This window comes from Capricornis sumatraensis, chromosome 19 (assembly GCF_032405125.1).
Source record: "Capricornis sumatraensis isolate serow.1 chromosome 19, serow.2, whole genome shotgun sequence".
NCBI classification, from domain to species: Eukaryota; Metazoa; Chordata; class Mammalia; order Artiodactyla; family Bovidae; genus Capricornis; species Capricornis sumatraensis.
This window is the reverse complement of record NC_091087.1, coordinates 65,124,914-65,352,955: the sequence shown is the minus strand read 5'-3', so window position 1 is coordinate 65,352,955 and position 228,042 is coordinate 65,124,914. Positions and strand designations below refer to the sequence as shown.

The 228,042-nt window shown below is 39.6% G+C and overlaps 1 protein-coding gene across 3 annotated transcripts; it reads right to left on the bottom strand.

The window, feature by feature from the left end:
• Positions 1 to 14,485: 14,485 nt before the first annotated feature.
• On the bottom strand, positions 14,486 to 223,517 carry UNC79 (unc-79 homolog, NALCN channel complex subunit). 3 transcript variants are annotated; one of them, XM_068991237.1, is made up of 49 exons: positions 223,415 to 223,517; positions 214,166 to 214,258; positions 205,099 to 205,154; positions 204,297 to 204,426; positions 179,953 to 180,017; positions 174,747 to 174,835; positions 174,087 to 174,127; positions 171,505 to 171,533; positions 164,481 to 164,710; positions 162,447 to 162,618; positions 160,679 to 160,909; positions 144,403 to 144,593; positions 143,591 to 143,714; positions 142,968 to 143,108; positions 140,257 to 140,478; positions 138,043 to 138,270; positions 133,924 to 134,065; positions 127,300 to 127,379; positions 127,067 to 127,215; positions 122,748 to 122,905; positions 118,881 to 119,062; positions 116,626 to 116,827; positions 115,810 to 115,989; positions 114,327 to 114,392; positions 105,502 to 105,788; positions 101,609 to 101,791; positions 100,892 to 101,054; positions 98,220 to 98,369; positions 96,422 to 97,639; positions 88,212 to 88,319; positions 84,495 to 84,611; positions 81,799 to 81,882; positions 77,270 to 77,372; positions 74,973 to 75,113; positions 70,663 to 70,701; positions 66,642 to 66,754; positions 66,468 to 66,553; positions 65,158 to 65,331; positions 62,396 to 62,464; positions 57,221 to 57,331; positions 48,777 to 48,881; positions 40,443 to 40,520; positions 35,085 to 35,174; positions 32,487 to 32,662; positions 31,118 to 31,304; positions 29,191 to 29,388; positions 27,283 to 27,360; positions 16,307 to 16,348; positions 14,486 to 14,686 (listed from the first exon to the last, which is right to left on the bottom strand). In XM_068991237.1, exons 1-49 carry the CDS (start codon positions 223,500 to 223,502, stop codon positions 14,486 to 14,488), a joined length of 7,590 nt encoding a protein of 2,529 aa, XP_068847338.1. In that variant the 5' UTR covers positions 223,503 to 223,517. The 3 variants fall into 3 exon arrangements, with proteins under 3 accessions (XP_068847338.1, XP_068847340.1, XP_068847339.1); XM_068991239.1 differs by lacking the exon at positions 114,327 to 114,392; XM_068991238.1 differs by lacking the exons at positions 98,220 to 98,369; positions 114,327 to 114,392 and having other exon boundaries at positions 223,415 to 223,502.
• Between the last annotated feature and the right edge of the window lie 4,525 nt (positions 223,518 to 228,042).

Here is a 228,042-nt window from a genome sequence, read left to right as displayed (position 1 = left end):
TTCGAGAATGAAAGGCACATTCCTTTTCTGCATTTTCTCAAATAGGTATTTTTCGTCCGTCTCCTGTCAAGCCCAGCTTTAGAATGGCATATAGGATCTTCCAGAGGTTTCAGGTGTTGCTTAGATGCTTCTAAAGCAAGTTTTGGAAGAAAGACTAATAGCTGTAAAAATAGACATATATATTATATACAGTTATATATATTTAAAGAGATATCTATCTATATACATATATAATTACTATACTCTCTGAATCTGTACAAAGTATGATTTCAACAGCCCAGGTAGTGTGTGATATCTAATGCATGAATGTAAATACCCTGAGACCTGCCTTCCTCACGGTTGCTAAGAGTGCACGAGAAGATGGCTCCTGTTCCCAGTTCTGACTCAAAGGACCAATACACACGTCGGTGCCCTCCTGTCCACCACCGAGCCTCTGATGTCGACTCTGTGCTGAGACGTTGTGCAGGAAGCAGGACAGGCAGCGTGGGGGGTGGGCTACATGCTGCTTACGAGGAAGAAAGCACCATGCCTTTTTATTTTCAATAAAAATATACTTATGAAGATGGCTGTCTGTTGTTACTTGTGGTGGGGGCTTGGCCCCGGGCAGAGTGGGAAGGAGCGAGCAGACGGCGCACAGATGTGGTCCTCCCTTGAGGATACCTGGGACGCCTGGTCTTGGTCCCTTGCCTGCCTGGTTTCTATATGGTTTCCTCGTAATTCCCCAAGGTTGGCATTTACAGGGATTCCTAGGTACTCAGCTTTTCCTTCACCCCCTATCCGGCCACCTTGATCCTTGACTCAATCGAGAGGAGGCTGGTCAACCATCCTAGTTTGCCTGGGACTGGGAGGTTTTCCTAAAATGTTGAACCTTCGGTGCTGAAACTGGAAAAGTGCCAGGCAGATTGGACGAGCCAGTCACTCATTTGACAAGGTCTCGGAATCATGGGGGGTCAAGATCCCGCGGGCCACGCTGGAGGGGAGATGGCTAGAGCTGTGGACAGTGGCGGGGCTCCTGCTATGTCCTTCTCCAGTCCAGACCTTGGCTCCCAAGTCGGTCTGCAATGCCCCCTCACCCAGCTGCTCAGAGGGCTGTGGTGGCCGGCCCTGCACCCCCAAGCAGACAGGTCCCATCCCTGCAGGAGCAGTCCTGTTTCCCCGGACTTTTGGAGGGAAGGGGTTCCTCTCTGATTGGCAGGGTGAGATGGAAAGAGAAAGCAGCTGCCCTGCAGCCTCATCAGTTTTATCTGAGGATTGAGGCAACAGTTTGGAGACAGCCAAGGTCATGCAGACACAGACAGTGGGTGGGGCTGGGGTTTGCATGCAGACGTGAGTGTCTTCAGCACACAGTGCCGGACATGACTGAGGGGACCCCAGCCCAGACTATCTGCCCACAGGTGGGCCGCCGCAAGGCCCCATCACCTCTACATGTGTCCCCACGGCTTCAGAGTCAGCTCCACGGAGGCAATCGGGAGGGCTCTGTGTGCCCAGTGTTGGGCGTTCAGAGTGCTCTCCAACCTGACAGCTCAGGGGGATGTCGGCTCAGCACAGGGTCTCAGGAGGAAAGGGCCCATGTCTCAGGCACCTGGGATCAGGGCAGAGGAGGGAATCCAGGGAGGTCCCCACTGAGAGCCAGGAGGTTGTTATCTCAGTGGTACCCCCTGGAATTCCACGAGCTGTCATTTGCTGAAACCCAACACAGGTCCTGGCATACAGTGGGCCCACAGTGGACAGTGGCCATCACTGCTGTCATTAATAAGCTGCCATCTGGGCCACAGCAAGAGCTCTTCTATCCACTGGCAGCCCACTCGGGTCCCCCCGGGGGAGATTCAGTGGAACACTTCGGGCCTTGTTACGGTGGCCCTGCATTCCAGCCTGGTTAAACTCATGGTAGGAAACCCCGAGGCCAACCAGGCAGGAGGCAGGCGACACCAGGCCTGTGTGTGAGGCGCTGCCGACTCCTGCAGGGGCCCGGGCAGGGGAGTGGGGCGTGGGAGTGGCAGCAGGAAGCAGGCCAGCCTGGGAGAGGGGGCGGGGAGGGGCTGAGGACTGGGGCTGGGGAGCCGTCAGCACAGAGAGACAGAGTCCCCTGCCTCGTCCCGTCTCCACTTGCATCTCTGGGGCTTTTTGCCAAGATTCCAGCTCCAGGGACCAACACGGCAAACAGCAGCGTATGCTCTGCCCACCTGCCGGCTTCATGCCCACCCATGAGCCTCCCACCTCCTGCTCGGGGTCCTGCTGCTGCCACCCCGGTGTGAGACACAGTGAGATCCACAGGTCCCCCGGGGAGCCCCCCGGAGGCATGCTGGAATGACTGCCCCTGACCGAGGGGGGGTGGCCGTTCTTCCTTCTCGGCAACACCGCACTGAGACACACCGAGTGTGGCATCTCAGAAGGTGGTTCGGTGAGTGGGAGCGAGCAGTGGTGCTTAATTCCAGGTGGTGGCCTCCCCAAGGCCTCATCTTGGGGCGCACACACCCACCCCGCCTGACTAGTGACCGGCCCCACCAGACACTCACTTTCCTCCTCCACTCTCCCCTGCTCCCCCATCCCCACCCAGGCCCTAAATGCCTTCGAGCTCCCCTATCCCTTGCCCTCAATTTGTTGCTGTTGTTGTTCAGACACTAAGACGTGTTTGACTCTTTGCAATCCCATGGACGGCAACACGCTAGGCTTCCTTGTCCTTCAATGTCTCCAAGTTTGCTCAGACTCCCATGTCCATTGAGTGGGTGATGCTGTCTAGCCATCTCATCCTCTGCTGCCCCCTTCTCCTTTTGCCTTCAATCTTTCCCAGAATCTGGGTCTTTTAAAATAAGTCAGCTCTTCATATCAGGTGGCCAAAATATTGGAGCTTCAGCTTCAGCATCAGTCCTTTCAATGAATATTCAGGGCTGATTTCTTTCAGGGTTGACTGGTTGGATCTCCTTGCTGTCCAAGGAACTCTCAAGAGTCTTCTCCAACACCACAACCCAAAAGCATCAATACTTCGGCGCTATGGCATCACTGACTCAATGGACGCGAGTCTGAGTGACCTCCGGGAGTTGGTGATGGACAGGGAGGCCTGGCGTGCTGTGATTCATGGAGTCGCAAAGAGTCGGACACAACTGAGCAACTGAACTGAACTGAACTAAGTCTTCTTTATGGTCCAACTCCCACATCCATACATGACTACTGGAAAAACCATAGCTTTGACTGTACGGACCTTTGTCAGCAAAGTGATGTCTTTGCTTTTAATATGTGGTCTAGGTTTGCAGTAAAGAATCTGCCTGCAATACTGAACACCCGGGTTCCATCCCTGGGTTGAGGAGATCCCTTGGAGAAGGAAATGGCTATTCACTCCAGTGTTCTTGCCTGGAGAATTCATGGACAGAGGAGCCTGGTGGGTTGTACAGAGTCGGACACAACTGAGTGATTAACACCTTCACTTTCACTAGGTCTGTCCTAACTTTCCTCCCAAGGAGCAAGTGTCTTTTAATTTCATGGCTACAGTCACCATCACAGTGATTTTGGAGCCCAAGCAAAGAAAATCTGTCACTGCTTCCACTTTTTTCCCTTCTATCTGCTTGAAGTGATGGGACCGGATGCCATGATCTTCGTTCTCTGAATTTTGAGTTTTAAGCCAGTTTTTTCACTCTCCTCATTTACCCTATCAAGAAGCTCTTTAGTTCCGCTTCACTTTCTGCCATTTAATACTGGCACCTGGACTCTAAGGATGCCCTCAACCCCAGAGAAGGACCCAGAGATGGGCCTGATACACAGTTGGTCCCTCCCCTCTCACCCTTCAAGGAGGTCTCGCCTCAGTCACGTGGGCCGCAGACTTGGGAAGCCCCTCTACCAAAGGCGAGCCATCCTTACTAGGCCCCCCGGGAGTAGCTAGGGCTCCTGGAAAACAGAGGGGCCTGCAGGGCTTCCCAGAACAACGTGAATGGCAACCCGGGGCCTCCCGCCTCCCCGTGGCCAGAAGCACATAGCCTGCTCCTCCCTGCCAGGCCCGTTCCAGTGCTCCCTGTGGGGAGCGGTGGCCCGAGGCGCCCTTGGAGCCCAAGTGCCTGACTGTGGACCTCACAATTGATGGCTCTCTGTGGATGACTGGGTGGCATCAAGAGGGTCTTCTCGGGATGGCTGCTCAGGGACAGGAAGCAGAACTCCGCCCCCATGAGCTTGCACTGGGCTCTCACCCTATAGCCCTCTGGTGGGCATGCTCACCACTGATGAGGCTGCAAGGTGCTCATTCAGTCATTCCCTTGACAGAAGCCTTTGACCTTTGACCTCAGCCCAGTGCTCCTGCACTCATGCCACACCCTTATTTCTTCCAGGAGGATTCCTCAGGGGGTAGGGGGTCGTTTCCTATTGACTAACCACAGCCAGGGCCATCTAGGGCCAACAGAGAATGGTGAACCCCAAAAGGGAGGGGGTCCAGGCTTAATCCCTCTTCTCTTCGGAGCTTGCTGAGGGCAAGCATGCTCCTTTGCCTTTGGCCAAGGCAAGCACAAGCCACCCTTCTCAAAGGTAGTGAGTGTGTACTGCCTGCCAGCCAAGAGGGGCTGTCAGGAAATCCTCCCAGAGCAAAGTGACTTGCTGTCTCCACCATTAGAAATCAGAAGCAAGCACAAAATTTGGTTTGCTGCTCTTCCTGTCCCCTCCCGGCACCCCTTAATTTTTTCAAAAGTGTCCTCCTTTTCAGACTCACCGATACATGAAAATAACCCAATTATTAAAACGGAGTCGGGCACCCCCCACACCCCTCCCTGCAAAGAAAGAGGCGCTCTGATGGTGGGCAGGCAGGTCGGGGAATGTCAGAGTACAGGGCACCGCCCCCTTGATGTGAGACCAGCCCAGTGTCTACCCAGGAAGACAAGGGGTCCACAGGGTGGTGACAACAGAGCCCACCACACAGATCATCTCCAGTGAGGCTGCTCTGAACCTGTCCTTAAGGAGAAGGGCTGACGAGTAGGGGGCCCCAGTCCTGTGGAATTCCAGGGGGCTGGCTTCACACCACTGACTTTTTGCCTGGAGCTTTGCCCTCAGCCTTTCAAGTGGGATATATTATCAGGGGTTCATATGTTCTCTGTGAGAACTTAATTTTCTATTTCATTTTTATGTCAAACTAAAAATAAGTAGAATAAGCATGTGTGGGTCCTAGGAATGAGTACATGAGATTTCAGGCCCACAGTCATGCTCACCGCCCAGCGATGATAAACAGCACCATTTTAGTTGTCGAGGGTGATGAGAACAGTTGGCCAGGCGCCGTGGCTGGCTTGCCTCCCCCCGGCCGGGCCTCTCTGCGGAATCCCTCTCGTCTGCCTGGCACACCCTCTCAGGGAGCTCATCCCGTCTGCTTTCACCTCCCCTCAAATGCATTCCATGCCCCATCATCCCCAGACCTGAGCGCACCCGACTGCACACTTGCTGTCCTGGGGCATCTTGGCAAGCCCAGAAGGATTCCTGACTCTCGCCCATGACCTCCTCACCCCGTCCCCCACCTCCACACCTGGCCTCTGCCACCACCACTGTTTCTCTGCCCAGACCCTGGCAATCGGCCTTTGTTCCTCCTTGCCTTTCAAATGGGACATGTTCTCAGGGGTGAACGTCTGCCCGTGGCCCATAAGCCGCCGGTCTTCCCAGGTGGCGCTAAGGGTAAAGAACCCATCTGCCAATGCAGGAGATGTAAGAGATGCAGGTTAGATCCCTGGGCCGGGAAGATCGCCTGGAGAAGGAAAGGCAACCCACTCCAGTATTCTTGCCTGGAGCATCCCACAGACAGAGGAGCCTGGAGGGCCCCTGTCCATAGGGTTGCAAAGAGTCAAACATGACTGAAGTGACTTAGCATGCATGCACGCACACAATAAGCCAGCAAGTCCTATCAACTTGGTCTCCAAAACACTTAAATCTGTCTGCCTAACTGTCTGCCTCGGAGAAGGCAATGGCACCCCACTCCAGTACTCTTGCCTGGGAAATCCCACGGATGGAGGAGCCTTGTAGGCTACAGTCCATGGGGTCGCTAAGAGTCGGACACGACTGAGAGACTTCACTTTCACTTTTCACTTTCATGCATTGGGGAAGGAAATGGCAACTCACTCCAGTATTCTTGCCTGGAGAATCCCAGGGATGGAGAAGCCTGGTGGACTGCCGTCTCTGGGGTCACACAGAGTCAGACACGACTGAACGACTTAGCAGCAGCAGCAGCAGCAGCAACTGTCTGCCTAATCTATCTCCCCATCACCCCCCATCCAAGCCACCATCACTTCCCACCTGGACCACAAAGAAAACCCCTGCCTGGGTGCTCTGCTTCTACACTGCCACCCCCAGGATCCTTCCCACAAAAGCCAGAAGGGTCCTTACAAAACATACATCAGATCATACATGAGTTAAAATCCTGCCCTTGACATTTTTCACACTTAAAAGCCACACTCCTTACACTGGCTCACAAAGCCTCTGCTTCTCCTGTACCCACACCCCTGTCACCCTTTCTCCCTCTCCTTCCCCTTGGTCACCTTGTCCTCTCTGAGCCACTCATATATGCCAGCCCCTTGCCATTTGAGGTCTTTGCAGCCACTCTCTCTCTGATTATCAGCTGTGGCTCTCTTCAACCACCCCTAGTCCTCTTTATATGTCACCTTAGTTTATTTTTAATAAGGTGTGTCTCACCAGCTAAGGGCTTCCTTGATAGCTCAGTTGGTAAAGAATCTGCCAACAATATGGGAGACCTGGGTTCGATCCCTGGATTGGGAAGATCCCCTGGAGAAGGGACAGGCTAACCACTCCAGTATTGTGGCCTGGAGAATTCCATGGACTGTATAGTCCACGGGGTCGCAAAGAGTTGAACACGACTGAGCGATTCTCACTTTCACTTTTTTCACCAGCTAAGGACACTTGTTGATAAGTGTATGCATCTCCTGTCTTTCCTCTGCCATATAAAGTAAGGTGTATGAGGACAGGGGCCTACTCTACTTTTGGGTCTTGAAAGTTAAAGTGGAAAAGTGGAAATGAAAGTCGCTCAGTCATGTTTGACTCTTTGCGACCCCATGGATTATACAGTCCATGGAATTCTCCAGGCCAGAATACTGGAGTGGGTAGCCTTTCCCTTCTCCAGGGGATCTTCCCAACCCAGAGATTGAACCCAGGTCTTCTGCATTGCAGGCGGATTCTTTACCAGCTGAGCCACCAGGGAAGCCCTTTAGGGTCTTAGTCATTGCCAAGTCTCCAGACTCCCGAAGTGATTGGCACCAGACATATTTGTAGAATTAATTAAATGATTATTTAGTTATGGGTTACACATTTAACACTGTACACGTAGCATCAAGAAGAGAATATAGCATTTTATTCCACATAACTGTTCAGAGACCCCACCTCATTGAATATGGAGGGGAGCAGTTGAGGGAATAAGAAAACCTGAATTGGCTAACTGTTGGTGTTTGGGCCTCCTCCAGTCTAACTGGTCTCTTTTGGATGACTCTATCTCTTTGGTGTACGTACTCAGACTGAGAACTGTCTCCTCAGGCCTGGTCCCCTCCAGGAGGCACCCAGGCGGGTTCTGAGTGGGAGTCTGTGGTCACAGGAAGAGTCACGTTCAGACCATGTGGTATCTTCGGGGTCCTGGCAGGTCTTGTGGCTGGCCCGGGCTGCTTCCAGGAGAGGTGACTGCAGGGCTATGCCTGGGCCCTTCCGGTCTCTGAGGGTGGCCACTGTCCACACTGCAGCAGGTTCCTTCTCCAACCACAGCTCTGCCCATCTTCCTGCTCTCTCAGCCTAGCCACTGGAACTCTGGAATCTGCACTCCCAGGCAAGCTGGGAGAGGCTGCTGGAGGCAGGGTGCAGGCTTCTATTCACAGTACCCCCCCCCCCGCCACCCCAGGGCTGCAGGCTCTTCTCCTGGAGGCTATGTGCCACCATGTCGTGGGCTCCCTGGTACATTTCTGTCTGGGCGCACCATTCTCACCCCAAAGAGGGAAGCTGCAGACATGCCCGCCTGGCCTCTCAGCCCTGCGTTACATCTGTCTCCCTTTGCCTTCGGCCAACAGTCCACTAGGGTCCAGAAGAGGCAGACTCTTCGTTCCCTCAAGCTGTGTGGTCTGAACCTCCTCCCACCCCATGCCAGCCCCGGAGCTAGGCTGGGGAACATGGTTTCCTGGAGAAGAACAAAAGACATATCCATTTATTATTTTCAAAATATTATCCCTCTGACAAACACAAGGATGTGTTCACATCATGCGAAGTCCAAATGATGAGGCAATGCACCATCTGGGCGAGGATTTCCCAGTTGCTCATTCAGACAGAGAAACGTGGGGAAGCCTTGAATCACACATGCAACCCAGCAGCGTAGGAATGCCGCATCCCAAAGAAGGGAGCCAAATGCCCATTGCAAGCTGTGATTTCATTTCAGCAAAACACCAGCTGTCACACGACATTGCAATTGGAAGAAATGGCTGCCTGAGTGTCAGCTGCTTAGCCCAGAGCCTGGCATTCCTAGGAGCCTGGCCTTTAGGTTTAGCACTTCTTCCTGTTCTGATTCCCTCTCTGTACTAAGTACTTGACAGACATCATTACCATCTGCATTTTGAGCTGATGAAATGGAGTCTTAGTGAGATGGAATGACTCGCTGGTGGTCAGAGAGGCAGTGGTCGGGAACATCCCTGACTGACCTAGCTGCAGAGCCTGTGTTCCCCACCATCCGCCCCCAGCCCTTAGCCTCATGGCAGTGAGCTCTCTGAGCTGAAGGCTCTGGGCACACACCCTGCAGTCTGAACTTGGCCCGACCTGCCTCTTTTGGAGCCCTCCCCCCGCCGTCATCCCCACCGCACCCCCACCTGAGCAGCGGGATTGTCCTCACCTGGAGGGTTTCTCTCCTTCACGCCTGATTACTTGCTGGTTCCTTTCTTTTCCAAGTGGCCACTTGAAGGAGTGGAAATCAGGGCGTCTGCCAGGCAGCCCCAGGAAGCTCCCTCTCCACTGGCCAGTGGGCCTGCATGATTAAAAAGCCAGTTCTTTGTTCCACCAAATCCGTGCCTTCCGCCAATGTCCCGCGCACCCTTCAGAGACGAGCTGCTGCCAGGGGGCTCACCTTGGAGAGACCAGCCCTGACCTGAAATGAGGTCAAACTGATGGGTGGGGGTGTGTAGAGGCAGGGTGGCAGGCCGTAGTCATGTAGATGGGGGCACTGATGCTAGGGAGAGGTGGGCCCATGAGGGGCTGAAAGCATGGCCTCAAGTCCTGCTTGGCCACTGCCTTGCTGAGTGACACTGTGGCAATCCCAGCCCCATGAAATGAGAGAGTCTAGGGAACTCACAGGCCTGCAGGGTGGAGCAGATGAATGAGTGAGGCCCTCAGCCAGAGGGTACAGGGTTTTGGCTGAGAGGCTGTGGGGTCTTCCTGCTTGGGAGGCAGAGGTCCGCAGTGGGAAAAGTACAAAAGCAGAGCCTGCGTGCTCTATTAGAAGTGTTCAAACCAAAAGGAGAAATGCAAGTTCCAGCTCATCGAAGGAAATAAGCCGTGGGCCAAGTCTAACCAGCAGGCTGGGGAGTTCTGGTCTACATGGCTCTAGGTTAACCTGGCGAATAGCAAAGGATCTGCCTATCACTTACCCACCAGGATCAAGTAAAGAAAGAGCCACGTTTTTGGAGGCAAATACATCTGGCTTCAAATTTTGCTCTCCCTTTTACTGAGTGACTCCCACAAATATTGTCTTTCCAGACCTCAGTTTCCTCGTCTGTAATATGTAATAATAGAAGTGCCTGCCTTATGCCATTGTTGAGGAGACTAAATGAGATTACTGTATCTAAATTGTCTAACATGTAGTAAGCCCTCACAGAGGGTCCCTATGATTATTTGAATTCGGGGCACGTCTCCATAGGGCTGAGTAAACGCTTAACAGACCCCTAATCTAATCATGACAATCTGTAATTCATAAAATTTTATTCTTTGTCATAAAACTATTCTATTAAGTGGGAAACTGTGACTTAATTTGTGAGCTTCAATTCTTTCAAATGAATTCCCAAAGTAAAGGAGAAAATGCCTTGTCAGATGAAGTGACACGGGCTTGATAGAAATTTATTATAGATGATTAATAATAAACAGAGACACTAACAAGACCGAGCTGCCTCAGAAAAAGCCCTCAGATTTGTATTCCCCATGCTCTTGGCACATTTTAGCCAAAAGAGCCCAGAACCATAAAAAGGGTGGGGGGCGGGGAGGCGGAAAGAGAAAACATTTACTGAATGAAGTTCTGACTTGAAGTCAGATGGCATTTTGGTCCTCATGTGACTACTGCCAGCTGCAGTAGTATGACTTGGTGTACGCAGTGTGTCTGCAGCATGACTTGATTATGTAGTATGTATGTAGTATGACTTGGGTGACTTATTTAAGTTCTGGGCCTCCATTGCCTTACCTGCAAACTGAGAATAATAACAACACCTATATCATGGGGAAGAAAGGGCTAAGAGGAGTAAAGATAATGTACGTGAAGTGCTTAGGACCTAGCTGATGCTCAATAAATGGTAACTTTTGTGGTTTCTCTGGAATTCCCTTCACAAGAGGCTCACTGCTGTCAGTGAAAGGAACTGACTGACCAGCCTCTTTCTAGTAACCCTCTTCCTCCCAAAAGGCTCAACTCTCATAAAAACATAGTTTGGTTCTGTTTCACTGTGTTCCAATTGCTCCCTTCATGCTCCTTAAGATCATTACTGTTAAAACACCCAATATGCCCCAAATACATATTTGCACATTAATTCTATTAAAGAGGTATATTAAATGATCTACATTGTCCAATTAATGCCAGAAGCCCTTGAGTCCAAGCTCACGAAAGAGTCTGGTGCATAACACATCTCCGAGCCAATCCAATCTGACTGGCCTGTTGTTGCTTGGAAATGAAGATGAAGATGCTGCAATCCCTTGGCCTCAGATGAGACTCTTGGGGAAGAGAGTTGCTGAAAATATCCCATTGCAGGCAGAATAACACGGTTGTAAAGATGGCAGACAATGGAGACTGGACATCATTGGTTAATCAGCGCATTTCAGCTCCTGTGGCTCTTGTAGGTCTAGATTCTGAGGGACTGCCTGAAGGAAAACCCAAATGAGCCTGCAGCTGTGAGCTGTCCCTTCGTGTCATCTTCATAAGGTGGCACAGGTCTTCTTGGAGGTCCATAGAGTTTGGTACAGTCTCCCAACCACCACCTCAGTCCTCCATTCATTTGCATTTTCCAAGGTAGATGGCTCCATTTTACAAATAAAGCAAAACAGAGGTCCAGAGGGGCTTGGTAACTCATCCAAGGTCACCCAACTAGTAAGAGGCATGCCCACGGCAAACAATCATAGAATCTATGCATTTGCAGATACTGGCCCATTTCACCCTTGGGAATCTCAGAGTGTGCTGCTCACACTTTGGAATGAGTAGGATTCAGTGAGGGAAGGAAAAACAATCGACTTCAGGCCCTTCTCCAAGCCAAGATTCAGCACTGGCCAAATTGGGATTGGAGTCTCTCTGACATCTCTGCTGCTGTCAGAGGCGTCACCCTGGGCTGCAGTGTGGGGTTGCAGGACTCAATATGGGCAGTGGTTGAGAGCACAATCCTTGAGGTCTGGCAACCTGGGGTCAAGTTCTAGTTCTGCCTCTTACTAGCGGTAAGACCTTGGACAAGTAGGCTTACTTCTCCAGGCTTTAACATGAGAATAAAAAACAATAACACATAACTTTTCATTGAGTGCTTACCATGTGCCAGGCATTGCTCTAAGCTCTCTCCTTGCATCCTTTTATTTCATCATCTCAACAACCCCATGAGGTAGAATGTGTCATTGTCCACATTTCACAGATGAGGAAACACTAATAATACAATTTCAAAAACCCTGAGGCTTTAGGGAAAATACGCCCATGCAAGGGTTCAACTCAGTGCTCCTCGGTGGCCTTCACCTAGGCCAGGGATCAGGAGACTTTCGGTAAAGGGGTCAGACGGTAAATATTTTGGGCTTTCAGGACCATAGAGTCTCTGTCATGATCCTTCAGTGCTGCTGATATACTAGCACAAACACAGCCACAGACAATATGCAAATGGCTGGTGTGGTTGTGTTTCATTCGATTTTTTACAAAAACAGGTGTGAGCTGTGGTTGTCTGACTCCTGACCTAGGTGAACGGCTTCTCCTTCTCCTTGTAAGGACCCAGCCCTGCTAAACTTCCATCTGTCCTTTGTTTTCCTGGCTTTTTTCTTCCAAGTACCTGAGCCCCACTTGCTGGAGAGATCAATACAATGGCATAACAAAAAAAGATGGGGATTCTAGGTAATGAAGTGGGAAGGAGGGAGTGTAAGCCAGAGAAACTTCCTGGTCTCTATCAGCCGGAGAAGCAGCAGGGGCCCAGCAGAGACTGTATTCGGGTGAGTCACACAGTTCTGAGGGGGCAGGAAGGAGACCTGCCAAAGTGGGACCAAGTCACCAGGTTGTAACTGGTGTGAAGGAAATAGGTCTGGAGAGCAGGAAGTATTAGAAGGGACCCAGTTAAGAGGGCTGAGTTAAGCAGTCATCCCCAGCCCTCATAGCAGGGTGCAAATATAAGGGAAATCAAGGCAGTTCATTTAAGGAAATGGAGTCGGAGAAGTAGCCATGGATGACTCTGGGAGGACTGGGCCACCAAGATCCTGGCTGCCTGTGGCAGCATGGGCTCAGGACTCCTAAAGAGCTGGGTCTACAGCTGAGCCCAGATAGGAAGTCAGCTAGACCCCAGGGAAAGCAGCCAGGGCCTCCTGCTCTGGCCTGTTTCTGTAACCCCCTCTAGGAATCCTTGCATAAAAATTAGAAAATCACAATTTAGCCCTTGCTGAGCCCACTGGGTAGCTCAAGAAAGACCTGCTGCTTAATCAAATCCATTCAATTCACTAGACATTAATTAAATACTTACTACATGCCAAACCCTAGGGATATAGACAGGACACATCCTCAAAGCTGTCACAGTTCACACATAAGATAAGTACATGCATGACTTTTCATAATACAAGACATAATGTGCACAGAAGCATAACCAAGCACGACTGGGACAGAGAATTCTGACTCGAAAAGGCCTTTTCTAAGAGTTCGTTAGCAAAATATGAAGAATAATCATTTCTATACACTTATTCTAGGGACCTATTTGTTCCCCATAAGTTTTCATAAGAATGGAGATCTAACACCCTATCTTTCCAGAACTCCTGCAAAATACTTAAATATTGGAGGACTTGTTTCCCGCTAAGAAGCATTAAGACATCAGACTTCCCAGAAGAAAAGAGAAACTTCTTCATAACCAATGTTAAAAAAAAAAGTTTCAAGCCCTCAAAGTTCCTCCAAGGGAAGGGACTTCAAATAAATTGGGTATTCCTCTCACCAAATAATGTTAAAGAAAGTCTTCTCCTCTTAAAATTGTACTTACTGTTAAGAGAAGTTATACATTTTAAAAGTTTAGAAGAAATGGTCGTCAGGAACTAAACCCTAGCTCTATAAACTGATTTTAAAAAACCCCAGGCTCACAAAGATAATAAAAAATGCATTTAATAGCATGTCAATATACAGCTTAAATGTATATTAAGTCTTCTTTTAGTCAGTGCATTACAGGGATAGAGAAGAGAAATATCATTTGTGAATGCACAGTCAGACGCTAAGTATAAGTGCTAATAAATCTTGGTGCTCTTACACTGTTAAAATTCTGTTTTATGAAATGTAGCTCCAGGTGCAGTGTTCTGTGCCAGCGTGGGGAGTCGTATGGTCCAGTATGCAGTCTACAGTTTTAAATCGAATTGTATACAAGTATTAACAAAAGAACAAAATTTATTATTCACAAAACTAAAGTGATCATCATAAAGCATACAAGAAAGTACAGCCTAGAACGAATGAGCTGAAAAACCTAGTTTTAAAAATAATCAAAACGTACTGGACAGTCCTGGAAAATGACATTAGAAAACAAAGAAAACAATTGGCACAGTTTAACCACCTAATTTCTAAGTGCACTTTGTAATGGTCCTTGCAAGCTGCCACTTTTCCCAGGATAATGACAAAAAAGCTTCAGTCAAGTGTCACTGGCTTATGGTGACGTGTTTTTTTTTTTCTTTTTTTTTTTTTATTGCATTGCCAAGAGTGGATTTTAAGAAAAAACACTACAAAGGTTTCAAAAACCCTATTTATTCTCTATCATCAAAAATAGCAACAGGGGGACGTATACAACTTTTCTGTGAGTACCCACCAGTCTATTTTTTTTTTTCTTAAAAAAAATAGAAGTTAGTTAAAGAAAAATGATTTGGTTTTTTAAAAAATAATGTAAGGAAACACTTAATCAGATAGCCCAAGGAGTCATCAGAAATGTGTAGCAAGAAAGCGTCATTGTGGCCCTCTCCGGCCTTTGCACGTCTTTTTACTAAACTAGAAAGAGGATGTACAGTACCAGTATGTTCCCCAACCTGCTTGGATCGAATTGTTTTGTTTTGAAACCCATTATTGCTAAACCAGAGTGTTGACACTGGGAGCCGTGGAGTCCGCTCATAGAGGATAAAACTGAGAGGCCGCTTCTGAGGACTGGATCTCCACCTGCGCCATTTTGAACTGGGTGCACTGCAGCCACTTCCGCAGGGCGGCCAGGCCGGCGCTGCTCTGGGCGGAGCCCGGCAGCGTCCTGAGGCTGTGGTGGTTCACGTTGTTCTGAATGGCCTGGAGGCGAAGCTGGAGTCCCGCGGATAAGTGCTGTCAAGAAAGGGGCAAGAACGGGCAGTTTAGTTTCTTCCCTCCTAAGGTTCCCTGTCCGCCCAGGGAGTGCTGGCCTGGACTTCTTCTGCAGGTGGAACTTACATGTGGCATGGGGACTGACTGGTCTGAAGAAGGCCGGCTCTCAACCGCGGCAGTGCTCAGGGCAAGGGATGTGGGCTGGTACCATGTCCTGAGAGCCCACCTGGCCCAAATCTACCCAAATGATGCCTTTCCCAACCTCAGCATACAGGCTGACACTTAGACATGACCCCAGGAGCTGTTCAATATGAGCACCTGTCATTCAGGCTTTGCTCCCAGGCTCCCTGGATTCAAATCCTGGTTCCTCCTCTGTAAACAACTTAGGGAATGAAGTTTAGGATCTGTGTTTGGATTTGCTCATGGACAAAGTAGGCTCGTAACACTCACCTGATGGGGTTTTTGTAAGGATAAATGAGTTAACAGGGATCAGAACAGAACTTGGCACACAGTAAGTGCTTGGGACATTTTAATCACGATTATAGTCTTTCTGTTCTCAAGTTGGTGCACTGGAAGGAGCTGGGTTGTAAGCTTTTCTTCTCTTTCCTAGCCTTTCATCAAGTTCTGTTGGCCTCCTCTCAGCACTCTGTGCCATGTCAAATTGCCACAGATGACCACCACGCAGGGAGGAGGGCAGTGCAGAATGCCTCGGGGTGGAAGTCTAAGCAGTTTTCACAATAGAAGCTAGTGTTCCAATGAGGTTTTCAGCAAAGCCTTTGGGCTTACCAGTGGCCACCAACAGCAGCAATGCCATGAACCAGGACTCAAAGCCTGTGGTTACTGCTGTCAGCTATATTTCTCCCTTGGGGTCTGGGCCCCCTGAAGTCATTTCCTTTGCTTCCATGAGCATCCCATCCCAACTCTGAGAGGAGATCCAGCAAAAAAACTCCCATCTTCTCCTGTGACACTCCTAGTGCCTGTTAGACAGGACCCAGTTTTGGATGGAGTGGGTGGTTAGCACCACCATCTTCATGCTAGGCCCCAGTAACTACATTCCCAGCCAGGGAGTATGTCTGGTCCCACAGTGACAATGCGTCACTCAAGGTGAGGCCTGGCAGTGAGAAATACATTCAGTCTTCTGCTTCCTGGCTGGCAGCCCTGTCCAAATTACTCTTCTTTCTGATCCTGTGTTTCCTCTTATGTAAAATAGCAGAGGCATGGGCAAGTCTCCTCTTGTTCAATTCTATCATTCACTTAGTGCTATCTTTTCTTAATATAATTCTTCCCATCACATAAGTCAAACTTGGCAGCCAGGAGGTAGCACTGGACAGGCCTGGGACCAGATCCCAAGAGTATCCTCTGAAGGCAGAGTCGCTTCTTAGCTGTATTCTATCTAGTCAGTAACAGAGCCTCATCCAGCTCTGGGATCCGCCCCCTCTCCCTTCATCAGCAATGAGCAGTAGGCTATCAGCTCTCATCATCACCTCGGCCACATGCCCCTTACCTGGTCCACAGGGTCTCCAGCATTACTAGCCCCCAGGGACCACGAACAGGTAGTGAGTGGAGCATGGTGGAGCCCTATGAATGTAATGAGCCTCTATGGAGGGAAGTGAGCTTCCAGGCCACCCAGGGGTGACTTACCTTGATATTTGACTGAATCATTGGCAACCACATAGGTATGAGCTGTATGGAGAGACACAGAAGGTCCGTTATGACTGTTCTGCATTCTCCCACATAAGCTGTGCTTACTGCGAGGCAGAGCGAGTGCGCAGAATCCCTTTAACATCACAAAAGGATGTGGGCCCCAGCTGCAGAGTTACTGCTATCAGACAACTGTCTCTGAGGCCAAATCCCGCTGAGCTGGTGGCATTTGGAGGTTAATAAGCGCCCCATGAGTGCCTGAACCACACACTTTAGAGTAAATGGCTGATTGTCTCTTGAAAGCTGCCAAGCATGGGAAATTAAATGTATATTTATTTAATTAAATCCTCACTTTCTTGAAATAGCATTTCCTCCATGGGATCTTTAGAACTGTGTCTACAAGTAGCATGGTGATGCTGTCTGCCTGTGGTTGTTAAGAAAATATCACTGGCTTACTTCATGCCATTGTGTATTCCTGCCTCGTTTGTCAAAGATAAGGTGACCGTAGGTGCATGGGTTTCCCTCTGGGCTTTCTATCTGGTTCCATGGATCTACATTTCTGTTTTCATTTACTTGTGCCCAGTTGCTAAGTCATGTCTGACTGTTTGTGACACCATGGACTCCTCTGCCAGGCTCCTCCGTCCATGGGATTTCCTAGGCAAGAATACTGGAGTGGGTTGCCGTTTCCTTCTCCAGGGGATCTTCCCGACCCAGGGATGGAACCGTGGGTGGTCCTCTGCTTGGCAGGTGGATTTCTTACTACTGTGCCACCAGGGAAATCCTTCCATACACTACCATGTGTAAAATAGATGGCTAGTGTTAAGCTGCTGTATAGCATAGAAAGCTCAGCTCGGTGCTCTGTGATGACCTAGAGGTGGGGGAGTTGGGAAGTAGGCTCAAGAGGGAGGGGATATATGGATACTTATAGCTGATTCACTTTATTGTACAGCAGAAACTAACACAGCATTGTAAAGCAATTATATTCCAAAAATAAAAAATATCACTGAGAAGCAGTTAAAATGCTTTAGTGATAGAAAAAGACAAGCCCTGAGGTTGCCTGGCTGTGACTTGTGAAACACAGCAAGGGTGAGCTGGGGCAGGGGTTTCAACAGTGTGGGTTCTTTGGCAGGCAAGCAGTAGGCCCCTGCTCTGGCCGAGAGTGAGACTCTCAAACCCCAGGCATTTGGTGTACCCTCCGTGCCCCTTCGCTGTCTCTGATTTGCCCTGAGGCCCTTCCTAGGAGGTCACAGGTGCCCCGCCCAAGTGCCTCCAGTAGCCACTCTCCTCTGCTTTGGTCTCTCACCACACTTCAGCTCTTCTGAACACAAGTCAACATTGGTGGCTTCATAAATCCTGAAGTCAGAGACAGAACACAATGTTTCCCAAAGCATGTTCCACAGAACTCTAGTTCAATGGGAAAGGAAGGCAATGATCTAATAAATTTGGAAATACTAGTTTATTTCAGCACTGCTCAGATCTTGAAATGAGCTCAAATGCATCATATCATTCCACTCCATGCTTCTTCTGACCCTCCTCTAGTAGAGCAGAGTTGATGTGGACTGAATTGTGTCCTCTTGTGAAGCTGTTGTAGTCTTAGCCCATACAGCCTCCACTGTGATCTTATTTGGAAACAGGGTCATTGAAGATGCTGTGAGCTAAAATGAGGTCATTCTGGAGTAGGGGTGAATACTAATTCGGTATGACTAGTCTCCTTTTTTACACATCTCATTTTTTTAAACTTTTTATTTTGTATCGGGCATAGCCAATTAACAATGCTGTGATAGTTTCAGGTGAACAGCAAAGGGACTCACCCATACATAGATTCATTCATTCTCCCCCAAACTCCCCTCCCATCGAGGCTGCCACATAACACTGAGCAGAGTTCCCTGTGCTCTACCATAGATACCTGTTGGTTATCCATTTAAAATATAGCAGTGTGTACATGTCCATCCCAAACACCCTAACTATCCCTCTCTCCCACCCATTCCCTGAGCAACCATAAGTTCATTCTCTAAATCTGTGAGTCTCTTTTTGTTTTGGATGTAAGTTCATTTGTATAATTCCTTTTAAGTCTCCACATATAAGGAATGTCATACAATATTTCTCCTTCTCTGATTATGCCTAGGATTCTTATAGAAAGGGGGAAACCTGGACAAAGACACACACGCAGGGAGAATGCCATGTGAAGAGGAAGCAGAGATCTACAAGCCAAGGAAAGATGGCTAGCGAATCCCCAGGAGCCAGGGGAGAGGCCGGGACAGATGCTCCCTCACAGCCTCAGAAGGAATCAGCCCTGGCATCATCTTGATCTCACAACTTCTTGTCTCCAGAACCATGAGACAGTATATTTCTGTTACTTAACTCATCCAATCTGTAGTACCCAGCAGCCCAGCAAACTGATACGAGGGAAGCAAAGCCCAGAGGCAGGAGAATGCCAAGAGGTGAGGAGAAAGTGGGGTTCATGAGACGCTGAAGAATGAGGTTCTTAGGAGATAGCCATGAAAAAGACATTTAGAAGAGCAAGATGGGGCCTCTCAACATCCACCCACAGATGATCTGGGATGCCACATAAGGAGGTTTGGATCTTATTTCAAACTCAATATAATTTCTGATGAAGAAAGCCTCATTCACCACGAGAAGAGCTGTGCTCTAGCAAGCTCTCTGTGGCAGCAGTCTAGAGACCAGTCGAGAGACCAGAGGAAGGACCTGGAGAATGGAGCCCAGGGCCCAGTGTGAAGGCAGCCCCCATGGTCCAGGTAAGACCTGTGTGGCTTCTGGGATGGAGAAGGATGCTGTCCGCAGGGACAACCTGTGAGGGTCTGAGGACTAGTTTGCTCTTTGTATTGAGGACAAGGTTAAAAGTTAGCCTGGGCCAAGTGGAGAACAGCAAGGCAATGAAGAAATCAAGAGAACCAAGAGGAGAGCCTGCTGGGATGGGGGATAGCATTTAAATGCCCTCTCTGTTCACTAGTCGTGGCTATAGTTGCTAGTGTCATCTAATTCATCAAATCATTAAAAAATAAACTTGGCGAGGTGATAAATCATGTTTCCCCTCTGTGCTTCTTTTCCTAAGGCTGAATCTGGCTGTTTTTCTGCTTTCAACCTTCTATGAAAGCAGAATGTCACTCACTCAGTCATGTCCAACTCTTCACAACACCATGGACTGCCAGGCTTCTCTGTCCAAGGGATTCTCCAGGCAAGAATACTGGAGTGGGCTGCCATTCCCTTCTCCAGGGATCTTCCTGATCCAGGAATTGAACCTGGATCCCCCACATTGCAGGCAGATTATTTACCATCTGAGCCACAGGGAAGCCTTCAACCTTCTATAGATACATACAACTTGCTAATTTGACTTCACTGATATTTATTCCTAACACAGTGTTTATATTGCAGCCATTGTCTCTGTCTGTAATGTAACTACTGTGTTTAGAAATGAAGTATGGTGTGTCCCAGAAGTTATGATTGGACTTCTGATAGCTGTGATCAAACTTTCAGAAAATAACACACTCGCTTGTCTCCCCTGCCCTCAATCCTCATAATAAAATTGTGGGATTACAAAGGTTGGTGCCAGATAAGGCTGTGCTCTCTGGCATATAAGAGGACTGGCTCATGTGGACATCCTGAACAGGAATAAATAAGTCTAACCGCCTCCTCCCTAATATCTGCAGGGCGAAAACAAGCCCTGAGGGCCCTAATGCCTATAGACTTTTATTGTCTTTTGACCCATTTAATATGGAAGCAAGCTCGCATGCCTCTTGATATTTGGGGAATACCTGAACTAACCTCTCTTGCTAAGAATCCTAAGGGACTAAGGACCAGGGTACACTGAGTCCTCTGCTGCTGGGTGGATGTCTTTCTCAGGGCTGCCCCTGGGGCTAAGGGTCTCTATGAGGGAGTCAAGGGGGGCACTGAGGCTGATTTTAGAAGTGTCTCTCTTATTTCCCCATTGGTGTAACATGTGACCATAAGATTCTAAACATACTTGCACAGTGCCTTCAGATCTGTTATTTATGAATCGCCTGACTGAAAACATCAGGTTAAAGTTCATTGTGAAGGACAACATTATACAACCCAGCAGTCATCCTATTTCAGGAATGCTAATTGACTTTATTGAATAAGATTCATTTCAGTACCCTTTTGCGAGTGGCTCCTACAAAGCTGTCAGTTAGAATTAGATATAATTTATTCTGGGCTCTGTAATGTTATAATAAAATCGGTTGGGTTTTTTGTTGTTGTTGTTGTTGTTCTCCAGAAACAATATCTGGAAAACCAAAGGACATTAAAAAAAAATAAGATTGTTTTTCACCAAAATAAAAGTAATAGTCTTCCTCTTATCTTAGTTTATGCTATGGGATACATTGAAGATTTCTAATTCTGGACTACAGAATTAGAAATTGGATTATATTCATTTCATTCCATGCTTGTTCCAGTCCTCAAAATAAAATTAGTCATGTAACTTCCTCTTTCAGCCAAGGTGGAGTAACAAAGACCAGATTTACACTCCTGTCTAAAACAAAATTAAAATTCCAGGTGGAGGATATGAAACAATGGTTTTCAGACACTGTCAGCAATGCAGGATAGTGATCACTGAGGGAGAGCAGACAAACAAGGAGAGCCCTGCAACTAGCCTAACTCACTGCCTAGAAAGCATTTTCAGGCAGTAGCACAGGGAGGAGCAACCTAGGCAGTCCGGCAGTCTTCCTGAGGTGAGAACATGGAGCTCGGAGACTAGGGAGGCCAAGGGAGCTAGAGTTGGTAAGGCAGAGCAGTGGAAAGGAGAGAGTTGTTCAGAGAGAGAGAAAGAGAGAGAGCACACAAACTAATTCTCTGAAGACCTGTGAAGGGTTTCCCTTGAGTCTTCAGCTGAATACTGACCAGTATACACATGTGAGAAAACTATTCAAGGCTGAAGAAAAAATACCCTAAAAAGATTAGAGGGAAAAATCCCTGGTAATCACATAGCAATAGTTTGTGTTTCCACTAGTTAGAGTGGAAATCTAATGATTTCCACTTGCAAATGAAAATCATTAGATTTCTGTTCTTGCAAATCATTAGCACACCAAGTACTCAGAAGGATATTACCTGAACAGTGAATAAATGGTAACGCTATACAAACTGCTGCCCCAATCCCACTGAACAAAGCTTAACATCAAGTCTCAAAGGGACAGAACTCTTTCTAAGTAATTTAACTATATCATAGAATATACTCAAGAATACTCATAGGAATTAAAAAAAAATACTTTTAGAAATAAAAAATAGCACCCCAGAAGTCAAATTTGAAATGTCAAGAATCCAATAAGAAATTACCAGACATACTAAGAAGCAGGGAAATGGGTCCCACAATGAGAAGAAAACTCAGGCAACTGGAAAAGACCCCCAAGTGACACAGATAACAGAACTGGCAAATAAGGACATTAAAACAGTTATTTTAACTATATTCAATACAGTCAAGAAGGTAGAGGAAATACTGAGCATGCTGAATAGAGGTTTAGAAGAAAATCTCACAGACACAATAGCCGATACTTTTTCAAACTGAACAAATGCAAGCTCAAGAAACATGAAGAAAGCTACACCAAGGCATATCCTCTTCAAGTTGCTTAGCAACAATGGTAAAGCATAAAAAAAAAAATCTTAAAAGCAGCCCAAGAAAAAAGACATATTATATATAGAAAAAATATATAAGAATGACAAAGATTTCTTTTCAGAAATAATGGAAGCAAGAAGACAGTAGATGAATAGCATCTTTAAAATACTAGGGAAAAAAACTTTAACCTAAACTCGAGAACCAGTGAAAATACTTTCAAAAATGAAGGCAAAGTAAAGACTTCCTCAGATATAGAAAAGTTGGAGGAATTAAGCTTCAGCAGAACTACACAAGAAGTAGTAAAGAAAGTCATTTGGGCAGAAGGAAGATGGAAGTTTAACTCTATAGAAAGGAATAAATAAAACTGAAAAGTACAAATATGGCAATTATCGCAAATACAAATAAATATAAAACACATTTTAAATTGCTTTAAGAGGTAACTGTTTCAAGCGACAAACAATTGTGGTTTGCTTTATAACATATGTAGGAGTACAATGGGTGACAATAAGAGCACAAAGACTGAAAATGGACTGGACTGTTGCACATTCTCATTATATATATGAAGCGGTATACTATTATTTGAAGGTAGATTGGGTTGTTAAAAATGTAGACTATTAACTCTAAGTCAGCCACTAAAACAACAGCAACTAAGACAGATAAGTAATAAGATAACTGAAAAACGCACTGAAATAACCCATGGATCAAAGATATCAAAAGGCAAATTAGAAACTATTTTGAACTGAATGAAGAGGAGAATATATAAAAATTCAGTGGACTGCAGCTAAAGCAGTACTTAGGAGGAGACTTAGAGCACTAAAGACTGACAACTGGATAGAAAAAGGTACTCAAATCAGTGACCTCAGCTTTCCCCTTAAGAAACTAGACCAAAAAGAGGAAATTATATCCAAAATTTAATCACTAAAAAGTCAGTCAAAAAGAAGGTAGAATAAGAGGGAATAAAGGACAAAGAACACATGGGAAATATAGAAAACAAATAACAAGATATTTTAAGCCAAATAATATCACAGAACACATTAAGTAAAGATGGTTTAAAAAAACCTAATTAAAAGAGATTGTCAGATTAGATTTTTTAAAAGTGCAACACCCTATGCTGCCTATAAGAAACATACTTTAACTATAAAGACACAAATAGATTAAAGGATAGAAAAAAATACACTGTCCTAACACTCATCAAAAGAAAATTGGCCTCTATTATTACCAAAGATATTACTAAGATAAAGGCAACTATTTCATAAATTCAATTCACTAAGATAAAACAATCCTAAACATTTATGCACCTAATAATAGCTGTATAATATGGGAAACAAAAACTGGTAGATTTGAAAAGATAAATTAGGGAGATATTTCAATACCCCTTTCTCAATAATCGATAGACTAAGCAGATAGAAAAAGAACAAAGGACAGGAACAAAACAATGAACAGCACTCTCAAGAAGCTTGAACCAACTGGCAAAGAAACTGTTCAACAGCAGCAGAAGACATTCTTTTCTAGTGAACACAAAGCACCTGCTGAGATAGACAATATCCGGGGCCACAAAACAAGCCTCAAAGAGCTTAAAACGAGTCAAATTATACAAGCTATGTTCCCTGACCACAGTGTGATTAAACTAAAAAACTCCAGAACAGAAAATCTCTAGAAAAGCCTTAATTATTTAAAAACTAAATTATATACTTCTAAATAAGCAATGGATCCAAAAAGAAAGCAAAAGGGAAGATTGAAAATATTTGGAACTGAACAAAAATGAGAACACAACTACCAAAGTGTAGGATGTCGTTGAACCAGTGGTTAGATGGAAATTCATAGCAGTAATCTCTTGCTATTAAAGAATAAAAATCTCAAATCAGTGAATTCCACTACTACCTTAAGAGATAAGAAAAAGAAGAGCAAGTGAAATTTAAAGCTATAAAAACAGAAATCCATGAAACAAAAACTATGGAGAATATCAGTGAAAACTAACCAAAAGATGATTACTGTTGTCACTGTTTTAAATCAAAAGCTCACTAAAACTGATGAACCTTTATTCAGACTAACTAGAAAAAAAAAGGTGAGATCACAAATCACCATTACCAGAAATGAAAGAGGTGGCATAACAACAGATCCTACAAATATTAAAAGTATAATAAGAGAATATTCTGAATAAGTTCATGCCAATAACATCAACTATTGTGATGAAATGGATGAATTCTTTGATAGGTACATACTGTCAAAGATCACTCACAAATAAGCAGATAACTTAAACAGCCCTATGTCTGTTAAAGAAATTGAAGTTTAACACCCTCCGGCAAAGAAAATTCCAAGCCCAGGCAGTTCCATTGGTGAATATGGCCAAATACTTAAGGGAAAAAAATAATACCAAACCTATACAAACTTTTCCAGAAAACAGAAAAGGAATACTTTCCAATTTATGCTATAAGGCCATCATTACCCTGATACTAAAATCAAAATATAGTTATTACAAGGAAAGAAAATTACAGTCCAGTATCCCTCATAAATACTGGTGCAAAAAATTATTTTCAAGAGTTAGCAAATAGAATTCAGCAATATATAAGAGCAAATGGTTTGCCCCAGGAATATAAGGTTGGTTTAACATTCAAAAACTCAATCCCTGAAACAGTCAAAAAAGAAAAATTTATTGACCATCTCAATAAACATAGAGAAAGCATTTGACAAAGCCTACATCTATTCCTGATAAAAGTTCTTAGCAGGCTAGGAAGAGAAGAGACATTTGTTCAATCTGACAAAGGTATCTATGAAAAACTAACAGCTAACATTTATATTTAATGAATGCTTTCTTCCTAAGATTAGGAACAAGACAAGGTTTTCAACTATCATGGCTTCTATTGCAACTTTTACTAGAAGATTTAGCCAGAGCAGAAAGAAAAGAAAAAGAAATTAAAACAATAAAAATCCAAAAGAATAAAAGAAAACTGCTTCTATTTGCACATGACATAATTGTCTAAATAAAAAATCTGATGAAAGCTGCAAGAAAACTAATAAATGAGTTTACCGGAACTAATAGATGAGTTTAATAGGCTGCAGGATATAAGGTATAAATCAGTTATATTTCTAAATAGTAATAATAAAATAAAAATTTAAATGCAAAAAACATTATTTATAAGTCTATAAAACTATTACACACTTGTGTCTGACTCTTTGTGACCCCATGCATTGTAGCTCACCAGGCTCTTCTGTGCATGGGATTCTCCAGGCAAGAACACTGGAGTGGGTTGCCATTTCCTTCTCCAGGGGATCTTCCCAACCCAAGGACTGAACCTAGGTCTCCTGCATTGCAGGCAGATGCTTTACCATCTGAACTACTAGGGATAACACACTTAGGGATAAATTCAACAAAATATTCTAGGTCCATATATGTAAAAGTATAAAATATTGCTGAGAAAAGTCAATGCTGACATAAATAGAGTGATATACTGTGTTCATAGACTGGAAAACTCAATATTGCTAATATCTCAATTCTCCTTCAAGTGATCCATACATTCAATGCAACCCACATTCCCGGGAGGCTTTGTGTAATAATTGACAAGTTAATTTTAAAATGTATCTAGAAATGCAACAGACCTAGAATAGTCAAAACAACTTTGAAATAGATGTAGATATTTCGAGGACTAACACTACATGATTTCAAGGCACATTAGAAAGCTGTAGTAACCTAGACAGTGTGGTCAAAGAAGGACAAACAGATCAATAGAACTGAACTGAGTATCCAGAAATAGAACCATACATATAAATGGTCAATTGATTTTTGACAAAAGTGCAAATGTAATTCAATGGATAGAATTTTTAACAATCTTGAAATAACTGAATATCTACACACATAAAAAGTACCTCAATCCAAACCACACACACATACAAAAGTTAACTCAAAATGGATCATAAATACAAACTTACACCTAGAAGAAAACATATATAATACCTAGAAGAAAACACAAACAAAACTCTGTCTTTGATTAGGCAAAGGTTTTCTTAAATACACCACCAAAAGCATAATTAATAAAAGAAAAATTTGATAAATGGTACTTCATCAAAATTAGGACCTTCTGCTCTTCAAAAGTCACTGTGAAGACAATGAAAAGACAAACACAGAAAAAAATCATTCCAAATGACATATCTGATATAGGACTTGTATCCAAACAATAATAAGAAAAAAAAACCCAACTTGATTTTTTTTAAATGGGCAAATAATTTTAGAAGATATTTTACCATGCAGATGTATGGATAGCAAATAAGAACACAAAAAGATGTCAAGGATAATTTGCCAATAGGAAAATGCAATTTAAAACCATGATCAGACACCACTATACAGTTCTCAGAATGGCTAAAATTAAAGATTAGCTACATTAAGTGTTGATGAAGATGTACAGGCACTGGATACATACTGCTGGTGTGAATGTAACAGGGTACAATCACTTTGGAAAAACAGTCTGCCAATTTCTTTAAAAGTTATACACATATCATATGGCCCAGCAATTCAACTCCTCAGTATTTATCCAACACACACAAAAGCCTATGGCTACACAAAGACTTACGTACATGAGCAAGCTTTATTTTTAATAGCCTCAAACTTTAGGAAACAGCTCAGATGTCCATTAACTGATGAATGGATAAATGAAATGTGTTATATCCATATAATGGATACTACTCAGACGTAAAATAAATAATCTACTGATACATGTAACATGGATTAATTACAATATAATTATTCTGCATGAAAGAAGGAGAAAGAAGCTTAACTACTATATAAATCTATTTATATGAAATTCTAGAATATGAAACTAAGCTATTATGACAGAGAGCAGATTAGAAGGTGCCTGGGGATGAGGAGGTGGGGGCATAGGAAGTGGCAGAACAGAGACTAATAAATGTGTAAGAGAAAACTTTAGAGAGTGAGGACTGCGTTCATTACCTTGACCTTGGTGACGGTTTCATGGGCACCATATATGTGATATAAAGATAACAAATTGTATGTTTTAAATGTGTATACTGTTCAGTCCATAAATTATACTTTAATAAAGCTGTAAAAACTAAAATCAGGTATGGTCACCCAAGTGTCAGTCACATAGTTTCTCTTATAATGTTGACGTTTGCTATTGACTGTTAAGCTAGATGACCCATGTCTATTCCATCTGAACCAACTGCCTTGCAGTTTTCTGGTAACAGTCAAGTTTTCCCTAAAAATCCACTGCTCATGCATCTTGTTTGAAAAGGGAAGTTCAATGAAGCAGAGTTAGGGTCTTAGTTTCCTAGGGCTCTATAATAAATTATCACAAACTGGACGGCTTACAAGAACAGCAATTTTTAATCTCACAGTTTTAGAAGCAAGTAAAGGTCTATAAAAATCATAAGAATTTCCTACCTTGACAAAAATTGTCGAATTGCATTCTTGCAATGCCTCCATTAAACTAATCACATGGAGACACACCATTTCTACCATCTGAAACAACAAATATGAAAATCAGTTCCACTCTCAGTCTGCAGCCACAGAAAAACCCATGCCCTGTGCCCATGAGGACTTTCTGCACAACCAGAGAGGATCACAAGGAATGGTATTTATTCATCTCTAAAACTTCAGCCAGAAACTGGATTTTATAAGCTGCAGAGGTTTTGCAATTGTCATGCCTTGCTCATCTAACTCAGGCTGCCAACGGAATTCAGGTATTGACCTCACTAATCTGTACCACGCTGCGATTCACACCAGAGGATAAATGGCTTCTGCTTCCTTCATTTCCAATTGCAGAACTCTTGGGCATAGGTCCTTTTCTCCATCTTGATGCTTTCACCACAGTTTCGCCACTTGGAGAGGTTGTTTAATTTATTGCACCATCTGTGTTTGAGGCTTTGTTCTCCATGGAACAAGGCAGCCATATTTACAGCAGTTCAAAAATACAATAGAAATGATAATCCCTCATTAGAGAACCCTATGGCTAGATTTTAAACACTCCAGAGGAGATTTTACCAGACTGGCTTATATGGTTTAACCAAATTTTTGGACTTTAAAATTAATTCAAATTCATTTGTAACATGATTTGTACAAGATTCACCTGTAACACATCCATTTCCTGCATTTGAATATTGAAAGAGATTTAGAGGAGAGATATTAACGATACCAAAAAAAACCTAGTGACAATAGAAGGAAACCCTGAATCTCTAGTTTAAATTTAAGGTCTCAGTTTCATTGTCTGTAAAAGAGCAGAATAGAAAACTTGACCTCCACGTGCTTCTTCAGTCCCAAACTCTGCCATCTAATAAACGTAATTATCTATGTGGTGGTCAGAACTGTTTGCACACCCTAAGGTTTTCACATAAATTTCCTTTAAGCTGAATTAAAACACCTCCCTCCATACACAACTACTTAATAATATCTGCTTCTCTAAAGAAAGTGCTTCACTGAAAGTAAAAGATATTCCCCTTTCCAATGATAACTAAAAGATAATGTTTCTGAGACTAATTATTCAATCAATAAAAAACTATTCCAGAATGCCTTTGTGGACAGTGAACTGTTGGGTTTCTGGGCACAGTGGGATCATCATTATGGTGATCTTCCAGGCCCTTTGCCCTTCACAGATAAGAATTCTACTGATGAAGCGCCCATAACCAAGACACTGGATGCTGCCTTCCCAGCTGAGAATCCTCCTCCGAAGCAGCAAACTGAACTAGAGGACTCCTTTGGAAATTCCTCCCATATACCCTCCAATCTTAACTCTACTGGACTAAGCCAAGCTTGTTCAAAGACATGGACCCATGCTAGCCATACCTCAGATCTTTTCCAACAAGGTAAACCATCTGCATTAAAATGCAACTGGGTTTGAAGACTAAGGAGCCTAGGTCCTTGGAGAGCAACTCAAAAAGGTGAAACTCTTTTCAGACTTTTTGCCCTAAGTGGAATTAACACATACAGTCAGTCTGCTCTTAATTGACCACAGTTTCCCCAAACTGCCTTAGAATCCAAAAATAATAAAAAACCCCTTCCTAACTCTCTGACTTTATAGAACAAGACACCTTGTAAAGGTAGAAGTTTCACACACGTTTCCTTTGCCACTAGGCAGAGAAAACAAACACTGTTTTAACTGAATTTACATGTTTGCTTTGTTTTTCATCAAAATTATTACGCATGTAGAATATCCTGTTTTTCACATAGAAATTCACCAATCCATTTACATATTATTACAACTGAGGTCTTTAAAAAGCACATATTGTGAGGACTAAGAGCGGCTTACACGTTTTGAGAGTCTATCCAAGAGGGGAAACCCATCTGTGAACTCACCACTTTGTTATGGGCCATCAGCTGAAGGATGCTGGGGGTCACCCTACTCCAGAATTCTAGCGCTGTCAGGATCGCTGTGAAGCTGAATTCATTCTGACTTTGGACATTCGTAGCTACGGCACTTTGTTCACAATATACGGTCCAGAGCTGGGCAAAGATAAATGCGTGGAAAAGAGAGCACATGTGCAGCACGGAGGTCTGCAGAGGAAGCAAACAGGGAACCGTTACGCTCTAGTGGGCTGTGGCGCTTCACGGAGCTCTCCCCGCGTGACTTTGGCCTTCGAAAGGGCACAGCCAAAGTACATGCAATTCGAGCGATGCGAGGCTGGCGGAGCTGTCTCCAAGATACAAACTCATGATTCATCACCTTCAAATAGTCTGCTCTTCACTCAGTCAGTGGGAGGGCACTTAGAGACCAAATATCTTTTCAGACAGAAGGCACCTTGGTTTGCAGAATAAATCTGCCCACCTCCTTGGTGGTGGTGGTGGTGGTGGTTTAGTCACTCAGTTGTGTCCAACTCTCACAACCCCATGGCCCCACCAGGCTCCTGTGTCTTCTCCAGGCAAGAATACTGGACTGGGTTGCCATTTCCTTCTCCAGGGGATCTTTCTGAACCAGGGATCAAACTTGTATCTCCTGCACTGCAGGCAGATTCTTTCCCACTGGGCCACCAGGGAAACCCCCATTCCCACCCCCTTGCCCTTTAATGAAAGTGACATTCCTATCCCTAAACTAGATTAGCAAGCACAACCATTCCACCGTCTCAGGATGTCTGCCCCTCTGTGAAATGGGGGTAATGGTACCCCACTCAGAGAGCTGTAGCTTGGAGTAAATGAGGTGACATAGAATGATGCACTATTCAGCGCTTAAGAATCGTACCACTAGTAACGGCAGCAGGAGCAGCAGCAGTAGAGACAGGACTCCTAACTAGTAGTAAGTACTGACTGAGGGAGCAACTGCAACATCCCAAACACTGCGCTAAAGAGTCACAGTTTACCTTCATAATTCTCACACCACCTCATCTATTTGACAGCTGAAAACCTGGAGCTCAGACAGGTTAAGTAACTTTTCAGTGTCACAGAATTACAAAGTACCATCATTAGGAATCAAACACAGCTGCGGTTGAAATATTAGGAACCGACTCCCTACTTCCTTTTGTAAACATCATTCAGGTAATTTGGATGGGTGCTCTATTTTATTGCAGAATTAAAAAAAAAAAAAATCTATTGCTGGTGAAGCTTGCCCTAGCTAGCCTAAATCCCAGCTGTTCCCAAAACCACCATGAGCTCCTAGAACTGGCCTAGGCTCTGTGAGGGGACTTAGGCTCCTCACAGCTGAGCAGTATTAGTTGTCTGGTTTGCTTGTACAGGCTCATGATTGATGCTAAGCCTCGGATTTACTTTATTCCCTTAAGCACACCACCCGTCTCTACAATTTATAAGTTCCTCTGTGTAAGTGATTCCCATATATAATTTAGTGAGTTCCCAACTGGCCTTATTTTCATTTTGTATCTTCATATATCTCTAGAGATTTGAGTTGAAAAGACAGTGCATAAAAAATTAGAGAATAAATTTCCCTCCACTTTATATTTGTTTATAAAAACTGATCACGGAAGTTTTATTATATTTCAAGCCTTTTATTTCTCTTCATTATTTTGAGACAGCAATGCCTAGGAAGCTAACTCTTGCTTGCCTCTATAATTTATCTTCATAAAAGTAAACTGAAAAACAACTTAGGGGGAAGAGAAGATAGTCTGGGAATTTAAACAACTTTAAATAAGGCATTAGCACAAAGTTGCTTCCCGAGCATTCACAGGAGGGCAAGTGATAAGGTGCATTTCCTTCTCAGAAGAAATGTAATTGGCCGATAAGGGTTTCCATTAGCAATCTTGATGCGTATGGCTTTAATCTTGCAGAAATCACTTACCTTTGATTGCTCTGGAAATCCAATCAGGATAACAATAAGATGGTCTGCAATATGGGAACCCGCATCCAGAGGTATGGGTAGGCAGGGAGAGGAGGCATTGGGACACACCGCATTATGGGTAAGGGCACCCAGAAGCAGCCAGGACAAGAGCCGGATGTGGGAGACACACTCGATGAATTCTTTCGGTCTATTAGGGAGGAAGGAAGTGTTAGAGTTGTCTTGGGCTTTCTGTTTCATTGGCTGCTCAACAAACACTGATGGAGGGGTGTAAAAGTATGGCCTTGTAGGCAATTACATAAAATAAAACACCAAAGCAACAAAGTGCCAATGAAGTGATAAATGTTTTTTTCTTGTTTCCCACTCTAATCCTGGAGCTCAGCTTCTCGAGCAAAGAGCAGGCTTCGGTGACACAGGATTAAATATCATTCTTCCATAAATCTGGCTGCCTTTCTGATTAGTTTCTCTTTCTAAATTCTTTCCTTTCTTCTCAATAGAGAGTTCTCGATATATCCACCAGAAGGGGAGGAATAGAAGAGGAGCTAAAACACACAGCCACCCATTTTCCTGTTCTCCCCCTCCTCCAGCCTCCTCCCCCTCCCTCCCCCTCCCCCTCCCTCCATCACATCGTCAAACCTCTCCTCTAGCACGGAAGCTGCTCATGCAGGATGGCAGGCCAAGCCTGCTCTGAGTTCTCAAATGAACTAGTCCATGGGCACCTCTCTCTTCTCAGCCTCCCTTCGGGCAGGGTCGGGTGCTCACACTTCCTTTCACTCTATTTCATCTCTGCTGTAGATTCTGTTCCAGCTACAATCTAAGGTCATTGAAGGCAGAGGCAATGTAAGCACTAAAATAAATACCTATCAATGTACTTAACTAGTGGAAATTATGAGTTGAAGTGGTAGTTCTAAGCTCCAAGTTTTCAACACCCATCAAAAGGACTGAGGCTTTTGTACAAGCACAAGTTTTACTGGCAGCATGTCAATGTGCTCAGTGCAACCGAATGGACTGTAGTCCTCCAGGCTCCCCTGTCGTGGAATTTCCCGGGCAAGAATACTGGAGCAGGTTGCCATTTCTTTTCTCTAGGCGATCTTCTCGATCCAGGGGTCTAACATGAGTCTCCTGTGTCTCCCGCACTGGCAGGTAGATTGTTCACCACTGAGCCACCTGGGAAGCCCATATGTCATGAAGTACTTGTATTCAAAAAATGCTGTTGGGTCGTCAAATAAGTATGGAAATTGGTTTCAAATCCCATCTTTCCAACCAATCATATTTATTCTCTAGATCTTCAGTGCATTCAGCAGCTCTTACTGAGCCCCAGGAAGCTCAGGGGGTGTTTCCTGCCTCGTTGCCAGAATAATAAGGGTCTTACCCTTGCTGCATTGCAGAAGGGGGATGATAGAGCCAAGGCAGATAGCGGATCACAGCTTTGTTGTCTCTGTGGTTGCCCCGGGAGATTTCCATGGCTGCAATCTGAGCCAGCCCAACTTTGAGATGTCCACCGAAGGTATCTTCATGCAGAGGCTGGGAACATGTCTTCATGTGGCTCTACAAAACCAAGTGGTGTTTTTGTGACTTTGGCAAAGTACCCGGGGACATTTCAGGACACTCTTCACAAAAGATCAGGTGTTGTATCCATATCTTCTATCATCACTCCCAAGCTACAACTGATTTGAACTTCTTTAGGGGTTTTGTGACAAAGAGGGAAAAAATTCTTATCATGGCCTAAACAACCTGAGACAGTCTAGACACTACAGACCTCTGCACCTTATCCCTTCATCCTTGTGGTCCAGCTTCACTGGCTCTCCATGCTTCCCCCCACCATCGCTGGCCTTCACTCATGCTCTTTTCTCTGCCTGAAATATTGTTTCTGCCTCTCTTTACCTAGTTAACCTTATTCATTACTCAGATTTTAACTCTGATGTCACCTCCTCAAGGAAGCCTTCCTTGACCTCCTCTGTATGCGTGCATGCTCACTCGCTCAGTCATGTCTGACTCTTTGCAATCCCATGGACTCTATAGTCTGCCAGGCTCCTCTGTTCATGGGATTTTCCAGGCAAGAATCCTGGAGTGGATAGCCATTTCCTCCTCCAGGGGATCTTCCCAACCCAGGGACTGAACTCGCGTCTCCTGCATCTCGTGTATTGGCAGGCGGATTCTTTGCTACTGAGCCACTTGGGAAGCCTGACCTCCTCTGTGAGCCTTTCTAACTTCCCTGGCTAGGCCATTTCACCCTATTAGAAGCTCTCATGCCATTGTCTACCCCTTTTTCATAGCAATTGTGAAAGTCACAATTTCACTTTAGTTTGTATGAAATTCTCTTTAAAACTGGCCATCACTGTCAGACTATAAATTTCATCATCACATCCTTAAATGTCTAGAATGATGTCAGGCATGTTACCTAAGACATATTGGTGAATTTTTTCATTGCTCAGTGTGGCTTAGTGGAAAGAGCACTGAACTGGGAGATGAGACGTAAGTTCTAGACCCAGTTCTGTCCTAAACTCACATGACTTTAGATAAGCCACTTGCCACTTGACTTTTCTGATCTGTTTCCCTAATATATAAATTCAGAGAGTTGGATTAGGTCAGAAGTCCCCAACCATTTGGTCATCATGGTTCCTTCTTAATATTTTTCTCTGTATTTTCAAGGTGGCTATAAAGCTGTTTAGATAATATTTCCTCTTCAGACATCAAAACTGTCTCAGTGTGAGCAGCCAGGATTAGCAATCAGTAACCTGTGCATGACCAAACATTAGGGACGCTTACTCAGAAATGACTGGATTTGGATATCGTGAGAAATCGTCAATTTAAATTTTTATTTCAGTCTCCACCTATCCCTACACCCAAGAAACATTTGGATTATCTGAGCAGTCTGGAAACTGAGCTGGGTGCTGAAAGGACTGTAGTTTTAGCTGATAAACTTCTGGGACAACCAGCTCCTGTTTCTCAAAAAGCCACATTTAGTGCCAGACTGCAACCTGGCTGCTCATTGGCCCATGTTTGGATCTTCTTCTGCTCTTTTTCGTGGGTCTTCCTCAAATCTCTCAGACTATCAGTCTTTTAGCTGCCTAGTTGACTCACAGCAAGGACGTTGACTGGCATCAGCAATTCATTCCACCCTGCAAAGCAATCAATAACCTCAACAACCTCACTAAGATTTTGTCCCTATGCAAATTAAATGTTGCTTTGTCTTCAATTATTTTCTGGAAGGAGATAGCTTTGATACAGATAAAAACCATAAACAGCTTATGTTTGTATAATGTGTACACATTTCCTACAAACTAAAGTTTACAGAAGTCTTTTCGCATGCATTGCTGCTGCTGCTGCTGCTGCTGCTGTTAAGTCGCTTCAGTCGTGTGCGACTCTGTGCGACCCCATAGACGGCAGCCCTCCAGGCTCCTCTGTCCCTAGGATTCTCCAGGCAAGAACACATGCATTATTTCACACCAAATCGTGTAGTGGTCAACAAAGCTAGGTTTATTTAGGTGAATTCATTGGACTTCTTTTGCGAATGAGGAAACTAAGGCTCAAGGTAATTAAATGACACTGGGTGGTACAGTGAAAGGAGGCTGAATTGGAGGAGGTCCCCACAGTCTCAGGTCACCCCTGTTTCCATCAGTTATCAGAAGTGTGACCTTGAGCAAAAGATTGTACCACTCCAGGCCTCAGTGTCTACATTCATAAAATGGGAACATTTTACAATACGGGGCCTGGTAAGAATTGAATAAATGGGGCAAAAATAAAGGTATGCACAGAACTGACACCACTGTGGAAATCTCCTTTCCTTTCTCCATCCCCTCTTTGCAGAGGCAAACCTGGTGCTTCAGAGTTCCAGGACATGGGCTCATTCAACACTGCCATTGCTACCTCTCCAGGTAAGGATAAATTTCCATCTGGCTGCTTCAGTTCCCTGCGAATGCCTCCCCCTCTCACTCCCCTGAGAGATGAGGGGATGCAGCCCCCTTACCTTCAGCTTGGTCAGCGTGTGCATGTCTGCCATGAAGTCCAGCACGTCGCTGATGTACTGCCGCACGCACTCCATGGCCGCCGTTCCACACTGAAACACACAAGGACACCGCTGGGCGCGTGCCCCGAGTCACGCCAGCTCTGTAGTCCTGACCGCAGTGATTGCCTGACTCTGATTTCCTGCTGTTTTGCTTTCTGGATCTCTGACTCACTCTGTTACTCTCAGCCATAGTCTCTGGCTGCCCCCACTTTGGACAACAATTAAAAGATTTGTGGTGGAGAGCAAAGAAGTAGGGGTAGCCTATGGGAGACAGGGTTTATGTGCTTTTTTTCCCCACTGGGTGACTTAACTGATTTTTGTTTGTTTGTTAACTGGCTGATATATAAAGACAGCCTGTGCGAAGCCACTAATATCAGTCTCTACGACATGAGTCACCATAAAACAGCAGTAACACCTAATCACTCTAGGGAATCTCAAAGATACATGCAAAATATGTACCACTAAATTCTACCACCATAATCTTGGATATCTTTCTCTGTCAAAAGCAAAAAAGGACACAAACAAATATTGTGTCTGCTGAAAGACTCAAAAATTCTTATGTTCAAGCACTTACAACTTCTTATATATAGTAGGTACACTATTAAGTAGATGAATGTATTGTTAAATTCTTACTAGGGAAAATTAGGGAAAGAAACAAACTAGTCATCTTCCCCACTACTAGCAGCATGTTTGAGAAATCTTAAAGAAAAAAAAAAAAACACTGTTTCAGGTTATTAAATGGAATAAACCTGCTCTCAGGGCACATACTTGTGTTCCAGGTTATTAAATGGAATAAACCTGCTCTCTCAGGGCAAGGCAGTGAATTTAGGATTACACGCACAGAAAAGGAAAATGGACAGCCAGGCTGCTACATCAAAGCTGTACCAGAGAACCCATACATAAGACTGGATATAATGTGGATCAAAAGCAGGCCCTCTTTGAAGCCATCTGAATACCATGCTAAGGCCTTTCTTAGTCTCTTTAGGAAAATCTGAAACATTAGATACTTAACTAGCTCACCCAGTGGCTCTCATTTTCCCATATTCATGTAAATCTGCACAGCACTGAACTGTATCACCTTCTATCTCTTCTAGAATGTTACGCCTGTCAGTTCCTCTGACAGGATAACAAACAGTAAAATAAGGTCATTGGCAGCTCTGCCAGAGTGTTTTCCAAGCATTTCATACATTCTAAGGTTTTCTTCTTTTAATTTAAATCAAGTGAAGGAGTTATAAAAGGTTATTGTGCTCCTGCTTTGGCAATATTAATCCCTAAGTGCAAGAAAGGACTTCTCCCCCCGATTTATTCCATTTTCTCTGACCTTTCACATGTCATGCAAATAAGAGCATATACTCTGCTCCTGAATTTCCTGAAAGGGATTTGTTTCTTTCACAGGCAATATTTTATACCATTTCAACTAGGCAAATGTCACAGAAAATAATTACTTGGAGCATTATTCGATATTTGTCTTTTACCTTTGAATTTCAAAAATGTGAGAGGAAAGAATTTACTATTGCCAGTTACTTTTGCTCTAGAGTAACTACATCTAATAAAAGTCTTACAATACACTTTCTAGCCAAGATAACTTCAGTGAGCCAGTTATAAAATAAACCACATAAATTTTTTACTTTGCAAAACATAGGTATAATCTTACACATTATTTTAAAAATAAAAAAACATAGAGACAAGCTCAGCTTGTTTCAGAAGACCTACGTTTATTTCAATGGGAAAGCTGATGATAAATGAGTTGAAAACATACTCTGATCTCAAAAACATGAATTGAAATGATTCGTATCCAATTTTTCCTCAAAACTTGTATCTGATTTTAAAGTTACATTTCTTGAATTATAAAGATAACATGCGTTCAATGCAGAAATCTTGGAAAATATAAAGTAAGGAAAAGAAAAATGGCCATAATAGTTATATTTCTTGAATTATAAAGATAACCTGTGTTCAATGCAGAAAACTTGGAAAATATAAATTAAGAAAAGTCGCCATAATCCTAATTCCTGCCTCTGAATTTTGCCACTGTTATAATTCCTTCCAAATATTTTTAGTGCATATAACATACAAACATATAAAGTTTTCATAAGATTGACATTATTTTTTCTAATCTGCTTTTAAATTAAATCCATCATAAATGTTTTCCAATGAAATATTCTTAAATTTGATTTGGTCCACATGATAGTCCATCTTATAGATGGGCTGTTACTTTGTTTAGTTGTTAAGTCATGTCCAACTCTTCGGCAATCCCATGGACTGCAGCCCTCCAGACTCCTCTGTGGGATTTCCCAGGCAAGAATATTGAGGTGGGTTGTTATTTCCTTCTCCAGGGGATCTTCCCAATCCAGGGATTCAAACCCATGTCTCCTGAATTGCAGGCAGATTCTTTACTACTGAGCAAACAGGGAAGATGTATCTTATTTTATTTAAATAATATCCTAATGTTGCACATTAATTTTGTTTCTATGTTTTTGCTATTTTAAATGCTGCTTTATGTGCTTATAGATAATTCCATATTTATTTTCTCAAACATGTACCTAGAAATAGATTGTCACAGTGTTCTTCAGCAAGACTGACTACCACCAGGATCTTATAAGAATGCTTGTTTTACTTCATCATCAGTGAGTTTCATTGTTAGGAAAAATTTGTTGATATGCCAGATGGTTTTAATTTTTATATTTTAAATATTTTATATTTTACATTAATTTAGAGTTCACTGATTGCTAGCCATGGTAACCGATTTACTGTGAGTGGCTTATTGGTCATTGGAAAGGGTTCTATATGTAGATCAATAACTTGCTATTTTATTGTTTTGGAATATTTGACTTTTACTTGTTGATTTCAATAAACCTTTATATATTAGGGATATTATTTTTTAGCTACCACATAGGTATCAAATATTGAAGTTTAGACAGTTAAATGAGGAAACCAGTGACTACTGGGCAGAGACTGGCCAGCTACCCACAGAACCATTTTTTTCTTCCCTAGGATGCACTAGACCACATTTCCCGTCCTCCTTTGCAGTCAGGTGTGGCCATGTGACTGAGTTCTAGCCAATGAAACATGAGTAGGAAAAATGTGTACCACTTTTAGGCCTGATCCATGAAAACCTTCCATGCACTATAAGCTCTCCTCTTTCCCCAATCACCAGCTGATTACAGGGGCTGCACCTGACAGAAGAAACCCAACCTCTGTGCATTCATGTGAAAGTCCTCCTCCCCTTACTAACCAGGACACCCTTTTAAACTTCACACAAGCAAACAATAAACTTTTTTGAGCTAAGTTGCTAAGAACTGGGATTTTATCTCTGCTTAATGCAAGCATCTTGTATTGCCCAACTATTATCAAGAACCCTTAAAAAAAACCCAAGGTCTATTAATTCTACTACCAGAAATCTATTATAAAAAAGTCTAAAATATGAGCAAAGATTTAAGCACAAAGATATTTATTACACATTAGTTATAATTGTAGAATATTGAAAATAACTAAAATATCCAATAATATGTAGTGCTTATTAATAGTGCTTTTTAAACTTTTAGGTGTGTTTTATTTTTTTATTGAAAAATATTTGACATATACCTATGTATAAATTTAAGGTGTACAATATGTCAATTTGATTCACTTACATACAGTAATATGACTGCCCTTGTAGTGATAATTAGCACTGTATCACATTACTTAATTATCTTTTCCATTTGGTAGGAATAATTTTTAGTTTTTTAGCAAGTTTGATTATTATAATACAATCTTATAGTCTATATTCACTGTACTTGCATCATATCGCTAGGACTTATTTACTGCTCATTATAAGTTTGTGCCCTTAAACATGACAGTCCTGTCCCCTCACCTCCATTAATATTATTTTCAATAGTTAATGTTCACACAGCACTTACTTATGTTTCTCACCTTGTCAATGTGCTTTCCATGCATTATCTCATTCAATCCTCAACCTAGATCTTAGGCCCTGTGAAAGCCCATTCTACAGATAACGTAAATCAAAGAATCATGGATTAAATAATTTTCTTGATCACACGGCTAGTAAATGTCAGTTCTCAAACTCTGTTGCAAATCAAAACCCATATTATCAACTATTGTTATATGGTGCATTTGTATGAGATGATATCACTTTAGGGAAAATGCTTAAGACATATGAAGCTAAAGCTGTGTCTATATCGCACCTATGGTTTCAACTATGTTTAAATAAATACATGCAGAAAAAGAAGAAAGAACTAATATGTTAGCAGTAAAATTATCTCTGAGTTGAATGACTGTTATTTTTCCTCTCTCATAATATTTCTCCACATAAAAAAAGAATTGAAGTAACATTTAGTGTTTTATGGGCAAAACTAGTATACTTACAAATATAAATTAATAAAAACCTCTTGTGAACATGTACTATGAAGATATTCCTGCTCACTGATGAAGGAATTTATCCAAGAATATTACTCAAAATAAATGTGAAGAGGATCTTTGTATATATGCCATATACTATGTTATATACTATGTTATTCAGTACTAGCAAAGAACTAGAAAGTATTGGGTTGGCCAAAAAGTTTATTCAGGTTTTTCCATAACATCTTACGGAAAAACTCAAATGAACTTTTCAGCCAATCCAATATATAAATATCCAACAATTATGATACTGAAGTAGATCAAAACAAGGGAAATTTTCCTAAAACAATAGAGTTCTTATTTTAGGGCAGAAGATTATGTGACCCTTTATCTTATTAAAATTTTTTTGTTGAAAATTTAAATGACTTTTTTCCACTAACAATTTAAATCTCTGCAGTTTCTCAGTTTGTTGAAATAACCTTGCTTTAATAAGTTATTGCGGTTTCTGATATCCAGTTCCATTTATGAGAATCTTAACATATTTCACCAAATAGTTCACTAGTTAATGATAACAGAAGTTTTTAAAATTTTCAGAGGAAATATTATAAAGGAAAACAAGGTATTACAATGCTTATTTCTTTCCGGCAGTAGTTAAATCAAATTGGCTAACAGGAGCGAGTATAAGAAAATTGACTTGGGAAAAACTGAACTTTAATTAAATCTATTTTGTATGTCTGATCATTTCTTTCCTTAACTGGATGCTTCAATTTTATTCCTGTTTCTTAGAATTAAAAGTTTCCAGGGGCAGAGATTAATTTAAATTTTCACCAGTGCTCTTTTAGACAAGATGCTAATATGTTTTCAATTTTTACAGTGTTTGTTCCATCAAAAGTGAACCAGGACACAGGCCAAAAATGCTTCTTTGCCAAATTAGGAAATGAGAAGAAATAGAAAATGTAGATAATTAATTCATTCAGGACTTACTCCAGGTACAGAGGCGATCATCTGCTTGCTCAGGATTGTGGACTCAGCTAGTTTGGTTCCAGCATCTGCACAAATAAACTAATAAGAAATTGAAAGGATAATTATTTTTAAGAGCACTTGGACAGTAACAGTAATTTGTAATTTTATTAACGTGGCTTAGATTCACTAGTTTTTACTTTAGTGACAATTTGCTCTGGATATATGGGACTTGCTAGTCATGAAAGTTCACTCCTACCAGAAATTCAGAATCACAGTCCTGGGATTAACACAGAGATTCTCATTTTACCCAGACAGTTGTGTAACACTGACATGGTACACATTCAGTCAAGGAAGGAAGGAAAGATATCAACATAGTCAGATTTACCCTGAAGTCATGTTATTTATTCTTTGGCACTTTTTGACAGTTTTTGAACTTTGGATTTTCCAGACTTCTATCATTATGTCATATCACATATCATAAAACAGAAAAACAATCAACCTCAGAGTGAATATTATACCTGTTTACTGCCCTCCGAGATCCCTCAGTATCCGGTCTTTCTCGTCCCACTTCCTTCACACCTGCCCTCTGTGCTGATAATGACCACTGACTTCTGCTCTGTCCCCCACATAAAATTTTCACACATTCCCACCGCCACAGTCATCACCTCAGGTTGCAATGATCTACACGTCTATTTTTCAACCGGTTACAAGCTCTTTGAGACCACAGACTGGATGCACTTCACCTCCAGCATTAGCTTCCTGACGGACACCTCAGAGGGGTTCAGCAATCAATAAATTAATTTTTTAAAAATAGAGTTTGTGAAATGAAATGGTTAATCAGGGATGACTCAAGTTCATGGCGAGGATGGATTTGCCAAATTACGATTTAATATACTTCATTACAGATTTTTACAAGTGCTTCCCCAGTGAATGCAATCCCCAGCTATTTATTAACGATTTTGTTGTTGTTCCAGCTGCTCAGTTGTGTCCGACTCTGCGACCTCATGGACTGCAGCACACCAGGTTTCCCTGTCCTTCACCATCTCCCAGAGTTTGTTAAAACTCATGTCCATTGAGTCAGTGGTGCCATTCAAACATCTCATCCTCTGTCGAGAAAAGAGGTGGTGGGAGGAATTTGGAGACTGGGATTGACACATATACACTATTCATATTATGTATAAAACAGATAATTATTGAGAATCTATGTATAGCACAGTGAACTCTTCTTAATGTACTGTGGTGACCTGAATGGAAAGGAAGTCCAAAAGGGAGGGGATATATGTGTACATATGTCTGACTCATTTTGATATACAGTAGAAACTAATATGACATTGTAAGGCAACTAGACTCCAGTAAAAATTAATTTTAAAATATTTGAGGCCAAATTCAAATATCTGATCTGTGAGAGCTAATAGCTAACTGTAGAAGTCAGGATTAATAAAAAAAAGAATTCTAAAATTACAGAGGTTGTCTCAGAGAGTCTGGGGTATTAAAAGGCATAAAAGTTTATAAGCCTTGAAAATCATCTATTATTTTTTATCAATGCCTTTTCATCCAGTGTAATTTACATAAGATGTACAACTAAAATCTTAATAAACTTTCCGTCTTCATTTTATATAGCTGCCAACTGAAAAACCCCATTATGATTTTAGAGAGTGGTTCAAAATATAAAGATATAACTTAAATCAGAGGGGAAAAGGATGATGGCTATAGAAGGAAGAATTCTATCCTTTAAGACAAATATGCCATTGAAAAACGCACTCCCGAATGAATACAAAAGAATACAAAAAACCCCACAATACCCATTAAGTGTAATTACTAAAAGCATTATCAAAATGATCCTCAAAATAGTATCTCCACCTCTCACCCCAGAGAGTGATCAGATTACTACTAACTCAACTAATACTAATAACCCCACGTAAGTAGTAACTGGGAATTAAAAACAACAGCCGTACCTCTGCTGTTCCTTTGTCCTCCAGCCCACAACTAGGCTATCTTTAAAAGAAAACCTTTGGGACCCCCACGGTGGCCCAGTGGCTAAGATGCTGCGCTCCCAATGCAGGGGGCCTGGGTTCAATCCCTGGTCCAGGAACTAGATCCCACATGCTGCAATTAAAATATCCCTCAAGCAGCCAAATAAATAATAATAAAAAATTAAAAAAAAAATAAATAAAAGAAAACCTTTCACCCACATGATTTCTCACAGCTTGAATATGCAGGTATGCCCCACATTGTGGGAGTGTTCCATGCACTTCAGCAGAATATCTACTCTTGACACATAAGAACTGAGGAAATTATTTTCAATTTGAGCTTATATAGATTTTATGGTGGCTTTCAATGAGTTACTCTATTATGAAAACTCAGATCCATCTTGAGAACAATAATAACATCCTATTCCATGTAAAATTTCTATGGCACACCATCAGAAGAGAGAATGTTCTAAGTGAAAGCAAAAAACATCAACAGATCTGAATTAAAACAAGACAGGGCATCTGTGCAAAGCGTAAAAGGAGAGCACTGCCCTGATGTTCAACAACAGAAGATTGTTTGGAGAATTCTTTCCTGTCTCCATGATTCTTTTGCTTTTCAAAAAAGTATCCACTTGAATATTTAGGATAAAGTGACAGTTGCTCAGTTGTGTGACCCCGTGGACTGTAGCCTGCCAGGCTCCTCTGTCCATGGAATTCTCCAGAAAATTCTATTGGAGTGGGTAGCCATTCCCTTCTGCAGATCTTCCCAATCCAGGGATCCAACTCTGTGACCCTTTGGACCATAGTCCATGGGATTTTCCTGGCAAGAATAGTGGAGTGGGTTGCCATTTCCTCCTCCAGGGGGGATCTTCCCAACCCAGAGATTCAACCTGGGTCTCCTGCGTCTCCTGCATGCAGGTGGCCCAGTGGTAAAGAATCCAGTTTCCCTGCTGAGAAAATGCCATGGACAGAGGAGCCTGGTGGGCTACGGCCCATGGGGCTGCTAAAACTCAGACACAACTGAAGCAACTGAATATGCACGATTTTATATGCAAGTTAAAACAAATAATGGAAGTGATGGCTAGGCACACATAATATAGCAGGCTGGGAGATTTCCCAAGGTCTCAGGCTTCTAGGAAGAAGTTCTAGAAATCGAAAGCGAGATTGGTACCTGTCTCTGCCTTGAAATGTTTAGAACTTAAATAACCTTGCATCCCTTGGGCAAGTGTTCCACCATCCTTTAAAGGGACACTCTTACTGCTGGAGTGTTTGGTAAATAACAAAAGTATGGTTTACCCATGAAAAGAATTATGAACAGCCCCCTCTCTGTGAACCCATCTATCTGCTAAATTATTAATCAGAGGAGAAGTAGAGGGACTATCACAGAGGCTCCCTGTGGGCTTCAAGAGTAAATGGTAAATTCAAGGTTTGACCAACTGAACCTTCTCACCAATGGGACACAGGCCACTCACGATGGATCACCAGTGGACTTTTTCTTTAAGACTTTATCATTTTTTTAATGAAAAATTTATATTGAAGTACAGTGGATTAGCAATCTTATGTTAGTTTCAGGCGTACAGCAAGGTGACTTTCTATCTATTCTTTTTCCAATTCTTTTCCTGTTTAGGTTACGACAGAATATTGAGTGGAGTTTCCTGTGTTATACAGTAGGTCCTCGTTGGTTATCTATTTTAAATTTGGCAGTGTGTACTTGTCAATCCTAAACTTCTAATGTATTCCTCCCCTTCCCCCTCCCCACCAGAGGACTTTTTCCTTCCAACTGTTACTTTCTATGCTTTTTCCAAGTTGCATTTTCAGTTAAACAAAGTCACCTCCAGTGCCCTGAGATGCTGGTCATGATATCCAAGAAGGAAAAGACTGTCTGCCCCAGACACATTTTCTGTCCATACCGTGAATCTGATCTTCCAGGTGCCAGGAACTGACATTGCCCATCAGAAAAGGGGAAAGCTTCTCTCTGACTCCATGCTAAAGTCTCTGGTTTAAGAGAAGCTACCAGAGAGCAATGGTAACCCACTCCAGTACTCTTGCCTGGAAAATCCCATGGACGGAGGAGCCTGGGGGAGCTGTAGTCCATGGGGTTGTGCAGAGTCGGACACGACTGAGTGACTCCACTTTCACTTTTCACTTTCACGCATTGGAGAAGGAAATGGCAACCCACTCCAGTGTTCTTGCCTGGAGAATCCCAGGGACAGGGGAGCCTGGTGGGCTGCCATCTATGGGGTCGCACAGAGTCGGACACAACTGACGCAACTTAGCAGCAGCAGCAGCAGCACCAGAAAACAGGCAGTCACCTCTGCTATCTACTTGAACATTTGTCAATGGCAAGAGAAAAAGGAACAGGGAAACCTTACAGAAAGGTGCACCATTTCCTGTAGAGAGACAAAAGATGCTTCTCCCTCATTCCATGAGTGGCCAGGAACCATTCTCCATGGCCAGTGGCCATTCTCCATGATTTAGCCAGGAACCACAGGGGAGAAAGGGAACTATTTCTGTTTTTTCTTGCTTAAGGTATGCCTCACTTTTAATTCTCTCAGTAATTAAAATGGGTTTCATTCTGAGAGTTTATATAACAAGGATACGTTACTTCAAAATGACATGGTGTTTAATACTTTTTGGTGGAGAAGGCTGAGATATTATTCACAAGGCTGTTTCTCATGGGTGTGATATCAAAACATCCCCCTAGACATCTCTCTGATCTAAATAATTTTACAATTTTACTTTTGAAATTTAACATAATTACTCAATGACAAATATGTATTTGTTTTTAAAGAGGAAAATGTACACATTTGAATGGCATGAGAGAATCCAAAATACACAGAAGAATTTACTTTTCTTGCCTTCTTTCATCCTAAAGATAATTTGTTTTTTGTTATTTACTCACCTAGCTGTGATGCAATAATCACGGTTTTCATGGTTTCCTTAAGTACTGAGCAATTTAAACTGCCAGTCTGCTTTTGTTATCTTGTGACAAGTGCTTATTATGGCCAGCTAACGTACTTCATAGAAAAGCCCAGTCCCAGCTGCAGTCACAGAGTGAGGTGCTAGCACCCGAGATCAGCCACACAGATCTGCGCTGCTTCGCACTGAAAGTGCTCAGGAGAGCAGCCTCTGCCGCCCACAGGATCTCACCATCAGGGCCTGGGAACCGAGGCTGCTTTAAGGGGGCAGTTCCCCAACCTCAACGTGATCAGAAGCAAGTAACTTCCAGACACTGTCACCCTGCTGGCCCTAAATCTTTCATGGGCTATTTCACTAAGCCTGGTTCACCTGCCCTCTCCTCCAAACCAGTGTTGATCCTATTAACCTTTATGGTCAGTTTGCATCCAAGTTGCTTGTACTCAAAAGTGGTGTTGCTGTTGATGAGGGAGTAGGCAGGACTTGCCAATGGCAACCCACTGGAAGAGACTCAGGCCTGTCTCTCCTTGGGGAAACACATATTTCCTGGTTGAGCACAGCTTCTGTCTCCTCTTGGGCTGTCCAACATCTTGGTACAATGGAGCCATTTCACTTCGACTATGTCATACCAGCGTCCACGGCTGTCACTTTCCAGCCATCACTCTTCTCTGAAAGCATCATAGTGCCTAGGAAAGCTCTTTAAAGACCCTTCTTCACTGAAAGAACACCCATTTTTTAATTAAATTTCAAAACTTTGAGAAAAAAATCACTTTTTGTCCCAAGGATTAGTAGAATGAGGTGGGGGGTATGTGTGGTGGGGGGAGGGACCAGTTAGTGGATATTAAATGGTTAATGACAAGGGTGTTCCTCCTCTTCTCCCAGGTAAACCCCCAAGCTTCTGCACATCCTTCAAAGACGCACAGGCCCTTTCCTACACCACTTCCTTACTCAGTACACACAACTGCTACTGTACCCATTGCACTACGTTGAGAGTTTTTATTTAGATGTCAACTTCACCTATCAGACAGGAAACTCTCAGAGGAGGCCATGACTTATTCATCTCTGTTTTTCCAGCCCCTGGGCCAGATCAGGGCTCATAACGGCTTAATGAGCCTTCCTCCACCTCCCACTCTGAGCTGGCCACTCCCTCCTCTGCAGTAGGTCGTACACTGTACAGACTTTTCAGTGTATTGGTTAGCATATCACCTGGATAGTGCCTTTCCATCTCTATATCCCCGGAACCTAGCCCAAGACAGATGTTCAATAAGCATTTGTAATGGGAAATAATGCTGAATAATCAAATACGGCCAGATGATGGAAGACCTTGATGATTCAGGTACTTCAGGGTCACTGGAGGTTTTCAATGCACAGAGTGATCTGATAAAAAGCAGAGCTTTAGCAAAATTCCTCTAGGCAGCCATAGGTTAGAAGACTAGATTGACATAGAGAGAAATGAAGACCGTGCAAAAAGCTAAGTGCCATTATGGTAATCCAGGCAGGGGATGGACAAAGCCTAACTAGGCTGGGCTCTATTCTGGTTAGACCCTGTTGTCATTGTTGTTCAGTTGCTAAGTCATGTTGAACTCTTTGTGACCCCATGGACTGCAGCAGGTCAGCCTTCCCTGTCCTTCACTGTCTCCCAGAGTTTGCTCAAACTCATGTCCATTATGTTGGTGATGCCATCCAACCATCTCATCCTCTGTCTCCCTTTTCTCCTGGCTTCAATCTTTCCCAGCATCAAGGTCTTTTCCAATGAGTCAGTGATTAGCATCAGGTGGCCAAAGTTATTGGAGATTTAGCTTCAGCATCACTCCTTCCAATGAATATTCAGGGTTGATTTCCTCTAGGATTGACTGGTTTGATCTCCTTGCTGTCCAAGGGACTCTCAAGAGTCTTCTCCAGCACCACAATTTGAAAGCATTAATTCTTCAGTGCTCAGCTTTCTTTATGGTCCAACTCACATCCATACGTGACTACTGGATTATTAATTGCTGATTAGACCCTGTGGTCAAATGTTTATGCTATTTATGCCAGCTGGGTGATCTTGTGTGATCTCTGAGCCTCAGTCTCCTCATCTGTGATATAAAACCAATTCCTCACATGGTTATAAGGATTAAGTGGGGGGGGGTGGGGTGTATATAAAGCCCCAGCATATTGTCTGGCACGTAATAGATGCTCCATTAATATTCCCTTTTCTTTCATCTTTCTAAATTGCACCCAAGGTACCTAAGATTCAGGGAAATCTGTCCAGTTCCTTGATAGCAAGCTCCTATTTTCCTTCAGTCATTTAACTTCAACCTTGTAGGTTCAGACTCAGGGGCTGGTGACAATGCCCAGCAGCGAGAACTGAAACAGCTCTAACACAATTCCTGGGGACTTTGCACAAAGGCAGTCTGAATGTGACCCTGACCCCAGCTGTAGCTCATGATAAAGACCTTAACTAGCCTGAACCTTTGGGGTAAAAGACAGGGTCTCAGGTTACCTGGGGCAGATCATGGACTGGCACCCTTGGCCTGGGGAGCCTTTTTCTCAATCCCATCCTTATGTGCTTATTCCTAAATTTATACCATCTTTCTGCTGAAGCCTCTCTTTATTGCTTATAGATAGTCAGCTCTCTCTGGTTTTGAACTCCAACCCGAGGCAAAGAGTTTTGTCTGTACCCACCAGTCCTTTGTGACCCACTTCAACTGCCAAATGCCACTTTCTTCATGAACTCTTCCTCAATTTCATACAAAGCAAGACAGGATGCCTCCTGCTCTCAACTTCTCCTAGGACTTTATCTACCTACCTCTCTTTCTCACTCATGGCACTAATCATAGTCTTACCTAAGATATTGAGCTTAGGATGCCAAAGATGAGAGCTGGAGCCCCTCAACCAAAAGCACTCATCTTTGCAAGTTCTCTCAAGCCTGCCTGGTATGTGTTCAAGCTCCCCCCACAACCTGCCTCAGTGTTCCTATGGGTGTTGGTTTTTCACACCCACCTCCCTCCCTGGTTGGACTCAGTCTGTCCTGCCATTTGCCCACATCTTGCTGGGCCCACCCTCACTTTCCCTTCTGCTTCACAGAGATTTGGCGACCCACCCATACTCATATTACAGTGCAATCAGATCTTAGCCTCTTCTCCCATTTTTGGCTTCATTAGACCCACCTCAACTCGAGTAGCCATTAATGGTCTATCCCTCCAACCTCCTGGACTATAAATTTCTCGAGGACAGATTATTGTTTCATTCTTCTTATGTCTCTCACAGAACTAGTTCCACAGTAGGAACAAAATAAATACCCTTTTTTGGGGTCTTTTGTTAGCCAGTGGAAGTGCCAAGTGCATAGTAACAGATCATGGCTCATATAAGATATTTCCCATTTCTGGGCAGAGACATTTAATTTATGCATATACCTCATACCTTCCTTAAATTTTCTAAATGTTGAATGAATTTCATGCAAAGTATTATAAATGAGGCATAAGCCTACCTGGACAAGCAGAAGGAGGTTTGTATCTGGTAAAGGAGATTTGAGCTTCAGGGCCTGCAGGAGTTCTAGAACAACACTACGAGACAAGTAGAATTTATCCCGCTCCTAAATAAAACAAAAAAGAAGGTAAGTGACTTCTGAAAATTCAATTAGAAGAGATCTATATATCAAAAGAGCTTCCAAAAGATTCACAGATCAGAAATAAAAAACACTGCTTAAAAATGCATAATGAACTGTCCTGAAGAAATAAACTCAAAATGAAAAAGGGCATTTTTGTATTTGTAATGAGTTTAGTGAAGCACTGAGAACACATAATTTAATGGATAAGAAAAAGATTGGCTATCTCTTAAGTACTGAAACTATAGGATTTGATTCTTAGAGGATATGTCCAAGAATGTAGAAACTAAAAAATCTAGAAGAATTTTTTCAATAGAAAATAATTTAGAAACATTTAACACTGTTGAAAAGGTCTCATATCCTCTCTAAAGAAACTTACTTTTTAAGTGGACCATTTCAAGAACACAGAAAAATAGATGGAATATATCTTGTACCTATTATCCATCTTTTAACATTTTTCATCATAAGTCAAGCATCACAGAAATAGTTGAAGCTACTACCTACACAGGTCTCTCTTTTCTTTCTCCCTCCTTGAAATAGCCACTATTTTGTATCTGGTGCTTATTAATTCTTGTATATTTTAACACCTTTACTACATATGTATGCCACCATTGTAATGTTTAATATTATTTTCGCATGTTTTTTAATTTCCTACAGTGTGTATCTTTCTGAAACTTACAATTTTTCTACCACATTACATTTTTTAAATTAGTCCCTATTGATACACATAATTCTCATTCTTTTAACTAAATAGCTTAATGATATTTTATTGTATGAACACACCAAAATTCATTGATCTGTCCTCAATAACAGAATGACAGAATATTTTCAGTTCTGTAAGCCTTTAGAAATTGTCAAATATAGCACACATGTGGAAAAGTACATGACATATAAGCTAACAGATGGATTAGTACAGATTGAACACAAATGAAATCATCACTCAGGTCAACAGCATATCACAAGCACCTTAAAAGTGTTCTTTCCTGATCGTCACCAACTTCCTGGAGACCCTGTGGGTCTGAATCCACTGTCTTTTCTTTCTACTCATTCTCATTTATGGTGTCTTGCCCCCTCATTTGTCTGGTTACCTTTTCATGTTGCATGCTTTATTTTAAAATTATTTTTAGAAATAATTTGAGGCCTCGAATGCTATCTTCCTCCAAAAAGCGTTCTGTTTCTTTTTCACCAGGTACTGAGGCTCTCAGGGTCCAGGGTATTACCTTAATACACATAACAACCCTTGAAATAGCTTATCTTGGGCCACTAAAGGTCTTGACGTGGATCTATGTCCACGTGAGGACGAGCTTACTTCTAGATTATCTTTATTTTGTGGTCCTAATGAAGAGGTAAGGGCAGTGCAGAATCAGACGGAGTCCCCAGTCTTGGAAGTTCCTAGATTCCGACTTTTTTCTCCTTGCCTCCTGGATCTTTCAGAATTGTCACATCCTTCAGACAGGCGAACACTCCCAGGGCAAAAAGGGTCTTCAGTGCCAGGCTCACATCTCTGCATTTCTGTGTTCTCTCAGACCTTAGCTTAGTGATTCCTCTATGTCTGGCTAGTATTTTGATGATTTTTCAAGGTACCATTTCACACCAGTCAGAATGGCTGTGATCCAAAAGTCTACAACCAATAAATGCTGGAGAGGGTGTGGAGAAAAGGAAACCCTCTCACACTGTTGGTGGGAATGCAAACTAGTACAGCCACTATGGAGAACAGTGTGGAGATTCCTTAAAAAACTGGAAATAGAACTGCCTTATGACCCAGAAATCCCACTGCTGGGCATACACACCAAGGAAACCAGAATTGAAAGAGACACGTGTACCCCAATGTTCATCGCAGCACTGTTTATAATAGCCAGGACATGGAAGCAACCTAGATGTCCATCAGCAGACGAATGGATAAGAAAGCTGTGGTACGTATACACAATGGAGTATTACTCAGCCATTAAAAAGAATACATTTGAATCAGTTCTAATGAGGTGGATGAAACTGGAGCTGATTATACAGAGTGAAGTAAGCCAGAAAAAAAAAAAACACCAATACAGTATATTAACACATATATATGGAATTTAGAAAGATGCAACAATAACCCTGTATGCGAGACAGCAAAGAGACACAGGTGTATAGAATAGACTTTTGGACTCTGTGGGAGAGGGAGAGGGTGGGATGATTTGGGAGAACGGCATTGAAACATGTATAATATCATGTAAGAAATGAATCACCAGTCTAGGTTCAATGCAGGATACAGGATGTTTGGGGCTGGTGCACTGGAATGACCCAGAGAGATGGTATGGGGAAGGAGGTGGGAAGGGGGTTCAGGATTGGGAACTCATGTACACCCGTGGCGGATTCATGTTGATGTATGGCAAAACCAATACAGTATTGTAAAGTAAAATAAAGTAAAATTTTTTTAAAAAAATAAAAGTTTTCAGAAAATATTTTAAAGAAACTTTTAAAATTAAGTAGGAGGATAGATTCAAACTATCTAGTCCCTCATGGACAGGAGGGAAAGCCAAGGATTTTTATTGGAATTACACTAAACTTATAGGTTATTTTGTGAGAATTAGTTGTCTTTCTTATGCTGGGTCCTCATTCACGAACTTGAGATCTGTTTCCATTTATCTAGTGCTAATAAAATGTTCTGGTTACCTGTACATTGTATATTTTAGTTAGATTTAATTTTTGTTGCCACAACAAATTATATTTTAAAGTATATCTTATAATCATTTGTATTGATAGCTGAATATTAAAGGTAGATAATTTCTGAGTATTCATTTGTATCCAGCATCCTTCCTGAACTGTCTTATAAAAGTTATAATAAAGTATCTATAGATAAGCTCTCTTCAGTTCATTTGTAATCACATCATCTATGAAAAGTTAGAGCTTTTTTTCTTCCTAATCCTTATACTTTGATTTACTCATCCTGTCTTACTGAAGGACCTCCAGTACCACAACAAAGAGAAGTCATGATAATGGTCATTCTTGTCTTACTTGTGATTTTAAAGGGACTGTTGTTGGCATTTCACCATAAGTATAATACTTCCTAGAGATTTCTGGCAGATACCCTTTATAAGTTAAGGAGGTTCCCTTCTGCTCCTAGTTTGACAAGATTTATCATAAATGTATTCTGAATTATATAGAATGCTTCTTTTCTATCTCCTTCTGCTGCTGCTAAGTCACTTCAGTCGTATCTGACTCTTTGCAATCCCATGGACTATAGCCCACCAGGCTCCTCTGTCCATGGAATCCTCCAGGCAAGGACACTGGAGTGGGTAGCCATTTCCACTGATGGGCTTCCCTGGTGGCTCAAACGGTAAAGAATCCACCTGCAATGCAGGAGGCACGGGTTTGATCCCTGGGTCGGGAAGACCCCCTGGAGAAGAGAATGGCTACCCACTCCAGCATTCTTGCCTGGAGAATTCCACAGATGGAGATGCCTCGTGGATGGGCTACAGTCCATGGGGTCACAAAGAGTTGGATACGACTGAGCAACTAACACTTTCACTCCATTTATAGTTATCACAAAATATTTCACATATTCCCCATGTGGTGCAATATATCCCTACAGTTTATTTTATACATAATAGTTTGTCTTCTTAATCCCCTACCACTATGTGGTCCCTCCTCACTTTCCTCTCCCAACTATAACCCTCGTTTGTTCTCTGTATCTGTGAGTCTGCTTCTTTTTTGTTATATTTTTAGATTCCACATATAAGTGATATTGTACAGTATTTGTCTTTCTCTGTCTGACTTTGTTTACTTAACATAATGCCCTCCAAGTTCATCCATGTTGCTGCAAATGGCAAAATTTCATTCTTTTTTGTGGCTGAATGTGAGGCTTTGTTTTTAATGCATTAATTTGGGATTATTCATTCATAATGTTTGCATCTTTGAAGTATAACTGGCCTATAATTTTCCTTTCTCCTATTGCCCTTGTCTGATTGGGTATTGAGGTTCTATTGGCCTCATAAAATACGTTGGGAATTGTTCCCCTTTTCCTATTATCTGTATAAGTTTGCATAAAGTAGAGCTCAATCTCAAATGTTTAATAGAAGTTGTCTTTAAAATTGGAATGGTTTGGGACTTCCCTGGTGGTCCAGTGGTTAAGATTCTGTGTTCCAGTACAGGGGAGCTAGGTTTGATCCCTGGTCAGGGAACTAGATTCCATATGCCACAGCTAAAAATCTCATGTGCTGCAACTAAGACCCAGCACAACCAAACACATAAATAAATATTCTTTTTTAATGGAATGGTTTTCAACCACCAAATCCATTTTTTCATTATGTAAGTCTAGTGATATTTTTTAATTGTTATATATTACAATTTTCTAGAAAATTATCCTTATTTTCCAAGATTTCAAGTGTACTGGCTAGATTGTCCCTTTATATTCTTCAGCTCTCTATCTCTCTTGATATAAAAGCATAGATAAGTATTAGTAGCTCAGTTGTGTCCAACTCTGTGACTCCATGGACTGTAGCCTGCCATGGGATTCTCCAAGCAAGAATACTGGAGTGGGTTGCCATTCCCTTCTTCAGGGGATCTTCCCGATCCAGGGATGGAACCTAGGTCTCCTGCCTTGCAGGCAGATTCCTTACTGTCTGAGCCACTTGTGAAGCCGAAAGTGTTAGTTGCACAGTCAGGTCCGAGTCTTTGCAACCCCATGGACTGTAGCCCACCAGGATGCACTGTCCCTGGAGATTGTCCAGGCAAGAGTACTGGAGTGGGTTACCATTCCCTTCTCCAGATCTCTCTTTGCTGCATGCTATATAATTTCTTCAGGTCTATTTTCCATTTCACCAAATCCCTTTTTGGTTAAGTCTAAATTTGCTCTCTAACCTGTCCACTGAGGCTTTTTTTTGCTTTTGTTTTTGTATTTTAATGTCAATGACTATTTCATTTCTAGAATTGTTACTTTGTTTCAATCTATCTGGTTCTTACAAAACAGAAACAGACTCAAAAACTTAGAGAACAAATTTAGTTACCAGGGGAAGGATAGTTAGGGTTTGGGATGGACATGTACACACTGCATATTTTGAACGAGTAACCAACAAGGACCTGCTGTATAGCACAAGAACTCTGCTGGATGTTAGGATAGGAGGAGAGCTTGGGGGAGAAAGGATACATGTATACATATGGCTGAATCCCTTTGCTGCTAACCTGAAACTACTACAACATTGTTAATTGGTTATACCTCAATACAAAATAAGAAGTTTTAGAGAAAAAGACCCACTGACTGGGTTTGAAGAGTAACTCCATCACTTTACTACCCATGTTTATGAGGGAAAGTTTACGTTTCCTTTTTAAGGTTTAGCTTCCTTGTCTAAAAAAGTGATGAGGTATAGCCAATTAAAACATATGCTGAAATGATAAGCATATATAGGATGAATTGCAAACATGAGAAAATATATAATTACTAAAGAATAAAGAACCAGATAGCTTTTATTTTCCTAATGAGAAAATATTTTTAAAAAGAAGATAATAAATATTTTCTCATTAGGAAAAAAATGCATATGTTTTTATTTTCTTTATTATATAGTTCTAATATGGAAGTTCTTAAGGGGAATAATCTTGCTTTTTATTAACTATACTAAAGTAAGTCATTGTGAATTATTTCTTCATGTATTTTGTAATTTTAGATTGTGATCTCATGTTCATCAGGATTTTAATTCTAAGAATCCTATTGGGCCTAGGTTGAAGGCACACCCCTCCAGAGAGGTTTGAGGATTGATTCTGAGCTTGCTTCTGCCAGACACTCCAATGCTATTTTGTGCCCAGCACCAATTTATTTGACTTTCCAGTTTGGGAGTTCATAGAACATGCACGTATTACAAATTCAAACTCCAAACATATTCAAAAATAGGTTCATGTTTACTCATTCTCAAGGGAAACTATAGATGTTTCATTTCTCAGGCTCAGATAGATCCGTTCTTTATCACCTCCATATAAGAATACATTCTTTCCAAAAGATATATGTCTTTTATCAAACATATAACCTTTCATGGGTTTTGACTTTCTACTGAGGACAACTCAGCTCTAACTCCCAACCTAGGATAGCCCCAAGATGCAATTTACTTTCTCTGTGTGGGCTTTAAAATTCAAGCCACTAAGGAATATAATAAAAAAGAAACAGATTCACATATATAGAGAACAAACCAGTGGTTATGAGTGGAGAGAGGGAAGAGGGCAGGGAACTAAGAGGTACAAGCTATTAAATGCAAAATAAGCTACAGGGATATATTGTACAACACAGGGAATATAGCCAATTTTTAAAATAATAACTATATATATGGAATATAACCCTTATAAATTATAAATCACTATATTGTACACTTGTAATTCATATAATATTGTATATCAACTATGCTATTGTTTAGTTGCCAAGTTGTACCCAACTCTTTGCAATCCCATGGACTGCAGCCTGCCAGGCTCCTCTGTCCATGGGATTTCCCAGGCAAGAATACTGGAGTGGTTTGCCGTTTTCTTCTCCAGGGGATCTTCCTGACCCAGGGATCAAACCCAAGTCTCTTGCATTGACAGGCAGATTATTTACCACTGAGTCACCAGGGAAGCCCAACATCAACTATACTTCAATTAAAAACAAAAAACTCAAGCCACTAAGTTTACCAAGACTGTCAATTTCCCCAACCCAGGACTACTATAGTATCAGTTTATATACTTATCACCCTGGTTCTCAATTCCCTCTTCATTTTTGCCCCTTTCACTCTGATAAAATTAGCTATATATTTAAAATCATGTTTATTACATTTCATCCAGCACTTCCAGCATTTTAAGTGGGACAGCTGTCAAGTTATTAAGACTGCCTGAATGCCTAATAGAAAAGTCTCCAAAGCACTTACTTACCTTTCCATCCCTTTTCTTTTGATTAAATAAGGGGAAAGACTCAATTAGATACTGCTATTTCTTTAACTATTTCTTATAGTTTCTCATTATCTATGAAGAAGGTGGGAACACTCTAGATCAAAGCTTTCTATAGCTAACAGTCATTTGAGTTGCAGAATAAGGAAGGATAGATAAGTGGCCACTAAAGTTATAACAGATTTTGACGGGAAAAAATGTAAGATGAATATTCAAAACCAAGAATATCTTGAATTCAAAATAGTGGAAGGTCTGCTGTAATCAGTACTTATAGTACAACACATAGAAAGTACAAACCCATTATGGTTCTTCCTCTAAATATATATATGTAATTTAAACAAATCAAACATAAAGAAAATTAAGAAATAAAGTGACTTCTAAAAAATAGAATATCTTTTCACTGTATTTGGTGCTGTCTTACAGATCCAGTTTCTTAAGTGAAAAAAAAAAGAAAAGAAGCTATTTTTCAGGAAGAATTTGAAAGAAGAAAAAAATATTGATTATTTCGGTAGTTAGAAAACATATTGCTCTGGGCAGAGTAATAAATAGTTTACAGTCAGAAAGATGAAACAGAAGATTATCACAAAACACTTAACATGGCGGAATGGACACATGATGGTAAGAAACGAGATGAGTATTTTAAATAGAATGAAATCTTGATATAAAATTAGACTTTTATGAGAAAATAAAGGGCCTGTAGAAGTGGATAACATGAATAAAGGAGTATTCTGAATGTTTAAGAGGGAACAGCAGACACAGAAACCCCACTGAAAATAAACTTGGATAATTTGGAAGTCAGAGAAGAAACACTGACCCTTTGTTCTAAGGACAGACATGCTCTCTATTTGCCCTGCCCTCTGCCTTTCCAGCACCAACAAGGCTGCTATATGCATTGGGCAAGCAGTACTTTTCCACTTCCTCAGTAGTGGGGCAGGGGATACTAAAGATAATGCAATAGAGAAACCATTATCAAAGCAAGATGACAAAAGATGAGATTACAATCTCAGAGACCAAGAACCCAGAACTGGGGAGACAGACATATGATGAGAATTAAGGAGCTCTCCACTGGCTTTTACAAGTAACAGGCTGATATTTTTCTACTTTGGGTATAAAATTGATATGTGCCAATGACTTGCCCACTAATCATGGAATGGTGAACTTGAAAAAGGCATCAGAGGTCATTTAGACCATTACTTCATTTCATTCAAAATACCTCTTCTCCTATAAACCATTTGACCCTCAGTTCTCCAAATGTGCATATTTAACATACAGGTCATATATTTGTATGTACAAAGTATTTCCTTCTAATGATTTTTATTAGACCTCAGTAGAATTATTCATTTTAAACTATATTGAGGCAACTCACCTAAGAAGGATTTGATACTGATTAGAAAGAATATGTTTCTACTAGTTTTTAGTTTCCCACGACACACACAAACATGCAACTTTACCTTAGTGAAAGCTCGGTAACATAAGCCACACACCTCCACCAGGTAGGCCAACGTGAAGACGGCATTCTGAATCACAAAACTGAGCAGTTTTGAAAATGGTTCCAACAAACTCTGCAATGAGATTAGGGCCAAAAAAATCTATTGCTGCTTCTTTCATGAAAAAAAAAAAGGAATTAAAGTCTAATGACACTTTAACTAATGGGGATCATTCTTTAATTTAAAATCTGTTGCCAGGTGGCTACTATAGCAAACTGGTTGGTCTAACAAGAACTGAATCTTCAATGAGTAGCTCAAAGAACATGATTTAATCATTTTATTGCTCAAAAAAAATCCATCTTTCCAAGTGGCATCACTTATAAACCAACCTAACTCTAATCTTATCCTCATACCCACCCCCAAGCAATCAAGACTCTGTGATGTCTGTGCGAGGATCTCTCGTCCTATTTCTCTAAATCCTTAGGCATTTATGAGTTAATCAGACCTAAGCAAAGTGAAATGAAAGTTTCTCAGTTCAGTTCAGTCGCTCAGTCGTGTCCGACTCTTTGCGACCCCATGAATCGCAGCACATCAGGCCTCCCTGTCCATCACCAACTCCCAGAGTTCACTCAGACTCACGTCCATTGAGTCAGTGATGCCATCCAGCCATCTCATCCTCAGTCGTCCCCTTCTCCTCCTGCCCCCAATCCCTCTCAGCATCAGTGTCTTTTCCAATGAGTCAACTCTTCGCATGAGGTGGCCAAAGTACTGGAGTTTCAGCTTCAGCATCATTCCTTCCAAAGAAATCCCAGGCCTGATCTCCTTCAGAATAGACTGGTTGGATCTCCTTGCAGTCCAAGGGACTCTCAAGAGTCTCCTCCAACACCACAGTTCAAAAGCATCAATTCTTCAGCACTCAGTCATGTCCAACTCTTTGTGACCCTGTGGATTGTAGCCCGCCAGACTCCTCTGTTCATGGGATTCTCCAGGCAAGAATACTGGAGTGGGTAGCCATTCCCTTCTCCAGGGGATCTTCCTGACCCAGGGACTGAACCACAGTCTTTAGCACAGGTGGCAGATTCTTTACCATCTGAGTTATCAGGGAAGCTCTAGCTCTTCAAACCTAGCTCCTCTAGAAATCTGTCATCTCAGTTAAGTAGAAAAAACCACCCTTGCATGTAAGTACCAAAGGACTATTAGCTTAATAAAACTCATCAGGACCCAGATTCCTACCAATGTTTACCAGGAAAGCATTGCCATTTTTCACTTTCCCTTCTGAATCCGACCCATAAAGAGTCAGTTATAGATCAATATGCTTTCTTAAGTCATTTGGAAACATTTCCTGAGTACCTACTAAGTATCAGGCAGAGTTAGATGCTTTTATATCATTTATCTCATCATTTATAAAATTCTTTTAAAAAATCCTGGGGAGATAATATATTATAATAATTAATGACACACACTCTAGAATTTTACACAGAGAGCAAACTTTAGCTCTCTGCAACTTTGAATATATGATTTAACATCTCTAGACTTTATTTTCTCCCATGTAAAATGAGGATAACAATTACCTCCATCTCAGTATTTCTGTGAGAATTAAAGAAGATGATGTACGTAAAGCACTTGGCAACAGTAAGCCTCTCATCACTGTTAGTTATGATCTGCACATCTCTGAAGCTTTAATATTCCCATTCTGCTGCTGAGACAGTTAAGTAGGCAAGTAACTTGCCTAAGGCCATACAGCTATTGAATGGAATTCAAACTCAAATTCGGGGGCAATCTTCCAGAGAGAGAACTGCTCTATAGGGAAGACAGGATTTTAATTGGACTCCAAAGGACTTTTATGCTGCGATTTCTGCTAATTCTCAACCTCTATGGTCCTAACTGTTTGGATTATAAAAGTAATACATGCTCAGTGTGCAAAAGGAGGATTTGTAGAAAAGTAAAGATAAGGAAATAAGTCCTCCGTATTCCCATCATAACATTTTGATATATTTCTCTTCTTCTTTACACAGCAGTTTACTCAGTTGAAATCTTGCACAGATATAATAATACATTTTGTTAAGATAGTACTATCTGAAATTTCCAATGCTATTTAATTCTTCATATAGATCTATCTTAATGGCCACAAGTCAGATTTTATTATAAAAAAGATCTCAATAAATATATTTTTGTATGAAATTTGCATTTGCTTCTTTAGAGTAGATTCTGAGGAAAAGAATGACCATATCAAAGATTTTGTATATTTTGGGGTCCTTTCCCTTATGAATACAAAAATGATTTCATTACATGTTAGCTGCCCCTGAGGATAGGAATTATGTTTGCTATCTATATTACCCAAAGGAACCATGTAGTGTTTTCCATATAGAAAATCTTAAAGACACTCTTTAAAATAGTACTATTGATTCAGTATTCTTTGCTCTGTATAAATGTTGTTGCCTTGAAACACTAATAATGGATGACTGGGGAGAGAAATATGTCTGTGTTGTTACATAATACATCCTTATTGGTTAAAAAAAAAAAAAAAGAAGAAGAAGAAACCTAGATTGAACCTATATAGAAACTTGCTTTTTTATCTAGTAAAGCAACATGGTATTGGGGCAGTACAGTACTACAGACAAAAAACTTGAAATCAAAGCACCTAGATTCAAGTCTCAAATCTTCCATTAAGCAGCTACGTGACCTTGGTCAAAACACGTCATTTCTCTGATCCTATTTCCTTATCGCTAAATGAAAAGACTAGACTAAATAATATCTTTGCAGTTTTCCATGAGTCTATGCAAGCAAAGTCAAGGTAAAAAGTTACAAGGGATGTGCCTTCTTGGTACACACTGGCAACCCACTCCAGTACTCTTGCCTGGAAAATCCCATGGATGGAGGAGTCTGGTAGGCTGCAGTCCATAAGGCCGCTAAGAGTCGGACATGACTGAGCAACTGAGAGACTTCACTTTCACTTTTCCCTTTCATGCATTGGAGAAGGAAATGGCAACCCACTCCAGGGTTCTTGCCTGGAGAATCCCAGGGACGGGGGAGCCTGGTGGGCTGCCATCTATGGGGTCACACAGAGTCGGACACGACTGAAGTGACGCAGCAGCAGCAGCAGCAGCAGTAACTATTTGGTACTTCTAGTAACTACAATCCATTGCAATATAAACTATTGCATTATTGCATATAACGCAGCCTGGAAATGTAGCCAGGAATACAAAAGTGAATAAGATTTACCGCTGGACTTTGTAAAGCTCACAGGCTCACTGGGGAGACGACAGGATAGCTGCTAATAAAGAGAGCTCTATCAGGTACTGTGAATCTTGACAGAGTGTGGATCTAAAAAGGCTGCTACAGAGAATGTGAGCCTTTTTAAAACTAGTGAAAGCAAAAGTCGCTCAGTCGTGTCCAACTTTTTGCAACCCCATGGACTGTAGAGTCCATGGAATTCTCCAGGCCAACTGGAGTGGGTAGCCTTTCTCTTCTCCAGCCTTTCCCTAACTCAGGGATCAAACTCAGGTCTGCTGCACTGCACGCAGACTCTTTACCAGCTGAACCACAAGGGAAGCCCACGAATATTGGAGTGGGTTGCCTATTCCTGCTCCAGCAGATCTTCCCAACCCAGGAGCTGAATCAGGGTCTCCTGCATTGTAGGTGGATTCTTTACCAAATGAGCTCTAAGTGAAGCCCTGAGCTTTCCATTTTAAAATCGGAATGGAATTCAAATTCTCATCTTGAAGAATGAGAAGGAGTTTAGTCTCCAATAAGGGTATAAAGCATTTCAGGCAAAGGAAATAGCCTAAGCAAAGGCAAGGAAGTATGAAATTAAATAAGATGATAAATGTATAGCAATTAGCACAATGTCTGCCATATGGTAAGTGCTCAACCAATACTAGTTGTTGTTTTGATGGTGATGATGACAGTGCTTCTGAAAGTACACAGGAAGCATGGGGATGGGACAAGTTCAGTACAGTACAGTTCAGTTCAGTTCAGTTGCTTAGTCGTGTCCGACTCTCTGTGACCACATGAACTGCAGCACTCCAGGCCTCCCTGTCCATCACCAACTCCCGGAGTCCACCCAAACCCATGTCCATCGAGTCAGTGATGCCATCCAACCATCTCATCTTCTGTCGTCCCCTTCTCCTCCTGCCCTCAATCTTTCCCAGCATCAGGGTCTTTTCAAATGAGTCAGCTCTTCGCATCAGGCGGCCAAAGTATTAGAGTTTCAGCTTCAACATCAGTCCTTCCAATGAACACCCAGAACTGATCTCCTTTAGCCAAAGACTAAACTGGAAAGGTAGGCTTGCAAGCTAATGAAGTACCTTCTTGCATGCTCCATTAAGAAATCAGGACATTATCTTAAAAGAATGGAGAAGCTATCAAGGATTTTAAGCAACGAACTCATGCAAAGAGATCTGTATTTGGAAGGATCATCTAGATCATGGTATTGGGGATGAACTGGTAGACGAGGCCCAGGACTAAGAGAACCAATGATATTGTGATCTATTAGAGTTTTTTTCATATTAGGCACTTTCAGAAGGTTGAAAGTGAAGCATTTAGTATGTGATAACTATCTCTTCAGCATTATTACATGCCTGTGGTTGTGGGGTTAAAAAACAACTGAATACCAAGGGGGAAAGGAGAGTGGGGATGAACTGGGAGATTGGGATATTGATACTTTTGATGCTATGTATAAAATAGATAACTAATGGGAACCTACTGCATAGCTCAGGGAACTGGACTCAATGTGCTGCTGCTGCTAAGTCGCTTCAGTCGTGTCCGACTCTGTGCGACTCCATAGACGGCAACCCACCAGGCTCCCCCGTCCCTGGGATTCTCTAGGCAAGAATACTGGAGTGGGTTGCCATTTCCTTCTCCAATGCATGAAAGTGAAAAGTCAGAGTGAAGTCACTCAGTCGTGTCTGACTCTTAGTGACCCCATGGACTGCAGCCCACCAGGCTCCTCTGTCCATGGGATTTTCCAGGCAAGAGTACTGGAGTGGGCTGCCATTTCCTTCTCCAGGACTCAATGTGCTATGGTGACCTAAATGGGTAGGAAATCCAGAAAAGAGGGGTATACGTGTATGCATAGCTGACTCACTTTGGTGTGCAGCAGAAACTAACACAACCTTGTAAAGCAACTATACTCCAATAAAAAGCAATTTAAAAATAACTGCATAACCAACTAGCTATGTTTTTCTGAAACATACATACCCTTGTGGCATTGGTAGAGGGTATCTTCAAGAGGCAAATCATAATTCTCAAACTGGAGTCTAAAGAACACTGTGAACCGATACAAAAAGACAAAAGTCAGTACTCTTCTTAATACATCTTCTGCTTCATATGTTTTCTCCAAGCAAATTTATGTTAGGAAAAATATCTGAAATATATCTGTCTTCTTACAGGTTTCCATGTCATACATTCATGTTGGGGGAAAAAAAGAGAATTCTTAGCTTTAAATAATTAAGCCATTCATTAAGCAGTTAAACAATTAAATAATATTAACTGATATTAAATGTGCCCAGTTTGAAAGAGGTAGAATAATTTGTGAAAGGCCATGTTGAAATAAAAAACCTATTTAGATCAATTTAAAATCATTGGAGTTATTAATCCAAGTAAAGAATGTTTAATCTGCCCTTTCTCTGCTACTAACAGACATAACAAAAACCTGGGGGAAAGCAGTAAAATTTCTACAAACGAAAACCATGCCTCACAAATCAAGCAGCACCGTATTTTGGCACGATTCCACATCAAAATGTACTTTTTAAATAATATTTGGGACTGGGGGAAAAGTGTTACAGCAAGAATAAGCAATGGTATTATTTAACATGGTTAATGATATCGCAACAGCAGATCTCTGCAGTTGTGTAGAATATTAACCTCTTTAAGACAGTATAAACGAAGTCAGTGGTTCTTCAAGTGTGATGCATGGACTAGCAGCATCTGTATTACCTGGAAACTAGCTGGAATGCAAACCCTCAGGTCACAACCCTACTGACCTGGAAGTTCTCAGAATAAGGCCCAGGAATTAGACTTTTAGTAAGTCCGCCAGGAGCCCTGATACACACTGAAGTTTGAAATCTACTTCTCTAAATTGATGAGAACAAACTACAGAAAGTCTCTCAATGGCTTAATCTTTTCCCCAGAGATTAAATACAATACAAAACAGGATGGTCAGAGGAAGTGTGCCCAGATAGAATCCAGCAGAGTGAGTTTTTAGATAAATCCTGAAAGCATTTCACAAGAACCTTCTAAGAAAACCGTTGCTCTATTTAATCTGCTCAATACCCATAGGAGTTGATGTGACATTTACATTACTTTAGAGCAGGGGCTGAAAACCAGCTGCTCATCAGGTCCCCATAGTGACCTACGAAGGAAGTCAGGAAATATCCTGGAAAATGTGGGGAGACGAGCAACACAAAGAAGGCATTCTCAAATAACAGCTGATTGGAATCCAATAGCAGCTGATCCCGTTAGCAAGGATGTGCTTTCTAGTTCTCAAGAATCTCAATTCTCCTTCTCATCTCACTCCACTCTACTCGTTCACCTTGCAGTCAGGGTCCCTTTGGACAGGGCTGACTGCTATAAATTAGGCTTACGAATTTGCCATGCCTGCCCCTCACCCTCTTTACTAGTGTGTGGCTCTTAAGCAATGAATGGCCCTGACCGGCTCTCCGGTCCTAGAGAGGATCCATGTGGTCTTGTTAAAATGCACGCACTTGTATTCCTAAGTGTACCTGTACAGTAGCTACAAACATACATAGTTTCAAGGTATTCATCCTCTTTGCCTGGACTTATTCAACTACTTCAGATTTCTGGATAGACAAGGATCAGAGAACATGAGAGATGCTAAAGACCTCAGCATTCCTGCTTTTCACAGTAATTTCAGACTCAGAAAACAGAACACACCAAGCTAAGGGCCCCTGAATTATCATCCTCACAGACATTATTGAAGGTTATATTTTTCCACATCTGCCGATTAAGAAAAATGTATTATCAGAGACGGTTGGATTTTTTTAAAAAACAACATGTTACATGTATGTAATACTCATTTCAGAAGTGGTGCTACCAACATGTAACTTCACTTGGCTGATCAACAAGTGATTTATTTTGCTGTGAGTTGAATATCTTCATTCTGTGATAAAGCACAAAAAGCTTGTGGAACCCATGAGGTTCAAAGACATAATAGTGGTCACCATCAGCCACCTCTTTTCTCCCTGCTATGGAGACCTGAATTCCTTCAAATCACTCTTGTCTGAGAATGACTCTGAGTCCACTAGTGGAAAGGACACTAGCCAGAATCCCTGAGTTCTGATCTTTTCACTGCCACTATCTCTCTGAATTCGCAGTTCTCCGTCTGGAAAATGGGAGTATCAAAAAGGATGGTGTTTATAGGTCTCTTCCAGTTTTAACAGGATATGATTCTGCGTTTGCATTGAATGGGCTCATGTTGAAAATGTTCCTTAGGCTACCAGATTTCCAGCTAGATAATTGTGTGGTATCCTGGAGGGTGGCATGGCACTGGGTAGGGAGTGAGGGTGGGGACGGACGTAAAGCCGTCAAACAGAAATATCATCTTGGTCTTGCAAGTACTTTATTCACAAACACAAAATTTTAGATAATTCTCTAAAATTGAAGCTTGACATTATATGTCTGGTCTCCTTTCAGATGAAACTATTTACCTACAAATTTATTTAATATCCATTTGAGAACATTTTCTAAATAAACAATCTACTAATGTCTTCCTGAACTTTTTATTTTTTAACCAACTGGAAACATGAAGTCACTAAGTCAGAATGCCCACTGAATATTACTGTCATTCTGCAACATTTGGAGAGAAAATCTCAATAACACTTTCTACTCTGTGGCTAACAAAGATTCCTTCTAGCCCTTTACGAAACATTAAATCTTCCCAGACCAGGTGGCCTGCAAACAGTAAGGAAATGATTTGAAATGAAATACTGGGTTCAGCTTACCTTCAGAGGTAAAACACAAGGCAGCTTGGCAAAAAATGTCTGAAACTGATTGCTGATCGTGGTCCAGAGGCTACTAGGAGAATCCATGGGCAAAGCTTCCATGAAGGTAGCAATGTTTTCCAAACAGCGTATCATAGCACCCCCTGCTGGTAAATTCTTTTTGTTATTTAGACCCTAAAAACACAAAAGCATAGGCAATCAACTGCTGAAATGGTGTGGGAATTCAGACAGCTGTTTGGTGAAGATCAGTTCTTTAAAAATCATATACTCACGTTAAAAACATGTGTTGTGTGTAAGCTTTGTACCTGGCAGGAGTACAGAGAAAAATGGACTAATCTACAGAAACTTGGGGGTAGGGGGAATTGTGATTTTTGACTCAGGGAGAAAAGGTGAAATGTGAGCAGAAAACTGGAAATATCTTCCCAGGATCTACAATTGGCATGGTCAGGTGTTCAGAAGACAAAGTGAATGATGCTTGCTAGTATCTCTACCAGCAGTGATTAACACACACACAAACTCTCCATGGCTGTTCCTCTTACTCCAAATTTGAATTTCAGGAAACTTGCCCATTCTCTTAAAAAACTTCCCTGGTGGCTCAGATAGTAAAGAATCTGCCTGCAATGCAGGAGACCCAGATTCAATCCCAGAGTTGGGAAGATCCCCCAGAGAAGGGAATGGCAACCCACTCCAGTACCCTTGCCTGCAAAGTTCCAAGGACAGAGGAGCTTGGAGAGCTATAGTCCATGAGGTCACAAAGAGTTGGACATGACTGAGTGATTAACACACACATTAAAGGAACAGCAAAGTCCCCAAGGCAAGCTGCCAACCATCCAAGTTAACTGAAAGAGTTAATAAGTAGAGGAAAGGAGACAGACTCCAAGTTAAGTGATACAATGAATAAGCTGTGGAGGTGAGAACTGACTCCACTCCACTCTCCAAATAGGCAGACTTTGAACCCAGATTCTGAGATAAACAAAGCTGTGAAGCTGAAATTTGAATCTAAAGTCACATAATGTAGTGCATATGGCTTTATCCACCACACATTTTGAAAGCTGAAAGTGAGCGCTCAGAGGGTGGCATCCACCCCTCAGTGGAGGGGTCCAGAAGCTTTAAGTACATCCACACTGAACAGCAGTGTCCAACTGACTGTTCTATACATTAGCCATTTTTATCTTTTAAGCTTTCACATATTAAATTATTCAGCATCTAATTTAACATTTAAATTTTTAATATTTAAATTAAATGACTTTGAATTTCTTTCTCATAAGCGATTTCAACAAGGGCTTAGAGTTTCGACAAGGCAAACCTACCTCCAAGAGCTGGCTGAGAGCAGCAATAGAGCTCAGCTCGTTGAAGTCCATCAGAGATGTGGCCAAGGTCCGTAAAAAAGTCCCGTCTGGAAAGTCAATGGTCAGGTTTAGTAGCATTCACCTTTCAGCAACTAGCCAGGTCTATGGTGTCAGCCTCCCCCGTGGATGAATTACCTTTGATGGTGCTCTGGAACAGCTGTGGGAAGATGCCATTGGGAGCCAGCTGATGGAAGATACAGCGCAGGAACTGCTTGGCCACCCCAGCTGCATTGCCGGGGACCATCATGCTGGGGTTGAGCAGGGAGAGAAAAGAACAAGGAATCTTGGAGCATTGAGCATGAGTTCAGATACTTATTTACTTATTTATTCACATGCACAACCGTCCTCTTACGGAATAACTCATTGTCACCTGCACTGATGAGATGAAATATTCTAGTCACATGGAATCGCTATTAACAATAAGCTTTTAGAAAGAGGGAACCAGGTAATGCCAGAGTTGGTCTCAGACTAATTCCAGCCACCCTGCTGTACAGATGAGGGTTCCCAGGTCCAGAGAGAAAAGGTGATCTGCAAAGACCCTGATGCTGGAAAAGATGGAAGGCAAAAGGAGAAGAGGGTGGCAGAGGATGAGATGGTTAGCTAGCATCACTGACTCAGTGGACACCAATTTGAGCAAACTCCAGGAGAGAGTGGAGAGGAGCCTGGAGTCCATGGGATCGCAAAGAACTGGACATGACTTGGTGGCTGAACAACAACAACAAAGGTTACACGTCCAGAGGGTGGCAGAGTCAGGACTAGAATTCAGGATGGGGATTATCAGTAAGATCCTCCCATAAAGTGTCGTTGGCTATGAAAGTGAGCACCTCCAAGGAACAATGCAGGGAGAGAGATGTTCATTCCTATTGGAAGAGCAGGTGCATTTTCTTGGGGCCTCTGAACTGGTACTTGTAAAAAGGTCAGGACTTTGATATATCCAGTTTTCCCCTTTACCCTCTGCACCACCTCTGCATGTCAAAACAGGGAGCCAAGAGATGATTATGTTCCCTTTTCCTTTAGACCAAAGTATTAGAAAAGGGACTTCCCCGAAAGTCCAGGAGTTAAGACTCTGCTCTTCCACTGCAGGGAGCACGGATTCAACCCCTGGCCAGGGAATTAAGATTTCACATGCTGCACATGTTAATCGCTTGGTCATGTCCAACTCTTTGAGATTCCACGGACTGTAGCCCACCAGGTTCTTCTGTCCATAGGATTCTCCAGGCAAAAATACTGGAGTGGGTAGCCATTTCCTTCTCCAAGGGATCTTCCTGACCCAGGAATCGAACCCCTGTCTCCTGCATTGCAGGCAGATTCTTTACTGTCTGAGCCACTGGGGAAGCCCCACATGCTGCATGGTGTGGCCAAAAACAAATAAATAAATGAGATTAAAACATTAAAAATCTCACGAAGTATCAGAACGGACATTCCCAGAGGTGATTCTGGCTGAGTGGCTGAAAGGAAGAAAGAGGAAATCAAAGAGCCCAGACAGATAACTCATAAAAAGTCCCTCTTACCTAAATTGTTATTTTTGCCTGTCTACCCTGATATGCTGGTTCAAACTTATAGGTCAAAAACATTCTTCGGGAAGAAATGACACCAAGTTTTCACAAACCCTTTCAAAAATTAGAGGAGGGAACCCTTCCCAGTTTATTTTATGAGGCTAGCAAAGCCCTAAAGCTAAAATCACATAAAGCATTACAAATAAAATAAAACAAGAAGGAACATAAAGGAAATAAGAAGAAAAAGGACAAACCAATAGTCTTCATGGACATTGAATCCAACTGTACATACATAAGAAGAATGATTGACCACGACCAAATAATTTATCCCAAGAATATAAGAATGACTTGATATTCAAAACTCAATGAATGGAACTTAATACCTTAAATAAAAAAGTGCAAAACACATACCATTATTTAAGTGCCTTTGGCAAAATTCAACCTGAATTCATGATTAAAAAAATTATCGGAAAACTAGAAATAGAAGGAACATCCTGTCTGGGTAAGGGCACTTATGAAAACCTATAGTAAACATAATTAATGGTGAGATACATGTTTTTCTCGTCAGATTAGGAACAAGGCAAGGATGCTCAATCACATCTTTATTATTGTACTGGAGGTCCTAGTCATTGCAATAGGGTAACAGGAAAAGGTATAAAAAATCAGAAAGGGGTAAAACTGTCACTATTTACAGATGACATGATATGTTTACATATCAAGGACTCTAAAAAGCAGCTATTACAACTAAGTGAATTTAGTTTATTACAGCACAGTGTTAAAAAAAAAAAGTACATTTGTATATCAGCAGCAGAAAGTAAGAAAATGAAAAAAATTTTTAATTCTGTTTACACTGACTTTAAAAAACAAAACTCCTGGTAGTAAATTTAACAGAAGTTATGCAAGATCTCTACAGTGAAAGCCACAAAACACTGCTGAGAGAAACAAAGACAAAATGAAAGTATACATTATGGTTATGAATTAAAAGACAATATTTTTATAGGGTCATTTATCCTCAGATTGACTTCTACTTTGAATACAGTCCTAGCAGGCTTTTTCTCCCCAGATTGAAAAGCTAATTCTAAAATTTATATGGAAACATAAGGAATCTAGAATATCCAAACTAATCTTCTTGAAAAGGACGACCAAAGTTGGAAGATTCATACTATCTCACTTCACGACTTACTCTACAGCTACAGTAACCAACACAGTGTAGTGGCAGCGTAATGTACGGATCAGTGAAAAAGACCAAGAACCTGGACATTTTGCTGTTGTTTAGTCACTAAGTCGTGTCCAGCTCTTTGCGACCCCATGGACTGTAGCTTGCCAGGTTCCTCTGTCCATGGGATTCTCCGGGCAAGAATACTGGAGTGGGGTTGCCATTGCCTACTCCAGGGGATCTTCCCAACCCAGGGATCAAAGATGCGTCCCCTGAACAGCCTGCATTGGCAGCTAAACTCTTTACCACCGAGCTACCTGGGAAGCCCTTGGGTTGCATGGGCGTATGCATGTGCTGCTTCCTCCACCACGAACGTTCTTTCTATAAGTTGCTGTGCGGAGCACTCTCCTACTATCTTATTTCTTTAAATACCATTTGCTCAGAAAAGCTACTATATCTAAAATACCACCTCCACCCCTCTCTATCTCCTGGGCTTTCTTGATTATTTTCATAGAATTTAGTACTAAATGATATTAAATTATCAGTTTTCTTTTGTGTTAATCAGCTCATTGTCTGCCTCCTCAAATAGAATCTAAGTTTCACAAGAGCCAGGATTTGCTCTTTTGTTCACTAGGGCATCCTCAGTTGCTAGCAGTCACTCCATAAACAGTTGCTGAATAGGTAGCACTAGTGGTAAAGAATTTGGGCTCCGCTGGTAGCTCAGCTGGTGAAGAATCCATCTGCAATGCAGGAGACCCCAGTTCGATCCCTGGGCCAGGAAGGTCTGCTGGAGAAGGGAGAGGCTACCGACTCCAGTATTCTGGCCTGAAGAATTCCATGGACTATATGGTCCGTGGAGTCTCAGAGAGCTGGATATGACTGAGTAACTTTCACTTTCACTTCACTTTTAGTGGTAAAGAACCTGCCTGCCAATTCAGGAGACGTGATATAAAGGAAGCAGGTTTGATCCCTGGGTGGGAAGATCCCCTGGAGGAGGGCATGGCAACTCACTCCAGTATTCTTGCCTGGAGAATCCCATGGACACAGGAGCCTGGTGGGCTACCTCATGGATATAGGGTTGCAAACAGTCGGACACGACTGAAGCAACTTAGGATGCATGCACACAGGCACATACAAGTCTTAATATTCTTTCTGTTCACAGCATTTAGCAGTTTACAATCATAAACTCATGCAAATATTGAATTCATGTTTGCCTCCCAGATAGACTTTAAGCCCCTCAAAGGCAGGAATCATGTCAGTTTTGCCCCTAGTGGAAACCTAAGTATCTAGCAGGCTGCCTGATATGGAGTGGACTTTAAGTATTTGTTGACTAAAATGAGTGAATAAATGAAGGTGTGAATGCAGAATGAATGTGTGCTCTCTGGAGTTGCAGCTGAACACTAACAATATTCATCTCATGGTAAACACACTTGTGTTTTAGAAATGGATGAACATGCACAAGGGACAAAAAGAAAGTGAGCTTTGACTCATTTAAGGAGCTTACCTTTCTGCTTGATTAGAAAAAGTCATGCTGGAGGCCAATCTAGGAAATAAAGTAAACAGAGTCACGTGAGTGTCATGCTTTCATGATAAAATGCAAGCGCACTGTATGCCCCACCGCAGCTCCCATTTAGATGGAGGCATGTAAAACCACTGACAATTCCCTTGAGCAGGGACAGAAGACCCATTCAGGGGTCAGTCTCCAGGTTCAACTTAATCCAGTTTCTGAACTCTGCTTTCTACATCAAATCAGATATTTCCATGGTGAGGCATACAGTTGAGTTAGTTGACTATCACCCAGCCGATCTATAGGCATGTCCTTTGCAACCAAATCTAACAGACGTCAGAACAGTATTTGACCTAGTCCACCCCTATACTGAAAGTGAAAGTTGCTCAGTTGTGTCCCACTCTTTGTGACCCCATGGATTATACAGTCCATGGAATTCTCCAGGCCAGAATACTGGAGTGGGCAGCCTTTCCCTTCCCCAGGGGATCTTCCCAACCCAGGGATTGAACCCAGGTCTCCCACGTCACAGGAAAATTCTTTACCTGCTGAGCCACAAGGAAAGCACAAGAATACTGGAATGCATAGCCTATCCTTTTGGCAGTGAATCTTCCTGACCCACGAATCGAACTGGGGTCTCCTGCACTGCAGGTGGACTCTTTACCAACTGGGCTATGATGGAAGCCCTATCCCCATTTTAACTCGACTCAAAATTCATTTCTTTGTATAACTGATTCACTTTGCTGTACAGCAGAAACTAACTTAACATTGTAAAGAAACTATTCTCTAATAAAAATTAATTTTAAAAATTCATTGCTTTGTATCCAACTTCTGAAACCTAACCACAAATAAGCCACAAACTGTAAAAACCTCTAGAAGATAGGGAAATGTGTAATAAAGGAATTTGTCAGCTAACTGTTAAGTTGAAAAGACATCTTGGGAAGAGAAATTTTTTAGGTTAAGTAATCAATATGCTAAGTTGCTTCAGTCATGTCTGACTCTTCGTGACCCTACAGACTATAGCCTGCCTCTGTCCGTGGGATTCTCCAGTCGAGAAAATTGGAGTCGGTGGCCATGCCCTCCACCAGGGGGTCTTCCCCACCCAGGGATCAAACCGGAGTCTTTTATGTCTCCTGTATTAGCAGATGGGTTCTTTACCACTAGCACCACCTGGGAAGTCCCAATTATATGGTTCTATATAAATGGAAATACTCTAGACGTATAGAAAGAAAAAGAGCATACTATATTGATGGGTTTAGTAAAACGTGTCTTGATCAGTAAGATATTGAATAAACAAACATGGAGAATGCTAAAATTTTATTTATTTAAGACCATAACAGTGACTCGAATTCAGACTGCATTTGGAAAAGAACAGAGGGTCCAGAACCAGTAACACCAGACACCATTCCCAGTTGGCTCTTTCACACTAATGACACTACAGTGACTAGGTAGGCACTGGCAAATGAAATAAATAGAAAAGAAGCGTGCAGCCAATGTGATCTTATAGGCTGCATCTAGAAAAAGGGGTGAGTAGATTAAGAAGGATCTAAGTAGACAGCAAAAAAATGAAATCATATAGAAAGTCTTGTGTGATAAAACGTATGTGCTGAACATACACACTCTTGGAACATGCTGGAAATAGTTCCTGTGGGACTAAAATAAATAAATCAAGTGTTCATAAATCCACATTACCTCATTTGGAATTGAGGCATGCTAGGAAACCCTAAACCAGGTGACTACTCAATCTGCTTTATCAGTAGTTCTAGCTGCTAAGAATCATGGCAGCTTACTTTAACGCTCTCTCTGTCTCTTGCTTGTCTGTCCAAAGGAGGTAGAGATTTACTTTTTTTGTTTTGGCTGGGGGTGTCTTTGGCCATGCCTTGAAGCATGTGGGATCTTAGTTCCCCGAACAGTGATGGAAGACATGCCCCTTGCAGTGAAGTGGATGATTAACCACTGGACCACCGTTTGTGCACTTAAGTATCTAAAAATATATCTGCACTGTTCTCTTTTCTTCAAAGTTTGTGTGTTTCCATTCTAACAGTTGGCAACGCTTGAACATGGTTTATTCTCTCTTATGTTAAAACAAACAAAAACAAAATGAAAACCCCTCTATGTATCTATTATAATAGCAGATTAGCTATTTCAAGGAGATAGTAGAAGACCAGAGCAATAATTCTATCTGTTCTAAAGCTGAAAAGTATTAATAATAGGAATTATGACCTCGCCTTAATAAAAACTTCCAATTTCACAAGTCTTACTCACAGCTGGTATAACATTTATTCCATGTTTATTAGGATTAGGTTAAAATTAAGGGCTTAACTGAAATAATTTATCTTTTCTTATCTCTCTGTGTTCATCACTTACTTTACACATCGGCTATTTCTAAGTATTAGAGGTGGAATAGTTACACCATCTCTGATTATATACGCTTAAGGTATTCCCTGGTAGCTTAGCTAGTAAAGAATCCGCTGGAATGCAGGAGACCCTGGTTTGATTCCTGGGTTGGGAAGATCCCCTTGAGAAGGGATAGGCTAGCCACTCCAGTATTCCTGGGCTTCCCTGGTGGCTCACGGTTCAGTTCCTGGGCTGGGAAGATTCCCTGGAGGAGGGCATGACAACCCACTCCACTATTCTTGCCTAGAGAATCCCCATGGCAGAGGAGCCTGTTGGGTTACAGTCCATGGGGTCGCAAAGAGTTGGACACAACTGAGTGACTAAGCACAGCACAAAATATACACATCTAAGGGGATTTTAATGCTTCCCTGTTTGTCTTTAGCTTGAAATCATCTCTTTTTTTCATTAAAAATATTAAATTTTAGCTCCATTAATATTTATTCCCTTTCCTCCATCAAATACCAGGAATTTGAGGCTTCCCTTGTGGTCCAGTAGTTGAGAGTCTGTCTTGCAATGCAGGAGACATGGGTTCAGTTCCTGGTCTGGGAATATAACCACCTGCCATGGGGCAACTCCACCCATGTCCCACAACTACTGAGCCTCTGCCCTAGAGTCTGTGCTCTGCAACCAGAGACGCCACCACAATAAGAAGCCCTCAAGCTGCAACCAGAGAAAGCCTGCGTGCAGCAACAAAGACCCAGACATTTTTAAAAGCTTTTATTTAAAAAAATACCAGGAATCTGTAGAATCCAGTTTTTTCTCCAACCTCCTTCATAGAGACTTTTCACTAGGAAATCATTTCCACCCTGAACTCCCATAGCACTCAGTGCACACACTCAGCTCCATCTCTTATGGCTACTCAGCTTTCCCACACATCACGGTCCTCTTCAACAACTAAGCCACAAAGCACTCACAGGCAAGAGTTAGGCAGGCACAATGCCTGCAGCCTAGAGACCCAGCTCTCTGCTAGCACAGACTGGACACAATACTCATTTGTTGGTGTTGTTTAGTCACTACGTCATGTCTGACTCTTTTTGACCCCATGGACTATAGCCCAAAAGGCTTCTCTGTCCATGGGATTTTCCAGGCAAGAATACTGGAGTGGGTTACCATTTCCTTTTCCAGAGGCTCTTCCAACCCAGGGATTGAACCCATGACTCCTGCCACATCTCCTGCATTGCAGGCAGATGTCTTTACTGCTGAACTACCACGGAAGCCCCAGTACATTCATGTGGAATCTAATGCAGTCCTCTCCTGTACGTTGTGTATGCTAGAACTACAATTTGTTACTGAATTTGAACTCTACTTCCATGAAATAGAGCACTTTTCTTCTAATGTCCTATGTACTAAATGGAATTTTCTTTATATGAAAATTCTCTGAGTAGCTGAGTTTTAATCAGTCAGGCTGAAGGCTCTATTTCCCAAATGTGTGCCTCCTTTCTTCTTCTGAGTCAGAAGTATAAAACTGCTATACTTCCATTTATCCCTTCATATGGCAGTGCCCCAAGTTGCATAATGAAGTGAGCCACTCCCAGATTACAAAGAGCCTAGAGAATCCATCTTAAAACAGACAAAGAGAGGTAATAACATCTAAAAGTTACAAAGTGTTTAGTGTGAGGAATTCACAGTTCTGAGTGCTGTGACACACACTGGCTCACATAGTAACAGGGAACAACGAACCAGTAGGGTCTTAGTGCAGTTTTCTCTAGCTCCACTCTGATATTGTGACTTGTGACCCTACATGGCTGTAGAATTCAACCAAAAATTTGGTCCCTTCGGTTTGTGAAATTAGTCTGAGCTGATCCCACAGATATTAAGCATCTGTAAGGTTACAAAATGTTTCACCTTGAACTGACCGTTAATAGACTGAGTAAGGCTCCTTTCTACCAATCAAAACAGAAGCTGACATTCACCTTCCCACAGACTGCATGATGTCCAGCAACAAGGGGGCTGCCAAGTCTGGGCTTAAGTGGATGAACGTGGAGAGGACCACAATGGCCAGCCCCAGGGTTTCCTCATCGTACTCTTCCAGAATGGCCCCACAGTCATGGCATCTGCAAAGAAAACGGAGGAATGCTTTCTGTGAGAGCTGACAATGGTTTCAAGATATAAGTGCATATAGCCTTTTTTTTTTTTTTTTTTGGTGAGAGTTGGAAAAATCCCCAAAAGGAGGTTTACGGTCCCTTTTTAATAATAAATAGGACACTTGAACACTAGTCTCACCTTAGACACAGAAGTAGCACACACAGAAGAGACCTTGAAGCTTCCTCTGATCACTGAAAATGGTCTTTCAACTCATAGCTATCTGGTCTACACAAGCATTATTGATCCCTTTTACAAGAATCACCAATTGGACTAATAATTTGAGGTTTCTGGTTGAGGGATTTTATGTATGTAAAATTATTGCCAGGGATAATCAATAAACAGATTTTTTTCCATTGGTTGAAATTAAAAGTGAAAAATGTCTAGACACAAATGGAAGTCTTCCTAAACTTTCAGATCTAAAAATGTCCTATTTGTGAGTGAAAGAATAGTCAATAGAACCCTATAGAAAACCTCACTCAGATCAGTTTTATGAACTCACCACCTACTGAGTATAGTCTATAAAAACATAATGGCCCTTGCTCTTAAGGAACTTCCAACTTGTTGCTCTTCACAGTATCTAAGGTAGGTTCAGTTAATTTCATCCCAATGAAAGCAGAGCTCTCTTTTCCAGCTGTGGCTGGGCAGCTTTATAACGTGAAGGGAAGTCTCCTAAGAAAAAGCAAACGGAGCAGAACTACGATTGCTACTGTGACTTTCTATCTGAAAACTTTCCAAAATATGTGTGTGTGCGTGTGTGTGTGTGTCTGTGTGTGTGTGTGTGTGTGTGTGTATAATATATATATATCATTCCTTACAAACTGACTTTTTTAAAATCCAAAGTTCACTTTTGTAACTAAAAAATAGATATCAGATTGGCCCAAAAGTCTGTTCGTGTTTTTCCATAAGCTGTTATGGAACCCAATGAATCGAGTTCCCCCAGCAAAGGCAACCGGGAACACAATTAGGAAAGATTGAGTCTTGGAGGAGGACACAAACATGAGGAAAATTATACCAAAGAAGGAGCTAAGAAGAGCCCTCCACAAGCAAGTAGGTGCTCCCCGTGTGGACATTCTAAGGCAGCTGTTCGAGACAGGCCCTTCCCTTCTACAGTAATGATAGCCAGCTATGACCAGCTGCAAGGATCCTCATGCCACCCCCTCCAACCTCACCTGCCTTCCTTTTTATCACAAACTTACTCATTTGTCACTTGGCTCACCTTTACCAGGAAGCCTCCTCAGCCCAAGAGAGATCTCTCCAAGCTTGAAATCCTACAAGTCTTATTCTTTATCATACTTACTGAACAACATTTATGTGCCAGGCAATGTACAGGGAGCTCAACTACAAAATACAGAGGAAGGGGTCCAAGTCGCTAAGGAACTTACAATCTACTACAAAACATGTGTGTACAAACAACTAAACAATTAAAGTACAGTGCGCCAAGTGGTAGAATAGAGAGATGTATCAAATACTATGGAAACTTGGAGGATGCCATGATGCATTCTGCCTTGTGAAATCAGAGAAACTTTGCCTTAAGCTGGATTTTGAGGTATGAGCAGGAGTTCACCAGGCAGAGAAAGTACAGAGAGAAGGGCACCTATGAATTTGTGGAGGAGAGAAAGAGTTCCTGGTGAGAACTGGTTAAGTCCATACGTTCACAACCTGAAGGGCATTTTATAATAAGCTAAAGCATTTGGATTTTGTAAGAAATCTGGGGATACTGAAGGCAGACAAACAAGAGGCAACATAGCCAATCTGAGATTCAGAGAATGGATCTCCCCAGCAGGATGGGAAAAAGAATCAAGCCTCAAACTTAGTCCCACCCTAACAATTTAGAATCTCTGATTGGGGGATTTTATTGGTATGAAGTTGTTGCTAGGAATAATCAGTAAGTGGACATCATTTGCATGAATCCAAATGGAAAAAAAAAAAAAGAAAAACGCTTTGGCATAAACAAAAGCTGCTCATACAATACTGCATTTCTAAAATAAAAACACTCACGGCTACAGCCATTTGAAGAACAAATTATGACTTAAAAGCGTAGCATGCTCCTCTGATACTTTCTCACACCCGTGGAGAGCCAACTCTCCAATTCTGTAAACAGTGAAGAAAATAACTGTGAGTTTACTTGTCTGTCATCACCGTCGGCTGTTCGTCTGTGAATTCTTCAGGCGCAGGCACAAACATACTCACGATGCTGGGTGCTGACAGCAGGCTGGATTTCGTGGCCCCTGGATAAACAGTAAAGACAACTGGTGAATAAATGCACGTTGCTCAGAGCCTGGAAAAGCACAATTCTCCTCTTAGAAATCCTGCCAAGATTCCCTTCACAGGATGTAACAGGCACAGCCCAATTTCATTGTGAAAAACCATCAAGAGTGAAACATATTCAAGAAAGACTGTGATTTGTTTTGGCTTATATCATTTTGGAGAAGGAAATGGCAACCCACTCTAGTATTCTTGCCTAGAGAATCCCAGGGATGGGGGAGCCTGGTGGGCTGCTGTCTATGGGGTCGCATAGTCAGACACGACTGAAGCGACTTGGCAGTTAGCATATCATTTTAAGGGTTTTCCAGGTGGTGCTAGTGGTAAAGAATCCGCCTGCCAATGCAGAGGACATAAGAGACGTGAGTTTGATCTCTGGGGCAGGAAGATCCCCTGGAGGAGGAAATGGCAATCCACTCCAGTATTCTTTCCTGGAGAATCCATGGACAGAGGAGCCTGGTGTGCTGCAGTCCATGGGGTCATAAAGGGTCGGACACGACTGAGCAACTGAACAACAACAGCAAATGATTCAGAGAATTGTTATCTGAAGGAAGCAACATGAAAATTTTTGGAAACTTCACCAAGTGGGCAAGGTGCTTCAAACTGAGGGAGAAAAAAATAATATCAAAGCCTTTGAAGAGTCAAGATGCTTCATACAGACTCCCTCATCTGATCAAAGGCTACAAAATCTGTTCATAAGGAGACCTTTGTACCCCAATGGCAAAGGAAATTATCTGAAAATATCTTTAGGTAACTTCTGAAGATCCAAAATGGAATCTGAATTTTGCTACTGTATTTATCAGCTCTCTCTGATCTAACAGACTTTCCTAAGTGTACCCAATTGTATCGTTAACAAAGGTCTTCAGTTTTTTCATGATGATGCTTTGAATGAAAGCAACATAGTTATTACTAGCAAAAGTATAAACTGATTAATAATAGAAAAGGCAAGAACTGGGCCAAGATAAAAGAAGATGTGATTGATTATTAAAACAGTTAGGTAAATAGAATGAAGTTGCTTCAAGAAACCAAAACACAGAAGGTTCAAATCCACTACTTCACATTTCCTGCACACTGACACTCCATATCTACCAGGTGCCAAAATGTCTGTGCTAAAAGTGGGAAAACTCAGCCCACAAGATACATGCTGATATACATGCAGTCTTACTAGAAATGTAAGAAATTGATTTTAAAAAAGAAAAAACAACTCTGAGTCAAGGGTTTCAAAAGATTCTTGCCAATTTCTATTACTTACACAGAAATCACAATGCAAGTCAAAAAAAAAAAAAAAGAGAGGGAAGCAAAGTCATTTGGGAGGTTTCAAATCAATCATTACCCAATACAAATGCCAAGGAACAGATATTTTTGACAGTAGCATTGTGAATTTATTTTTCCATATGTCAACACAGAATGTACAATGCAATATTTATGACAGCCATTTATAGAAGCAGATAAGTTATGAGATATTGGCCCCTATATAGCAACATTAGCTGAACCATTGGATTTCTAAATACTGCTTATGGTAAGGCAGCAAAGAGTAATATTTGCAGGTGGGCAGTGCAAAAAGGAAGCCACTGAGCTCAGCTTCCTTTTGTTATAACCGAGTCACAACAAAGTCTGCATTATTAAAGGGAGTTCCATTATCCCTAGTTGTTAGCAACACTTCTGATACTACCACTACTGTTCATCTGCTGAATATCCAAAGTGTACTCTACATGGAATTCGGGAACAGACATAGAAGGCTGATAGAAACTTGAATGAAGAGGGAACCTCCTACTATATATTTGCAGGACATGTATTAAAAATGCATTCCAACATACACTAGGTGCAGACAAGTGCCATTGGATTCTACTTATATAAGATACCTAGAATAGTCAAGTTCATAGAGTCAGAAAGTACATTAGTAAATGCCAAGGGCCCGGGGTGGGGGTAGAGGCATGGATAGTTAGTGTTTAATGGGGACAGAGTCTCATTTCAGGAGATGAATGATGCTGGGGGCTGCACAACAATGCGAATGAATGCAGTGCCACTGAACTGTGCAGGTAAATATGGTGAAAATAGTATGTTTTATATTATGTGACTTTTACCATAATAAAGAAAACATTTTAAAAAGACCTCAAAAAAAAAAAAGAGAGAGAGAGAGAAGACCTCCTCCAAAGCCTAGGTTCAAAGTTGGACATTTTGACAAAAGTCCCTTTGGGAGTCTTAGAGAAAGTATAAAGGTGTTGGTGTGTCTCTAAGCGTTCATGCACACCTCAGTCCCCTAGTTATCAGTGGATATTTCAGTTCACCAAGAAACAGACTTTCTGTCTTTGTTCTCATTACCTCATTCCACTTTTGCTTCTACTGACTGTGTCCCTAGGTCATGACCAAGCACCAGAGTTTGTTTAACATCCCTGGCTTCTGCTCATAAAAGCTTTCCCTTTGCTCCACATCCCCTCCAGCATTTATCGTTTGTAGATTTTTTCGATGATGGCCATTCTGACTGGTGTGAGGCAATACTTCATTGCAGTTTTGATTTGCATTTTTCTAATAATTAGTGACATGGAGCATCTTTTTACGTGCTTATTGGCCAGCTGGATGTCATCTTTGGAGAAATGTCTGTTTAGGTCTTCTGCCCATTTCTGGATCAGATTATTTCTGGTATTGACCTGCATGAGCTGTTTATATATATTAGAGATTAATCCTTTGTCAATTGCTTCATTTGCAATTTTTTTTTCCCATTATGGAAAACAGTATGGAGATTCCTTAAAAAAAAAAAAAAGCAGGAATAAATCTACCATATGACCCAGCAATCCCACTACTGGGCATATCCCCTAAGAAAATCACAATTCTAAAAGACACCTGTACCCCAGTGTTCACTGCAGCAACATTTACAATAGCCAGGACATGGAAGCAGCCCAGATGCCCACTGACAGATGAAGGGTAAAGCAGATGTGACCCATATATACTATGGAATATTACTCAGCCGTAAAAGAGGACGGATCTGAGTCAGTTGTAGTGAGGAGGATGAACCTAGAGCCTCTTATACAGAGTGAAGTAAGTCAGAAAGAGAAAAACAGGCATCATACACAAATGCATATATATGGAATCTAGAAAAATGGTACCGGTGAACCTGGCAGAGAACAGACTTGTGGACACAGAAGGGAAAGGCGAGGGCGGGATGAACTGAGAAAGTGGCGTTGCCATATACACACTCTCACGTGTAAACAGATGGCTAGTGGGAACTTGCTGTATAATACAGGGAGCCTAGCCTGGTGCTCTGTGATGACCTAGAGGGGTGGGATGAGGGGAGGGGAGGGGAGGGAGACCCAAGAAGAAGGGGATATATAGATTCATGTTGTTGTATGGCAGAAACCAACACAACATGGTAAAGCAATTTTCCACCAATTAAAAAAATAAATTTTTTAAAGGTTTCCCTAGGCCCATGAATGAGAAGTCTCATCTCATTGGATACAAGGGATACAACTGCTACTCACTGCCAAATAAATCTTATCCAAAGCTGGAGTTAAGTCTCCTCATTCATTCCTAAGGAGAATCAGAAGTGACATGGCCCAAAACAATAGGTCTGCTTGATTTATGGGACTAATTAAGACATGTGGTCATAATTCTTTTTTGCTTTCTGGTTTTCACCAATGATAGGTTAACCTGCCGTCTAAATTTAAAGAAAAAAAGAGAAAAAGTAACAATTAACTGGACATAAGATGAATTTTAAAAATACATATTCTGGACTTTCCTGGCGATCTAGTAGTTAAGATGCCATGCTTCCAATACAGGGAGTACAGGCTTGATCCCTAGTCAAGGAACTAAGATCCCACATGCCTCGCAGCATGGCCAAAAAAAATTTTTTTAATATTCTGATTATCTTAGCATAGATTTATTCTCAGCTTGCTCCTCCAATTAGCATAAAGTCTAGTGTTCATTTTGCTCGGCTTCAGATAGCTGAAAAGAAGCTGTCCATCTATGATCTCAATAATCTAGAAGGAACATAGATAAGATGAACATGCTCAGAGAAGTAGATACATGGATACTATGGAAAACTAATATGTATTAGGAGGAATGCCAAAGGACCCAGAGCTGAGTGGTCTAGAAAAGACTGAGGAAATAAGCAACTGGTGGCTTTCTTCAAATGTCTGAAAAGTTAAATGAGAAAGTCTAGACTTGCTTTGTGTGGCCCCAAGGTTTAAAACTTCACTATCAAGAAGAGATTTTTGTCAGTCATGTTCAAAGATGGGATGTCATACACTCACTCTTAAGTCGTGGAAGAGTTTGAGCAAAGGTTGAGTTCTCTTCATGAAGCTGCTGAAGAGGAGATTTCAGCCCCTTCTGGGTGACTAGATGACTGACATATATAGTCCCTTTCACTCTTATAGTCTGATTTGTGACACAGCTCACCTCTCATTCTCAACGGCTGTCCCTCCAGGTCAGGATTTAGGCACACTGGCACATTACATTGGCGTTTCCCGGGCTGTATCTGTTCTGTGGATAAATAGAACATTTCAGTCTTCAATGTGGTCAACTACACACAATTCACAATACAGTGAATTTAACCAATAATCTCTTGGGGCCTCTTTGGTGATTGATAATGTTGCTTATTAACATTTACAGGAAACATTCTAGATTTTAGCATAGGGTTGCTTGGGCTTTCCCTATAAACCTGCCATTCAGGTGCAAGAAATGCAGCTGAAAGCAGCAGAGCATCTGAAACCATCCCCCACAAAGTCCAGATTCTCTAATCTCCACTCCCAAAAAGCTCAAGTCCCATATCTCTTGATATGAAATGAAAAAAAATGAAAGGCCAATGTCACAGCCATGAAAAAAATGTTTTATGCAAATCAATAAAAACATAAGTAATCATTTGCAGCAATGACCAGATAGATCATCCAGGAAACATGTGGAACTGGTAGCAAGGAAATGAGAGGCAGCTGACTGAGGGCTGAGGAACAGGAATAAGGGGACAGGGGCAGATGGAGGAGCAGCACTCCAGGAACACCTGCTTCAGGTGAAAGATGAGGCAAAGAAGCAAGCCATCAGATGAGCATGGGTGGAGAAGTGGCAGGTACTCTGTGAATGAGCAGGTGCATGCTGCCATAAGTTGATCATGACCCAGGCTTTAGGCTGCCTTTCTCAGTGTGTCTGCAGGACCAGATGTCTTCTTTTGGAGACTAGCAAGCCACTGAATCAACATGACACTGTATGTGGTATACAGTGACATGCCACCTAACATGGAACTCCACACTCATTGACTCTCCTCTGGTCTTGGATTTGGGGAGAACTTTTTATGATACTAATAAAAGTGAGAATATAGAGATGAAGCTCCAGGAGGACTTGGCGACTAGCGAATCAATTTGGAGGATGGAAAACAAGCCCAGGAAAACTCAGATGAAAGAAATTCATATAGCATGTCAATGGCAAGTATTAAATGAGAAATCAGAATGATATGAACAAGGCTGCAGTTTGGTTGGGAAGTGAAAAATTCAGTTAAATGGGTTATTTGGCATCATGTAGATTTTTTTCTAGATTAAAATTTGGAACAGAATTTGAGATCTATTTGCCTTTTTATAACTCTACAGAGTCAACCACTCCAGGCTGCAATTGTAGTCAGAATCTACAATGGTTAGCTTAGGCTGAGCTTGTTACAGAGAACAGTAATAGCATAATAAAAAAAATCTCCAGGGCCTCAGGTGCACCTAACAAAAGATGGGTGTTTAGTTATCAGAGAATGAACAGAATAAACATTTCCACTGTCTGCTCCTGACATAGCATCAGCTCAGTAAAGAGAGAAACAAGGTCCTCTCTTGTGTGAACAAAAAAAGCTTCACCCAAACCCAGTAAACTCTCAAAGCTGGTTATTCAGTGTCTTTCTCCTTATCTCCTTAACCCACTGGCTTTTGGTCATTTCATTATTCATTACCACTCATCACTAAAACAAAGATAAAACACTATACTTTTCAAATGTTAAGAACCTTAGAAAGGCCAGGAGAGTTGAAATTATCTGTTAAATATAAGATTGGGTATGGTGTGTAAGGGTTAGTAATCTAGATTAGTTCTCTCTCTCTTTTCTTTTTTTTAAAGAATAGTGGGGGAAAATAAGATGAAATCTCTATGTAGATATTATAGCTATGAGAAATTAACAGTATCTTAATATTTTGGTTTTGTGGACATTGCAATTCTTGGTCATAAGGAAGGCAATTGAAATGATTTCACATAACTGTAGCCAGAAAGTACTAACCAAGATTTGAAAATAGTCCTATCCAAGTGTTGGCCCCCAGAGCATATCACACTAGTAAATCCTGATATTTTCATAGTGTATGCATCTTGTGGTAAGCTTTCACAAATATAATCTTGTAATCAAATGACCCATTTAATTAAAATAAGAAAAAAAGGAAAGGCAAGCACTCAAAAGAGCAAAATTGCGGCAGTACTACTGGCTTGAGGAAGTAGTACCTGTGCAGAACGTGGTAACAAAGTTTAGAAAATGCAGGGTGATCATGTTTAAAATAGACATGTCATGGCAGTCAATTCTTACTTTAAAATTGAGGTTAGAGGCAGTTCCATCGTATGAGCATGAGGGTGTGCAGCTGCAACCTGGTGACCCTGCTAACTAAAACACAGAGCTCATATTCCCAGACCTACCCGCAGATCATGACGTCACTAAGCTGAAATTGGTTATGACTGTTATCATTACTATCAAAAAGTCCCTTATTTTTGATACATCATCACTTATAAAACAGAGAATATTGATAATCTGGTGTTTTGTTTTCTAATTTGCAACATGAAATCATAGTTCCATACCCTCCTTTATGCATTTACATCATTTAACCCCCAAAGAAATGGCCTAAAATTATCTGGAATCTGAGTCTTAGAGGAAAAAAAATAAAAGAGTTGGACCAGCTTAGATGGAAGAACCTGTGGCTCTTAAACACTCAGAAAGTTTAAATAGACTTATTAAATACCTTAGGTTTAAAAAAAAATGTTTGAACCACAGAATACAAGAGAAAATCTATTCTTTCCCAAGGAAGCAGAGGGGACACAGAGAAAGTGGCATTCCCTAATCTGAGAGGTAAAACAAGAAGAAAAGCTTGACCCACCAGTGTCCCAGTTGCTGATGTTATGGGGGGCGCTAGACTGATGTTCCAGCTGTCGCTTCATTAACTGGCTCATTGTCAGAGCTCCCAGGGATCCCCTTTTCATCTGCCTATACTGAGCTATATGGAGGAAATTAGGAGATGATTACTAAGGGGAATAAATTTGCACAGCACACAAAGGCTCTACACAGCCATACAGAATCTTAATTGAACCTTCATCTGCTATTTATAATCATTAGTAAGTTGTATGCTTCTGTTCAGATGAAAAACTAAGGCACTATGCTACTCTTGGTGCCTTTCTTTACTCAATAAAGAAAGAAAGAGTGGCTATGAGCACTCATCTGTAGCCTGTAAATATTTACCCCAGTTACAACAGTGTAATATTTTCATTTACTTCTTCATTTATATACTCTTTCTTATTCCCCAAAAGATTCAAGACAGATACTACTACTTCTGTAAATAATTTATAGCTTAACTTTCTTTAATGGAGCTTGTGCACACACAGTTTCAGTCTCCTGATATCCCCCTGAGGTTCTGTGTGTGTGTGTGTGTGTGTGTGTATTTGTACATGTATATTTTGGAGTAGGATGACACATATCTACCCCAATTTTTAGAAAGAAATTGAAGCAAATGAAATTGTTACTTGGAACCAACAAGTTAATGAAGTGGGCATAAAATTAAAACGTGTTGACTCCAAAATCAATGCTGTTTTCAATCTCTATATAAGCCTCTGCTTACTGTTTGAAAAATGTGAATCCAATAACATTCCACAAGCATAGTCTAGTACGCTTCTTTGTTTTAAATGAAGTAGTGGTAACATTTTTATCTTGCAATTAGGCATTGACAGATATCCTATGATTGATATGTTAAGTACATTAAGCATTTTCTAACCAGAAAAACAGTGGAAAGCACTTCTGCCAATCGACTGCTGAATGAGAAGGCGATTTGTCTCCTACCCTTCTTTTCCTCTTCAAGTGGTCCCACCAATACCTGTCAGCAACCCAGTAAGAAAGGAAGGGTATATCTGACAGGCCTTTTCTACATGATCCCAAACAACTAGATATTTGAGAATGTGGGGTTATTTACTTTCTTATAAGGACAATTTCAGAAACCGAAGCTCTAAAATGTATACGGTCTAGAAGAGGATGGTAGAAACCAAGAAGTCTGTATGGCCCTTAGAAAGCCTTACGTATTATATACAGGTTTCACAGTCATGGTACCAAGACAGCAACTTGGTGTGATGTGAACTCAACTATGACATTATTTTTAATGTAATTAGCATGCTGCTTCATTAATGGTGGTTATGGCATGTTTCGCTACAAAATAATCAGCTGATAAACTGAGCAAAAGAGAGAGGTGTGATGGGAATTCTTGTGTCTTGGACTCCATGTTAACTGAATTCATGGAAATAACTACGCAAATATGAAAAATCTGATTCTTGCAGTTGACTGGTAAATTTTACAGCTTCACGATTCACTTGAAAGTGCAGCTTTGGGTAAAATTCAAAGGCAGCAATCTTTCAGAAAATTTAACAAATTTCATGTAAAATTCAAAAGTGGAAATCTTTGAGAAGATTTTACCAAATTTAAAAATTAGCATCTATCAGACAAAATCAAAGAAAGATTAAAAACCTCTAGTGATAGAACAATTTCTCCAATTATCAGTTGTTTTTAAAGACAGAAGAATTCCCTGAGAGTAAACTCTTAATGTTTAGCACAGTGTGTAAAGCACCTGGCATTGTCCTCTAAGAACACACCATCAAACGCTGGTGTGTACCCAACATATGCTTTTAATGGAGAGGAAGACAAAAGCGGAAATCTAATGATGCATTATGCTAAATCTCAAAGGGCTAGATTCAATCATGATTTTGGGTCATGATTTATTTGACACATTTATTTTGTGATACATTTAGCTAGCACTGAAGTCAAACTGAGTTAGTCATCCTGACTCAATCATACTCAACTTAGAATTCTAACTACGTAATTCACTACCTCTTTATAGATGACTCTTGCAAATTAGGAAGAGAAGATACATGTTCATGATTTTAGTATGTGGACTTAAAAATGGGCATTTTATCATGCTTTAAAACAGATTTTTTTGTGATAAATAAGAACAATTAGGTTCAGAATGAGCCATTTGTCTTTGCTATCAAAAGGGAAAATAAATGTTACTTGGAAACACTTTCTTAGAATTTCTATAATCTCTATTATAACTGAATTTAAATTATTCTAAGGCAGTTGTGGTGATGGTTTAGTCGCTAAGTTGTGTCCAACTCTTTACGACCCCATGGACTGTAGCCCGCCAGGCTCCTCTGTCCATGGGATTTCCCACACAAGAATACTGGAGTGGGTTGCCATTTCCTTCTCCAGGGGATCTTCCCGACCCAGGAAAAAACAGGTCTCCTGCATTGCAGACGGATTCTTTACCAACTAAGCCATCAGGGAAGCTCTAAGCTGTGTTCCATACTAAAAAATACCATGAAATTGAAAAATCAAACAGACATAGCATCAATTCCTATCTCTATCACTTAATAGCTGTGCAAATTTAGACAAATCACTTAGCCTCTCTGAACCTCTGTTTCCTATTCTATAAAACTGGGTCAATACTATCTGTCATCCAGTACCAAAGGGAGGACTTCATAGACTAACAATGTGTATAAACCATTCAGCACAGTGCCTGGAACATGGTAATTGGTAGCAATTACTACTATTTATGTCTGTAAATGCTTGAAGAACAGGTTATATCTTATTTATTCACCTTTGATCACCAGTGCCAAGCATCATGCCTGGCACTCAGCAAACTCTTAATAAATAGTTGCTGAATGAATGAAAGCATGAATAAATGAATGATGAAGATGATGTTGTTCCATACTACCAGTCCAACATTTAAGTTAAGATCTTTATCTGGTTTTCAAGTTCATCTTTATTTCAAAAGATGGTCAAATGAAAACTCACTAGCCTTGAGGCAGCATCCACATGGAACACAAAATATACTAGCACATGTGACAAGGGTCTGTGGAAATTACAGGTCTGTTTGTGTCTTTGTATCTCTGAGAATGTCTCATGCTAAAATCTCTTAATTGACTCCACTGAGCCAGGTGGACACCCTTATTTTCAAACTTCAGTAGAATGCAAGCTCCTCATGGGGAGAATCTAGGACCCAACAACACAGGGCAGTTTCAAAATAGTTGCCTCCTATAGATCCAATAAAGTTTCATGCCAATTTAATTTTCTGATCCTAGAGGGCTACATTCAGAAATAACTGGAATCATGATATATCTGATACATTTATTTGATGACAACTTAGAGAAAATTTTTGTCAATGATGGAGGTGATTCAAATTAAACAAAGGTGTTTCATGTAAAAATTCTGCCACAGACGGTGTTTTTCACTTGTCCCAAAACCAGTTCCATGTTTTGTGTTTAATCCAGTCATATATAATACTTATTTTACTGAATTATGAAATGCAGTGACCATTCCATAACAAATTAGGATTCTTGGCCTATCATTGACCATACTGATTTATCAAACACTTGAGATGCTGACAAAAATGGGCCTCTATCTCATAGTCTCTGAGAACACACAAGATAGCATTACCTAGGAAGCTAACACAAACATTAAAGAAAAAAAACAATACCAAGACTGTGAAACTGAAAACAAGGTGGCAGATCATGTTCTACAATCGATGGACAGGCGAAACGATCATCAAAGGAAATCTTACTTGATATGGAGGAATGGCTGCTCGTCTCTGGCACACCTGCTTCCAGCGTAGGGGCAGACGAGGATTCTCGTGGCATTTCCAAAGTTGAAAGTCCTTTAGTAGCAGGATCTACCAACAAAAATATTATTTAGGATTCAAGACACTGATTAAAAGCAAGTTGGGGAACCTTTTCCATATATTCTCCCGCTCTTGCTCAATACTCCCATTGAAATCATTACACACTTTCTGGCCCTACTAACGATTTTACTGGAACCTCATACACACTGGCTTCAAAGTTCCATGGAGAGTTGCTTCCACGTTACACTCTGCATGTGTCAATATGCCTCTCAGAGATTAACAACAGCACTGTTACAAAGCTAGGGCTTGGCACGCTCACATCACATATTCCTGCACCTTTCAAGAACTGGATTTCTTTTCATACAAATCCCAAAGACACTTACAGGTAATCCACATGTTTCATGCTACCACTTCACCTTTGTCTGGCAGTTTCCTACTTATCACTTACATCTCAATTTGTACAGATAATTCCTCCTCCAAAAGGGCAACCAGGATCCTCAACCCCACATTCAAACAAAAAACTGGATCATGTGATCCTCTTATGCAATCCCAGAGTACCCTGTCCTAACCTTTACCAAAATTAACACACTAAAATGCAAGTGTCTATTTACCTGTCCCACAACCGCTGCTAAACCATAAGTAATTTAAGAACAGGGACTGTATCTAAGTCAGAATAATTACTTACTAGTAACTCAGATTTTTCTATTTTGTTAGAAAATAAAATTTTATTATATTCTATTTTATTAGTTGAGCAAGAAACAGACTGCATCATTTGTTTCTGCTGTTGACAAATGCATCTAACCTGAAATATTTTCTGCAAAATAATAGTCTTTTTCAGTATTGAGAAACAAGCTGTCCCACATTATTCTAGGTGAAGATGATTCTTTAAGTTTTTGAAAAGTTCAATAGTTTTTGACTGCAAACCCCTAAAATTCTTTATAAGCCTCCTTGCCATCTTAAGCAATACTCTCTATATATTGAACTCAATGAGCAGTCTGGAATTACCACTAGGGTTTCCATGATTACAACATGTCCACCCTAAAAGACCTCAAATTCATAAGCTTCATGACAAGTGTCTCCTCCTCTGCAATTTATTATCAATTGTTTGTTCTTGCCCCGGAGCAAGTCACCATACATTCATACACACATACAATGTAAGCATGCAGACGCTGTTCGATTGGGTGATTATTAAACTGTTGGAAATGAAAGTAAAATGCATCCTAGGTGGGGGCTTAGGAGAAAAGCTTTTAAGCATTGATTTGGGAACCTCTACTTTTCGTTCTCAGAGGTCTTTCTGAATAGATATGATTGTCAGATAAGAAATTTCTTGATAACAAAAAAGTGTAATTGTTACAATGTTTCCCAAACTCTCCTAATAAAGTATAAAACTACTACTCATTTTAAATTCCTTAGTCATTAAGATATTGAAGATTAGGTTATGGTGTTTCTCCTAGGTATTCTCCACAAACCACTAGTTAAAAACAAGCACAATTGCCTCTCTTATTATTATTTGTCTCGGTTTTATATTTGCTGCTACCATGCCATAAATAATAAGAGTAAGAGTAGCTTCCCAGGTGGCACAGGGGTAAAGAATCTGCCTGCTGATGCAGAAGACACAAGAGATACGGGTTCAATCCCTGGATCAGGAAGATCCCCTGGAGAAGGGAATGGCAACCCACTCAAGTATTCTTGCCTGGAAAATTCCATGCACAGAGGAGTCTGGCAGGCTACCGTCCATGGGGTCACAAAGATTTGGACACAATTGAGCACACACACACACACAGCATAATAATCTTACCAGTGATGCAGAATGAGAAAGCTTAAAGGCAAGAATTCTTTGATATATTGTTGAGACTTTTAGAGTTTGGATATGCTTATTAAAATCATTGGTATCTTTAATTTCAAAGAAGTGTCATTACTGTAAGACAGTTATTAATAATCATTAGTACACAAAGATTCTTTGAGCCAGGAAATTTTTGCTCAGTCTTAAATCATTATGGGACTGACCAAAAGTCAGTCCTCTTAAGGCTTTTATGAAGCCTTCCATCTATATATAATTTGACAACAAATATTTGAATAGAGCTTAGCTGAAAATTTTTCCATTCAATTTTTCATACTGATGTGAATAAAATATCATATTATTGATTGATTCATTCATCAAATATTTGCCAGCACTCTACTAGGCACTTGGGATATAATCAAAGAACAAACCATAGAAAATTCCTTGCCTTTGGAACTTTCATTTTAGTGGGGAAAACAGACAATAATTAACACATATAAAAGTAAATAAATTATTGTATGTTAGGAGAGTAAGTCTTTGTAGAAGAGAAAGTGATTCTAAGATGTCAGGTAGGGATGATAGGGCAGGTCGAGGCCTCATTGGTAATCTGATGTTTGATCAGAGAATTAAGCACAATGAGAGAAAGAGCCAGGCAGTCTCAGATATCTAGGGAAGACAGTTTCAGGGTGAGGGATCAGCCAGTGTAAAAGCCTCAAGATAGGAAAATAAAAGGAATGTTAAATAAATGGCAGGAGCCACTGGGGCTGGATAGAAGAAATATGGAGAGAATCATGCAAAAAATGAAGTCAGAGAACTAATTAATTGAAAAATGAAGTCAGAGAACTAATGAGAATTAGGACACACAAGATTCCAGCCATTTAAAGGACTTGAATTTCTACTATGATAGAAATGAGAGCCAATGCAGGATTTTAAGCAGAGTAAAGGTAAAAAATTTACTTTTTACTCTGCAAAAACAGACATGTTTTTAAGGATCACTGTGGTTGCTGTGTTGAGAAGATATGAAGGTAATAAGAGAAGAAGGCAGGAGCCCAGTTAGGAAGCTATAGCAGTTGATCCTAAGAGATGTTAATGGCTCAGACCAAGGTGGAAGCAGGGGAGACAGTGAGAAAGGGCCAGATTCTGGGTAGATTTTACAAGGTAGATTAAGGAGGCCAGATAAGAGAGGATACCCAGTTAGAATTTAGTTTTAGATAAACAGCAGATCAGCTTTTGAGTATGAATGTGTCTCCTGCAATATTTGGCAGATACGGCCCCAATTCTTCACTCCCCTCTGAATGAATGACCTCTGCCCTGTAACTTAGAAGTTCCTCCCATTGAAGAGGCAGAATATATTTCTCCTCTTGACTTTGGTCCATCCAGGTGATTTTCTTTGACTCATGGAATGTGTGCAGGGATAATACAACCAAAGGTTTAGAGAGCTTTTATGCAATTGGGCTTGCTCTCAAGCCTCTTCCATTACCATAAGAAAAATATTTCCAGCCTTCAGAGGTCCCAGGAGGAGGCTGGCCACCCAGTCCGGCTTAGGTTAGCTGATCCACAGATATTCAATAGCCCTTGAATTGAAGAAATGCTTACTGTTAAATGTTGCTGGTATCTGCATGATTATTTGTTATACAGCATTATTGCAGCAGCAGGCACCTAATGGAATTGCCTCACAGAAAATATGGAAAACCATTAGACTAGATGAGATTGCCACCACTAGATGAGATCACCAATACCAGTGTAGACAGAACTGAGAAAAGAACCAAGGACAAAGACCCTAGGCGATTCCCTCATTAGAGTGATAAGGAGGAATTGAAAAAACAGATTGAGAAGGAATGACCACTGAATATGCAGAAAACCAAGTGTATCCAAAAGCCAAGTGAAATGAGAGTGAGAAACTCTGTGAACTACTGAGTCAGAAGTTAATATCTAAGAACTGACCACTGGATTTAGCAGTGGAGGCCACAGGTGACCTTGACAAGTGACATTTGACTGAACTCTGGAAGCTTCATAGGAATTAAACTGGAGATAGTGATATTATAGATAACTCCTTTAAAAGTATTGCTAAAACCTAGAGGGTATTATGGGACTTCCCTGGGGGCTCAGATGGTAAAGGGTCTGCCTGCAATGCAGGAGACTGGGGTTCAATCCCTGGGTGGGGAAGATCCCCTGGAGAAATAAATGGCAACCCACTGCAGTATTCTTGCCTGAAGAATTCCATGGACAGAGGAGCCTGGAGGGCTACAGTCCATGGGGTTGCAAAGAGTCGGACACGACTGAGCAACTTTCACTCACACTGACTCACAGAGTATTATGCTAAGTGAAGTAAATTAGACAGAGAAAAACAAATACTATATGATTTCACCTATATGTGGATTCCTAAAAACAAAACAAATGAACAAATAAGACAGAAACAGGTTCACAGATACAGGGAACAAACTGGTGGTTGCCAGAGAGGAGGGGGATGGAGGTATGGACAAAATAAGTAAAGAAGATTAAGAGGCACAGACTTTAGTGATAAAATGAGTCACAGGATAATATACAGAATAGGGAATATAGTCAACAATATTGTTTTACTGTAAATGGTGACAGACGGTAACTAAACTTATCATGGTGATCATTTTGTCAAGTACTATATAAATGTCAAATTGCTACGTTGTACACCTGAAATTAATATAATATTGTGTATCAATTTTACTTTAGTAGGAAAAGGGGGGAAAGTTTTGCTAAAAAGGAGGAAGCAAAATGAAATAACAATTGGGAGAATTGGGATCAGGAGTTTTTATTAAGAGAGATAAATGAGATAGATGATGTTTGTAATTCTCAAGTCAAATGTATCTTAGAAAAAACTAAGGGAAGAGCAACAGGGGAGAATTTCCAGGCCTACATTCCTGAGTAAGTAAGAGAGATGGAATTGTGTCCACATGCGGAAAGGCTGACTTCAGACCAAAACACAGTTTACCTATAGCTAGGAAGGCCAGGTGTTTGAGTGCAGACGACAGAAGGGAGGCAGATAATGACAGAGGAAGATGTGGAAATCTCTCCTGATTAGGTCACATAGGAAGAGACATCGAAAGCTTGAAAGGAAAAGTAGCTATGAAATAGTCAGGAGGATGGAAACGTAAATGGACGAGGGATATATGGTGCGATTGCCTAGTAGCTTGAAGGACCTAGTTGATGCTTGTAGTCATGAATTTAAAATGAGATCAGTCAATACTGTTACATGTTTTTCTCCAGTCACACTCATCTGACAGGTACAGGTGCTGGTAGATGGAAAGACAGATTTGACAAGGGTTGTGTTTAGCCAAGCAAGTCTGAAAAAAGCAAAGGTCAGGGATGATAGAGGCAGGGAGGGATTATAATAATCAACTTGAGAAGAAAAGACATGAAGTAGGGGAAGGATAGTGAAAGGCAAAAGGATCGATACAGTGCTATCCAGAGAGAGAGGAAATGACAATCAGAGAATGGGAGACATTGGACTGACATCATGGACAGTCTGCAGCTACTGATAATAACAAGTTCTGTGATATGAGCATGGGAATGAGTAAATGAGCAATGGTGGAAGATGAAAAACAGTCTCTGGAGAAGATGAATTCAAGGAGCTGAGAAGCCAGAGTGTCAGAAGATACTGTACTAAGACTCTGTAGTATCTGTACTAATATTGAAATCAATGAGAATTAAGACAGGAATAGTTTAGGAAAGAGTAAAAATGAGCCCAGTGTTAAAATTGTCAATCAATGAGAAAGTCAGGGGTAAATAATGTGAGATTCAGAGCTGAGTGTTTTTAGAGACACCGTAGAAATAGTCTGAAAGGGGAAATGATGAGCAAGGAAGGTGTCCACACCTTGGCCCTAGCCTAAGGACACAGTATCTTCAGGGAAGAGCTGGACTTTCATTTGACTAGGAAGGTAAAGGAAACAACGGAGACAGCATAACATGGATTTTGCTCATGAAGCATGATGCATTTCTGATGGAGGAAAAGTTTCAGGAGTTGGGATAAGATGGAAGAAAGGTGCTGGACAGGACATGCGCAAGGCCTCATGGAAGCTGGAGTGAGATATAAAAAGGGAGATCTGGGGCTTCTTGCAGGGACTGACATGAACAGAGGGAAAGTACACAATGCCAGGAGACCTGATAGCTTCAAGGTGATTTACAACGGGAAGGCTGTGAGTCTGGTCTCCCTTGACTACCACTGATAGAGGCAAGAAGGTCTGGGGGAGCCTGAGTCTTACTCTGAGCACGGGAGCCTCCTTCCAACCCCCAGCAAGGAAGCGGTGATCTGTATGTTTGTGGCACGTGGGACACTATACAGATATAAAATTATTATGATAGTATAATCTGTACTATGAAAACTCTAAATACATGTCATCATAATTGTCAGATACTTTCCTTCTTATTCTGGTAACAAATATATTAATATAATACCAATCTCCTCCCTGGCAGCCTGGGGAACAATCTGACCTAAGGATGAATAAAGAAGGCAATACACAGACATATGGAAACAAACATAAAGTAACCTATATACAACCTATATATCATATATACCCACTGAGGAGACCTCATATAGTTTCTTATATACCCACCCTATAGACCTTAAATGGTTTCTTATATACCCATCTATAGACCTTATGTGTTTAAATCACTCAGTTGTGTCCAACTCTTTGCGACTCCACGGACTGTAGCCTGCCAGGCTCCTCTGTCCATGGGGGTTCTCCAGGCAAGAATACTGGAGTGGGTTGCCATGCCCTCATAGACCTTATGCTGATGCTGCTAAGTCGCTTCAGTCGTGTCCGACTCTGTGCGACCCCATAGACGGCAGCCCACCAGGCTCCGCCACCCTGGATTCTCCAGGCAAGAACACTGGAGTGGGTTGCCATTTCCTTCTCCAATGCATGAAAGTGAAAGTGAAGTCCCTCAGTCATGTCCGACTCTTCGTGACTCCATGGACTGCAGCCTACCAGGCTCCTGCACCCATGGGATTTTCCAGGCAAGAGTACTGGAGTGGGGTGCCATTGCCTTCTCTGAGATTATAAGGATCCTTATATATCCCCCTATAGACCTCCATAGTTTCTATAACAGGTCAGTGCTTTCCTCCATCTACATGCAAAAATTTTCTTGGCTCCAAGTAACAAAAAGGTGTCCCAGTTTCCTTAGAAACACTCTTAAACTTTCTTGTTATCATGAGAATCTTTTTCTTCCCCCACTGCCTTACTGGAGCATGACCTTTTCCAACTACATTCATGTTCATTCAACAGATTTTTACAGGGCACCTTTGAGATTACACAGCTCTGTCTTATGAGGCAGAGAACTGCTGGAAACCTCAGGAAATGCCTGAAGCAAATAAAAAGGCCGAGCCTATTCTCTTGGGAGCTGCTTTTATTGTGGAGTAGACAGAGAAGTGATGTATGACCCAGAGCAGGGCACGTCACCTCCTCAGTGTCAGTGTCCTCTTGTAGGAAAAGAGGGGGATTAGAGGTCCCCAAGATTTTTGTCAGTGCCCAATGTCTTTCAGTTTATGAATCTACTAAAATAATCATCCCAGACCAATTCCTTTTTTTTTTTTTCTGAAGATTCCCATTCTATTTTTTTTGAAGATATGAGCTGAGAAATGAAGAAACATTCTGATCAGTATTATGATAACAGAGCAGAGGACTGTGTTTTAGGATGAGGTGGACTATCAGCTTGTCACTTTTTCAAGTTAATCCCTCTTAGAATCAGTGCCTCCAGGAAACACAAGTCACGACATATGAGGCAGGAAGCTCTTGTTCTCTGGCAGCTTCACCATCAACTGGTGACCATGGATTAGAGGGATGTAACTGGGCTCATTTTGGTTCCCAGGGGCACACCACGTCTGCCAGGCTGCTGATATTTGGTTAGAATATGTAATCATCTATAGACCCTAAATGATTATACCATCAATTCTCAACCATTCCAAGTATTCTTTGCTTTATTTTACCCCTTCCTGTTTGTTCCTCCTTTGGTCTGTATCATAATTCACTGAAGTATATAGCAAGGAAAAAAAGAAAGCAAACAGAGTTCAATTAATGACTTTTGTTGTTTGAGGAAAACAAAAGTGATATCTGGAATGTCTTGATATTAATTTATCATTGCCTTTTGTTGCCAAGGGTGATCAAGAATTAACTGTAGAGTTGAGGAACAACCAATATCAAAACATTTATGGAGCCAACAGAACCACATCTGAATCCAACACGCTACAGTAAGCAGGAAGGGTTCAGAGTGATAATGAAGCAATGATAACGTCATCCCCTGATTTTAAGGCTGAGAGTCTGATGCATACTCAGTGCCAAGACCCTCACAAGTAAGAGGCACACACTTGAACATAGGCTGGGAGAAAGAAGGAGGCGCTCACCTGGATCTTTCTGATCACCCAGTTTGTCTAGAATGTTGAAGGAAATGTCAAGGTACTCTCTCTGGATGGCACTGACCGCAATCTTCCTCTGTTTCCTCTGCCGGGGGACAATCTGAATCTTAAATTCCGACTCCTCGGCTCCCTCCTCCTCTGCCTTCCTCTCGGGGTTCTGTTCTGTGTCTGACTCAGCGATGGCATCAGGCTTCTCACCCTCCATTGGGTTCTCCGAATCTTCAGGGACCTTGAGGAGGACAGTTTTTGCCCCTGAACTTGGCATCAGCCCACCAGGCTTCTCCTCCTCGGTGCTGGGCTCAGCGTTATCGTCCAGAGACGACTCAGGGAGCGCAAACGACTTCTGAAGGAGGTCTCGTTTTTGCTTCAGCGTGAGCGGGCTGCCACAGGAAAACTCTTGCAGCTCCTCAGGCTTGACTAACTCTTCAGAGTCTGTGGGGTCTTCCAGAGCTACGAGAGAGGCGTCCTTGTCACCTGCAGACTGGTTATTTCCTGAGTCCTTAGAAGAAAAGTCTTTGGAACAATCCTCCACGCTTACTTGCACGAGGGGCGTTGTACTGAGGCTGAGGACAGAGGGGTGTCTGGGGACAGAGGGGGAAGAGGCAGCATTCTGCCCAGAGGCACCCTCATTCCCTTGGTCCACGGCCTCCTCTTCATCACTCTCTACTATTCGCAGAGGGGGAAGAGGTTCAAACACAAGAGAGTCGCTATCCGACGTTGAGAGCATAGAGCGTTTCTCAGGCCCAGATGTTGAATCTGAGGACAAGTCAATCAGATCTAAATCCTCTTTGGGGTCAGGCTTTATTGGGGAATCAACTTTCACCTCAAATGCCTCCATGCAATTTAACCTAACTTCTGGTATCACCGGCCTCCGAGATTCCTGGAAACCTTCCACAGCTAGGTTCTCGGGGATGTCAGCATTGTCGGGTCTTGTGGCAGAATTCTGTCTAGATCGTCCGTGGTCATGCTGTCTTTGCATAAAATAAGCAGCTTGGGCAGAAGGCTTGTCTATGTCACAGCGGTCTATGCAGGACTTCCTACGGTGCTCGTCTAATGTAAATAAGAGGGAGTCTGCATTTCCTATATCAAGAGATTTTTGTTTTAAAGAGCGCAGCTTTTTTTTCTGAATGCTTTCTTCTCTCACACAGTGTAGGATGTTGTCTTGTAATGCACTCGTGTCTCTATATTCAGCCAGTTCTATTTCACCTGATTAAAACAGAAAAAGCTAGTACTATTTTACTTGGAGATTTCAACTTTCTTTTCCCCTCATACTTGGGCATACAATTGGCATCGATAATAATCACAACCCCAGCTCCACCAAAAGGGAAAACTGACTTTCTGGCCAAGTTTTCATCAGGTTCATTCTAATTTCAAAACCAGAAAACTTTGGAATGAAAGAACCCACAAATGGAAGTTTAAGATCTTATTTCCAAAATCAGGCTTCAGGATAATCCCTCAGCTCTATTCATTTGTGTGCTGGAGAGGGGATCGCTTTTGGCTGAGGTCGATCTAGAAAACTGTATTCAAATTGTGTGGAAGGGAAGCAAACATTTCGCAACAAATCAAATCAAGCAATGGCCCTCTATGACAATATGACGTTAGTGATGTATCTGTCAATTCACGTATATATATAAGTGTGTATATATATATACCGGTTATGCATACATATATATAAAATCAACAGTATTAAAATGTGTAGTAACATAATAAAATTAAGATTTCACCCCAAACAAATGGTAGAGTACAACATTTCTGCATAAAATTACTAAGAGGAAAAAATTCATACTTCTCTGAACATTCATCTCAACCGGCTGATATTTCACCATTTTGCTGCCGCCTATCCTTTTCAATCTTGCAAAAAAAGTTTGAGACTCTTTATTGCAGGGTCCAGTAGGTGTATCATGAATATCAGATTCATCAAAAACACTATCTTCTTCTAATTGGGGAGAGAAAGTCAAAATTACACTTAAGAGGTTATTCTCTCTTAGGCTGTGTCTACACAAGCATTTCAACAAAAGCATCATGGAACACAGTCTGGGGTGGTTCCTATACCAGCCCAAGTCTAGCCCAGCTGGGCCTTTCATTCAGGTGTCAAATTATTCATAAGTTGAGCAGAACAAACTGGTATAAGTTTGCCCCTCAATTTCAGTGTCACAAAGGGCAGCATTTTCAAAAGAGGCATCTCAATATTCCAATAGAGCCTTCATGGGGAACTCTTTCAATGCACTTAACAAGCAGATAACCAATACACGTCAGGAATCTGGGACACTCCTGAAACGTGCCTGCTTTGGGTGAATTTTCAGGCTAATTTGGCAAAAGAAAATTAAACACAATGAGTAGATCTTGCGCCTTCCACAAATACATGCCTTCCTGGGATCTGAGAACTGGCATAGACACAGCCTAACAGTACATGCACCTTATGCTTTGTCAATGCAAAATACTGTACTCTACACTTGATAATGAAACACACGACACACAGAAAAAGCTTAGAAAAGCCACTGGTCATCTCAAAAGCTTCACAAATGATTATGGACTGAAAGAGTAAACAAAGGAAAAAGAAAACAGAAAATAACATCTCCCCACTGAAGTAAGACTCTTCTCTAGTTTGCCATGGGCAGCTTTTATGAATCCCAGAAAGAATCTTTGACTGTTATGGTCCTGAGGCTCCATAAACAAACTGGTCACTTAGAGTCCTAGCAAGCTTGTTTCTGTGTCATTCTCTACCCCCATTTGGCCACTTTTAAATCAAAGAGAAACCCCAAAACACATTAATGAGGAAAATGTTGTTATATTGCAACCCACAAAATTCCCTTAATAAATTTTCTTTTTTCATCCTTTGAAAAGGTCAAAGCCATGTACAAAACAGCAAGAGAAGAGGCTACAAAAAATGCATTAACACCACAGTGAATGGAATTAACCTACTATTCAAGTTCAACATCATTGAAATCACGGTATTTGGCCTATATTTATATCTACCTGTATGACAAAATGAGGTTCAGGTGTGATTGTGATTATTTAAGATTCTCTGAGTATAAGGGGAGTACAAGCTTAGAGTTAAGTTTTAAGGACCGATTCTGTCTTAAAACACAAGATTCTGTTAAGTAAATGAAATTTGAACAGCAGATGCTGGACAAAGTAATCAAAATAATCTTTTTGGTCAAATGAAAAAAAAATAAGCATTAATGATCAAAATGGATACAAAACTCCCAGTGAACTTCTGCGATGATGAGGAAGCCTGTCAATACAATGTTCTGTTTTATTTATTTCATTTTGAAAAATACTCTCCTTTGAAAAATACAGCTTTTTTGGAGCAAGAGTTATGCAACTTCCCTTACATAACTTTGTATCAGTGATAATCCTCAAAATGAATTGAATGAGAGCGACAGGAAGACTTCAGCATGGCTCCTCTCACCCAGAAATGTTCATCTGGGATTGGCCCAGGTACTGAGCCCACACTGATGACATCTACAGTTTAACTGAGTCTGTCCAATTTCCCAGAAACTAGGACCTAAGATGGTAGACAAGATATTCTTCAGGAAGGATCTGAATGGTATCAGAACTTAAAGAACTTTCTCTCAGTCCCATCTCTGGCCAACCTAGAGTCTTGAACTTTGGGTAATAAATGAACAATAGAACACTGGCTCCAATCCATCCTATTCAGACATCTGCAGAGCAGTTCTAACAAAAAGGAATCTGTGAACACTACCAAGAGTCATGGGGCACTGGGCTTTCTCCCAGGACTAGATGAGATGATGTCATCTTTCATGAGTCTAGTCACCCTGCAACAGACACTAAAAACACACATCTTGGCTCTGCAGTTCTCCCCTGAAAATATCCAGGCTGGAAGTTTACTCTAGCTAAAGTTTCATTCTGCTGCCTCCTTTGCAGAAAAGCTATCAATACAAAAAACTGTTGATACTAGACATAATTTAAACCTATGCAAAATATTTGATTTCAGTGGCCTTAAATTAATTCTTATTGAATAAGGAGACTAAGAAAGACCACTTCAACACATATAGACTCCATTCAAATCTAATCACAAGGTCAGAAGCAAACCAGAGTTGGATAGGATCATGGCACCACTGAGTACCAACCAAGAATCATTTCACGGCCCAAAGCAAGATGTTTCCAACACGAAGAAAAAGGCTTACAAAGTCTCCTTAACCAGACAGCAGACAATTTTTCTTTTCTTTTTTTTTTTTTTTTTGCAAAACATGATTTCTCATGAAAGGGGATTTAGAAGCGTATCAATTATTTCTCTTTAGTGCTCATTTTTTAAAAAGGAAAGCAACAACATTCATGGGAAATTTGAAGAATTAATGAAGCAGTAGGTCTTTTTTTTTTTTTACTCCAGAATAGTACCTGGGGGTGCTCTTCTACGGTCTACAGAAAACATTGTCCAGAAATGTATCACGTATGCAAGCTGAGTTTGGGATAGAATTGAGATATGTAAAGTACCTTTTTCTTTTTCGCTGTATCTGCTTATGTTACTGTTGTCACTGTACAAAGGTCCTGCCGTGGCATGGGGCTTGCAGCTATGATACTGTGCATTGAGTGTATTGACTGTTATGTGAATCAGATGCAGAAGGACCTTGCTGATATCACAGTCTCGGTATGGATACTGCTCAATGAAATGGAGGGAGAAAAATATAAACAGTTATTTTTAAGGGTAAGTCTTTCCACTTGATCTTGCTAGCTATTTTTCTCAGCCTCTTCTGGGTAAGCAGAAACGTCAATTCTTACCATGGTCTTATTTGAACAAGGGATTGTATCCCCACCCTCTTGCACCAAATTATGGATGGCAATGCATGCCAGTTTGTAAGTTTTAATTCATTTCAAGAAAATGAGCTGGCATAAACATAATATAGGAGTACAATTTTAAATAGTTTTCTGATGTAATAATTAATACATAGATAAAATATGAGGTTCTGAGCATAAACAGAGATTATGGATCCATGTTCATAGTATTTGGCTTTAAACATTTTAGAGTATATACTGGCATGGTCTACATTTCTATTTTCATTCCAAAAGTTCTTCACTTCTGAATCCTAATTGTACATCATGAATCTTCCAAAGGTCAAATTACTGTCTTACAAAATTTTGAGCTTAGATCTCTTAAATGTTCTCTCTAAAGGAATTGTTCCACCCAAAAAAAGATTGACTACAGCAACTCACCTTGTAAAGAATGACAAGCAAGGCCTTCAACCACATCTGCCGGATGTGAGGCTTTAGGGACCAGAGGGAACAACGAGGTGGCTGTTGGAAATAATGCCGGAGTTGAGGACAAGAGCAGTATTTGAGCACCTGAACCACCAAGGGAAGAAGGTGTTTTCCCAAATTAATGTTATAGTCCATAACCTGAAACAGGAAAAAAATTTAACAACTGAAGGAAAACCATAAAGAACATTTATAAGCCAAAAGGAAAACTTTGAACCATCAAAACATGAGCAAAACATTTAACATGTTTCTCACAAAATATTATTAATAATGGCCAGTATCCATAAAGGGACAAAAGTCCAATCTCACAAGAAATTTAAAAACTTGTGACTTCATTTTATCTACTTGTCTAATTATTTATCTACTTAATTATACACTGAAAATAAATTTCCTCTTTGAAAATGTCCTATTAAACTATTGTGTGCATGCTAAGTTGCTTCAGTTGTGTCCAACTCTTTGAAAGTCCATGAACTGTAGCCAGCCAGGCTCTTCCATCCATGGGATTTTCCAGGCAAGAATACTGGAGCAGGTTGCCATGCTCTCCTGCAGGGGATCTTCCCAACCCAGCGCACAGGTAGATTCTTTACCACTAGGCCACCTGGGAAGTCATATTAAACTATGACCTAGAATCAATGAAAGCATGTAGAGTTGGTAATTATGTGGGGAAACAGGCATTCTCAGACACGACTGGCAAGAGTATGTCTCAAATGTTTCAGGAGAGCAATTTAGCAACATATATTCAGAAGCAGGAAAAAGCACATAGCCTCTAAATAGCAATTAAATATATCCTAAGGAAATAAATCAGGCATTTCCAGATGTATGCATAAAGATAACCAGCATTGTAGCCACTCCAAATTGCAAATGACCTCCATATTCAACAATACGGAATTAGTAAAACAAAAGATTGTTTATATAATAACAGAATACTCTATAGACATTAAATGGAATACTGTACAAATTTATTTACATGATACAAGCTTCATAACAAACTTTAGGCTTAAAAGAGACATGGAATTTCCCAGGCAAGTATACTGGAGTGAGTTGCAATTTCCCTTCTCCAGGGGATCTTTTTGACCCAGGGATCAAACCCAGGTCTCCTGCATTGCAGGAGATTCTTTACCAACTGAGCCACCAGGGAAGCCCAGACATAAGTATATATATACATATATATGCATATACATGTACACATTCAGGCACATATGTATATCAGTATGTATAAATGATCCCATTATTATAAAAAATATGTGCACATATACACATAGTTGAGGACAAGAGCAATTCAGCAACATGTATTCAGAAGCCGGAAAAAGCACATAGCTTTTATTAGAGCTTCTCTGTAGCTCAAATGGTAAAGAATCTGCCTGTAATGCAGGAGACCTGGGCTCAATCCCTAGGTTGGGAAATTCCCCTGGAGAAGGGAATGGCTAGCCTCTCCAGTATTCTTACCTGGAGAATTTCATGGACAAAGGAACCCAACAGGCTACAGCCCATGGGGTCACAAAGAGTCAGACATGACTGAGCGACTAACACTACTACTACTAATGACCTTGAAACATGAGTTACAGAATGTGCTAGGGGAGGGCAGCCTAGATTTTTATCCTGCCACACAGATGGTAAATTGAAAGCTAACTATACATGTACACACCTATGTATGTGTGCATGTATATAGGAAGGTATGTAAACCTGGAGCCATCAACATATACCAAAATGTTAGTAACTTATTTTGTCATGGGTTTCCTGGAGATTTACATTTTAATTTTTTTGTTTATAGTTTGAAAATAAATATACATAATGTGAATATAGAAAGAGAGAAGTGAGGGAGGAAGGGTAGTGAAGTTTGCTATTTGAAGTGGTGTCTTCTGTCTCTATCACAGACAGGTGAGTATTAGTGATGATTCATCTAGTTATCAGCACCAGCAGGAGACACGCATATTGCTCCCACATTGCTTCTCTGTGTTCACTATATTAACGATCTGTTTGAGCTAAATGGTAACAGCTACGATCATGAGTTCTTTCCATGCGACAGGCACTGATGAAGGTGATATTCAATATGTTGTCTCTAGTCTTTCCCCCAAAAATCTATTACCAATGAGCAATGAAGCAAGGATGCTTAAGGCCATAACAGTTTTAATAACAGTGGCAGAGCTGAAATTCATATCCATTTCTCTCTAGCCCCAAGTTCTACACCCTTTGCAGATTAGGGCAGCCATTTGGAAAGTTAGATTTGTAGCACTGGTCAAATTAGGCATATATCTATATCTCAAGTGTGAAAGGCACTCAGTCATGTCTGACTCTTTGTGACCCATGGACTAGAGCCCTCCAGACTCCTCTGTCCATGGGATTCTCCAGGCAACACTACTAGAATGGGTAGCCATTTCCTTCTCCAGAGCATCTGAGGGATGCCCAGGGATTGAGCCTGGGTCTCCTGCATTTCAGACAGATTCTTTACCTTCTGAGCCACCTGGGAAGTCCATGTATATCCAATAGTCTATTAATTCTATTCCTGGATTCATATTCCAAAAGAATTCTCACATTGTTGAATAAGGCTGCATGTACAGAATGGTTGGGGCTTCCCTGATAGCTCACACAGTAAAGAATCTGCCTGCAATGCAGGAGACCCCAGTTCGATTCCTGGGTCGGGAAGATCCCCTGGAGGAGGGAATGGCTACCCATTCCAGTATTTTTGCCTGGAGAATTCCATGGACAGAGGAGCCTGGTGGGCTACAGTCCATGGGGTTGCAAAGTCAGACACGACTGAGCAACTAGCACTTGACTGTACAGAATAGTTACTGCTGATCTGCATGAAAGCATGAGGAGTTGGGGGCAATATGAGTGTCCATTACTGGGAATGGATAGTTAAATCATGAGAAATATACACCATGGTATATAACACAGCAGTTAGGAGTAGCAAAGAAACATGAAAAATGCCAATGATGATAATATGATATGAAGTATGTTGAATGATTAACTCAAGTCTCCACTTGAAACCAAAAAAGAGAAAGGATTAAAAAAAAAAAACCTACAAACAAAAATTCCACACTCCTTTACTATTTAATGGATAGAGTTTCACTTGAGGATGATGAAAAAGTTTTAGAGATGAAAGTGGTGATGGTTACATAAGAATGTGAATATACTTACTGCAACTGAATACTACATTTGAAAAATGACTGAAATGCTAAGTTTTGGACTTCCTGGTGGTCTAGTGGTTCAGAATCTGTCTGCCAATGCAGGGGACACAGGTTCGATCCCTGGCCCAGGAAGATCTCACATGTCATGGAGTGGCTAAGCCCGTGTGCCACAACTACTGAGCCCACACTCTAGAGCCTGTGCCCGCAACAAGAGAGGCCACCAAAATGAGAAACCCGTGCACTGCAACAAATAGCAGCCCTGGCTCACCACAACTAGAGAAATCCTGCATACAGCAATGTAGCCAAGAATCAATAAATAATATTTTTTTAATTCTTAAGTGTTAAGTTTTATGTATATTCCCCTCCCCACCCCCTATAAACCCCCAACTCCCTCTAAGTTATCAGGCTGCTGATGTCTTCTAAACACCCCTAGGCTTCTGTGGTGGTTCAGAAGGTAAAGAATCCATGTGCAATGCAGGAGACACAGGTTCAATCCCTGGGTTGGGAAGATTCCCCTGGAGAAGTAAATGGCTACTATGGACAGAGAAGCCTGGCAGGGCTACAGCCCACAGGGTCACAAAAGAGTCAGACACAACCAAATGACTAACACAATAAAGTTAACTTGCGCAAAACTTTACACTCAACCGATGTTGGCTAAATGGAATTTAATGATTCGTTTGTACTAAAAGCCTAATGGCATGACTCATGAAAGCTTCCACTTACCTGGGCAATTCCTGCAATAAATGCATTAAAGCAAGTTGACAGGCGCATTTTTTGAGGTGCAATCATGAAGCAACCTTCCTGCTGGTCATAGCCGAGTAAGACGTACAGGTGCCGTTTGACCGTGTTGAAGGCCTTGGCGCTGCTGATGTCTGACTCGGCGCTGCTCTCATCCTTGGCCATGAACTTCATGAGCACTGTAATCAGCTGGTGCACTGTCTGGTGGTCGATTCCAGCATCTTCGGGGAGCAGGTCCTTGATGGTGTTGTCATTCTCAGGAGACTGTTGTCCTGTCAGTACAAGAAAGGCCATCAGTGGGTGGCTCCCCCACAAGTAAGTTTACAGTCAAATTTCACTTATTGATAAAGCACCACTTTATCTGCTGCCTCTAAATATTTAAAGGTCTGTTCTAGACAAACTCAGACACAATATGGCCTACTAAGCAAAGCACTGCTCCCAGGATGGAAGTTATATTGTTGCATCAACAACCAATTTGGGAAGAATGCATGTGTGATAAGTCGCTTCAGTCGTGTTGGACTCTATGTGATCCCATGGACTGTAGCCCACCAGGCTCCTCTGTCCATGGGATTCTCCAGGCAAGAATGCTGGAGTGGGTTGCCATGCCCTCCTCGAGGGGATCTTCCCCACCCAGGGATCGAACCCTGGGTCTCTTAATATCTCCTGCTTTGGCAGGCAGGTTCTTTACCACTAGTGCCACCTGGGAAGAATAAGGGAATGCAACACGGCACTAGAAAGCAAAGTTATCTTCAAACAGCAAGACAAATATCTACACACAATTTGCATTTTGAGAACTTTTAAATACCTTGGCAAAGTTTTACCTTAATAAAGAGACATTTTCCTTCCAGCTTTGTAAAATAAATAGGTAAGAATAACCACAAAATAATATTCATCTAATCTGCTGAGCAACTAAAACATCCATTGGGTTACTTTGTTTAAATTATTATCTCAATTCAGTTATGTTCAAAACTCAGCTGAGGCAAAAAAAAAAGTTTCCTTCTCCAAATCCTGAGATAACAGCAGTGTGTACTCTTTGAATTATACATTCAAAATTAGAAATAGCAAATTATAAGCCCTGCTGTATGGAATGAGAAACACACAAGGGGTGGGAGGGCACAGACAGAAAGAAAGAAGCATGAACTTTTAAAAACAGAAAAACGCCACATGAAGGTGAGCTGAAAGTTCACATGCAAAGAAAAAATACCTTAGCCCTTAACTTACTTTTAACCTAACAAATAATCACATCTGAACAGGTCCCTGACATGGACTTTGTCAGTTATTTCTTAAAGTCAGAAATTATACCCTGTCTCCCCTTGTTTTCTGCTCTTTAGTTTAGGACTTTGAGGGAAGGAAAAATGAGATTTGCTCTCCTATATTTATATTTGGGGCCTTATTCAAAATACCCTCTGCATTCTTCTCCTTCCTTTGACATGAGAATTTCTGAATTGGAAACAAAGCTTTTGCCTGGTGGGTTAGACCAGCATACATCATTCTCATCTCTCATTCTGAGAGAAAACATTCTAAATGATGACAAGCTTTGGTTACAGATCATTATACAGCAAACTTAGATTCTATCCATTTAAATTAGAGCATGCAGGATACAACAAAGAGCTAGGTAGTCAGTCATATTCTTTAATTCCTCAACTAATCTGTCAAAAATCTGTCTTCCAGGACAAACCAAGAGAAACAAGACAGAAGGAATGTGTTCTGAGGACCACAGAAATTAGTTGTCTGGAGCCGAAACACTTTCTCCGAGGTAGTGATATGCAGGTAATGTCAAATTCCAAATTTACTAGTTTGAAACTGCACATAGCACAGTTTATATGCTTGGTTGTCTAGTCTTCCCCAGATGATCAGAAGAATGTTGATCTGCTCAAAAGTGATACCTTAAGATGGGATCTCGGCAATGAGTGAAAAGGTCACAGAATCAACTAAGTCTAAGAACATCTAATACAGGGGAAATCACCTAACAAACTTCCCTGTAACCCTTGGACATTAACAACATTTTCTGTCTCATAGTCTGTTCATGAAGGAATAAATATGTGCAGTGTATGTAAGAGACTTTTTTTATCAAAAAAGTATTCAAATAAAACCTAAAGATTTGTTTATGATACTGTTTCACATGCAGGAATAGTCAGTTAGTTATTAATATCATTATTTATTAGGCAGGCATGAGCCACCAGAAAAAAAAATCAATTCATGTGAAACATCCTATTTCATGAAAGGTCATAAATATAAAGCACTGATGTATATTATAATTAAATGTTTGAAATAGAAGATCAGACCAAATCGTCATTTTAAAAGTTTAGAGAACTATCTTTTCAGTATTGAAAAATATTCAATCTTGATATTTTTTTCTTCAGAGTATTATTACTTTACAACTAGAAGGAGGTTATTGCTTCAGGCAAGTTTTGGCCAAAAGCCTGACAAATGTGAGAATCTAGGTTCCCTGTAGGGTTCAATGCCATTGTAGCAGCAAGTGATGGCTATTATGATTCTATAACTTCATTCCTCAATTCATCTTAGCTCTGGGGGGCAAGGTTTAGGAGAGTATGAGATCACTCAGTTCTGCTCGGTCACCTCCAAGTCCAGACTGGCTAGACTCCAAAGCCCCAAAGTTAAAAATAGAACTGAGGAGCATTCAAGAAGGAGATGCACCTTTGCTGTCTAGCCCTGAGAGTCCAGGGAATTCAAACAGAAGAAAGGGAGCTCCAGACCAGGCTCAGCTAGGACATGGGCTCCCCATTTCCTTCTATCACCTCAAATACAGAAAATAAACCATCAGACTTCAACTTTAAATATTTCAAATCTCTTCGCCCCACCACAAGTAGATAATCATTTTCAAAGTGTGTCACCTTAACGTTTCAAATCAAATCATATTTTCCCAGTGACTAGGTGTCATTTCACAAAGGCCTTATCTTCATTTTAGATTGATCTTCATTGATCTGCAGTGCTTAGCTTTAAGGTTGTGACTTTTTGCTTTCCCTGAGCAATGAGTGATCTTTAACAACCAATTAAGTGTATTGACAAAAGAAATGGTTAATGGAACCTTTCTCATAAAGCGAAAAAAAAATCTCTTTTAATTCCAATAATTCACTCCTCCAAGTGAGGGCTTTGAAAGTCTGTACTTTGTATACTGTCTTTCTTTTAAAGGACTGTAAGAATGTGATTGGCACCACTCTTCATTAAGAAAAGTTACCTTAATCAAACCCCTAAGAAAAATGAGGTTCAGAAAGCTGAAACTTTGTTTATTTATAAAGACAGTATTACTGGTTTCAGTTCAGTTCAGTCGCTCAGTTGTGTCCGACTCTTTGTGACCCCATGAATCGCAGCACGCCAGGCCTCCCTGTCCATCACCAACTCCCAGAGTTCACTCAGACTCACGTCCATCGAGTCGGTGATGCCATCCAGCTATCTCATCTTCTGTCGTCCCCTTCTCCTCCTGCCCCCAATCCCTCCCAGCATCAGAGTCTTTTCCAATCAGTCAACTCTTCCCATGAGGTGGCCAAAGTACTAGAGTTTCAGCTCTAGCATCATTCCTTCCAAAGAACACCCAGGGCTGATCTTTCAATGGACTGGTTGGATAAATGTAAACATCTTTATTGTCGTGGAGGCAGAATGATTCCTAGCCTAACTTTAACATGGACTGGGTCCATCACGATCTGTCCACACAGTGGCACAACTGATTGAAATGCCACAGTAGAATACAATTTTATTTATTTAGAAGATCTGAAACCAGGCAGGATCAGGATCTGCTTTTCCAGACATCTCCTACTGCTCCATCCCAGAAGCTCAGCATCCTTACATAAACACTGGGCTGCTTCTGGATCTCAGAATGGAGCCAGTCTTTTGTACCTTGGTGCCTTCTCTCATGGTGCTCTATTCACCTCGCAAGGTGGCCCTCCACCCCCACCCCCAATTTTATCCCATGAATATGGCCCCCAGGAGCCCTTCTTATTATATACCCATCCTCCTCTCAGCAATTGTGATTCCCTAAATTCTATAAATCTCTAAACACAACAAAGAAGGGAAGAATAAAGACTCCTCAAAGGCAAGTCCTATGTCTTATCCAAATGTTACGCCTCTCAAAGAATCGGGGGCAGTGATTGACATATAGTAGACGCTCATCACTTGTAAATGTTTAAGTGCCCTGAATTTAAGTAAATATGTCTGATCTTTTCTACGTGGGAAAAAAATGGATGACATCCCCAAACAGCAAAGAAGTAGGTAAGGAAATAGAGAACATTCCTCTGTGGAAGTCAACTCACTGACCCCTCCAACAAGTGACAAGCCAACAAGTGACCATTAGGTAGTGGAAGGAGGTTTCCATGAGCTTACTCTGCATTTGGTCCAGAGAAACCAGTGAGCGAGCACTATAAATGAGTCTGCACTATGTTGGTAGTTCTAACTACACTACCTCACTGATCTCCCTAGCTCATTCATTCGACTTGAGGCTTCGTTCACAGCAGTTCTGTTGTGTACGCACAAAGCCACAGAAGGGCTGGAAAGATGGGACCAGATGCTAACTGCAAAGCCTTGTTTGCTTCCCATCCCTGCCTCTACCCCACATCTATCACCATGATTTACCTCCTACCCACCTGCCTCAGCCTGACTGAGAAGTCACCTGTCCACGAGACCTTCCCTGTTGCGTCCAGCTTTCCTCCCGCTGCAGTTGACATGAATGAACCTGTAGTACTATCACTTTCTCTGAAGATGAGAGTTCACTTACGTTCATACTTTATCTCTTACTTGACTATACGCAAGTGGACAGTATAAAAATTTCTGATGTATCTTTACATTCCTCCTAGTACAGCAAGTACTTTGTTCAATAGAAACTCTCATTTCCAAAACTATCATTTCAGACAAGGGCATTCCTATATAAACAATTAAATTCTAAGGCAAGAGACCCGGGTTTGATCCCTGGGTCGGGAAGATCCCAATTTTGCAAGTTGGTGAAAACATGAACTGTTAACCACCTCTAGAATAAAAAGAAAGAGCCTCAAGAGAAGTTAGTTGGAATTCTAGGCTAAACACTAAGAGGGAGGCAGGAATGCAAGAGAGTTTTACTTATGATACCCAGTATTAAGTACATTCTCTTGTTGCTATAAATTCAGACCAAGAGATCTTAAGATTTCTCTTTAGGTTGGAGCAGAATTGAAAGTATTCATGTCCCTTTAGGGATTAGATTGGCTCTTTAGACCAATTTGTAAATCTTATTCAGGAAGATCCTTTGGTCTGGACACCCATGGGCTTATATCACACTGTAGTGGGCCTAAATGCCCAGGTCAGCTCTCTGACAAGACTGGTGTCCTCGTGTCCCCTAAGACAGGAATACTCTTAGACGAACTCATTGAGAGGTAGCTATAGTGGAAAGAAAAGCAGATCAAGTCTCCCAGACTCAAGTCTCTAACTAATTAGTTACATGTGACCTTGAGCAAATCAGGCAAGCAGAATTACTTAGGCCCTCATGACCTCAGTTTTCCTGTCTGTATATAAAGTGGAAAAAATACTTAATGCATATGCAGAATTGTTGTGAAATTCGAATTAGATAATTTGCATTAAAAACACTCTTAATAAAGAGGTACGCTACATATATAAATGTTCTTGCTGTTTTTATTATTAACATTATATACCCACTATCATTTAATTACTCATTCCAGGGGATGAGAACAAGATATAATTAAGTTTCCCATGGGGTTGATACCATTTCAGTATTATCCAATTATAACCTATGGTAACTGCTGCATTATATTCAATTACTATTCAAAAGGTGTTCTGAATCACCAAAAACAAAGAATTCCTGATTCTCAAAGCATCAGTGAAAAAACAGCTTATATATAATTTATAATTATACCAACTTCCGATTAGCAGGTGAAATTGTGTATTTCATCAGTTAGGATTAAATGAAGGTGCTGAGCTCCTTCCTCCTAGCACTACCATACATGTCTTGCAAGACAGATCAAGACATGTGGGCTTGAGATCCAGATCTGTCATCAACAAGCTTGTGAAACTTGTTCCTTTCTGGAAGCCTCAGTTTCCTCTTCTGGAAAATGAGAATGTTAACATGTTTCAGCTATGACAGTCTATGAATTTTACTTATATGCACAGAGGTCTTTGAGATAAATATATATATACTTAATGACTGACTCATGTTATTGTACAGCAAAAACCAATACAAATTTGTAAAGCAATTATCCTCCAATTAAAAATAAAATTTAAAAAACACAGATTATTAACTCACAAAAAAAAGTCAACAGAGTAGCACAACTCTTTGGTAGCCTTGCAGAATTTCCCCTCTCTACAAGCATGTTTCTGTGGCAAAATTTGCTACGGGCAATATATAAAGGCTAAGATCAGAGAGTCATAAAGTGTATATCCAGTGCCAAAAGTTTTGACCTAAACGTCAACTAAAATTAAGTCTTGCAGCATAATTAAAGGACATCTGCCTTATTTTGGGCTTAATCAATAAGAGGTCTTGCACAGAGAAGCTCATTACTTGTTCCAAACAAAAGTATGTTCCTTAAACAGCAAGGTCTCTGGTTTCTATTTAATTACTATCTTAAACCACCCTGTACAATTTTATGATTATCCTGGCGTGTTTTTGCTTCCAAGGTAAAACACTCAGTGTTCAGTAAATAATAATGCAAAAATGAAAAACTAGTTTGAAACTGCCTTAAAAGCTGAGCCATCTGTTTCCAAATCTAAGCAAGGTTTGCTTATAGTGGTGTCATATAATTACCTCTCTAGAAGCTTCAGCTTTTTATTTAATTTAAACAATGCTGTCATCTGCCCTTTTTCCATCTGATCACTTTTGGTGGGACAATTAGACACCTAAAAGCTTTTCTTAAATTCAAATTACATATGTTTATGTTTTTCCAAAGACATGTGAGAGGACTCCTATGATAGGATTGTTTGCATGCATGCATGCTAAGTCGCTTCAGTCGTGTCCGACTCTGTATAACCCTATGGACAGCAGCCCACCAGGCTCCTCTATCCATGGGATTCTCTAGGCAAGAATACTGGAGTGGTTTGCCATTTCCTTCTCCAGATAGGATTGTTTAAATGGGTAAATATAAAAACTAACTTTTCAGTTAAGCCTTAAGATGAAAAGATATGATGAGAAAAAGATAATTTATGAAATTCCATAAGAACCAATCTCAAAAAGACTTAACTGAAGAGGAAATGGATGACTTTCATATTTTTAATGACACACAGGATCAGAAATTCTTATTTTTATTCTTTAAATTAAAAAAAAAAAAAAAAAACCTCAGCACAGTTGAGGCCTGAGTGATGCTCAAAACAAAGTAGAGAGAGGGGGACTTCCCTGGTTGTCCAGTGATTAAGAATTTGCCTTCCAATGCAGGGGGTGAGGGTTCCATCCATGGTCAGGGAAAAAAGATCCCACATATGGTGGGGCAATTGAGCCGGAGCGCCTCAGCTAAAGAGCCTGCGCGCTCTAAAGCCCGTGCTCTACAAGGAACAGCCCATGCACTGCAATGAAGACCCACCACAGCCCAAAACAAAACAAAAAAACAAAGTAGAGGGAGTCTGAGATGTGTCTGCTGTCCCTTTTATCTCATGAGTTTTAAAAGAGAAAATACACTTTGTCGAACATCTGCCATTTGCATTCCTAATATTAGGGGCACTCTCCCTTCTCCTCCTCTCCCACCCCTCACTGATTCTTTCTAGCAGATTATTTTTTTAATAAATTTATTTATTTATTTTTTGGCTGCAATGGGTCTTCATTGCTAGGCAAGGGCTTTCTCTAGTTGCAGTGAGCGGGGGCTACTCTTCACTGTGACGTGCGGGCTTCTCGTTGTGGCGGCTCCTTGTGCTGCGTTAGCCCCGGCTCTAGAAGGCACGGGCTTCAGGAGTTGCGGCACACAGATCGCCACATGTGGGATCTCTCCAGACCAGAGATCAAACCCATGTCCCCTGCATTGCCAGGTGGTTTCTTAACCACTAGATCACCAGGGAAGTCCCTTTAGAACACATTCTTGAATGTCTCCTTGAACTTTTCCTTCTGAGAGTATCGGAACCATTATGAAAAGTGTATTTTAAAACTATTCTTAGATGAAAAACCAGACATTGTATAGCATGATACATAGGTGGCAGTTAACCAGGTTTGTTTTGGACAAATAGGCAGGTATTCAGAATCTCCACAATTTTCCCAACAAGCACAGCATTAAGTGTGTAGATAACATTCGGTCTGTAGTAGCTTTGCCAGCATCCCTTCAACCCTAAAGATACTTTATGATAAACTAACCTATCAAAATATCAAAGGATAGTTAGTTACCCTCTACCAAGCTGAATATGATCCTCTAAAGAATGGAAATCCTCCTTTCTCTGAGAAACAGAAATGCATGTGAGAGTTGCAAAGAATCAGAAATGGCTAAGGGGATGAGTGAATGATGGTGGCTTAAATGTATAACCTTTTAAAATGTAAATGAAATGTTTTTCCTAGAGCAGATATATATGAAAGTAATATTTCTATGTGTAAAAACACATACAAATATAAGTGCTATGCATCGTTCTGTTCATACTGGCTCTCGGGGGAAAAAGTGCACACTTGGGTAACAGGATGCTTCTTACTGGACCATAAGTTAACAGGATTAAAAGTCATCTGCCAATTTGAAAATTGAAAGAATTGCCATGTCAGGGACTCACACACTTGAGCATGTGGGGTGAAACCCTTGGAGCTTTCCAATCATAATTACATCAATCAGGTCCAGTTAGAGACACCTCATTTTTTACCTTCTCCACCTGTGATAGACACTTGCACACGGCCCTTCAACGTCAGAAGTACCCACCTGGCGTCTGTTCAGGTGTCCCACCGAGAGCTGGAGCAGACTGCTCATGCCTGGTCAACCTCACAGCTTAAAAATCAACAACAACTCTATTTAAATAAGCATTAAAAACAACTTGAGCCTAGAAACATACTCAGCACTAACTGCATTGGATAGCAGGAGCAAGTTTTGCTTTCTTATTTGTAATTAACATCACAGACAAGAGGTTTACGTCCTAAAAGTTTTGTGGTTTTCTTTGAATCTAAAGAACATCCTTCAATGTGACTTCAACTCTTATCCTTCAAAAATTGTCATGTGAATCAATGAACAAGAAATATCAATAAATAAACTTCAGGTCCCAAACTGATTAGTTAAATAAAAGAGCTAGGAAATTCATATAGAAATTGTAATTTATTTAAGTACTGCTTTCTAGGATCTGATGCAGTTTCACCTGGTCCTGATACTGCTAGAGGTTATTCTTAAATGGCCATCTCTTATTATCTTTGCTCCCTGAAAAGCTGAGTTATTGATCGCTTAAAGGGCTTTCAATGACTCTTCCAAAGATCAAAATACCACATTTCCATAGCTTGTCATAAAATAGAGAAAATGCAATAAACAAAATAAAATCATATTTATGATTAAAAATGGTTATGTCACATAAAGCTGTCTTCTAAGAAATGCCAATGAAAAAGCGAACATTTCAGCTTCTGACAGGATAAAAAAATATGTTTTATGGTGCTATTAACTTCACGACAGTTATTTAAAAATTAAATCACTTCATCAATGTTACGTTTAATGCACTCATTCACTAATATGATGACAGTTATGATTTTTAATTATTTGTCATTCATGAGCCATTGCTAACCGTTACAGTTCATCTAGTTATTTGATAATTTTTTGTCTTCTTTAAAACTGCTGTATAAAGAAAGACCTTTGGAAAACAATAATATATGGTCTTTTTTTTTTAGATGGCAATGATGTTTATTTTTATTTATAAATTATCTGGTGAAACTGGGCAGAAATTCAACTTCTCCTCAGCCTGATTTTTTCTTTTTTTGAAAACACCATTATTATTGGTTTTCTGGGAGTCTGCTGGCTGCCTTTGTCATGCATTCCAAATTTCCACTCTCTTAGTTGCCATGGGTCTGGTCAGAGTTTCATCCAGGAAGCTCTTAGGTTACGATACTAGTGGTGGAAACCTTCATATTCTAGGACTCAGGAACAAATGCTTCTTCTGCATTTCATGCCATGCATCAGTGGATTTGCTGCCTTCTACGTCTCTAAACAATCCACTGCTGGATCAGGGCTTTGCTTCACCAGCAGCTGGGAAAAGTCATCCAGGGCACTGATACACCTGGGGGGACCTTCTAGGGGAACGTGAAGTTCAATGCAACTGAAGGAGCTCAGTTTGCTAAGTACATTACTCTCTGTGAACATTCAACAAGACAGGTCAGCCTCAGAAAGACATCAAACAGATTTAAAGGGAGGATGGAAGAAGATACTCAACGGATTTTGGAGGTTAGGGTCTCAGGGAGGGAGAGCGCCCTCTTGGATTCCGCGGGTCCTTTCACGCTGTCTCGGAGGGAACGCACGCTTTTCTGGCGGTTCCTTGCAAAACGAGCCCTCTTGATCTTCCACAAGGCGGCATCACTGAGGTTAGCGACATTGGTCCTCACAGCAGTGATAGCTTTGCAAAAGGAATTAGAGGTGATCATTTTCCTTAACTAGCTAAGTTATATACACCTATTCTGAAACAATCCGTGTATATTTTCAATATTAAAAATCATTTCCATGGATACACTTTTCATTCATCTGTCTCCCTCTATGATAAGATTTATATTTTTAAAAATGTAACTATTACCTGTTTCAACTATCACTTATCATTTTTCTGTTTAAATTGTAAGGTTAAATTATCTAATTTTGTTATCACTGGATAAATAGTCGAGTGGCCAGTCTTTCCTCCATCTGTTTAGAGCTGCAGGTAACTAATTACTAAGCAAGGAAGTGTAAATTTACAAAGTACAAATAAATCTCACAAAGTTGCTCACAAACATAAACAAGATGATTGAGTAATATTTAAGGAACACAGAGTCACAAATGGTTCTCATTGGTCCTCAAATGAGAATTTTGATGTTGAAGTGCCAGAAAATAGTTAACCTGCAGACTACCACAGTAGATATTCAATAAACATTTGATGAACTGAATACATGAAGTCAAGGTAGCTTCCATAATGGGAAGTGAAACTACATGCACAGAATCCAGCTTATCCAGCAAGCACAGGAATAGGAACTGACTTTTAAAGCAAGTTCTTCGTTTTGCTTACTTGTAGGAAAAGGAAATTCTTTGTTACAATCCAAATGTAGCTGAGCTTCCAAAGAAAGCGTTTCAAATCTGTTGACAAAGAACTCCCAACTCAAAGCAGGAATATCTTGCTTGAGGAAATGTAAGAGTAAAAGCTTGCTCAATATTGTGGGTCGATCTTTAACCACAGTATCAAACTGGAAGTCAAGACAAAGACACAGACCCTGGAGAAAAGATTAAGAAAAAGTCAGATGTACATACACTAAGCAAAGCGAAATAAGGCAGCCTCCTCAATACATACTTATAACGGAGAAGGATTCAACTGAAATCTTCTTGGATTGTATTTTTGGTAGGGGAAAAATGTGGGAGAGAAGTTTCTTCTAATCATTGAATATCTCTTGAATTTTGACTCAGAAATCTGAGGCTACATGTATATTACTGATTTTTCTGATACATTGTATAATAACCACTTACTCCCAATACTCAACACTATGAATGACTTTCACCATCTACTGTCTATGTGTATTCTAAAATGTAGTTTTGGAAGTATGGTTCTCTTAATAGACACTACAGGCATTAAAAAAAATTGGTTTGAGGGTATATGGATTAAGTGGTTATTATACAATGTATCAGAAAAAGTCAATAATATACATGTAGCTCAAATTTCTAAGTTAAAATTTAAGGAATAGTCAATGATTAGGAGTAACTCCTCTCCCACACTTTTTTCTCCTACCAAAAAGAAGATACACTTCCACTTACTAGGCATGTAACACTGAAAAAGTTACTTAACCTTTCTAACTCTCAACTTCTCTATCTGTAAATTTGAAACACACAAGAGGTTATTGCGAGGATTAAATGAGGTAATGCATGATGGAACACTTTTAATACATTGCCCTGGAAATACAATACATGTTTCACAAATTTTGGTTCTTCCCATTATCATTACTTTTAATAACAATATGCCAATGTGGAAAAACAGCAGAACAGGACTTTGGAGGGTCTAAACTTGGTTCTCCCCTGAATTCACTCTTTCTTTGAAAAGCCACATTATCTCTCTGAGACTTCATTCCTTCAAGTATAAAATAAAGGTGCCAAATAGGATAAACAATTCTCTCCAGGTCTCATTTTTCATGTCTCTCTGACATTAATTTGTGGCATTTCATTTCAGCAGCATATTTACCTTCTCTGATTTTGCTCTGATCTATATTATTGTTCATCTGATTTCTCTTAGCATCTAGCTTTAATGACAAGAACTTCCCACCCTGGGGCTTCCCAGGTAGTTCAGGTGGCAGAGTCTCCCTGCAATGCAGGACACCTGGGTTTGATCCCTGGACCAGGAAGAGCCCTGGAGAAGGAAATGGCAACCCACTCCAGTATTCTTGTCTGGAAAATCCCATGGGCAGAGGAGCCTAGCAATCTGCAGTTCATGGGGTTGCAAAAAGTCGGACATGACTGAGCGACTAACACTTTTCATTGTTCACTTCTTCCCACCCTGGAGTCAGTTGAATGGTAGAAAATAAACCAGCCTAGTTAAAAAGTCTGCCACATACAAAAAAATCATACAATATTGCATCTGGCAGGAATGATAGCAGCATGGGGACAAAAACTGAAAAGAAAGAATCAACAAACAAAACAAGAGGTCTGTTAATATGTTGTGTTCTGGGATGTTGTTCCCAATTTAAAAATTTCCAGTATTGAAATTGGAAGCTGAGATTAGCAAAGACTTCGTTAGACATATGTTCTTTGAGAATTTGGAGAGGGACATGCAGGAATACAGCACTGAAACTTTTAATAGTACAGAATGTGGAAAAATACACAGCACACAGATTGTTAGCAGACAAAATGTGAAATGTTAAGTTGCAAAGCCTCATGACAACCAAGAAGTCTACAGTTATGACCCAGGACAGTGACCTCAGGTTCATTCCCTGGATTCAATGGCCAAAATGACTAGTCTATCTTTCAGTTATCACAGGGGTTTATAAGAATCAAAGGGAAAAAATACAGGATATCACTTAAGAAAGGATAATGTGCTATACAAAGATGGAATAAAGTAGTTATTATGAAGCTGTATTGATATTATATTAAGAAGTAAAGTTGTCACCAATGAGTAAATAGCTCTCAAAGTCCTTCTCCGAGCAGAAAAAAAAAATTTCTGGTGTTATCAGCAGCAGCAGCATTTTGTGTGTGTTATGTGACAAATGACTCAGCGAGTTGGTACAGAAGAGCAGAGCGCCATTTGCGGAGCAGACAATGCCCATCACAGGGCAGGAACATCACCTGCAGTGCTGGCCTCTTTATGGTGTCAAGCAGGAGCCCGGCCCTCGTAGCCACAGCTGGGTTGACGTCCTCCACAGCTGTTAGGAAGCAGCAGAAGGCGTGTGCCAGGGAGTATTTCAGTAGGTGGTTTTTGGTCACTGAGTGAATATCCAGAAATCTACAGATTACAGCCACTTTTTCCACTGCAATATCAAAGGTGCACAACAACAAAAAATGACATTTATTTAGACAGTCTGAGAAATGAATCCACAGAGGAAGAAGTTAGTTCTAAGTGCCCTCACACTGATCTTAAACACCAAGTGGAAATTTCAGTGCCACCCTTCTTGAGCATTCTGTTTTATCTTTAGAGAGCATTTCTACGCAGTGCAGTAGTTTTCTGCCAGGCAGCCTTGATTCAGTTCTGGGTGTTGTTTCTTTAATGCTCTCTACTTTTGTTGAATTTCCAATCATATTTCATACTCTTCAAAAAGCCTCCATGTTCACTTCTTTGTCCATTCTACAGAGATTCTGCAGGCATGTTCTACAGAGGCTCTGCAGACCACATAAAGAGGTGGGACATGCCCACCAGGGCTAGCTCTAGGTTCTTAGTATGTCATGAAGTGATATGACAACCACTTCCTGGGGCTATAGAAGCCACATATTTCTTCCATGAAATAGATGTACCCTTACTTGATAGAGTTCTAATTATTCTGCAAATCTATGTTGAATTATTCCAGCCACTCTTTAAACATAGCTTTATAAAAGTTATAGTAGCTGGTAAAGCAATATAGTTCCATGCAAAGACATTTCAGATCTTTATTTAAGCTTTCCAGCAGCCTAGAGAGAATATTTCTTCTATTCTTTTCCACTTTTGACACTCTATCATCCTTAAAGAGTTTGCTGCTGAAATTCTGCTATTCTGTAAAGTCACTCTGACTTTCTAGAATGTCCTTTCCATCCCATGAACACCTGCAAAATTACAACTCACTTACCTGTGGCATTTGTGTGTTCATATATAGCTATATGACATATTTCCTGTTGTGATCTTGAATTATATTTGTACCTTTCTAGTTTCTTAACCTCTTACATGTTTATATTTGGTCAATCAATTAAATTAAGAGCCTCTTAAGAGCAGGAATCTGTTCACACTATTTTTGTTACTTCCATAGTACCTAGTACATATAGTACTTATTCAATAAATTCAGAGATTCATTTTTTATATACATGTATATACAAAACTAAGAGATCATTCTACTTTTGTTATATAAAATATACCTATAAATATTTTATATATAAAAAGCAGAGACTTTGCGGACAAAGGTCCACATAGCCAAAGCTATGGTTTTTCCAGTAGTCATGTACAGATGTGAGAGTTGGACTGTAAAGAAGGCTGAGCACCGAAGAACTGATGCTTTTGAATTGTGGTGTTGGAGAAAATTCTTGAGACTCCCTTGGAATGCAAGGAGAACAAACCAGTCCATCCTAAAGGAAATCAGTCTTGAATATTCACTGGAAGGACTGATGCTGAAGCTGAAGCTCCAATACTTTGGCCACCTGATGCAAAGAGCCAACTCATTAGAAAAGACTCTAATACTGGGAAAGCTTGAAGGCAGGAGGAGAAGGGGATGACAGAGGATGAAATGGTTGGATAGCACCACCAACTCAATGGACATGAGTCTGAGTAGGCTCTGGGAGTTGGTGATGGACAGGGAAGCCTGGCGTGCTGCAGTCCATGGGGTTGCAAAGAGTCAGACATGACTGAGCGACTGAAGAGCAACAACAAAAGAGATCATTCTAAGTACTCGGGGGAGACGGAAGTAAATGGAAAAATGAACTGCTTCGGACTGAATGTTTGTGTCCCCTCCAAAAACTGATATGTTGGAATCTTAATTCCCAATGTAATGGCATTTGGAGGTGGGACCTTGGGAGGAAATTAAGTTTAGATGACATCATGAGGGCAGGCTCCCTATTATGGGATTGGTGAACTTATAATAAGAAGAAGGGAGACCAGAGTTCTCTCTCGCTCCACCATGTAAAGATACAGCAAGAAGGCAGTCATCTACAAGACAAGAACAGAACCCTCACAAAGGAACCAATACGCTGGAGCCTTGATCTTGAACTTCCCAGCCTCCAGAATGATAAGAAATAAATTTGTGTTGTTTAAGCCACCCAGTCTATGGTATTCTGTTATGGTTTCTCAAGTAGACTAATTATGTGAATGATTCTCAGATCTTGACTTCAAAGTCAAGTCAACTAAAAGAGATAACACAAGTACAATTATAACAGAAATGTAATGTAAAAGGCTGGAACTGCCATTAACAAGGTAGAAATAAAATGCTACGGGAGATTAGAGGATAAAGAAATGACTTTCCACTGAACAAACAGAGAAAGTGAAACCCTGTGGGAGCATTTGAAGACTCATGAAATGGAGGTGGCATTTGAATGGGACCTTGAATGGAAGAAAGATTCATTAGAAAAGACCCTGATGTTGGGAAAGATTGAAGGCAGGAAGAAAAGGGGACAACAGAGGATGAGACGGTTGGAAGGCATCACTGACTTGATGGACACAAGTTTGAGCAAGCTTCAGGAATTGGTGATGCACAGAGAAGCCTGGCATGCTGCAGTCCATCAGGTCACAGAGTCAGGCACGACTAGGTGACTGAACTGAACTGAACTGAACTTGAATGGAAGAGGACTTCAGATGGAGAGCACAGAATGGTCAACACATGGATAAAGAAAAGCAAAAAGCAATGGAGAAATAGCAATGGCATATGTAGAAAGAAAAGCGAGAAATAAGGCTACAAACACGTGCAGTTAGACCATGGGAATCTTTGAATGTCAGTTTAAGGACTCTGAACTTTATTCTCTAGGCATCTAAAGACCTATTAAAATTTTTTGAGTAGAAAAGCAACATAATCAGATATTTAACTGCTTTATTTGTATTCAAATGTCTATAAAATGTTGCCAATACCATGTAGTCTTTTGCTAGAAAGTTTTACTCTAATTTCATACAATATCATGTGCTGTCACATAAATAAACCAGCCCTGGGATTCATGGGACATTAAAAGCAAGAACTCCTTGAGGGGATCAGATGTTAGAGAACTAAACTCAAAGTATAGTAATTAACTCACCTGATGGAACTTCCATTTCTCTGCAAAATTTCTGAGACACTAAAATATACCAAACCATTCTGACCAGGCACACTGTGGTGTGCCAACCCTGCTTGCTACCCCTTGAGAGTGGGAGTACCAGCAGATTAGAGTGACAATGAGGCCAGCAGATATAAGACTAAGACACACCCATGTTCATTCCATGCCATGTTCCTCTAGGAACCTGCCATTCTAAGCACTAGGAATGACAAGCATCCCTGCAGACTTGGTCCCTGATGTTTCAATGGCAAGAGTACTACAGCAGAGCTTCTCAAACTCCATTGAATTACCTGGAGAGAACTTGTTAGAAATATAGATTTCTGGCCTCACCTCCTAAAATCCTGATGCAGTAGGTCTAGGATGAGGCCCAGTAATCTGCATTTTAAGCAAACATTTCCAGGTATTCCATTGCAAGTAACCTACTAGGCTGACTACCATTCACACTAGGACCCCTTTGAGAGTAAACAAGGGTACAATTAATAAGCACTTCTGGACAACAGGCATACACTGGGACTATCTTAGACAAACCTAGACAGGGTCAACCTACCTAAGGACCATTCTGAAAAATTCTATTATCAAGGAAGCTCAATTAAGTAGAGCCAACAAAGAACACTAGCAAGCAGGACAACACCTTCTAAAAAGAAGGGAGGAAAAGGAAGGGCCAGAAAGAGATATCATGACTGGACATCTGGTTTACCTTGTGAACCAGAGAGAATTTTTAAGCTAATACAGTGGTACCTGCTTCAAACCTCATCTTCCAGTCTTTGCTGTTGAAATTGCCATTTATGATTGTCCAAAAGATGTCAGCACCATGAGGAAGTGACAAAGCGTGAAGAAGGAGAGGAACTGCCAACGAAGACAGCTGGGAGAATTCAGATTTGACGACCCTCCACAGGCTGGGGAATCAAGAAAAAGCAAAGTGGTTACAGTTACAACAAACTTTCTAGAAATAAATCTTATTATCTTAATTTATGGGAAGTGTCATTAACAGATAGCTGGTAGGGATGCTCATTCACAAGACTATAATCCTCTGATACACTCTTTTTCTATGTTCTTTTTCGATGTTAATTCTTTTTAAATGTTTGGCTGCATTCTGTAGCATGTAGGACCTTAGTTCCCCGACCAGGGATCGAACCCTCAACCCCGACATTAAGGTGGAGCCTTAATCACTGAACTGCCAGGGAAGCCCTTTCCTATGTTAATTTTTTTTAAGAAATTACTTTTATATAAGAACACAGAAAAATGCTACCAGTTAACATTGCATGTTAACATAAAGTTTTAAACTGTATATTATAAATCCAGGCACAGAAATGGACAATGACTGTTAAATAATAACTGATATTAGTTATATTAAGGTGATGAGGTGATAAGTGATTTTTGAAAATGCTCTTACAGTGAACATTTGGAGAATTTTATTGGTTTTGTTTGCCTAGCATCCTCTTATTCTTATTCTAGCAGACAACTCTTTTCCTATTAAGAACAGCCTCTGCACCAACTGGCAGGGTTGTTAATCAAGTTCCCCCATCTTCTCTATCCTAAGAGTGAACACAAAGCCCAGACTAATCAGAATACTTCAATGTAATGAATAGAGTGATTAGTCCAGGGGTGGGCATGTGACCAAGCATCTTGTTCCAGGCTTTCGACCTAGCATCCTTTTCCAGGCTTTGGTATGTATTCTGAAATCTCAAGAATGAAGTGAGATGTGGCTCTAGAGCTGCTGGCCACCCTGTCCCACCTCACAGGGGCAGCCTCCTGAGAAGAAGCCAACACAGAGAGAACGAGGCTAAGCAATGGGCAGGGAGGGAGAAAGGGGTAGGGGAGGAGAGAGAGAAAACAAACAGAAAGGGAGAGGCATCCCTGGTAACATCTTAGGAATACTTGCCATTCCTAAAATCAGACCAATACTGCTCAAAAACGCACCTTAGTAAGTTAAAGCAAAGTCCCTAACAATACATGCCAGGATAATTCTGAATGCATATTTTTAGTAATAATATTTTCAAATTTTTTATTCAATTATCTGAAGTATGGCTTTTGTTTGTTTTCACTTTGGTTTATTTTGTTTTGTTTCCTCTTTGGCTCTAAAGTTAACACCAGAATCAAAATGACATTTGACTTCCAAGCAAGAATATAAATTTTTTTGCCACTCAGTTTGCAGTCATTTCTTAGGGCAGCCTAGGAAACTAGCATATTTCCCCCTCCAGCGTAGCTGAAACCTGACATCTTGCTGGTAACACAATTTCCCCTTAACCTCTCTATGAATCTTCACCCTTGTCTTCACTAGCTCCACACAATCCTTGCTTTCCATGGCTTCCTCCAGGCCTTCTCTTACCAACCTCTTTCTTTTGAAACCCATGCCATCCACCTATAGGGCCCTGTCCCCTCTCCCTTCCCTGCTGAATGTGGTCCCTGCTAGACTTCCTCCTCATCCAAGCCTCTGCCAATGTCTCTAGTGAATCCAGCCATGGTCTCACAGGTCCACCTCTTCCTGTCACAGTGGCCTTTATCTTAAGGCTGAGAACATTCAGTTCCCACCTCTGATCCTGACTTAGGCTATTTTTCCCCCTTTTCTGTACTCTTCCCCCAAATGTCAAACCTCTTTTGGCTTCGCTTGCCTCCAGTTTTAGACAGGATCCCAGAGTCAACCATTTTGATCCTCTGGAATTCCTCATCCCTCTGAACTTCCACCATAATCAAAGCACTAATCCCCACTCCTGAATAAACCCATTGCCTACTTTTATCCACTTCCAGGCCCCAGAATACTGGTGAAAAAATCCACAAATTCCTACATGCCTGGCCCATCACAGTTAGGTGCCAGCTCACCTCGGCAAGGTCCCAAGGCTAGTGCTTCTTTGATTTCTTGCTGATGCCTTACTGCTTCCCTCATGTAACCTGTTCCATATTTTTTTCCATATTCTTCAAGCTCCCAACTCAATCTTTATCGCCCCCTCCCTCTCAGAGGAAGACATCAGCATTTACTATTCTTAAGGTTCTAGTTACTTGTTACGATCCCCTTGACACTTCTCCTTTTCCTACAAATGCATCTCCCTTCAAAGGAAAAGGCATTCCTCCTCTTTCTCCCCACCCTTGTTCTTGATCACATGTGCCTGCCTTCCAGGACTTGGCTCCACCAACTACTCCCTTTCCTCTGCTCCTTTCTATGGACCATAAATGTTTCAAACTTCTTTATTCAAAAAACACTTGACATCTACTTCTTTTCCCCTCCAAGTATCTGATCATTCCCTCTTCTTTGAACAAACTTTTCAGAAGGGAGTTCTGTATTATATCTTAACATTCCCAAAGCCTCTGCAAGCTCTTTGCATACCCTCATATGCAGATGGTCCCCAGTGATCTCTTTTCTTCACGTGCTGTGCTGTGCTTAGTCACTCAGTCACATCTGACTCTTTGTGATCCCACGTACTGTAGCCCACCAGGCTCCTCTGTCCATGAGATTCTCCAGGCAAGAATACTGGAGTGGGTTGCCATGCCCTCCTCCAGGGGATCATTGCAACCCAGGGATCGAACCCAGGTCTCCTGCATTACAGGTGGATTCTTTACTGTCTGATCCACCAGGGAAGCCCAAGAATAGCCTGTCCCTTCTCCAGGGGATCTTCCTGACCCAGAAGTCAAACCAGGGTCTCCTGCATTACAGGTGGATTCTTTATGAGCTGAGCTACCAGGGAAGCCCCTTTTCTCCATACTCATGCGATGAAAGTACAATTCTGACCCTGTTCATTGTTTCAAAATCTTCCATAGATCTCCAAATACTGTTAAGTGAGTAGTAGTAGTAGTGCAGTCACTCAGTCATGTCTGACTCTTTGCAACCCAATGGACTGTAGCCCGCCAGGCTCCTCAGTCCCTGGGGATTCTCCAGGCAAGAATACTGGAGTGGGTTGCCATGCCCTTCTTCCAGACTCAGGGATGGAACGCGGTCTCCCACATTATAGGCAGATTCTTTGAGCCACCATGACATGTCTATATTATTATAATTAGATCAACAAATGTAAACATTGGGCTTCCCTGGTGGATCAGTGGTAAAGAATCCACCTACCAGTGCAGGAGACACAATGCAGGAAGATCCCCTGGGGAAGGAAATGGCAACCCACTTGAGTATTCTTGCCTGGGAAATTCCACAGCCAAAGGAGCCTGGCAGGCTACAGTTCCATGCAGTCACAAGAGTCAGACATGACTTCAAACAACAAAGCCTCTATTTTCAAAGGCCTTTCACTCGAGTCCCAACCTCTAGCCTCGCTTTCCATTCTAACTCACTTAAGTCGTGTCCAACTCTGTGTGACCCTCTGGACTGCAGCCCTCCAGGCTCCTCTGCCCATGAGATTCTCCAGGCAGAAATACTGGAGTAGGCTGCCATTTCCTTCTCCAGGGGATCCTCTCCATCCAGGGATCCAACCTGCGTCTCCTGCACTGGCAGGTGGATTCTTTACCACTGACCCACCTGGGAAGCCAAGTTAACCTGAACCAAACTTATGTTTTTTTAATTATCTCATTTGCTTACATATTAAATGAGAATAATATTTTTTACTTATTTCCAAGAACACTGTAACAGTTATTTTAAGGTTGTCAGGAAGAAAATAATTAGTAAATCTAGGACAATGTTTTATTATTTTTCTCAAAATGCTTCAGCAATCTCTAAAAAATAACTTTTCAGACAATATATGGAGAGATTTAGATGCTTATTAGCAGTACTACTTCAAGTAAGATGTTGAGTCTTACTCAGTTGTACTTGGTATCTATTAACTTATACCAATTGACATTTTTCTACCATATACTATATTCTTAAGTCATCTAACAATTAAAAGGCATAAAATAATCCTTATTTTGCCTTTTCTACTTCTACAGTATCTAGCAAATTACTATTCCTCATATTGAAATACTTTAAAAATTAGACTATAGGAAAGAAATGAAAGTATTTCCTATAGGCAAATTAGTCTGCCTTGACTAAGAGAAATAACCCAATGAGTTGATAAGCCTTATTCTAACACTGATTTTCACAGATGAAATCTACAATAGAAACAGACAAAAACACTATTAGGAAGACATACCTTGCAATTAGCATATGATCCTGAATATAGGCTAAAAATTGAGGATGATCTTTTCTAGCAATGTACAAACACTCTCCATGTAGACAGAGGATCTTCAGGCAATTGAGCATGTTAAAAAGAATGTCTGGCTCTTCAAACTTAGCCATTTCCTATGCAAAGAACCACATGTTTACTGAGTTATCACAAATGGCAATGCTACCAAATAAAATATTCAAATATCTCAAAAAATATACCTGGAAAATGGTGTATATTAATCTCAATGTTACTGGAAGCTGCTGGTAGCAAAACTTTCTTTCAGTATCATTCTTTATTGCTAGGAAGAAATAATTACACACAAGTTAGCACAACTTTTTTCCCCATCATTCATGAATTATCAAGACCATAAAATGAAGAGAAGTAAATATGTAAATAGAATATATTAAAAATATTCATGTAAAGTGTTTCTTTGCTCTCCAAGTAAGCATATATACTTTCCATAATGCAAGTGCAGGAAAGCTAGATTTAGGATCCTCGGCTTCCAACTTCCACTGTGTATTCAGATACCTTTCATTCCCTGAAGCAACCCCAGCCCAGCCCTATGCTCCTGTAAGCACCTAGTTCCACTGATACCTGGAGGGGCCTAGGGCTTGGCTAGGTTTGCCTTCTTATTTGAAAGAGAGATAGTATAGTGTGAAAATGTTAATTGTTCAGTCATGTCTGACTCTTTATGACCCCATGGACTGTAGCCCGCCAGGCTCCTCTCCATGGAATTTCCCAGGCAGGAATAGTAGAGTGGATTGCTATTTCCTTCTCCAGGGGATCTTCCTAACCCAGGGATCAAACCTGGGTCTCCTGCATTGAAGGCAGATTCTTTACCATCTGAGACACTGGGGAATGCAGGTATTAAAGAGAGAAGTGAGCTTCCCTAGTAGCTCAGATGGTAAAGAATCTGCTTACAGTGCAGGAAGGGTTTGATTCCTGGGTCAGGAAGATCCCCTGGAGAAGGGAATGGCTACCCATTCCAGAATTCTTCCTGGAGAATTTCATGGACAGAGGACCTGATGGGCTACACAGTCCTTGGAGTCGGAAACAGTCAGACATGACTGAGCAACTGAGCAACTAACACTTTCACTTTCTTTTTCACTTTCAAAGAGACATATGCAAGTTGTATTAACACCTAAGGATTTACCCCAGGATTCACATGTATCCTTTCCACACATTCACAGGACTTACTCTTGCAAAAAAAGGATACTTTTAAAGACTTGAGAATATTTAAGTGAGAACTATTCATGGTTTTATCTTCTTGTGAAGATCTCTAAAAAGACCTTTGCCTCTATAGTTGGGGGTGGAGGGGTGGCTTGAGGAAGGTATATTGTAAATGAGGCATGCCAGAGAAAAGAATTCACAAGTTAATTCTCAAATGTAGAAACTAGTATAAAATGTTTTGAAATCACTATTATAAGTTTTGGCAATTCCTAGGATGAGAGATACTGGGAGTCAAACCATCTTTGTCTAGCATAAAAAATTTTTTTAATATTTTTAATGGAGGACATATCTGACTACTGTAAGAAATAGGTGCCAGGCCACAAAACAGGAAACAGGAAATATTCTAGAAAGAGGAGGAAACCACTGAACATATATCAATAGAGCGTTCCTCTAATCTCCTACAGAAGAGCTCAAGAACCCCTCCTGATGACCCACAAAGCAGAAGCAGGACCAGGGTGCTCAGCAGCAGGCAAGGCTGGTCTTGGAAAATAATTCCTCTTCCCTGAGGAGACAACTGTGTCCTGCAAACAGCAGAAAGTAAGAGAGGAAAAGTACACCAGAAACTGTGACCAGAGCCTGAAGTGGTGTTTAGGGGAGACGAACAGAGCAAATGTTTAGGTAAGTGGAGCTCACAAACAATTAAGCACAAGGGAAGTGTAATTTACAAAAACCAACTGCTTGATTTTAACCATTATTCAAGTGGCAATTAATTGATTTGTGTACTATGTCGGGTTAAAAAAATCTATTTACACAGAAAGAGTACAGGTTATTAGATCATAAGTGAAATCCATCAACCTGCCAGACTTAAGACTATACTACATAGCTACAGTCATCAAGACAGTGTGGTACTGGCACAAAGACAGCAATACAGATCAATGGAACAAAATAGAAAGCTCAGAGATAAATCCACACACCTGTGGATACCTTATCTTTGACAAAGGAGGCAAAAATATACAATGAAGAAAAGACAGTATCTTTAGCAAGTGGTGCTGGGAAAACTGGTCAACCACCTGTAAAAGAATGAAACTAGAACACTATCTAACACCATACACAAAAATAAACTCAAAATGGATTAAAGATCTAAAAGTAAGACCAGAAACTATAAAACTCTTAGAGGAAAACATAGGCAGAATACTCTGACATAAATCACAGCAAGATTCCTCTATGACTTACTTCCCAGAGTAATGGAAATGAAAACAAAAATAAACTAATGGGACCTAATTGAACTTTAAAGCATTTGTACAATGAAGGAAACTATAAGCAAGGTGAAAAGGCAGCCTTCAGAATGGGAGAACATAATAGCATATGAAGCAACTGACAAAGAATTAATCTCCAACATATACAAGTAGCTCCTGCAGCTCAACTGCAGAAAAATAAATGACCCAATAAAAAAATGGGCAAAGAATTAAACAGACATTTCTCCAAAGAAGACATACAAATGGCTAACAAACACATGAAAAGATGGTCAACATCACTCATTATCAGTTCAGTTCAGTTCAGTCGCTCAGTCATGTCTGACTTTTTGCGATCCCATAAATCGCAGCATGCCAGGCCTCCCTGTCCATCACCAACTCCCAGAGTTCACTCAGACTCATGTCCATCAAGTCAGTGATGCCATCCAGCCATCTCATCCTCTGTCATCCCCTTCTCCTTCTGCCCCCAATCCCTCCCAGCATCAGAGTCTTTTCCAATGAGTCAACTCTTCATATGAGGTGGCCAAAGTACTGGAGTTTCAGCTTTAGCATCATTCCTTCCAAAGAAATTCCAGGGCTGATCTCCTTCAGAGTGGACTGGTTGGATCTCCTTGCAGTCCAAGGGACTCTCAAGAGTCTTCTCCAACACCATAGTTCAAAAGCATCAATTCTTCGGCACTCAGCCTTCTTCACAGTCCAACTCTCACATCCATACATGACCACTGGAAAAACCATAGCCTTGACTAGACGGACCTTAGTCGGCAAAGCAATGTCTCTGCTTTTGAATATGCTATCTAGGTTGGTCATAACTTTTCTTCCAAGGAGTAAGCATCTTTTAATTTCATGGCTGCAGTCACTATCTGCAGTGATTTTGGAGCCCAAAAAAATAAAGTCTGACACTGTTTCCACTGTTTCCCCATCTATTTCCCATGAAGTGATGGGACTGGATGCCATGATCTTCATTTTCTGAATGTTGAGCTTTCAGCCAACTTTTTCACTCTCCTCTTTCACTTTCATCAAGAGGCTTTTTAGTTCCTCTTCATTTTCTGCCATAAGGGTGGTGTCATCCGCACATCTGAGGTTATTGATATTTCTCCCGGCAGTCTTGATTCCAGCTTGTGTTTCTTCCAGTCCAGCGTTTCTCATGATGTACTCTGCATATAAGTTAAATAAGTAGGGTGACAATATACAGCCTTGATGTACTCCTTGTCCTATTTGGAACCAGTCTGTTGTTCCATGTCCAGTTCTAACTGTTGCTTCCTGGCCTGCATACAGATTTCTCAAGAGGCAGGTTCGGTGGTCTGGTATTCTCATCTCTCTCAGAATTTTCCAGTTTATTGTGATCCACACATCAAAGGCTTTGGCATAGTCAATAAAGCAGAAATAGATGTTTTTCTGGAACTTTCTTGCTTTTTCCATGATCCAGCAGATGTTGGCAATTTGATCTCTGGTTCCTCTGCCTTTTCTAAAGCCAGCTTGAACATCAGGAAGTTCTCGGTTCACGTATTGCTGAAGCCTGGCTTGGTGAATTTTGATGCAAATCAAAATCACAATGAGGTACCATCTCATGCCGGGCAGAATGGCTGCCACCACAAAGTCTACAAACAATAAATGCTGGAGAGGGTGTGGAGAAAAAGGAGCCTTCTTACACTGTTGGTGGGAATGCAAACTAGTACAGCCACTATGGAGAACAGTGTGGAGATTCCTTTAAAAACTGGAACTAGAAATAGATCTGCCATACTACCCAGGAATCCCACTGCTGGGCATACACAACAAGGAAACCAGAATTGAAAGAGATACATGTACCCCAGTGTTCATCGCAGCACTGTTTACAACAGTCAGGACATGGAAGCAACCTAGATGTCCATCAGCAGACAAATGGATAAGGAAGTTGTGGTACATATACACAGTGGAATATTACTCAGCTATTTTTAAAAAAAAGAACACATTTGAGTTAGTTCTAATGAGGTGGATGAAACTGGAGCCTATTATATAGAGTGAAATAAGTCAGAAAGCATATTAATCCACTATATGGAATTTAGAAAGATGGTAACGATGACCCTATAGGCAACACTGCAAAAGAGATACAAACGTAAAGAACAGACTTTTAGCCTATGCGGAAGAAGGCAAGGGTCGGACTATATGAGAGAATAGCATTGAAACATGAATATTACCATATGTAAAATAGATGACCAGTACAAGTTTGATGCATGAAGCAGAGCACTCAAAGGTGGTGCTCTGGGACAACCAGAGGGATAGGGTAGGGAAGGGTGATGGGAGTGGGGTTCAGGATGGTGGGACACATGAATACCCACGGCTGATTCATGTCGCTATATGGCAAAAACCACCACAATATTGTAAAGTAATTACCCTCCAATTAAAATAAATAAATTAATTTTTTAAAAAAGACTAAATCCACCATGTGGCTTTCAGAGAAAAAAAATAATAAGTGAAATCCATGCTTTCCTTAGGCATTAATTCCTGATAGAAACATGGCTTGGACCTCAGCCTTAGCAAATAATTAGTAAATCTAAGTAAACCCAGAGACTTAGGTTCTAGTCTCATCCCTGCCACTAACTAGTTGCACAATATTTGGGTTACCAATTTCCAGTCTCCCACCCCAGTATACCCAGGATCAAGGGTGAGCAGGTGGAGCTCATTTCACTGTGTTTGTCTTTCAACTCCTCAGATGACCCTGATGCTCCATTACATTTTGGAGTCATGTTGAGCATAAAGTATAAATCAGGAGTGAACAACAGAAGCTACATGACCACGAGCAAGATGCTCAACCATCGTGGATGTACTTTCCTCATCCACAAAGTGAGAAGGCTGACCTAGATCGGCAGGCTTCAAATCTCTTTCCATGAAATCCTCTGTTGAAACAGAATCTTGCTTAGAACTCCAACATATGAAATAGCAGAAGACAGAGCACCCTGGTTGAAGCAGGGTGGGGAGCCTGGATCTCCTCATCCTTTGCCCACATCTTCTCACCAACTGCCACCCAATTAAGGATGGTCAAAAGAAAACACAGAGATTTACAGCCTCTAGTACACGCTGAGAACCAATGAAGTAGGTGATCTTAGGTGTTCCCTTATCTAAGTGTCAATGGTTCTAAATAGTGTGAGTCAATATTTTGTTTGTGTGTGTGTGTGTGCGCCAGTCATGTCTGACTCTTTGTAACCCCATGGACTGTAGCCTGCCAGGCTCCTCTGTTCCTGGGATTCTCCAAGCAAAAATACTGGGGTGGGTTACCATTTCATCCTCCAGAGGATCTTTCTGACCCAGGGATCAAGCCCACGTCTCATGCATTGGCAAGCTGATTCTCTACCACTTTAGCCACCCAGGAAGTCAATATATTCACCCTCAACTAACTATTTATACAGTTCCTGCTGAAGCAGTGAGTTCCAACCAAGCAGTTTGTACTAACAATGTAGTTACCCTGGTCTGATCAGATGCCCCATGAGTTGAAAAGGAGCCCCCAAAATAGTTATTTAATGTTTGCTGTTCACTGAAGGGGTGATGGAAAGCCTGTGCTTCCCAAACTTTGGTTCTAGGGAGCGGGTCCCCCAGGGGCCAGTTATACCTACAGTTCAGGATTGTGGAAGCAGGAAGATACAAATTCAGAGAGTGCCACAGTGCAGATCCAGAAACCAGGCTTTGCCAGAGGGACGTGAGGTCACACCCTAAATTCCTGAAACCCCTTCAGAGTTTGAAGAGCTGGAGATGATTTCATGGGGGCCTCTTCCTGCCATCTTGCTGCTCCCAGTTAGCCTACACAGAGCCTTTAAGCAAACTAGAATGAGGGCATCCCTCTTCCCAGCTCTGAGCAGAGCCAACCAAGTAGCCTTAGAGTATGACTTGTACAGCTGCTCACGATGAGCCCATCCAAGGTCCCAGCCAAAGCCCTAGGGCGCAGCTTTGGCCACCTCTATCCAGAAGCACTGTGCTTTGGCCAAATGACCCGAGTCGCTCTCAAGAGTGCTGCCACCCTCCGCTTGGTGGTTGCTGTTTAGTCGCTCAGTCGTGCCTGACTCTTTGTGACCCCATGGACTATAGCACGCCAGGCTTCCCTGTCCTTCACTGTCTCCCAGAGTTTGGCCCTTCAACCTTAGCTCACAGCTACTTCTCCATAGAGAACACAATTCACTGAACAGGATTCAATGTGGAGATGCTGCCTTCATTGACAGGGTGGGTTTTTGTCACTCACAAGCTCCTATTGTCATAAACATGCTCAGGGACTTCTGCTCCACCAGAAGCACGCCCTGGATCTGTTCACTTCATAATCTTGAGAGAAATGGTTCATGTGCACCAGTCTGAACTTGCCCACGTCTAGATTAGTCTAAGCAACCCAGGTCCTGAATGTTAGTGTAGACTGGGTGGGATGTGCCCACTACTCCCGATAAGCCACAGCCCACCTACCAGCATGTTCCATGGGCTTGGGGCGGTTGCCAGGGTTCTCTTCACGCTTGTTCGCTGGATTCTCCTCCTCCTCACCTTCAGGGCCTATAATAAACTCTGGTCTGGAGGAAAGGAGGCTATCTTCAAGGCTGTCTGTGGGCTCCTGAAACAAACATGACAAGCAGCCGGATGAGCAGCCCTTCAGGGATGTGAAGTCCCTCTTAGTTCAACAAAAGTAGGTGAGCACCTGCTGGTCCCAGGCCCTGTGCTGAACCCCAGGGGAGCAAAGGCACTGCCTCCATGATGGTTATTGGCATAATGGTTAAAGGACATTTAGATCAGCTGTTTTCTGAAACATTTTCATTAGCTTAAAATACATATGGGAAAAAAATCTTAAAAATGTTGTTAAACTTCCTAGGCTCACTTTCTCACCTCTGCTTTAATTCCTGTGCTTGTCTCAATTACCTAGTAATTCCAACCCATGCTCATTTTGTTCACTAACAGTACTTAATTAGCAGAGAATAATAAGGGGTTCATGTCAATATGTGTGTGTGTGCTCAGTCGTATCTGACTCTCTGTGACCCCATGGACTGTAGCCAGCCAGGCTCCTCTCTCTGTCCGCGGGATTTCCCAGGCAAGAATACTGGAACGGGTTGCCATTTCCTACTCCAGGGGATCTTCTCAATTCAGCAGTTGAACCTGCATTTCTTGTGTCTCCTGCATTGACAGAAAAATTCTTTACCACTGTACCACCTGGGAAGCCCTCACATCAACATATTTGGGTACAAATACTGGTGGCTGGGGGAAGTCAAATTTTTTGGAGCAAGACATTTCTATAACATGCGAGTTAAAGAGAGCTAGGTATACCTACCCAAGTGTTCATCAACAGATGAACAAATAGACAAAATATAGCAAATATATACAATGGAATATTATTCACTCTTATAAAGGAAAGAAATTCTGACACACGATACAATATGAATGGACCTTGAGGACATTATGCCAGGCTTCCCAGGTGGCACTAGTGGTAAAGAATCCACCTGCCAATACCTGCGGCTTAAGTTGCTTCAGTTGTGTCCAACTCTGTGCAACCCCATAGACGGCATCCCACCAGGCCCTCCCGTCCCTGGGATTCTCCAGGCAAGAACACTGGAGTGGGTTGCCATTTCCTTCTCCAATGCATGAAAGTGAAAAGTGAAAGTCAAGTCACTCAGTCCTGTCCGACTCTTCACGACCCCATGGACTGCAGCCCACCAGGCTCCTCCGTCCATGGGATTTTCCAGGCAAGAGTCCTGGAGCGGGGTGCCATTGCCTTCTCCAAATATATAAAATAGATAATCAAGAAGGACCTACTGTATAGCACAGGGAACTCTACTCAGTATTCTATAACAACCTGTATGGGAAAAGAATCTGAAAAAGAATGGTTATATGTATATGCATAATTTAATCACTTTGCTGTACACTTGAAGCTAAACAATGCTGTAAATCAACTATACTCCAATATAAAATAAAACTTAAAACTTTTAAAAAATAAAATTTTAAAATATCCTCCTTATTTAACACTTTAACCAGTAAAAATTTGAAGAATTACTTGATTGCCAGCTCAAAGCAAGCAGGTAAAGATTGATGGGATACACAAAGGGATACTGATAGGATACCAAAGAAGAAAAAATTCAGAGCTAAAATGGTGTCTGGGAAGGTTCTGAAGAATATCCTTGCCAGCTTCAGTTTTGATGAGACTGGCCCTGTCCCTAGGTCACCCATGACAAGATGTTAAGTTAAATTACAAACTGAGTTCCATAAAATTCAATACGGTGCATACTGACTGTTCTGCATATACCCAGTAACTCACCTATAATTCTCTGTGAATGGCAATATCATCAGTTCCCAGACCACAAAACATGGATTTATCCTCAATTTTTCCAATGCTAAACACTAACTAGGGACTTCCCTGGCAGTCCAGTGGTCAAGACTCTGCACTTTCACTACAGTACACACAGGTTCAATCCCTCGTCAGGGAACTAAATCCTACATGCTGCACAACACAGATGGAAAAAAAAAAAAAAAAACCACTAACTAAACACCAAGTGCTGTCAATTCTCTTTTCTAAAAATCCATCAGTCCCGTGACTTCTCCTCATCACCACCATCACTACCTTAGTTCAGGCTCCCCTGTTTCTTCCCTGCTGCTGCTGCTGCTGCTAATTCGCTTCAGTCGTGTCCGACTCTGTGCGACCCCATAGATGGTAGCCCACCAGGCTCCCCTGTCCCTGAGTGATCAATTAATCTTCTGACTAGATTCCTGTTCCGGGTATCCAAATCCTCTTATCTCTCTCCTCCACTGGCAGAATTTCTCAAATTCATCAAATTATAGCAGCACCCTGATTAAAATTCTTCAGGATTCCCCCACTATCACTGAGATAAAACACATACTTCTTGGTCTAGCAGACACAGCCTTTAATAAATGTGATTTTAAAATGGACCCTACCTTTCTCTCCTTTTCTATCTTTCTGCTCTATCAACAATGACCTACACAGTTTCCTGAGTAAATCATCATCCTCTTTCCTCTGTATCATTTAAGCAGAGAGGTTCCTAGGTCTCAAAGGGCTTTTTTTCTATCACCTTCATTTCATTAACTCCACTCTTCCTTCATAGAGGCACTCAGAAGCCATCTCCTCTGGGAAGATCTTGCCCACCTCTAACACACATCTAACCTGGACTCGTCCCTTTTCTGTTCTCTCATAACTACCTCATTCATCTCTTTCTCATTATGCTCATCACTCTGTCTTATGGTGTTTCATTTACTTAGTTAAATGATGTTCTCAAACCATCTATTACTGTGACTGTTGTAGGTAATAGATGTAAACTATATTCCCATTGAGTTTATAAGACCATATCGCAGGAATAGTACATTGTGACAAGTAAGACTAATGAGTTACATGGGCTGAAAGGTATTTAAAAACTGAAGAAACACTTTACTGCATGTATACTAGACCTCAAAAGAATTTTTTTTTATAAAGTCACTTTCTACCTATACAAACACTGGGGGAAGAAAAAGAGAAGATGTGGAACACTGGCTTGAATGATTCAGGTTCATCTACCTATGATGGTATGAGGGTGGTGATGTATGTATTTAAGATGGTAAATAGCCCAAACAGGGAATAACTAATATATGAAGTAGCTAATTTATGGCATATATTAGCTATTCCTTATTTAAACAATTTTCTTAAAAAGCAGAAAATGAAATGAAAGCTTTATTGGTTGTTGTCAGAGTCAATGAATTTTACACACTGAGGTTAAATCAGGAATTTTCATGTCTACATCCAATCTACCTACTCAATATTTGATGTGTATATTTTGTAGTATTCACTGTTACCTAAACTTTGTAACAAAACATTGTGATAAAATTATTTCAAGAATACCAGTAAAATTCATTTTGCTATACAGTAGAAACTAACAGGCAATGGCACCCCACTCCAGTCCTCTTGCCTGGAAAATCCCATGGACAGAGGAGCCTGGTGGGCTGCAGTCCATGAGGTCGCTAAGAGTCAGACACAACTGAGCGACTTCACTTTGACTTTTCACTTTCATGCATTGGAGAAGGAAATGGCAACCCACTCCAGTGTTCTTGCCTGGAGAATCCCAGGGACAGGGGAACCTGGTGGGCTGCCGTCTACGGGGTCACGCAGAGTCGGACACGACTGAAGCGACTTAGCAGCAGCAGCAGAAACTAACACAACACTGTAAAGCAACTTTAGTTCAATGAAAATTATTTTAAAATATTAAATTGTTGCCAGGATGAAAAATAAGAATACCAGTAATGCATTGTATTTATGAAAACTGTATGAATAAATATGTTACAACCATAACTCAAGATATTGTAAAGTAAAAAAAGAAATAAATAATTTATCAAAAAAAAAAAAAGAATTCTAACTTAAGATTTCTGTGTAAGATAGCTTCATTTCATATCTATTACCAGGAGCCTGAGTTGGTGAAAGGAACAGGGAAACTTTCTTTTAACACAGTTGCACATGTTACCCAGCATGGAGCATAAGGTAATACTGGAGAAGATTCATTCCACCATCTACGGCAGTCTTGACTACTATTATTCATGGATCATCTCATTTCTTCAACTGCTTACCACCAGTCGGCTTTCTTCTTTGGGAGCCAATCTCTCCAGGAGTTCACAAGCAAGCTGATAGCAGAGAATACTAGATTGACATAAGTTACACTCAATTGCTTTTTCTTCTTTCTGGCAGGTGTGGGAGCCCCCCCAGGGGGCTTGGAAGACATTGTTTATAATGGAAATAATGTCCTTTGATAAGCTGTGCTCAAAACCCATTGTGATCCCATCATCTTGCAACTCCATCTGAAAGATATCAAAAACAGGCCAAAAAAAAAAAAAAAAGAAGGAGGAGTTTGATCCTTTTGTTCAATATTCTATTGGCACTCTAATTGGGGATAATTTTCACTAATTGATGACAATATTAAATTATTTAAACATAACACACCTTGCAGACCATGACTATACATTGCTTTCCATGGACTCTTCTAAAAAGAATGTAACACAATACAAAGTAATGGAAATTATGTTTAATTCATGTAAGACATTTAAAAGAGGGTTCTTTTTTAAACCCATCACTTTGTGAGATGTTAAACATTTAAAAATGTTGCTCCTCACCCAATGTCCAGATCTTGGTTTCTAAATACCTTTATCCACTAAAGGAACCAGAACTCCTGGGAGAAATGGCTGATTCCAGGAAAAATGTAAAATGAGCTTGGAACATTTTAACATGCAAGAAATTAAGGAAGTATTCACAGAATGATGGGTGTATGTCAAAAGAACACAGAAGCCAATTTGAAGGGCCTCCCATTGGCCAAATATGAGTCTCAAAATAAATAATTATAGTAATGAATTTTAGCTCACTGAACAAAATAAGACTTCATGAGTAAACTTGGGTATAAGTAGATTAAACAAATAAATATCAATATTAAATAGAGAGGGGGAACCTGCTTCTTCAGTAGAATTCCAGCTAATAAATTAGAAGAAATGATGGAATTGGAAAATTATCATTTGGTAACCATCATAATAAAAATTGGTTCAGAAATAAATCACCCATGGATGCTAAAACTAGGTGAAAGCCTGATGAGAAATGGGAAATCGGTCTTAAAGTAGCTCTCTATAAGTTAGTTACTAATTACAAAGGGGTAAGTAGTGACTTTGTAGTAGAGAAATCTGGCAGAAATCACTTTAACCAAGTTATCACCACCTGAAATGGGACATTATCATGTCATGTGCCTCCTGATATCAGACACTGAAAACAATATAAAATCAAATCTGTAGCATGACTGACAAAAGTGCTGAATGCAAATTGATTCATAAGGAAACATCAGACTCATATTGAGAAATATTCTACAACATAACTGGACTGTACTCTTCAGAAATGTTAAGAATATGACAGATAAAGGCTGGAGAACTGTCCTGAAATAGAGAAGACTAAAGGGTCAGGACAAATCATTGCAATGAATGATACTAGATTAAGTCCTCAATCAAAAATCACTTTTTTCTTTTGCTATAAAGGTGATATGATTATTATATCAATTTTAATGAATAATTTCTGTAAGCTTGATAATATATAATAGTCTTATAACAATACTAATTTCCTGATTTTGACAACCGTACGTGGTTCTGTAAAAGAATGCCATTTTTTAGAAAATAGACTCTAAAGGATTTAAGGATAAAGGGATATCCTGTGTGCAACTTACTTTCAAATGGTTCATTAAAAAAATTCTGTAATTAACACATACATATATAGACTAAGAGAGAGAGAAGAGAAATAAATGTGATCAATGTTAACATTCAGAGAATTTAGGGGGAAAGTACTTGGGAATTTTTTGTACTATTCTTTCAACTTTTCTGCAAGTCTCAAATTATTTCAAAATAAAAAATTAAGAAGAAATGATCCATGACCAAAGCCTTTTCTAAACTTCCCTGTTAAAATTAGCTTCAAAAATCAATTTATATTAAAATCAGCCCATCACTATAGAGTTATACCTTACTCTTCCCAAAACCAGAATTACCCAGTTTGTTCACCAAGTTTTTTTCAACAGAATCAATTCTAACAATGCTAAAACTCATATCCACCCTCATATGTCAACATCATTGCAGATATTCAATGATTGCAAGTACTTTTCAGGCTCTTTAGAAAATCCCCATAGAAGTTTGTGAAATGTCCTGAGTAATACTGCATCATTTCAGTAAGTGTGAAGATGCCCCACATAAAGAAAGAATCGCTATACAGTGCTTCCCCTCATTCTTCACCTCTGAACTAAAGGAAGTTCATGCTTCAGCTACCTGCTTCAGGAGAAGATCAAACATGAGGATGAAACAATTTAGATTCATTTCATCATCTTCACAATCAAAGTCAATAGTCCTTCCTCCTTGGTGTCCAAAATTCTTGAAAGGACTACGAAATGGACTACGCATAGGACTCCGAAATGGACTCTGAAAAGGACTATGAAATGGACTCAGCATATTGTGCTGAACTCGCCGACCAGGATCAGAGGCAACACTCACCTATAAAAAAGAAAATTAACACATATAAGTGAACTCATAGAAGTTCAAATGGCTGTACAAAATACTTGAGGATGCTGTGGAAGGTATTTCCAGCTGTCACACTGATTTCCTTCCTTAGCCAATGGAATTACTACCTCCAAATCCCATGCATCTTCTCAAAACATAAAAATAAAAAATAAAATCATCCAAACTTTCTAGTTGTCAGGTAAATGACACATCATCACCCTGAAAAATGAAGGCAGCCTCTTTGCCATTATATTTTTCATCCCACCAACATTTCCAACTAAACTAAATTGCCTGCATCTATCTAAAACCATAATCTGAACAATGACAACTTCCAGAAGTAAAGCATTGCAAATCAATTTTAGAATCATTAGCACAGAATCTCAGATTGACTGGTAAAAGAAGAATGGTCTCTGACAATAATGATTATTACACTATCATGAGACCACAATACATCAAGCCCACTGCAGTAGTTATTTTCCATTTGTGAACCAACTCTTCCCCCACAAAAGGCCCTCACTGCCCTTTTCTGTCCTGGTCTATGCCCAAGGATGCCAAGAGCTGAGTCTCCTCTGGCCCTCTTGCTGGATGGCTTCCAGCTGGATTCAGTTAATGAGAAGCACCAGCAGAAGACCTGAAGTTGGCAGAGAGAGAGGCAGGAGTATTCCTCTCCACCACCTGGCTCCTCTGATGCTACATTTCTGCAGCATCTCCATCCTCTCCAGTTCCTCTAGCCAGCCTTTCCCTATAACTTCAGCTGCCAAAAGGCCCAGGAACACTTGTTCCTTCAGCTATAGGTATATAAAGGCTTCCTAGTGAACTACTGCTGGCCTCTGGGTGTCTCACCGACCCTATTGCCCCCTTAACCATTCCCATGACTCTATAGGCCAAGTATCCATTAAAGACTCTTCGTTAAACATCTGGGATGAATTCCGTAGCAGGACCCTGACTGACACACCTGTACATCAGTCTCAAGTCATATTTTCTCTCTTTAAAATCTCTCTAATAATGAGAAAGCTCCTTGAACACCACATTTAAAGTAAAAAAGAAGAGTATCCCATTAAGAATCAGAATACCTGGATCATGATAGTGTTATCTATGGCAAATCGCTTCAGTTCACTGAACCTCAGGTTAAGTAGTTGTAAAATGAGGATAATGAGTTCTTTCCAACTGCCTCACACAGTCCTCACACATCTTCACATGTGATATCATTACATGTGAATACACTACACAGTATAAAGTGTTAATCATGTACTGTAATATTAAAGGTTACCAAAGAAAGAAATAAAATATAAATATTGGGCAGCTGGTTCCTATGAGGTGCATGAGCAAAGAAATAGTGATTTTTTTAAAAAAAAGCATTTTAAAAGCATGAATTCTATGAGTATGATGGTATTATAAAATATCATTATTCTTGCCTGGAGAATTCCATGGACAGAGGGGCCTGACAGGCTACAGTCCAATAGGGTCACTAAGAGTTAGATACAACTGAAGCAACTTGGCACACATGCACAGAAATGTCACATACAGATGTAAATTCCCTGAATGGCTCTTGTGAGCATCATGACGTTCCTTGATCATTGACTATTAAAGACTAAAACAATTTTTTAGAAATAAAAGTCAATTGAAATTTTTAGAAAATTATAAACATTTTTAAAAGGCACTAAATACAATCTATGATCTCATGATTTTGTCATGTTCTCTAATCCCTAGATAGCAGGTAGAATGACTGGAGGGTTGTGGTGTACAGCAGGGAAGATGCTTTGGAGAGGCTAGACAGGAATAGAAGCCCAGAACAGTCCTCACCCACCACCAGCTGACAGTCAGCCTCTCCAAAGCTGACCATGGTCTGGGGATGTCAGTACAAGAGCAGAAACGTTGTCAGGTCCTCCATAGAAAAGTTATCATAAACCTCCAACAGCTTCCATATGCTTTAGACCAGACTATACTGACTTCTCTCATCCTCAAAGGCACAAAGGGATCAATAAGATGGGCTCAGTTAGTTCACAGTGACGGTATCGCTTACAGTCACCACTAGTTGATAATTTTTTCCCAAAACACAGTAGAAAAAAAAACATACAAACAACAATATCCAAACTCCTCATTCCCAAAGTAAAGCACTGATCTGCCCAGTACCTGGGAAGAATTCTTCTTCACCAGAAAACCAAAAAAAAAAAGAGGAGTAGTACCCCCACAAGCTGCTTTGTTTTGGTTTATCAAGGGGAGAGATAGCTAACAGAGATGTGTAGGAGAAAAACTCAAAGGAAAATGAAAACTCAATAACTGATTATAGAATATATCAAATATACCTTAGATCGATGTTTTCTGTTATTCAATGTGCTTAAAAGGTTAATAGAGTGGGTGGGATACGATAAAAAGGCATTTCCAGAGCAGTTTATGATGATGCCACTTTAAGGCCCACTATAATTGACAAGAGTTTTCAAAATCTTAACAAGTAAGACAAAGACAATTATGGCAATAATTACCCTTCGAGCTGCAAGGTTCCCTGCCAGTTCACTGACTCTTGATTTTCTTTGATTTGCCAGTTCTTTGACAGAATTAACTCCATCAGAAAACATACTGATTAATAGCTGAAGTGGAACCATGATGTCTAACTCCGATAATACCTGGAGAAAAAAAGGCACATGTCCCCCCAAAACATAAACTTTAAAACTCAAAAAAACTACATGGAACACTTTTCCCTAAGGTGACCTATTGAACATAAGGACCTTAGCCTCACATATTCTATCTGCAGTTGTTCTCAACTTTATTCTATCTGCAGTCGTCCTCAATTTTTCATACTAAAAAATTCAAAGCTATCATCAAATATTCCTACTCCTCCACCCTCCACATTGGATAAATTGCCATGTTCTTTCTAATAAAATTTCTAATAAAGTATCTCCTGACTGTCCCCTTCTTTCAATGTCATTCTTGTTGCCTTGGTTCATTGCTTTTCTCCTGAACTAGTATAATCTGCAACCAATCGGCAATTAACAAACATACAGATTTACAGATTCTTTGCAACAACTCCCTGCTGCCCTACCTGAGGAGCTAAAGTTTATAAGCTAAAAGCTATTGCCCAAAATGATCAAAAGTATGATTCACTTACATGAAGCCACAGTAAAGCTTGTTCCTGCACGGAGGAAGGGTATCCTGTGAACCGACAACTAATAAAGCCAAACATCTCTTCCATTGAAAAAGGTAGAGGGCAAAGCTCAATGTCAAACATTTTGCTGGAAAGCAAAGCAACAAAAGTAAATGACCAATGGCCATATATTAGGGCTTACTGTTGTCTTCCCAACTATATCCTATTTGGGGAACCAAACATTTTAGATTAGTCTGAGTTCTGAACTGTTACTAGTATGTTTCATTTTACTGTACTAGCTTATGTCCTTAGAACAGATATGAATAATCCCTATGGTTGTCAATAACATTAGTATTCATATTCATATTGGGTTTAATAAAAGGAATAGCATTTTCTAAGAAACTAGAGTTTCTCCTCAGCATCTTAAAACATGTCCCTTTGTACTTTTCCAACTTTATCCAAATCATAATTATATTTGAAGATAAACAATGTTTTATTATATATTTTATTCATAAATAAACAATATCTATTTATTTTCCCATCAGAACAAAATCCTTTCTGAACAATTACAGATCATCTTGGCACAACTTACAGCAATTGTTGTTCAGTCGCTCAGTCATGTCCGACCCCATGGGGTCACCAAATCAGACGCAACTGAGCGACTGAAAACAACAACAACAGAAATTTCTATTTGAACATTCAAATTTCTCAACAGGCTTGTAAAAATTCTATGAGACTATGTAAAATGCTTAGCACAGTGCCTGGCACACAGTACATGCTTCATAAATGCTAAATATCATTATAGTTACGGTGACTTCATTCAACTACTTACCCACCTTAGTACTTCCCTGAATTCTTTTAACTGATTATCTGGGACTTCTGTTCTGATAGCTTCCAGCCATTCCGGCATGATGCACTCCCACACGGACTGACTGATCACATTGTAGGGGATCAGGCAGAGGATTCGGTTGAGACCTTCCTTCAGCTGAGTCACTGTGCTACAGGATTTATCCCAGTATCCACCAACCTGATGGGATTTCCACAGCCACAGGGTAAAAGAACAAAATGCACTTGTTACATTTATACCTAAGCAAATACTAAATGAAATGGGTACAGAGAAAGACCACAATCCATTACATCTGAAACCTGTGCCAAGTATATTGAGTGAAGTTCGTGAAAAAACTATAAACCACCAGAATCCCTTAGTTTCCAAAAAGAAAACAGTTGCAAATAGATCCAAATACTGACCGGAGACTGAATTTGAACCAGTCTACTGCAGATTTTCCAAATCATATGTGCATTAAAATTCCAAAAATTTATTCCTAGAACAATGAAGCTTTATTTCTAAGATGTGACAAATCCCCTCCAAATATGTGCAGTTATACCTGCGTTTCAAAGAAACATAGATTTCTACTGCCGTACACTTTGTACTGGAGACTTTTCTTCATGGAAAATGAAGTGGCAGAGAGTACTCTTTTTTCCTGCACTGCATATTCTGTCACAGTTTTTTTCCTAAGCATGTTCTAAAGCTGGTTGAATCCATGAATTTTTTTAATGTTTTTTCTTTTTTTACTAATTAAGATAGGATATTAATTTTCTAAGGCAGAAAATCTTAAAATCACAACTTGAGGTTCTGTTTATAATTCTGATTTTAGATAAATATATATTACTATTATATGTATCAAAGTAACAAAGGGTTGACTGGTCCTAGATCTTTCCCATATAACACAAAATTGGGGGGAAACATTATTTTTCCCTTGCAGTTTTACTGAGTTATGATTGACATATAGCAGTGTATAAGTTTAAAGTATGTAACATAATGATTTGACTTACATACATCATGAAACAATTACTACAGTAGATATAGTGAACATCCGTCCCTGGAGGAAGGCATGGCAACCCACTCCAGTATTCTTGCCTGGAGAACCCCCATGGACAGAGGAGCCTGGCAGGCTACAGTCCATGGGGTCACAAAGAGCTGGACACGACTGAGTGACTAAGTACATCACCCCACGTAGATACAAAATAAAAGAAATAGAAAGGGGTATTTTTCTCTTGTGATGAGAACTCTTAAAATGTACTCTCTTAACTTTGACATAAACAGCAATGTTAATTATATTTATCATGCTTTTATATTATATCCTGGTATTATAACTGAAATTTTGTACCTTTTGACTGCCTTCATCTAATTCCCCTTTCCCCCACCCCCACCGCCGGTGACCATAAATATGATCTCTTTTTCTATGAGTTGGTTTGTTCCTTTTTGAAGTATGATTGACCTATAGCACCATGTTAGTTCCTGTTATACAACATCAGTTCAGTTCAGTCGCTCAGTCGTGTCTGACTCTTTGCGATCCCATGAACTGCAGCACGCCGGGCCTCCCTGTCCATCACCAACTCCCGGAGCCTACCCAAAGTCATGTCCATTGAGTCAGTGATGCCATCCAATCATCTCATCCTCCATTGTCCCCTTCCCCTCCTGCCCTCAATCTTTCCATAGTGATTTGATATTTCTATACATTTCAAAATGATCACCACAATAAATCTAGTTATCATGTCACCATATGAAGATATTACATAGTTACTGACCCTATTCCCCCTACACTGTACATTTCATATCTGTGACGCATTTATTTTGCAACTGGAAGTTTATACCTCTTAAACTTCCTCACCTATTTCTCTCTTCTCCCTAAACCTCCTCCCCTCTGGGAAACACTGTTTCTTCTTTGTATCTACAACTCTGTCTGTTTTGTTATGTTTATTAATTTGTTTTTTTAGGTTCCACATAAAAGTGAAATCATTCACTATTTGTCTTTCTTTGACTTATTTCAGTTAGCATAATGCTCTGTAGGTTTATCCATGTTGTCATAAAGGGCAACATTCTTTTTTATTCTTTTTTACGGTTGAGTAATATTCCATCATATATGTACCACATTTTTATACATTCATCTATCAATGGACACTTAGGTTGCTTCCATATCTTGTCTATTGTAAATAGTGCTGCAATTAATATAGGGGTGCATATATCTATCCTAATTAGTGTTTTTGCTTTCTTTGGGCAAAATGGCCAACAGTGGAGTTGCTGAATCATATGACAGTTCTATTTTTTAAGTTTTTTGAGGAATCTCCATACTGTTTTCCATAGTGGATGCATCAATTTACAATCCCATAGACTGGGCACAAAAGTTTCGTTTTCTCCACATCCTCATCAGCACTTGCTATTTGTCATCTTTTTGGTAACAGCCATTCTGACAAGTATAAGGTGATATCTCATTGTGGTTTTGATTTTCACTTCCCTGATCATTAGTGATCTTGAGCGTCTTTCCATGTGTCTGCTGGTCATTTGTATGTCGTCTTTGAAAAAATGTCTATTCAGGTTCTCTGGTCAATTTTAATCAGATTTTCTGGTATTGAGTTGTATGAGTTCTTTGTGGGAGAAGGCAATGGCACCCTACTCCAGTACTCTTGCCTGGAAAAGCCCATGGACGGAGGAGCCTGGAAGGCTGCAGTCCATGGGGTCGCTGAGGGTCGGACACGACTGAGTGACTTCATGTTCACTTTTCACTTTCATGCATTGGAGAAGGAAATGGCAACCCACTCCGGTGTCCTTGCCTGGAGAATCCCAGGGACAGGGGAGCCTGGTGGGCTGCCGTCTATGGGGTCGCACAGAGTTGGACACAACTGAAGTGACTTAGTGGTAGTAGTACGAGTTCTTTGTATATTTTGGATATTAACCCTCTATCAGACATATCATTTACAAATATCTCCTCCCATTCAGTGTGTGGCCTCTTCCTTTTGCGAAAGTTTCCTTTGCTGTGGAAAAGCTTTTTAGTTTGATATAGCCCCATGTGCTTATTTTTGCTTTTGGTTCCCCTTGCTTAGGGGGACATATCTAAAAAATAGTATTAAGACTGATATCAAAGAGCATACTATCTATGATTTCTTTTAGACATTTTATGGGTTCAGTTTTTACATTTAAGTCTTTAATCCATTGTGAATTTATTTTTGTATATAGTATGAGAAAGTAGTCCAATTTGATTCTTTTACACGTAATTTCCCAGTGTTCCCAATATCATTTATTGAACAGGCTGTCTATTCCCCATTGTATATTCTTGCCTCCTTGGTCATAGATTAATTGTCCCAAAACTATCTTACTTTAAGTGAATTCAATTTTCAGTATTTAATTTTCATATCTCGAATTCCACATCATTAAAACAAATCAATTCCATTTAAATTTCAAATATCTATTTAGCATCATATGGGCCAACATCCTTGATGACTGACTAGATATTACCAGGAAGTGACTGTATTTCTGAGATTGTTGTTGTTGTTAGGTACATAGACTCAGAAGAGCTAACACTGATAATGCTGAAATTATTGGATGTATCATTACTGAGGTCCCTTTGGCTGCTTAATTTATGCTTAAGTCATACAAAGGCCTATTGATTTTGAATCCCGTTTTGAAACAGATATACCTATAAATATCCTAAGTTGTCAGTGACCAGACAATGGATCCTTTGATTTGGAAACGTTTTTATAATTAAGGAGATTTTAGAGAACTCTCACCCTAAATAAATGTTCTCTTATCAACTATGGGAGGACCAAACTGACAGATGCACACACACACAAAGCCACAGCTAGCTAAAAGTCTCCTTTAACAGAATTCAAGAACAGAAATCAGATTCAGAAAGGAAATTAAAGCCCACACCCACCATAAATCCCCCTCTACCATGTCCCTCCTACAAATGACCCAGTTGGAGGTTGACATTCAGAGCCTGGTAGCAGACATTATAAAGGCCTTCCCTCAGAAGTTTAATTGGGCTAAAATAGAACAATCTACTCAGAGGAATGCAGTCTCAAGCCTTTGTCCCACAATTTATAAAAAATATTACAAAGGCACACAGCTCTAAATTTGAAAATCTCAGTTCATAGGAGTCTTTTCCAATTTAGCTGAAAATCTTGTCTCTGATATAAAAGAAGTTAATTCAAAGTAATGGGGTTGGGTGGGCAGGCCAGCTCCTTAATGTTATTATTGAGGCTGTCATCTAATGCTTTGAAGAATTAAAAATAAATGGCCTTGCCTTATTAATCGAGTATTTACAAAAACGTAACTGTGATTCTAGAAGAATCCCAAAGCTCATCTATCTTTCTTAACAGTCCCAAAGCCTCCCCTATTCATCTCAAGATGCTTACAGATATTATAAAAAGTCAGAACGAGGAAAAGGGACTGTCCTGCCCTTAAGAAGAAACACTTAAACAGTAATTGCCTTAGGCCTCAGCTTCCTCAGACAAGCTCCTCTAAGCCGTCTTCTCAACTGAGGCCTCAACTTGGACCTGTTAAAAACTTCAGATTCTCAACATGAATAATTTTTTCACCTCCCATAAATCTCCTCCCTCAAAATACCTGTAAAATTTCAGTGCTAGCAAAAGAATCTGTTTGTCCCATCCAAAACCTTTTAATAGACAAACATGGCCTTGAAATGTCCTTAGATTGTTATTTTACAAACTTGCATCTTTTCTCTCCCTCTCTGACACTTAAATCTACCATTCAGCACTATCTTCTCAAGGATCTGAGAATCATCTCTATAAATGCAAAACATTCAAGGACATAAATGTGGCTCTCAGCTGAAGAGATGCCTTGCTTTTACTTGTACTATTGCCTCTTGTCATAAAACAGGAGAAATTTATTTCTCCTCCTGATATGCATCAATTAACACTCCTCTTAACAAACCCCCAATGCCTTTTTCCTTAGCACTCTCCAGCCTTTAAAAAGTAACTTTTTAGTCAACTGAAACAACTATCTGAGGTTGAATCATAGACTCCATAAGATTACATATGAGGGCAAACAGAAAACCTCTTAAGGGTCTCCCCTACAAATATTGATTAAAAGTTTTATCCTTTATATGAAGCTAACAATTTGTTCCATTTTCAAGAAACATAATTTGAACAAAAGTAAGGCCAAGATGAAAACAAGCTCTTACATATGCTAGTGAGTTTTGTATTACTGTGATAGTCTTTGCTATAATGTCTGTATTTGCAAGTGTGTCACTCAGTCATGTCCAACTCTGTGATCCCATGGACTGTAGCCCACCAGGCAGGTCCTCTGTCCATGGAATTTTCCGGGGAAGAATACTGGAGTGGGTTGCCAATTCCCTTCTCCAGGGGATCTTCCCAACCCAGGGCTCAAATCCAGGTCTCTTGCATTGCAGGTGGATTCTTTATCATCTGAGCCATAAGGGAAGCCCCTATGTACTTGGGTCCCTTAGGTATATGTTTTTATATGTATGGTATGTATGTACACTGTTTTCTTCCTCTGGATGGTTTTGCCAAATTAATTTATTAAATGCCTTAAAAGATTTCTATTCTCAATAAGCTTTCTAGAAAACTAAGAGCTTATAAAATTAAATATTCCTAAAACCCTATGTCAGCAGGAAGAAGTTATAGAAGGTGGACTTTCCCCCCTAATGCCATAGATATGAAATGACATTGGACAAGTGGGGATTTGTAAGCAGCTTTTTGGCCCTTTCTTGTTTGCTTATTTGTTTTACGAATGAGATCACGCAGCAATTTAACCTAACTCCTGGCTTAATGCTTTCCTGAAGATGCATGCTTTGCCTAACCTGTTGATTCTCTTCCCAGATTAAAAGAAGTAAGAATGAAGAGTTAAGTAGTTTAAAAATGACTAGCTTTCTACTTCCAGCAGCCCCCAAGGCAGATCCTATAGGCAGATCACATAAGCAATATATCATCTGAAGAGAAAGTCAGCCAGTCAGCACCCAATGGAGAATGACGCAGAACCCAACCTCCTGCCTTGATCATTCACTGAGATTCTCTCCCCTTTTTCCCTTTAAAAACTGTCATGGCTGGTCCCACCTAACACCAGTCAGAATAGCCATCATCCAGGTCTGTATCCAAAGTCTACAAACAACAAATGCTGGAGTGGGTGTGAAGAAAAGGGAACCCTCCTACACTGTTGGTGGGAATGTAAGATGGTTCAACCACTGTGGAAAAGAGTATGGAGGTTTTTCAAAAAACTAAAAATAAAATTACCATATGGTCCAGCAAGCCTATTCCTGGACGTATACTCAGACAAAACTGTAATTCAAGAAGATATATGCACCCCTATATTCACAACAGCACTACTCACAATAGTCAAAACATGGAAACAACCACACATGCATCAGTAGGTGAATGGATAAAGAAGATGCGGTACACATATACAAAGGAATACTGGTGACAGTGGTTTACTGGCTAAGTCGTGTCCAGCTCTTTGTGTCTGCCAGGCTCCTCTGTCCATGGGATTTCCCAGGCAACAGTACTGGAGTGGGTTGCCATTTCCTTCTCCAGGGGATCTTTCAGGCCCAGGGATTGAATCAGAGTCTCCTGCTTTGCAGGAAGATTCTTTACTGACTGAGTCACCAGGGAAGCCCACAATGGAATCCTAATCAGCCATAAAAAAGAAATAATACCATTTGCAGCAGCGTGGATGCAACTATAGATTATCATGCTAAGTGAAGTAAATCAGAAAGTGAAAGACAAATACCATATGACATCACACGTGTGAAATCTCAAATATGGAAATATGGCATAAACGAACCTACCTACAAATCAGAAACAGACTCACAGATATAGAGAACAGGCTTGTGGTTGCCAAGGGAGAGGGAGGTGGGGAAGAGAAAGACAGGGAGTTTGGGAATAGTAGATGTAAAGTATTATATATAAGGTGGATAAACCACAAGGTCCTACTCTATAACACAGGGAACTATATTCAATATCTTATAATAAACCATAATGGAAAAGAATATTAAAAAAAGAATGTTCACATGTGTATAACTGAGTCACTTTGCTGTAGAGCAGAGATTGGCATGACATTATAAATCACCTATACGTCAATTAAAAAATTAAATTTTAAAAACTGTCATGCCCGAGCAGAATCTTCCGATTTGGTATTGGGAAATGAATTTGCTTTCTCCCCAGACTGCTGGCTTTTCTGATTAAAGCAATTTTTCCTTTCCACCAACATTTGCCTCTCAAGTGTTGGTTTTTAAATGAAAGAAGAATGGAACTGGAAGAATCAACCTGCCGGACTTCAGGCTCTACTACAAAGCCACAGTCATCAAGACAGTATGGTACTGGCACAAAGACAGAAATATAGATCAATGGAACAAAATAGAAAGCACAGAGATAAATCCATGCACCTATGGACACCTTATTTTCGACAAAGGAGGCAAGACTATACAATGGAGAAAAGACAATCTGTTTAACAAGTGGTGCTGGGAAAACTGGTCAACCACTTGTAAAAGAATGAAACTAGAACACTTTGTAACACTGTACACAAAAATAAACTCAAAATGGATTAAAGATCTAAATGTAAGACCAGAAACTATAAAACTCCTAGAGGAGAACATAGGCAAAACATTCTGTGATATAAATCACAGCAGGATCCTCTATGACACACCTCCCAGAATATTGGAAATAAAAGCAAAAATAAACAAATGGGACCTAATTAAAATTAAAAGCTTCTGCACAACAAAGGAAACTATAAACAAGGTGAAAAGACAGCCTTCTGAATGGGAGAAAATAATAGCAAATGAAGCAACTGACAAAGAATTAATCTCAAAAATACACAAGCAACTTATGCAGCTCAATTCCAGAAAAATAAACAACCCAATCAAAAAATGGGCCAAAGAACTAAACAGACATTTCTCCAAAGAAGACATACAGATGGCTAACAAACACATGAAAAGATGCTCAACATCACTCATTATCAGAGAAAAGCAAATCAAAACCACAATGAGGTACCATTTCACGCCAGTCAGAATGGCTGCGATCCAAAAGCCTACAAGCAATAAATGCCGGAGAGGGTGTGGAGAAAAGGGAATCCTCTCACACTGTTGGTGGGAATGCAAACCAGTACAGCCACTATGGAGAACAGTGTGGAGATTCCTTAAAAAACTGGAAATGGAACTGCCATATGACCCAGCAATCCCACTACTGGGCATGCACACCGAGGAAACCAGAATTGAAAGAGACACGTGTACCCCAATGTTCATCACAGCACTGTTTATAATAGCCAGGACATGGAAGCAACCTAGATGTCCATCAGCAGACGAATGGATAAGAAAGCTGTGGTACATATACACAATGGAGTATTACTCAGCCATTAAAAAGAACACATTTGAATCAGTTCTAATGAGGTGGATGAAACTGGAGCCGATTATACAGAGTGAAGTAAGCCAGAAAGAAAAACACCAATACAGTATACTAACGCATATGTATGGAATTTAGAAAGATGGTAATGATAACCCTGTATGCGAGATAGCAAAAGAGACACAGATGTATAGAACAGTCTTTTGGACTCTGTGAGAGAGGGCGAGGGTGGGGTGATTTGGGAGAATGGCATTGAAACCTGTATAATATCATATGTGAAACGAATTACCAGACCAGGCTCGATTCATGATACAGGATGCTCGGGGCTGGTGCACTGGGATGACCCAGAGCAGTGGTATGGGAAGGGAGTTGGGAGGGGGGTTCAGGATGGGGAACATGTGCACACCTGTGGCGGATTCATGTTGATGTATGGTAAAACCAATACAATATTGTAAAGTAATCAGCATCCAATTAAAATAAATAAATTTATATTAAAAAAGTAAAATAAATGGCAATCCGCCAAATCTGAGTTCTGGAACAGTTTGTGTAAATCTTTGATAAACAAGACAATATTTTATTTATCTTTGATAAATAAGACAATATTTTAATATTGTTGGTTTGATAAAAAGAGCTGCATCTTCTGAGTTACCATCACTGAGTATGATATGAACACACTTTTTATTCTACATGGGTTTACTAGTCAAATAAAGTAATATTATATTTACTAGATGTTTAAATTATAAGACAGATTTCATTTTCATCAAATTAAATTATTATGACAAGCTTTATTTCAACAGTAATTGTGTTTTATGACATATCTTCTTGGAAGTAGTTTCCAAAATCTTTTTCATAACATGAAATTAAATTTATATTAAGTTACATGAGCTATATTCATTGAATATCCAGATCATTTCTAAGTAAGTTTAATTTTATCTACTTTTGGCTTCTTATTTTTACAGAGATGCTAAAATTATTTGGATCTGCTAATAAATATGTTCATTTTGCCATGCTGAGAAATTATACTATGAAGAAGCATATCCAATAGAAGTTATGATAGAAGTTATCAGCACTAGTATAATAGTATAATCATACAACTATAATAGTATAAAACAAAAATAGATTAATCATAAACTTTGCTACAAAATGCTGGTATGTGACGAGCAATTCACAGTTGTTTACCCCCTGGTCTTTGAAAAACAGAGATCATTAAGTGTTGAAAATTATAATCAATATATAAGTGAAACTTCTAGAAATAATAAGGGTGAAGGAAAAAACCTCCGTATGCAGAATATTCAAAGAATGTAGGATGTGTGTTTTGTTAAGGAAAGAAAGAGTAATTCTGTCCTAAAGTAGTTGTTTAGAGGTTGTATAAAGGTTATCCAGGTGAGAAAGAGGAAAGTGAAGGGCAGAAATATGACTGAAAATAGAAAATTGTATAGGATCTGTTGGAGGGGGGAGGGGGGAGATGGGCACACATTTTCATCGTGTCCCCAATTATTTAAGAGAACCAAGTCTTTTCAATGTTAAAAAAGCTAATTTTTAAAATTATCACATTAGATTCCATTTTTATTTTTGAAATTTGAATTGCCAGTTTGGTTGTATGGATAACTAAGTATTATTTCATAGCAATGTATCATCCTGATTAATTGAGCACCCAAACCTTTTGACTTTCTGACAGCTTTAGATATTTTGCTTCCCAAAATCAAATCCTAAATAAAATCTTGATCTCAAATTGACTTTGAGACTTCTGAGATGGCTTTCAGAAAATCTCAAGGGATTCTTCTCTCCGAGTAAAAAGAGATGTTAAACTAATTAGGTCTGTTTGATATGTTGAACTGCATGAAAAGCATTGGCAAATAAGAAGAGATGCTTAACCCTCTCTAGTTTATATCTATATAAGTAAATATTTTTAACATAAATATTTCAGAAATTATATGGAATTTGTAAAAATTATATGCCCTTTGTGTTCATGATTATATTTTTATGCTGCTTTGCCTGATAGTAGACAATAATGGAATAATTTTAACATCATAATTCCAGTTACTCTCATCAGATCTTTAATCACAGCCATTTTACTTTTTAAATTAATTTTTATTGGAGTATAGTTGATTTACAATGTTCTATTAGTTTCTGCTGTGTAGCAAAGTGAATCAATTATACACATGCACTGTGCTAAGTCGCTTCCAACTCTTTGCAACCCTGTTGACCACAGCCGGCCAGGCTCCTCTGTCCAAGGAATTCTCTAGGCAAGAATAGTGGAGTGGGTTGCCATTTCCTCTTCCAGGGGATCTTCCTGATGCAGGGATTGAACCTGGGTCTCCTGCATTGCAGGCAGATTCTTTAGCATCTGAGCCACCAGGCAAGCCTTACTCCAGTATTCTTGTCTGGAGAATCTCATGGACAAAGGAACCTGGGTGGCTACAGTCCATAGCATCACACAGAGTCCAACATGACTGAAGAGACTTAGCATGCATGCATAGTTATTTACACAAGCTTAATAAAAATCTGTTCTCCTTGTAACTGGACATAATAGGAAAAATTGGTTATGTTATCAAGGCTTTGACTGAAACATCATACTTGAGAAAGATACTCAAAGAATAAAATATGACCAGACAGCTTTAAAGAACTGAGGTGGACATTATAAAGTCCATGCTTATAAAGCCCTCTTGGAAAAACCAGCCTACTACTTGACTTTTGATGTCCCCAGTCTATAAGCAAATAAGAAAAGTCATTTCCTGACAGACCCAGAAACCTTACAGCATTCAAGGGATCTCAAAAAGAAAAATTCACCCAAATCTACAAATACTGAAGATAAATATGACAAATTCTTGGCTTGGCTTCCCAGCATGGAAAGGCCTTTAAAAGTCCAATCTGAGGTTCTCGAAAAAACTTGCGGTAAAACAGACTCTTGAAGGCCCTTGTGGTCAAATACCACTTTTGTTGTATGTAAATAATCAGGCCAAATTTAATGAGACTAGACTTACTTTGTGAACAGAATATCTTACTCTAATTATCTTTGGTCAAAAGTGGGAAAATTAAGAAATTGTTTGTTTCAACAGAAAACTATACTCACACTTGTGGGTGATCAGATCTAGTCCTGTTCACTCAGCTATTTTTCACCTCTTTATAAACTGGATCCTGCTGTCTTGCACACTTTGTGAGTAATTAATGTTCCCAATTGTTTTTCCTACCTTTCTGACTTGGTGTCATTGAGAACTAAAACCTGGCTGCCAGGATCCTTACTGAGACTCTAGGCTGTCTTGTCCCAAAGCCCAGCAAGCTAAAGCAGGCAACTTGATATAAACTTCAAAAGACTTCTTGCTTCAACAGTTTAGGCCACTTTGGAAGTTCACCAAACATCCACATCTTCCAGGCTCTGCTCTAGAAAATAACCATGCCAGTGACACTGATGAATTCATCATCATCTGAAGGTGCTTCAAGCCCAGCATCTAGAAATCTTGACTGTTTTCCTTAGGCTGTAGAAACTAGGTTTATAGTCTACTCTAACCACTAATCTTTGTTTTCTATTTCCTTATTCTAATTTATGTTCTTTTGCATATCTCTTACCTAGCAGTTCCTAACCCAAAATCTTCTCTCCAAGTCAATCAACCTAGATTCCTTTTTGTGTGAAACTTCTAAAGAAGTTGCAGATGGGAGAAACGTGGGAGGCACTCAGACCCCCAGAGTTGGTATAAAGATTACATTAAATGGAAACATTTGCGCTAAAGAAGATGCAGAGAGAAATCTTATCTAAATTTCCTTTATCTGACTAAACCAGAGCCTCCAGAAAGTATGGCTTCTATTAAGCCCCTCCAAAGGGAGTTCTCGTGAATTCAGCTGCCCTGGAGAAAGGCTGCCCATTTCCATTAGCATAAAAACACCCAAAAGAACTTTCGCTATCTTCCCCTTCAAGCCTCCTCACAAATGCCCCTCACACTCTAGAAGTTTGGTATATAAACTTTTTATCTGTGGTTATTGAAAAAACTTCCCATCAATGAGTACTTCTGTGTGTAAATGTAAATAAACTTTGTCTCTCCTCTTGTTAATAACAAGTCAGTTCTGTCAATTAGTCATGTCCGACTCTTTGTCACCCCATGTACTGCAGCATCCCAGGCTTCCCTATCCATCACCAACTCCCAAAGCTTGCTCAAACTCATGTCCATCAAGTCAATGATGCCATCCAGCCATTTTATCCTCTGTCGTCCCCTTCTCCTCCCACGTTCAATCTTTTCCAGTATTGGGGTATTTTCCAATGAGTCAGTTCCTCACATCAGATGGCCAAAGTATTGCAGCTTCAGCTTCAGCATCAGTCCTTCCAATGAATATTCAGGATTGATTTCCTTTATGATTGACTGATTTGATCTCCTTGCAGTCCAATGGACTCTCGAGAGTCTTCTCCAACACCACAGTTCAAAAGCATCAGTTCTTTGGCACTCAGCTTTCTTTATACTTCAACTCTCACATCCATACATGACTACTGGAAAAACCATAGCTTTGACTAGACAGACCTTTGTTGGCAAAGTAGTGTCTCTGCTTTTTAATATGCTGTCTAGGTTAATCATAGCTTTTATTCCAAGGAGCAAGTATCTTTTAATGCCATGGCTGTAGTACCATCTGCAGTGATTTTGGAGACCAAGAAAATAAAGTCTGTTACCATTTCCATTGTTTCCCAATTTATTTGCCATGAAGTGATGGAACCAGATGCCATGACCTTAGTTTATTGAATGTTGATTTTTAAGCCAGCTTTTTCGCTCCCCTCTTTCACTTTCATCGAGAGGCTCTTCAGTTCCTCTTTGCTTTCTACCATAAGGGTGGTGTCATTTGCCTATCTGATATTATTGATATTTCTCCTGGCAATCTTGATTCCAGCTTGTGCTTCTTCCAGCCCAGTGTTTCTCATGATGTACTCTGCATAGAAGTGAAATAAGCAGGGTGACAACACACAGCTTTGACGTACTCCTTTCCCAATTTGGAACCACTCTGTTGTTCCACATCTGGTTCTAACTGTTGCTTCTTGACCAGCATACAGATTTCTCAGTAGGCAGGTAAGGTGGTCTGGTATTCCCATCACTTTAAGAATTTTCCATAGTTTGTTGTGATCCACACAGTTAAAGGCTTTGGAATAGTCAATAAAGCAGAAGTAGATGTTTTTCTGGAACTCTCTTGCTTTTTGTATGATCCAGTGGATGTTGGCAATTTGATCTCTGGTTCCTCTGCCTTTTCTAAATCCAGTTTGAACGTCTGGAAATTCTTGCCAATTACATGCAGGCTCCCAACTGCTGGTGCCAACTTGGAAGAGGAAAAGTTTTCCTCCCAATATAATCATTTCCTCTTATTTTTCAGAATTCATGGGGTTCCAGGCAAGAATACTGGAGTGGGTTGCCATTTCCTTCTTCAGGTGATTTTCCTGACCCAGGGATCAAACCCGTGTCTCCTGCATTGGCAGTTATTCTTTACCACTAGCACCACTTGGGAAGCTCTTTTCAGAATCATATCACACTAATTCTTTACTATTCCAAAAGAAACAATAATTGAAAACATATCAACACAGTCAAAGAATGCCAGGAAATGGGGAATTTCCATTATGCAAAAATCTGATTTTAAATATAAGTCAGTAGGTGGCACCAAAGAAGAAAGAAGTGTATCTTGATAAATGCACAGAATGCTTTGACTCCTGGAAATCTAATAAAACCTACTCTTTAGAAGGTATGTGTTAAGTTTTCTTCTTAAAATTCTTATTTAAACTGAAAACTGCCTCAAATTTTCACTGAAAGCAAACCCCAAAATCACAAATAAAAATAAAACTTAGAAAATACCTTGAAATAAATTTCATGTATTACTGGCAGAAACTGATTCTAGATATCCATCTTGCTGGGCTAGACATGAATGATAATATGAAGTCTTAGCAGCTGTGCATCTGAAACCTGTGATCCAGTAAGGCAGAAGCAAGAGAACAAGCAAAGAGAAATTCGTCCTAGAGCCAGAAGAAAAGGAGCATTTGGGCAGTTCCTTTGTGGCTCAGCTGGTAAAGAATCCGCCGGCAATGAGGGAGACCTGGGTTCGATCCCTGGGTTGGGAAGATCCCCTGGAGAAGGGCCTGGAGAATGCCATGGACTGTATAATCCATGAGATCCCAAACAGATGGACATGATTGAGCAACTTTCACTTTCACCTTAAATCTTTTGGGCATTCCACATGAGAGGGCAGGGACCATTCATCCCTAGATATATATATATCCACAGAAACTGCTCCTAGTCAACTGTTAGCCTTTCCCCAAACCAGAAAAAGGCTGAGCTCTAGCAGCCTCAGGGAAAGGCTATTTTATTTCCTGTTTCTTAGTTAAAATATTCAGCGACATCAGGAAAGAATAGTCCCTTGAATTTTTTAAAGATATGTCACACATTCCTCTTGCCATTCTTCCCCATCTCAAACTAACATCAAAACAGCATATCAGCTAAAAGGCAATTCCTAAGCTCATTTAGGACTTCCCTGGTGGCTCAGAGGGTAAAGTGTCTGTCTACAATGTGGGAGACAGCTCTATTGACTAAAGAGAGGTGTTCCTCTTCTACAGACACTGATAACTCTCTAGTAGCTAAGGTAGTGTCAGCAGACAGGGCAGGGCTCCAAAGAAAAAGAACCAGGCATGGTTTTCTTGACAGAAGAGAAGCCACTTTCACTTAAGCCATTTTGTGATCCAAGCCTGTTCACAATGCTTGCCCTTGAACAGGTCTCAGTAATCAACAATTTTAAGGATAGTAATAAAGGAAAATCAGTCAAGAAACAATAGTCTAGCAATAAAAGAGTCCTAGTTCCTCCTCAAGGAATCTACCTTACAATCTGATACATACTTTTGAGTTCTGCAGGAAGCAAGGCCCCCACCCAGGTGGAGGATGGGGACGACAAGCGGAGACTCCCGACTGGTCAGAATCTAAGGAATGATGGTGTTGACCTTTTCTGACCCTCTTGACTTTAATCAACTAAAGCTTAGACTCTGTCCCTCTTTGCCCCAGTTCTATGCTGAATTCTCCTCTGCTCAAGCCCCTTCATGAATATGCATGTATCCTTAGCCTAAAAGGTTTCCAATTTTGCTGTTGAGAGATACTGCCTTGGAAAGATCCCTGGTGTCCTCCTTACTTGCTGCAAGTATTAAGAAATCCTTCCTTCTCGTGATCTTTGCCTTGGCTTCTATCTTTTAGCGCAACACCCACTGAGAAGTAAACCCAGGTTTTCAGTAACAATAGTGCTTCTCCCAAGTCCTCCTCTCCAACAAGGTCCAAGCTGTAGGTCTTCATGAAAAAAGATGAGTATTTTATCGCAGGACAAGGAAATTTTAAACATAAAAATTCTTCTCTGCCCATTTAGGCTTCCTCCTTCCCCTTTAGTACATGTTGTGCAATTGCATTAACCAGACCTCCTTAGGAGATAACATTCCTTCTTAATTGCATCAAGCGTCACAACGCTTGGGAAATAACTTTCCTTCTTATCTTGTAAGAGGCCATGATGACCTGTGACCCACTCAGTTCAGTTCAGTTCAGTCGCTCAGTCGTGTCTGACTCTTTGCAACCCCATTGACAGCAGCACTACTCACTTAGTATGTGTAGATCTGGATTGTGTTAACTGTCAATAATACATCACTTGACATAAAACCCTTTGTCTCAAAATTTTACATATCTGTGCTATGGCCTCCAAAGGGCAGAACAATCCTCAGAGCTTTCTGAAAGACTGTCTCTTGGGTTATAATCCTCAGGTTGGGTCAAATAATATTTCCCCTTTCTTTTTTTTTAAACTTTTCATTTTTTTATTGGGCTATAGCTAATTAATAATGTTAATTTAGTTAGTTAGATAGTTTCAGGTGACCAGCAAAGGGACTCATTCATACATAGACATGTATCCATTCTCCCCTCCATTTCTTTCCTAGATAAATTATTGATTAATTTTTTTTTTTTATCAGCCTCCACTTACCCGGGCAAATTCCATTGGTTTGGGAAGAAGGCACATGACCATGACATCAAAGCGAACATCACATACTGTCTTCAACCACTTGGTGACAAACTGAGGCTTCAGCTTTTCTACCAAACTTCCAACTTCATCATCCATCATATACGCTGTGGAGTGAAACCACTGAAACACCATGGCCACGAGCCTGGCCAAGCTTTCCGTAGGAGTATTCTCACTGGGCGTGCAGAGACTCACCTGGAAATAGATTAGATTCTCCTTCAGCCTCAGTACATAATATGTTTGTTTAAAGACCAAAAAAAAAAAAGATGTCCCTGATAATCCATTTGAAATAGGCAGTCCTACATAAATGATGGAGGACCACTTATCCTGGAAACTGTGTTCTTCTCTACAGAGAGATGAACTGCAACAACTTCCCCTCAAGACTGCACCTCCCAATAAGCTTTTTCACCTAAAAGAAATCAATTACATATTCTGTACCAGGTAAATACTTTTAAAAAGTTAAGTCTACAAAGTGAAATTTCATAAATATCTTTAGTGTAAAAATAATCTATATATATTTCAGTTTCAAAATGATCAGATTCACCAAGAATTTCCTAGCAGTAATAATTCTGAAAACTTAAGAGCACCACCCCTCAGTTCACCACATTATAAATAGACTTTTCAAAACTGTTCACCATTTATTCATTAACCTTTTATTAAGCACTGAAGTAGGGTTCAGGAATATAAAAAATAAATAACACATTATCTTTGCCTCAATGAGTTCACAATAGTAGTCAGTTTGTCATTAGATAATAAGTTCTATGAGCGAGACATGCAAAATCAATAATTAAACTCCAATTTGATAAAGCAAAACAAAGCAAAAAAATATATGAAAGCATAAAAGAGATGTATCACTATGGAGACTTTTAATCTATTTCTCCAATGGGCAAAAACAAAAGTCTGCTTCTCTGCAGAACTGTCAAATTCAGCATTCTTAGAACTTCGGATCTGTATGTTTGATCTTCCCTGAATGAATACTTCAGTTGACTCAGTCAATAGAAGTCAAATTCCCTGCACTGGTTTGGCAATAATTTTTCTGGCTGTGTTACAGACTTGCCATAAATACACAAAAAGATCCACAGTAACTGAACTTGCAAACAAAATATTACGTCAGTGAGAGGTGAATGATCTATAAATTATATTGAATCCAACATTTCACAATATACTCTAGTAACTTACCCAATTGTTTCTTGTCAAAATGTGCATTTCCAACAGTTTAGAATCTGGCACAAAAGGTTCCAACACCTGGCTATTCATCAGAATCAACAAGGGATCTTTTTAAAAAGTTCCCAAGGTTCTGGGATGGAATCTGGGCAATGACATTTTTAAAAAACCTTCCTGGGTAAATCCAATGTGCAGTCACTGTCCTAGAGTATAGATTTCCTAAGCTAAGGTTGGCTTCTCAGAGAGAGCAGTGGTAAAGAATCTGCCTGCCAGTTCAGGAGACACAAGAGACGTGGGGTTCGATCCCTGACTCGGGAAGATTCCCCTGGAAGAGTAAATGGTAATCCACTCCAGTATTCTTGCCAGGAAAATTCTATGGATAGAGGAAAGTGGTGGGCTACAGTCCCGGGGGACATGACTGAGCACACACACACACTGGTGGTGGTGAATGCTAAGGTTAATTTTTCACCGTTTACTATTTACTTCCCTAAAAAGAACAGAAGAAACTCATCACCAGGGCAATGTTGGAATAAAACATAAGATATTAGAGATTAACTTCTTTTCTTACTAAGAACCATATTCCAAATTGACTGAGTAGCCGCTGGTCGTGTTTATCGTCATCCTTGTTGTCAAAGTCAGCATTATCCAGGGAATGGTGAGAAGAGGAGAGACCCAGCTGCCGCCGGCGATTCAGCTCATGTTCCCGCTGCTCAGCGTGGAACTCGGCTTCTTTCAACAAACTGCAGAAGAGGAGAAATTTCAGGTGAGACTACCCAAAAGCACACTCAAGATTACGACCCCATTCAGAGCAATTACTTCACGAGTTTTCAAGCATCACTCATTGTTCTCCTTTAAATTGGAAGGAGCCTCATGTCCTTGTTATTTTCTACTCCATCCCCATCTCAAAGATGTATAAACTGAGGCACAAAGAGGCTACTTCCTCCAATCAATAAGAATCAACCAGAACTGATGTCTTCTGGCTTTAAGTTTACCAATCATCCCACTAGAAGTCAATGCTTCTCCTATATCTAATGTGAAGCTATGAAAGAAAAAAGTGAAAGTGAAAGTCACTCCATCATGCCAGATTCTTGGCAACCCGACGGACTATACAGTCCACAGAATTCTCCAGGCCAGAATACTGGAGTGAGTAGCCTTTCCCTTCTCCAGGGGGTCTTCCCAACCCAGGGATCAAACCCAGGTCTCCTGCATTGCAGGTGGATTTGACCAACTGAGCCACAAGGGAAGTCCCATATGAAGCTATGTGGACATCAAATGCATGATCAAGGACAGTTTGAGGAACTGATACTCAAATGGAAAAACATTCAATATCTAGAATTCAAAGACCTAACAGTGAATAAAAAAGATTCCTTTTTCAGTTTTCTAAGAAGATGACAATTTTAAAGAATAATACACAATGTTGGCAAGGGTGTAGCAAAAACTATCATGATGTATGAAATTCACATACAGTCTTTGAAAATCAGTTTGGTAATGTATCAAGTGTCCTTAAAATATTCATACCCTTTGACCCAGTCAGCCACATCTGGTCATCTACCCTAAATAAATAAAAAATACAGGACTGGCACCATACACAAAATAGTTATCAGAGTTATTTATAACAGTAAAAATAATGGAAGAAATTGAAGTGTCTAATGGTGGAAGAAAATAATCTAGATAAATATTATGTACCCACTAAAAATGATAAATGTGGAAACTATACAACATGGAAAGAAGCTAATGGTATAATGTTATATCAAAAAGAATGTGGATACACTGTGATTACAATTATATAAGTAAAATAAGCATTTGAATAAAACTAGGAGAACATATGCAAAAATCAACTGATGATGATGACAGCAGTATGGCTGTTTTTTTCTCTTTCCAAACTTTCTGCATTGTTTTATTTAGCAAACATTTATTGCACTTCCACATGTGTTGGCCACTGGGATAAGAGAAACAGAAGACTTAGTCCTTATCTTTAAAACATACATTCTAATATTGTCTCTTTATCTTTAAAAAGCTCATCTCGGTGAATAGTATACAAAAAGAGAACAAGTCTAGAGTTATCACTTGTAAAGCTCCCTTTTCTCATGTGATAGAAAAAGCCAGCTGCCTGCAGGATCTGGTCCATCTTACTCCACAGCCTTCTGGTTTACTCCAATACCAAACTGTCTCGAGTTCTCCCATCCTTCGCTGCTGCAGTCAAGTCTGGGACACCTCTGTCCCACCCCTTCTCTCTGACTGGCGCCTCCTCTCCACTCCCTGAGAGTCCCGTCTCTGCGTTGTCACTGTGCTCACCACTTTGGCTGGCAAATTCGTGCTTCCATTTTTACAGACTCCCCTGCCATGAGTAACTTGAAGGCAGAGACCATATTTCACTTTCTTCTGTCTTCCAGTGCCTACCACATGCCTGGCACATAACTGGCATTCCATAAAAATACTTGTTAAATGAGTGAATTAAAACATCATCACTGCAACACTGTAGAAAGTGAGCTGTCTGGCTGAGGGCTCTTGAAGTTAAATTAAGTGCGCACATCTCAATGGGGAAAGGGTGGCTCAGAGAGAAGGCAGAGTTTTCAGGGAAAGCTACTAACAACCCTGTTACCTAATCACGGCCTCCACGGCACAGACAAGCTCCTCAGCGCCACATTCCCGGGTGTTGATGGGTGGAGGGGAGGTTTGATAGAGGTGGGTCTCTGAGGCAGCCCCCACTTCGTTACTGTGGTGATTTGAGTGGCATCTTTTGCAGTACCGAACAGGCCTGTTTCCGTGACGACCACAGCATCCTGCTGAAAAGCAGGTGACCACAGCTCTTCTAACATGGGAACTGCAGTTCTAGAAGGAGAAGAGTGAAATCAATTAAAATTCACCACTGAGGTAAACAGGGCTAATAACTGGAACAAATGGAAATTTCTAGGGTCACTAGAAGAGGCAGGACTTTCCTGAAGTGTCACTAGTTTCCAAAATGCAGCTCATCTCTAACCAGTTAGATTTCAGCCATAGTTCAAAATTAAGGTGAGAAGTGGTTTCTATTCGTGTTAAGTAGTAGAAACTCTAAATATGAATGAATCTGTGTTAAAAAGTCCTCTATAAAGTGACCTCAGCCATGTGGCATGGGGTGTGGGGGGCTTCCTAGATTATCCCAAGTTAGTGTTTCAATAGTTTTCAGCAGAAATATGAAAAAAAAAATGAAAACTGTGGTCCAGAGAAAGCATAGCACAGCACATCAGGGTAGGAAACAAACAATTTTAAACCCTAAAATAAACTTTCAAAATTATTTTATCCATCTCCTAAAGACCACATTTCTATTGCAGCTCCTCTGTCCTTGATGAACATTCAAGGACAGGTAGGGAGCTGTGCTGTGCTCAGCTGATGGCCCAGAAGCTGGTCTGCCCATCCCCACCAGCGCTCTTTCTATCAAGACCTAAAGAATATGTCAGTTGATAACACGGGAACATCAAAGCACAGTAATAACCATTCATAGACGCAGCTGTTGAACATCAGCTACAGAAAAAGAATCAACAGATGAAGTGTGAAAAATGGTGCAGTGAAAAAGAGAGATCCAGGGTTCAGGGGGGTTTATTATCAGAGCTGCCCTGACAAGAAGCAGAGGGGCAAGGCAGCACCCACGCCCACATCAAGTAACTTGAGGAGCAATCAGGAAATATCCCTGACCTCTCCGTAAAAGTGTACCCAAGCCTGTTAGAGATGCCACCACCACATACTCAATAGCTTGTGTCAGAGAGCATTTCACCCTTTTGATAGAGCTTATTAAGATGGAAAACACTGAAAAAGAATATGATTATATGTATATGTATAACTGAATCACTTGGATGTCCACATGAAACTAACAGAACATTGTAAATCAACTATTATCCAATAACATTTTTTTTAAATATGGAATCAGAGAAATAATACCCTAAGCCATTATGAACTCAGGGCTTGGAGAAGATTGGAGAACCTTCCATAACAGATATCTTGGGGAAACAGAAGAAAGAAAAAACCAAGCACAAAACCAACATCCAGACATTGACCATGTGTTGAATTGCTTGTCGGAAAAATCATTTCAAAGTAAGGCTTGTTCCACTTCGATTTTAGCACAAGGCTTTGGATACAAGTGCTGGGAAATCTCATTTTCTGAACAGGACTCAGGTCAATAAATCATAAAAACAAGTTTAAATTTTTATGATCTTTTTTCCCTTTTATTAATGTTTTTTAAATTATTTGTTAAAATATAATGTATTTCTTCTGCACCGAGGCCTACGTCTTCTTCAATAACCAAGTCAGTCCTGACTTCTCCAAGTGAGGTATATTTCTTGCTTTGTGCTCTTTCTCTTTCACATACTAAGTTTCATTCTGGAAGCGCATGAATCCTTACCAGTTTGGGACTTCTCCAAACCAAACCAAACCACATCACTAGCAACATGGTTTATGTCAGAGTATATTGTTAGTGTTTATTTCTTCCTTTTGATTGTAATTAGTCTTTGTTCCTCGGGGATTCCCACTGTTACATAAACAATGGAATGTGGATATGGGTTTAGTGTGAAGAAAGAAAAGGCAACCCACTCCAGTATTCTTGCCTGGAAAATCCCATGTACGAAAGAGCCTGGAGGGCTATAGTCCTTGGGGTCAAAAAGAGTCAGACATGACTGAGCAACTAACAGACAGAACAGACGGGTTTAGTGGGTAGTTATTAGCTATAATAAAGTCCTGATGTTTAAGGCCTACAATCTCCTATCCTATTTCCTGGTCACAAATTATTTACATTCTTTCCACATGCAAATTCCTGGCAGGAGGTTCAAGGTGGTCTCATTAAATGAAGTCCAGTGGTGGTTGAGGCTCTTTGGGTTTGGTTCCTCAGATAGATTTCCATGTGCCTTGAACCTAAATGGGCTGTGCCAGCTTGAACCAAGAAAACACGGCTAAGTAATACTCGTGTGACTCCCAAGGCAATTTCTAAAAAAGACATGCTGCTTCTAAAAAGACATCTTAGGGTCTGAGAAAGTTCTCTCTTCAGAAGATTCCTCATCAAGATACTCTTCTCAGGATTCTGTCATGGCCCAGGCATATGGAGAGGCAGTAAGTCTCTACTCAACAGAGCTGGCTAAGCCCAGCCTTCAAGTCACCCCATCCCAGAGCCCTAACATATGATCTAGATGCCACTAGATAATTTCAGCCCCTGGCTATTCAAGTCTCCCCAGTGCGTGCATGCATGCTCAGTCACTAAGTCGTGTCCAACTCTTCGTGACCCCATGGACTGTAGTCCACCAGGCTCCTCTGTCCATGGGATTTCCCAGGCAAGAATACTAGAGTGGGTTGCCATTTCCTCCTCCAGGAGACCTTCCAAACCATGTCTCCTCCATTGGCAGGTGGATTTTTTTTACCAATAAGCCACCTGGGAAGCTGTTAGTTTTCCCAGATGAGGCCCCAAATATCATCAAGCAGAGATAGGCTGTGGACTGTGCCCTGCCCAAATCCCTGACCCTCAGAATCTAAAAGCATAATTAAACAGTTGTTGTTTCATGCTGCTACATTTTGAGTGATTCCTTAGGTAGTATCTGGATACTAATGCATACATTAGTATCTGGAATATAAACTGAAAGTCAACCTAACCTGCTTTATCACCACGTGCCATCAATTCTAAATAATATCAGTGATAAAATACTTTGCCCCTAAATAACCTTTGGTTGGTCAAAGTTCTAAACAATTGCTATGGTTCCTACTGTTTTTTTGATTTTTTTTTTTTTAGTTGAAGTGAGAGTTGGACAATAAAGAAGGCCGAACACCGAAGAATCGATGCTTTTGAGCTGTGGTGTTGGAGAAGACTCTTGAGAGTCCCTTGGACTGCAAGGAGATCAAACCAGTCAATCCTAAAGGAAACAAATCTTGAATATTCATTAGAAGGACTAATGCTGAAGCTGAAGTTCCAATACTTCGGCCACCTGATGCAGAGTCAACTCATTGGAAAAGACCCTGATGCTGGGAAAGACAGAAGGCAAGAGGAGAAGGGGATGACAAAGGATGAGATGGTTGGATGGCATCACTGAGTTTGAGCAAGCTCCGGGAAATGGTGAAGGACAGGGAAGCCTGGCATGCTGCAGTCCATGGGGTTGCAAAGAGTCGGACACAACTGAATGACTGAACAACAACAATAGTTGATTTACAACATTGTGTTAATTTCTCTACAGCACCTACTAAGTTTAAATAGGGCTTCGCTGGTGGCTTAGAGGGTAAAGAATCTGCCTGCAATGTGGGAAACCCGGGATAATACATTTCCAAGCCACAGACAGTCCTCAACCCTGTGAACTCAGCTACATGCATTCATTTCAAAAGCAAACCAGAGAGATTTCTCTTGAGTTCAGATTCAGCTGGGTATGTTTTCATATGTTCACTCAAACCACGCTGTTTCACTGCTTGGAATTTTTTTTTTCACAATTTTATTTATTTATTGGCTACACTGGGTCTCATTGCTTTGTGCAGGCTTTCTCGAGTTTCAATCCGTGGGCTTCTCATTGTAGTGGCTTCTCTCGTTGAGAAGCTTCAGTAGTTGCAGCATGTGGGCTCAGTAATTACAGTACACAGATTTAGTTGCTCCATAGCATGTGGAATCTTCCCAGACCAGGGATCAAACCCATGTCCCCTGCACTGGCAGGTGCATTCTTATCCACTGCACCACCAGAGAGATCCTCACTGCCTAGAATTTTAAACATAAATAAATAATTCCAAGTGGTGTTATAGAATAACAAAAATGAAATTAAGAAAAGTCTGTCTCACAAAAGAGACACAGATGTATAGAACAGTCTTTTGGACTCTGTGGGAGAGGGAGAGGGCGGGATGATTTGGAAGAATGGCATTGAAACATGCATAATATCATATAAGAAACGAATGGCCAGTCTAGGTTCGATGCAGGATACAGGATGCTTGGGGCTGGTGCACTGGGATGACCCAGAGAGATGGTATGGGGAGGGAGGTGGGGGGGGGGGGGTTCAGGATTGGGAACACGTGTACACCCATGGCGGATTTATGTTGATGTATGGCAAAGCCAATACAGTATTGTAAAGCAAAATAAAGTAAAATACTTTAAAAAATAATAAATTTTAAAAAGAAGTTAAAAGAAAGAAAAGTCTGTCTCTTGATGCTTATTTGACATAATCTTTTTTTTAACTGTAATATAGTTGATTTACAATGTATTTGACACAATCTTGACATTTATTTCAAACCTACAATTCAAATGTAGAAATATCTAGTACTGAAAGAAGTAAAGACACAAGCTTTGGCCAAAGCAAGCTTGAAACATTCTGATCTATTATGAACCAAATAAAAGTTCTCAAAATGAACTTTCATATAAAATACATTTATTAAAGAATAAGTAATAAAATGTGCTAATTTTAAGCTTTTACCAAAAATAATTTTGCCACATAAATGAGGAGAGTGTTAAAAAATGATCCATTGTGGGTGTCAAATACGTTAGGTATACCACCAGAGCCAGGATATGTCAATTTAGAAAATATAACTGTTTCTCATCCTAGTCTCTCCAGCTTGTAAAAGATTTTCAAAGTAGTAAATAGCCTCAGGATAAAAATGAAATCAAAAGTATGGTGAATGACTATGATCCTTTGTTAAAACTTCCGAAAGATATAAGGTGATGCCCAGTTGAGCATCTCTGCTAGAACATAGCTTCTAATAATGTGAAGGGCAGACTGAAATGCCCATGATATAAAAGGAACTGTCTCAAAAAGAATTACAGATGTGGCTTTGAGGGCACTGAACTCCAATGAGATTCATAGAAAATCCGCAAATTTTAAAGAAAGGCAAACTAATAAAAGCACCACCAGCAGACTAAAAGGGACACACACAGTGCAACACAAAAAGAGGTCTAGGAACCCTATGTCTACATGCAGGAGGCAGACTGAGAGAGTTACTCAGTTGCAACATGGGCTATTTCTTATTGAAAAGTAAACATGTCTTAGAGAGTGGAGGAAAGATCCCAGGACAAAAATGAATTAGGAAACTACTCCCAGGAAGCAAAATCAGACCCTAATCAAGGCACATTTGCTATCCCTGGAGGCAGAACTGCTGACATGTTCATGGCTGGAGTTGCTATAGACTAGTAACAGCTATCTGCTTATTCTTCCTCTTTTTGAACAGAGGTCTATTGCTGTCATCCTTATCCCTGTCTCACCATTTTGTGTTGGGTATGTAGAGGGCGCATAACTTGCTTTTTAATTCACCAGTCTCTGGTTCAAGAAAATTTGTACCTGAAGGGTTTCATAAGTGAGCAGACCAGATGCAGATCAAGACAATGGACTTTAAGCCTGAAGCCATAAGCGGGTTAGACTTTTCCAGGTCTTGTAAGGTGGTAAGAATATTTGTCATATGGAAAGAATGTAAGTAATTATGTCCAGAAGGTGAATTGTGGTAGATTAAATATGGTCACAAAATTCTTGCTGCTCCTTCTCTAAAAGAGGAGGAGTCTATTTGCCCACTCATTTAAACTGGGCTGTGCTTTGGACTTGCTTTGATCAATGGAATGCAGCAGAAGTGATGCTGTGCTAACCACTGAGCTTCAGTCTCAAAAGTCCTTGCAGCCTCCTCTCTCACTTTCTCAGAACCCTCATACCTTGCTAGCCTCCTGGAAGATGAGACATCTAATGGAAAGAGAGAGGGCCAGACACCCTAGTCATCCCAACCATTCCAGCCATCCCAGTTGAGGCTCTAGACATGTAAGTAAAGTCATCTGGGACCAGCCAATTGCCAGCAAACCCACTAACTGACTGAAAATACCTGAGTGAGCCTAGAGGAGTTTATCAAGAGAACTATCTAGGTGAGCGTATGCAGGGCTGCTGATCCACAAAATTGTGATCAAACAAATGTTTGCTGTTGTAAGTTAATACATTTTAGGATAGTTTATTACATGGCAATAGAAAACTGAAACAGCCCTCCAAAGGTATCCACTCATAATCAACTCCTAAAACATTTAAATGACAGGTACATGGTCTCATAGCTAGATGGGAAGACAGCTGACCAGAATCCAAGTATCTCAATCAACCAGCCCAGAGTTCTTTGTATGACATCATACTACCTTCTCTTGTATTTCTCAAACAACTAGAGCAAGAAAAGAAGATAGAAATAGCTCAGGGAAAGTGTCAAGAACAGTGGCTATTTGAAGGAAGAATCTTCAAGTAGAGATATCATTCACCTCACATATAAATATGTATTTTCCATATATATTTGGTCTGGTTATGTTTTTGACACACAAGTGTTGGACCACTTGCACTCTACTTCCAAACAATAAAGATTTTTAGCAAACAAGATCATCATTTACCAAAGTTAAGTTGCATTGTCACTCATTTTTGTATTCAGATTTCTACCCCAGAGTTACACATATGCTTTTATTTCATATTATTTTTCAAAAACACTGTGCATATGGTGGGTAAGCAAAAGCAGAAATGGAAATAGAGACCATCGAGACATAGCAATCTTGCATGCTGAATAATTTCTTTTCCCCCTTCACAAATACAGTGACATGTACATACTGGGAAACCATGGTGCAGAAATGAGACAGATGTCAATGAATGAATTTACATACAAACACAGCAAATCATGCCGCACCACACAGATGCTCTTACCTTCTTCTGACATATAGCAGATATTTCAGCTGTAAGGGGAAGGTACACGAAATATCAACAAAAAAGAGAGAGCCCATTTTTAATAAGGGCAGCCACGAAAAGGAGTAAAAACAAGCTTAGTAACACAACCTCCAGATTTGGCCAAAACACCTTTCTCCTTTGTCTCATGAATTGTCATCTACTCATTCTTAAAGAGATTAAAAATACCTGTGTGCCACAAATACTTTACCTATTCCTAGAAATAATTAAACCTTCTCAGATACGACTTAGAATTCAGATCAAATAATTTTAATCTCACTCAGTCATTTGGCAGAGAACAAAATTGAGGGTTATAGGAGTTCTTCAGGATCATACAAGCTATCAATGGTAGAGACCAATCAATCCAGAAATGTCTCTGGATTCCCTGTCTACTGCTCTTCCATTATGCTATGACACTGAGTTGATGTGATATACTTAGAGTTTCACCATGGAGATGATTTGCTATATCAGAACTGTAGAAAAAAACTTAATAACTTAAATGAATTAGACTCAAACTCTCAACTGACATCAGTCCTTAACTAGTGCAAAACCAGCTGCAGGCTTCTTAAGAGAAAACATCTTTCAAACCCATGGATAGGTCAGTTGGAGTAAGGCTGTCAAACTACCTTAGTACTTCAGGATTAAGTTTAATAAATGGATAAAACTCTTTGTAGTAGGCATACCATTTATCTCCAAGAAAATTGGTGGTTGATAAAACTTGAAAATAATTTTTCTAAGAATCTGTTAATATTTCCCCTGAAATAGTAAGTGCTCAAAAAATAAATTAAATCATTGCTAATAGTCTATATCACAACTTACTAACAAAATCAAAGGTAAATGTCTCCCAAACTCCATCTAGAAATTATGAATTAGTGAATGTCAAATCAATGAGATTAACAACTCAGTTTTTAAAACAGATTTTGTTTAATTAATGGTTATTTAGTAGTTGATATCCTGGCATTTATCTTAAGCTGAGGTTAGTGGGTCATCTCTCTGGGTAAGTAATGAAAGGTTATTGTCAATTTTCTTCAACAGATGAATATCATCTGGAGATGACCAGAATTTAGCAACATATCTATACAGTAAGTCCCCTACATACAAGCACGTTTCAGTCTGAGAGAGCATTTGTAAGTCCAATTTGTTCATCACGTGCAACAAAGTTAGCCTAGGTACCCAACTAACACAATCACCTATATATACCACTGCTTTTATGCTTGCTTCCAGACATTCTGGGCTTGAAAGAAAGATACTGTACTACTGTACTCCGTACAATACAGTACTATACAATGACGTACACAAAAATACAATCACTTGTGGAGGATGCACGCACCCCAGACATTCCAGACACGTGAACTAATTTATGAGATCGGACATGCGAACACACGTTTGCATCTCTGAAAGTTCACAACTGGAAGGGTTGTATGTAGGGGACTTAACTGTATTTAAAATGTAATATAGAACCTGACTATGGGTTTTACCTCAGAGCATTGGAAGTTCACTTGCAAGGTAGCCTAATTTAAGAGGGGAAAAGTTACCTTTACCTATGTAAATCCAAATCTTTTTACAGATATTCTTATATAAATCTTTTCAATGTCTCTTTGAAGGATATAGAGCTGACATTATTGATCCATTTTACAAATGCAGAGCACTCATTAAATAATTTATTTCTTAAGGTTGAGATAATCTAATATTGAGTTAAACTATAAGGAAATGGTGTATAATTATCATCAAGCAAAGTACTTTAGTTTTTTTTTTAAAAAAAAACTGAATGTAGTTAACATAGGTGTTATACGTAAATTCTTTCATGTAAATTCTTCTATTATCTACCTCTGAAGTTATAGATCAAGTTCCTCCTGTGTGCCTGACCTATACTCAGTATGCCCCCAGCTTTTTTCACCTTTCGTCTTTCCTCTGCCTTCCTGAGTATTTTTCCTGGTCATTTCAGCCTACAGTTAGGTAACTGGAATATCTGCCTCCCCATACATAGAGAAACGTTCTGTCTTTGACCTACCAGCTTACCAGGCATAGCTTTCAGAACTCTAACAAACTGCAAGCATTACAATCTCATCTTTTCACTGAAATGGGCCAGATATATTTAATTATCCCCATTTTAATGAAGGAGAAACTGACACTCAAGATGATTGAACGATTTTTCCTAAAAACACAGAGCTAGAAACAGTGGCAGAAGAAAGACCCATTATTCAATGCTCTTCTCACTGATGTTCTTTATTCTCTTTCTGACCTGGCACAGCAAGCATACCATTGGCAACACCTGTTATATACACAGAAAATCCCTTAAGACAGAATTCAGCTTTGGTCATACAGAATCCCAATTCCAACATCTACCCTTAATTTTGGTAGAAGTGATACTTCTTCCCTTAATATTCATGTGTGGGTATATTACAACCAAGACATTGATACAATCCTTCATATAAAGGAATATTCATAGCAAATAATACTTTGGTTGCTGTCTTTGTAAAATAAAAACAGTAGAAAAGGAGACAAATCACCTGTACCATCTGTCACAATTACTTATTATTCATCCTTCCTGAAGTAAACCATACCTTGCGGCAGAAGAACATCAATCAGCCATTCACTGTGGTCCCTATAAAGAACAACAGAATCCATTTTTGAGCCTTTCTGCAATGTTATCCTTCCACATGAACGTTTATAAGCTGCACGCTATTGTTAAAACACTTCTAATAGAAAGGACATGTAATTAAGAGCACTATCCTAATAAACGTTTTAAATGTTTAATGCATTCCAGTTAAATTTTAAATTATAGGCATTTCATCATATTCAGTTATCTTTAAATGATATTCTCCAGATGCTCATTAAGTCAGCCAAAATACAGCATGATTTGTAGAAAGCTGAGTGTGATTCTGTGAAACTAACAAGCACAGAAAAACCATCTGAATTTTATGTCAAGTTTGAAAACCACAGCTTTCTTTTCTTTTTCACTATGGCCTTTTTAACAGGGTCATTTGAAAATTGGAGCTGTTTTTTAAGTGGAATTGCTGTCTTTTGTCACATGGAGAGAAATATTAAAACATTTCAAAGCTGATGTCTTTTCAAATGAAAGTTTGCTATATATTAAATATCTGACAAGCTAATCTTTATAAAACAGACAGGCTAATGGGAAATGAGGGTAACGTAATCAATATAAGACAAAGTGATTATTCTTCTCAGCGTTGCCCTATTAGATTGCCTTTTCTTGCACCTACCCTGCAATCCGCTGGCTGCATTCTTCACAGAGATACAACGGGGGTGGTTTATCACCCAAAGCTACAGACAAGGAGGGGTCTATACACATCTGAAACACAGGAAAAGACAGAATGAACTCTCTTGCCCTGTTTATCACGTCCCCTATGTCAAGGACACAAAAGTTTCAATAGCAGATTTTCGAAAGCAAAGCAGAATAAACATTTTTTAGTAAAACCCATTCAACCTAAAATTGTTTTTCCAACACGGCAATTTAAATGTGACTAGTGTGGTTTTTCATTTCTCTTGTTATTTGCAATGCAAGTAACAAGTAGTGTCAAGAAATCCACCCTCATTCTATAAAGATAAAAAATCATCTCATTCGGTGGCTGTTCAAATTGCTTCTGTATTACTCACACAGTAATTCCTTCTTTAATGTGGTAAACACAGTAATCTCTCTTTGGGAAAAGGAAAATGCATTATTAAAATGTAAAAATCATAACTATTAGCAAAATGCTGGCAGTAGAGAATTTTGCTTCTCAATAGACCTCATTCAGAAAATTTAGCATTAAATCCAACATTGAGTGATTCCCTTTTCTTACTCGGGAATCTAAAATCTAGATATCCAACTTTCACTTTCAGGTGTTTTGTTTTGGTTTGTTTTGTCCACATATGATCTGTAGTTTGTTTAACTGTGCAGTATTCTGTTCAATTATTTATGGCTGTTTTCATTAGCCTAAGTACAAAGATGAAAAGTGTTAATGTTAGGTGATCACTTGGATATTTCAAATACTTGGATGTTTTAAATCAAATGGACAAAATATTCGATGACTAACTGGATTTTGTGCTTTGCATTAGTCTAAACATTTATGACTTACCAAAGAAATTTTGAATTCTGTTCCTGCCTTTCAAGAAATAATCAATCCATGCTATAGCTAAGTATGTAGTTAACACGCCTAGGACACAAATTCTTCTAAAACTCCACTCTGCCTTTTCTTTAGTTTTTGTTGCCTTTTTTTTTTTTTTTTTTTTACCAATTTAAAGGAATAAGTGAACTGAATTTATAACCCAAACAGCTTGCCATTTAAAGTTAAAACCCTTAGGGGTTTCAATGGTTGTGGAAGCAAGAGTTCGAATTTCTAAATTTAAATAATTATACCATCAAAATCTGTAAATTATATATTCCCTGGTGCTAAAGGCCCAGTGTGAAAATTTTCCTTAGCTAGGATTCATGCTTACTTTGATGCAAAAAATAACCACTTTTTGGTGAGTCAAATCAGGGACTGGCAAACTTTCTGCAAATGGCCAAAGGGTAAATATTTCAGGTTTTGTGGGTCATATATTCTCTGTCACAACTACTCAAACCTGCTGTTGTAGCATAATAGCAGCCAGAGACAATGAATAAGCAAATGAGCATAGCTGTGTTCCAATAAAACTTTATTTGCAAAAACAGGCAGCAGGCCAAATTTGGCTGAGAGCCATAGCCATAGCCACTACTGACTCCTGTGTAAGGTAATTATCTGGGATCCAAATATTTCACAAGGTGATATTTCAAGTAGCACCAAGTAAAACCAAAAAGCAGAGTGTGGTATAATAGATTATATTTCCAACATACTTTCATTTTAGAATCTATCATAACTTTTAGCTGTTGCTCTTACTTTTTTGTAACCTATTGCAAAAAAAAATAGATAATATTTTTCTATTTGGCAAATTATTATGTAACCAGGCTTCTCTGGTGGCTCAGCTGGTAAAGAATCCGCCTGCAATGTGGGAGATCTGGGTTCGATCCCTGGGTTGAGAAGATCCCCTGGAGAAGACAAAGGAAGATCCCCACTCCAGTATTCTGGCCTGGAGAATTCCATGGACTGTATAGTCCCATGGGGTCACAAAGAGAAAGACATGACTGAACAACTTTCACTATTATGTAACCAAGCAGGACCTGATGGGGCCTCCTGGAGACAGACACTTCCCCCAAGCTTCTGCTGTAGCTCCTCTCTGAAGTTACCCAGATAACAGTATCTGATGAACATTTCCCAGGTTGTTTTATAGATACTAAAACCACCACCAAATGGAAGAAATTTATTTGATGATCATGAGTATGTAGCTCCAAACATACTGTGCCTAAGGACTGATAATGTTAACCCCTGTGACACCGCTGTGTTACCTCACCTTCAACCAGTCGGAGAATTGTGCTCGAGCTGACCACAGACCATAGACCACCCTGAGACCGCCTCCGGCTCCCTCACCTCACTTGGCCTTTGAAGATGCTTTGCTGTGTCAGCACTACCTGTCCCAGACTATTTGTACAGCACATTACAATAAATGCTGCACTTGCCTTCACCACAACCCGGTATCAGTAGTTTTAGCTTTACTGCACGCAGGTGGGGCAACCCAAGCTTAGTTTGGTAACAGTTACTGCCTAGCGTTATGCCTCTCTGTTATGGAGATACTGGGTTTTTTGTGAAGATAAATCCATTTCCCCGAGGTTTTCCCATGTACCCTATATGGACCTGTTCTTCAGTATAGTAAATTTGCTGTCATTTCTATTGTGTCATTGACACTTCTGTTAGGTAAAGATATTTTTTCATTCCACTCCCCCCAAAAAACTCCTAGGATGTTATAACTATAAATAGTTAATAGTGATTAGCTAGTTGACCTCTGACATGTTAAATGAATTAACATAACCCATAACTAGATTTGTGGCTAGTACTGTCAACCCCATTCTACTCTGAACAGATCAGTTTACAACCATATTAATATGTTCATATCTGACTGATCTGTTACATTTTAAAATAGATATTTTCTGTCTACAAATATATACATGCCCAAGGTAGAGGCTTCAGAAAATGGAGAAAAGGAAGGAAGAAAATCTAAATAGCTCATTAATCCTCCATCTCAATGCAGTCACTAGTAACATTTTAATGAGCATTATCAGTTCATTTTCACTGTGAATGTGAGTATAAAATCCTTATACCTAATTTTTAAGCTAAATAGGCATCATACTGTGTAATTTCATAATTTCCTTCTCATTTAACATTACTCTATAAGCATCTGAATTTGAGGTAACTTGATTTATTGTCCGATGCTCATATCTCCATGTATTTGGGGAGTGCTTATATTGTAAAGAAGAGCAACCCTGAGCCAGACCTGTGGTAAAACCAGCCCCAGCACAGGAAGTGTCAGTAATAATATTACCTCTCTGGGAAGTGTAGAGCAAAAATGCAAAAGGAAGTTCTTTAGGAAAACTGGGGTTGAAAAAGTAAACTTTTGGGGATGAGAAAAATTTCTTAGAACTAGATAGAGGTGGTGGTTGCATAATGTTGTGAATGTGGTAAATGCCGCTGAATTGTCCACTTTAAAACCATCAGTTTTATGCTATGGGAATTTTACCTCCATTTAAAAAATGACAGAAGGTAGAATGGTTGGGCTTATTTTGGAGGACTGGCTATAGGGAATAGCCTGTGAAGAGTGAAGCTGGTCCAGAGGAGAGGACTGGACTGTTTGCCTAGAAGAGAGGGAGAATTTCTAATTCGTGATGATTTCTGTGGGAAGGAAGCCAAAAACCATTTCTAATCAGAATGCAGCCTGACATAAAATCAAGTAAAAATAACCGGAAAATTAGACAGATTTTCTGTTGATGTCTGGGTAAACCAAAAGAGGGCATTGTGACTCAGGCAGAGAGAAGAAAAGATAGATATAGAAACCAAGGGAACCGTGAAAGTCTCATCATTGTGAAGAATTAAGCTGAATCTGGAATAACATTCAAACTCACCTGCATTTAGCTCAAAATGTCCTCACACCAGAAAGTACCTATGAACCCCAAACGTCTACGAACGTTCACAGAAGGGCACACAGAGTAGAATGGGAGAGGACTGTGCTGCCATTGTTGGGTTACCCTCACCTGCTCTTTCTCAGCATGAAAGTGTTCGTTGCTCAGTCGTGTCCGACTCTTTGCAACCCCAGGGACTATAGCCTGCCAGGTTTCTCTGTCCATGGGATTCTCCAGGCAAGAATACTGGAGTGGGTTGCCATTCCCTTCTCCAGGGGATCTTCTCAACCCAGGACTCAAACCCGAGTCTCCTGCACTGCAGACAGATTTTTTACCATCTGAGCCACCAGGAAGCATAAATTCATCCAATTTGCTTTCATCAAAAGAAAAGATAAAGCATAATAACACAAAGATGTTCTTTGTTGGTAAAATATGTCTTGATGACAATGTGATGTCTGGCACTCCTTTTCCACTTCTGGTATATGAAACATATTTTATTTCATTTATATTTTTGTGGTTCCATTCATACTTTTTATATCTCATTTACCTTTTCTACTCTTTCTATAAAATGATAATATTATCTTTCTATTATTCGGTAATCTTCACAGTCTACCTATCTACCTATCTATAGAACAAGGGAGGTAAACTCCAATGACAATAGCTTCTAAAAAGTAACTTGAACTTTAGTCACTTGGCCTAATTCCCACTTGTCGTAATATAAAAATTAACCTTTGCAAATCCAGACACAGGTCTCTCTATCCTAGTGTTGTATCTGACAAATATACCATAAATAATTTTGTTAAGTGATGTGATCATTTTTCTTAATATTCAACTTCAAAGATTCAGGGTCATAACAGGACAGAACCAATTTGATGTGGTAGAAAAAGAATAAGGCTGAGAGTCAAGGTACCTGGTTCAGGCTGTGTGACCTTAGGAGAGTTACTTGACCTTTCTAAACCACTGTTCCCTTACCTCTACTGTAATTTCCTATGTGTTTGCTATTCAGCAACCTCTCAGTCATTTCAACAAAAGTTGCATTTGTGAACTGAGCTGACTTCACAAATTTATCTATTTTTGTCCTATGACTTTGAATTCATATAATAATACACTAGGCCACTCATAATTTGTAGCAAACTCTTTGAGTTTATTAGCCCAAATAGAAACCAGTCAAGGACTATGTAAATGTTTCACCAGGATTATTCTGAACTATGCCAGTTTCCGACAGCACTTGGCTATGAACTCAGACACAAATTTGCAGACACCACTATGCATTGCTCTGTCTTGAACCAACCCACCAAAATACAGTCAGATCAAAGCAGAGTACACTAATCTGAGATTACCACAGAGAATAGGCTTCTGTTTTACAGAGAAGGATGCAATCTCCCTTTCATTTAAGAATTTGCTCCTGACAATTTGACTACTGACAATACAATATTGCCCCAGCTCTAAAAAAACAGTACCTTCACAGCTGGTTTGTTAATTGCATTGTGGCATTCGATGTGCTGGCAGTGGATGGGGTTCCAAGCTGTAAAGCAAAGCATAGCTGATGAGTATTTCTCACTGAAAGTATTTGTGCCCTAGTAAAAACTAGTAAAAAAAATTTTTTTCATTACTTTTCCTTTTCCTAAATAGAACCATCATCAACTTTTCTAAAATAATTTTTTTTTAATCTATGAAGTATTTTCTAATTTGGTAAAACCATCACAACTCTATCCATTTTCCCATGGGGAAGATAAGCTAGTGTAAGGTGGCATGCCCAAAAACCATAATATTATTTCATGATGATATGCCTAGTAAATTTTTAGAAGTTTTTACATTTATGGTTTCACTTGATCCTCCAAACAACTCTGTGGGATAGTACAGCAGATTACTAAACTCACTTTATGTGTAAGTTAAAATCTAAAAGGTTAGGTTCCTATGGTCACAGAGTTAGTAAGTGACAAGCTGCAGCTAGAACATATATCTCTTGGTTCTCAAAACCCTGTTCTTTTCACTATAGCATACTAGGCCAAACAGCCTAGATTTTTGGCACCAAGAAGTTTTCAGATTCATAATAACCACTAAAAGTGGTTATGTCACCATTCCATTTCCACCCCATCCCCATCAAATGTGGAGACTGAAAAGATGAATTTCTTGCCCACATGCAATATATCTCTCTCATATGTTGTACTTGCTAAATCACTTTACTCATGCCCAACTCTTTGCGACCCTATGGACCATAGCCCATCAGGTCTCTCTGTCCTATAGGATTCTCCAGGCAAGAATACAGAGTTGGTTGTCATGCCCTCCAGGGGATCTTCCCAACCCAGGGATCGAACTGACCTTCACACATTACCCACAGTCTAAACCTCAGCTAATCTGTTAATACCCAACTCAACTCAGTATACACACAGAGTGAAGATGAGAACCAAGTGAACTGAGACAGATCAGAATGAGAATTACAATTACTTATCATCATCCAGAATATTCCACAGCCCAAAGCATTTAGTTAACAATATTACACTATAAAAAAGTAATAGGATTATATGTTTGAAAGTAGGACATTTTTCTAAATTGCCATATTCTAAACCTCAGATATACAGATGATACTACTCTAATGGTGGAAATCAATGAGGAACTAAAGAGCTTCTTGATGAAGGTGAAAGAGGAGAGTGAAAAATCTGGCTTAAAACTCAACATTCAGACAAGTAAGATCATGGCATCTGGTCCCATCAGTTCATAGCAAAATAGATGGGAAAACAATGGAAACGGTGTCAGACTTTATTTTCTTGGGCTCCAAAATCACTGAAGATGGTGACTTCAGCCATGCTCCTTGGAAGAAACGCTATGACCAACCTAGACAACATATTGAAAAGCAGAGACAATACTTTGCCAACCAAGGTCTATCTAGTCAAAACTACAGTTTTTCCAGTAGTCATGTATGGATGTGAGAGTTGGACTGTAAAGAAAGCTGAGCACCAAAGAATTGATGCTGTTGAACTGTGGCATTGGAGAAGACTCTTGAGAGTCCCTTGGACTGCAAGGAGATCAAACCAGTCAGTCGTAAAGGAAATCAGTCCTGACTATTCATTGGAAGGACTAATGTGAAAGCTAAAGCTGCAATACTTTGGCCACCTGATGCAAAGAACTGACTCATTAGAAAAGACCCTGATGCTGGAAAAGATTGAAGGCAGGAGAAGCGGACGGCAGAGGATGAGATGGTTCGATGGCATCACAGACTCAATGGACATGAGTTTGAGTAAGCTCCAGGAGTCAGTAATGGACAGGGAAGCCTGGTGTGCTGCAGTCCATGGGTTTGCAAAGAGTCAGACACGACTGAGAAACTGAACTGAACTGAATGGCAGAAACTGAAAAGGAACTAAAGAGCCTCTTGATGAGGGTGAAAGAGGAGAGTGAAAAAGCTGGCTTAAAACTCAACATTCAAAAAATAAGATCATGGCATCTGGTCCCATCATTTCATGGCAAATAGATGGAGGAAAAGTAGAAACAGTGGCATATTTTATTTTCTTGAGCTCCAAAATCCCTGCAGATAGTGACAGCAGCCATGAAATTAAAAAACTTGCTCCGTGGAAGAAAAGCTATGGCAAACCTAGACAGTGTACTAACTGCAGACACATCACTTTGCTGACAAAGTCTGTATAGGCAAAGCTATGGTTTTTCCAGTAGTCATGTATGGATGTGAGAGTTGGACCATAAAGAAGGCTGAGCACTGAAGAACTGATGCTTTCAAATTGTGGTACTGGAGAAGACTCTTGAGAGTCCCTTGGACAACAAGGAGATCAAACCAGTCAATCTTAAAGGAAATCAAAACCGAATATTCGTTGGAAAGACTGATGCTGAAGCTGAAGCTCCAATACTTTGACCACATGATGTGAAGAGCCAACTCATTGAGAAAGACCTTGATGCTGGGAAAAATTGAGGGCAGGAGGAGAAGGGGGTGACAGAGGATCATATGTTTGGATGGCATCACCAACTCAATGGACATGAGTTTGAGCAACCTCTGGGTGATAGCAAAGGACAGAGAAGCCTGGCATGCTGCAGTCCATGGGGGTGCAAAGAGTTGGACACAACTTAGCAACTGAAAAGCAAAATATTTGATAAGAAACTAAAAGGATGGGAAGGAGAAAATGAAAGTGTACAGGGTTTTTATATTACATGTAAACTAGTATAATATTATTTGAAGGTAGACTATGAAGTTAAAGGTGCATATTGCAATTGAAGAATTGTAGAGTAATTCTTTTTTAAAAAAAGCTGTAGCTAACAATTCAAAGAGAGAAAAATGGAACAGTAGAAACTAATTCAAAAGAAGGCAAGATATCCAAAAGGAACAACAAATAGATGTGGCAAATAGAAAACTAGCTCAAGATAACAGACATAAGCCTAATAATATCTGTAATTACATTAAGTATAAATAGCCTAAACAAATACATTAAAAGACAAAGATTGTCAAATAGGATTTAAATTTCTCAAAAAGCATGACCCAAATATATGCTGCCTAAGAGAAACACACTTGAAATGTTAAAAGTAGATGAGAGAAAAACTGTTATGATTCAAATGCTAATCATAATAAAGCTGGAATGTCTCTATAAATATCAGACAAGTAGACTCCAAGACAAAGAATATTACTGGGAACAAAGAAGGATATTTCACAATGATGAAAATGTCAATTCATCAAGATTACAAAACAGCCATAAAAATGAGTGTATCTAATGACAGAATTTCAAATTATATAAAGCAAAACTTAGAGGATAACTTAGAGGAGAAATAAGTCCATAATTAGTGTTGTAAATTTCAACAATCCTCTCTCAGTAATTGATAAAACAAGCAGACCAAAAAAATCAAAAAAATAGGAGACTTGAGCAACATTCTCAACAACTTGACTTAATTGATAATGATAGAATTCTCCACTCAACAACTGGAACAGACACAGTGTCTAGGAGACATGTGCTAAGGGCACAGGCAGCATTTACTAAGACAGTATTCTCATCCATAAAGTAAGCCTCAACAATCTAAATGGAGTGATAGAGTAAATTATGTTCTCTGATCTCAATAGAATTAAACTAGAAATAAATAACAAAAATATAGAATATAACCAAATATTTGTACATTTAATAAAGCTTACTTCTAATCAAGTAAGCCAGAAAGAAAAACACCAATACAGTATACTAACACATATATATGGAATTTAGAAAGATGGTAATGATGACCCTGTATGCGAGACAGCAAAAGAGACACTGAGGGAGAGAGAGAGGGAGAGGGTGGGACGATTTGGGAGAATGGCATTGAAACATGCATACTATCATGTAAGAAACGAATCGCCAGTCTATGTTTGATGCAGGATACAGGATGCTTGGGGCTGGTGCACTGGGATGATCCAGAGAGATGATATGGGGTGGGAGGTGGGAGGGGGGTTCATGTTTGGGAACTCATGTACACCCGTGGTGGATTCATGTCAATGTATGGCAAAACCAATACAGTATTGTAAGGTAAAATAAAGTAAAAATAAAAATTAAAAAAAATAATAAAATAAAAAAGCTTACTTCTAATCAATCCATAAATCAAAGAGAAATTACAAGGAATATTAGAAAATATTTGTTTCTGAAATACAATGAAACCACAGCATTTTGAATTTGTAGGCTGCAATTAAAGCAATGCTTAAAGGGAAATTTTTATCTTTAAATTCTTGCTCTGAAAAATTTCAAAGATCCAAAATAAATGATTGATACTTCTATTTAACAATATACAAAAAAACAAATTCAATCCAATGTTAGTGGAAGGAAGAAAATAATAAAGATAGAAGTACATCAATAAAACTGAGAACAAAAAACCAACAGAAAATCATAAAACAAATGCTGTGGTTTTTTTTAGAAAGTTCAATAAAATTGATAAGCCCCTAGGTAGACTGATGAATTAGGAAATATAAAGAAGCAAACTATCAATGTTAGGAATGCAAGGTAAAACATCACTGCAGATACTAGACACATGCCAATAAATTACATAAGTTGGATGAAATGCTCACATTCAACAAAAAGCACAGTTACGAAATTACAAAATTCAAGTCAATAAAAAGTAGACAGTTAAATGCCCCATTCTATTCAATTGAATTCATAATGTAAAACTTGCCCACAAAGAAAACCTCAAGACCAGATGGATTTACCAAATGGATTCACTATTAACTGTTACAGGAATAAATAATACAAATCTTACATAAACTCAGAAAATGAAAGAAGAAACAATTTCCAACTTGTTTTATGAAGCCAGCATTACTTTGTAAACAAAACTAGATGAAAACATTACAACAAAAGAAAAGTAGATCAATATCCCTCATAAATGCAGGAGCAAGAACACTTAGCAAAAAATTAGCAATTAAGTCTGGCAGGATAATATAACTGAAAAGTGGAACATATCCCAGGAATGCAAGGTTGGCTTAACACTGCAAAGTAAATCAATGCAATTCACCTCATTAATGGAATTAAGTGGAGAAGTCATATGATCATTTAATAGGAGAAATCACATTTGACAAAAACTAACATTCATTCACAATAAAAATTCTCAACAAACTACGAATAGATGGGGACTTCCTTAACATGATAAAAAGCATCTGTGAAAAATCTACAGCTAACATCATGTTTAACAGTAAAAGCCTGAACACTTTCCCACCACAAATGAAGGGGAAAAACAAATAAATCCATGTTCAGCACTTCTATTCAATACTAAACTGGAGATAAGAGCCAGTGCAATAAGAAAAAGAAAATAAGAAAGGAAGTGGGGAAAGAAAGGAAGGAAGGGAAAGAGAGAGAAGGAGGGAACCAGGCCGGTAAGCAGGCAAACATACAAATTAAAAGCAAAAAAAAAAAAAATCTTTATTTGCAAGAAAGCAAATTATGTATACAGAAAAAATCTTAAGAAACTTAGAAATAAGTTACAAAAAATAAGTGAATTTAGCAAGGTTGGAGGATGTAAAGTCAATACAAAAAGTAAATTATATTTCTATCTAATGGCAATAACCAAGTAGAATATTAAAATTTAAAACACTACTTACAATAGCACCCAAAATATAAAATATTGAGGAATACCTTTAACAAAATAACAGTAGGACCTGTACACTGAAAACTAGTAAATATTGCTGAAAGAAATTAAAGATTTCTTTAATTTCTTTATTTAAATTATTTATTTAATTTTTTTATTTATTCACCTAAATAAATGGTCAGAATTGCCACATTTATGAATCGGAAGACTCAATATTGAGTCTTTTTCTCAGGATGTCAATTCTCCCCCTGATTAAACAACATATTCAATGTAATCCCAGTCAAACCAGAATGCTTTGTAGAAATTGACAAACTGAGAGTAATATTTCTATTAAAATGTAAAAGTCCTATAAGAGTCAAAACAATTTTGAAAAGGAACAAATCTGGAGGATTTAAACTACATAATTTCAAGATTTACTATAAAACTACATTAGTCAAGATAGTATGATAATGGTGTGAAGATAGACAATGAAATAGATTCATGCATATCTGAGCAATTAGTTTTTAACAAAATAGTCACTGCAATCCAATGTGGAAAGAGTAAGTTTTTCAACAAATTGAACTGAAACAAAAAAGTCAACCCTTACGTCCCACCATATACAAAAATTAATTCCAAATGGGTCATATACTTATATGTAAAAGCTTAAACTATAAAGCTTCTAGAATAAAACATTGGAGAATTTCCTTATAACCTTAGGGGAGACTAAAGAAAAACTATAAAAGAAAAATCAATAAATTGCATTTTATTAAATTGAAAATTTTGCTCTTTGAAATACCTGAAAAGGAAATCCCCTGACCGAAAGGCCACATCCATAATATATATATATCTGAAAAACAAGTCTTCTATTTTGAACATCAATAGACTGGAAATCCAATTTAAAAATGAACAAAAGATTTCAGTGAGAACTTTACAAAAATATATACAAATGGCCAATAAGCACCTGTAAAGATGTTCATTATCACTAGTCATCAGAGAAATGAAACAACAATGCATTATTACCACCTGGCTATCAGAATGTATAACATCAAAAAGACCAACAATCCCAAGTATTGATAACAATATAGCATTAGGACTGTCAATATACTTCTGGAGGGAGTATAAAATGAAACAATCACTTCTAAAAAACGATTTGAACATTTCTTTTAAAATTAAATATATACTTACTTGCCAAACAATCCAGTATTTTCATGCCCAGTATTTATTAAGAGAAATAAATGTGTATCTTCATAAAAAACTTTTTATATGAATGTTTATAGCTTTACTCATAATAGGTAAAAGTGTTCATCAAGAAACCGATGGATAAACTGTGATATAGCCATACAATGCATTACTATCAGTATTTTTTAAATGAATTACTGATATATCAACATGAATAAACTCTAAAAACATTATGCTAAATGAAATAAGCAGACACAAAAATAGTATATACTATGTGATTCCAATCATATGAAGTCCTAGGACAGGCAAAACTAGTATATAATGACAGAAAGCAGATCAGTGGTTGTCTATGGTGAACTTACTGAAAAGAAAGCTGGAGATATTCTGGAGATGATGGAAATGTTCTGTGTGTCGATTATAGCTTTGGTTACATTAGTATATACATTAGTCAAAAGTTATCAAACTATGCTTAAAATGTGTTATTTTACTGAAGGAAAATTATAACTCAATAAAATTGTCTTTAAGAAATGAAGGATCAATCAAATGTATACTTCAAAGGAAAAGAAACAGTGTACTGAAACACAAGAGAAAACATTTGTCTGACCATCATCTAGTCATTGAATCAAATTAGGAAAGTGTGTGGCATCTCGAACATGAAGCAAGAACACAAAACCTCTATAAAAACAGGAATAGAAAGTCAAAATAATTTAGGGTGACAAAGGACACTAACAGAATGAAACAAAAACAGATTTAGATAAAAGATATGATAAATGTAATTAAACTAAAAATGAAATAGCAAACTTAGAAACACTCATTCAATGCAATAAATATTACTCAGTTAGGGTAAAAGTCAACTCGGTTATAAAGAAAATTAACCTAAGAAGCTATACCAACCTATGCATTCAGCAAAAACAAGACCTGTAGCTTATAGTAGCTCAGATCAAGAGCTCCTTATTGCAAAATTCAGACGTAAATTGAAGAAAGCAGGGTAAAATCACTAGGCCATTCAGGTATGACCTAAATCAAATCCTTTATGATTATACAGTGGAAGTGACAAATAGATTCAAGGAATTAGATTTGATAGATAGAGTGCATGAAGAACAATGGAGGTTTGTGACATTGTACAGGAGGCAGTGATCAAAACTATCCCCAAGAAAAATGCAAGAAGGCAAAATGGTTGTGGAGGCTTTATAGATTGCTGAGAAAAAAAGAGAAGCATAAAGCAGAGAGGGAAAGATACACCCATCTGAATGCAGAGTTCCAAAGAATAGCAAGGAGAGATAAAACAGCCTTCCTAAGTGAACAATGCAAAAAAAATAAAGGAAAAAAATAGAATGGGAAAGACTAGAGATGTCTTCAAGAAAATTAGAGATACAAAGGGAATATTTCATGCAAAGATGGGCACAATAAAGGACAGAAACAGTAAGGACCTAAAAGAAGCAAATGAGATTAAGAAGATGTGGCAAAAATACACAGAAGAAATGTACCAGAAAAGGGTCTTGATAACCCGGATAGCCACAATGGTGTGGTCACTCACCTAGAGCCAGACATCCTGGTGTGTGAAGTCAAGTGGGCCTTAAGAAGCATTACTATGAACAAAGCTAGTGGAGGTGATGGAATTCCAGCTGAACTATTTCAGATCCTAAGAGATGATGCTGTGAAAGTGCTGCACTTAATATGCCAGCAAATTTGGAAAAGTCAGCAGTGGCCACAGGACTGGAAAAGGTCGGTTTTCATTCCAATCCCAAAGAAAGGCAATGCCAGAGAATGTTCAAATTACCATACAATTGTGCTCATTTCACATACTAGCAAGGTAATGCTCAAAATCCTTCAAACTAGGCTTCAACAGTGTGTGAACTGAGAACTTCCATATGTACAAGCTGGATTTAGAAAACGCAGAGGAACCAGGAATCAAATTGCAGACATCCGCTAGATCATAGAAAAAGCAAGGGAACTCCAGGAAAACCTCTATTCTTCTTCATTGACTATGTTATAACTTTTGACTCCGTGGATCACAGCAAACTGTGAAAATTTCTGAAAGTGATGGGAATACCAGACCACCATACCTGCCTCGTAAGAGACCTGTAAGCAGGTCAAGAAGCAACAGTTAGAACCTACATGGAACAGCAGACTGGTTCAAAATTGGGATAAGAGTATGTCAAGGCTGTATGTTATCACTTTGCTTATTTAACTTATATTCAGAGTACATCATGCAAAATGCTGGGCTGAATGAATCACAAGCTAGAATTAAGATTGCCAGGAGAAATATCAATAACCTCAAAAATACAGATGACACCACTCTAATGGCAGAAAGCAAGGGGGGAACTAAAGAGCCTCTTGATGAAGATAAATGAGGAGAATAAAAAAGCTGGCTTAAAACTCAATATTTAAAAAACTAAGATCATGCCATCCGGTCCCCTCACTTCATGGCAAATAGATGGGGATAAAATGGAAACAGTGACAGGCTTTATTTTCTTGGGCTCAAAAGTCACTGCAGATGGTGACTGAGCAATGAAATTAAAAGATGCTTACTCCTTGGGAAAAAAGCTATGACTAATTAATTAAAAGATATTTATATAGCAATATTTTTAAAAGCTATTTAAGAAAAAAAAAATAGATAAGGCTCCATGAATTAAGAACAACAAAAGTAACTCCTCTAACAGACAAAATCACTGGTTTAAGGCTTGTCTTCTATAACTCTGAATGCCAGAAAACAGTGAAGCAATTTTTACATATCTTTCACAGTGAAGCAGAGGTTTTTTTCATGATGAAATAGAAAGACACTCTTAAATATACCTGACCTTGAAAATATATATACATTCCACCACTGAAAATATTACAGAAAAAAAAATTCTGAGTTCTCTTTCCCCAGAAATGATAGACAAATTAATTCAAGCCAATTCTCCTACTGAGAATACTTAGAAAACCAGACACAATTAAATGAAAAAAACAAATGAACCCAGAGAATTTTATGGGAGAATTGTGGGGCCATGATCCAAAAGAAGAAGGGATTGCCAAAAGGTGGACCTGGCATCTGAGTCCACTCTTTCTCCTTTGCCTATTTCTCTTTCTGCCAATTCTGCAACATGAGCCAATTTCAACAGACTCTCTGACACAAGAGAACTAAATTTGGAACTGGTTGACCACCAAAGAATGGGAAACCTAAAAATCACCCTGGGCTGCGGGTAGAGGTCCCAAAAGGTCACACCCTAGGAGAAAAGGGGAACTAGAAATAGACCAAACCTCACAGGGACTGAAGGCCAGCTTCAAATTATCTCAAGAATTTATCGGAGATTTTTTTTTTTTTTGAGCTTCAACAAAGTGACCTGGTTTACCAATGTCTACAGTTTCCTTCCAGAAGCAAACATAAATACTTTCTGAAGAAATACAATTTAATTCTAAACCTCAAATTAACTCTATAGTTTTTCTATCCAATATCTTACACACAATTTTTTCTTAAGAACATAAAATAAAAAGATAAGACAGCAAAAGAAATTCAACAGAATCAGAGCCTCCAGAGATCTAGAATACTGAGTTATCAGAAACAAGACTTTAAAATAAATATGCTTAATATATGTTATAAAGTAAGACAAATTAGAGATTATAATCAAATAATTGGAACTTTTAAAGCACCAAATGGAAATTCTAGAACTTAAAAACATAATTAACAAAATGAAGACTACATTTGGGAAGCTAAACAACTAATGAGGAGGAAGGAAAATCAGACAAAGAGATTCTGAAAGAAGCATAGAAAGATGAAATAGGAAAGGATAATGCAAGAAATATCCATAGACGACATGGGAGAGAAGATCTAACGTATGTGTCATTGGAATTCCAGAAAGAAAGATGAGAATATGGTATAAAGCCATTGTTGAAGAAAAAGGAAACTTCCAACTACAACCATGATATTTTAATAATATAAGAACTTATCCTTCAACTGCAAAAAAATGTATAAAGCAACTCATTTCCGACACTGGGTATAGATTTTAACACAAGAGTGCAATCTTTTGAAAAAGGAAGAACACACAAATTAAGTTCTACATTCACTTTGGTTTTCTGCCTGGGAATATTTCCAAACTGCAGCAAAAAGAAGTGGAGCCCAATAAGTAATTAGCATTTTCAGTGAGTAGAGGAAACATCACAGTGAAGAATTGCTAAGGCAACTGGAAATTGACTAAAAGAAGAACAACAGGGAGTGCCAGCGAACAGGTCCCATAAATCTGTGTAAGGATGTTCCTCAGGTCCTTGGCTTAATCCTAAACTTCATGGGCTCACAGAAAAGCTCTACAAGGACTAGCAGAGAACACAAGCTGAACGGCTTAATGGCTAAAAGCTGAACAGTGATTTTAGAGGTCACATAGGGATAGAGATGCACTGTATTTCCAATACAGCCAAAGTTAGTAACTTTGGTGAACACACCAGGAATTTAGGAGCCCACAGATAGGTCACTACTAAAAAAGTAAAAGCCAGTATCTCTGATGAATATAGATATAAAAATTCTCAATAAAATACCAGCAAACTGACTTCAGCAGCACATGAAAAGGATCATTTACAAAGGTCAAGTGGGATTTATCACTAGGATGCAAAAATAGTTCAACAAACACAAATCAATAAATATGATACATTGCGTTAGCAGAGTGAAAGAAAAAAATCATATGATTACCTCAACAGAAGCAGAAAAAGCATATGACAAAATTCAATATCCCTTCTTGATTTAAAAAATCTTAACAAATCAGGCATAGAAGGAAAATATCTCATCATTAATAAGGACCATATACAACAAGTCCACAGCTAACATCATACTCAGTGGTGGAAGGTTGAAAGCTTTTCCTCTAAGTTCAGGATCAAGACAAAGTACCCACCACCCCTATTCAACATAGTACTGAAAGTCCCAGCTAGAGGAATTAGGCAAGAAAAATAAATAAAAGGTATGAGAATTGGAAAGGAAGATGTAAGCTTGTTTCTATTTCCAGATGACATTATAATATAAACAGAAGATCCTGAAAACACAACAAGAAAACGTACATCTCATCAATGAATTCTGTTAAGTTGAAAGATACAAAATAGAGATACAAAAATTAGTAGTATTTCTGTATACTAACAATGCATTTTGTGAAAAAGAAATAAATCAACTACATTTACAATAGCATCAAAAATTATAAAATAGTTAGGAATAAACTTAACATAGCAAGTGAAAGACCTCTAGTCTGAAAACTATAAGACATTGCTGAAAGAAATCAAAGAAAGCATAAATAAATGGAAAGGTATTCCATGTTAATGAAGAGGAAGAGTTAATAGTGCTAAAATTTCAGTACTACCAAAATCCATCTATAGATTCAATGCAATTCCTATCAATATTAAAATGACATATTTTATAGATGTAGAAAACACTCTTAAAATTTATAAGGAACCACAAAAGACCTCAAATAGTCAAAGAAATTCTGAGAAAGAATAAAGCATGAGGCATCACATTCCTTGATTTGAAGCTATACTTTTAAGCTATAATAATCAAAATAGTATGACACCCACATGGAAACAGATCTACAACCAATGGAACAGAACTGAAAGCCCAGAACTAAACCCAAGCATATACAGTCAATTAGTATTTGACAAGAGAGCCAGGAATCTCAATGGAGAAAAGACAGTCTCTTCAGTAACTGGATATTCACATGTAAAAATAAATATATAAATAAATAAAACTGGACCCCTATCTTGTATTACTCACAAAAAATTTACTCAAAATGAATTAAAGACTTAAATGTAAGTCATGAAAACATAAGAATAAAGCTCCTTCATATGTGTTTGATTATCATTTTTTTAATATGACACCTAAGCATAAACAATACAATCAAAAATAAGTAAGTGGGACTACACCAAACTGAAAAGCTTTTACACAGCCAAAGAAACCTTCAACAAAGTAAAAAGCAACCTATGGAATGGCAATAAATATTTCTAAACCATATATCCAATAAGTAGTTAACATCCAAAATATATAAAGAATTCATACAGCTCCATAGCAAAGAAAAAAAAAAAAAAAAGAAAACAGTATAAAAATAAGCAAAGGACCTAAATAGATGTTTTCCAAAGAAGATATGTAAAAAGCCAACAGGTACATGAAAAGATTCTCAACCCCACTAGTCATTAGGGAAATGCAAATTAAAAACCACAGTGAAATGCTACCTCACACCTGTTAGAATGACCATCATCCAAAAGACAGGAGATAAGAAATGCGGAAACTTTCCGGACTATTGTAAATTAGTACAGCCATTATGTAAGACAGTAAAACGAATACTCAAAAAATTAAAACTAGAACTACCATTTCCACTTCTGGAAATATGTCCCAAGGAAATGAAAATAGTAACTTGAAAGGATATCTGCACCCCCATGCTCACAGTACCATTACTTACGATAGCCGCGACATGTGAGCAACGTAAGAGTCCATCAACGGATAAAAGTTGTGAGTTCAAATTTCCAGTTAAAAGATAAATAATTACTAGGAGTTGAGATACAACATGAAGATTATAACTAACACTGCTGTATGATATATAGGAAAGTTATTAAGAGAGTAAATCCTGAGTTTTCGCCACATGGAGAAAATTTTTTTCCTTTCTCTTCTTTGTGTTGATATACGGGATGATGGGCACCAAACTTATGGCAGTAATAATTTCACAATGTATGCAAATCAAATCATCAGGCTGTATACCATAAACTGATACAGTGGCCTATGTTATTTCTCAATAAAACTGAAAAAAATGAAAATTTAAATCAAATAGAAAAAAAATGAAAAATTTTTCAAAAGAAAAAAAAAGGGGGGCAGTTTAATCTTCAAAAGAGCAACAACTTGGCATGAAACTAGAAACCAACCTCAAAAAGAGAAATGAGGGAAAAAACAACTCAGTTTGGTTCAATTCAGTCGCTCAGTCAGCTCTTTGCAACCTCATGGACTGCAGCAAGTCAGGCTTCCTTGTTCATCACCAACTCTTGGAGCTTGCTCAAACTCATGTCCATTGAGTTGGTGATGCCATCCAACTATCTCATCCCCTGTTGTCTGCTTCTCCTCCTGCCTTCAATCTTTCCCAACATCAGGGTCTTTTCCAATGAGTCATTTCTTCACATCAGGTGGCCAAAATATTGCAGCTTCAGCTTTGGCATCAGTCCTTCCAATGAATATTCAGGACTGATTTCCTTTAAGATTGACTGGTTTGATCTTGCAGTCCAAGGGACTCTCAAGAGTCTTCTCCAACACCACAGTTCAAAAGCATCAATTCTTCGGTGCTCAGCTTTCTTTATAGTACAACTCTCACATCCTTACATGACTACTGGAAAAACCATAGCTTTGACTGGATGCACCTTTGTTGGCAAAGTAATGCATCTCCTTTTAATACACTGTCCAGGTTTGTCATAGCTTTTCTTCCAAAGAGCAAGCATCTTTTAATTTCATGGTTGCAGTCACCATCCACAATGATTTTGGAGCCCCAAAAAATTAAGTCTGTCACTGTTTCCATTGTTTTCCCATCTATTTTGCCATGAAGTGATGGGACCAGATGCCATGATCTTAGTTTTTTGAATGTTGAGTCTTAAGCCAGCTTTTTCACTCCCCTCTTTCACTTTACTCAAGAAGCTCTTTAGGTCTTCTTTGCTTTCTGCCGTAAAGGTGGTGTTATCTGGATATCTGAGGTTATTGATATTTCTCCCACAATCTTGATTCCAGCTTGTGCTTCATCCAGCTCGGCATTTCCCATGATGTACTGAGACCAGTTGGATTTGATTACAGAACTTCTACAGGACTGGGGAAACAGACTCTTAGAAGACACAAACAAAACCTTGTGCACACCAGGAGCCAGGAAAAAGAAACTGATCCAGACTTGCCTGTGGGTGTCCAGGAGTCTTGGGTGGAGGAGTGGGTCAACAGTGGCCTGCTGCACAGTCAGGAGACTGAATACAACAGTGCCTGCACAAGTCCTTCTGAAGGAGGTCGCCATTACCTTCATTACCCCTACCATAGTTTGGCCTCAGGCCAAACAACAGGGAGGGAACACAGCCCCACCCAACAAAGGAAAATTGGATTAAAGATTTACTGAGCATGGCTCCACCCATCAGAACAAAACCCAGTTTCCCCCACAGTCAGTCTCTCCCATCAGGAAGCTTCCATAAGCCTCTTATCCTTATCCATCAGAGTGAAAATCACAATCATAGAAAACCAACCAAACTGATCACATGGATCACAGCCTTGTCTAACTCAATGAAACTATGAGCCATGCCATATAGGGCCACCCAAGACCAACAGGTCATGGTGGAGAGTTCTGACAAAACGGGGTCCACTAGAGAAGGGAACAGCAAACCACTTCAGTATTCTTGCCTTGAGAACCCCATGAACAGTATGAAAAGGCAAAAAATGATTACATGGAGACTAAACAATCTGCTACTCAAAAACCAACGAATTAACAATGAAATCAAAGAGGAAATTAAAAAATGCCTGAGGAAAACAACAATGAACACTGAAACAACAAAAGAATATATATATATATAAAACTGAATCACTTTGTTGCACAGCAAAAATTAACACAACATTGTATGTAAATCAATTATACTTCAATCAATTTTTAAAAGTCAATAAAATAAATATTAAACTTAAAAAGAAAAACCTATGGGCTGCAGCAAAAGCAGTCCTAAGAGGGAATTTCACAATGCTATAGGCCTTTCTCAAAAAAAAACAAGAAAAATCCTGAATAAACAACCTACACTACCACCTAAAAAACTTTTAAAAGAACAAACAAAACCTAAAGTAAGCAAAAGAAAGGAAATAATAAAGATCATAGAGGAAATAAATAAGAGATTGTTTAAAAATAGAAAATAATCAAAGAGCTAGGTTTTTGAAAAAGTATAAACAAAATCAAAAAACCCTCTGGCCAGGCTCACCAAGAAGAAAAGAAAGAGGACTCAAATAAACAAAATAAGAAATGAAAGAGGAGAAATTATAACCAATTCCACAGAAATACAAAAAAAAGTATCAAGAAAACACTATGAACACTTTTATGCCAATAACATAGACAACCCAGATGCAAAGGACAAGTTTCTAGAAACATACAGCCTGCCAAAACTGAATCAAAAAGAAATATAATTTGAATAAACTGACCACCAGAAGTAAAACAGAATCCATAATTTTAGAAAAAAACTCCCTGCAAACAGAAGTCCAGGATGAGGTGGCTTCACTGGGGAATTCTATCAAACATTCAAAGAACTATACCTATCCTTCTCAAACTCTCAAAAGACTGAAGAAGAGGGAACACTCCCAAAGTCACACTATGAAGCCAAAACCAAGGATCCTACCAAAAAAAAAATTATGGGCCAATATCTTTGATGAATATAGATGCAAAAATCCTCAACAAAGTATTAGCAAACTGAATGCAGGAACACATAAAAAGGATTATACACCATTATCAAGTTGGAGTCACAAGACAAGGATGCTCTCTCCCATCACTTTTATTCAACATAGTATTTAAAGTTCTAGCCACAGCAATCAGACAAGAGAAAAGTAAAAGGTATCCAAACAAGAAGGGAAGAGGTAAAATTGTCTCATATACATATGACATGATACTCTATAAAGAAAACACTAAAAACTCCACACAAAAACTATTAGAACTGATAGACAAGCAGGATACAAGATTATTATACAGAAAGTTTTTGTCTTTGTTTACATTAACAATGAACTATATCAGAAGGAGAAAATAAAAATTAAAAAATTAAATCACATTTTAAAAAATACCTAGGAATAAACCTAACCAAGCAGGTTTAAGATGTATACACTGAGAACTATAAAACATTGATAAAGGAAACTGAAGATGATTTAAGGAAATGGAAAGATATCCCATGCTCTTGAATTGGAAGAATTAATACAGTTTAAATGGCCACACTACCCCAAACAATTTACAGATATAATGTGAACCCTATCAAATTACTCATGACTTTTTCACAGAACTAGAACAAATAATTCTAAAATTTATAAAGAACCACAAAAGACCCAGAATTGCCAAAGTAATCCTGAGGAAAGAGAACAAAGCTGGAGGTATAACCCTTTCAGACTTCAGACAATACTACAAAGTGACATTAGTCAAAACAGCATGGCTTTGGCACAAAAGACATACAGGTCACTGGAATGGAAAACAGAGCCCAAAAATAAATCCACACACCAATGGTCAATGAGTCTTCAATAAAGGAGGCAAGAATATACCATGGAGAAAAGACAGTCTCTTCAAGTTGTGTTGGAAAAGCTGGACAGTCACGTGTAAATCAATGAAGTTAGAACACTCGCTTACATCATATAAAATAATAAACTCAAAATGGCTTAAAGACTTAAATATAGGGATTCCCCTGGTGGTCCCACTAGAAACTAAGACTCCACGCTCCCAATGCAGGGAGCCCAGGTTTGATCCCTGATCAGGGAACTAGATCAAACATGCTGCAATGAAGAGTTCCTATGTTGCAACTAAGGATTTTCCACGCTGCAACTAATAGATCCTACATGCTACAACTAAAAGATTTCACATACTGAAACTAAAACCCAATGCAGCTAAATAAATAAATAACTATTTCTTTAAAAGACTTAAATATAAGACACAACACCATAAAACTCCTAGGAGAGAACATAGGCAAAATATTCTCTGACACAAATCGTAGCAGTATTTTCTTAGATTGTCTGCCAAGGCAAAAGAAAGGAAAATAAATAAACAAACAAACAGGACCTAATCAAATGTGCAAGCATTTGTGCAACAAAGGAAGCCATAAACAAAATGAAAAGCAAATCTACAGAATGGGAGAAATTATTTGTAAATGAAGCAACTGACAGGAGCTTAATTTGATTTAAAATCAAATCAAGTAGCAATTATATTACATATATGTGGACAAAGTGCTTCAATTAAAAGGCAAAGATCATGAAAACTGAGTTTAAAAACTAGAACTATATGCTACTTACAAGACACACATGAAATACAAAAATATTAAAAAGTTGAAAACAAAACATTGGAAAATACCACACATGCACTCTTGAAAGCTGGTGTAGATATATTAGAATAAAACAAAGTACATTTTAACAGACAAAAAGGCATTACTAGTAGAAGGCAATGGCACCCCACTCCAGTGCTCTTGCCTGGAAAATCCCATGGATGGAGGAGCCTGGTGGGCTGCAGTCCATGGGGTCGCTAAGAGTCAGACACAGCTGAGCGACTTCACTTTCACTTTTCACTTTCATGCATTGGAGAAAGAAATGGCAACCCACTCCAGTGTTCTTGCCTGGAGAATCCCAGGGACGGAGGAGCCTGGTGGGCTGCCGTCTGTGGGGTCGCACAGAGTTGGACACGGCTGAAGCAACTTAGCAGCAGCAGCAGCAGTAATAAAGAAGTGCACTTCATAATGGTAAGTCTCAGTTTACCAGGAAGATGTGTGTGTGTGCTCAGTCGCTTCCGTCGTGTCCAACTCATCGTGACCCTATGGACTGTAGCCCACCAGGCTCCCTTGTCCATGGGATTCTCCAGGCAAGAATACTAGAGTGGGTTGCTATAACTTCCTCCAGGAGACCTTCCCAATCCAGGGATCAAACCCCCATCTCCTGTGTCTCCTGCATTGCTGGCAATTTTTTTTACCACTGAGCCACCAGGGAAGCCCAACCAAGAAAATACTGTATTCTAAATTTGTATGCATATAATAATACAGCTCCCAAATTTATACAGCAAATATTGACAACTACAAGGTGGAATATACAAATCCACAGTCATCATGGGAGAGTTTAACATTCTACTCTTGGTAACTGATGCAAAAAATATACAAAAATGCAATAAGGATATAGAACATTTGAACTATACAATAAAAAATTTTATTTAATTGACATACATAGAACATAGTACCAAACAATAGCTAAATATAAGTTCTTTTTAAATACACAGGAACATTACAAAAATGACCATAAACTTACCCTAAAGAAAGTGTTAAAATTGTCAAAGTAATGAAATAATATGAAGTATATTGTCTGACTATAGAGGAATCAAGCTATAAATCAATACAAAACTTCACTACCAAAACCTCCTTATGATTAGAAATTATCATCCTTCTAAATGACGCATGGATCAAAGAAGAAACCTCAGGGAACTTAGGACTCAGCATAACACAGAAGGTTTTAGCAAGTACAAGGCAAGAGATACAAAAGGTATAAGGAATGAAAAGGAAACATTAAACTGTCATCTTGTGCTTCTGCTAAGTCACTTCATTCATGTCTGATTCTTTGCAACCCTATGGACCGTAACCTGTCAGGCTCTCCTGTCCATGGATTCCCCAGATAAGAATACTGGAGTGGGTTGTCATGCCTTCCTCAAGGGATCGAACCTGCATCTCCCTCATTAAGGTTCTTAACCACTAGGGCCATCTGGGAAGCCCTAAACTGTTATCATTCAAAAATAATACAGCTTTACACATGAAAAAATTTTAGTAAGTGTCTGCACTTATTAAAAAGTGTCTGCAAATATATTATTAGAATTAAAAAGTGAATTTACTAAGGTGGCCAAATATAAGATCAGTATACCCTGGTGGCTCAGACAGTAAAGAATCTGTCTGCAGTGCAGGAGACCCAGGTTTGATCCCTGGGTTGGGAAGATGCCCTGAAGAAGGAAATGGCAACCCACTCCAGTATTCTTGCCTGGAAAATCCCATGGGCCGAGGAGCCTGGCGGGCTACAGTCCATGGGGTCGCAAAGAGTCAGACGCGACTGAGCAACTAACACTTTCATTTTCATACTAGAATTAATTGCACATCTACATATTAGCAAAAAGGATTATAAAATATAATTTCTAAAAGATTTATCATTGATAATAACATCAAAAGATAAATAAATACCTAGTGACATACTACATGAGTCACAGGCAAGACATCTACACAAAAACTAGAAAACAGCATTGAGGGAAACTAAAGAAAGCCTAACTAATTGAAGAAAGATATGTTTTGGTTTGGTGCCAGTTTCCCAAAATGATCTGGATTCAAGGCAATTATCAATCAAAATCTTAGTTGCTTAGGTATGTGTTTGTGTATGTTTAACTTGACAAACTCTTCAACTTAGCAAAACTTGAAGGAGGAAGAGAAGAAGGAAGAAGAGGAAAGCAGGGGGAGACAAGGAAGAGATCAACAATTATGAGGTAGAAAGATCTGCACTAAAGAATATAAAATTTTATTATTATCCATTAAAACTGGATAGATTCATACCCTCTGATCCAGTACTTCCACTCTAGGCATATGTAACAGAATTCTATGCATGTGTATACTCAAAAGATATGGGGAAGAATGTTCACAGCAGCATTATTTATAAGAGCCAAACCGTGGGAACAACCCAAATATCCATCAATAGGAAAACCTATACATAAACTGCGGTACATACATTTGGTAAAATATGTATATAGAAAAAAAACGAACAAAGTGCAGTTATGCTCAACCCATGAATAAATCACACACACACACGTGTGTACACAAATGATGTGTGCACATTCCATTTATATAAAGTTCACAAATAGGCAAAAAGAATCTCTGATGTTGGAAACAAGGCTAGTGGTTAACTATGGCACAGAAGGAAAGGCAATCATTGTAGTAAACATGGTGGGAGATTTTCCATATATACTTAAAATTTGTATTATTTTATATGTGTATAACACACCAACAAAATGGTTAAAAGCATTTTAAGTTATGTGGAGATAAAATCAATATAATAGGAAAATAAATAAGAACTCAATGAGGAAGAAGTTATGACATAAAAGGATTGGTAGGTTTTCTTGTATTTTAAACTTATATACAACTCAAAAATCCAACTGTACTAATGTAGAATTAGATATTTGGTAGGCTAGGCCAAAGTCTAACCTCGCAGCACTATCTTCAGTTAGTAGCACTTTATCTACTTTTGCCACAATCTCAGTCTTAGAAATGTATTTGTACCACAATTTTGTCCTGTAATTCACACAGAAACTACACAATAACTGGTGCTAACCTTTGCTAACAAAGGCTAAATTATGTACTAGTTGGCATATTGTAGCAACAAAATTGCTGAATAGTTTCTTTCTCCCCAGAGAAGCAGAGCTTTATAGAACAATCTAATGGCTATTTCATTGCCAAGAAACCTGTAATTTTTGCATCATTAAGACTTGTATTTAATGACCAAAATAATTGGGGTAATTTTTGTTTATGATAAATACTAATAAACTCAAAAGAAGCAAACACTGTAGATTACCAAATCCTCACTATTTGATCTTCTTCATATGAACTGTAATATTCCCACATTACTATCCTTTAAAAGCAATCAATACATTAAATATAAACATATGCATAGTTAAAATTAGTAACAATGATTAAATCTAGGTGGCTATATGTGTTCTTATAGTGTTAGTCTTTAAACTTTTCTATATTTGAAAAACCTCATAATGAATGGGGAGGGGTAACTTTGTATAATTATATACAATATAATCTATTTTATTTTAAAAGGTACATTCCAAAAACTGGAGGGAAATAACCCAAAATGTTAACAATGGTCATTTCTTGGTAATATTTCTTTTCTCCCTTTCATATTTCTATAATTTTTCTAAAAACAAATCTTTCTCTTACAAAAAAATAAAATTTACATCTTAAAAAGGAAACACATCACTGGGAAGACATACAATGTTGCTGGTCCCTAAGAAAGCATTTAATCTTTGAGTCCATAAAATTCTATCTCCACATAATTTTTATTATGGTGAATATTTAAGGTTGTAAAGACATCTAAATACTGATGATACCCTTTAGTGCATATTTCATTGCAGGAAGAATTGCGGAAAATTTCCAGTGCTCCAGCTAAAGTTTAATTACAGAACTGAACTGAACAGAAAAATGTAGGTTTTTAATTAAGATGATCTAGAATCAAACTCAAGCTGTGCTCTTTTATTATTTGTGTGAGTTTAGTGATGTTACTTAAACTCTGTCCCACTTTTGATCTGTAACATTAAAATAAGAAAATATACCTCCCAAGATTTTTGTGAGTATAAATTGAAAAAACTATCTGTAAAACTATTCTGTTCAGCTAAGAGCAGGCTAAAATATTAAATGAAACACTTAGCAGCTAGACCAATGTCTGACAAACAGCCAGCGCCGGATAAATTGCAATACATAGAACAGAATGATTCAACTTTTTCCATGATCTCTTGTTTCCTGCACAGAATGCCATGCTCCACTAGCATGGGAGTTCCAAGACATCTGCTTCCCTGGAAGGAGGGTGGCAGGTAGCAAGCACACAATGGCACATGGCAAGGATGGAAATGTGTGGGGATATGAATACAAGAATGGATTGAAGAATGAATGCTTGTAGATGGAAACATCTTGTTCAGAAATGCCAAGAAAAGATGAAAGAGTCTCTTTGGTCTCAGTAAGCATAGGCTGAGCTATTCCAGGGAGACAGCTTTGGCTGGCCCTTCCAAGAGGGTGTGGTCACGGGGTAAATGGAATTGGCGGTCACTTTGTGGGCTTCTCAGATGCCCTGAACAGGCAAACTCATCATGTGGTTTCTCCATTTAAAACCTGTCCATGGTTTCACTTCGCTGCTAGGATAAAATCCAAACTCCTTCATAGGCCATCAGGCTTTCTGCTTCGCTCCCAGCGAGTCTCCTCCTGTCCCTCCACTGCCTGGCTACATAAGACTTTTTTCAGTTCCTAAATACAACTGTGCTATTTCTGGCCTCCAAGTCTGAATTCATGAAGTTCCTTCTGCTTCAAACTCACATTTTATCCATTCATGATTCACTCCCCTTATGACTCTGTCTATTGTGTGCATAATTTTCAGGTATCAGCCTACATGTGACACACTCCAGAACCTTCCTTGACAATTTAACCTTCTCCAAATTAACCCACCACTGGGGTGAGGTCAGAGGCCCTTCCTGTGTGTTCCCACAGCTCTCTATATTTGCTCTGGTGGCTTAGATGATAAAGAATACGCCTGCAATGTGGGAGACCTGGGTTTGATCCCTGGGTTGGGAAGATCCCCTGGAGGAGGACATGGCAACCCACTCCAGTGTTCTTGCCTGGAGAATCCCCATGGACAGAGAAGCCTGGCGGGCTACAGTCCATGGGGTCACAAAGAGTTGGACACGACTGAGCGACTAAGCACAGCACAGCACTGTGCTTCTTACACTGTAAGGTGGTTTCCTGGTCTTTCCACCACAACTGGAATGCCCAGGCCAATGTTTCAGCCTGTTTTTTAAAATAACTGTACCACCAGTGCCTGGAATAGTGTCTGGTTAGTAGTAGATGCCCCACAAATATTTGCTGAATAAATGAATGAATTTCCATATCTAAACTGCATTAAGCTCCATGAGGTCTGGTTTTGTGTTAATTCTTCTATTGTCAATATATAGTTCCTGCCACATGCTTTCTCTTTCATATAGTATTCTCAAATATTTATCAAATAAATCAGCTTCATTTGATACTAGTTACCTATTCATATATCACATAAATGCTTATTTCTGGGATATACTGAGAACTGATTAGTTTTTCAGTCATTTCACCTTTTATGAGTGTTTCCAAATTCTTGCCTTTACACTCAAATTATCCACTCAGCAACATTTAAACATCCTCTACTATTAATGATATAAGACATAAATAATACCAATTTCCTTTTTTTTTTAATTTCTTACTATCTACCTTCATCATTTCCATTAATACCATTGTTATCACTAAGGCTAATATTTTTTCCAAGTATAGAATAAGCTTACCAAGGACCATCAATATCTCTAACACTTGGCTTTAATCAGAAACATAAAACAGACATCTGTATTAAGTTAAATCCCCTTTGAACCACCTCAAATCACTTTCAGAAAGTTGAGTAATGACACGAAAGAAGTACATTCTTATAACATCAGGATACAGTCACACCATACCTTGAATAAAAGCTATGCCAAAATATTTACTTCTTACATTTTCATAAGACTATGTATACAATTAAATGGGGGTGAGAGGGTAGACAGGGGCATCAGAAATGTTATTAGCCATATACTGCTTCTTTGATTTTATAACATGCAAACATTTATGACACAGGGTCTAGTTTATCTCATTTTTGGTAAATGTATGTCTTTACAATAAACTCAGTGTTTACTTGCTATTTATTAATTATACCAGTATTCACCAGTGGTTGACTCTTCATGTCCAACTAGGCTTTCAGGGTCATTTAATTTTTATTTAGTGCCTAAATTTGTAATGCTGAAAGCACTCCAAGTCTTCTCACTAGAGCAGAATCAGCCGCTAGGGACCCTGCTAAATCTGAGCCAATCTGCAGCATTACTAACTGCTCACACCTTTACGGTGATCAATGTGATTAGCAATGGTAAAACCAGAGGCCAGTGTATAGCAAATGGGGCTGAAACTTAACGCAATTCGCTATGATGTCATAAAAGATTTGAAATTAATTTTAATTAATTTATTTTGATACCACCTAGTTTCAGAAAGGATTTATAAGAATATCTAAGGGTACAGTAAATATAATCTAACAGTATTTAAAAAAATAAGTAAGTGAGCCAAATATGGCACGGGAGAAATAAAGATGGGGCACATAGAGCTCGTCTTCTCTTACCTGTGTACTGCAAGCCCCTGTACTCGCTTATTGCCCCTGGAGGTTTTAAATTGGGCCAGTAATGGAACAGCATTTGCACAGCTGGAGGTTTCACTTGTGAAGGCCCATAGGCTATCACATACAAAAGATCCTAAAGAAAACAAGAAGCATGTTTTCACCAACATCATCAAATAAAAATAAAGGTAGCTCATTCAATATTATCAAAGCAGTGAAAATTCTAGTGGAGGGATTGAGGCAGTTAATTTACCTAGAACTTCATCATCTAGGTGGCCTTTGCAGATTAAGTCACATTAGAATATTCTTTTTATTATTTTCATGGGTATTGTAAATAAGCCAGCCCTGGTAGGGTTCAGATGTACATTATCTTTTAACAAACTATTTGCTATTCAGAATAATAGGGAAGATTCTAGAATGCGTAAAGCCAGTTTGCCAAACACTACATTTTAAAACACATTTCTGTAAAACATATTTTTAAATAATTCACGTCTATTTGAAAGAAGAAAGTTTCCCAAGCAACCTTTCAAATTAAATAAAACTGTCACATAGTACAGTATTTGCTAAATTCCACAGATGAGAGATATCCAATTACTGCTTCTGTCAAGTCACTCTGTTCTTCAAGTCTCATTTCTTCTCTAAATGATAAATAACTAACCAGTAAGGAAAGAATTATAATTTCTACCACACCAAGATAATAAGACATCAATAAATTTGACCTAAACAATAGTTTTAATATGCAAACAACTTTTACTCTATTATATAAATTCAATCTGTGACTATGAGTTTAACGTGGCCCCAAACTTACTTTCCAGACTTCCTGTTTATATTTCATGAGGCATTCCAATAATTGACAATGATACACTGAAAGGAAGAAAATATAATTGGTACATTAAATGTAAATACCAGACAAAAGATCCTGTGTAATAAACTATATTAGTAGGACTCTTCACTCTAGTCATTAAATTAGAAATTGCTTATTTTCATGTATTCATACCTATCAAAAATCATATAAACCTTTGACTTTATCAAGTTTTATTTCAAGATCCCGGAAAAGTATTTTATTTATCTTATTAGCAGAGGAAATATTAAGAAAACTCCCTAGTAACCATACTTTTAATAATATAAACTTATATTAATGTAATCAAGAATGATGCAGAAAACAAAATTGCTTAATCATAGTAAAAGTTCACATTAATTGAGCGTTCATTTTGTGGCAGGTATTGAGCTTAAGAGCTTTAAACATTATGTATTTCATAACCACCACCATTTTGTAGCTAGAGAACTGAAGTTTGGTTTTCTATCTTGCCCAAGTTTGGATAGATAGCAAGGACAGACTGATGGATTAGAAAGGAGGTCTTTAAGCACCAATTCATCTAGTTGAGGAATCCTTAAAAGCTATACAACTGCAAGCTTCTTTGATTTGCCTATGTTTACTTGTGGAAGAAAGATATTTTCACCCTAGTTAGATACATATTTGATATCTTCCCTAACCTATCTTCCAACCTTATCACAGCACTGAAGCTGGTCTCCCTTTAGTCACCGATGACCTCTGAGTCATTCAGCTCCATGGAGACTTTTCAGTCCACCTCTCATTTGACCTTCATCAATATTCAGTACGGCTGAACACCCTCTTTCCTTGACTTTATGACTGACCCTCTCCCATTACCTGTGGCAGGCAGTGCTGTTGCTACTCAACTGTTGTAAGCAACCCTTTCTTCCTTGTTCAGCTCCCAGTACACAGACTGCAAAGCAGGACAATTTGCCAGCTTCTGTTGCAGCTGGGAAGGCCACATGACTCGGTGCTGACCACCAAGACCTAATGGAAGTCTGCTGGGGAGCTTCTGAGACTCATTTTTCCTCTTTGACAAAAGGAAAGAGGCACACCAGGAGACCTTTCTCTAATCATCCTGACTGATACTATTTTTGATAGGATTTGATTGGATATATTTTTGAAACCCATTTTTTAGAAACAGTTGTTTAAGAATATGGGCTTCCCTGGTGGCTTAGTGGAAAAGAATCCTCCTGCAATGCAGGAGACATGGGTTTGATCCTTGTGTCGGGAAGATCTCCTGGAGAAGGAAATGGCAGCCCACTGCAGTATTCTTGCCTGGAGAACTCCATGGACAGAGGAGCCTGGCGGGCTATAGTCCATGGGGTCGTAGAGAGTCAACATGACTTAGTGACTGAGCACGCATGCATGTAAGCATATCATAACTTCCACTGTGGCATATCTTGCAAACACGAGAAGAAATTCAAGAGAAACCCAAAGATGGCATCTCAGACCCCGGATACAGCCATGTCCAAGACTTCCTGTTCAGTATACAACAAACATTTTTATATCTTAAAGCCTCTATTAGTCAGCCAAACAGCTCTCCATCTCCTTGGCAAGCTCCTCCTCTTCCACTGGGCCAGTATCTGCGGGAGTTCCTGAAGGTCTGATCATAAATAAAATCCACTTTTCATTCTATGCTCTCTCATGAGCAATGTCACACTCATACACAGCAATGCCTCAGAAATATTACAAGTTCCATTACAGACCACACTAAATACTACAATAACGTGAATCATAAAAATGTTTTGGTTTCTTCAGGCATATAAAAGTTAAAGTTGCACTATACTATAGTCTATTAAGGGTGCAATAGCATTATATCTAAAAAAAAAATGAACACACCTCAATTGAAAAATATTTCATTGCTAAAAAATGCTAACCATCATTTGACAATGCAGAGATGCTACAAAACTTCACTTCGTAAAAAGACACAAGATCTGTGAAACATGGTAAAAGAAGATATGACTGTACAACTTGACTTACCATCTACATACAACTCAGTGAATAGCATTGAACATGAGGGCTCAAAGTTCATTATTTCTAGCCCAGAATTCTGTACTGGGTTAAAGACTCATAATACAACTTCTTAATTACTATTACCTCTTTTTTTCCTGAAGGAAGCTGATTTGGTTGCATTTTTGTGTTTTGCTGTTGTTCAGTTGCTCAGTCATGGCTGAATCATCATAACCCCAGGGACTGCAGCATGTCAAACTTTCCTGTCCTTCACTATATCCTGGAGTTTGCTCAAACTCATGTTAATTGACTCAGTGATGCCATCCAACCATCTCATCCTCTGTTGCCCACTTCCACTTCTGCCCTCATTCTTTCCCAGCATCAAGGTCTTTTCCAAGGAGTTGGTTCTTTGCATCAGATGGCCAAAGTATTGGAACTTCAACATCAGTCCTTCCAATGGAATTCAGGGTTGATTTTCTTTAGGATTGACTGGTTTGATATCCTTGCTATCCAAGGGACTCTCAAGAGTTTTCTTCAACACCACAGTTCAAAAGCATCGATTATTTGGCACTCAGCCTTCTTTATGGTCCAACTCTTAAATCTGGACATGACTACTGGAAAAACCATAGCTTTGACTAGATGGACCTGTGTCAACAAAGTGATGTCTCTGCTTTTTAATATGCTGTCTAGGTTTGTCATAGCCTTTCTTCCAAGAACAAACATCTTTTGTTCTTGAAACATCTTTCGCAGTGATTTTGGAGTGCAAGAAAATTAAGCCTGTCACTGTTTCCATTTTTTTTCCCATCTATTTTCCAAGAACTCAGGGGACTGGATGCAATGATATTATTTTTTTGAATGTTGAGTTTTAAGGCCGATTTTTCACTCTGCTCTCCAACCTTAATCAACAAGTTCTTCAATTCCTCTTCACTTTCTTCCATAAGGATGGTGTCATCTGCATATCTGAGGTTACTGATATTTCTCCCGATAATCTTAATTCCAGCTTCACCTTCATCCAGTGCAGCATTTCATATGATGTACTCTGCACTCAATATGCCAGTAAGTTTGGAAAACTCAACAGTGGCCACAAGACTGGAAAAGGTCAGTTTTCATTCCAATACCAAAGAAGGGCAGTGCCAAAGAATATTCAAACTACCACACAACTGCACTCAATTCACATGCTAGCAAAGTAATGGCCAAAATCCTCCAAGCAAGGTTTCAACAGAACGTGAACCAAGAACTTCCAAATGTACAAGAAACGGTAGAGAAATCAGAGATCAAATTGCCAACATCCATTGGATCACAGAAAAAGCAAGAGAATTCCAGAAAAGCATCTGCTTCATTGGCTATGCTAAAGCCTTTGACTATGTGGATCACAACAAACTGTGGAAAATTCTTAACAAGACAGGAATACCAGACCACCTTACCTGCCTCCTGAGAAACCTGTATGCAGGTCAAGAAGCAACAGGTAGAACTGGACATGGAACAACAGAGTGGTTCCAAATTGGGAAAGGGGTACGTCAAGGCTGTATATTGTCACCTGCTTATTTAACTTCTATGCAGAGTACATCATCTGAAATGCCAGGCAGGATTAAGCACAAGCTGGAATCAAGATTGCTGGGAGAAATATCAAGAACCTCAGGTATGCAGATGACACCACACTTATGGCAAAAAATGAAGAGGAACTAAAGAGCCTCTTGATGAAAGTGAAAGGAGAGTGGAAAAGCTGACTTAAAACTCAACATTCAAAAAACTAAGATCACGGCATCCAGTCCCATCACTTCAAGTCAAATAGATGGGGAAACAATGAAAACAGTGACAGACTTGGGCTCCAAAACCACTGTAGATGGTGACTGCAGTCATGAAATTAAACTATTTTTAATGAATTTCATGAAATGAAATTTAAAGATACAAGCTCCAAGAGTTGGTGATGGACAGGAAAGCCTGGTGTGCTGCAGTCCATGGGGTCACAAAGAGTCAGACACGACAGAGCGACTGAAATGAACTCCTCTGTCTTTCCTAAATCCAGCTTGTACATTTGGAAGTTCTCAGTTCACACACTGTTGAAGCCTAGCTTGAAGGATTTTCAGCATTACCTTGCTGGTATGTGAAATGAGTGCAACTGTGTAGTAGTTTGAACATTCTTTGGCATTGGAATGAAAACTGACCTTTCCCAGTCCTGTGGTCACTGCTGAGGTTTCCAAATTCACTGGCATATTGAGTGCAACACTTTAGCACCAGCATCCTTTAGGATTTGAAATAGCTCAGAAGGATTTCCATCACCTCCACTCGCTTTCTTCATAGTAATACTTCCTAAGGCCCACTTGAATTCACACTCCAGGATGTCTGGCTCTAGGTGAGTGATCATACCACTGAGGTTATCGAGGTCATTAAGATCTTTCTTGCACAGTTCTTCTGTGTATTCTTGCCACCTCTTCTTAATCTCTTCTGCCTCTGTTAGGTCCATACCACTTCTGTCCTTTATTGTGGCTATTTGCATGAAATTTTCCCTTGGTATCTCTAATTTTCTTGAAGAGATCTTGATGAGATCTCTCCCTATTCTATTGTTTTCCTCTATTTCTTTGCAATGTTCATTTAAGAAGGCTTTTATCTCTCTTTGCTATTCTCTGGAACTCTGCATTCAGGTGGGTATATCTTTCCTTATCTCCTTTGCCTTTCACTTTGCTTCTTTTCTCAACTATTTGTAAGGCCTCCTCAGACAACCATTTTGCCTTTTTGCATTTCTCTTTCTTGGGGATGGTTTTGATCACCACCTCCTGTACAATGTCATGAACCTCCATCCATAGTTCTTTTGGCACTCTGTCTATCAGATCTAAACCCTTGAATCTATTTGTCACTTTCACTGTATAATCATCAGGGATTTGATTTAGGTCATACCTGAATGGTCTAGTGGCTTTCCCTACTTTCTTCAATTTAAGTCTGAATTTTGCAATAAGGAGTTCATGATCTGAGCCACAGTCAGCTCCCAGTCTTGTTTTGGCTGACTGTATAGAGTTTCTCCATCTTCAGCTGCAAAGAATATAATCAATCTGATTTTGGTATTGACCATCTGGTGATGTACATGTGTAGAGTCGTCTCTTGTGTTATTGGAAGAGGGTTTTTGCTATGACCAGTGCATTCTCTTTGTAAAACTCTGTTATCCTTTGCCCTGGTTCATTTTGTACTCCAAGGCCAAACTTGCCTGTTATTCCAGGTATCTTTTGACTTCTTTCTTTTGCATTCCAGTCCCCTATGATGAAAAGGATGTCTTTTTTTGGTGTTAGTTCTACAAAGTCTTGTAGGTCTTCATAGAACCGTTGAACTTCAGCTTCTTCAGCATTAGTGGTTGGGGCAAAGACTTCAACACTGTGATATTGAATGGTTTTCCTTGGAAGTGAACTGAGATCATTCTGTAGTTTTTGAGATTGTACCCAAATACTGCATTTCATACTCTTGTTGACAATGAGGGGTACTCCATTTCTTCTAAGGGATTCTTGCCCACAGTAGTAGATATAATAGCCATCTGAATTAAATTCGCCCATTCCTGTCCACTTTAGTTCATTGATTCCTAAACTGTTGATGTTCACTCTTGCCATCTCCTGTTGACCAATTCCAATTTTTTAGGACATAGAGAATTACTACTGAGGTTATGTGTAGGTTTTTCCCCCAGTGTTATTGAGATATAATTGACATACAACAATGTATTAGTCCACAGTATATCATCTTCTCTCAAATATTTTAAAGACACCTTGAATGTAACATGTCCAAAATAGACCTCACAATCTTCCCTTAGAAGCCTGGCCTTTCTCTTCCAGTGTCTTCTTTCTCAAGGATATCCAATATGTCACCAAACCCTAACAATTTTTACTTCCTGAATAGCTCTCAGATATATCCACTTTTCTTGGCCTCAATAAATCCTGACTTTTACATGTTTAGACAAATGCAATGGCCTCCTCATGGGTCAATCTGCATCCACTCTGGCTCCTTTTATTCCATTCTAAGCTGCAGCTAGCGTGACACATATGTGTGTGCATGCTCAGTCACTCAGTCATGTCTGACTTTGTGTGACCCTATGGACTGTAGCCCACCAGGCACTTCTGCCCATGGGATTCTCCAGACAAGAATACTGGAGTGGGTTGTCATTACCTCCTCCAGGGTATCTTCACAAGCCAGGGATTTAACCGGCATCTCCTGCATTGGCAGGCAGATTATTTACCACTGAGCCACCTGGGAAACCCCAGGGACACACACACTCAGTCTTTCAGTACCTCCCCATTAGACAGGATGAGCACAGGACTCCCAGAGCCCACAACATCCTGCGTGTTCTGACCTGTGGGTGTCTACAGTCTCGTCTCACACCAGGCAGCCCTCACTCTGAGCTCCAGCTACAGTGACCTGTCAGTCCCACCTGCGTGCAAGTTTCCCTTCTGACACATAAGATCCCTCTGCCTGGAAACTTCCACTCCCTGATAGGCCTTGTTAATGCTACTCCTCCATCAGTCCTCAGATCAAAGGTTTTACTCCCAGAAAAGCTTTCCCAAATCTCTTCAAAAAAAGAAAAATCCCCTTTTATAGGGTCTCATCATAGCACAATGTACATCATTCAAAGCACTTGTCACCATCGAAACTGGACACTTGCTTGTGTGATTATTTGGTTAATGTCTTCTCCCTCCACCACATGATAAGCTTCATGAAGAGAGAGGAGGGGTTGCACCTAGCAGACCCTCAGCAACTTTTTGTTGAGTTTATAAGCGGTGCTCTAGATGGGAAATGCGTGGAGCCAGGCCTGTGTCCTCTGCTCTGGGGCACTTTCTCTTCCACAGGGTCTGCTCTTCTCCTTCTGTTTGCTACACAAACCTTGTTCAGAGGAGGCCACTGACCATCCATGAGCAGACCCAGAGAGTCCCTTTATTTAAACTGCCTCCTCTCCCAGAATGGCCCGCTTACCCTGTCAATCAAAATTCTATCCAATTTTAAGACCCATACTTTGATCAAGTGTCGCAAAGCCTTTCCTGATCATTTCAACCCACACAATTCTCTCCTCTGATGAATTAACAGTATCCATATAATTTATTTGTTATTTTTTACATACTACTTTACACTGTAAATTAACCATTTATGTGAATAAGTCTAATCTTCCCAATTAGACATAAGCTCCATAGCAAGCACCATGTCTTACATTTCAGGGTGGTTTTCACAGTGCTGAGCACAGAGCAATGTACACAGGAGTTACGCAGTGAATTCCTGGTACCTGAGCAAGAATTCGGCTCTATTCCTGATATACAATCAGCTACAAGGATCAAGCTTCCACTGGCTATCTCCCCCAATAAAAGTTCAAAGGATAATAATGTCCTACCCACGTGGTCCTACCCAGTGTTCTTGCCTGGAGAATCCAAGGGACGGGGGAGCCTGGTGGGCTGCCGTCTATGGGATCGCACAGAGTCGGACGCGACTGAAGTGACTTAGCACCCACTTGGTCACAGAGAGCCCCCTGGTGGACAGCACCTCACTTCTTCCGTTTCCCCCATCACCAGATTAATTTGCTGTCCCACATATCATTCTTAGTATAGAATAGCTGGCTATACATGTCCCCCCATGAACAGATGAAGACACAGATTTAGAAATAACAGAAGTAACATTATTTGATAGTAGTGGTTTCCCAATGAAACATTCAACTCCAAGAAGACAATGGCAGATTGTAGAGATCCATCTTTCCATTTACTGAGCAGGGTTCATGATGTACCAAGTCACCATGCTTAGGAAGCACTTCACACAGACCTAAGCCATTAAATCCTCACAACAACATCTGAAGTTATTGCAGAAAGAATTATTTCTATTTTAGAAATGAGAAAACTTAGTTTTAGGGAAGTTAAAGAACTTGCTCATGGTTAAGCTAACTGTGCTGAGCTCAGATGTGAACTCACATACCCTTAACCTCAAAGCACATGATTCTACCCGACCTGCTAAACTGCCTCCTAACATGGAAATTAGGACCAAAGCCTGATGTAGAGAGTTTAGTTAACTAACTAGATTCTCAGAGACTTAGATAACTAACTAGATTCATTATATTCTAATAAATATAAATGATATTATGAGGATCCTTTAAGCCAAATAGAGATATGAGATATAACTTCCTCCAAATATATATTTTAATTAAACTCATATAATAATCATAAGGGATTTCATATTTGAAGGATGATATTCCAGATTAAGAAACATTAAGATCTTTTAATGAAAAAAAAAATTGGTTTCCTCATCCTGAGTCAAAAACTCAATTATTACTCATTCTGTAATTAAGTAGAAGGTCAAAAACAGGGCCACCAAATTTGTCTACTTGCCTAATGAAAATAAAAATTGAGATAATGTCTTAGCATGTGACTCCAATAGTCAGCCCCTTTTAGGTTACTTTCCCAAAGTTCATCTGCAGTGACACTGATAAATGGAAATCAAACAAAGTATATCAGATTAAATCTGTTTAACATTACTAGTAATCAAAGAAACACAAACCAAAATGAGATACTGTTTTTTATCTAGTCATCTCTACACAAATGTTATAGCACTCAATAACAGGGTACAGTGTACTTTCATACATAATTAGTGGGAGTATTGAAAATTTTTTCAAGCCCTTCAACCCATTAATCCCTCTTTTATGAACTTACTCTAAGGAAACAGTCACAAATATAATAAAAGATTTATGTGCAAGGATATTCGTGTGGTATTAGAGTAGCAAATTCATAAAATATTCACAGTGGTCATCTTTAGCTGTTAGAATTGCAGGTGACTGTTTTTATTTTTATTATTATTATTTTATTTTTATTTCAATAATTGAATTATTTCTATATACTTATATTCAAGCCAAGTCAGTGTTCTAAAACTGTTCTCAAATATTCTAAAAATATCACTAGCCGATAGGATTACTACTAACATCCAGAGGCAAGTAAAACTTATTTCAATTTTGAAATTTGTTTTCTGACACAACTCCAGTTGTCTATTCACCAAAAGAAAATCTCCTAAGAATTTCTAGTTTGCCTATTTGATACCTTATTCAATTATTGGTCTTGGAATTAATAAATCCATCCAAATTTCCACTTACCTGGGTTGGATGTGTACTGCATTGCAATCATTAGCATGGATGATGCAGAGAGATTAACATGGGCAGGAACGCCTTCTCTCCTTGAGGAACCCACTAAAACCAAAATTATTTTGATTAGACACAATTTATATATATATATTTGTATATTTGTATTTATTTATATATTTTGTTGCTATTTTGCATAGGGCAAGAGAGCTGAAAAGAAACTTGAAAAAAATCAATAGAAGTTTTACATAAATAAAATCACAAATTTTGTCCTGGCACACAAACACTATAATCGTCTTTATCATAGGCATATTTAGTGAGAACCTTCAAGGAGCAGGACTAATGCCAGAATGTAATGTAATAGTTACATCAGAATTTTACTTAGATGTGATCTCTGTTTCCAATATGTTTTTATCTAGGTAGAAAAGAAAGAAAAAATAAAATCCTCCATGTATCCAAATACAACGCATGCTGAAGTTTATCCCAATAAGAAAGTAAAAATAAAAGGTTTTTTAATACAACTTGAATGTATTAAGAGATGCAGATGAAAGAGTCTACTTATAATGGGCACTATATTCACTTAGTAACAAACACAAATTTTAAATCATGCATAATAAAAAACAGTATATTAATTTAAAAATTATTTTCAACTCTCACTTATCATTAAACAATTTTATTCAAACCTTCACATGTAACTTCAGCAGCAGCAGCTTAATCACCATTGCAATCACTCTTTTACTTTTCCAGAGCTTACCATTTTCATATCCACCTGAGTTATTTGAAATAAAGTACTTTTTGAATCTGTGAATAATGCTGTTGCTGGACATTTTATCTTGTCCCACGGTATTCAATCACAAGGTCAGTTGGATTCTTCAAAATTCATCTTATAGCAGTAAAATTGTGAATGCCATGTGATAACCACTTACATATTGCTTTTAAGACATCTTTAAGTGGCCTGTTTACAAAGACATCCAACACTGTTTCAAATCTCTCTTTTTTAATGAGTGTATCAGGTAACCTCTATAAGCATCCAGAACTAGCTCTTTTGGAGATCATTCAAGGTAACATGTTGTCTCCAGTGTACTTCATTATTCTAAACACAGTAACAAAGAGGGCCCACAATAGAGAAACTTTACAAGGACTCAAATAGAAAACAGAATTCCTTTTCTGGGATAACTGCAGAAATAGCAGAAACCTTGCCTTATAGTTGGGCTCCTGTGGCAAATTGTCAGGAAAGCACAAACAGAACAGTAGATAGTGAATAAACACCCTCATAAAGTCAACTCTCAATTTCCAACACATACTGCAGAAGACCACCAACACAGACAACAAGAAAAAAGCAGATAGCCCTAAAATCTGTCTTACTTTAAAACATTAAAGTGTTGGAATAATATCTCACCTACAGCCGAAAAGAATAAAGTAACATAATAAAACACACGTATTAAAGCCCTAAAAGAGGTTTATCATATAATGAAGAAGACAAAAAAAATTTAACATGATTCTTTTTCATTTTACATTTAAAAAGTGAGCACCACAGTGGACACTGTGACCATTACAATAGCTTTACAGAAATACACAAACAAATAAAATGGATCTATAATTAAGTCCCATTTACCTGAGTTGGTTTTTATTAATCACTTACTTCTGGGATGCTGCTAACCCACCAAATCAGTGATAATCAGGAACAAAAATTAGCTTGGTTATACAATGTAAATAAATATTCAGTTCAGTTCAGTTCATTCGCTCAGTCGTGTCTGACTCTTTTATACAAAGATATGAAGATCAGTTCACTGCTCCTAGATGTTAAAGTTGATGAACTAAGTATGATTAATCAAGGAAAAAAAAATCTTTGGGCCAAATTCAGACTTTAGCCAAGGAGCTTGTTCAAATTGGGCTTCCCTGCTCAGACGGTAAAGAATCTGCCTGCAATGCAGGAGACTCAGGATCAATCCCTGAGGGAAGATCCCCTGGAGGAGGGCATGACAACCCACTCCAGTATTCTTGCCTGGAGAATCCCACGGACAGAGGAGCCTGGAGGGCTATAGTCCATAGGGTCACAAAGAGTTGGACATGACTGAACGGCTGATACTAATACTTGTTCAAATTCAGCTTCAGGGGACCCATATCTAGAGAGTCTAACTCATTTGGGAAGCAGGAAAGCTGTGTTTAATAAACACATCAAATGATTCTGACCAAGTGGACCTTGGACCTACATTTGAGAAGTGCTACTAGAGGGATGAGAATAAGAAAGGAAATACTTCCGGGGCAGTTCAGTGGTTAAGACTCTGCCTTCCAATGCAGGGGATGCAGGTTCATTCCTTGGTTGGGGAACTAAGATACCATATGTCGCAGTGTGCAGCCAAAAATTTTTAATAAATAAAACTTGGGGAAAAAAGAAAGGAAATATTTAATAAGGTGTCCAGAAGTGGGAGGAATAATTGCACACCCTTGGGTTCTTTGGTTAAAGGGGAGAAAAGCAAAAGTAAGTGTAGCTTTCAACATAGGCAAGGAAAAATAATTATATGTATACTATATCCATTCCTTTGGGGACAAGTGTTTCATCTTTGTTTAAATTCATTTCAAACTTAAATTAGAAGTGTTTCTTAAAAATGAAAACTACTATTAAGGGAGGCTGAGAATCACTGTGCCTGGAGGCACTGTGGGAGAGATGCCCAAATATCTCGAATGATTTAGGTGAAGTTCATTCGGAGAACAGTCCAAATGGCTTGGTGACTTTTGGATGTCCCTTCTAACCCCTAGAAATCCATGCTCTCCCTCAAGAAAGGTCAGCATCAAAGCCAACAGTGTTCCCCTGACTCAAGCCCTCCGAAACTGACTCCAGCACTTCTTTAAACAGACTGTGCCTTGCAATTTCTTAGTCTTCTAATGGACTGAACAAAGTCACCACAATTCCAATTTAATAAACATGCAGAGGCACACATCATTTCTTGAATCTTGTTAAAAAGGTATGACGCAAACAGACATGCAGCTTGTCCTCATGAGGATGTATAAGGTCAAAGCTACATACAATGGAAGGAACCAGAGAATTAATCAAAATAAGGAAAATTTACATGCAATATTGTGCTCAGGAAATACAATTAAGTCTTAAGACTTATTCCCCTTAAGACCTGATCCTCTTAGCACTACCAAAACAATTACTATATCATCCCCTCCTTCTATGAACAACAACAATTTCTTAATCTGTTCCTGCATTTTATATTTCCTAATACACTATCAGAAATAGTACACTATCAGAAATAGCTTTTATATGATTCTCAGCAAAAAAAAAAGTATAGCGGAAAGCCATTTTATAAAAGAGAAATCAAATTTTGCACAAGAATAACAACCTAATTATTAGGACTACAGCCTAAGTCACTTGACTTCATAACTAATGCTCTAGTCACTTACCCAGTCACACAGTATTGTTTCAGTATCTCCTACATATGAGGCATTATTCTAGACGCTGGGACACAGCTGTGTATAAGACAGGCAAGTCTTTATCTTTATGAAGCCTAAATGCTAGAATTGTGCTGTACAATATAGTAGCCACATGTGGTTAAATTTAAACTAATTAAAAGTAAAGTAGGCATAGTGGTAAGAATCTACCTGCCAACGCAGCGGACATGGGTTTGATCCCTCGTCCGGAAAGATTCCATGTGCTGTGGAAAAACTAAGCCCATGAGCCACAACAACTGAGCCTTTGCTCTGGAGTCCACAAGCCATAACTACTGGGCCCTTGCCCTGCAATAAGAGAAGCCAGCACACCACAGAGAAGAGTAGCCCCCGCTCTTTGCAACTAGAGAAGCCCCACATGCAGCAACAAAGACCCAGCACAGCCATAAACAAAAAATAAATCTTAAAAAGTAGGCTAAATTAAAAATTCAGTTCCTCTGTCTCATTAGATATATTTCAAGTGCTCAGTTCCCACATGTGGCTAGTGGCTAGTCTATTGAATAGCACAGAATTTTATATAACCTTTCCATGACTGCAGACAGTTCTGTTGTTATTCTAGAGGAAACAAATACCTGTGAAGAAATACAAAGCAGGGCAAGGGAATAGGTAGAAAATGATGGAAGGTCCTGTTTGAGCTAGAAGGTAAAGAAGGGCCTCTGGGAAGCCGTAATACTGGAGCTGAGACTTGAAGGGAGTGAGCAAGCAAATCATGTGACCATTTGCAAGAAGGGCTTGTGAGACAGAGGAAAAAAGCCTGGAGCAAAAGCAAAACCTGGAGCCTTTATGAAACTGCAGCAAGGCCAATATGAGCCCAGCAGAGTGAATGCTAGCAGAGGCAAGGGATGAAGTAGTAAGATAAGCTGGTGCCAGAGAGCAAGGCAGAGGTGCTGAATCTGATTTGCTGGAGTGATGTGAAGCTACTAGTTGTTTTCAAGAAGGAAATGACATAATTTGATTTCCATGTTTGGAGGATAGCTCTGGCTTTTTGGTGGAGAGCAGGCTCTGGGAGGGCTAACAGTAGAGGCTGGGAAACTGGCTCAGAAGTTATTGGATGCTGTCTACCTTTTTAAGGGGTACAGGGAAGGGAATCACCTGGGAAGAAAAAAAAACATTCTGATGCCAGTTCTGCTATATGACAGAACCATTTCCTGTGCTGTCTGGATTAGCAAGTGGCCTCTGTTTGTGTAAGCAGAGGTAACTGTGCTCCATGAGACAGGGTTTGAGCATAAGATACCCATGCTGTCAGGTCATATCGGTTCAACAAAAGATACCATGACCCTGAAGTCTATGCAGCATTAAAATATATGCAAAGATTGGTAGATAAATAAAAAGTCATAGAGACAGGATTGCCCATCAACACTGAAGAGGTGTTCTGTCAGGTTCTATGAGATCAAAACCTGGTATAACAGTTACTGTTATTATATGACACACTCTCGGGCAAAGTTCCCAAGCCCCAGCAGGTGGCCCCTTATTTCAAGCAATATTTAAGATGATGAAATTTCAGGTCACCACGTAATTTTGAGCAGAATATTAGAAAGGGTGGCAATGAGATTTGACATGTCTGTCATTTGACTGTGTGTTTTTGGTCTGTTATAAACTGGTATAACATCAGACAACATTCAAAGACCATTATCAAATGTTATGCCAAGGCCTTCACAACAAACACTGTGATGTAGACAGGAAAGTTATGATTATTTGCAAATTTACAGCTACAGAAACTAAAGTTAGATAAGATTGTGAGATCTGCCAACAATCAAAGGACTACAATTCAGTGCTTCTGGATTCCTATTCCAAAATATTTCTCATAATTCAATATTAAAGCTTCTAAAGTATACTATTATATAGAATTGATGCTTTTGAATTTTGGTTGGAGAAGACTCTTGAGAGTTCCTTTAATTGCATAGAGATCAAACCATCAATTCTGAAGGAAATCAACCCTGAATATTCATTGGAAGGACTGATGCTAAAGCTGAAACTCCAATACTTTGGCCACCTGATGTGAAAAGCCAACTCACTAGAAAAGACCTTGAGGCTGGGAAAGATTGAAGGCAAAAGGAGAAGGGATGACAGAAAATGAGATGGTTAGATAGCATCACCAACTCAAAGGACATGAGTTTGAGCAAATTCCGGGAGACAGTAGAGGACAGGGAAGCCTGGCATGCTGCAGTCCAGGGGTCTGCAGTCCATGCTGCTCTGCTGGGGTCACAGAGATTGGGACATGATATAGTGACTGAACAACAAAAAAGTACAGTAATATCTACCTTACAAAAACAGTCATTAGCTAATAAAACATTTTATATATAAAATACTACTTAAATTCATTAATATCTTACATTGGTATTTTACTGTGTTTTTTTCCATTATATTTACTTATTAGTGTTTGAAAGATCATAGAACATAACATGCATCCTGTGTAGTAGCAGTAGAACAAAAAAATGATACAGGGCCAAAGGCTTAGAAACAGATATTCAATTAAATGATACAATTGCTTTTAATTCCATGCAAAGATCTAAATGAACCTTTGTTATCTAAGGATAAGTGACTTTTGAAGAAATTAAAGTTGGAAAAGAAACTAGATGAGACTACAGTTCAGGATACCAAGATACTACTAGAAGGATCTTTCACAGATTTAATTGTTCAGCTTTATTATTCGCTTTAAAATAACGTATGCTACATCAAATAATGTTCATTTGGGACCTCTTTCCCTTTCCTCTGCCAACATCCAAACTTCAGTTTGGTGCACAATCACAGAGCCTTCGTGGAAAAAGAGAGATTTCCATAGTGAAATGCAAATAACTTTCTCAATTCTTAATAATTCCTTTATATTTATATATATGTATATTACACAAAGCCTATTGCACACATATGGAATAAAAACTAGTGTATTGTAATATGTATATAAGATATATAATCTTAATATATATACAATCTTAATATATATAAAATAAAAACAAGTGTATCTTAATATATATAATATATTGTATATATATGTATATACAATATATACAAATGTATACATAAGATATATAATTACCAATATATTTCTTAATATATATACAAGGCATTAACAAAAAAAGGTTATGTCAAAGAAATTTTTATAATAAATTACACTTTGCTTTGCAGCACCTCAAAGGAGTTATTTAAAATAAAAGCACAGTACTTGATTTATTGACAAAAATGGCATAATAGATTTAACTGATATACATATAGGGCTTTTCAACTGAAAGAGCTGCAATACCTCATTAGGTCTGCTTGAGAGTTCAGAGTTTCATCTCCTAAGTCCTTAACGATATCATCATTTAACACCTGAAAAACTGTCTATGTTATTACATTTGACCTTGCAAATACTGTACCAAAGAGGTTAAAGCTTTTTTGTCTTAAAGACTTTATCAAGTACTCAGAAAATACAATGACCTTTATCTCAGGCCTTAAATAAAAATATTCCCATAGAAATTAAATTCTCCCCTCTAGTTCTGGTCAGAAATTTTGAACACGGAAACAACTTCCCAAAATAAAACCAACATGGGTGCAAGCAACAGACGCACATTCTCACATCGATTCAGTTTGACATGATTAATCTGGAGCCCAATTCCCTCCATCTTTGGGTCTGTGTCCTTTTTATCTACTCTGGGAAAAAAAAAGGACAAAAGAAACACCTGACTCATTTAACAGAATTTGGCTTTAAAGGTAAGTACCACAGCTTATTCTCAAAGATTGAAAGATGACAAAGATTGGCTACTGTTGAATCTCAGGAATGGTGACAAGAAATGAACCAGTCAAAACTAAGAGACTAAAAACCAGAGCAACCAAATAAATGAACCCGATCCGCGATTGCATTGAAGGAAGATGTGCCTGTTACATAAAAAAGATTGACGTTATTTAACCTAGAATAATTAAGCTAGAAATAACCTTAGAGATGGAACATTTTTTCTAAACCTCTCCTTCACAGTTAAAGAAAAATAGGGTCCCAGAGACAGAAATGATTTGTCCCTACCCTTTAAATAAATACCAAGCTACTTCACTAACAAGCATTACAATTTTCACACAAATCTTATAAACTCAACTTACTATTTTGTTTCCCTCAGTTGGCAAGGCTCACACATTTAAATAAGTAAGGATTTCAACGTGACTACAGGCTATGTATTAGAGTACATTGCTAACTAATTAGAAACTAATAATCTAGGATGAAGAAACAAGTTGCCAGTTGTCACATGCTCAGTCTCTCCTAAGTATAGCCCCAAGGGCCTGATATATGCAGTACCTCTTCCAAAATTATTATTTCTAAGGAGGAAGGATATAGTGAGTTACGCTCAGAAAGATACAGACCCACCTGCTGTTCTTTTCTTTTTAAAGTCTCTGCTTAAGTTTAACTGTCAACATACTTCTAAAAAAAATACAACTATACAACTCTAAGGCTGTATCCATGAGTACTTGTCAATAGAGTTACACAGAATGAAAAAAGGGAACTAAATTAAATATTCTAAAACAGAATTAAATATTCTATTACTTGAACAGTATAATCAGTCTGCTCATTTTTAATAGCTATATAATTTAGGCAGAAGTCAGACTCTGTTTTAAAATATGAAAATTACAATTCCACAGCTAAAATTAAATTCAAGTGTAAAACAAGCAAATGTGGCTCCAAGATACGTTTGTTTACCAATTGTTATTACAAAGGGGCAACTTTAATACAATCGTTAAGTGCATAACATTAAAACAGTAAAAAACTGATCTCTAGGAATTGAATGTGACCAACACAGGCATTATTATAGAATGAGAGTTGAGAGAAGGAGAGAAGTAAACCAACACTTATTGAACCCTAGGCATTACGCCAGCACCCTACCAATGCTCCAGTCATCTCAATTGTCACATCAACCTTATGAGGCAGTATTATCACTATTCTCACTTTGCAAACAGAAAGGTTAGGTGACTTGCCTAAGCTCATACAGCTAGTTGGTAGCACAGCTGTGATTTGAATCTATATCTGTTTGATTCCTAAACCCATAATCTTTTCAGATTATCTACTGAAACATAGATTGATTAATCACGTATTTCTTTTAAAAAAATACTTTAGAAGGATTTTGATCATAAAAATCACAACCCAACTTCTTTTTTTTTTTCCTCTGTTATCACATCTGGATAACAAGCCCGCAGAAATAAGTTTATAAGAATGAAGCAGAATTCAAATTGAATCCATGTTCATAATAGTACCTGGCACATGAGTCAGAAGCTTTTGCTTTTTTCAAAGTGTTCTCATAAACTTTGACTCACTATGTCATCACAATGCTTTTGTGAGGGAAAGCTGATACTATCATCATCCTGGAGATAAGGTTTAACTATATGAGCTGCCCCATCTCACAGAGCAGATTATGGACAGAAGTGAGACTACAGAATATCTAGATACCCTGACTCTATCCATTGTTCTTCCCAGCACACCCTGCTGCCTTCAGATGCAAAAGATAAGAATTTCTATGTCCCAGACAACATTTTGCTCCATTTTTTTTTCTAAAGTTGGAAAAAATACTCTAATTTATATGTAGGAAATGTAGACGGTGCTTTGACTCGTTCTTTCTTCCTATCCTGTAAGATCAAACTATGTGCATAAAATAATTCTAAGGTATTATTGTCTTTTCATGTCTTTGATGTTCACCATAGTATTCATGCTTAGCGGCTGAATTTTAATCAAAGCACATGTATACAGGAGTGATTATAATCTTGAAAATCTACAAACCTAAAACAGCAAAAGCAATTTCCATTCACACATCATACAACACATAAAAATAATCTAGTATTAGGTAAGACTGAACTTACGTATAGCCATTGGTAGAAAAGATGTGCTAAGATATTCAATAATATCCTTGTGCAGAAACGGAGGAAAGGTAGCTAAGGTTGATATCATCGTGTAGGGCAAAGTACTCAGAATATCATCACTGAGAAAGGGGAGCAAACACGTAGTTGTATAAAAGATCGACTGTCCAAGGTCTACAAAACAAAATCAAGTAATTAGTCATTGAATATCCTGCATTTAACAAAAAAGCTAACTTTAAAGCAACTATCACTCCCTTCTTTTAAGAGTTCTGTATAGCACCTGCACAGTATTTGATGAATGATAGAATTAAAAAATATAAATACAGTTGACTTGTGAACAACACAGGTTTGAACTGTGTTGGGTCCATTTTTGTACATAGATTTTTTTTTTTTTCAAAAATTACAGTATCTGTAGCTCAGACGGTAAAGAATCCACCTGCCATGTAGGAGACTTGGGTTCAAACCCTGGGTTGGGAAGATCCCCTGGAGGAGGGAATGGATACCGACTCCAGTATTCTCGCCTAGAGAATTCCATGAACAGAGGAGCCTGGAGGGCTACAGTTTCATGGGGTCGCAAAGAGTCAGACATAACTGAGCAACTAACACTTTTGACTATTTTTTCATCTTCATTTTACAGATCTTTAAACTAAGTGTAGGAGGAAGTTTGTGGTCAATTAGAGAGCACAACAAATGGAACCCAAAGAACTAGGATTTGAGTCTTGATTCTATCCAAATGGTTTCAGCTCCCTGCCCTTGGGTGAGTCATTTATCAAATCCTTTGTTTTTGAGGCAGAGACAGCAGCAGAAATTCCTGATTTTTTACTGTTTGCGGGGTAAGGGCGAGGGAAGGTGGTCAGTGCCTCTAACTCCTTGAGTTATTCAAAGGTCACCCGTATCTATGACATGAGCTTTTCCTCAACACTTTATCCATCTTCAGACATGTTACTCCCTGATTTCATAAATCAAAAGCACTTTCACATGATAACGAATCCTGATCCCTCCAGCATTCTTACCTCCATTACATTTTATACAAGATAACTGTGGCACAAAGATGTTAAATTATTTTCTCACGGGAAGTTTCAGAAAACTCAAGGGCAAGGCTGGAAATAAAAGCAGGCTATTTCTGCTCCATCAACTGAACAATCTTCCTACATCTGAAGTCTCAGGCAATGAGGTAATTGGCATCTTCCAGCACAGTGGCAGATTCAGCATACACCAACGAAAGGAAGCTGTAAACTAATACTGCACGACCCTATACATTTAGTTATCAAATATCACAGAAGGACGTGCCCCCTAGTAGTAATGTTTCTATCAACATTTGTAAGTGATAGGAACAATACCTACCTCACTACATTAGGATTGTTAGGAGGTTTAAATGAACAAAACATAAGGTACCTAACATAGCACACAATTTGTGCTCCACAAGTATCAGTCATTACTATGAATATGAATATTATTACTATTATTACCTGCACAAGGAGTAAAAATAGAAGACATTCAAAAATCATAACTATTTAGCTTTAGAACGCAAGTAGACCAAACCACATCACACTGAGTATATGAGTATATATTTTCAGACTTCTGCAACTCACGTCATCAGCCAAGTCTTAACAATGAAAACTTTGATCATCTTCATATCCTTTATAAAAGAAATGATTAGATTTGTTTGCCTGGTAGCAGATTGAGCTTCTTAGTGCTATTTTGATTGCTATTTTGATGTTATTTCTGATTATCATTAGAGTTAATTTGCCCCCTGGACTGACAGCAGAGAGGCACACTGCACACTGGGAGGTGAGGGTCAGTCGACCTTGGGCTCAGTCCGATGAAACAGAAAATTCACAAGTGTTTTACTAAGAATTGATTGCAGCTGTGCACCATGGACACCTCAGCTGCATTTTAGTCTAGGTACAGAACACTGGCGCGGAAAGGAGCCTGAAGCTCCCCGGAGTAATTTTCATATGAGGAGGCTGAGGCCTGAAAATGGAAGTGTTTGCCCGAGATCACGTGAGAGTAAGCAGCTGAGCCACAGCAAAAACGCAGTTCTGCTGGGTACACTACACTGCCCCACGCGAGGACACAGCCTCCAGCCCTCAAGGCAAGGGTTCTCCAACTCAGCGCATAGAAAAGTCTCCCAGAGAGACACTTAAAAATTCAGGTCCTCAGGACCCACCCCTCAGCCGTTCTTGTTTAAAAGTTTCAGCTCGGGAGCCAGAATTTTCTGCTTCCAGCTTCCTTGGAAATTCTGATGTTGTTCATATGGACCAAAGCAGTGCTGTACTGTTTTATGAACCTCTAAGGGATAGTCTAGTGAGTTTTTCCTACCTTCTGAGGTCTGTTATGCAGAATAAGAACACAGCCCATAGATAACAGGAAAGAGGAAGATCACAAAATAGCTGTGCATATAAGAGTAAAAATATAAATCATCTTCCCTGAAATTGTCACAATTTACACGTGAATTGCAGTTAGATGGGCTCTAAGATACCAAACAGAATGCTTTTATCTTAATCAAGGAGCCCTAACAAGTGGCCCATCCCAGGGTCAGACAGGCAGTCACAAAGGAAAAGCACTGGCAAGTTCATCACCACAGTAAGCTCCAGCAATATTATATGCAGAGAGACATCACCTTTAAGTTCTCAACTGGGATAGGATCACAACAAAAGCAACTAGGCTTAAAATGGCAGCAAAATTGTACAATAAACAAACTCACAAGTTTCTACATTTTTTTATATTCACTGTAATACAGAATCGCAAATATAAAAAATTAATAATCATTTTACCACTTTTTTAAAAGCAGACTTTAAATGTTTGTTTAAGAACACATCTTACTAAATAAACCATGGAGCATTCTCTTAGGAGAGTTAGCCATAACTAAAAGACAAAATAACCCCCAACAACAACAACCCATTTCCCAAATTTCAACTTTTTGTGCAGTGAAACTTTGGTTATCATACCTCCATGGACCAAATTATCAGTGCTTTTAAAGTTAAGATAACTGACATATTAAAAGCTCATTTGCTGCAAAAAAAAAAACACTTTTTTCTCCCACATATAATACAGTAAGTCCCCTACATACAAACTTTCACGTTACAAATTTTCAAATATGCGAACGTGCCCCTGCATGCCAGCTGTGGTACTGTACTACTGTACTTTTCAAGGTACTGTTTAATAAGGTTTAAAATGCTCTCTTTATATCTGTGTGTTTGTTTTTTATGTATTATTTATGTGAAAAGTATTATAAACCTGTTACAGTACAGCACTATATAGCTATGACTGTGTTAGCTGGGTATCTAGGTTAACTCTGTTGGACTTATGAACACACTGGACTCACAAATGTGCTCTTAGAACATAACTCGTTCATATGTAGAGGACTTACTATATTTAATACTTAAGCAGTAGATGTTACTGAGCTCCTTTTTATGGGTTAGAAGAATCCGGTAAGCATGCAAGCTAATGAAATTGACTAAAGACTGCAGAAAGGGGAAGAATTAAGCAAAGAAGCATGCTCTTGGGCTTCTGTCATAAAGCATCACTAATACATGTATAATATACACCATACACAGCATGCATATACTATACACAGCATATAGCACCACTATACACTGTACCATGTGGTCAACATTTTCTAAAAACTACTGATAGTTAAATTTGGAAAAGTTCCTAGAGATTTCTACTTATCTAGCCTCTTGGGCTAGGAGACAGGAAAAACGAGTCCCAGGGAGATTCTGTGATTTGCTCCCCAAAATTACAGAATTAGTTAGTAGACTTGACGTGTCCTTCAAGCTCCACCTCTTACATTTTTCTGGGGGTGGACTAGTTTTTAAAACAACCCCCAAACCATAATTTCAACCAGTCTCCCTGATAAGCAGGTCGGGGTGAATAAGAAAGTTCCTTTTATAGTTTTCCTCCTTTCTCAAGCCCATTGCCCCCAGTGTAGACCCACTTGGATAACATCCCTCTGCCCATAAAACAGCAAAAAATGATAGAACAAATGATAGAAGCTATAATTAAGTTTCAGTGTAAGAAAGGCTTTAGCCACACAAAGACCTTTCAGGAAATGTACTATAGTAACAGCAAGGGTCTCCAGTATCCATAAGCACACATGTATATTTTCAAAAGTTTTGATTAAATGCTCACCATGTTGGCCATGCTGTAGTAAAGGAACTAGATCCAGGAGAGTCACCAAAGTCACGTAGAGGCCTTGATAGTCCAAAGAAGGGTAGTCTGACAAGTGAGCATCACGACTTTGCAGGCCACGTTCAGAGGGTGCATCTCGCAGGACGCTGTAAAGGAGGGAGCGAGTAACAGTAGGGTTGATGGAACTGACCTGCGGTCTTAGAGATGGGGTGAGTGGGAATGGCACAGGAAAAAGACACATGGTCATGGGCACTGTCAAATTGGAGGCATCTTGGTTTTCCTTCTTCCCTGTGCGGGACAAAATGCTGTTGGGGGGACAAAGAAAAAAAAGAGACAACAAAGACACAAAGAACAGCACATTACATTGAAATGACACTCTAAAACAAATAATAAAACACCAGATACATCCCACATAAGATGCAATTGCCACACCAGCAGCATCTACAAATCTAATACAGGTCACATAGCTTCATGCTCAGAGATATACCAATAATGTA

Bases quoted from the DNA above. Each gene is read 5' to 3' on its own strand.
- UNC79 (XM_068991237.1), bottom strand. From the start codon at position 223,502: ATGATATCAACCTTAGCTACCTTTCCTCCGTTTCTGCACAAGGATATT. The intron at 214,259-223,414 runs GTAAGTTCAGTC...TTTTGGTTTTAG, and splicing joins TTTTCTACCAATGGCTATAC to TGGGTTCCTCAAGGAGAGAA. The intron at 57,332-62,395 runs GTATGTATGTTT...ATCTCATTGCAG, and splicing joins CCTCTACCAATGCCACAAGG to AGTTTGTTGGAACCATTTTC.